This window comes from Peromyscus maniculatus, chromosome 4 (genome assembly GCF_049852395.1).
Source record: "Peromyscus maniculatus bairdii isolate BWxNUB_F1_BW_parent chromosome 4, HU_Pman_BW_mat_3.1, whole genome shotgun sequence".
NCBI classification, from domain to species: Eukaryota; Metazoa; Chordata; class Mammalia; order Rodentia; family Cricetidae; genus Peromyscus; species Peromyscus maniculatus.
The window spans coordinates 54,278,472-54,511,940 of NC_134855.1; the positions used below are offsets into that span (position 1 = coordinate 54,278,472).

A 233,469-nucleotide genomic window follows, 5' to 3' on the forward strand; every position below is an offset into this window, starting at 1 on the left:
AAATATTTCCATGTGCACCTATGTATTTTAAAGGACTCTGACCATTTGCTAACTCCCCTTTTCTTATAAATATTGATACAACATGAATTCCTTTTTCTGCTGATTAATTTTCAAAACTCAATCTTCTTTTTTAGTGGTGGGTTTTATCTGTGACTTAAGGGAGACATCATCTTTAGATTGTTTTACTCTGATGAATTCTAAGTTTCAGGGACAATCTGTTTCCTGTTTCCTACACTCATCATCCTCCCAGCCCTGCTACATGTCAGGTGCGTCCAGTTCTGACCATTGCTGTGAGCTGGTAACTGTCAGAATTAGTCATCATAGGCCTCATCACTGAAGATTCTTTTGTAAAGCAAAGCAAGTCGTTAGTGCCTCCTTTGTTGGCAGTGAAAAATGCCCACTGGGGCCCATAGAATAATCCTGCTTAAAAATGCTTCTAAATGTCTTAATTTAATGACAGAATCTACATTTATTGCACTAAACAGTTGGCCATTAGCTCTAAAAGTATTTAGTTACCAGTGAAAGAGAATTAGCAAGCACATTTTCTTGTTTACTAATAAAATGTTATTAATTTAATTCTGTTTTAAGTGAACAGTCCTTTAAAATATTCTGCAAAAATTACACTTACACCTTCGTCTAAATATTTTAGTGTATAAGTGACCATTACTGCTTTATTCGGGGAATCTTTGCCCTTTAAAGGGGCAATAATATCCTAGTACAGGAAAATATAAAAGGGACCCTCATGGTTGAGCCTTTCCTAAGATAAATTGACATTTTCCAGGGAATTATTGGCTTGCAGTCTCAGCACTCAGCAGACTAGATCAGGAATACTGACTGAGGTTAATGTGGATATGTAGAGAGAGCTTTAGAGAGAATGTAAAAGCATGCAGCAGAAGATTTGGACTGGACCCACCTCTAACGCTTACATCTGTATAGATCCATTCACTTTGTGGAGGCCTGTCCCTCAGGAACAGCAGAGTTCCTGATAAAATGAAAGAAAAGCTTTGTAAATATGAGCTAAAGCTCTTACATGTGTGGCTGTACTGGAGCCTTTCTGATGTTATCTCATCCAGGGACCAGAAGGTAAAAGCTGCGTGGCACACAACTGCCAGCCAGCGGCTGCCGTGAGAACCAAGTTTTGAAACACAGCGTCTTCGCCCTCATGGCGATGTGCATTCATCTGCTTCCTAATGAAAGGAACTGCAGCTTCCAGCATGGCTAGCCATCAGAGTATGAGTCTGTCCTTCCCCATTATTGAATTTGGATACATATTCAGGGCAGAGATCAAAAGGAGTCATATAAGATAGTGACTTGGTTAGGGTAGAAGTGGCTATAACCTGGATGCCTTCTAATTGCACCATGGTATTTATTTTTTTTCTGCACATCCTCTGTTTACCTGGGATGTCATAATGACATTTTCTACCTTTTGAGGTCATTAAGTAATTATATTGGCCAAGTTTGGTAGCCTGAACCTATAGTTGCAGTTCTTGGGAGACTGAGGCAGAAGAATCATAAATTCAAGAGCTTAAGGCCAGCCTGGAAGACACTGTGAGACCCTGTTTCAGTAACTGAATAATCTTTTTTTAAGGTTCAACAAAGAGTGTGATAGATCCCCACATCTTACATGTGTGCAGCAGTCATTTCTTTGGTGTGGTTGGTACAGTGGCTCTGGAATGCTAGTTGATTTTGTTTCTGAGGAGTAAGCCTGGGACTAGATGAGCCACACCTAAAAAGTAAAAAACTGGTTAAGAGTCAATGTTGAAAGTAGTTGAGCCCTATTTTGAGATGAGTCTTGTGTTTATAATATATTTCTCTTTCTATTTGAGGAAAATAGAAATTTTAATATTTCACAGCATCTGGTTTTAAGGTAATTCACAGAATTTCCCTCTAGAAATCCAGTACCTGCTGGCATCGACCTTCTGAGTAAGTTTGGTTTTGTTTACTTGGTGGCATTTATGATTGAACAGATCAGACTGGCTATGTAGAAGTTAAAGAATTCCTGACAGTTTGGGAATACTAAACACAGCAGCTATTCCCTTTCAGGTGATGATTTTCATCCTTGTATTGTGTTCTTTCTACAGAACAAAGACTAACTAATGACATAATCCTCAGCTGACTGACTGAAAAACGGGACTGGACAAACTCCCTGTGGACAGTTGACAGCTTTTTTTCTTTTTTCACATATCTGATAGTCTACACACCATTGCTTGCCTGGGATTTCTGACTTGTATTTCTGTCCGACTTTAATGGTAAAACTAATATAGTAGTTGTTTCCTAGAAGAAAATGTAAATAGCAGAAATAAAGCTTCCATAGAGAAATATGTTGTCATGTATAGCAGAAATAAAGTTTGCTTTGGATAACTAAACCATGACTTATTTATGTGAAAGACAAGAATGAAAAAATAGTAATAGGAGGTGTTTAGGATGTAAGTAAGCGGCATTTCTCATTGATTTTGAGATGTGGATTTTCACATGCTGATATCTGTGAAAGTAGAAACGCGTCAGGTGTATGAAACAGTGTGACTGGCAGTCTTTTCCCAGAGAGACATGAAATAAAGGTGTCTCTTTCAGCCGCTTGCACCTTAGAGTTAGCAGGGGAACAAGCGCCGCCCTCAGTCCACACTCACTGTGGGCTCTGCCGTGGCACAGGCACGCGACATTTCACCAGGAAGAGTGGATGCTGGGTACTTACTGCTGGACCAAAATTTGCTGATGATTTTGTGCGCATTTCTCAGGATGAAAAGTGTCAATGATTTAGAAATTTAGAGGGGTTGTCTGTCATTTGTCATGTAGTAATGGACTGACTTGGAACCCCTGCTCCTCCTGCTCTCCCGTCCAAGACTGTAGGTCTAGGCTGTCACACCTAACTTAAGTAACAGTGGCTTTGAGAGAATGGACTTTTTTTCCATTGTAAATATAGAAACAGCCCAAAAATATGCTATGCAAGCAATTATCACAACAGACTATGATAGAAGATTGACTCATTTTGAAATGAAAACTAAAAACTGTGAACCCATCAGGCATGGTGTATCATATCTGTAATCCCAACACTTAGGAGGCTGAGGCAGGAGGATTGCTGTACATTTGAAACCAACCTAGGGTTGAGATCCTGACCAACAAAACAAGAAAAAAGTACTAAGTACTGTGTATTTTGAAAATTCAAGAACAGAAATTTTATCAGCTCTTAAAAAGATGAAATCAAGGACTTAGCAACTTAAAAGAAGGTATAATGACTTCTAGTTGTTAAAGCATTGCTTAATCACCTCCTCTTTTTCCTGCCCCGTCCTGAGTTAAACTACAGATAAGGAGCGCTCAAACACAGGGAGCATAAATAGAGTATTTCAAACCTGGACATTCCTCTAGGGAAAACCTAAATCCTTTCTTTGAATTAGTTTTTTAGAAATGTAGAAAATAAAATCTCAACTGATCTTTCCAGGCAAAAACTGAGCCCGAGTTTTTCTATGAGCCAGGAGCCATGCTTTGGTAAGAGGCAATGCTCCGGAGGAAGTGAAGACCTGAGGTAAAGAAAACCGAAGATTCGTTACCAGCAGATTCATTCCTCCAAAACTTGTTTCCTATACACAGTTCACTTTTCATAGATTGCAGTTAAATTATTGACAAACTATTTGGCTTTACCACTCCAGTTACGTTCGAATTCCCTCAAAAATATTCCTTTCCAGTTGCTTATACTGTGTAAAAATAGCACATTTTCAAACAAAGGAAGCTTCCTGTGTCTTCCTAGAATGCCTAATACTTTTGGCTAATCCTCATAGAGATAAATCCCAGCATCTTGCAGTTTTCGTCTGCTGTTCTTTATGTTTCTCCTGCTGCTTCTCCGTGGCTGTCTTACGCCTTCCTGCCCTCCAGTTTTCTAGCGCTCTCTCAGAGCCGACACTCAGTTCTGTGTAAGCGATGTGGTAGTTTGCACAGAAATGTCCCCCCTCGGCTCCCGGAGTTGAACACCTGATGGCATTGTTTGGAAGATTTTGGAACTTTCTTGAAAAGTCATAAATGTTAGGAGCAGAGCTTAGCAGGTTGTTCTAGTAAGAGCCTGGAAGACAGAGCAGAGAGAACTTGCATAACTTTAATCTGGCCCTCGGGGAAGCAGAGGCAGGTGGATCTCTATGGAGTCCCAGGTCAGCCAAGGCTATATAGTGAGACCCTGTCCCAAAGACTGGAATAAAATACAAGACTGCCAAAATAAATGCAGACAGTAGAGGCCTAGCTCCTGAGGAGAACAAGGACTCCCTCTGGGTAGCAGCTGGGCTAGAGACTATTGGTAAGATACTTTGGAAAAGACACTGACTACACTCCACCTGCTTTTGAGAGTTTGCATGAAGCTGAATTTAAAAGGAATGGGCTCATTTTGGTGGTGGAAATTTCAAGACATTGTAACATCAAATTCTGAAATAGTTATTACTGATGACTCTTGTGAAAATCTCCAATGAAGAGCAACAGGTGGAGCAGGGGAAAAAAAAAACCTTAGTTTGGAATGGAAAAGAGCACTACAAAGCTTAAGAATGCAGCCAGGTCTTGAGCTGGAAAAGGCTGTAACTGTTAAAGGAGTTGGCACCATTAAAGAGAAGCCCATGGCTCTGTAATATAACAGGAAAGATGCTCTGAGGGCAAGACCCCACCCAGCCAGTGCTCCGATTGTGTGTGTTTGGGAGCGGTGGCTTTATTGCTGCGCGGGGCGGTGGTGGCGCACGCCTTTAATTCCAGCACTCGGGAGGCAGAGGCAGGCAGATCTCTGTGAGTTCAAGGCCAGCCTGGGCTACCAAGTGAGTTCCAGGAAAGGCGCAAAGCTACACAGAGAAACCTTGTCGCAAAAAAAAAAAAAAGTTTTGCTGCTCATGGAAGGCAAGTAAGTAGGGAAGTTTTCACCCTCTCACAAAAGCTGCTGCAGCTGTGGCCAGAAGAGGTCAGGGCCCACCCCAAGTTCTCAGCCAAACTTGACAAGGTATGGGTTTTGGAGACAAGAAAGAAGCAAAACAGAGGGTCCTGGATTCCTCCTCTGCACTTCAGCCACTGAGACTAGGCGTTGTGTACACAGGATTGGAAGTGATGGTTCCTCCAGGTTATAGACTCATATCTGAAGATTTGGAGCTAGGAACCTCAGATGAATGAGAACATGGGCATTTGTCTTTCTGGGTCTGGATTACCTCAGTATAGTGCTTTCTGGTTCCATCCATTTACCTGCAAGTTTCTCAATTTCCTCTTTCTTTACAGCTGACTAATACTCCACAGTATAGGTACGCCACATTTTCAGTATCCATTTGTCAGTTGAAGGACATTTAGGTTGTTTCCATTTCCAAGCTATTGTGAACAGAACAGCAATGAACTTGGCTAAGCATTATCTGAAATAGAATACTGAGTTCTTTGGGCACATGCCAAGGGAAGGTATAGCTTGGCCATAAGGGAGATTTATTTTTTGCTTTTTGAGAATTCTCCACACTGATTGTCCGAGTGGCTGCACCAGTTTGCAATGTAGTGGACAGAGATTTCTCAACAACTTCCCTTTGGTTTCTCAGTTTGCAATATTCTGTTCTAAACAGTTTCCGTATGTTAGACTTTGGCTTAGCTTGCTGAAGAACACTAAGAAGCTGTATATTTGTTTTCCTACACTGAAAATTAAGTATCTCCTTTTCCTCAGCTTAGTGTCAGTAAATATGAACTGCAATAAGAAACTGATAGATGATAAATATAAGAGGTTTTACACAGTGGTATAGCCTCACTCGGGCATGATTTCTTACATATGTGGATATTAAGCTCTATTAAAAATCTTACTAGGTTCACCCCATTTCAGCATCAGAAAAAGAAACAGAGTTATTTTTACATGATTTTAGTAAAGAGGGGAAAGATAATGTTCATCATTTGATAACAAGTTCCATTGTAGTATCTGGAAGTCTAATGAGTGGATTGTATCATTTCCTTTTCTAGAAACAGTACTCAAGAGCACGTGGACCCTGGGAACTAAAGGTATGGTATGGATAGAGTGGCGGAAATGTGTGGTTAGATGGGAAGCTGTAGTGCCCTCACTGCAGGGCTCGTACTTTGAGCTGAGTAAATGTGACTGATGGCTGCATTTGCTCCTGGGGATGAGAAAAGACCATGCTTGGAGAAAATGCACCAGTCCCTGCCAGTCCGTCTGAGTGATTGCCCCAGAAAGGGAAGTCTGAGGTTACCCGTTAGGAATTGAAGCCTGCGTGTCAAGGTCCGTGTGACCTAGCAAGATGCAGGTTGACCGAGGCCACAATTACGGTAGCAAAAACTGCCTACCCTACCAGACCGCTGCAGACTCGGGAGAAGGAAGACTTGAGGGGGTTATTTAAAGAAAATGATTGTATTTGAGATAGGAAACTCTGTGACAAGGTAAGTGCTGTTTCCCACAAAAGCTGGGAAAATACTGAGTGCAGTCAGACAGTGGAAGAGCCTATTCACAGATGCTCTTCAGAGTCTGTTTCGTGAATTCACCGCCATTTGTAAACAGTGCACAACCAACTGATTTTCTTACGTAGAGAGTAATGTTATGTTCCAACCTGTGGTGTGTGGGGCATAGCCTAGTAATGTTATGTTCCAACCTGTGGTGTGTGGGGCATAGCCTAGTAATGTTATGTTCCAACCTGTGGTGCGTAGGGCATAGTCTAGTAATGTTATGTTCCAACCTGTGATGCGTAGGGCATAGCAGCTAGGTCAGACTGTTAGGGGTATTTGTTCTATTGTTTTTAATTTTTTTTAATGTTGTAAAAATAAAGTTATCTACTTCAATGTCATTTACCAATTATTCAAAGATGTGATCTATCAAAATATATCCTTTGATTTTTTTAACCTTTTTTTTAAAAAATAAATTCTATTGTGGCCCTAGGAAACAGCGTCTACATTCTTACTGTTGATCAGAAAAGACTTCTTCTTTACCACATAGTAAACTGCACTAAAGAATAGAAGTGCCAGTGTGGCATTTGGGGGAAGTTAGAGGAAAAATAAACCACAGTTTCTGGCTTATAGAATTGACTTCAGGAAGAGTCTAAGGTAGTAGGTGAGCGCACTGGGAAGGTGCCCTGCTTTGGCAAGTAACAAGGTTCAACCAACGTGGACAAAAAAGTGCTCAGAGAGCTAGGAGCTAGCCCTGTTCAGTCATCACAAATGCCTTCTGAGGGTTCATCCACCATCCTGGCTTAATTCTCCATTGGAAGTTCGTAATGGTGCTTGTCTCACCACTTCGAGCACAACTCTGGGAATTATAGGCAATGAGGGTTCTATATGAGATGTTTTGGTTTTTTTCACCCAACCCGGGCTTCCCTGTAGTAACTCAAAAGAAGTCTCTCACAAACAAAGGGTAAGAGCTGCTGCTGCCCTGCCATCCTGAGAGATGTGCGGTGTGCTCGCAGTGCCCGGCCTCTGTCCAACAGCTTCGGCCTCTTAGAGCTTGCTGGTGGAAGAGGCTTCCAGCTCTCCCAAGAGCAGGTTTCACAGACGGTACCGCAGTGCCTTCTGGGTCCTGTTTTCTCGTCTTTTAAAAATAGATAATAATTAGCGATGTAGACTCAAGCACATGCAATCCTGGACTCTCAGGGGGCCACAAAATAAATACTGAGTAAAAACAAACCCAAACAAATTCCTGTCAAGCAGAGAGGAAGTTGGGTAGAAGTGGAAGCCAGAGGAAATCTCTCCCGCAGGGGCAGTCATAGACGATCCCGTCCCCGATCAGAAGAGGTGATGCTGAGTGGAGAAAGCAAGCGTTGCCACAGAAAGACCTCTCAGCTTTTGGACACCTGCTGCCTTCTAATACAGCTTTAGTGTAAAGGGGGTGGATTCTGTTTCCCTTTCCTAGGAATTTCAATCTTTTTACAAGGAAGTCCCTTTTCTACATAATAGACCTCTTCAGGTTTCCCTAATGAAATGGGTCTCATATTTCTTGCCACTCTCTGGGAGTTACAGCAGCACTTGAGTCAGCTGTGAAACAACAAAAAGCAATCCTGAGTCTGACAGTTCCCTTGAAGTAGGCCTAGGTAAATCTAAACCCAGTGAGAGGTGAATCAAAGGCGAGATATTGGAACTAGTATTTCATACCGACTGTACTAAGTGTTCATGAGAGTGAGAGCCATAAGAACTGTTGGTGAGATTGCAAATCGGCTCAACCACTTTATAAAATATTTGCCAGTATCTATTTAAGATAACCACGCAGCACCCCAAATGAAGCAGTTCCATTGCCCACTATATACCCGACTCATACATGTGTGTGTTATCAAAAGACATGCAAAAAATGTCCTTAGCATTGGTAACACTAGTTTCAAGTTGGAAAAGACTCCAGTGTCTATCAACAGAAAGTGTAAAATGAATAGAATGTGTAATAACAAGGGAATGAGCAGACATGCTCCATGTGACAATTTTAGTAAATCTCACAAACCAACCAACAAAAGAAAATGTGCTAAGTAATTCTCACTGGGAGGGTTCGAAGACTAACACAATGGAATGGGAAAGGATACAAAGGAAACTTGGGATGTGGTAGTGCTCTTGTCACCACGGTGGTGATGACTTTGTAATAATTTTTTACCACAGTCGATGCATATTTATATTACTCATATACTTCCATTGAAGTTTCCAAATTGTTTGTTTGTTTTGAGTCAGGGTCTCACTATGTATCCCCGGTAATGTCAACCAGGGGCTGGCCTCCAATCACAGAGATCTCCCTGCCTCTGCTTCCCAAGTACTGGACTAGAAGGTGTGCACCACCTTACCAGTCTGAAGTTGCTTGGTTTGTTTGTTTGTTTTATTTTCAAGACAGGGTTTCCCTGTGTAGCCCTGGCTGTCCTGGAACTTGCTCTGTAGACAAGGCTGGCCTCGAACTCAGAGATCTGCCTTCCTCCTCCTCCCCAGTGATGGGATTAAAGGCGTGCGCCATCACACTCGAAAAGTTTCTGTTTCTTACTGAGTAAAGTGAACTCAGCAGAGTACTACCGGGTCAGACTGCCCTGCAGTGTGAGGATGACACCCCAAAACTTGGAAGACAGGGCTCTCCCCGTGTGGAGTGTGTGCACATGCCACTTGTGTATGCCATGTGTGCACAGGGGCCTGAAAAGATGTCAGATCCACTGGAGTTGGGGTTGCAGGCAGTTGTGAGCCTGTGCTGGGAACTGAACTCTGGCCCTCAGCAAGGGCAACAGGCAGTCTTAAGGCCCTGAGCCATCGCTTCATCACCCACTTTCTTTATTTCTACATGTAGTAAAAAGTAGAAATGGTCTGCCTTGGCCCCCACTGTGGGCAGGAAGGCACTATGATGAGAAAGTGGGAAACCGAAAGAGGAGGAGAAAGGGAGATGTTTAAAATATAGGACAGGGAGAGTGAAGCCATAGCCTGAGAAACCAAGTCCATCAAGAACGGAGAACATGAAGTCCTTTTCGGGGGCTGGGGTTCTAGAGCACTTGTCTGATATGTGGGACCCTGAGTCAACCCCGAGGATTTCAAAAAGAAGTTAGAAATAATAATAACAAATTGCTTTTCGGAATCATGTGGAGTTCTGGTGAGCCACAAGAGAAGATGGAGGCGGGTGTCGCCCATCAGAGCTACCTTTATCAGTACACGGTGCTTAATAACCTTCCATTGAAGGGATTCTAAGCCAAAATCACCGGGGAAGAAAAGCTTTAAAGCGCCCAGGCCCACGGTGCTTCCACATATCCCACCATTAGGGAGGACAGCAAATGTGTCATCCCAGCACCAGAGGCTAGCAAGTTTGAGGCCAGCCTGGGCTACGTTGGGAAAAACAACAAAAAACACCCTCCACCGATTGCAGTAAGAGGAAAGGTACAGCTGGAAAACCGATTACAGATCAATTCTCTGATTAATAGATATTCCCCCCACCCCCAGAAGATACCAAATTACCAGATGGCTGAGATAGAGTCTCACTATATAGACCAGACTGCCCTTAGCCCCAGCCTACCCAATGTCTGAGTGATTAGGCACTGCCACCACGCCCACTATTAGTTTTAGGGAAAGAAACCTGCTGATGATCTGGGAACGACCCAAGCCGGGCCTTGTGGTGCATGCCTCTAATCACAGACCATTCTGTGGCCTACATAGTGAGTTCTGAGCCAGCCAGGACTGTATAGCAAGACCACATACACATACACACTCCACACATGCTACTCTAGAAAAGGAAAAGTGCCGAGAGAGAACTTACAGCCCCATTAGAAAGACTGAAAATCAGAGTGTAGTTGACAAGAACTGAAATGGGCAGGCAGGATGGCGCCACTGATAAAAGTGACCTGAGTTCGATTTCACAGTGGGTGAGAGCTAGCTCCAGAAAGTACTGTGCTCTCCTCACACATGTCAGGGCACATCTCACACACATACATACACACACACACACACACACGTAATTTAATGTTTTTAATTTTAAAAGAACTATGAAAAATCTTGAGAGTGTATCCCCTGGAAAGTGACAAGTTAGTCTGCTGCTTAATCAGCTGCAGACTGGAGACTCCTGTGTCAGGGACAAAGGGTTTTAATCATCCACAGCGCCCTTAGCAGCATAGCTTCGTGGTTTTGCATCGGGTTCTCCAGTCCTCTCACTCTTAGGATGATAAAGAAGGCCAGGTACAGGCCATGCACATTGCAAACTTGTGTCAAAACTGAGGGGAATGGGTTGAGGGGCCCGAAATCTTTATAAAGGCAGTGGCTTGCCTCGTCCTTTCTTCCCTGAAAGGATAAATTATCTTTCCGATGTCAGACAACAAATCAGACTTCTGCTCCGGAGGGAGCCACTGTCTTTGAGACCGTTCACTATATCCCATGTTAGAAAAGGACTATGCCTTGCTTGGGACGCAAGCGGAAGCGGACACCCATCAAATAGTCTGCGGTGGCAGATCACACACGCCCTTGCAATCGTGAGCAGAGAATTGGTGTGGACGAACTAAGGTAACAGTAAGGGGGGGTCACTTTTCTTGGGTCTGGGAAGGTGGCTCAGTTAATAAGGGGGCTGACATACAAACGTAAGAGCCTGATTTCAGATTCCCGGCAACAACCACAAAATCTCTGTGGTTGACAAGTGTTCGCTTTCATTCGTGAGCTTTTCATTCCCTCTCGGATCTGAAGGGCATCTAAGGCAGCAGCCGGCCACAGTCCCTGAAGCCACTCTGCATCACAAGCCTATTGGTAAAGCAGGTCTGTTCCACTTGTGCGTTCTGAGGCTCAGGGTGACCTGCAGCTCTCAGGAGGGGGCAGTCATGCCCGTGATGAGAAGTACCCAGCTTGGCAGAGAACTGGGGGAAGGTGTGCCAGTCCCCAGTCCAGGAGTGAGAGGGTTTAAAGAGGGGGAACCCATGTGCCTGATGAAGAGGAAAGGTAAGTGAACAGATAGGGCCAGGACACCCCCAGACCACACCACATGGGGCGCCAGCAGCCCTGAGGGAGGATGAGGTCGCGGAAGAAGTGATGGTTAATCCCAATTGCCAGGGAAGAGATTTAAAGTCATCTGAGAGGTGGGCCTTTGGGCATGCCTGGAGGAGAGTATCTTAATCAGGTTCACTGTGGCAGGAAGACCCACCCACGGTGGGTGGCGCCACTCCCTGGTTTGTGTATGTGTGCAAACTAACTCCTGGTTTGTGTAAAAAGGAGAAAGCGAGCTGGGCAAAGCATTCATCACTCACTTCGAACGGTGGCTATAATGTGACCAGTTGCCTCAAGCTCTTGGTGACTTCTTCACCAATGATGTTCTACCTCAAACTGTCAGCTAAAATAAACCTTCCCTTCAATTGCTTTCATCACGCCAAGAGGAAAATCGGCTCATAGAGAGAGTGAGTCTCAACCTGTTCACTCCAGGGCCCAGAACAGGAAGAGAGCCGTCAGAGGAAAAGTCTCACTGTGATGGCCAACACTAGAGGGCCAGCCCCTTAAACGGACACATCTTTCATCGCGTCTATGCATATCCATCCCATTGGTAAAAGCATGCCCTGCAGCTGGTCCCAAAGACTTGGCGAAAGTGTTTCCCACCTTTTGTGGGAAGTGTTAAAATTACAATGGTAAATGATATGAGTACAGGGGTGTGAGAAGAAGGTTGGCCAGCCATTTATTACACCCTCTGCAGGAATGTGTGGTATATTGGTGGCCAGATGATTCTGTCCTCTCTTCTGAGGCTTGCAACTTCCCATGATGCTGTAGTGCCAAGTGATCAGCAGCAGCAGAGAGTAGGAATCCGGGGCTTCCACGCTCTACGAAGAGTCTGTCCTGGTGGGTTTTTTGTCAACATGATACAAGCTAGAGTTATCTGGGAAAAGAGAGCCACAGCTGAGAAAATGCCACCATCAGATTGGCCTGTAGGCAAGTCTACGGGGGGCATTGTCTTGATTTAATGATTGACGTGGGAGGGCCCAGTTTATCATGGATGGTGCCACCTTTGGGCAGGTAGTTCTGGGTTGCATAAGAAAACAGGATGACTTTCTCTTGGGCCCATGGCGCCGGCAAGATGGGCAAATGTCGTGGTCTTTGCACTGGCAGGAAGCTCCGCAGTCACCGATGGGACCAGAAGTGGCGTGATAAACAATACAAGAAAGCCCACTTGGGCACAGCCCTGAGGGCCAATCTGTTTGGAGGTGCCTCTCATGTGAAGGGAATTGTGCTGGAAAAAGTGGGGTGAAGCCAAACAGCCAGATTCTGCCGTCAGGAAGTGTGTCAGGTTGTAGCTCCTCAAGAGCAGCAAGAAGATCACAGTTTTCATACCCAGTGATGGCTGCTTGAACTTCATTGAGGAAAACGATGAAGTTCTGGCTGCTGGATTCGGTCAAAAAGGTCATGCTGTAGGTGATATTCCTGGAGTCCGCCTTAAGGTTGTTAAAGTAGCCATTGTGTCCCTTTTGGCCCTGTACAAAGGCAAGAAGGAAAGACCAAGATCCTAAATTTTGATAATGGAAATGCAATAATAAATTTTCATATTCTGAAAAAAAAGAAAAAAGAAAAAAAAAACCAAAAGCAGGATGAGTCTCCAATAATACTGGGAGAGTCTCCGAATGTATCTTGTCTTCTGTAGTTCTTCTCTTGGCTAAATGTTCCTGTTAACTGAAGTATGACCCTGAAATGCAAAGGCTTGTACCCCCTGGCCTGCAGGTTTTCCCTTTAAAAACCCTGTAGCTAGAGTTTTCCTGCCTTGCCCACAGTCAGGACAAATCTTTGTCACCCACCAGTCCCACAGCTGCTCAGACCCAACCAAGTAAACACAGAGACTTATATTGCTTACAAACTGTATGGCTGGGGCAGGCTTCTTGCTAACTGTTCTTATAGCTTAAATTAATCCATTTCCACAAATCTATACCCTGCCACGAGGCTCATGGCTTACCGGCATCTTTTCATGCTGCTTGTCAGGGTGGCGGCTGGCAGTGACTCCTTCTGCCTTCCTGTTCTTTCTTTTCTCCTCTCTGTTAGTCCTGCCTATACTTACTGCCGAGCCACTGGCCAGTCAATGTTTTATTTATTGACCAATCAGAGCAACACATTTGCCATACAGACCATCCCACAGCACAGCCAAGTGCAGACCATCTCAGATACCTGCACTCAGGCCCATGGTCCTAATCATCTCTATGTGGACCTGCTGGGTAAAGCCACGAGGAACCTGAGAACCGGCTCCCACAGGACATACAGAACATCCACAGCAAAACCCCTCACCCTGAGAGCTCAGGGCTGTCCTCCTTCACCTGGCTAGCCAGTGTGTTGGACGCGAACCAGGCCCAGGTTTGGTTGTTATTAATAAACCCCTTTGTACTTGCTTTGGATATTGGCTCTGTGGTGGTCTTGCTTGGGGGGTCTCAAGACATGGGCACAACTGTTCCTGCCTCTGCTCCTGCTTGAGTTCCTGCCCTGATGTCCCTTAATGATGTGAGCCAAGTAACCCCTCCCCTCTCTAAACTGCCTGTGGTCGGAGTTTACCACAGCCAATAGAAAGCAAGGACAAGAACTATGATTCGATGCCTTTTCTGTTCCCGGCTCTCAGAAAAGTTTGTCTTATTGAATACAGTCACACCCCTTATGCTTTTAATTTGTATATTTTACTTTAATATATATCATAGCCATTCGTTTGGGACAGCAGGGTACCTTTGAGCCAAGAACTTAACAGCATGACTCAAAGTCAAATCGTTTGTGGAAGATGTCTTATTTCCTGTCAATTTTTTAATAAAATGTTTTATATCTCTTGGTACTAAAATGTGCCTGAATTTAATGTGTTACAAAAAACTGGTTTCTTGAAGGACAATAAAAATATTTCAATTTAATGAATTTTAATAGGACTTAATACATCACTGTCCTTTAAAAAGCTTAAAATAGGAAGAAACTGGCTTTTTAAAGGCTTCCTCTGCTCACAACACTCCCAAATGATGGAAGGAATGATGGAAGGGAAATAATGAATTTGCTGGCTTCGGTAAGATGGGGGAGCTTTTGCTACCCCACTGAATTATAAATGTAAGCAATCATCTTCTCTATTTATACATGGCTGGGAGTTCTCTTATTATATGTCTGGGGAAATATCTTGGGAAAAGCTAGTCTTTGGAACCATTCCTGTTTGAACAATGGTTATAAATCCTGCACCAGCAGATTCAATCATTTTTTTGCAGAAACAATGAGGTCTAATTCTTTTTTTTTTGTTTTTTTTTTTTTTTTGTTTTTTTTTTTGTTTTGTTTTGTTTTGTTTTGTTTTGTTTTTTTTGTTTTTTGGTTTTTCGAGACAGGGTTTCTCTGTGTAGCTTTGCGCCTTTCCTGGAACTCACTTGGTAGCCCAGGCTGGCCTCGAACTCACAGAGATCCGCCTGGCTCTGCCTCCCGAGTGCTGGGATTAAAGGCGTGCGCCACCACCGCCCGGCTAAAGATTTATTTATTTATTATATATAGTGTTCTATCTGCATGTACCCCTGCCCGCCAGAAGAGGGCACCAGATCTCATTATAGATGGTTGTGAGCCACCATCTGGTTGCCAGGAACTGAACTCAGGACCTCTGGAAGAACAGCCAGTGCTCTTAACCTCTGAGCCATCTCTGCTGCCCGAGGTCTAATTCTTAATGACATATGTTAGTTCTGTCGTACTTGCTAACATCTATTTTTAGCAGATCACGGGCAATGAAAATTCACTGTTTTTAGTTAAGGAAATTGTAGCAGTAACAATGTGAGATTTAAAGTTCTGCCTAACTAAGTAGTTCTGGATATGATTAAAGATTTTAACAACTCCTCTCAAGTTATGTAAGTGTGGTATTACTTACTGGCATGCTGTTTCGCTTACATAAATATAAATGTGGTCAGTCTTACCATATAAATACCCCTCTTTTTAACTTTTTTCCTACTGAGATAAAACATAAGTTGGTCCATTACATGCCATTTTGACACCATGTCAAGGTGATGGGGAAATGTTGCACCAGCCTAAGTGTCATAGTGTGCTGTGCAGGGGAACGACTCCCCCACGTTAGGTACTATAATGTGACTTCTGTCACCAGGACAAATTTCACCCAATCACAGACCCCAGAAGCTGCTCTAAAGTTATGGTTTAAAACACGAGTTAGCCTTAGTTCTTTTAAATATTGCGTTTATATTTCTATTTTAAAATCGGACATTTATCCTTTTTTATGAAATGAAGTGTTATCTGATTCTAGAATAGAAATTAAACCTGGGTGTAATTCCAGTGTTCAGGAGGCTGAGGCAGGAGGATCACCAAGAATTCAAGGCCAGCCTGGTCTACAAAGTGAATTCCAGGACAACCTGGGCTGAAGCATAAGACCCTGCCTTAACCTTATCCCATAAAAATATAAAAAAAATAAAGCCAGGGCTCAAGCCCGTGGCTCTCACACAAGCTAGGCCCGCACTCTGCCACTGCGCTACTCTCCCAGCTCCGGGGCTTTCGGTTTGTTTGAGATTATAGCAATTACATTTCTCAACACGCCCCCTTCCTCCAAACAAAAACAAAAAACCTGTTCCCACTGTTTTTTTTTTTTACTAATTGTTATTGCATGCATATATGTATATTACAGCTATACTCCATACTATAACCTGCTCGGTTCATACAATGTTACCTATATGTATGTTTTCAGGGCTGACAGTTTCAGTCCTTGGATTTTTTGGTGGGGTGGGGTCTCACTATGTAGTGCTGACTGTATGGAAACTCACTATGTCGACCAGGCTGGCCTCGAACTCACAGAGATCCACCTGCCTCTGCCTCCCAAGTGCTGGGATTAAAGGTGTGCGTCACTACACCTGGCTTGGTTTCAGATCTTGGATTTTTGAGACAGGACCCTACTATGTGACTGAGCCTTAACACGAAACTTGTTATGTAGCCCAGGCTAGCCTCAAGTTCTCAGTCCCTCTGCATCAACCTCCCAAGTCCCGGGACTGCAGGTATGTGTGCAGTGAAGCTGTTTCACAATAATAAAATGCACTTTCATTTTTCCTTCCGAATCTGCTTTTACATTCTTCTGTTAATAAGGGCCAAGCACTTGCAGGGAATCAGGGCAGGTCCATAGGTCCCAAACCTTTGCCTTTCTGATCATCCTTTCTGACCCACCAGTCTTCCAGAAGCTTAAACTGTTACCTTAAGACTTTTATAATTTGTCTTGTGGGTGGGCATATTGTAAAAACTTGAGATCATTACTTTCCAAATTAAAATATATATATATATAAAATTCAGGGCTTGATGGCTCAGCAGTTAGGAGACTGCTGTCTCAGGGGACACAGTTCAGGTTCCCAGCACACCCATGACAGTGACAGTCCTCTGTAATTCTACTCCCAGGACTCCAACACCCGCTCCTGACTGCTCTGGTTACTGCATGCATGTGGTACACAGATATGCAGGCAAAACACTCATGTACATAAAATAATATAATATTAATAATCAATTTAAAATATTTAGTTATTTAGAGCAGGGTCTTTCCATGTAATCCAGGCTGGTCATGGACCTTATTTATTTGTTTATTTATTTAGACAGAATTTTGCTGTGTAGACCAGGCTGGCCTTGAACTCAGAGAGATCCATTTGCCTCTGACTTCCAAGTGCTGAGACTAAAGGTGTTTGCCATCATACCAGGCCTAGCCTTGAACTCTTGATCCTCCCTTCTCAGTCTTGGGAACATGGGGATCATAGGTGTGCGCTACCACTCCTGGTTCTGGGAGATCAGAATAACCAGTTCCAGAGACAACTGAAAACAAAGCAGTGTTTTTATTAACATAATTTCTTTATTGATTCTTTGGGAATTTCACATCATGCACTATAATCCTGCTTACCTACTGGTCCTCCCATATCCTCCCCTCACCTCTGGAGTGCTCCCCAAAAGGAAAGTTAAAAAAACAATCAGACCAAAACAAAGCAAAGCAAACAAATCAAACAAACAATTTTTTAATATCGCATTCTGCAGAAAGGGATGCCAACATAGAGACAATGCAAAAATGGCTAGCATGCTAACTTGGCACAAGACAGTGGCTTTAATGTCCCCCAATCTCGAGAAATTCCTGTTCTCCTTTCCATAAGCCAGGACTTGCCCCATTCTCAAATTACCATCCTATTGGTTCAGATGCAAACCGGTGGTATGAATGAGAATGCTTCCCATTGGCTCATAGTTTGAATGCTTGGTCCCCAGTTGGTGGAACTGCTTAGGAAGGATGAGGAGGTGTGGCCTCATTGGAGGAGGTGTGTTGCTGGGGTCAGACTTTGAAGTTTCCCAGTTTCTCTCTCTGCCTCCTAAGAACATCAAGATATAAGCTCTCAGCTGTTCCCACCACTGTGGCTGTGCACTGTCATGGATTTTAGTCCTCTAAAACCATAAGCCCCAAATTAAATACTTCTCTTTTATAAATATGGTATTTTGTCACAGCAAAAGAAAAGCAACAAAGACAAAAGTCTTATCTAGTGAATGATTTTGGGGCTTGAGATTGCTCCCTCCTTTTTTGATCTTGGATTCAATCATACAGCAGACTGTAACTTTCCAATTTTCAGAGTTCTGAGACAATCAGGTGCAGCCACCAGCTAGAGCAGAGAGGAGCCTACTGCCCCTGCTGCTCTGTGACTGATGAACTCTAAGCATACCTCATAGCAAAAATGGACCATAGCAATTTATTTCTTCCATGGCTTATGGGATGATTTTAAATAGACTTGAATATTCTTAACAGTCAGGAACGGTGGCACAGGACTATAATCCCAACATCATTCAGACTCAGGAGTCTGAGTCAAGAGAGTTGTATAAGTTCAGGCCAGGCTGGTCCATTCAGATGAGACCCCATCTCAAAAGAACAGCAACAACAAAACCGGGGTTGGGGGGGGGGATGGAAGACAAAAACATCTTGGGTGGCAGGAGGTATGGCTCACTGGCAGAGCACTTGACCTTGTAGGTGATGCCCCTGATTTGAGCCTCAGCACCACACAAAAAACAAAACCTTAAATGAATTACCCTCCTCCTCCTTTATTTGTGTTTTGTTTTGTTTTGAAACAAGGTCTAATTTAGCATGTAGATGAGGCTGGCCTCAAATTTGTTAGACAGTTGGGACTATAGGTATGTGGCATCATACCTGCTTTTCAATAAATTCATTTTTAAAATGAGCTTTACATAACAACTGTATCACAGGAATAGAACCCTATAAACAATTACTATGAGAACCAACCAACCCAGAATTTTGTCAATTCTGGAGGCCAGCAGCTTGAGTCTGTAATGTTGTTGTTTGTTAAGGTGGGAGATATGTAGGTGCTAAACTGAGACTCATTCCTTGAGGTCAGCTGCACCAAATGAAAGAGACTTGAAAAGAGATTTTCTTACTCTGATTCAGTATCTTTAAAATGTGAACCCTGGGAATCAGCTAAAGTGATCTGGCCACGCCCATACATGGCCCACTCCTTTCAGTAGTAATAATGACATTAGAGACAAAAAATGGGGAGATAATCCTTCTGAGTCGGTGGAAAGAGGTGTGACTTGCCTCAGGTTTGCAGCATTTATCGTGATGCTAATGTGCTCATGGAGAAGTTTCAACTCCACAGCACCATGGTGGACCAAGAACTATTGAGTTCTTGGGGCTCAGAATGGGCTCAGTGACTGAGCCAAGAGCAAGACACTGGGTTTAGTCCTGGCCCCCAAATCAAACCAAACCAAACCCAAAGAAAACAGCACCTGGGACGTGGAGGAAGGAAGTCCGAGAGTTTTTGTCTATTTGGGGGCTTCATAGCAAGGCTCTGTCTCAAAAACAAGCAGAAAGAATGCTGAGTCCTTGTTGTCTTAGCTTATCTGGGGGAAAGCGGGCTGGTCCAAGGAGGACTAATACAATAACAAGGGAACTAAGATTCCGGCCTAGGAAGGCCAAGGAAGTATTGTAAGTCTTATTTGACTTTGGGGCCCACCATTCCTTTTAACATCACCTAATGAATAATATACTTGCTAATGGAATTTTGGGGTCCCATCTGGATCATCACGTGATATAGGGAAATCTAGAGTCCCCCTCTTGGGGTTCTTAGTTTCACTAAAAAAATAATTTTAAGAATGAACTCAAGCAGAAGCTCAAGAACAATTTATTAGAGTTTAAAAGAAAAACCCCAGGACAGGAGAGATCTCAACAGCTTTCTGGAGAATGGAGAAGTAGGGGATGGGGGGTGGGGCAAGTCATCTAAGCTGACACGGAGTCAGACATACGCCCAACAAGCAGCCACATGGCAGGGGCAAGGCATTAGAGAAAGAGTTAGGAGGGCCTAAAATATTGGGGAAACCCAAAATGTTAAGGAGACCATGCTTAGATGGAAAAAAAGAAAGAATTTATCCTTTCCCAAATAATTCAGTAGACTTACGAAGCTGTGGCCACCCAATTAGGTACTGCACTTGGGGTGGAGATTCTGGTCAGGAACATTAAAGTGTCTCATTAAAACACTAGTTATTCCATCTATCTTTACAGCAAGGTTTAAGGTGAGTTCTCCTTCCTGGGAGTGGTCCCTTAGCCAAAGTGATTGACGTGGCCCAGCAGGAACGTCCGTTTTCCCCAGAGATTCTATACTCTTGACCAGGGGAGTTTTTTCTACTCTGATGTAATAGAAAGTCTTATTTATAAGTCATTCAAATACCAACATAACCTAATCCATCACATATCCAACCCATCAGAAAACCCAAAGTGGCTGCACCTGTATAAGGCATTGTTAATCCTATCTCTCCTGACCATAGCCACCTAGCTAGCCCTACAGCCTTGATCACTGAACTAAAGGAAAGAGCCCTCTTTCTAATCCCACGCATGCTTCAGTGGAGTCTATTTCAACACAGCAGCTAGGGTAGCTCTTTTGAAACGTGAGTCAAATAATTTCCCTCCTCTGTTGGGATTGTTGGAACCCACTAGGTTTCCTGGTGGCTGTACCCAGCAGGACTGCATAAGAGGTTGATTGGACCATGGGCCTGGGTACCAGGTGACTGTAACTAGCAAGGGGGAGGTCTTTTGCTCCACCCCTTGGCATTGTTATAAGCAGACATTTGGAATAAAGTTCTGGACCCATTTGGATAAAGATCCAGGCCCATCCGAGTCTATCCTGTGTTTTCTCTCTCTCCACCATTTCTCACTAAGTCTCTTATCCCTTAATCCTCAAGAGTTCCTGGGGGTGAACAAGTGTGGAGTCTGGTTTTTCACACTGAATGAAGTCCTGTGATCCATCCCATCTCACAACAAATTCAAAGTTTTCCCAGTGGCTTATAAGTCCTTTGTGATTTGGTCCATTATCTCCTCCTTCATCCAGTATATCCACAGTGCAGACTGGAATGGGATTGGGAAACTCCAGGTGACCTTCCTCATCTCCTTCATGCTTGTGTTCAGTTGTCACCTTCTCAGTAAAGCCCTGATTCATTATTTTATTAATTGACTATTTGACAGTTCTTTTCCATCCCTGTTAATATGCTCTATGTCCTCCTCACATCATCTATGAGTTTCTGATTTATTGTATAATTTATTCATCTTTTGAGTCAATTGCTTATTACCTCACTCTGCTAGAAAGTAAGTTCCATCAGGGCATATGTTTTTTGTTTCTTTGTTTTTCTTACTCATAATAACTCAATTTCTAGAATAGTGCCTAATTCATACAAGCCATTCAAAAATATTTATTGGATTACATCAGTGGTTCTCAACCTTCCTAATGCTGTGACCTTTTAAATATCATTCCTCATGTTGTGGTGACCCCCAACCACAAAATTCCTGTCGCTGCTACTTCATAACTGTAATTTTGCTACTGTTATGAACTGTAATGTAAATATCTGTGTTTTCTAATGGTCTTAGGCGACCCCTGTGAAAGGTTTGTTTGATTCCTAAAGGTGTTGAGACCCACAGGTTAAGAATCGCTGAATTAAATAAAGACACAAATAACTACTACTGTCTCCAGCCTTGACCAGGACAAGTTAACCTGTTTCTGTAAACGCAACAGTAATTAAGACAGTCTGAACATGGTTCACTCTGAAGTGGAGACAGTGGTATTTTCTAGGCTGGATCAGCAAAGCCACTTGGGAAATGACAATGTGGGACTGAAGGATGTAGGGTCACATGGTGAGGTTAGACTTCTGTGCTCACCAGAAAAAAAACAAAACAAAACAAAACTCAGGTTCTTGGTGGCCATCTTCTTGGGAAGAATAGTTTCAATAGCATGATAGTATGTGAGATTGGGGGGAAGCTGTACTTCAGTTGGGGGGTGTATGTGTGCAAATGCAAATCCACCATCAAATCTGTCAAGCTGGCCCTAAGGAAGGCTAGAGGGAGGCTCCCGCCACCTGGAAGCTAAGGAACATTGCAGCCCTCAAGAACTCATTGTTCCAAGAGTGTTTCCTCTGCTTTCTAACTATGCCCCTTGATGTTGTAAAAATTGTGAATTTGGTTTTCAAAATTATATTTTGGGGGTTGGAGAGATGGATCAGCAGTTAGGAGAGTGTACTGCTCTTGCAGAGGACTCAGATTCTGTCCCAGCACCCACCTTATGGTGTCTTACAATTGCCTGTAATTCCAGCTTCATGGCGATCTGATGCCTCTGGCCTTCAAAGGCACCTGTATTCACATGAACATTTCTCCAAATACATACACACAATTAAATTACATTTATTTATTTATTTCATGTGGGTCCCCCCTCCGGGGGGGGGGGATGTGTGAGCACATGAACACCACGCATGAGCATGGAAGTCAGAACAATTTTATGGACATTGACTTTCTTCTTAATCATGTGGGTCTCAGGGATCAGGCTTGGCGGCAAGTTTACCCACATTTTGCTAGCTCTGATAAATCTGTTGTAAAGTCCACTTTCTAGCGGGGTGGTGGCACTCAGGAGGCAGAAGCAAAAGGATCTCTGAGTTCGAGGCTAGCCTGAGAACAGCCACAACTACACGGAGAAACCTTGTCTTCAAAAGCCAAAAAACAAACAACCAACAAAAAGTTCATTTTCTAAAAAGTAATAAAAAGGGAATGTTCATTTATATGTTTAAATTTGTATCAAACTGAGAAACTCAGATAGGATTTGTCCACCGCTGGGAGAAGGAACTGGTCAGAATTTTCCGATTGATGTTTGATTTATTTTCTGTTCTGGAAGCCAAAATGATGTCCCACCAAATGTAACGTAATTGTTCATCTTGATTATGTGAGTGATTTACTAACACAGGCTAATTTACTAATAATTGCTGAATAATTACATAGTGTCAAAGCTGAATTTTCTCTATGAACCAACACAATGTAAAATGATGGATAATGTTGCCTCTTGTATCACGCAGTTAGAGAGGCATGCCCGCTTCTCTTGACTTCTCAGTAGCTATTGTCCTAACTGCCCCCATGTGCCTGTCCCACTGCAAAATGGAAGCACCTCAGCTCAAGCTCCAGGTCCTTGCAAACAGGGGGTCATTGGGGGGATTAAGAGCCAGTGGGAGTGTTTGGAATGAGGGAAATTGTCATGGGGAGTCATCTTCACCTGTGTGGGAGGAGATGAGGACTGGAGGACCAGTCTTGACACAGGTAATGATAGATAGACCCCAGACCCAGGGTACTACCTTCTTGGGTGGGCGCCCCAAGAACCCAGACTCTGGTCCAGTTGATGCAAACAGCAAGAGGTTTATTGATGTGGCTGTACAGTCAGGCTACTCTTGTCCTGAGAGCAAGAGTCACGCCCACTGCAGCCACATGGGCACTTTTAAAGGAAAAACCCACAAAAGCCATAAGATTACAATTCCCATACAATTTCCTTTTGATTGATTTATGTCTAGAGGCTAATTTCACAAGATCATGGCCTGATCACAGGGTGGGCACAGTCACATCCGCATGCACATTCTTCCCAAAACCTCAAGGGGGGGTATCTATCAGGGTGGGAGTGAGAGTTACACAAAGGTTACAAGTGGTCCTTCCTGGAACACTTGCAGTTATCCCAGTCCCAGTTGAGTCTCTTAATAGAAATCTCTTTACATTGTTACATTGTAGCAGGGGTGGCTGAGTCAGTTTGTCCTTGGAACTAGCTTTTTAGTTCCTCATTCTCCTGGGGCTTGGGGGGGGTGTAAGCCTGAAGGGTTAGGGTCTTTCAGTAAGGGAGTCCAAACTGGCTGGGAAGTCGGACAGCTGCACGCATCCTGCTGCTATAGAGAGACTAGTGAGGGGGCTACTGTAGACATCTCCAGAAAGATTTTGGCCCCGTGTGTCCGCCACCTCCCGGGAGTCTCTCTAAAGTCTGTCAGCTGGCTTGTGGTCATCCATAGAGAATACTGTGAGGGGAGGAGCGAGGACAGAAACTCTTGTATGTCTTTTTCATTCATCACAAATGGTGTTTGCCTTTTGCCACTCTGAGCCAATGATGACTTATATGTAGTGTCTGCTGTGTTATTTTTGCTTTTCTGAAATATCAGGCAGCTCTGTACTTCTGCCCACAGTAACGAGTGTAGACTTGTAAACACACAGGCAAAGGAGATTGGGAGAATTATAGTTGTCAGCGTAACCAAGTCTCCCGAAGAACAATCTAGCCCAGGTAGAACATTTTGATGACAAAGCATGGGATTTCTTTCTCTGGCATATTCCAAAAGGGCGGGATAATTAACTAGCCAGACAGCTGGGTCGATCTCTCAGCTTCAAGTCTTACTTTCCCATTTCCTCACACAAGATGCCCTGGGGTTGCATCTTTCAGTGAAGCATTAGCAAACATGTCAGCCTTTCAAGTAAACCCAGTCAAAATAACACCCAATAAAGACCTTCAATGAAAGTGGGTATGTGAGCTGGATGAATTGGTGGTGGTGTCTAAGATGATTCATATGAGGTTCAGTTCATTTGCATGTGATGGAATTATAGGATTAATAGCACTGGTTATTTAAGAACACCCTTATCTTTCTTCACAGAAAAAGTTCCTCTCTGAGACAAATAAAAAGGGATGGATTATGGGAGTAGAGACCTTTTAGCTGACATCTGACTTGTGACTTAAGCTCTAGTGAGAATATATGTGTAAAGAAAACACTACTCTCTGGCACTTTTGGAGCAATAACACTACCATAACTGGAGAAGAGTGAAAAGCCTATTACTCATATTTACACATCTCTGCCAGTCTGAGTTTTGTAAATATTGTGATGCACAGACAGAGTGGAAGAAACTGCCTTGATATGCAGCTCGATACACATCCAGCTCTCTTTAATCCACCTGCTGTCCTAGATGGATGGTGTAGTGCCATTATGTCTTATTTGGCCATTAGTCAGCAAGACAGGCAGGAGATGTTTCCCTCTGATGTATAAAATTTGTTTTCCAACGATTTCGATGGAAGAGAATGACAGACCTGCTTTCTTATGATTAATTGTGAGGTGTGGGTTTTGGTAGCTCCCCCAAATCCCCGGTGTAGTTTATGATTCTGCTAATAGGGGTTGTGTGAAAAATGTTGAGAGGACATCTTTAGGTAGACTGCGAATCCTCTGGCCCCCTTTCATGCTCTGGTATTTTTCAGTAGGCCTGTGTCTGTGAAAGCTGTTTTAGTAGCGTTTCAGCCACTGGGACCCAGATGGGGAAGGGGCTGTAATGGAGTAAAGTTCAGCAAGCTAATGACTCCCTTGGGGAGACTATTTTCTCATGGAGGAAATCGGGGTGAGACTGCCATGTGTCACAAGGTCCAGCATTTATTATTTTATGACAGTTGTTACCCATGATGGAAGAAGTTAATCCCAAAGGTGAGATTGGAGATTCAGAGAAAGTGTATGTAGACAAGGGTGCACATGGCTAGGTCCCAGCACACCAGGATTATATTAGTGCTGACAACTGTGAAATGTCATCACAACTGCCCCAGTAGGGGGCAAAATCTTCAGGAAAAGAACCCCCTTTAAAGGGATTCCCCAACTCCCTTCCGGCCCCCACCCAATTCAGAACAGCTAGAGCGTTCTAATAGTCCCTGTTTGGCCCAGTTCTCTAGATTTGTCCCCTTGAAGTTGTTGATGACAGAAACGTCTTGATACAGGGACATTCTTCAATTATCCCTTTACAGAAGAAACGTCTGTGCAAATATTTAAACTACCTCGTCCCTCCGTGCAAATTTGCCTTTAGATCAATCTGTTCTTGGACGCATGCCAGGAACAGATTAGGCATGGAAGTTTCTAGGTGGGAAGGGTGTACCGCACGGACACTGCGGGGCTTTGCCAGGGCCTTGTAGCCATTGGTCCTTCCTTCCACACACTCCAAGTGTCTCTCCGGGACTGAGAGTTCACGGGACAGTCGGCACATAGTGTTTGTTTATAGAATGAGGCCTCAGAAGGGCGCCGAGGGCCAGGGGCTTGGTCTCACTGAACGGAGGCCGCCAGGCTGCGGATCCCGGGTGAAGTCCTCTCCCACGGTTCCATGGCCTGAGCGCTGCAGTCATTCTGGGCCTCTCCTTTTCCAGCCCAGCGCTCGCACCACTGCTGGACTGGACGCGCGGGGGGTCTCTCCCTCCCGAGCAGGTTCGGCCGGGAGACTGATCTCTGTATCCCACGGGTTCACGCGGACGCCTGGCAGAGACGAGACAGGCGCTGGAGCCCGCGCGAAGGGGGAGTGGTGGACACGCAGCTGGACGGCCCCGGGCCCGCGGGAGCGATCGGGGCTGGCGGGTGATCCGGAGCCGGGGGGCGGGGAGCCCGGAGCGCCGCCCCGCCAGCGCGCCCCGCCCGTGGGAGAGGAGGGGCTGCGGCGCGGAGGACCACTGGAGGCGCCGCGCGGCCGCCGCTGTCCGCGCTGGAGACCGCAGCTCGGCGCAGGCGGCGCCGGTCCCTGCGCCTCGGGAGCCTCCGCCAGCCAGCGCGCCCGGCGGATAGCACGGGCCATCTCCCACGGCGACCCACCGCTCGCCTTGCTGGTAAGTGTCTCTCGGGCGCGGGATGGATACCCTGTGCCAGCCGCGCGGCCCCGGGGCATTGTGCGCGTCCGGAGGGCCGAGGACCCTGGCGATACGCGGGTGGGCAGCCGCAGCCCCAGGCCCGCAAGGCATCGCGCTCCCCAGAGGCTCCCTAGCTGGGTGGCGCGGAAGCAGGGGAGGCCGAGTAGGTCCCTGGTGCGGCCACAGTGGGAGGGGGTACCCGTGTCACTGTCCCTGCTCGCCGCCCGCCCTCCCTTCCCGCGGCTGCCGGGGAATCCGGCTTCCTGGTACACGCATCCATCTCCCCCGCCCCCCGTGCGCAGCTCTGCACCCCTTGTGCCCGCACCCCCGGGCCGGCTGGCTGGGAATGGAAGTAGGAGCCCGGAGGACTGATGTAATTGTCGGCGGAGAACCGAACCGGTGCGGGTGAGAGCGCCCGCGCCCGCGGGAGCTGACGCCTACGTTGCACCTTTCAGGGAATCCGGGGAGCCACGGGCAGTGGCCGGGCAAGTTGTGCATCGGGTTTGGTTGTGCGCGTGCACTGCGGACTGCCCTCGCGGGCACTCCTGGCTACCCCCCGGCTGGCGTCCCTGCAGCCCTCCCTGCAGCCTGCGTCCACGCTGGCGGCCCGAGCTACCTTCTCCGGTTCAGATCGGGACAGGGTTTGCATTGCAGTCAGGACGTGCTTCCCCCTGCGTCGAGCTTGGAGCTGCCCGCCCGCAGATCGAGTCGCCGGGGACGCTGGGGGAGGAGGCATGGGAAACCTGGGAAGGAAGCTGCGGAGAACTAATGCCGCCCGCAGATTTCTAAAAGCCTCTACCGTGTGCAGACGCACCGCAAGCCACGTTTTAAGCTGCTTTTGAAAGTTATGGCCAGATACTGATTTTGTGACGATTCTGTGATCTACCTGAAAGGTTGGTGAAACTAGAGACCTAAAGCTGGGGGAAGCATTACATAATGGACATAAAGCAAATGACAGAAACTAAGCGGATCCACCGGGTTGCCAAATTATTTCTCGCTTCTGGACAGAAAGTCCTATAAGGCCTTTTTGAAATAAGAATTTCCATTTTGGAGCCATTGGGCAAGATTTAATAAATCATATATTATATTCGATTGCAGTTTCTCCTGATTAACAAAAATAATGTTTTGAGCATCTTTTCTTAAATTAAAAAATTACATATTCATTGATAGTTATGACCCAGAGTTAAGAAATGTATTCTTCAAAGGAAATTAAATTTCCCATCCTAAGACTGTTAAACTTTGTTTTCCTCTTTTTTTTTTTTTAGTTTTTGCATATATTTATAGCTATAGATTTCCCTTCCGCACCCCCCTCCCCCTTTGGAGCATTTCTACAGTTTTGGAGACTGCGAGTTCACGATGTTGATATTCCTATCTAGTGATACAGCATTGCAGGTGCAAAGACCAATAATAAATGAATCAGAAGACCTCGCGGTAACTCTGGGAACCAGCAGGTTCCCAAGGTCGAAGGGAAGATGCTGTGTAACTCAGCATAGACACCTACAGAGAATGTGCATGCCTCATTGGGCTACAAGGAAGGCCCCGATTGGTGGAATATTATTCCTGTTATTGGCTTCCTGATTTAGCATATTTTACCTAAAAATATTTTTAAGTTAGCAGGATATTTTGAAATTTAAAACCTTTTTATAAAACCAACTCTTTCTTTCTTTCTTTCTTTCTTCCTTTATTTATTTTTTGGACAGATTTTCAGTTGCTGTGTTGGTAACTTAATTATACATTCAGTGGGTAGGTTGCTTTTGGGGAGACTTCTGTTTTAAATTGTGATGATTTATCAGTTGTCTCTTGCTTTTAGTGTGTTGTAGTTCAGTTGGATTCCGCAGGACCATGTAATAGATGTTGTCCTGTCTCTACTTTGATTTAACCTCAAATGAATTTTACTCATCTTTCTGTTAATTTTACTCCAATAAGAAAAAGTCTGTGGAAGATGAAATGTTTTTGGTGAGAGGTCTGTAGTAGTTCTGTAGATGAATACAGAATTATGTAAAATTATAAGTGGACAAAAGTCTCATGTGATCACTCATGAAGTTATGAAGACTAAGGAGATTTCGTTTTATTACAATAGTTGGTTAACTCGGATTCTGTGGTCATTTGGTTGGTAATTCCTCAGCAAGTCCCCACTTTGTTGAAGAAACTGGTCTAGATTCATTGGGAGATATAAAAGATGCCCCTGCCTTCATAAATAAGTCTGTATCTGCTTTAAGAAGGACAAGGTATAAATTGTTGAAAGAAGAGGTTTGTTGTTGTTGTTTTTTTTTTTTTTGAAAAGGTTAAGTAATATTTACACTTTAAAATCTTGGACAAAAGAGTTTTCTATTATCCCTTTGTTTCTGTTTTTCTTTTATTTTTTTAATTCACTCACCCAACACTTGTATCACCATGCTGTACGCAGTAGCTAACTGACTTTCCCGGCTGTACAGTACTACATCTCTGCCCTATAATAGTGTTTGTCCGTTCTGCAGCCAGTGGCCACTTTCTTTTGCATTAAAAACATTGCACTATGTTTCCTAAGGTACATGTGTAAATATTTCTCCTGGGCAGATACCAAAGAATAGAATTGCTGAGTTGTAGAGTTGTGAGTGTTCGACTTAGTAAATATTGTCATATTCTAACATACCAAGATTGTTGTGTTAACTTACCTGGGGAAGCCAGGGAAACAAGCTGACATAAGATAAGTAGCTACAAAAACAAACAACAACAACAAAAACAAACAGAAATAAACCAAAACCAAAAAAAAAATCCAATACATATTCTGAAATACACTTAAAAAAAAAAAAAAAAAAGAAGTCATGAATGTAACGCTTGGGAGGGACCAACAAGGTTGCTCCCCAGGTAAAGGCCAGTTGCAGATCTGATGACCTGAATTTAACCCCCAGGATCCACAGGGAAGGAAAGGACTGTTCCGCAGGGTGCCCTTTGACCTCTGCACTCCAGCTGTGGCACACCTGCCCCCAAATCAACAAACAAATAAACACAATGTTTTTAATAAAAGGGTCTAGTTGTCTTTTAGGAGGATCAGGGAGAGAGCCACAGGCTATCTTACTTAGGTATGGTGGTGAGTTTGTAGATAATCATTATGCTTTCAAAGAGAAAAACAGAGGATCTTGCAGGAACCAATGAGGCTATTTTAAAATTCTCAGGAAAAAAAAAAAAGAAGAAGAAAGGAAACAAGGTTAGTAGAGCTGTCACACAACAGGCTTCTGTGGCACAAGACCCCGATGTCACTTGAAGGACAAGAAGCTGTCCCTTTGTATAAGCGTGAATTGCCAAGAGTTGGCGAAGGATGTTGGCAGGAAGGATGGGCAGGAAGTGGTCACGCTGGGAGGAGGGCTCTGCAGAACTCAGGAAATGTATAACCATGCAGGAGGGAGACACTGGCATTTTTCCAACAGTGAAGTACTCCAGATGTCCAGGGGATGTGGGTAGAAGGTAGGAAGAGGGATTCAAGGCAGGAATCCTGGTTGTCTGAGAGCTGAGAACTCTCTTGGAGAAAATGAAAAAGGGTTAATTTTGAATCACTGAGAAGACAGTCTAGGGCTTGTGATCTTAGAAAAGGAAAAGAGAAAGGAGTCAGAGATATTTGACTAAAGGAACTAGAGAAGGAGGTTTCAGATGTCGAATACGGAGTTATTAGATATCAAAATTCTGTATGAACACATGGCCTTGGAGCTCTCAGGAGTGGTGAGGACCCTAAGCATTGAAGGATGAAACCCCCGATGTATCCAAACAAAAGTGGGCAAGTCAGTGACAGAGTATTACAGAAGACTCATTTGTATTGTCTGTTTACTGATGTAAATTAAGTAAATAAACTAAGATAGCATGATGATGTGTCAGCATGGATGGTGACATTGATCCACGGAGCTGAGAGAGCCCTGGGGTTACATGAGAAGGATTAGATGGGAAGGACAAATCATTCATGGTATGTGATGTAAGGGTAGGGAACTTCCAGCTCTAAGCTACTGCATACCCGGAGTGGAGATGCCAATAGCCACCTCACAAGGTCACAAATAACATGGTAGACCTGAGGGATAGGGACCTTTAGGTTTGCTCTCCTACTGTTTCTGATTGGCTGTCGCCGATCACATGCATGTATATTCTCTCATTATACCTCCTTGACAAATATACAGACCTCTGAAATTCTGTCATGAGAGAGTTGCTTTGTTCTCCTTTGGAGACAAGGATACCAGCTTTTAATGTGTTTCTTTGTTCTGATTTTGTTTTGACAGGTTCTCCCTATATAGCTCAGGTTGGCCTTGAACTAATTATGTGGCCCAAACTGACCTCAGACTCAAGATCCTTCTGCTCCAGCCGGATGATTATTAAGTTTATAGCCATTCCACGTCTGGGCTTTTTACTTATGAGGTTATTTTGGGATACGATATAATGTCATTTTGGCTGCATGTCACTGTGACAAACACTATAAGCAGAAAGCAACTTAGGGGAGGGAAGAGTTGATTTGGGTTATATTTCTAAGGCACAGTCCATTATGGATAGAAGCAGAAAACATGGAGAAATACTGCATGCTAGCTTACTCACAGGTTTCTGCTCTGCTCAGCTGGCTTTCTTACACAGCCTGGGGCCATCTGTCTGTGGATGGTGCTGCATGCAGTAGGCTGGCCCCTCTTGCATCAATTAATAATCAAGACAATCTCCCACAGACATAGCCACAGGCCGCCCTGATGTAGATAGTTCCTCAGTTGAGGCGTTTACAAGTTGACAGTTAAAGCTAACTAGGACACTTGCCTTTTGATGTTTTTCTCAAATATACGAAGAAAATATCCAGGCAGTAGAAATAGTCATATTTTTGTTGATGCTTGAATGACTCACAGTAAGTTAGCTCGTAGATGTTCAGGCTTAAAGGGATTTAAACACTGTCTATACAGGAGGCAGGGCTTAGCTGGTTTGGTAGAGTGCTTGCCTGCCATGCACATACAGAGTTTGATCTTTAGTGGTGCAAAAAAGGCAAAACCAAACCAAAGGAAACACACAATCAAAAACCATTCTATCAGTGCCTCCCATTTTCCAAGTTAAGAAAAGGAGGCCCCCACACTTAACTTTGGGAAGCCTAGCCCTGCATATAATGCTAAGAGATGGTTTGAAAAGTAACTTCATTTTTATGGTGGGGACAAGAAGTAAAGCCTGTTCCTTCATTAAGGAACTTAAGGGTAGATGGATGAAAAAGTGAGCCAGGACTGAGATTTTAACACTTCTTGTGAATATATTCATATATTTATATATTCCCTCTCTCTCTTTGTCTTTCTTGTTTTTTTTCTCTTTTCTGACCAGAAAATGAAAACGTGTGTATGTAGTTTATTCTTTTTTTTTTAGATTTATTTATTTTATTTTATGTGTATGAGTGCTTTGCCTGCCTGCATGCATGTATGTATGTGAACCACAGAAAAAGGCATGGGATCTCCTGAAGCTGGAGTTGTGGATGGTTGTGAGTCGTCATGTGGGTGCTGAGAACCAAACCAGGGTCCTCTGCTAGAGCAGCCAGTGCTCCTAACCACTGAGCCATCTCTCCGGCTCCAAGAGCTTGCTTTTTGGACAACCATAGCCCTATCTCTTGTTCCGTTAGTGGGAGAGCACAGGGGGAGTTAGGTCCTCTTGTGCTGGCTGTTCTGTCTCATGTCCTTGACATCCTCCTCTATGGGAGCGTGCACTGGGGCCAGGAGTGGGACCTTAGCATCTAGGTTTGGCCTTGCCTTTGATCGAGGCACCCTGTCTGTAGCACCTGAGACAGACCTGTTCGCCTTTTGAAACCTGTTCAAGCAGGAGGGAGAAAAACACCCATTTTATTTTTAGAGTCTTTTTTTTTTTTTTTTTCAGAAGTCAAACCAAAAATAAACTTGGCCTCAATTTCCGGCGGTAGATGCTACTTCACATGCCCTACACTAGAGATAAGTCTTATTTACCTGTTTACATTGTGGTGCTGGGGATAGCACCCTGGACCTTGTATGTTAGGTAAATGCTCTACCACTGAGCTACCTCCTCAGCTCCTTCTTCATACATAACACAGTGTTATCCTGGGTAATAAATATATTAGCTACCTAAGTATCTAAAAGAACATTAAAGTAAACACATTTCATTGTGTGTTATTTCTGGAGTTGAAGTTGAGAGCCTGAATTTATTTTAAATTGTGATCGTATTTTGGCTTCCTGTTTATCTATAGCAGCTAGACAAGCTTTTGCATATTCTCACCCCATCAGGCAGCACAACTGAGCAGTGTTTACCGTATAATTTCCCAAGAATAGAAAGGGTAGGACAGTTTGAATGGCATGTGGATGGTGAAAAGACATTAATACATTCTTTTTGATCCCAGTAAGTTTACAGTTGAGACAGGAGCTACAGAGTGAAGTGAGCGAGCAAGAGAGTGAGAAAGACAGATTGAGTGAGAGAGAGAGAGAGAGAGAGAGAGAGAGAGAGAGAGAGAGAGAGAGAGAGCAGTCTGCAAGGTAGGCCAAGCAAATGTAGGGCTCATGTAAAAGTCCCCCAGGAACACAGGGGAGGTGGACAGCATTGACTCCAAGAGAAGCAGGTAATGAAGTGGAAGGTCAGCAGAAGGGTCATGGAGGTGCTGTGACCTCATCTGTCTTCCAGAATGTGCCAGCAGAGGGAATGAAAGTATGGCCCTCAGAAGCTATGAAGATCAGGTATTTTGGAAACCACCTGGCTCTCTATTAAAATAAAATCTTTAAGTATTGTGGAGACTGTAAAAGAAATAAGATAAAAAAGAAAGATGTAACTTCATGTGAGGGATGTTCACACATGTAACAGGCAGGAGATAAAATTTACTACGTCGGAGACTGTTCACAGCCTTCCTAATGTCCCAAGAGCTGCCATGTATCCAGAAGAGAAAAGGACGGATAACCTAGTAGGAGAGAGCAAAGGAAATGAGCAAGCCATTTATTTCACAGAAAATTAATTAGAAGTGGCACTTACGATAAATACAAAATCATGCTTTCTTCATTAGAGACATTCGAGCTTACGTTACTTGATTTCTTGTATCGGCAAAAATCATATTACATTATGGTGGCAAGACTTTCAGAAACCGCTGAGCATCATGCATTGCGGTTAGGTGAACAAGATGGCAGGCGCAGCATCCATGGATAGCATCACTTGGCAGTGTCTACCCAAGTTAAAAGTGTACTCTGTGGACCTCAAGGGGTTGCTCTATCAATATACTTGGCAGGATTACTTTTCATAGAAATTTATTACACCCTTGATTAAGGAAAAGTGTATACGAAGTTATTTTCCTTATCTGGTTAAGCTGGGTGGTGGTGGTGCATGCGTCTAGTCCCAGCACTTGGGAGGCAGAGGCAGACAGAACTCTGTGAGTTCAAGGCCAGCCTGGTCTACAAACCTAGTTTCAGATAGTCAGGGCTCTGTTAAGCCAACAAAAAAAAAAAACCAAATCTACCAACCAAACGAAAAAACTGGTTAAATAAATTGGGAGCAGAAACAAAATTGGATAGCTCTGAAAGCAAGACCACCTGACACAATGCTGTTCCGCAAAGATCTCTGTGCTAGAATAAGAACAAACCAAGGCACAGGTTAGAAGACGACTACTTGTGTTCAATATGAACTCATGTGTACCTTGTCTTGTGACTGTAAGACTGTTACAAAAAAACCTCAAAGCTACAATTGCCTCTTGGAAAGAAAACTTTGGGGCTGGGGTGAATATGGAGGGTCACATTTTCTTCCTGGGTATCCTGTTCTTCCTTTTAAATGATTAGGTGCAAGAATTTATTGTTTTTCAATTGAAAAAAAAATTCTAGCAGACCGTTCATGCTGATCAGTTTTGTTGAGTAGTTATCGGCAAAGGGATTCTTTGAGACTTGGGGATCAGTCTCTTGCTGGAAGCACATACTTATTTCTGTAAACAGTCACTGTTGCTACTACCCTGACAGGTTCGAGTTCAGCCCGGAAGGGCGCAGGAGCACTTGTCCTTTGGAACAGTGCATCTTGGTTCTCCATGGTTACTCTGCTTTCGTCATCATTTTCCTAGGAAGCTGGTCTCACCAGACAGAGACCCGAAGAACACTGAGCACGGGTGGATGGGAATTAAGGAAAAATGCGGAAGTCAGTGGTGGTAGATGCCTGGGGCTGGCTGAGTGCCTAGAGGGCGCTAGAGTTGCTATCTCAGCTCGATTCTAGGCAGCCATAGTAGAAACAGAGGAGAACGTGACTCTGGGTCACAGTCTTGATCTCCTGTTGTCCCCGACGTCTCCTCTGGTGTCCAGGAATCTGCAGTTTTTAAATTGTCTTTGGTTCTGGGATTCATTTCTGGCCATCACTGATCTGCCCCCAACTCTCTCCATCTCTTGAAGTATCCGTTCCACGGAATGTTTTTGTGTTACTGCCCGAGTCTTTGCTGGATTGGACTCTCCCATAGATGTGTGCTTAAGAGGGATCGTGTCATCACCCCTTTGTTCCCAAACCCTCAAAGAGTGCCAGCTGTCAGGGGAAAGCCTAGCACGGAGAGAAACAGCAGAGTAGTGAGAGAGTTACTGGTAGACCGATGGTTGTAGAGGGGTAGCCTTATGCTGGCAGGAATCTCATTAGCGACAATAGGAATGGTTAGGAGTTACTTACACTGAAGAAATGGAAAAGAAAGCGTGGAGTTGATCAGAGCTCCCACGCTGAAAAAGTAAGTTCCAAAAAGAAATAAAACCCTCTGGTCATGAAGTTAGAGTCAAGTGTGCATCCAAATAGATTGAGTACATGGTACACATTTCACTGCTCTGTGGAAGTGGTATGTGTGTACATGCGTGTTTTTGTTCTTTTCATATAAGTTTATTTGGAAATGAGCGGAGGTCGGGGTGGGGGGCATCCAGCAGGCTGGGACAGCATGCAGGGGAAGCCTTGGGCGTTAAAGCTGGGCAACTTGGAGAGCAAGAGAGGATAGAGGTGAGCGGGAAAGGCCAGAGTAGTGCTGAGGCCATCGCAGTGACCCCAGAAGGCTTGTGAAAGACATGTGGAAGAAGCTGAAGGACTTCTATTTACCTTTCCAGGGCTGTGGAAATTTCAGGATGTGTGCGGTTCTTAGCGACTGCATCTGGCCCAACTGTTTCCTAGTGGGATTTTGAAAAAGAGCAGCTTTCCTATAACTACATTTTGTTAAGAGATGCTCTAGTGTGTGTTGAACACAGGTGAACGTGGTGCCCGGCTAACTGCATGGCCTTTGCTGTTCCTTCAGCTTTCTTCCAGGACATTCCTCTGGGAAGATAGGCAGGCTTTCTCTTCAGGAAGTTTTGTCAGGTTATACTCTTCTCAGCAAATCAGTGTGTAGTTGACAGGAAGAGCCCTGGAATGAGCATCGTGGATACCCAAGTCCTGTTCCCAGCTTACATTTGCAAAGCAACCAAGCCTGGGTCAATGATATCTCGAGTCCTGTTTCCTTGTATGAGAAATGAGCAGGAAGAAGAGTGCCTTTTATAGACAGGAAGTCAAAATATTAAGCACCGCCTAAGCTATAAATCTTACATTTACATAAGATCCGTATAACCCAAAGACGCAAACAGCAACTTTTTGTTGTTGGTGTTTAGTGACAGAGTCTTATGTAGCCTAAGCTGGCCTCCCGTTTACCATGTAGCTAAGATGGCCTTACACTCCTTCCTGCCTCTGCCTCCTGAGTGTTGGGGGTACAGTGGTGCACCACCATGCTTGGCTACACTTATTTCCCCTGGAGTGTTGCTCATTGATTACGGATGTGAGATGAAACCTCTTCCTCCTGGTGCTGCAGAACTTAGAAAGGACATGGAAGACAAATATAAATTACAATTTCATTACACTTGGTGTTTTTTTTTAATTTCTTAATATCTTTTTTTCTATGGTTCTTTACAAATTAGTTTGTCATTACAGAAAAATCTAAGCTGAAAATTTCCAATTTCTGGTGTGTTTGGGGTCACTTCCAAGGTGATGAGCTGCACCCAGGCTGCTTCTGAGGATGGTGCCCAGGCTGTCTGTCTGTCTGTCTTTGTTTCCTGGGCCATTGGTCACTGCCCATTCTGTACCCGACCTGCCTTAGACCCCTCTACTTCCAACAGTGCCTCTCCCATCCTTCACCAGCCCAGGTGCTGTCCCTGTTCTTCCCTACGCCCTCTGCCTTCCTGTCCTCTGGGCTCTTCTGGTCCAAACTTTGTTTTGAAAATTGGATAATGTTTTGAAAGTCCAGAAGCTGTCTCTTGGCTTTATGTTGCTATTTTATTTCTTGGCATGCTAGGGATTGAACCCAGGGCCATGCATGTGCTAGGCAACCACTGTACCACTGAGCCATGTCCTTTACCCCTGTGGGTTTGTTTTTGTTTTGGGGAAACAGAGTCCTGCTATGTAGCTCAGGCTGGCTTTAGACTTGGGATTCTCTTGCCTGAGCCCCTGTCCTAAAGCTGACATTACAAGTGTGGGTCATTGCCTCCTCATCTGATTTGCTCCATTTGCTTGTAAATATCTCTTTTTAGGACAATTAATTAACTAACTAACTAATTGGTGTTGGTGATTGAACGAGGGCCTCAGGTATGCTAAGCACATGGTCTACCAGTGAGTTATATCCTAACCCCCTCTTGAACTTTAGAGTGATGCAAGTCCACTGTACAAAAATGTAAAAAACACAGACAAGTGTATTTTCTAGTCTCTTGTATTGCCACTTCTAAAATAGTACTTAAAAACTGAGTATAACCTTCAGGGTTTTTTTGTTTGTTTTCTTCCAAATTGTTTTCATTACTCAGCAGTGTTTTTAATTTTAAGGACTCAAGGACATGCCCTTTTTTCTCTGGTGCAGTGGTACTTCACAGCAGAACCAAGTAGAAAGTCGTAAACACGTCTGTCCTTCACTCACACGGGCCATCAACACTTGCACTTCTGCTGAGTGTTGGTTCCAATCAGTGGCCCTCACGAACACATCATTATCCAAAGCCCATGGCTGGCGTGCAGGGTCAGTCTTCTTAGTGTACATCAGTTGCCTTGTGCAGCTGTATAAGGAAAGGTGTTTACCACTGTGGGAGGGGACAAGATGAGTGTGTTGCTGTAGGTGGAGTTTTTCTGTGTCCTGGCATTTGCTCCCAAATAACTGCGCAGATTTATTATCGTTGTAAATGCTCAGCCTACAGCTTAGGCTTGTCTCCAGCCAGCTCTTACAACTTCAATTAACCCATTTCTATTCTTCTATGTGCTGCCCCAAGGCTCGTTTACCTCATCTATGAACTTCCCATGTCGTATCTAGCTGGCAACTCCCCCTTCTTCTTCTCCTCAGCATTCTCTCTACCCTGAACATCCTGCCTAGCCACTGGCCAATCAGCAGGTTGTTAACAGTGAGAGCAACACTTCTTCACAGCGTATAGAAGGTCACAGCACGTTGCCCTAGAGATCTGTGCTGTCCCTGGTTTGTGTCTCCATGCCAACCTGTACCAACTCCTTATATTCCTACTGACTGTATAGCTGAACAGTTTGGAGTTTTGTTCTTGGTGTTTTATTTACTTAAATTTTTATTAGTGTGCATTGATTTACACATAGTGAGAGGCTTAGTGAAGACATTTTTGTTCATGGACATCACACTTTGACCACATTCACCCTCTTATATTTTCTTTTCCCCCTTCCCTTCGCCATTTCCTCCTTTCCCCCAAACAGTCCCTCTTCTAAGGTTAGATCACACGCACACACACACAGACAGACAGACAGACAGACACACACACACACACACACACACACACATGAACACTCACACCTACATATATATACAGTGGTTTCTATATAGCAATATTTGTCTATTTGTCTTTCTGGATCTGCCTTATCTTGCTTGCTATTATGCTCTGCAGACTCATTGATTATCATTCCAACCTCCCTTAGGCAGGGTAAACCTCCATGGTGTATGCACATTTCTCTGTCCATTCATCTTAGGCTGGGTAAACCTCCATGGTGTATGCACATTTCTTTGTCCATTCATCACCAAGACTGATTTCAGAACTTGGCTGTTGTGAGTAGTGTGACAAAAAAAAAAAAAAAAAAAGAAAAAGAAAAATGTGGATGTGCAGGTGTCTCCATGGCATGCTGACTTAGTTTCTTCGGGTGTGTTGGCCAGGAGTGATATCATATGGAAGTTCTATATTTACTTGTTTTGAGGAACCATATGCTAGCCAAAATCTTTAAAAAAAAATTTTAAAAATGTGTGTGTAGTATATGGGTGGGCACAGTTTTTGTGTGTAGGTGAGCATGCATGTGCATGCACATGTGGAGGTTGGAGCCAGCTTTGATGTGTGTGCTGGGATCTGAACTCAGGTTCTCACACTTGCACGACAGACCCTTTACTGACTGAGCCATCCACACAATGCAGCTAATCATAGTTTTTATTTTTTGGTTTCTTAAGACAGGGTCTCACTATGTTGTAAACAAATGTCTCCTGTCCCAACTGCCCAGTTCCAAATAAATATACAGAGGCTTATATTACTTAGAAATTCTCGTCTAGTAACTCAGGCTTGTTATTAGCTAACTCTTAAATTTAAATTAACCCATTAGTCTTATCTATGTTTAGCTACATGGCTTGGTACCTTTTCTCAGTATGGCATGCCCACCTTGCTTTTCTGTGTTTGCAGGCCACTCTCTTTTTTTTTTTTTTTTTTTTTTTTTTTTGGTTTTTCGAGACAGGGTTTCTCTGTGTAGCTTTGCGCCTTTCCTGGAGCTCACTTGGTAGCCCAGGCTGGCCTCGAACTCACAGAGATCCGTCCGGCTCTGCCTCCCGAGTGCTGGGATTAAAGGCGTGCGCCACCACCGCCCGGCACAGGCCACTCTCTTACTCTGCCCTTCCTCTTCCCAGAATTCTCCTAGTCTGGCTCTTGTGCTCAATCTCTTCCTGCCCAGCTATTGGCCAATCAGCTTTTTATTAGCCAATGAGAATAATCATGTTCATAGTGTACAAAAAGATTGTTCCACAACTCTGTGTAGCCTTGGCTGTCCTGGAACTCACTCTGTAGACCAGACTGGCCTTGAACTCATAGAGATCTGCCTTCTTCTGCCTTCTTCATTGCTGAGATTAAAGGTGTGTATCACCATGCCCAGCTTACTCATGACTTTTAAAAGATACAGAACATGTTCTTTTGAGCATGTCATGTTTTACTGAATTCAGGTTGAACACTTAGACTTCTTTCCTTCAGCATCACAGGCAACTTGATGACCACCCTTGTATGTAGATCTTCGTATAAAACTCTCCTTATTTCCTAGACTTGCTTGATTAAGGGATATTAATGTTTTAAGGGCTTTGTTGGGTACCCACTAACAGTGTAGCCCTTCAGACAATTCCAGAATAGGTTTCTAGTTTTCCCAATGATGTACAACTATAACAATGCTGACATCATTGGTTCACACACAGCTCATGTGCTGGACATTGCTTTAAAGGCTGTGTGGGTAGTCACTTTATTTGATTTTCACAGAGCGGCGGTCAGTAGTTTTAAGCGCCATTTTAAGGATAAGAACATTGGGACACAAAGAGGTTAAGGAACTTGCCCATTGTGGTTTACCTCTCTGCAATATGGGGACACTTCCAGGCCTTCACTGGAGTTCGGTTAAGAGTTCTAGGCTTCCCTGCACCACAGGGAGTCTCAGCAAGTATTACCAAGTGTGTCTCATTGCTCAAGAAATGGCACCTCAGACATACTGCAGCTAACACGACCAAGGAGAATTTAATTTGGACTTCTTTTTAAAGGGTAAATATTCAATTAGAAAATTTTCTTCAAGCTCAGTTGTGTCTAAGTTAACTACCATTTAGAACATTGTTGGTTTTTGGTGACAGTCACTTAATGACAGGTTTATAGTCCTTTTAATATGCAAAGGAAAGGGGGGGCAGCGTATGTCCATCACGTGCTGTAGAAGCTGAGCTCGGGTCTTGCCGTTTCTGTGTACAAACACTATCTGGCCAGGAATAAAATGGGAAACAAATTAATGACCCCTGTTGGGAAAGCAAGAGTATGAAACTCAATTTCCTTAACATTTCCCCCCACACCAGCTCTTCCATGTGTCATATCCAAAAGCACCATTTTATTGTTTCATTTCACCATTAAAATTCTCGATTTTTTTTCTTCTTTTTTTTTTTTTAGGTTTTTGAGACAGGGATTCTCTGTGTAGCCCTGGCTGTCCTGCGACTCACTTTGTAGACCAGGCTGGCCTAGAACTCAGAGATCCGCCTGCCTCTGCCTCCTGAGGGCTGAGAGTGCATACGTCACCATGCCCAGTTTAAACTTCTATTTTAAGCAAATAGAAGTTCCCATTTTCCCCCTCCTTTTTTTGGTCTTCTTCCACATTCCAACGGTTATATTTCCAGACAGTTGATATTTATTTTTAAAAATTTAATCATTTATTATTTAGTGTGTGTGTATCTGTGTGTGTGTGTGTGTGTGTGTGTGTGTGTGTGTGTGTGTGTGTGTGTGTGTAGAGGTCAGAGGGCAGCTTGTTAGAGGGGGCGAGTACCTTTGTCAACTGAGCCATGTTGCCAGTGCCTTAACATTTCTGTCGAGGACACTTGGGTATTTACTGCTAAATGTTTTCTGGGTCTTTTTTTTTTTTTTTTCCTTTTTTTTTTTTCAGAAGAAAGTAGACTGATTTTCTTGTCTAGGTTTGGGCTAACCCCTGTGGATCCTGGGCTTTCATCTTTTAGGCACATGTGAATAACTGCTCAGATGTCACAGAGAGCCTCAGTGGGACTCATAACTGTTAAAAAGGTATTCAGGGTTCCCCCTCCCCCCATTTTAAAAAATCCTTCAAACTAATGTTATTTAAAGACTTTCCCTGGAACTAGAAAGCCCTATCTATTCACCTCTTAAGTCCCACATCCACATTGCCTTTGACATGCTGGGCTGTCAGGAAGTATTGCTCGGTATATAATTTTTGTTAATTGATTTATATAAAATTACTCTGTACATTGTTTGCTATTAGAAATGCTAATTATAGGTTTGTTTTATTTGTGTTTACTTTTTTGTCTTTGGGAACACTGAATTAAAAAAAATTGAAGCCTTTTCCTTAAACATTAATGAAAACACATATTTGAATAAAGCAATACTGTGCATCTAGTCTCAAATTTTTCATTCCAGGGCAGCTGGCAATTATTTCTGTTTCTCCCTGCGAGAAATGTTTCTAGAAAAATTGAGAAAAAGTTCTTTGAGGAAAATGTCTAATTATTCTTTGGGAGCTGGCCAACTGGTGGGAGATGACAAGGTTTAAGAATTCAGTTTTTCAAGGTGGCGGTCAGGCTAACCAAGGTTAAATGCATTTCTTTAATGCGCAGGTACGGCAGTTCTTAAGCATCTCCAGTTTGGTTGAAAATGGGCTATTTGACACTTTTCTGCAAATCAATGACTTGAACTGAATTCAGGCAAAAATCTTTTTTCCTCAAACACAAAAATTTTTTAAATTATTATGTGTGTGTGTGTGTGTGTGTGTGTGTGTGTGTGTGTGTGTGTAGATATGTGCATGCATGCAGCAGTTCACAGAGGTCAGAATCATCAGATCCTGTAGAACTGAAGTTAGAAATGGCTGTGAGCTGTGTGTGTGTGCCGGGAACAGAACCCAGGTCCTCTAGCAAGAACAGCCAGTGCTCTTAACCGCTCAGCCATCTCTCCAGTTCCTTGGGTTGTTTTAAAAGCTGCCCGCAATTCATGTTATAGCTTTTTCTCTGTCTTGTCTGCTTGCTTTGATGTGGTGACCATCTTACCAACAGGTTGTTAAGTAATCTCATTTCGAGGGTGCTGGGGTAGTGCTGTGTTCTTTGAAAGTCGTTTGTTGGTTATAGTTCTGTGAACTTTTCCGAAATAGCTGGATTTATTCAGAATTCCAGAGAAGTATTGCTGCCTGATCTTCCAAATGTTGCTAAATAGTCCGTTGAGAAGTACAACTTAATTCACCTTTCTGACTTAACGGTAGCTTAGAATCCTGGTTGGTATTCTAAAGGAAACATTGGTGAACAGTGCTGGGAATTGTCAGACAGCCGATTCTCACAAAATGAGCGCAAACTTAACTCAAAACGACAACTTAAAAGGAAAACAACAGCCAGCCTTCAAAATAATGATTCCTTGGGGATAACTCCAAGACTGTTTTGTGACATGCAGATGCCCCAAGTATCTCTCACTGCCTGTCCTTAGTATCTCAGAATGTCATATTTGCCTTTCAGCATTACCCAAATTGTAAAAGGACCTCATGCACCACTTGGTTCATCTTTCTCATTTTGAAAATAGGGAAACTAAGGTACAGAGGGTTGAGTGAGGAGTCCAGACCGGTGCTAGGCCATCAGGTGCACTGACCACGACACACCTGGCTTCTCAAGCATCATGGCCTGGCGTGTGGTACGCAGTAGGTTTGCAGGTATGTGTACCCATGTAGGGGAATACGGACAGGGATGGATGACATGTGTTCTTTTCTGAGGCGCGTGTCTGATGATTGGCGTCTGTGGCTGGTCTCACATGTGCTGAGTTGCTGCGGCTCAGGTGTGACATCAGCTTCAAAATCAGGTTGTCTCATCAGCAGATATAGATAGATCCCTAGGAGAATGGCATAACCTGAGTAGAGTGTGGGTTACAGCTATTAACCCAATACGGCAGCGAAGCCCGTGCCTCTGGTATTGGAATCCTGCAGTAGGGACTTCCTCTCCCCTCCGACCTTGGAGGTGTTCCTGTCATACGTTTATTCTACTTCCATACTAAACGGCACAGTGCATTGTTGCTACTTTCATTGAACCATCTGTTATCTTAAAGGTGATTTAAATAATAATTTAAAACGACATATTGATATAGTTACCATTGTATTTGCCATTGATAGTACCCATCATTCCTTTTTGTTGGTCCCTGCTTCTTTTCTGTAGGGACTTAAATGCACTTGTAACACACACACACACACACACACACACACACACACACACACACACTCACACTCCACTCACACAGTGTGTATGTCTGGAGGGACAGGAGTTGGGACATTTTCTTTCTGCCATTACTTACTCAGATTTTTTCTTCTTCCTTTCCTCCCCTTCTCTGTGTTAGGGAACTCCACTGCCCTCCATGGTAGTCTGTGTGGCATTATGTTGATGGCTGACAAATGCCGTTTTCTCCTCTTACTTCTTCACCCCTCATAGTCTCTGTTGCTGTCTCTCCAGGCTCAACAGTCTTTTCTTTGGCGTTGTTTAAAGTATTAATTCCATCCAAAGGCTTGGTTTTAAAAGTCCGGCCGTTATTACTTCGTGTGTCAGAACACATGCCCACATTCCACCGCGTGGGTATGGAGGTTTGAGGGCATCATCGGGAGTCAGTGTGCTCTTCTCCTGTTGGTTTCCAGGGCTGGAACTTAGGTTGTTAGGCCCCAAAGACAAACACCACACACACACACACACACACACACACACACACACACACACACACTCTCTTTAATCTTAGATGTTGTAATTTTCATCTCTAAAAGTGGTGCCTGGACCTTTAAAGATCATTCTATTGCCGGGCGGTGATGGCGCACGCCTTTAATCCCAGCACTCGGGAGGCAGAGCCAGGCGGATCTCTGTGAGTTCGAGGCCAGCCTGGGCTACCAAGTGAGTTCCAGGAAAGGCGCAAAGCTACACATAGAAACCCTGTCTCGAAAAACAAAAAAAAACAAAAACAAAAACAAGTCACTCTATGTACATATAATACAATCTGTGCTACTTTGGTATCCCTGTCTGCTGGTTGTAATGGTGGTTAGTGTCCATTGTGGGCTGTGATCTCATTAGGAGGCATGCGTTTCCCATTCATGCTTCTCTGTGTTCCTAGTCGTTTTTTTGACTGGATCCTGCACGCTGTGAATTCTGCCTCTGTAGGTGCTAGGCTTGCTTCCCATTCCTATTACTATTCTGGAGCTTTGATTTTTTGGAGGGTATTACTTAAAATTAGTTTGATTCTTTTAGGTCTTAGCTTAAGATAGGTGCAACTAGATCGTACTGGATTTAGGACTATTTCCCAGACCCGGGTAAGGCCCATCTGTGAACTCCATTCAGTGTCCTCTGAACCGGGAGTCTCCCCTGACCTGTTTGGCAGGAGAGAGCCGATAGTTGTTGGTGGCGTGAGAGCAAGCGCGCCGGGCAGTCTTCTGATCCTTCCTGTGGTTCCTTCTCCAGCCGCCCAGTGTCCCGTACCTCCACAAGCAGGACCCACTGGACATGCCAGGGGAACTCGGCACGTCTCTGGACATCTGTGGCATACTCCCCTTTCCTCCAGACTGCGGCTGCCTGGGTTTCCTGTATTGGGACTCAGTGAGTCTGCTGCCTCTGGCCTGGGATCTCTCTGTGCCTCTGTGGGAAGCTTTCTGTGGAGACAGCTCTCACCGTCCCTTTTCAGATTTCCTTCACCACCACCACTATTATTACTACTACTGCTTTCTCCTCCTCCTCCTCCTTCCTTTTTGTTGGGGGGCGGGGTTGAGACAAGGTTTCTCTGTGTAGCCCTGTCTGTCCTGGAACTCACTCTGTAGACCAGGCTGGCCACAAACTCACAGAGATCTGTCTGCCTCTGCTCCCCAAGTGCTGGGTTTAAAGGTGTGCGGCCACTGCTGCTGCTGCTGCTGCTGCCGCCGCCGCCGCCGCCGCCGCCGCCGCCGCCGCCGCCGCCGCCGCCGCCGCCGCCACCACCACCACCACCACCCTGTTTCCTTCATATCGTTCATGTATCAGAGATCACTCTCTTTTGTTGAGTGGCAGTTTCTTTACTCACTTTTTAGTCGTGTTAGGACGGTAAATCAATCCTTGTCACTTCCTCTCCGCCAGAGGCAGATCTCCCAAAGAGTGGAGGCAGGTAGAGAAGAGGGGGCTGGGTGGGTGTGGGCGAAGTGAACACAGCCACTGCAGGGAATGGGCAGGACCGCTTATCAGACAGCTGAGGTGGAGACTTCCATGGCAGTGTTCATATACAGCTGGGTGAGATGCAAGGAGTGGAATGGACGCCTTGGATAACTGGTCATTGATGTGCGGGAAAGGAGTGCTTGAACTTTGTATTTTGATTCTCTAGTAAGTCTTGGCCTTCTTCTAACAGTTCTAGATAGACTGTAAAGCCAGGAAGGTGGAACAGCAAAGCTTCTGTGAAGGAAAGGAAGCAAACGTTTCCTTCGAAGGACACATAGAGTGCGGTTGACAAAGGTTCCAAGTGGGCAGAGTGGACGTATGGGATCCTCTCTCCATCAAAACGCACTGTGCAGAGAATTAAAAAACAAAGCGAAAACAGTGGAGGATGTTCCCAGTGTATGTCCAGATCGCTTTCAGGTCCGTAACTTGACAAATGAGAGTTCTATGGGGTCGCTTATTGAAGCACTAATTTATTAACAGACGTGGTGGATTTGTGGATTTCCAGAATTGTTTGTCTAATCCTCTTAAGGGCATTATAGCACTAAGCAGCCCCGCTAAGTGTTTGATCAGTTTAATTAGAATGATCATTTGTCATACTTCAGAAGCCTTTGGCTCTTGGTTATGGAAGGATCGAAGGCAAAGACGCATCTTCTCCATCTTTTAAAGTCACATCTCGGGTTGTTAAAAACAACTCCCAATTGAGTTTATAACCTTTAGCTCTCGAGATGAATAAAGGATGTTGGCTAATCGGGTTAGACATCTAATTTTTCCAATACTTTCTGGTAATTTTTCCATAATCTTGATATGAAGGCTGTGTCATAGGATTTATCTTGAAGGCAATATCTTGTGTTGGTCTTGTGTGAGGATTTAGTTTCTAGTAGGTAGAAGGAAACCAAAAGGACCTTCCTGAGTTCTTGTTATGGATAAGACCCTGTTGATACTGTGTTGACACAAAAGGAAAGGAGAATGTAGACAGCACTTAATATTGTGTGGCTGGGAATTATGAATGAATGAGAATTAACTCAACCTGGGAAAATCAATTATATTTTATTACTTGATAGTCTTCTTTTTATACTAAGCCAATGGGATAAAAAAGTCAGATCATAAAACTGAGGCCATGGAAGCATAACCAAGGTTACTGTACTGTTTTTACCCATCATTTGATTTTCTGATTTCTCAAGATGGAAGGGTAGAAAATTGGAAGGATAGAAAATTTGATTCCTGTTAAATCACTTTCCAAATAGCTTAGTTTACTTACCAAGCACTTTGATTAATTCTTTGTCAATTTCTTTCTTACAGGAATTACCTTCAGTTATAGTAACAGAAAGTCATGTGACCTCTGATTGGGTTCCCAGCTTCTGAATATGGCTCCATGCATGTCCACTTCTGAGTGCTGGTTAGCCTGTTCTTGACACGGTAGAAGAGTTTTGCTAAGATAGTTTATAGTATACTCTGCAATATAGATTTCTCTGGTGATGTCTGCATTTCTCCACCCCGATTTTGACAGAGTCTTGCTCTGTAGCTTGGGTCTCTAGTTCCAGATCCTTCTGCCTCAGCCTCCATAGTTATAGAATTATAGGTAGGCACCACCACATGTCTGTTTGTCTCGTGATTGATGTGGATGAAGTTGGTAATATTTGGTGGTGTTGTGTCTCTCTCTAAGGAGTTTTCTGATGTCTGTTTGTGTCATTATAGGTGAAGTACTGATTTTCCATTTTTATTTAGTAAATAGCTGGGGGAGGTACATTGGCTGTTTTTTGGGGTCATTAATATATTGTGACCAGGATTCAGCATTTGTATTACTGTAAATACAGCCGAGTCATGGAGTAGACCATATTTATTTTTCTCCTACTGTGAAAGATCTTGTTTTCCTTACATTAATGGTTCTGTGTGTGCATGCTTATTAGGAATTTAATAACTCCTTCATCTGCTGTCAGTGGTCACTCTCCTCAAACTGTGGTGTTTGGTTCCAGACGCTCTGGTATTAGTCAGGAGCAGGTGAGAAATGGAGAGACTTGGACCCCACCCCATCAGTGACATTTTAACCAGATCTCCATCACTTATGAGTAATTTGGATCATACGTAGCCCAGAGTAAGTGTCCTCTAATGACATTTGTGTCTCACCAGAGCCATTCTGGACCACACTTCTCTGAACAGGATGTTATCAGTGCTCCATGAACACTGTCAGTAGAGATGCTCTCCCCCGAGCCAGGGCCCCTCTCCATCGCACCCCTGCACTGCGTCTGCTACTTTCTAGTCCACGTTCCCTGTTTTAATTGCACAGCGACACTCCGAGATTGTTAATGTTTACCTTGAATCAGGGGGCAGAGCTAGCAACTCGCTGACCAGAACTGGCTGTAAAGAGGCCAGTCATTTGGATAGAGATGACTCACAGGAAGGAAAGACAGGGACTTGAGTTTGGCCTTACCTTTTAGTTTTGGGACAAGTGAAGAGACAAGCCTCCTGCCGGGTGTCCAGCCAAAAAGGAAGGTCAGCTGGTTGCCTCTCGGCTTCTCTGATCTAGTAGGTTTTCACCCCCACATCTGACTTCCGAGTCTTTGTTGGTAAATAGAACGATAGAGACTTAGTTTAAACCTGCATATGTTGGCCTCGGCAGAGCCAGGGACGAGGGACCAGAAGGCCTCCCAGGCTGAGGCCTGAGTGGCCAGTGGGGCCGTGGGGCTGCAGATGATAGTTAAAATATCAGGAGATTCATGTGCAGCTGCTAAGCCGAAAGAAAAGCTCCAGTCCCCTTCTTTCTCTCTGCGTCCATTTCTTCCTATGTTCTGCCCCTCTTTTTCCTGTCAGAGTTTTCTTTCAGCTATCTGGAGACATTTTATTTAAAATTACTAGTTTGAGAGTTTAAGGCACTCAGATGGAATTTCCTCACAGGGCCTTGTAGAACCCGTCTGAGGGGAAAACCCATCTTCTCCATAGCAGCCATAATATCTCAAGCTTTCCCTTGTTGACCTGGGCAGAGTCTCCCAGGCTTCTGCCTGAAGCCTATAACCATTTCTGTTCTCTACTAAATAACTCAAGAGGCATTGGAAGACATATCACCTATGGTTTGGTTTGGTTTTTTAAAATCTCTCGATATATGATTGTTGGGTTACACTGAAAAATATGACTGTATTAAAAAATAAAGGCTGTAAGCAAAATTTAAAGTCAGCAAAGACTTTCAAACTCATCTTCCCCTGCAATTAAGACAGGGTTGAAGCCGGGCGGTGGTGGCGCACGCCTTTAATCCCAGCACTTGGGAGGCAGAGGCAGGTGGATCTCTGTGAGTTCGAGGCCAGCCTGGACTACCAAGTGAGTCCCAGGAAAGGCACAAAGCTACACAGAGAAACCCTGTCTTGAAAAACCAAAAAAAAAAAAAAAAAGACAGGGTTGTATAATTTCTGTTTGATGATTCTGAAGGTTTTAGTAGACAAAAAGAGTCCATGGGATAGAAAGGATTTAGTGACAGGAATTGGCGTATTAAGGGCACTGGCTTGCTATGGCAGTGAGTCTTTTTTGATATTGTGATCAAATTTCTCAGGGAAGAATTTCAGGGAGAAAGATTTATTTTGGCAGATGATTTAAGAGGTCTCTCTGTATAGGATGTTGATTCTGAGCCCATGGTGATGCTGAACATTATGGCGGCCATAGAATGTGGAACACAACTGGTGAGCCATGGTAGCCAGGATGCAAAGGAAACCGTAACAGGAGGGGACCCGGACAACAAAGGACAACACCCCAGAAACAGTTTCCAGTGACCTACAGTTTCCACTTCCCAGTAGTCTGTTTAAAAATTGAAACCAGCAATGAGTTAATGAGTGAAGCCATTGATTAGGCAGGAGCCCTCATGATTTAATCATCTGTGGACAAAAAATAAACAAAGCAAACAAACAAAAAAAACCCCACCTGTCTAGACACACCCAAATGTGTTCTTTACTAATCTTTTATGCATAATTAATCCAATTAAATTGATAATAAAGATTAACCATTACACTAGTCATAATTTGACCTAGAGATGCTACCTGATGGCCATCTGTTTGATATTATCAGTACTCGGTGTTCAGACAAATATTGGCACATATATGGAACATACAGTGAAGTAGGTATATATATATAGTCTTTTCTGGGATGGAGCAGAGTCTGAGAAGATTGTCTAAGCCAAGCTACTAAGTTCAAATTGGGTGTATCTGCATGGATAGAGCAAAATACAAAACCATGGATGTGCTGAGCCTCCTAGTTATCCTAGGTAGGTCAAGCAGAGGGGCTGGCTGGCCGTGCACAGAATGGGAAGTGGTTGCTTGACTTCTGATGGGATTTCCGGGACTTTGGATAATAGTTGTCCATAGCTTATTATCCTTTGGGGACAGTCCCCAACCCGCCTCTCCAGGGAGGAAAGTCTTCTCCCTCCCTATTCTGAAGTACCTTTTGTACCCCTTCTTTGGATTTAGATCTCTCAAATGACAAGCCCTGCTTCCTAACTGCTGCCCTGCTGCCTGGATTGAGGTTGGAGCCAGACATCTCCCTTGGCTGCTGCTCTAAAGACTGGCATCTTCTCCACTGTGGGATTCCTGCCCAGATAGAGACGTCCTTGGAACATAAATTATACCTCATTATATTATTTCATAAAAGCATTGTTATAAATGATTGTGGGGGGCTTTAGTTAAATTCCATTTTCGCTTAACGCATGGTCAGGACTCCACCATTACAATCCGTTTCTCTCTCTGTGTGTATGTATGTATGTATCTATTTCTTGATTTATTTTTGAGACAAGGGTCTCTGTTGTTTTTCATTAAATTCAGTAGCTGCCCCTTAAGCACCTGCTGTCCTAACCGGCAGTTGCAACTCCAGAAGCTACCAGGAGCATTTTGCATTGGTCTTAGCCGCGTGGGAATTTCGTTCCCTCGGGCACTGGCTTTATCACGGAGCTAAAGGGAACTTTATCTAGATTTCTATCCCTCTATAGAACTCAAGATTCAATGGTTGAGGTGAAATTCTGCTCACTCAGAAAGGCTGAATAGCAAGTAGCTAACCTTCTCTCCCTCAAAATAGGGTGTCCTTCTGCTTGAATCTCCCTCAAAATAGGGTGTCCTTCTGCTCAGCCTTCACTTGAGAACTCTCGATACATGTGGTTCCTCCCTACCACTTCCTGTCTGCTAGTTGCTGATTCAGCCTCCTGACCCCAGGTTAATTTTATTTAATCAAACAAATGTAGCACGTCTTTGTATCATTAAGCAAATATTCCACGGCATAAATGAATGTAACACATCTTAAAATAATATTCCACAACAGGTCTCACTATGTAGTCCTGGGTAGCCTGGAATTCACTATGTAGATCAAGCTGGCCTCGAACTCACAGAGCTCTGCCTGCTTCTCTTCTTGGAGCTGGGATTAAAGGTATGTACCACCATGCCTGGCTACAATACATATTTTGAAGTACAGTTATGTTTGAAGTTCTAGGTAGTAGATTTGAAAACCAAGTTTTGTGCACAAGTCCCATTGATAAGTTGGGGGCTGCCTCGCAACAGCATGCTAGAGAGGAAAAAATGTCATCATCAAATATTCATTAGGCTCCCAGTTGTGCATAGTGCTGTTGTGACAGCTGGATCTACGGGGCCTCTGCTGGGCCTATTTTTATCAACTCTAATAAGGCTGCCTTACAGATTGCCCTCTGAACCTTAGCACATTTGAGCTTTCCCTGACACACTGAGTGTCCTACTAACAGGGAAGATAAAGGCAAGATAGGTTCCTACCCTGAAAGAAGGAATAATTTTAATTTAAATGTGTCTTTTAGTCACTGAGCCTGCATTAATTTGTATGATTCTTTTGGGGGCAGGTGAGGGGGTCCTCTTAAATTAATACTTCCTGTTGGCTCAGTGTTTTCTTTCAAGCGAAGCGCTCAGAATATAATGCGACACCCAGAGATTTTCAAAAGATTAAAGTGATGTGTTCTAATCTTAGACTTGTAACTAATGGCCTGAACTAATTATACATAAAGGACGAAGCCATTAGTGTTAATAGGAAGTGACTTCAGCAAGTTACAGTTGGGCTCAAAGACTCAGTAACTATTGCAAACAGTAGTCAGGGAGGTGGTATACAATTGTATAATAGACCTTAGCCGGAAGTACGCTGCTTCAAGTTGGGTCCCCCACCCCAAGTCATTACCATTATACTTGGTCATTTCCTTTTCAGTAAAAATGCACACCTCTTTGAACTTGGAGGTTGAACCAGAGGAGCTCATGAAAGAGTTGTTCTGTATAAATGCTTGTGTGCTGTACAAACATGGGCTGTCCAGATTGCTCCTCTTCCAGCTCTTTTGGAAGCTTTTCTAGACACTTAAGATACCAGTGTTCCCAGGCCTCCATGCTTGCTTCTTACTTTATATTCCCTTATGGCTCGGCCTCATCAAGTTCTGACTCTGTGCTCACAAATCTCAATGGGGTCATCTGCCTTCTGCATTCCAGAAGCAGATTCCCTTTGGTTATCTTATAAGAACTGCAGTCTTGTGTAGGTCCCAAATAATACCAAGATCCCCCCCTCTCAGATATGCCCTCTCTATGATCCCCCCCCCTCCTCAATGTGGGAGATCATTGAACACAACTACAGATTCTGTGCATCCTTCTACCAACCACTTCTCTTCATGCCATGGCCTGGTCTAGGCCTGCACCATCTCTTGTTCTGGAATACAGTGAAAGCTATGTGTGTGGTCTTCCCAAATATAGTCTGCCTCCTTCCAAATTATCCATGACTGCTAGACAAGGATCCAAGCGCCATTCTGATCATGTTATTATTTGCTTGTGTGTTCAGTGATTCCCCCTTATGCCTGGGGTGCTCTTCTTATATTCTGCCTGGCTATCGCTTATTTACCCTTCCAGTAGTAGCATCAGAATTGGTCCTGACGAATATTTCCAAAAGCCCTCTCCAGTTGGTAAGATTCTCCTGCTAAATATGCCAACAGCATCCTGTATTTCCTAGCACTCATTATAATTATAATTGAGTATTTGTATAATTACTGGTTTGATGCCTGATTCTCTCACTGGCTTGTCAACTCCCTGAGAGCAGGGATCATGCCTGCCTGGCTCGCCATTCTCTCCCCAGTGCCTCTCAGAACAAGTATTTGCCAACGGAATGTATAATGAATGGGTTGGACAGAAGCTGCGGCATATGTTATGTGTATTTGTACTTATGTTTGAAGATAGGGTATCTGATGTTCTAGGAACTTGAATGCTTCCCACTCCATAACGAAGCGATGCTGTGAGGGCCTTATTTAGATTTTTGTTAATTTTTCAGCTCTTTTATCTTCTTCTCTACTTCACTCTAGAAGAGGACTGTACCAGCTAGGCTTGTACTAGAGAAGAAGAACCAGCGAATGGTAAAAATATGTAGTGCAGAAAGTAGCTTATGTGACTATTATGGTTTGGATACAAAGGGCTCCATCTGTCACCTCGTATATTGAAGGCAAGGTCTCCAGTCATTGGATCCACTTACTGAGAAGTGATTGGATCATGAGGGCTTTGATATGATCAATGGATTAATCCATTGATGGATTAATAACATGGCATTATTTGGGATGTTGAACCTACTTGGGAGAAATAGGTCACTGGGATTGTGGAAAATGTGCCTTATGTTTGGTCCCTTCTGACCCTCTGCTTCCTGGATGCCATCACATAAGCAGTTACTCCCCCATTCTTCCTCTATGGTGCTTCTGCCTTGCTCATGGCCTAAAAAGAATGGAGCCAGCCAACCATTGACAGAAATCTCCAAAACCCTGGGCCAAAACAAGGGTTTGCTCCTCTTACATTGTTTTTCTCACCATTTTCATACCGCAATGATAAACTGAAAGACCCCCGGCTGAGATCTTTCTCCGGGAGAGACCCCAAACCCAAGGAACACACCGAAACCACAGATCAGATGCAAAAGCAAGAGGGTTTATTTAGACCAGGTACCTGGGGCGAAGTCTCTTGGAGGACTTGCGCGCCTTCCTAGGGCAAGGGGGACTTTTTATGGGACCCCAGGGGCAGAGGCGCGGTTACAGAAGCGAGAAGCATAGTTACAGGGTCCCTATTGGTTGTTTCAAAGAAGGCCAGGGTGAACTTGGGGTCATATGTGTGTGGCTGATTTGGCCTTGTCCAGGCCAGCTGCTTATTCCTCAAGGCCAGGGGCCCGCCATAAAATATCAACTGTCTTACTCCCAAGGCTGCTGACCACAGTTATCTCTCTCAAGGCTGGCCATAGCTATCTCTGTCAAGGCCGGGTAGCTGGCTATGGCTGTGAACTCCTGTTTTTCTGATTCCTGCAGAATGGCGTTTCTAAGGCCAAGTTATTGGGGGGGCATAACATCGGCCCAACGCCCCATATCCTCATAATGGAGCGGGGGTCTTTCATTCCCCCATTTTCTTTTGTACCAAATGAAATCTTTCATTTTAGGATGGAGAATAAGGGGTTAGCTCTATCTCTGACTGTCTGAGCCTCTGATATTGTTTGGTTAGGATCAAAGCCTGGGCAACAGAAACCTTATCCTTGATGAATTGCACCAATCTGTTGAGGATGTATGACCCAAACAATAAAATGAGCAGGAGGACGATTAGGGGGCCCATAATGGTGGAGACAAGGGTCATAAACCACGGTGACCTTTGGAACTATCTTTTAAATCATTTTTGTTGAGCATGGCTACTTGGAGCTGTCTGAATTGGCCGGTCTCTATAAGGGCTGCAGTCCCTGTATCTACCCCAGCAGCTATTTTGTTTATGGTAATTTTTTCCAGTAACAGGGCCAGCGTCAGGGAAACAGGCTCTCTGGTGATGTCCCTCCTTATGTCAGGAGGACTATTAGGGGGATCAAGGGGACCCCCGGGTGAGTCTTATCTTTAGTGGGTTTGGAGAGCGTTGAACTAGATGTCTCGGTGCCCTCAGCTTCGTCGGGTTTCTTGGCAGCCTTTACATGCGACGTGTGGACCCAAGCCGCTGTCCCGTCAACCTCGGCTCTAGGTTCCTAGATTGAGGGCGTCGGACCCAGACAGAGTCCCCAATCTTGAATGGGTGAGGCACCACCGGGCGGTTCAGTTGTTTTCGGCAGGCAGGGGTTTTTATACCGTCTTTTGCATCAGTTGGAGGGCTAGTGGCAAAAGAGGAGATATCAGAGTAAAGGAAATTTACAATTGGTGGGGGAGCCCCATACATGATCTCGAACGGGGTTAGGCCATGAGGCCCAGGAGTGTTCCGGGCTCGGTAAAGGGCTAGGGGGAGTAGGAGCACCCAATCTCTAGTGCCAGTTGCAAGCGTTAATTTGGTTAAAGTCTCCTTAATGGTTTTATTTGTACGTTCTACCTGTCCTGAGCTCTGGGGGCTGTATGCACAATGAAGTTTCCAATCGATCCCCCGTAGCCTGGCCACCTCCTGACTTACCTGGGAGACGAAGGCGGGCCCATTGTCTGACCCCAATATCTGGGGTATTCCATACCTGGGAAAGATGTCATCTAGGAGTTTTTTTTTTGGTTACCACGTTAGCGGTCTTTTTCTTGGTAGGCAAGGCCTCTGTCCATCTATGATGTAAGCTTGTCGCTCGGGGCTCCATTCCGCCCCCATTTTCTTTTGTTAGTTCCTGGTCCTCCGGGCTTCCGCCATCCGGAGGGCCTGGGTCAGCGCGATCAGCTCTGCCTTTTGGGCCGATGTTCCAGGTAGCAGTGGTGAGGTCCAAACTATCTCCGATTCGGTGGTGACGGCTGCTCCGGCCCTCCGTTCTCCTTCTTGGAGGAAGCTGCTCCCATCCGTGAGCCAGGCAGCAGGGTTGCGGGGTTGAGGGAGACAACTGGTCTGAACATCACTCGGTCTGGGGGCTGCTGGACCAGAGCTTTCACCGCATGGGAGGATAACACAGTTAATGGCTGTCCCAAAGTCAGTTTCCCTGCATCCTTGAGCAAAACAGCAATAGCGGCTACCCCGCGCAGACAGGGGGCGGGCCATCCTGCAGCTACCGGGCTTTTATGGCCCCAGTCTCTGTACCAGCATTCCTTTTGCAAAGCCTGAGTTCTCGTCCACGAACAGTTTAAAGGGCTAGGACTTGTAGGGGGGTCCCTTTGGGTCCTGTCCAGATGTCAGCTGAACCTTTTTCTCGGTGGTCCTTTGATACCTCCTGTTACCTGTGGCCCCCTGGACCAAAGCTGTGCGGTCATTGAGAGAGCCTCCGGTATGGGTCAGGACTGAATGTTGAGCCCCGGTGTCCACTAGGAAGGTCACTGGCTGCCCCCTAATCTTGAGAGTTATCCTAGGTCGGGGGGAGGGGGTCTCCTGGCCTTGACCTCCCCAATCTTCCAGATTGAGGACCCTTGGCTTAGGTCTCCGAGACCCTTGAGGCTTTTTTTTTTTTGATCAGTCACGAGCCCAATGTCCTCTCTGTTTACAGTAAGCACTTTGTCTTTGTCAAGCAGTGTCCTTTTTTGATCTCCCGTCCTAACTTCCTAACTCCCTCTCTGACCTGTCCCTGAGACCTTACAGTGGCCAGGACTTTTTTTTGTTTGTTTTTTTTTTTTTTTCTTCTCCCTCTGTGTCTCTCTAAGTCCTTTTTTTAAAAACGCGCTGCCGGCGTCTCTTTCTGGTAACCTGAGCCCAATCGGTAGGGGGTTAGAGCCCCTGGAGACCCGCTAAGAGCAACTGGCCAGAGATGTAGGTGTTCCCTACCTTCGCTGCTTTGTCCCGCCTTCCTCGTAGGCGACCGGCAATTGGGGAGGAAGCAGGAACTCATCCTCCGCTGTTTGGGGGCCGCTGCAGGAGCCGCCGGTCCCTCCGGCGCTGTCGGGGGGGTTGTAACACTCGGGGCGGGGTGACTCGGCATCCATGGGTGACGCCGCCCCCTAGTCACCTTCCCCATATTGGGCCGGAGCCGGTCGTGGCACATCGCTGCGGGTCGCCGGCCAGGGGGCGGTCCCTCGCCGACCCCATCCCCGGCCCCGCCTGCGTGCCCCTGCCACATCCCGTGTCCGCCTGCGCCGCCGCTGCCGACTGTGCCGCTCGGCCGCCCATCGCGCTATCCACCGCCCCTCCGAGCGAGAGGCTGTGGGGCGCTGCTGCCGCAGGCTCTCCGCCGCCCGGGTCTCGGCCGGCCGCGCCTGGGGCTGCCGCGCGCCGCCGGAGGGCAGGTCCGAGCCCGAGTAGGCGCGGGTGCGGCCGTTGGCGGCGGGGCCACTCTGCTTGGCGCCCATGTCCGCGCCGCCCCAGGCCCCCGAGACCGCGCCGCGGCCGCGCGGACGGGAGGAGGCGCGGGGAAACCCCGGCGCCCTCCGCCGCCGCCATCACCGCTGACGGCCTGCGGGGACTGGGCAGGGGGCGTCCCGGCGCCCTAGCTTCCCGGCGGCCCCGCCTGCGCGTTCTCTTCTCCCGCACCCGCTTGCAAGCCTGCCCGCGCGCCCGCCTGCGCCGGAGCAGCGGCCCGCGGGGAGAGGAAAAGACTCGCTGGTGTGGGGTTAGGGAGGAACAGGGAGTGGGAGGGATCCGCCGATCTGGCTTCCTCGGCCCCGGGATTCGGCGAGCGCTGCTGCCGCCGGGGGGCTGAGGGGAAGAGAAACGGCTTAACCTATGGGGGAGGTTCTGTTGTCAGGAGTCTCCACATGGCAATGTATGGGACCTGGTCCGGGTGGCCATGGGGACTGGAAGCAAAAACTTTTCCCTCCACCTGTGAAATAAGACTGAGGTTAAAGGTTTCCTGACGAGGCCATCCTACATCCATTTTAACCCAATCGGCCTCGCAAAGAGTGATCTATTTTTTTTTTTTTTTGATTACGACTCCTTTGTTGTTGGCTCGTGTCTTTCTTTACGTCTGACCAGTGTTTAAGCATGAGGCTCAAGGGGGTGATGACAGTCTGTCCTATGGCTGTTTTTAAGAGGAGAACGGTTAAACAGAAAACAAAAAAAAACGACAGACCAATATAAATAAGACTAACACTCGCTGCGCGGCTTCGGTTCCAAACCGAAAGCAAAACCAGAAAAACCGTGCCCCCAGAGGGGTCTTCAGACCGTGCCACAGAGGGCACTTCAGATGAACCGTGGAACGTCTTCCAGGTTCCCAGATTCCCCTAGGACGTCTCCCAGGGTTCAGTGGCGAAGTCCAGACCCGTCGGTCCCCCCTTTCAGATCCACTGACACAGACAGATTATCAGACGCAGGCGCGGAGACAAACAAACAACATTTAACACTCAGACAAACAGACAACCCTCAGACTGGACAGGGATGACATAAATCAAGGCCGGCCGGCTTACCTCCTGATGGTGGGTCGGTGGTCCCAGGGAGGGGTCTCAATCCCCGTACGGGCCACCAAATGAAAGACCCCCGGCTGAGATCTTTCTCCGGGAGAGACCCCAAACCCAAGGAACACACCGAAACCACAGATCAGATGCAAAAGCAAGAGGGTTTATTTAGACCAGGTACCTGGGGCGAAGTCTCTTGGAGGACTTGCGCGCCTTCCTAGGGCAAGGGGGACTTTTTATGGGACCCCAGGGGCAGAGGCGCGGTTACAGAAGCGAGAAGCATAGTTACAGGGTCCCTATTGGTTGTTTCAAAGAAGGCCAGGGTGAACTTGGGGTCATATGTGTGTGGCTGATTTGGCCTTGTCCAGGCCAGCTGCTTATTCCTCAAGGCCAGGGGCCCGCCATAAAATATCAACTGTCTTACTCCCAAGGCTGCTGACCACAGTTATCTCTCTCAAGGCTGGCCATAGCTATCTCTGTCAAGGCCGGGTAGCTGGCTATGGCTGTGAACTCCTGTTTTTCTGATTCCTGCAGAATGGCGTTTCTAAGGCCAAGTTATTGGGGGGGCATAACATCGGCCCAACGCCCCATATCCTCATAATGGAGCGGGGGTCTTTCAAAACTAATGAGTGATGGAGGGACGAGCTAGGCAAGTGCAAGAGCAGTCCATTCTTCTGCCAGGAAGAGCGGAGGGTGGGCTGCTGCTCAAGCCGAGCCTCTGCTTCGGAGACTCAACATCCCAGCCGTGTCCTTAAAGCCCTTCAGCCGATTCCATCAGCCCACCCGATTTGAATGAAGATCTCCTTAAAATCAACTGGTTAGAGACTTCAGTTACATTACATAATCCCTTCTTAGCAGCCTCTCCATGAGTGTTTAGTTGAATAATTAGAGACTAGCTCAGTCAAGTTGGCACATAAAACTGGCCACCTTGCAAGCAAAGCCAACAAAATCTCAAAAAAAACATCCCTTAAACCTTGGTGTGGAGACTGGGATGTAAGTAAGTGCTCTGTATTTGTTATGGAAATGTCTGTATAACAAAGGGTTTACTTTGTCTCCTGGATACTAAATAACCTCATAACTGCACTCTTAAAACAAACATATGCCTACTTCAGATGTGAATCAGTAATAAAATTCTAGAAAAATTGCCTCTACCATGCCTTGTGCCTCTAAAAAGTAGGCAACTGTGTCTTCAATAAATGGCTGTTTTTGAGAACAGTGAACATTTACTAAACTCTGAGCTAGGCAGTGGATTTACAAGGTCAGACAGAGAACAACCCTGTATTGCAAGGTCTTATACAGTCTATTTGGTAGGCAAATTAGCAAAGAAATAATTGCAGTCCCAAAGATAGATGAGGTTATGTTGAAGAAAGTGATCCAGATGTGCTTTGCTGCCAACCTATGAAGAACCATGAACAGTATGTTGGGGTCCAGTGCTCTGGCAAAGAAGAGGTGCTTTCTGCTGGTGTGCTTCGGACAGGGAGAGGGGAGGGACCAAGAGAGGGTTTGTGGCAAGAGTGTGAAACTCCAACAGTATTGAAGAAGGGGGACTGGATTTGAGACCAGCAGAGTTTATCAGTGGGGTAGGGAAGAATATTTGAAACCGACTTTGAAGTTTCTTTTGTTTATTTGTTTGAGACAAGAACTTGCTCTATAGACCAGGCTGGCCTCAAATTCACAGGGATCTGCCTGTCTCTGCCTCCCAAGTGCTAGGATCAAAGTTGGGCACCACCAGGCCTGGCCTGAGGTTTATTTCGTAAGACCGAGACACTGATGGGTAATGGAGGTAGGAGGATCACAGGAGGAAAAGTGGATGTTTACTTCTGAGGCAGGTGAAGGTATTGAATAGTTGCTGCTGTTTCCTGTGCATCTGTCCCGGGTCTGGTATGTTACGGGCGGCTTTGTTGCTGACTTAGAGGCCAGTGGCACTTCTGTTTGGGCTGAGGTCCCCTAATTATGGTAAGTTGGTTACTTTTTGTAAATTTGACAAAAACTAGTCACCTGTCAAGAGGGAACTTCAAATGATGAATTGCTTCCGTCGGATTGCGCTGTGCCGTATTTGTGAGGCATTAAAAATACTTTTACTGAATCTCAGAGAATTTTGTGCACTGTATTTCGATCATTTTTATCCACAGTCCCTCCTTTCCACCCTTCACAGATCTCCTTCCCTAACTTTGTGTCCTCCTTTGGTCACTTGTTTTAAATCTAACAACCGTTGATCCCAGATCTGTGCTGTCTGTATACTTTTCTTTGAGTGAGGCTATCCATTGGAACATGGTTGAGCTACCAGGAGCCACAGCCCTAAAGCAAACCGAATCTGTCCCCTTTCTCAGAAGCAATAAGCAATGAGGGGAAGCAGGCATATTGCTTGGCCATGCCATTATGGATTTACTATGAGCCTCGGTGGAAGATAATTCAGACGGAGCTCTTGCTTTTTCAGACACAGTCATCCGTGAGACTCCAGATCCTCATCAGCACAGTTCACAGCCCTCACCTCTCTCCAGCTGTGCTGTGACCTTAGGTGCATTAAATGACTTGTCCTATTTTTTTTATACTTAAAATTTATTTGTTTTATTATTTGAGATTATAAAATAACTATACCATTTTGCCCTTCATATTCCTCCCTCTCAACCCGCTCATACACCCTCAAAATCCTGGCCTCTTTTTACATTACAATTGTTGCTACATTCATGTATGTATGTAAATATGGTGCCACCCTGTGAAGCGGGTTCTGGGTTGTAGAAGAACTCAAGCTGAACAGGTGATGGAAAGCAAGCTGCTAAGTGTTGTTCCTCCTCCTTGGTCTTTGGTTCACTTCCCGCCCTGACTTCCCTCAGGGATGGACTGTTGCCTGGAGGTGTGAGATGAAAGGAACTCTTTAGTTCCTAAGTTGCTTTTAGTCATGGCGTTTATCACAGCAACAGAAAACAGAAAGGAGGGTCTCTGGCGAAGGGGAAGCTGGGAAAGTGCCTGGTGTTGAAGACTCCTTTTCAGGTCTTCTGTCTTTTAAAAAATAATTATATTGTATGCATGTATGATACACGGGTGGAAGGGCACATGTGTGTCTGGAGGGGTCAGAGGACACCGAGTGGAGTCTGTTCTTGCCTTCCATCTCTCTGTTGGTTCTGCGGATCCAACTCAGGTTGTTAGGTTTTGTGACAAATGCCTTTACCTGATGAGCCATCTTGCTGGTCCCTGAGGTCTTTTGTCTTTTTAAAGAGGATAGTGTAGGCTTGCTGCTTTAAACATCACCTGACAGGTGAATCTAAGAGAATGTTTATTTCTAAGCAAAGATGAATGACATCTAGTAGTGGGAGAGGGGGGAAAATGTCTTCATTCATGAGTGATTTCTCACTGTGTCTTGTAATTCCCAAAGAAAATTGATAAAGCTGAGATTTCTTTGGCCTTGAACATTCCACCTGATGGATGAATTTGTATTGACTAAGTCTGGCTTTTTAAAAGCAAGAGACACTTACGGACCAATTTTCTTGGAAATTGAAACATTAAAATAAATAGTAGGCAGGGGAGATAGTCCGGTGGGTACAAGTGCCCCAGTTTGATCCCCAGAACAAATGTAAAAAGCTGCGTGTGGTAGTGCACATCTGGAATCTGAGCACTGCTGGGGCCAGATGGAAGGGAGAGACAGGAAAACCTCCCAGAAGCTTGTAGGGCAGTATGGGGGATCAGCCCCTACTTTTACGACCAGCGTACTCTGAGCAGGGAGAAGTGAGGAATATGTAGAGAGAATATAAAGAGAGACAGACAGAAGCACAGGAGAGCCTCGGGAGGGCCTGGGTCCAACCCCACCAGCCCCTTCTGTCTCTGCTAAAGGGCTTTTAAAGGAATGCCAAGAGGTGGAGCAAAAGACCTCCCCCAGCACAGCCAAGTGCAGACCATCCCAGGCACCTGGTGACCATGCACGTGGTCAAGCCATCCCGTAATGCAGCCCTGCTGAGGGAAGCAAGCTCAGGTCTCATTGGGAAGCTTGTGTGGGCTCCCGCAAAGCAGCTAGCCTGGAGTGTGTGGGATGGTAGAGCCAACAAGAGACCTTGCTTCAGCAAGGCGGAGGGCAAGAGCAGGCTGCTGAAAGTTGTCCTTGACCTCCACACGTGTGCTGTGGTGTTCTCTCTCTGTCTCTCAGTCTCTCAGGCTCTCTCTGAATTTTTCTCTCTGTCTCCCCGTGTCTCTTTCTCTGTCTGTCTCTGTCTGTCCGTCTGTTTCTCTCTCTCTCTCTCTCAATGAGTAAATAAAATAGCAATAGTAATGAGTCATAAGCCATGAAATGAAGTAGGATCCTGGGGGTCTCTATTGATAAATGAATGGGAGGAAAGTTCTTCCTATGCTAGTTGTGGATGGATGTCAACCGGTAGGCACAGAGAGCGTTTAGGAAATAGAAAACTCATTATTTGGAAGGCTTCAGTAGTGAGAGGTTCCTGAGGCCACAAGTCAGTGAATTCCAACCTTGATAGTCAGATAATTGGCCTAGGTCAGTGGTAGAGTGTTTACCTCCTGTGTGAGGCCCTCATTTCAGTGACCAGTACTCCAAAACAAACAAACAAACAAACAAACAAACAAACCAAGAGTACTAACGCAGCTTCCCAGTGTTTCCCTGCAGTCTTCGTCAATTACGAAAGGGAATAGTGTTGAAGACTGGTAACAAAGACAAACCTCAGGTGAGGCGAATCTGTGCCCAGGCCTCCTGACACCAGTCAAACCCAGCTCCATGCCGGAGTCTTATCAGAAGGCTGTGGCGTGAGTTATGTGAGCATCAGGTGGACCCAAGTGAGGGTAGCCCAGGTCCCCCGAGAGAATCCAAGTTTTAACTCTTGAAACCTATGGAGGATGAGAGAGGCAGTGGAGAGAGACTAAGGATTGTTTTAGACTGAAGGGAACAGATACCATACTTGCAACACGTGCTTCTGGATTCGATCCTAAAATCTCGGATTAAAGCTATTGTTGGGACCAGATAGATGACTGGCGTCTGTAGCTTGGATAATGACACCTTATCCGTGTTAATTCACTCATGGGAATGCTCAGATGCTTGTCCCATATGAGAGAGCCCATGTTTCATGAACTAGACACTGGAATATACAGGAGTCCTGTCCACAGTTCACTGTCTGGCGGCTCAGGAGAGTGCTAAGGACTGAAGAACCGGTCGCCAAGGTGAAGGAGACAGAGGCGCTCCTGTCTTCTTTGTGCCAGTCCTGCAACTTTAAATAAGATTTAAATGATTTCGAAATTGATTTTCTTTCTTCTTCTTTTTTCTTTTTCTTTTTTTAAAGTTAGAAAGCTCAGGGAAGGGCCATAGATCTTTTGGGAACTGAAAGAGATGCATGACAATGACAGATAAATATAATGAATGATGCTGGACAGAATGATTTTTGTGATGAGTGTGTGTGTGTGTGGTGGGTCCATGCACAGGTGCATGCACTTGGAGGCCAGAGCGGAACATTGAGTGTCTTCTTTTATGGCTCTCTCTGCTTTATTGCCTTGAGACAGGGGTCTCTTACAGAACTGGGAGCTTGCAGGTTCCACTAGAGTGACCAGCCCACAAACCCCAGTCCCTACGTGTCTCTCACCCGCCCCACTGTGCTGGCTGAGTTTTGTTAATTTTGGACATATTGAGAAAGAATTAAGGGAATCTTAATTAAGAAAATGTCTCCATAAGATTGGCCTGTAGGTAAGTCTGTAGGGCGTTTTCTTGATTAATGATTAATGTAGGAGGGACCAGCTCACCGTGCGGAGCACAACCCTTGGACAAGTGATCCTGGAAGGTATAAGAAAGCAAGCCCAGCAAATCATGGGGCGCAAGCCAGTGAACAGAGTTCCTCCATGGCTTCTGCTTCAGTTTCTGCCTTGAGTTCCTGTCCTGACTTCTTTTAGTGTGACCTGAAAGTATAAGCTGAAATAAACCCTTTCCTCCCCAAGTTTCTTTCGGTCATGGTGGTTTATCATAGCAGTGGAAACCCTAAGACATTTCCAGGGCTTGAGTTACAAACACACACAAACATGCTCGATTTTTAACACGGGTTCTGGGGATTTGAACTCAGCTCCTCAGACTTGCAGAGCAAACACTCTTACCCACTGAGCATTCTCCCATGTCACTGGGATAGCTGATCAAGCTTTGGGTGAGTTTGGAGTGAAGGGACATGCGTGACCTTTGTGCTGTTTGACAATTCATGGGTGAGGTTTGCAAGTACAGATGCTTTTCTGAAATCCAAACAAATCTTATTTTCCCTTATTTTTGACTAAAATAAGGTAATTTGTTCCTGCTATAAAAAACCAGCCAGCCTTGTAAAGAAGTGCTTTTAAAGAAGCTTGGAAGGCGTTAACGATTTTCTTTTACGAGTAGGAAATGCCTAGATGATCCATCTGTAGACAGTTTAGTGTCCCGAGTCTTTGGGGTAACGGTGTATGACCTGTCCCATTGGGTGAGCCCTTCTTTGGGCCAATGGAGACAAAAATGCCATTGTTAGTTTGTAAAAGAGAAAAATGGTATAAAAGTAGAAACTGTTAATTAGTGACACAGTGTTTTCTGGGACAGGTGGTCTTCTTTCAGATGCTTTAATAGTATCGGTGGAAGTCTTCATCCAGGTGTTGGGGCTGGAAACGGAGAGGACCGGCCCCTGTTTTTCCTTCGTTGTCTCTCAGTTATCTCCTGGACACCTGGTTTCTCTTCCCAGGGTCTGGGCTTTCTCCTTTCCTCTCGCATTGACCTTCTCTCTCCACTCTTTGCCCCTCCCCCATATTTAAAAGCCCTGCCTTATTCTTACCATCTGGTAAAACGGTCCTTTGCCCACATCCTTTTATCTGCTGAGCGGCTGACTTGCCTCAGCCCCTCAGAGTTTCGTGTCCCCGCCCTCTAGTCGCCACAATGAGCCTAGTATTTTCCCCACTGTATCTTCTTCATGGAGGAGAAGGCCAATCTGAATAAGAGATTCAGTTAGAATTAGAACAGACAGTCTGTAATAGAGGAGGTCCTAGCAGCTATCATGTACTGGCCGGTTGCTACAGGCCAAGGATTGTGCTGGTTGCATTCTGTGTCTTCACATGCTGACTCCTGACAGCAACATTTTGGAGGATGTGTTTGTCTCCCATTTTATAGAGTAGAAAATGGAGGCATAGAACTAAAAAAAAAAAAAAAAAAAAAAAAAAAAAAAAAAAAAGACTAAATCCAAAGCTCAGCTCAAAGATGAGCAACAAAACTCAGCAGTATTCCCGTCACAACTATTAATCCCGCAACTGGGTTCTGCAGAGTACCGTCAGGGCTAAGTGTCACTTAGATGAGAATCATTAAGAAGTCTGCAGTAGTGAGTCTTGTCCTGCTTATTGGGCCAGCACGTGGCGGCGGAGGGAACTGAATTAGATGCCATGCTCTAAATGGCAGGGCCTTGGCAAGTGGCTGTGTATCACCAGTGCATGTGGCTGTGGAGAGTCACCCCTTCCTCCCCCACCCCCACCCCGGGCTGGCAAGATTCTCTTTCCTGAATGTCACAGGAACTAATTATGTGCTGTTAAATCTGAGACCCATTTTACATTCCGGTGGTAAATCTCACATGTCAGGAGCAGCTCGTGACATTGTGGCATGTTGCCCTCGGTTCATGCTGAACTGTGGACAGTTAAATCCTGTCAGGATGGAGCCATTTCAGTAAGCACACCTGCTTTATCCTGCAGCCACCTGAGCTACTTCAAGGTGACTAACTGGTTCAGGACATGTCCCCAAGTGGCAGTCTGGAGAGTGCAGAGATTTGCAGTCATTCCGGGAGGCATGAGGTTAGTTTTGCTTTTGAGATGAAGTCTCACACTATAGTTCAGATTGGCCTCAAACTGCAATCCTTCTCCCGCCTCAGCATCCTGAGTGTTGGAATTATAGTTGTATGCTCACATGCTGAGTGAATTTTGATCTCTGAGTGCCTAGGGGGGAGGGTAGAGAGAGTTACAGAGTATGAGCTCCTGCATTGGTCTGTGTCTCTGTTCCCATGTAATCCCAATATAGTAACAGTAATGTGGCAGTTCCGGGAGCATGCACCGAGCAGCATGCTGGAATGCTCCATAACACCGGCTTAAGAAGCCAAATTCTGTGGACTACTTGGCCAAATTAGATTAATGGAAGTATAGCCCTGCTTTAAAAAAGCAACAACAACAACAACAACAACAACAAAGCTCTAATTGGAATTTTAAACACTGTTTATATATTGCTTATGTATTTACTCTTACTTGGTTTCAGAGAAAAATGCAGGAATTAGAATCCCTGGGCGAATACTTCTCGGAGGTGTATATTCTTGTTCAGTCTGGGAGAGCGAAATAAATGAAAACATGGTTTTCTTTTGAAGGTGCTGTGTGTGGTGTTGCAGAGACATCCTTGGTTGAGGGGTGCACACAGATGTGCTTATGTGGCTTATGTTGCTGACATTAGGATTAGCTCCTCAGGGGGCTTTCTCTGTTGGTTTTGGGTCTTTAGGACGCTGCGGACACGTTATATGGGAGAGCCCAGTCACAGCCTATAGATGGAGTGTGACTGAGGATGGAGAGCATCTGACAAAAATCGCTCTCTTGGGAGCACTGGATGGTGGTGTCCATTAAGCCAGGGTCTGCCTCGGAACTGGCTTTATGATGGGTTTAGTGCAGAGGTAATTGACTTTTCAGCCCACCACATTGAACAAGGAGCCTCTGTGGTGAAGAATCTCTTTGTTTCCTCTCCATCCTGGGATCAGCTATTGAGGCTAGACTATTCACATAGAATGCAAATTGTAACCACTACAAAATAGTCTCTGGAAATCCCTGTGGTATGTATGCAGTTTGAAGTGTGACCTCTTAGCAAATACCGGGAGACGGAGGTGGGCAGGTACACACTAGAATTGAGGGGAGGGACTCGGAGGACCCCATTCCTCTCTGAAGAGCAATAGGCAGTTCATGGCTGCTGGGGTGCGGCGCGGGGGGAGGGGGTGCGGGGCGGGGGAGCCCTTGTCTCCAGTGGTATAACCACTGGTAAGTAAGGTGCCCATACTCCTGTGGATAACCCCTCACCCTGTTCTCGTAAGCAACTGTAATAAAAATCATTAGGTCATGGGAAAAAACCACAAAATCTGTAAAAGCAGAAGAGTGGCCATTGAGAAGAGGAAGGGGGTCAGGGAAAGTTGGAGGAGTCAAGAAAATGGGGTGAATATGATCAAAATATCATGCACACGTATGAAAATGTCCAGTGAAACCCAGTAGTGTGTATAATTAATGTATGCTAATAAAACATAAAGAAATGAAGAATTGATGTCGGGGTTGGCTAGGGTCATTTTGGTGTAGGGCAAAAACATCACTAGGATGTATAATAAGCATGTACCAGTATCTGAAGGAATTCATCATGAAGGGAAAATCCAGCCCTTTAATAAGGCATTGCCATTATTAAGTGAAACCAAATGGAAACTGCCTGCAAGGGTAGAGGAAGCTGTGTACATGATTAATTAAAAATAAATTAAAAAAAAAAATAAACCTTTGCTTGCTTTGTGTGTGTTAAACATTTTCCACTGATTTCCCCGCCCCTCCCCAAGTTAGTACATTTAAATGTCCCTAGCAGTGATTTCCACTAGAAAGTCACCAGTGTTCAGCAGCCAGATAGAGTTGGATCTTAAAGAACCACGAGTTGGCTGGACGGTGGTGGTGCACGCCTTTAACCCCAGCACTCGGAAAGGCGCAAAGCTACACAGAGAAACCCTGTCTCAAAAAAAAAAAAAAAAAGAGCCATGAGTTGAATTTGCAAGGAGGTAGTTACAACTAGAGAGGGATAATTGTCACTGATTCAAGCCACGCTGTCACCATTGCTGATGCAATGCAGAGTAGCAAGTATTCGCTCTTTTATGTGTCAAGGCAGGTAGGAATAAATGGCTTTGCTTTCCTGAGGTCAAATCTGCACCGTTAGGCACAGTATTTAAACTGTCTCCAGCTGTCCATCTCCTCCCCAACCGGGGATCTCAGGACACTGCATTTGAAAGCCACACACTCGTGGAGCCTGTCTTTGCCACATCACCAGCTTCTCACTCTAGCCGTCTGCTGGAGCCTGCTTTGTGGATGCTGTGGCCAGGGGTGGTCTGTAACCGTCCTCATCCAGCGCCGGGCAGCCTCGCTTCCCTTATGATGTTGGGGATCACCACCCCCCATACCCCAGGGTGCAGCTTTCCCAGCCACTGACCTGGCTTCCAGGAATGGATGCTGGTGATGTCATTTTTAATCCCTGGTTCATCTCTTTGCTTCAAATGCGGAGATGTCCTTCAACCTCCTGTGTTCTAATGCTTAGAGACATAGCTATTACAGGATGATTTTATGATTTTGGCCAAAAGCAAAATTTGCGTTAGAAATAAGTGTCTTGGTATGCACAAAAATAAATTATAATTTATTTTTAACATTTAAAATGTAAATATTATTATAAGAAGTAATTTTTATTCATGGCAGAAAAAATTAAGATCAGACCATTCCACTATCCAGAAATAAGATAACATTTTGTGTTAAGTATACAGATCCCCTCCACTTCCTAATTTACATTCTTAAGAACCATAGAAATGGAATCATGCTATGCTCCACATGCTACTTGTCATAAATGGCTCCCTTTACAAGAGTTCCCGTGTGGGCACTAAATGTTTACCATTATTTTCTATGGCTGCAGGGATTTGTCGGACGCACAGGTAGTGTCCCGCTGTTTCCTTAATAACCCTTGCCATAGAGAACATCTTTGGACATACGGTTGTGTGCTTGTTTGAGTCTGGTTTCAAGATAATCTTCCAAAGCATTACATATATTGAAAACTTTTGAGATCTGTTATCAGGTTGCTCTCCCAAAAGTGTATTCTTGTCAGTCTGGTGTGTGTGTGTGTGTGTGTGTGTGTGTGTGTGTGTGTGTGTGTGTGTGTGTGTGTGTTTTGGTTGTTTTGAGATAGAGTCTGTCATCCTGTAACCCACATTAGCCTGGAACTCATTTTGTAGCCTAGGCTGGCCTTGAACTCACAGCATTTCCCATCTTTCAGTCACTAAGTGTTAGGCTTACATGCCTGAGCCACCCTATCAGTTGTATTAAAACACATCTTAAATCTAGACGGGGCATTTTTCTGTATAGTGTTGACCATGTGTATTTTGTGGTAAATCAGCCACTGAGTGTTCTTCTCATATTTTTTCCTGCAGAGACATCCTTCCTTCAGCTTACAGTTTTGTGAGCACACATACAGGGCATCTGCATTGCCTCTCTGTCTGGTTGATTTCTTCCCCTACTAGATTTGAATTTTGACTGCGATTTAGTCAGGGGTAACAATTTAGTGGGCAAGTAAGTATTCTGCATTATTGGGTTTTGCTATTTGAGACTAACATTTTAAATGCTTCTCATCTAGAGAAATTATAGGAAATAAAAAGGTGCATTGCAACTCTTTCCAGACCCTCCAGCTTATTTATCAGGTAGGCCTGTTCTTATATCACCGGAAAAAACAGTGGTAGCCTGCTGTCACCAGCATAGCCCCTGAATTCCATCTGCTTGTTTTTGGAGTGTTCTTCTTTAGTGGTTTCAGCGCACACACCGATTGTGACTCAGCCTCCAATCTACCATCTTTGGTTCTTTGCGGTAGTGCCTTTGCAGACTCCTTATGGCCCTGAGAATCTGACAGCTTTATGGTTATGCAAATGTTATTGAGCGCCTCTTGATGGATGTTCTTTCCATCTGGTGGCTGACTGTACAGGCACTTCACCTTCAACTGTCACAGGGCTGGCTAGTGTGACCTTCATATCAGGCTGTGGAAAAACGTACTTGCCACGCATCCTAGGACAATTTGGAGTGGTTGCCTGGGCAACCTCCATTGCCTCTAATCAGGTGCCCCAAGGATAACCCGAGTCCCAGGGGGAGCACCACATCTGAAGAGATGAACTCTGTCCCCAGCATAGAGGCAGGAGTACATGTGTGCATTTTAGGGTACTCTGCTCATACTTGGAGGCGGGAGAGTGTGTTATAATCTGAAGATGAATCAGGGAAGGAGAAGAGAGTTAAGATAACAGGGTAGAAGAGAGGCAGGAGAGATCACACATGCCCCAAATTAAAGTAACAAATCAAAGTGTGCCCAAGGAAACACCGTGGTGCAATCAGAATATAGGCTAAAAGTCATGCTTCGAGAAACTTCCAGGTGGTAATTACCGGGGCTAGGTATTACGGTGCTGTGTGCCTGTGTTCTTAGCATGGGTGCTAAGACAGGTGGGTCATGGTTTCGAGAGCTGCCTATGCTTCGAAGAGAGTTCAAGGCCATTCTGAGAAACATGGAGACACCCTGTCTCAAAACAACAGCAATATCCAAGCAACAGTGTGTGGAGAAGGAAGAACGATGGTGAAGCTTTCTAAAAAATAGGCAATTTCACACACACACACACACACACACACACACACTTCCACCCTGAAGCAGGTATGTGTGTAAAGAGTTGGATAACGGCTTTGAGGAACGGACATTGTTCTTTGGCTGCAGTCCCCACTAAAGTCTGAGTGAATCGGGAGTGATTTTTTTTTTTTCTGGAATCAGAGTGATGTCATTCAGAATCGTAGAACATAATTTCCTTGTTATTTCCACAAATTAAAAGCATTTCAGATTTGAATCTGGCATAGAATCAGTTGTGTGTGCACGTGTACTTAAACGTACCTGCAGATGTACCAGGGTGGTGAGGATAGATAGCAGCCAGTGGGACTTCAGATCTTCTGAGGGGGAGAGAGCTTAGGGTGGCCTTGGATGAAGGCTTGTCTGGGCACAGCAGGGAGCTGGCTGTTTTCTGTACATTACCTTAAAGAATTGTTTTTGTTTTGTTTTGTTTTTAAAGCAAAGCCTGTAACTCACTTCTGAATACCCAGAACTTCTGAGGACCCTGAAGTCCTCGTTGTGAGCATCCCAAACTGATTACAGAAGGCATGCAGCTACTGCTATAGTTGATACTCAGATACCGAGCCCTTGCTAAAGTGTCGTTACTTAGTAAACAGACCGCGATGATATTGCCAGATGTCAGGACCTCACGGTTATTTAGATATTTTCTAGACATTAGACTTTGTAGTTCTAAAAAAAACATTATTTCAATCACTTTGGTATGGGATGGCACCCATATAGGCTTACAGAAGAGACACTGAACAAATGATCCAAAGAGACTAAGGGATTACTTGATGATGGCTTGGCACTCTGGAGCAGCCAGCAGAAGAGAGAGGGACAGTACCTTCCCCTGGACCAAAGGAATCAAGAGAGGAACCTGTGTTTCTGGGACCCAGTGAGGACTCTGGCTATGAGGTGGTAAATGTAGCTGGACACAGGACAGAGTCCAGGGGTGGGAGTAGAGGTTAGCATCTTGACTTCTCTGCTCTTCGTTTTCAGTTTGGTTCCTTCAATAAGCCAAGGGAAAGCTAGAGGGCAAGAGATGAGATGCTAGGTAGTTCTCTCGTACAGAGGTCAGCTTCTGAACGCCAGAGAAGAGCAGAGGAGAATAGACAGCGGGAATGGGTGTGTGGAGTAAGGAGGTAAAAATGAGGAATAATGGGAGCAGTGTGCCAGTATCCTTCCATTCTAGAAGGGTCTCCTTGCACTTTGGGAGCATACGCATTTGGAAGAAAAGCTACTCACATAGGAATGTTTTTGTAGCTCCTGGGCAGCGGAGTGGGGACATGGATCCGTCTCCTGGATTTTCCTGGTTGATTATTCTCTTTCTGGTGTGTTCCACCGAGTCTAGGATGTATTCTACAATTAGGTGTGGGGAGAGTGAGAATTCCTGCTTTAGAGTTTTTACATTATGAACCCCTTTCTACTTGAATTGGTCTTGCCAGTAGCTAGCCAGGCACCCAGCAAACAGTAGAACTAATAATGGCCTGAAAAGATTGTGGGCTAGCCTCCTCCTATGACAAATTCAGTGCCTATGAGATGTCTTCATAAGGAAATAGGCAGTCCTCTCTCTAGTTCTGGGGTCTATTGCATTGTGATGTCTGGGTGAAAAGTGGGGAGGACTCTGGATGCTGTTTCTTGTGGCTAAAGCTCTGGCTTCATTAGTGGCCCCAGTAGAGACACTTTGGGTCTATTAGTAGCAACAGACTAACTTGTGTTTAGTGTCTTCTCTGGGCTAAGGTGTTTAACTGGCTCCTATACTAAGGCTGGGATGGGGCTCGTGGTCTTAGCCATGGATGGGAGCAGTCTGAGACTGGGTAAGGATTGAGCTCAGTGGGGCTGGTCGCATGCAGCAGAGGATTTGGAAACTTCAAATAATTGAAATATGGATACCTAAGGTGGCTAGGATGTACATCCTGTCCCTAAGTCACTATTATCAGCCCCTGATAACTTTCTTTCAAGCAGAGACGGCTGTGTGTGCAGCATTGTGTTGGAGTAGACCTCAGCTCTGGGTGTAATTATTCACAGCCCAGCCTAACTGAAGCTGGCGAGATGACTCAGCTGTGAAGAGCACTGGCTGCTGCAGCAGAGGACTTGGGCTTCGTTCCCAGCACCCACATGGTGGCTCACAATCATCTGTTCTAGGGGATCTGGTGCCCATTCCTGGTCTCTGCCTGTGGTGCACGTACTTGAATGCAAATAAACACTCATGCATATAAGATAATAAAGAAAAATAAAAGACAAGGGTAACTGTCCCAGACCTACTCTGCAGAGATAATAACAATGTTTTAGTATAACCAACTACCTAGACCATAAATACTAAGAAGTTGGTATTACACTTTTGTACAGTTTTATAGTTTGCTCTTTCTTGGCAACTTATAGCAAGAAATACCTTATATGAGTCTCTCTCTCAATCTCTCTCTCTCTCTCTCTCTCTCTCTCTCTCTCTCTCTCTCTCTCTCTCTCTCTCTCGTGTGTGTGTGTGTGTGTGTGTTTGTGTGTGTGTGTGTGTTTGTGTGTGAACTAGGCACATGTGTGTAGGTCAGAGGTCCAGTTTTGGTTCTCATTCCTCACACACTAACCACCTTGTCTTTTTTGAGATCAGGCTACAAGCCCTAGAGATCTCCATCTCTGCCTCCCCAGCCCCGGGATCACGAGCCTCAGCAGCTACACCCAGCTCTTGAACTTGATGACTAGGGATCCAACTCAAGTTCTCAGGCTTGCATGACAAGCTCTTGACTAACTGAACTTTCTTCCCAGCCTCCAGACAAGCATTTTGACAGACTACTGTAACTGCCAAGTGCCTGCCAAGGAGTATTTCGTTAGTCTCCACCCTCTGTTTTATAGTTTGAGCCTTAGTGAATCTCTGTGCACACGTCGACCCACACCAGCACCACCACAGTTCTTTCCCAGCCTCTTCGCTGCCTCCAGCATCCTTCTAGTCTCTCCAAATCTAGTAAGCGATTTTATTGGTTTGTGATGGAGCTGAGGCTGGCTTCACACTCAGGACTGTCCTCTTGAATTATTTAAATCTTCATGTCATTACGATCATCTTAGCTCTTGGTGTTCTTAAGCCGCTCCCATGTTTGTTTGTTTTTATTAAACATTTAAACGAGGTGAAGGAGTGCCTCTTTTCATGTCTCAGGCAAAATAATAGTCTGGCTTTCTTCTATTTGAAGAGTTCCCAGGCATTTTCTTATGCAGTTAACATGTTTTACTGTTGGCTTATTCTGCAATCTAGTCTAAGATATCTCAATCTTATGTAGAGATATATGGCTTTGAAATTAATGTATCAATAATTTATCATGCTTCCAGATGACTTCAGAGGATGAGTTGGGAAGTCACTAAGAGCATAGGGCACCGTGACCGAGGAGACGGGGAAGCTTTCGATTCTAAGTGCTCGCATTTAAATTTTAGCATTGGCTTTCCCAACTGTGTGAAACCAGACAGGTCATGGAACCTGTTGAGCCTCAGTTTCCTCCTCTATGAAGCTGAATAATAGTACTAATATTATACAGGATTTGTAATGGCCAAATCTGTAGCACCTTTGGTATAGGTAACATTAGTTACCCATATTAGTTAGCATTGCTATTTAATTTTGTTTTGTGTGCATGTATGTCTGTGTGAGGGTGCCAGATCCCCTAGAGCTGGAATTACAGACAGTTGTGAGCTGTCATGTGGGTGCCGGGAATTGAACCCAGGTCCTCTGGAAGAGCAGCCAGTGCTTTTACCCTCTGAGCCATCTGTTCAGCCCCATGCTGTTTCTTTTTGGTGAAGAGGCTGGGTTACCTAGCTCCTCACTGTCAGGGTTTCAGCATCGCCTGCTGTATCTTTTTTCCACTGCCTTCAGACCACATACGTGAGTTTGCCTGCTATGTGCATATTTCTGTGTGTGTGCATGTGTGTGCTCACGCACGCAGAGGCCGGAGGTCAGAATTGGGGATCTTCCTCAGTTCCTCTCTGCCGTAGATTTTGAGACAGGGAGCTCAGTGGTTTGCCCAGACTCACTGGTCAGGAAGGCCCCAGGACCCTCCTGTGTCTGCCATCCCACTCCTCAGTGCTGAGATTATAGGCGCACACTGCTGTAGCAGGTTTTTATGTTGGTGCTGGGATGGAATTTAGGACCTAATGCTTGCCTGGTAAGCACTTCACCAAATGAACCATCCTCTCAACCTGTAGGTTGCTCTTTATCACCGCAACATTAGGGCTGCCCTTCTGCCCAGAACGGAATTCAGAACTAACAGCTTTCAATTTGTCTTTGAGAAGCGATGCTCAGTGGTACCCCTTTCCATTCTGCGTTGTAGACTTGGAGGGCAGAGCTGCTTCTGGATTCAGGGCATCTTGTCAAGTTCTCCTAACCTTCTCCCAAAGGACTCAGAGCACCTTAACTATCAGATGACCCATAAATGCAAACAGCACTGTTGTCAGTTACAGAGAGGGTTTTACTTACGGACCAGAGAGAACAATCTATCATGTACAAACTGGAATGTATTTATCTTCATAGTACCGAGAAGTGTAAAGTGTTATTTTCCTCTTTTTACGGTTATATTTTCAAAACAGCTGACTCCAGAAACATGTTTGATATATCGAGCACAGAAATGGGAAGAAATGAAATACCCAGTAAAAGTGAGATGACCTCCGACTTCCCGCGATGGATTTCCAGGCCGTGTGGGATGGCCTGGCTGTCCTGAAGCTTGCAGTGGGGTTTTCTGAGCCCGTTAGAGCTGCTTCCTCTGAATTTGTTGCAGCTTCTGCATAGGCCGAGCACGGGGCTCCCTAATTCATTTGTAATTACTGGAATTATGTGGACCTCATTACTTTAGTTAGTTGTTACATTCTTTCGTGTCGGATGGAAGACCTCCGCAGAAGCCAGTGTCCATGCTCTCTCTCGTATCTTCAGAGCATGCTGGAGGACCTTTTCATCCAGGAACGGTGGGCTTCAGCATCATAAGAAACCTGGCCATGAGCAAGCTGTCTCCTCTTCCGCTTGCTTGCGTTGTTAACAGCTGTACTTACCACTAGGGTTGCGGTGAGTGTTAAGCTGAGCCTCTTAGGCAGTGAACTTAGCATGTTATCTTGAAGTGTGGAGGTTCTATTTTTTTTTTTTAAACATACTGACAATCATCATTCATCTTGTTATTCCCAGTAGGCACAATTCTAGAGACTGAAAATACCCTTGCAAGCACATTTCATGTACTGACATAACCATAGTTCTCCTATGATGGCTTTTCTCCTATTCTTAAAACAGCAGGGTAATTTACTTTATTCAGCTTTTTAATAACGCTAATCATACAGTCTTCAAGACTGAATGATCGCTCAGGAGCTTAGTAAGGAGAATAGAAGTATATTCATAATATTCCTTGAAGTTCATTATTGTATGTGCCTGAAGTCATATCATTCATTTGAATGTTCTATTGTGTTTGTCACAGAAATACTTTGGGAATGGAAGCCATACAGTAATGCTAACAACATTGGTTCTTACATCTTAAGAGGAAGCTGGAGAGAATTCCGGTTCCGGTTAGCGTTCCTAAACATGTCCAGCTTGTGAATTGCTAGCCTTGGTCTAGTTCAGACTGGCTCATCTGCAGTGTGTTACCAGTGTGTGTGCTTAACACGTTTTGTTTTAAAATAGTTACAGATTTGGAAGAAAGTACCAAAAAAATGCAAAAAAAAAAAAAAGCCCTGCATGTCCATCACTCATCTCTCTGTAAAGATAACATCATAACAACAGCAGAATATCATAACTAAAATAAGGCAAATATCAGGAAATTGATACTGGCATTACCTACAGAACTGTTCATACATGAAAATATTTCTCTAAGTCAATAACTCATTTTTATTCTCTTCAAGAGTTTGGGTTTTTTTTTGTTATTTATTACTACTAATATCATTTCTCTCTCTCTCTCTGTGTGTGTGTGTGTGCGCGCGCGCATGTGTGGGCAGGTGTGTGTGCCTGCTGAGGCCAGGAGTCAACCTTAGGTGTCAACTTTAGGAGCCATCTGCCTCGACTTTAGAGACAGGTTCTCTCACTGAGACCAGGGCTTGCCAGTTAGGTTAGGTCAGGCTGACCACCAGGCCCAGGGACACACCTGTTTCCACCTCCCCATTTCTGGGATTGTAAGTGCATACTGCCAGCTGGTTTTTAATGTGTGTGAGGGGTTGGACTCAGAGCCTCACACTTGTGCTGAGAACAGTTTACCAGCTGAATTCCCTTTTACTTTTCGTAAGGCTTGCCTTTCATCTTTCCAGCCGAACAATTGGTTTTATTCAGTCCGTGTTTCTAATTGCCACAGTCCTTTGCAAAATCAAAAATCATCTTTCCAGTGATAGAGCATGCTGCAGCAAATGTCCTGCTGACAGCTAAGAGGATGATGGGATAGACGTATGGTTTTCATGTGTTGCTCTTGAAAAATTATAAAATCAGTATCATTTAGTGACATTTATGTCTAGATTGTTTAGTCAGTAGGGTTGGGATGGGAAGTAAGGGAAGCTGATTCAGCAGCAGTGGCTGTGCGCATGATGTCTGTCTTGCAATGATGGATGTTAGGTGCCCATTCTTCTGGGATATGGTTTCACTTGTAGCTCTTTCGGGGTGGTAGTGGTTTCAGTTCTGTGCATTTGTGCTGGCCTGGTGACAGAGATAATGATTACTTGGGTAATCATTATTACCCAAGTCTTCAGGAACTGCAGATGACCGTGCCACTGGTGTGTGCTGTGACTAGACACAGGGATCTGGGCTAAATGTGACTGGCGTACCTAAGAAGAGACTTGTTAAATAGGCAGCCCCCCAGGACTGACACTGGTGCAAAAGTGTTTAATATGGTGCCATCCAGGATGCCTGAGTATTCCCCGTAGGATGTGTCTACAGCCAATTAGACGCTTGACTTTGTCTTAAATGATGATTTGAAATAACTTATCATTTAAGATTCGACATCCAACAATGACCATATATGACCTAAGCATTCCAACCCTTAGTCCATTCATTTTCCTTTGGTCCAGCCTGCCCCTGCCCTGACTGTAGCCCTCAGCCTCATTCCTTGTGGTCTTGCTCTCATGCCTTACCTTGCGCTTCAAGTTAATGAACTCGGTGGAAGTGTCTAGTGTGACATCTCCCTTGTTCTTTGCTGAGCCACCCAGCCAGTGCGGACCTTTGAAAACCCTAAGTCACTCTGTCTTCCACTACAGGACTAAACCAGCCTTTCCCCTGAAGATATTCCAAACACTCCATTGATGGCTCGCCCGCCCCCCACGAGACCTCCCAGGTAGTTAATCTTTGCACACTCCTCTCATTGATTGCACTTCCATAGGCTGTTCCCTAGGGTGCCCTCTCTCAGGACCTCCGCTCCCCCACATCTTTTAGCATTCCCCCTGCTTCGCTAATATGATCAAGGTCATCAGGTAAGAATTCTTGCCATTTTCTTTGTTAGAATCCCTACTTCTCAGCTTTCTTACTGTTCCTGCTTTGATCCCTGTGGTTTCAAGCAAAAGGACTTTTGTTTTCTGGTGCTCACCCTGGCCCAGTCTCTGTCATCAGTCAGAGGCCTGTCCATTTTGATAGGCACTGATTTATCACTTGTTCATCTTTATTTCTTTTATTATTATTATTATTAAGAAATTTTTATTATTAAGAAATTTTCTATTCATTTTACATACCAACCACAGATTCCCCCTCTCCTCCCTCCTTCTGCCCCCCAGCCTTCCCCTCCCCCCATTCCCACCTCCTCCAAGACAAGGTCTCCCATGGGGAGTCAGCAGAGCCTGGTACATTCAGTTGAGGCAGATCCAAGCCCCTCCTCCCTGCACCAAGGCTGTGCAAGGTGTCCCACCACAGGCACTGGGCTCCAAAAAGCTGGCTCATGCATCAGGGATGGGGAACAGGAGGTTCCAGCTGGAACAGGGACAGAGTGGGAGAGCAAGGAAAGAGATACCATGATAAATGAAGACATCATGGGGATAGGGAGAAATAGGGTGCTAGGGAAGTTCCCAGGAATCCACAGAGATGACCCCACCTTACACTACTGGCAGTAGTCAGAGGGTGCCTGAACTGGCCTACTCTGGTGATCAGATGGGTGATTACCCTGTCATCATAGAGCCCTCATCCAGTGACTGATGGAAGCAGATGCAGAGATCCCCGGCCGGGCACCAGGCCCAGCTCCAGGAGTCCAGTTGATGAGAGAGAGGAAGGATACTATGAGCAAGGGACATCGAGATCATAATGGGAAAACGTACAGAGATGGCCAGCCAAACTGGTGGAAATGCATGAACTGTGGACCAATAGCTGTGGAGCCCCCATGGTACTGGACTAGGCCCTGTGGATAGACGAGACAGTTGTTTGGTTTGAACTGTTTAGGGGGCCCCTAGGCAGTGGGATCGTGATTCATCTTCGTTTCTTGAAACTTCCACTTGGTAACTTCTCACCACAGGGAAATGGTCAGATCTCTCTGACCCTTTCAAGCAGGGCTTTTCCTTGTCACTTGTTGATACTACGGGGTGGATAATTCTGTCTTGCAAGGACCATGTTGCACAGAGCAGAATGTTAAGCAGCAACAATGGCCTCTGCTCACCAAATGTTAGTGGCACCCAGGAGTTGAAATAAGCAGAATGTCTCCAAATGGCATTGCTAATGCCCATCGAGGGGCCACATCACCCCTGTTGACACCCAGTGCAAACCACGTTTCTCCATCCATTACCACCTTCCTCTCACCCCATCATCATTAGCAGCAGCAGCTCCCTGTGGTCCTATCACACTCTACATCTCTATGTAGTGCCCCATTCACCCAGTCCTGATGCAAGCACCTGACAAAGCCTCTTACTGAAGAATGCTGTCAGAGTTCTGTACTTTTGAGTGAGTGTGTGGCCAAACTCAGTGAGTAGCTGGTCTCAGCTCCTTAATTGATATCTGAGACGATGACCTCATCATGTGGTATCTATCTTATGTAGTCTCTTGAGTCACCTCTGGTTTCCCTGACTATCTCCCTTAGATCTGTTCTCTCCAGTACTTTTTGTTTGCAGGCCCCACCCTGCGCAGGCCCCCAGCTCTCTTCCTTTGTCTTGTTCTGCTCCCATCATCAATAATCTTTGTAGATTCTTCCTCAGAGATAAACCCAGACTCTCGTGTCTTTTACCTTTGGGTATGTCCAGTTGGTTATCTACATGTCACTTAAACACAGAATAGTTCCACTTATTTTTAAAAAGGTCTTGTTTTTCTGCTAACTCCCACTAACTCCCAGTGATGGGACTCCATGGTTCTTTTATAAACTCTGGTTCTTTAAGCATGTTTTGGCTGGTCATCCTATCAATAAAAAGGTTTATGGCATGGTACAACTAACTAATGTGTGAGATTTATTAATAAATAAACAAGAACATTATGTTAGTCAAGGTTCTCTAGAGTCACAGAACTTACAGGATGTATACATATAGTGGTGGTTTGAAAGAAAATGGCTCCCAAAGGGAATGTCACTATTAGGAGGTGTGGCCTTGTTGGAGTAGGTGTGGTCTTGTTGGAGAAAGTGTGTCACCATAGAGGCAGGCTTTGAGGTCTCATATATGCTCATGATACTTCCCAGTGTCCCAAAAGTTTACCTGAGGCTAAAGTGAAGAGTTTTGGATTAATTCCCTTGGCCGAGGAATTCTCAAAACACCCTAGTATAGACTCTGTTGTGTGGTTATTAGTGGTAACTCTAATGAAGATTTATGATGACAAGGAGCAGGGTGAGCAAGGAAAAATGATAAGGAGAAAAGGAGTATCAGAAAGTGGAAGGGAGCTAAGTCCTGTGTTCAAGGAGATAAACAGATTAAGAAATGGAATAAAGGGAGTGGTGACCTCAGGGCAAGATCTCACCCCGCTAAATTGTCAACTTGTGAAAAGGAATTAAAAGCTTGAAGCCAGGTGTGGGGGTACACACCTTTAATCCCAAAACTGGGAGGGCAGAGGCTGGTGGATCTCTGAGTTTGAGGCCAGCCTGGTCTACAGAGCAAATTTAAGGACAGCCAAGTTTAGGCAGTGAAGGACAGAAAGTTGGTGAAGAGGTAATTGAATGAAGGGACCAAGTTCGAGCTCCAGCAAGCAGCAGACCTTGTCAGCTTCGGCCACGTGGTTCTGGAGTTAAGGACAGAAGAAAGAGGCTATGGAATTTGCCCCTGAGACTAAGGAAAGTCACTGAGGCCAGGCATGTGTCAAGGGTGTCCCTGAATGAAGACCTAGAGAGGCCATTTTGTGAAGCTGTGAAGTTAAAGCCTGGATTGCCTTAGAGACCCCAAGATGTTAGAGATGCCAGAGTGGTGGGATACCTGCCAAGAAGAGCTGCTAACAGGGAAGGGAACCAGCCCAAGAGAAAGAAGTGTGTTGGCAGTCAACAATCTGAAAGGAGTTGAAGATCTGAAGAACTTTTTGACAAGACATGGAGGTGCAGAGTTTGGAGTATACCCACCTGGTATTTGGTCTTGCTTTGGTCTAGTATTTCCTCATGCTCCCTTCCCTGTTTTGAAATGGTAATCTATATCCTATGCCATTATATGTTAGAAATATGTAATCTGCTTTTGATTTGATTTTATAGGAGATTACAGTTAAGAGATTGCATGAATCTCAGGAGAGACTTTGAACTTTATACTTTTAAGTAAGTTTGAGACTGTTATAGACTATGGGGACTTTTGAAGATAGACTGAATGCAGTTTTGCATTATGATGTGGTTTCAAGCCGTTGGGAGCCAGGAAGTGTAATGTGGTAGTTTGAAAGAAAATGGCCTCCAAAGGGGTGACACTATTAAGAGGTATGTTGGAGTAGGTGTAGTCTTGTTGGAGAAAGTGTGTCACTATGGAGGCAGGTTTTGAGGTCTCATATATGCTCATGATACCTCCCAGTATCTCATTTAACTTCCTGTTGCCTGCAAGATGTAGAACTCTCAACTACTTCTCCAGCACCATGTCTGCCTGCACGCTGCCATGTCCCACCATGGTGATAATGGACTGAACTTTATATCTATAAGTGAGCCACCCCAATTAAATGTTTTCCTTATAACAGTTGCCATGGTCATGATGTCTCTTCACAGCAATAGAAATCTCAACTAGGACAATATAAAGGGAGTTTATTGGAATGACTTACAGGCTGCAGTCCAACTACACCCAACAATGGCTAGCTGTGAATGGAAAGTCCAAGAATCCAGTAGTTGTTCAGTTCCACAAGGCTGGGTATCTCAGCTGGTCTTCAGTATATGCTGGAATCCTGAAGAAGTAGACTCCAGTGCCAGTGAAGGAATGGATGTACTAGCAAGTCGAGGGCAAGCAGGTGAAGAAGGAACCTTTCCTTCCTCCATTGTCCTTATATGGGCTTCCAGCATAAGGTGTGGCCCAGATTGAAGGTGTGCCTTCCGGCCTCAAGAACCAGATCACAGGTGTGCCCTCCATTTCTGGATTGTAGTTCACTCCAGATATAGTCAAGTTGACAACCAAGAATAGCCATCACAAACATCATCATAAAACATATAGTAGAAAACTTATAAATAGGATTTTATTAAATTGATGTTAAAAAATTTAAACCAAGCCTAGTGGTGCGGGCCTCTGTTCTCAGCTGCTCTGTGGGATGAGGCAGATGGATGACAAGTTTAAGGCCAGCATAGGCATAACCTATTTTCAAGGTCAATTTACACAGCTTAATGAGACCTTGCCTCAAAGTAAAATGTAACAAAGGTCTGAGATGTTTCTCAATAGTGGAGTACTTCCTTACAGTGCACAACGTCTTGGATTCAATTCACCAATACTATAAATGAATAAATAAAATTAGCAAGTTAATTTTAATGTAAAATCCTTTGCTTTAAATGTATATATGTGTATATATATATATATATATATATATATATATATATATATATATTCTTTCTGTGATGCTTAGGAGCAAACCCAGGCGTTGTGCATTGTGGGCAGGGCCCTCTCTCACTGAGCTACAATCCCCTTTCCTGCTGGCAATCATTTCATACACTTCAGTTCTTAAAAATTCAAACTTAAACCGGACTCCTGGAGCTCGGCCTGGTGCTTGGCTGTAGATCTCTACATCTGCTTCCATCAGATACCGCATGACAGATATGATGACAGTGGGGTAGTCACCAATCTGATTACCGGTGTAGGCCAGTTCAGGAATCCCCTCCACTATTGCTAGTAGCCTTAGCCAGGGTCATCCTTGTAGATTCCTGGTAATTTCTCTAGCGCCGGGTTTCTCCCTAACCCTGTAACGTCTCCCTCTATCAAGATCAGTGGAAGAGAGGGAAGAGGGAGTAAATGAGCAAGGGGGTGAGCGTGTTGAGATCATGATGGGGAAAGCTACAGAGACAACTGAACCAAGCTCATGGGAACTCAGGAACTTTAGACCAACAGCTGTGGAGCCTGCATGGGACCGGACTAGGCCCTCTGAATAAGGGAGACAGATGTGTAGCTTGGTTTGTTAGAGGGGCCCCTGGCAGTGGGATCAGGATCTATCCCTGGTGCCTGAGCTGGCTTTCTGGAGGCCATTACCTATGGTGGGACACCTTGCTTACCCTTGATGCAGGGGGGAGGGGCTTGATCCTGCCTCAGCTGAATGTACAGGGCTTTGCTGACTCCCCATGAGAGGCCTTACCCTTTCGGAGGAGGAGATGGGGGAGTAGGTTGCAGGGGTGGGGGGAGGCTGAGGGGAGAGCAGAAGGAGGGTTGAGGGGGGAATCTGTGGTTGGTATGTAAAATGAATTTAAAAAATTAAATAAAAAAGAAACCCCAAGCTTAATACTTTGTTATAATATTCACTTTGGATCTTGATTGGATTGTCTTGGTTGAAACAGTTAACCTTAGAGTCAAAGTAGAATGAGTGTATTTCTGGCTCTTCTCATAACATTGTGATGCTCGGGCAGAATGATGGTGGCCAGAGGTCATGGGGCCGAGAGAATAGGTTATTATTGCCTAAGGAGTGGAGAGTTTGCCTTTGCAAAGATGCTTGACGATAGTGATGGTTGTTGTAGATGTTAATGTGCTAATTAATATCTCCAATTTACTTAAAACCAGAGAATATGATGCTTTTGTGTATTTTACTACAGTTAAGAATACAATTTACTAGGCCGGGCGGTGGTGGCGCACGCCTTTAATCCCAGCACTCGGGAGGCAGAGGCAGGCGGATCTCTGTGAGTTCGAGGCCAGCCTGGTCTACCAAGAGAGTTCTAGGAAAGGCGCAAAGCTACACAGAGAAACCCTGTCTCAAAAAACCAAAAAAAAAAAAAAAAAAAAAAGAATACAATTTACTATAATTAAAGGATATCAAATAGAAATGCTTCATTGAGGACCATCCACCTGCTGAGTATGGAGGCTCACAGTTTTGATACCAGCACCCTGAGAGGCAGAGGCAGGTGGATCTCTGAGTTTGAGGCCAGCCTGGTCTATAGAGTGAGTTTCAGGACAGCCAATGTTACACAGAGAAGCCCTGCCTCAAAAGACAAACAAACAACAGAAAGAAAGAAAGAAAGAAAGAAAGGAAGGAAGGAAGGAAGGAAGGAAGGAAGGAAGGAAGGAAGGAAGGAAGGAAGGAAGGAAGGGAAAGAGAAAGAAAGAAAAAGGAAAAGAAAATAAAAGAAAGGAAAAAAAGAAAAAAACAGAGCCACCTATATAATAATCAATAAAAGTTAGTAAATATTACTGTTGTTATTATTATTTAGTACCAATATCATTACTCATTGTCACCATGGACCTCCTAATATCCTAATTTGGCTCAGTTAATGGTCATCTTACCCACTGTGTGCTACATGTTTCCTTATACACAGTAGGTGATCAGAAGATTATTTATCTAAATAAATATTTTCATGACAATGGACTTTGAGCCTTTAAAAAACATGTTTCAGGAGTTAGTTATGTGAAAACATGCATGATTTAGGATGAAATGCTTAATCCATTTTTATTGATACTTAGGGTGTACTGTTGCCACTCATGTTCATGGTAGAAATGTATAAACATGAGAAATCCATGTGTCATAGATAGCCATTTACTCTCTAAAACATGGTATTTTGTGTCTGAAAAAGTGTTTGAAGCTGTATTAAGTTTAAGTGATTGCCTTGGACGAAGTGTCTTTAAGATTAATTTAAAGGTGTGTGTTAGGTACTCCCTGGGAACCCTCAGGCCACTCCAGTCAGAGAAGCAGGTCTTCTCTGCAGGTCTTCACCTCTCCCTCAGGTCCTCCAAGTCCACTCCCTCGGTCTCATCCCCAGCTCTGTAGCAGACTATGTGCTGTGGCCTCTCCTCACTCTCTGCCCCCATTTTTAGGTGACTAGGCAGATGCTGGTAGAACACCCTGGATTCCTTCCTCCTGTGGACCCCCTCAGATCCTCCCCCCCCCATCTGCATTCCTAAGAGTCCTAATACCTAGAAAAACATTTTATCTATAAGCCTCAGTGGCTGCACCTATCATCCCAGAAGAATTTCCTAGCATGCAACACACAGTCACCACACTCTCCTAAGAACCAGAAAGGGTGAAAGAAACCAAGGAACAAAATGCTTGTTTTCAACAAAGACAAGATCGGATGTCAGCACCTAGAAGTACAATCTTCCCAAACAGATGCCTAGACACCAGAGTAAAAAACACAATAACAGTCAGGACAATGTGTCTCCACTAGAGCCCAGCAACCCTACCACTCCCCATGGAACTTTCTCTAAAGTTGACTACATACTCAGAACAAAGCAAGTCTCAACAGATGGCAGAAAATTGAAATAACACCCTGCATCCTATCTGACCACCGTGGATTAAAGCTGGATATTAGCAACAACAGAAACAACAAAAAGCTTACAAATGCATGCAAAGTGAACAGTTCACTACTGTATGAAAAATGGATCAAGAAGGAAATTAAGAAAGAAATTAAAGACTTTTCTAGAATTAAATGGAATGAATACACAACATACCTAAACTTATGGGACACGATAAAGGCTGTTCTAAGAGGCAAGTTCATAGCACTAAGTGCCTACATAAAATAAATTGGAGAGAACTCATACTAGTAACTTAAAAGTATACCCGAAAGCTCTAAAACAAAAGAGAAGAAATCACACCCCAAAGGAGTAGACAGCAAGAAATAATCAATAAATTATTGATATTTATTGAAATCAATAAAAATAGAAACATAACAAACAACAACAAAACAACAAGAATCAAAGGACCAAAATGTCCATCCTACCAAAAACAATCTACAGATTCAATGTAGTACCCATCAATGTTCCAACATTTCTTTACAGATCTTAAAAGAACAATTTTCAGCTTTGTATGGAAACACAAAAAAAACCTAGGATAGGTAAAAACAATCATGAATAATAAAACAACTGCAGGAGGTATCACCATCCCAGATTTCAAGTTGTACTACAGAGCTATAGTAATAAAAACAGCATGCTGTTGGCACAAAAACAGACATGTTGATCAATGGGATCAAATTGAAGACCTAGACATAAACTTTTAAATTTATGAACATCTGATTTTTGATAAAGCAGCCAGAAATAAACACTGGAATAAAGACAGCATCTTCAGCAAATGGTGCTGGTCAAACTGGATCTCTGCATGTAGAAGAATGCAAATAGATCCATACTTATCACCTTGCATAAAACTCAAGTTCAAATGGATCTAGGTCCTCAACATAAAGCTAGATACCCTGGATTTGTTAAAAGGGAATAAACTTGAACTCATTGGCACAGGAAAGGACTTTCTGAAGAGAACACTGTTAGCACAGGCACAAAGATCAACACTTGATAAATATTTGAGACCTCATGAAACTGAAAAGCTTCTGTAAGACAAAGGACACCATCACTTGGACAAAGCAGCAGCCTACAGAATGGGAAAAGATTTTTACCAAGTCCACATCCAGTAGAGGGCCAATATCCAAAATATATAAAGAACCCAAAAACTAGATATCAAGAAAACATATGACCCACTTAAAAAGTGGGGTACAGATCTAAACAGAGAATTTTCAAAAGAATAAAGTCAGAAGGCTGAGAAGCAAAGAAATTTGCAACCTCCTCAGCCATCAAAGACATGTAAATAAAAACTACTTTGCAATGGTCAAAATAGCTAAGAATAATAGAACAAGCGACAGCTCATGATGGTGAGGATATGGAGTAAGGGGAACACTCCTCCATTGCTGGTGGGAGTGTAAACTTGTATAGCCACTGTAGAAATCAGCGTGACAGTTCCTCAGGAAGATGGGCATCAATCTACCTCAAGATACAGCTATAGCACTCTAGGATGTATACTCAAAGGACACTTCTCAACCATGTACTTGGCTGTTTTATTCATGCTCACCAGAAGTTGGAAACAGCCTAGATGTACCTCAGCAGAACTGATAAAGAAAATGTGATACATTTGCATGATGGAGTATTACTCAAAAAATGAAATTATGAAATTCACATGTAAATGGAAAAAATCATCCAGAATGAGTGTGCTGGCTGGTCTTATGTCACCTTGACACATAAACTAGTTATCTGAAAGGAGGGAATCTCAACTGAGAAAATGCCACCATAAAATCCAGCCGTAGGAAACTTTCTTAATTAATGATTGATAGGGGAGGGGCCAGCCCATTGTGGGTGGTGCCATCCCTAGGTTGGTGGTTCTGGGTTCTATAAGAAAGCAGGCTGAGCAAACTCATGGGAAGCAAGCCAGGAAGCATCATACCTTCATGGCTTCTGCATCAGCTCCTGCCTTCAGGTTCCTGTCCTGAGTGAATTCTGGCCCTGACTGCTTTTGAGGATGAACTGTTATGTGGAACTGTGAGAGAAATAAACCCTTTCCTCCCCAAATTGCTTTGGTCATGGTATTTCGTCACAGTGATAATAACCCTAACTAAGACAATCCCATGTTCTAGCATCTTTGGTACAGGAAGGTACTCGGCATGCTCCCAAAGGAGAAATGTAAACCAAGCCAGGCACAAACCTTTCATATTCCTGCCTTCAAGATATTTTAGGGCAACGATGGTGCAAAGTGTGTGGGAGTAACCAACCAATATCTGATTTGAGATGGAACCATGATGCTGCTTAGGTGACCAAGAACCAGACACAATAGCCCACGAACCTATGGGAACAAAAACAGAGACACCCAGAGTCAGACAGTGTGCAGAGAATAAGGTATCTTGGAAAACTCAGCTCTAAATGGAATGTTTCCATCAAATCTCTCCCTCAGGGTGCAGGGAACCCTAAAGAAGAGGAGGCAGAAAGAGTGGGGTGGAGGACTCCAAGGAAACAAGGCCTTCTAAATCAACATGATTGATACACCTACCAACCCACAAAGACTGAGGCAGCATCCACAGGACCTACAAGGGTCTGCACCAGATGGAGTCCTAGAGCTGAAGGGAGAATTGGACACATGCCCCCATCCTTAACCCAGAAGCTATTTCCAATAGATAACCACTTGCAAATGAAAATGTAGTTTCCTCCAATGGGTGCCTCGATGGGGAATCAAACTACTCATAAGGACAGACTCCATACACAGCAGTCGACGGCTAACAGAAAATGAACTTAAAGGCATCTTTGGGGAGCCTTGTCTCACAGTGTCATGTCAGGCCTTTTTCTTTAAAAAAAAAAAATTAAATTTCATCTTATTTTCATTTTTATTTTATTGAATATTTTTTTATCTCTCTTTTTACCCTACAGGTCCTTTCTGTATATTATGGCTTCTAGTTCTGTGTTTCTCTGGAAGTCCTGGGTGTGCAACTGAGTGGGTCTCGATCTTTTGGGCTTCCCTTGGGCTCCTTTCCGCCTGTTTTGTTTTGTCCCATCCTGATGTTTTTGTTTGTTCTTATTATATTTATTATCCTTCCTGTTTCTTTTCTTTTCTTTCAAGATAGGGTTACTCTTTTTAGTCCTGGCTGTCCTAGAACTCACTTTGTAGATCAGGCTGGCCTGGAACCCAGAGATCCCCCTGCCTCTGCCTCTGGAGTGCTGGGATTAAAGGCGTGTGCCGCCACCACCACCACCCGGCCACCTGTTTGTTTGCTAATGAGAGACAGGAAGGGGATGGATCCAGATGGGAGGGGAGGTGGAGAGGTAAATAGAGGGGAGACCATAATCTGGATACATATGTGAGAGAAAAAAATCTATCTATTTTCAATGAAAGGAAAAAATGTTTATGTTTTCTAGTGAGTTCAATGTGGAAAATATGTCCTCAGAAACTGAAAAGGGACTGCTTGGTGTCAAGTCCCCCAGATCAACTTCTGCCTTTTTTTTTTTTCTTTTTCTTTTTTTTTTTTTTTTAACTTCACTGGCTCCCACTGACCGTTACTGTGCGGTTGTCCAGCTCAGCAGCCTCCATTCCAGCAAGACGTGATCACAGTTCCCACATCTTACTTGCCCTAGGTCTCCTCCTCCCATTTCTCCCCTTTCCCCGTGAATCAGCAGATGTGCATGACGTCATCTTTGGATTTGGCAGTCTCCATGGTGCTAAGTGTCGCGCGCCCTCCAGACGTCAAGCGTGGCGAGCCTGCGTCTGCAGTTTATGCTTATTAAATTGTGAATGTTTTCAGCGAGTAAAGGATTTTTGGAATTATGGCATTTTGGTTTAATCGAAACAAACACAGGGCTGGGGAGATGGCTCAGTGGGTAAAGCGTTAGCCACACGAGCAGTTGAGTTTGGATGTCCAGCAGCCATGAAAAAGCCAGACGGAGTTCAGTGAGTCTACAGTCCCAGCTCCAACCCCAGAAGCACTTGAAGCTTCTAGGCCAGCGTGCCTGGTACACACAGCAACAACAGCAAATGATCGTGCCTCAAACAAGATGGAAGGTGACGTCAAACACCCTAGGTTGTCCTCTGTCCACCACCTGTTTTCTACGGTATGCACACACCCACCTCGTTCACACAAACAAGTGTGCATGAGCACACGTGTGTACACACACACACACACACACCACAGTTTGGAGTCCATTACAACCTGCAACCAAATCAAGTGAAGCAGTGAATTTGTACAATCAGGCAGTGAGTGTCAAAGTCCTATTCGAATGAAGTGTGGATAGAATACCGATGCTTTAGGTTTCTGTCAGTGTTAGGGTAGGTGAACTCACTTAACCATCTAGAGCCCATTATAACCTGTGTGTGTGTGTGTGTGTGTGTGTGCGTGCACATGTGTGCAAGCGTGCATGTATGTGTGTATGTATGTACATATACACATTCTAACCTGTGTGTGTGTATGTGTATATGTATGTATGTATGTATACACACAATTATATATAAAATCTACAGTTAAGACTTGCTTTACAAGGCATCCATGAAACAAGAGATGCAATATGTGCAAATAAACCTTAGAGTGGTACCCATAGATTAGTGCTGCTCCCAATCATAGAGAAGCTGGTCTCTGCAGTGGCCAGTGGTTAATGCAGAAACATCATAAGTGTTTGAAGTGCTGAAACCAAGTGACTATTGAGCGTTCAGCCTTAAATGGAACATCTGCATTATCCCTCCCCACTAAGGCTCAGGAACATTGTAGAAGGGGGCAGAATGGGTGTAAGAGCCAGAGGATGGGGAGGAGAGCTGTGAATGGCTGACCTCTGGACTTAGGTGTTCATATAATTTTATCATTTTAAGGTGGATGAGGTGTACGGTATCTGTAGTTGGTTTATAGAAGACTTCTCTGCTTCCTCAGAGGGTGTTTTTCCCTAGTTGAGGATGAGCATTCTTTAAAGCTCTTAGAAGGTGTCTGCGTTCCCTTCTCATTTTGCTGCTGCCTTGCTTGGGAGTAGGGAAGACTCATTCACCTTCAAAGAAGGCAGGCCAGCCTTGAGTTCCTCAGAGTCTGCAGAGCGGAATAGCGTATGAATCACATTTCTCTCAAGCTTAATCCCACCACTTACTCGGCATTTCCATCTGGAGGTCTCAGAGGCATCTTTAACTTTTTAACTCTCTGCTCAGAACCGATCTTTTGATCCTGTACTAGTCAGCTACACCAGCGCGCCCTGCTGTTCCAGCCTTTGACGCAGCAGCCCTGCTGGTCTGGTCAATCAGCTGTTCCGAGGAACCGGGGCCATCTTTGATGCTCACTCCCTCTCTGCACTGCCCACGTGGAATGGCTCTCTCTGTTCAATTCAGAGCATATCCCGGGCTCATCCTCCTGCTCTCACTGCCTCAGCCTCCCCTTGTCTTGTTCTCCGTTCGTACTTTGCAGAGCACAAACCTCATCCCATCTCTGCCTTGACCAAAGTCACTCACTGCCTTCCGCTGCACAAAATAAAACAACTTGAGGTCTCCAAATGATCGCTTGTGTGCTCACCCCTCACGCGGCACAGACCCACCCCACCTGTTCTTCCGCCCTGCCGTAAGTGTTGCTTCCAGAGAAGCCTCCCGCTTCCACTCAGTGCAGTCAAGTCCCTTTGTTTCTTTCTCATCAGACGGCTTCCTTCTCCGTCTGACCTTTAATCATATGCAAAGACGCTTACCTTTTAGATCTGTCTTTCCCATCAGACCGTAAGGCGACACGTTCAAGGTCAAGTCTGTTTTGTTTAACACCATAGGATTGTGAATGGCATGTATTAGGAGCCTAATACGCTTTTCCATGAATGAATAAGTGAGTGTCTCTTTGTAAAGAGCTTAAAAATACCACATCTGACATTCCCCCTTGACTCTTAAAGGAGGTAGTAGGTGGCGGCTTTCCTGACAAGAAAGCTGGAATAGATGGGGCTGCCCCCAGAGGCGTTTCTAGGTTCATGTGATTCTGAATAGCCTGGTGTTTGCCATTCAGAAGGATCCCCCCACTTACTCTTATTTCATGATTCCTGACACTCGGTTAACGGTTTAATTTTAAATCACTACTGAGGCTTGCCTCTGATGGAAAAAAAAAGAACTTATGGGGGCTGTTTAAAATGTATGAGTCTTCCTGCACCACACAGAACAGCAAAGATACTTTTGCTGCTTTGGTAATAAGATAGTCCTCCATACACGTTACCCCCCGACAGTGTTGTACCTCCACTGTAATGGGATGATTTTGACGGAAGGGGCGGTGGGGCTGTAACCGTCATGTTAGGATGGGTTGAGTTTCCAGGGTTTCCTGTGTTCTGGGGGTAACAGTGCGGATGGGAAAGGACACAGTGGGTTTGATTGCAGAGACCTCTTAAGTGATCTCACGCTGCTGGAGCGTTTCCAAGGCCTCCCCCCCCACCCCCCGCAGCAGTTTGGGGAGCAGAGCATTGGCCTCCTCATTCAGCATGGGTATACTACTTCATTTTTCTAGATGCCTTTTCTAGACGTAGTGTATGAAGATCCTTGGAGCATGATTTCTTATGTTTTTTTTTTTTCTTCTTAATGAAAAAGAAAAAAAAAACAGAAAAATTCATTGCTGTAGTTTGGATCTGGCAGTGCATGAAAGCCCATCATATTACTGACTTTGTCCTCGATATGACATGGGAGGGAGGTGGTGGAGCCTTCGTTACATGAGTCCTAGTGGACGGCAGTCAGGTCACAGGGAGTGTACCTTTGAAGGGGTGTTGGACTCTCAGCTTCTCCTTGTCTTCCCTCCGCATCTCAGCTGCCACGAGGGGACCACACCTTTCCTCTGCACACTTCCGATGCACTGTATCAGTCCCAAAGCAATACGATGAAATAACCTTGGCCCCAGACCTTTGAGCCAAAACAAAGTTTTCATCTGTATGAGTTGATTCTCTCGAGTATTTTGTCACAGAAGGGGAAAGCTAACACGCATGGCACTTGCCCATAATTCTGTTTTAATTTGACGATGGTGTTGCCTTGTGTATGTATTTGAACTCTGTTGCTTGTTCTGATGCTTCTCAGGCTGGGAGCCTCTCCTCAGTGATGCCTGCTGTTTGTTGTGGTGTAAGTCAGAAAGAATCGGGGCGAGGAGAACGATGCTTTCGCTACGTCAGCGTGCATTTAGACATCATGGCGCAAAACTGCTCTAGTCCCCGCGTGCTGTGTGTGTGCTGTGCATTTGTTCACAGGCTGAAACCAGTGCTACCTTCTGCAGGAAATGAGTTCTCTCTACCTGTGATCATTAGACACCAATGTCATAATTTATGCTCGGGGATGGCCTGTCTTCAGTCTCCACCCACACACTGGGATTTGATCCTCACATCTCCTCTCTGGAGCCGCAGAAGACTGGGCATCACCCTGAGTACAACTCTTCCCACGGCACCTGTTCCTATCTTTTGATCTCTACCTCCTCAATTGTGTTTGTAGATGATGTCCTAGTTCTCCACAATGACTGCTGAGGTCTCGTTCCGCCCCCACGTCCCATGGTGTCACGTCACCGTCATCTCTAAAAAATGCAGATCTCAGTTTTTAAACCCCTGTACAAAACCTTCCAGTGACTTCCAACTATCCCCAGAGTAGAACTGAAGTCCCTCCCTGCCATGGAGGCTGCTGCTGTCTCCCAGGCCACTTCTCAATCCTTTGGTTAACTGGGCTACACATCACCTTCCCCGGTCTGCTCCATCTCCCTGTCTGAAATGCCTCCCAGTTCCTGCCTTTCCCCGAGCAAGGCCTGCTCCTCCTGCTGTTTTCATTTTAAAGACCATTTCCACAGAACAAGGCAGAATTCGGGAAACTACACAACAGCTGTTAAGAGAATAATCTAGTTTGCTAGCTTTCCCAGATATTACAATATGAATCCACATTCCTTTTTTTTTTAATTCTCACGAACTGTTGATCTTCAACAACACCGGGCAAAGCTAACAGTCTAACAGCCATCAGTGGGTTTGTTTATCACCTGATGTCGGCTCCCTTCCCTGGCCCTGCAGCCTGTGTGTGCTTTCAAAAGTCTGGGGGCTGAGATCAACCTGGTAGACTCAGTCCAGGCAGGTCCAGTCCCCTCTTGATCTCAGTCCTTGGGGGAGGCTTTGCCCTGGAGGAGGTGGGAATGGGGGATGGGCTGGGGGTAAGGGGAGGGGGCGGGAGGGGGGAGAACAAGGGAATCCGTGGCTGATATGTAGAACTGAATGTAATCCTGGCTATGGGAAAACCCTGTATATAGGCCAGGCTAGCCTTGAACTCAAAGAGATCCCCAGGCCTCTGCCTCCTGAGTGCTTACTTTTGCATTTTTGACTACCAAGAGCAGGTCACTGTTTGAAAGAACACACACTTTGTAGTTTGACACAGTGTGGACTAAAGGTCGTTATATTCTTGATATAAAAATGTGACGACACATCTTTCCTTGTCAACTTGTTTGGTCTGATGCTGACTGGACATAAACCAGATCACCATTCACCTTTCTCCTAGTCCTAGCGATGACTCTCCAGACCGAGGGTGCAGCTCAGTGCTTGTCTAGTGTTTATGAAGCCAGGGGTCTGATTCCCAGAGCCCCCACCTCCCACCCCAAAATGCTGCATCTATTTCAAAGCTCTGTTATGGCTGCGTAAGCACATGGGATTGCTATATGTTCATCTTTATGAAATTATCTATTAATATTCTACATACTGAAGTCTACTTAGAATTGTCTACCACATAATATCTTTATCTTTAAAGCCCTTCTCTTGTGAAAATCACTTAGTTAGAGTTTGACTTTGCTTTATAATACCTTCCTTTTGAGGAGGAACGGGGTCTTCCCATGTAGCCTAGGTTGGCCTTGAACTCAGAATCTGAATGTTTGAGCTTCCTGAGTGCAGGGAGTACAGGAATGTGCCACCATGCCCAGCTTCACTTGTTAATCTTATTGGAGGTGTACAAAAAAAAAAAAAGGAGGAAAACTAGCTACTAGTGGCTAGAACACACTAGTTTTCCAAATCCTAGAACCCCTGAGGAAGCTTTAAAAACACCAGGGTGGTACCAGTGCTTCTATATTGTGTTCCCAAGTGACTAGGAGAGATTTAGGGTTGTTTTATAATGTTCAATCATTGTTCAGTTTTGCTGGAGCAAAATTTTTCAAGGAGATAGTCTTCTGCCATCAACATCATCACCCCACCCCTACCCCTAAGAGATTTACTTGAGATTTGGTACAGTTGGCAACCTCAGAGGTTATCTTCAATTCCTACCAGTACCTCAGCCCCTCACCTTGATTTCCTTCATAACATAACGTGTCATTAGGTTCTAGATTTATTTATTCATTTATTTATTTATTTTTGATTTTTTGAGACAGGGTTTCTCTGTGTAGCTTTGTGTCTTTCCTGGAACTCACTTGGTAGTCCAGGCTGGCCTCGAACTCACAGAGATCCGCCTGGCTCTGTCTCCCGAGTGCTGGGATTAAAGGCGTGTGCCACCACCGCCCGGCTAGGTTCTAGATTTAAAAGAATGCTAGGAACAAACTTTGTGAAGAGAAGCTGTTGTGGAATATTTGTTTACACTGTGAAGCTGTGTCTCTGCCTAAGGTGCCTTCTGATTGGTTTAATAAAGATCTAAATGGCCAATAGCTAGGCAGGAGAGAATAGGCGGGACTTCTGGGCAGAGAGAGGGAAACCGGGAGGAGGAATCCTGGCGCCCGATTTCGCCAGCTGACTTGAGCAAGTGGGGTGTGCCACACTAAGAAGAGGTAATCGAGCCATGTGGCGGAACATAGGTTAAGAACAATATGGGTTAATTACTTTAAGAGCTAATTGGGGAAAAGCCTAAGCTAAGGCCAAGCTTTCATAATTAATAATAAGTCTCCAGGTCATTATTTGCAGGCTGGTGGCCCAGAGATGGTCCGACCAAAAAGCTGGCTACCAAAAGTGATTTGGGGAGGGAAGTAATAGAGAAATGGCTATTCTAAACCTTGCAGAATTTCCATCCAGCTGTGCTCACTCGTGTGTCTTCTCGGTGCCTGCCTTCACTGTTTCTGAATGGGAATGCTTTAGGGTTGAAAGGGCCTTGGGATCCCTTCAAGTCTTACAGCTCATTTCATTCAAGGTTTGCCCTGCGATATTTGTGATGTTTCTGCTCCAGGAGGGGACAGCTGAGGGCCTGGGATAAACAGTTCAGAAGCTTTGCTGTGTCACCCATCTCCTGACTTGGGAGATAACACAGACCATAGTATGTTCCACGGGCTGACAGAAACACATTCCTCTTTGAGGACGTGGAGGCTCCACAGCCCTGTGATGAATCAGAAGAACAGAACAAAGAGAAAACAGCACACACAGCCTCTTGGGAGAAAAAAGCCCTTCCATGGCTGGGGCATGTGAGAATGTGGGGAAATGGGACTTAGGATGTGACTTTCTGATTTTGTGAAATGGGAAGGTCAGGACTTTGGCTGGCAGCCTTGGTATGTCTTCAATTACACAGGCCTTTTGCTGTGGGACTGTGTAATCTCTCCTATCATAACAAAGGAGCAAGAGGTGGGCACTTTCAAGCATCTTTTTGTTTAGTAACTTCACAACTAGCAGCTCAGGTGGTCTTCCTTGGGCAAATCCTGACAGCGGGCAGTCGGTAGGTTGAGCCTGGATGTTGTAGGGAAGTCATGTGGAAAAGTGGAAAAGCACTTGTGGGACATCCGGGGCAGCATAAGAAGGAGAAGTTCATAAGGTCATTTCCTAACAGAGCTGGAAGACCAGGACAGAGTTGTGGTACAAAGATCACGCTCCCCCGGACCAGATCCGGAGAGCTGAACACTGCAATCAGGATCTTGGTACCGCTATTGTTTGAAGAAGACAATTCGAAAGAGTTGATGCAAGTGTGTGTGTGTGGGGGGGAGATGGACAGACAGAGAAAATTTTTGAGCTAGAAGGTCCATGTTTGAAATATTTGAACGCTTACTCAGTTTAAAACTGAAGCCAACGATAGCATACCAGTCAGCCCTGCCGGGTCCCCGTTCCATTTTGTGATATTTGCACCTGATGAAAGTCAGCCTAACAAACAAGTTTCTAAAAAGGAAAACAGAGAATGGGCTGTGTGTTTACTTCTAGCTGGGTTTCCTTGAGTTTAATTTGTGCGTGCCTTGATATTGGAGCCAAATATCTAGCTCTCAATTCCATGTCTAATGGAGTCCTGTTAAGGATTTAATGTGTCTTATCCCTAACGCAATTTTTAAATATAGATCGTGAACATTATTTTGGCTAGCCAAGCTTTTGTGGGTTTTATGAAAGCTGATTCTTAATTATGAGCTGCAGTTTATCCAGCTGACTTAAAATCCTAAGCCAGCTTTCTTCTGGAATCTGCTTCTTGGCATCTTCTCCTGCTTGCCAGTCGGTTGTATGTGTGAAGATTATGAACTTGACTAAAAGCATATATTTTTGCATTATTAGGAAGTTATGGTACAAGTAACTGGAGGATGAATAACACAATATATTTCGTAAAGGACTATAATAAATACCATTGATGTCATTCACACTTCTGGTATGTGGGTTCTATCACTGTGTTTTCAAGCAGGAAAAACTGAAAAGTCAACAGATGGACACTGTGTATGTCTGGAAAAAATATCAAAAATATCAAACATAGAATATGATCCAATACAAATCTTCACTAGTACGAATTTGCTGTATTTGTATATTGCTCTATAGTTTGGAACTTATTTTTATATCCATTGAGTTACACGATACCTAGTTAGCAATCTGGGATTGTTTAGAGTGAGATATGCCAGGAATCGTTATCTCTGATTTCTCAGTAAATAAAATGAGTTCATAAAGGTTACATTTTTTTGCCTAAGGATCCAATAACTATTAAGGGATAGAGAGAGGACTAAACCTGGGGCTTTTTGTTTGTTGGTGGTACTGGGGACCAAGCTTAAGATCACACATGCTAGGCAAGTGCTCTGCCACTGGGCTCCATTTCCAACTCTAAAATTTTAAGAAGCCCTTTGATGATAGAAAATTTCAAAGCAGCATTTAGCTACCCTTGTATCATCTGCATGTTTACCAACTCTCACTCCACTTGATGGCAATTTTAAAAATGGACTTTTAAAAGTGGTTTTATAATGAAGCACACTACTCTTGGCTGGGTATGTTTTGCACACGGGTATCTTCATGCAGCTTACACCCTATCATGTGAATTCCGTTGTCTCCAATGAGTTTCTCGTGGCCTTTCTAACTCATCTTTGCCTCTGTAAGTGGTGTCTCAATTTTTGTCCCATCAGAGACAAACTGCTTGCTTGTGACCTCCGCATGAATGTTGTCTGCTGTTTTGTTTCTAGCTTCTTTTGGTCAGTGCCACATCTCTGAAGCTTCAGCCTTTTGACCCAAGATCAGTGATGTTTAAATGTAGTACTCCATCTGTCCTCATCTCATAGCTTCAGAAAGACAATTTCCTGAATGGCAAGAAAGCAGGCTCAGCCCATCATTGCCTGGGTACACTTGGAGAGATTGGCCATTCTCTTTGTGGAAGCTCCATCGGCCTGTGCAGTGACTATTGATTTTGTCTGAAAGGTAGACTCCACACCATGAAAGAATTTGCCTGCAGGTAGGTGAGTTGTAGATTATAAAAGAGACATCACCACCCTTATCCTTATTGATTGCCCCTAAGGTTCCTGCCTGTGTGTTTGAGAGTTGTCTTGTTCAAGTTCCTTTGGTGAGGGCACCGATATTTTAAGGTCAAGCACTGAAAATTACAAGATCCAGAAAGCCATTTACCTGTCTCCTAATTCTTAACGGTATTACTTAATAGCTTAGTTTGCTAATTAGGTAGAAGAGAAATGATCAAAATAGTGGTTAAATTACTGTATCCTGACTTTGTGTTTAATTTAATTTTGTTTAATTTAAAAGAAATCAGTGAGGATTCAACAGTCGAATTAGATCTGATGTGTTATTCTTCTGTAGGAAATTTTCTTTGAATTCTTCAAGTCAATTATCTCAATTTGAGTTGGAAAAGGGTAGAATTACCCTTACATTTAGCTTCCAGGGAAGAAATAGCCAAGAGCATATTCTGGAAATACTCATGGGCAGAGCAGTGAAGCCAGGGATGAACTTGTGTATGGATGCCACTGGCTCCTTTGGCAGAGAGCAGTTTTCTTCCCCAAGGAAGCTCTTGCATCAATGCTGACGAGTTTCTTTAACAGGAAAGTGTGCAGAAGAGCTCAAGGGTGAGACTAACTCTTGACATTATTCTCTTTTCTGCTTGCATTAAGTTGGAGTCGGTACTGGTCGATTTGTTTCCCCAAATGAAATCGTTGAGACTGTGAATATTCTGGGAACGTCAGTTGCTTCCTACCAGCAAACGATCGATGGTCTATGCCCTGATCCCTTTTGTTGGTTAGGAGTTGCAAAATGGAAAACTTTTTAATTGGAGCATTATTCTCCTGTTTTGGGCTAGAATGCTTCTATAAGCAGTAACCATGGCCATTTTGCACAATGGCCTCAGTTACCTGGGGATATGGTGTATAACAACAACAAAAAAAGCAAGATAAATATTTTTCAAAATGAGTTGTTTGGCTGGACTCCTCTGAAGTTGACCAGTTATATTTTTTTTAGATCATAAACTTACAGATTTACATATGCTTGAAGTGTTTTAATCCATCTAAGTTGTTTTTTTGTTTTTTTTTGTTTTTTTTTTTTTTTTTTTTTTTTTTAGTTTTTTAAGACAGAGTTTCTCTGTGTAACAGCCCCCTGGCTGTCCTAGAACTCACTCTGTAGACCAGGCTGAACTCAGAATGATCTGCCTGCCCCTGCCTCCCAAGTGCTGGGATTAAAGAGGTGTACCACCACTGCCTGGTTCAAGTCATTCTTTCTGATGATTAAATTGTTGTATTGTTAGAGAAGCGTCTGCTAGTCAGTGTGTGTGTGTGTATGTGTGCATGTTGTTTGTGGCATGGATGCATCTGTCTATCATCCTCCCATCTACCTCTCTGTCCAGTGTCTTTTTGCTTATCTCATGTCCATATTCCCGGCACTACGAGCCTTGACAGACAATTGTTCTAATCTCACTGTACCTTTGTCCTCAGATCTGGAATTGGCCACTTATTCAAGGTGTTCTGACTCCTTCTGGTGGGACTGGTATTTCAAACAGGGCTGTGAAATGCTAGGCATGAGGTGCAGTGATCGCACTTTTTCTAGTTCTTTTCAGAGAAAATTAGAAAATGTTACCTTGAAGCAAACTGTTTACCAGCACATACTGATGCCCTCGATTCAAATGGAAGATTGTAAGAGATTTTTAAAATTTTAAACTGATCTGTTTTCATTAACACCACCCATCTTTATCTCTTTGCCTTCTATGTCCTAAATCTTGGTTCTTAGTGAAAGCTGTATTCATATTTTCGTGGATGGATACGAGCAGAATTCACATTAAAGACTGATGCCGAACTTATCTAGATGAAGTTTCCAAATGGATAGAACAAATCTTGGTGATAGGAAACAGAATGACAAGCCAGCCATGGTGATGCATGCTCCTAACCCCAGTTGGAGTTTGAGGCCAGGCTATGCTATGTATTGAGATTCTGCCTCAAAAATGAGGCAAAATAAATCAGAATGATAGAAAGGCTAATGTTTTTTATATTGATCTAGGTTATGGTCACATAGTCGTATGTGTTTGTAAAACATCACCATATCTACCTAAGAATGACTTATGACATTATTCTTCAGGAATATTTTAATTCAGTAGAACAATTGAAGACGAGATTCATGAGAGTCACCAAAGAACAATTAGTTTAAAGTGAGTGAGGTAACCAGTCATGGACTATGAGGTAATAAGGACATAATTATAATTATAAAATTCTAGAAGATGTGTCCACCAAGGGATCTTGGAATAGTGTATATTCTGTTTTTCTGCCTGCACCTCTGCCCTTTTACAAAAATGGCATTTGGACGAGTACGAATTGAGAGAGGTTCGGAAAGGTGAAACTCAAGTATTGGTCACTGGCGTCTGGAGTGCAGATATGGCTGCAGGCCTAGGTGAGAAGCGGTCCATGTGAAGTGATCAGGAAACAGATTGCAGAGGTTCATGTGGGGAACTTCGTATTGAGCAAGTTTCAGCTTTGTTAGCCTGCTCTCCAGTTGCTTTCTCACGCTAAGCAGTTTTTTTTTTTTTTTTAGCGAAAGTATTTTATTTCTAGAAACAAAATTGTCAGACCAGGAATATAAGACAACATTAATTGGCTACAAGTCCCTCCTGAGCATGATGGTGCTCCTCCTTTAAATTACACAAGCTCTGGGCCATCGTCTTGGTCAGGTTTTTCCTAGTTTTAATCTTTTTTTTTTTTTTTTTAAGGAAAGGGAATGTGACCTGGGCAGTGTTGGTGCATGCCTTTAATCCCAGAACTCTGAAGACAGGGGCAGGCAGATCTCAGTGCGTTCGAGGCCAACCTGGTCTACAGAGTGAGTTCTAGGACAGCCAGGGCTGTACCACAGAGAAACCCTGTCTCAAAAAAATTAAGAAAAAGAAGAAGAAGAAATAAAAAAGAAAAGGGAATGTATGTGTAAGACATTTTGACTTTTTTTTTAATCAAGCAGGTTGGGAACACATGCGTTCTATACATAATTGATAACTGAAGTGATTGCTACATGGATGGAACGGGATAGTTTTAGATGCAAATCAGAATTATTTTGCTGAATGATAGATAGTGAAATTCAAAATTAAATGCAGAGGTGAATTAATATGGGGGATTGCTTGTTATAACCTTACTTACTCTACTTTTAAAATGCCAGGCTTGAGGGATGTTGGCTTTAAAAGAAAAAAAGAATATGTTAAATATGTTCAACTGTTTTGAATATTAAAATTTCCATCATACATATTTCAAGAGAAAATTGTTTTTATGGGGGTGTGGAAAGTTACCAGCACTTTAGGGTTATATAAAAATGTTAGTAAGCTTTATTTCATCATTATTATTTAGAACTTGTCTCCAAGGGAAGTTATTTCATGAATCAAAATAAATGATACCTGAGGAGCTACTCTGTTTATTTAACCTAAAATTCATTTTTAAAGAGGATTGCAAATATTTGGCATTAGACATCACTGAAATGCTTTGTGGCAAGAGTGGGATTTCTTTTAATATTCCAACAGAAAGCAGCTTAATGGCCTCTATTTTGGGATGCTGGGATCCCGTGGAGATCTGTGAGAGGGTGAAGAGAGACTGCCTGTTTACAGGGAGTGTCAGGGCAGAGGCCCCTCTATTCACTGTCCCCGAGATCTTTCTTTATAGTCACTGTAAGAGGACACTGCCGTACATGGATGACCTTCACTTTAACTAAGATCTTACTGGGAATCACAGGTTTTGAAAATGTGGGAGGCAGAAGAGGAGCCAAGTAAGAACTTAGATTTCACTGCTGAAGAAAGTGTGTCCAGTTCCGTACAGACCCAGCACCCATACCCTAAACTTCAGTTATCCTTGTTAACACCTCTAGTACTTCTCAGCTCCAAGTTTATAATTAAAGTGCCTGGAACACTGGATTGGCAGCCCTTACTTCTTCTGAGAGTCAGTATAACAATAGAGTCCTCCGAAGACGGGTGTTAACATGATCTGAGACAGGGCCAGGGGCAGAGGGATTTACAGCTCTCCAGCAGCCTGGAATCTCTGGTGTACAGACAGAGACCACATAGTTTGAAATGTCAGAGTCAAGAGTAGCTATTAAGGTGACCCAACACAACATTGTAAACTTACTTAAAACATTAGGTTTTTTTTTTTTTCAATTTTTTCATAACTTGATTTCATGATTCTTGAACGCAGACTTTGTGGTGACAGCATTGTGTTGCAGTATCAGAAGGTTGGCCATACCTAGCTTGCCTGGGACAGGCCCCTTCGTTATGATCCACAGCTGAACTGTAATCTGGGCTCCTGTTCTCACTTTCTTGGTGCGTTCTAAGGAGAAGTGCCGCCCATCTTCACGAAAAGTAAACCCCGTTGCAGTTGCGTGACTTGAAGCATCCTTTCCTCGTGCGAATGTTGAAACGAGCGATCATTAGTATAGTCTATGGGGCACTGTCTCCTAGTGTTGATTCGTGAATCCTGATCACATTCCTCCCTGTACTAGGTCAGGCAGAGCCCTTTGCATGCCCCGTGAGTCTCTTAACAAGGTTGGAAACAATTTTGGCTCACACAGAGTAATAAGGTTGCATTTAGCAAGTGGGCCTTTTCCATCAGTACAATGGGAAACAGGACCAAAGTATATCTAATTTCTAGGTGGCATGACTTTAAACTATTTAGAGTACAGGAATCCCTTTCTGCTGCAGATTTCATCATCCTCAACATGGTAAGGATGAAGTTTTAATGGAGTCAGTGTATAGGAAGTGCTTGTGCTCTGTGTGCATTTTCAGGCCCCTTCATAATTATGCAACTTCCAAGGGCTCCTTGGCTCTTACATAGGTTTCAGAGACAGCTCAAAGGAGACCTTTAGGACACAGGGATTTTTCAACCATTATTTTTAGAGTTTTGTACTAATCATTGCTTCCATTAAAACATGCATGTGTGTTTGTAAATGATTAAACACAAGGTTAAAGTGTGTCCAGGATACTTATTTTGCTTTTACTTTCAAGTTCCGTTTCTAGCATTGGATAATCGTCCTTCAGCTGTATTTGAGGTCACAGACTCTCTAATGGTGGCTTTCCTTTGGAAAATACAGACCAGCCCTTTGGGGGTGTTGGCAGACTTTTGGTATTGAGAGGAGTTGGATTGAGAAGCTTCCTCTTCCATTGGCTCAAATATGACCTGGCTGAGGCAGGAACTACGTTCTTAGGTCTCAACTCCTCACTCCCTTTCTTGCTTGCTCCCCACTCTCTCCTTTCTTTATCCTCTCTCCCTTACTTTGTTCTGCTGGAACTTCGGAATACCCCTGCCAGCATACTCCATGAATGCCATGTAGCCTTGAGAAGCTTCAGATAGAGGATAAACCATATGCTAGGGGAAGTTCACAGATCTCTAATTGCAAATTGGTAAGTGCTATAGTAAAAGTGTAGGTGCTGTGAGACTGGGTAACAGAGGGATGTGGCCCAGCCTGCAGAAACAGAGAGCATTTCCCTTGAGAACTGCCCCTTGGGTGGAATTGAAAATAAACAGATTAGGGGAAACAAAAAAACAAAAACACAAAATAGACAAACAAACAACCCAAAAAACAGAGCAAGTTCCAGGACTGCCAGGGCTACACAGAGAAAACCTGTCTCAACAACAACAACAACAACAACAATAATAATAATAATAGAAATTAACCACATGATAAGTAAAGAGAAAGAAGAATTTTTTTCAGTCAGATAAAGTAGAAAATGCTTAGAAACTTAGATAATGTGGTGTGGGATCAGACATAGAGAAGCAATGGCAGCACCATTCCAAGGTTTGTTGGGGACACTGATTGTCAACCCTGAGGACCACAGTGAGACTAGTGAACCCATTATGTGTTTCTGATTCTCATGGAATAATGCAAACCACATAGGCCTTTACTGACTGTATTAGTTACCTTTCTGTTACTGTGATAAAACATGGTGATGAGGGCAACTTGGGGCAGAAAGAGTTCATTTGGGCTTGTGGTTCCAGAGGGACAAGAATTGATGATGGTGGAGCAGAGGAGGTATGGCAACAAGACATAGGCCTGGCAGCCAGAGCTGCAAGCTGAGAACTCCTATCTTGACTCTCAAGCACAAAGAGAATGCTCTAGAAGCAGCACAGTCTTTGAACTCTCAAATCCCCCCCGCCTAGTGACACACTTCCTCCAGCAAGGCCACACCTCCTAAACCTTCCCAAACAGTGCCACCGTCTGAGGACCAAGTGTTCAAATGCTGAGACTCTGGAGGACTTTCTCAGGTAGACCAGCTCACTGACCAACATGGATATTGACTTTGATGGGTGTCACCAGCACAGCACTTTGTGAGGAAATCCAGAAGAGGACAGGAAGGTCAGCCTGAGCGCTTTGGATCTTCTCTTTAAATACCAGTGGAGAAGCTGAACAGAAACCAAGCATGTTGCCAGTACACTCCAGGGTGGTTGAGGGCTAGGTTGGTGAGGGGTGGACACGTTCTGTGAGGGAGCAGGTGGTGCCCAGCCACTTACATTTTGTGCATCAGAAGGAGTATAAACATGAAACCTTAATCCATGGTCAAGACTTGAGGAGAGGGCAGACCATATGGTCTTCTGACTTTAAGTGGCTTCAAGAATCAATCACAGGACCTGCTGTAATTAGAATAAGATGAGAGAATTAAGACCAGAGCAATTCCTGGTTGTTCAACTTTGCCCTCTCTGTGAGAGCACCCAAAGATGTTGTTAAGTACATTTCAGAGTGAGGCCCAAACTTTCTTTTCTTTTCTTTCTTTCTTTCTTTCTTTCTTTCTTTCTTTCTTTCTTTCTTTCTTTCTTTCTTTCTTTTTTTTTTTACAACTTTTAGGTATTTTCTTCATTTACATTAAAAAAAATTTTTTGTATTGGCTGAATAAGCATGACATCATTTTTGTTATTCTCAAGGATATTTTCTGGGCATGTTGGCACACATGAGGCCCACAGAGCTTGCACTGGAGGATGGGATTTCAGGCTTTAGCTTTGTCCCCAAAAGACAAGAGAAGACACCGGTCCACCTCTCATTTCTTTACTTTTCCTGCTTTTCCTCTTCTGCACCTCTAAGTGCCGCTCCAGGGTGAAGTAGTTAATGGGAGAAAACTTTGAATACCAAGCCACGCTCTGTGTTCCAGGCATCAGCATAGTAGGCACAGGTCTAAGCCGTGTGCTTCTGCATACGTGATTTGTAGATTTACAGATGTCATACAGGACAGAGAAGTGCAAACTTGGAGGAAAGAATACTGGAAGGTACTGTGACTGTGACTGCCTGCTGTCTGTAGTAAGACACCCTGAGGGCCATCGAATGACACAGGGGGATTTGAAACAGCTGAAGAAGTTACATTTTTAGACCACTTATTAATTTAAACAACATATACTGTGTGATATAATTGAAGACAGGAACAGATGTGGTGTCTGAAGATGGTCTGTGGTTTGTCCGGGCCAAATAAACACAGTCAGCAATGAAGCACTCGCTTCCATTAACATCCGGGCTCCTCCGTGGTGAGGACCATGCATGCTGTGCGTACAGTGTGTGCACAGTGGTTGGCACCGAGCAGATATTAGAAGGGAGGGAGGAAGAGAGGAGGTTGGAGAACACAAGAGACATTAAATACACTGTTTTGCTTGTTTCTGTCTTCCTTTTACCAAAGGGTAAGCATGTACATTGTTTTAAAAATGTATTCCAATAAATAAAGCTATCTCTGGGTGAAATCTAGAGCCGTGGTTCTCAACCTTCCGAGTGCTGTGACCCTTTCATACAGTTCCTCATGTTGTGGTGACCCCCCAACCATCGAATAATTTTTGTTGCTACTTCGTAATTGTAATTTTGCAACCATTATGAATTGTGATCTAAATACCTGATATGCCAGGTATCTGATATGTGACCCCTGTGAAAAGACCATTCAACCCCAAAGGGGTTGAAACCTCCAGGTTGAGAACCACCAGTCTAGAGCATTTCTGGTACGATGGAGTGTTCTCTCAATGTCCCTCCCAATCTGCACCCTCTCCCCCAAGGAACTGCCATTCTGATCACTACAACAACACATTACTTTAGTCCATCTTTGTGTTTCATATAAATGAAAACACTCAATGGTCTTTAAAAAAAACTTTATTTATTTTTGTGTGTATGGGTGTTTTGCCTGTGTGAATGTCTTATGTACCACATGTATACCTGGTACCCATGGAGGCCAGAGGAAGGCATCAGATCCCCTGGGTGCTGGGAATAGAACCTGGGTCCTCTAGAAGAGCAACCACTGCTCTCAACCATGGAACCATCTTTCTGTTCCCACAATATTCTTCTTATGTTGAGATTCATCTATGATGTTGCTTACCTATATTGCCTCTACTACTATCATATATTTCAGGAGAATACTCTTTTATTTCTGTGGATTACTTCTTTGTGTGACTACTCAACGATTCCTACAGTGTTCTGCTCATTTTTTAAAATATGGATACTTACTCACTCTCATAACCAGACAGCTGAAGCAGGTTCGTGCCTGGATCAGTACAGTGGCTCAGAGGAGGCCTCGGAGGACCTTTCTGTCTCTTTCTCTTCCCTGTCGTCCTCAACATGTCTTCCATCTCAGAACTTGTCATCATTGTCCTATGGTGGCTCCAGTGCTTCCAAATGAGTGTGTCTACACTGGACCTCAGTTGTAGTTTGTGTGTTGGGAGACATTGACCTTTTTAGATGAATCCACATCACTTTGTGTAGTTCTTGCTCTCTTGTATATCCATATCAGAAGACCACATCATAGCTTTGTGTCCATTTAACTCTTCAATGTAATATTCCTGTGTTCATAAAGGACATAAGTGAGGAATCACCAGATGAGTGTGATGCAAAGGGTAAGAGATAGCTGTGGTGGTGGCATGTCCAATGTATGTTAAAGTAATTAAAAACTACCTCATATACACACCATTCCCAAGGCCACACAACTAGAGAGTGATTAGAATACAGAAATGAGGCCGGGCGGTGGTGGCGCACGCTTTTAATCCCAGCACTTGGGAGGCAGAGGCAGGCAGATCTCTGTGAGTTCGAGGCCAGCCTGGGCTACCAAGTGAGCTCCAGGAAAGGCGCAAAGCTACGCAGAGAAACCCTGTCTTGAAAAACCAAAAAAAAAAAAGAATACAGAAATGAAATTATGTGGTCCTCCATATCTAAGTCTCATAAAAGTTAGGCATTTGACATGAACGTTTGAATGACTTTTACATGTAATTTTTCTAAGTTGGCAAACTAGTAATCTAAAATAGAGTAGTTTTTACAGAAGTATTATGTCTTACTTTTGAAAATCCAAAGGGTTTTTTTTTTTTTTTTAATCTCATCTCAGTTGTTCTGTAGTAGAAAGTCTGCACTGCTAGCTTTGGAACATATATTATGGGTTGTGTGTGCTCTGAGAGCAGGGTCATGAGGCAAGTTCATCACTGTAGAGAGTGCAAACACGATAGAGTGTGTCTGTCTAGGCCCAGATGGTACAGGCACAGTATACATTGTCTGTAGTGTCCGTGTCCGTGTCCGTGTCCGTGTCCGTGTGTGTGTGTGTGTGTGTGTGTGTGTGTGTGTGTGTGTGTGTGTACATATAGTCTATTGTTCCTATGCCCATTATGAACAAAACAGAAGAAATTAAACCAAGCATGAAAGAAACTGATAGAAGGAAGACAGGCGAGGTTTGGGGCTGCTGCCTCCCTTAATAGCTTGCTTTAAGGTAAGTAGGGGTACATCTAAACCTATTAAGAATATAGTCTGAGTGGCAAATCAGTTGGTTTGCTTAGACCACCATCCCACAAACACATGAGTGACCCACTGTACCATGACCTTCCCATTGCCCAGGTGCTAGGTAATCTCATCACTGACCACACCATCCTCACATCTGTAATCTCCAAAGCAACTTGCACTCTGTTTAGCTTAAACGCCCATTCTGCAGATGAGGATACTGAGAACCAGCTGAGGAGGATAACCTCCCTCGTAGCATCCACACTGGGACCTGTGCCTTATTTAACTCCCAGGCCCATGTGTTCACCTTGTAGTACTGTAGGCTTCTGCTTACACCCCCAAACTGCCTCTCACTGCTAGGAGATTGCTGTCATGTGATAACGTAGGCTACCCTGTTTCCCCCATCTATTTGTTCCTTATCAGTTTATGACATCAAATTCAATTTCCTGAACAGCTTTGCATTGTAATGTTCACTATCTCACTGTTTCCCATTGACTCGATTTTATTGCTACGGCAGTATGTCTTAATACAGGAAGCTTAGTCGTAAGAATTCCAGCATGCCTGATTTAGTTGTTAAACTTTGATGTGGTCGAATGAGAAAAAAAAAGTGCAGAAGCCAGATAGCAACCTAGGCAAAGACAGGTGCAGCTGGCCAAGGAAATGGAACAGGTTGAAGTAATCTCATCTAAGAAACTGAAGAGTATCGGGGCGGGGCAGAGGTGGCGCAGCGTTTAATCCCAGCACTCGGGAGACAGAGCCAGGTGGAACTCTGTGAGTTCGAGGCCAGCCTGGGCTACCAAGTGAGTTTCAGGAAAGGCGCAAAGCTACACAGAGAAACCCTGTCTCAAAAAAATACCAAAAAAAGAAAGAAAGAAAAAAGAAAAGAAAAGAAACTGAAGAGTAAAGCGATGAACACAGACATTTGACCAGGATGATTCAATTAAGACTTATATGGAGAATAACACGGATTAGTTCACTTTATACTTCTTTAGTATTGATTATATAATTTCAAAACATAGCATAATTTATGGTCTTGCCACTGGACAGTGTTTCCTGAATATATCATTTTTAACATTATTTTGACCTCAGTTTGCATGTGGCAGATACATTTATACTTGAGTGTATGTGTTTCTGAGTTGCTGTAAAGACTGAGCCACTTAAAATATTTAAGAATCTCCTGCCACTTGTCCAAGGATTCTTTTGTCATTTCGGGAATCCATGTGACACTAGGAATGTGACATCAGAGGCCGAATGTTCTGAATGTCGTTGATGCACAAGCTGTGCCAGATGGATCGATCAACCAGCAGAACATTTCCTGTCAGTACAGCATTTTGTCAGGAAACGCTCTAACAGTCCATTCTTCCTTCTGAGTTCAGGTCTTGGGATGTCTGTTGTGGCATGATTTGGCCTTAGGACAGTCTCTCATAACTGAGAGACGTATTTATGTCACAGTTGGTCCAGTGAGAAGGCAGTGTGAGAAGCCTTCTGTGGATGGAGGACTGAGATCATGGGAAGAACATGCCCATATCACAGCCTTGGAGTTCCACATAAGAGTGAAGTTGGTCTCTGCAGAGTAACCCTGTACTCACATTCGTAAGTGCCAAGTGACATGTTAGGACCTGTGGGGCTCTGCCCATGTAGTATCAGGTGTCTAAGACACAAAAGTTCTCTTGTTAATCTTTGTCTTGGCACTTGTGGGCTCTGCAACATGTCAGATTCTCTGATTTTTCACATTTGGAAGAATTAAAGCATATTAAAAATGATGATTGAAATGGTCACTGTGTACACAAGTTTTGAGAGCTCTTTATCTGAAGCGGTGCTGGCTGGTTTTGTGTGTCAACTTGACACAAGCTAGAGTCCTCGGAGAGGAAGGAGTCTCAGTTGAGGAAACGCCTCCATGAAAATCAGCTGTAAGGCATTTTCTCAATTAGTGATCCATGGAGAGAGAGCCCAGCCCATTGTTGATGGTGACATCCCTGGACAGGAGGTCCTGGGTTCTATAAGAAGGTGGGCTGAGCAGGCCATGGAAAGCAAGCCGTAAGCAGCGTCCCTCCATGGCCTCTGCATCAGCTCCTGCCTCTGGGTTCCTGCCCTGTTTGAGTTCCTGTCCTGACTTCCCTCAGTGATGAACAGCAATGCTGGAGTGTAAGCCTAACAAACCCTTTCCTCCCCAACTTGCTTTTTGATCATGGTGTTTCGTTGCAGCAATAGAAACCCTAACTAAGACAGAAACTTAGAGGCAAGCAGCACTTTGAGTCAGGATTGTGAAAGGAAGAGACTGTTTCCTGTGATTTATGTTACTTGGGGATGTATCTGTTACATTAGCAAGACGGAAGCTTTTAATAGACCACTTAATTGTTGGCAAATCACTGGTGATACCAACAGTGGTTTCTTTGCACTGTGGCTAGCATTAAACTTCTGTTTCATGAGAAGGCAAATTTTGAATGTGTGGGGGCTTGTTATTTTAATTTTATTTTGATGTATGTGTATGGGTGTTTTGCCAGCATGTATGTCTCTGCAACATGTGAATGCAGTACCTGGAGGCCAGAAGAAGGCATCAGATCCCCTGGAACTGGAGTTCCAGATGGTTGTATGCCACTGTGTGGCTGCTGGGAATCAGACCAAAGTTGTCCAGAAGAACAACCAGCGCACTTAACCACTGAGCCCTATGCTTTTGACTGAAGTCTTTCTTCAGCAAGGCTCTGAGGGCATGTGCTTGTGCGTTTGATGTAAATGACCAGTCACAATGACTTAGCAGTGTGGTGCCTTCTTGCATATTCAGGGAAGAGTATGGAGCGTCCATGGAGCAGAGGTGGACACTGCTTTAAGAACAGTCCTTCTTGAAAAGAGAGACTGCGAATGCCAATTTTGATCAAGGTAGACTATAAGTCCGAGGGGACTGAACAAGGATCATAAAAATCAAGTCTGGAAAAATGATTCCTGCTGGGCCGTGGTATGAAATAAAGGTTGAATGGGATGCAGGAGTGAGGGGAAGACTTCTAGGCAGAGAAGCACACAGTGGGCAGAGAGCAGATATGATCAGGGTAATTGTAGGGAGCTGGGCTTTCAGAATGTGCATCAGATAAAGTTGGAACATAGCTGGGTTTGGGGGCGTATAATGGCGGACCCTTTACTATGAGGCTAGAAACCAGAAACCTTTTCCTTTCCTAGTTTCTGTTTTAACGCTCATATTTTAAGTTAATTTATGGTCCAATCATAATACCATTAGTGAGAACAAAGTATTCCTTTTGGCAGTTCCCCGGGGAACAAAAAACACTGCTCATAGACCCAAAATAGTTAAGGGATGGGTCACAATGGTCCTTTAAACATTTCGGACAGAGGCTGCCTCATCTGCCTTGCGTACATCATTCAGAAGGAAGACAGCCATACCACACAATTGAACTTATCTTGATTTCTCATTGCTTGGATAATTTTATGATTGATAGCCACCCCGCTCTCCTCTTTGGCCAGGTGTGTGTACTGATGCCTAATTCTCGTTTTCTTTGTCAAACAGATGTGGACTTATTTGAAAGCTGAGTCATTGAGGTCTTTTATCTTTCTTCCCAATTTCCCGTTTACCCTCCTCTTTTTGGATTGGCCTGGTTGTAAACAAAGAGGAAGCTATTGATTTTTCTGCCTGAAAAAGGAGCCAGGCAGGCCTTTCCCCCATTTCAAGGAATTGTATTACGAAACTGTGGTGTGCATGGAGATAATTCCCGAGTTGATATTTTTAGCTATGGAAGGTTGTTAGAGAAATCTTATCAGATAAGGTGGAAATGCTTTTCAGTTGGTAAAGATATTAGTGAAGAGGGCCATTGTTGTTAGGAACCACTACCTAAATGATTCAGTTGACTAAAGCTTAAGATGTATGTGGGCAGAGTCAGTTTATTTTTATCTGCCATGATCTCCTGCAACCTGTACTTTCTGCTTTTCATAAGTTCTAAGAACAGCAGGCACTTACGTGTTTTAAGTGTTACACAAATGAATCAGTTGACTCCTCAGACAATCCTAACAGGCAGTGGGCGCCATAGCTCTCTTTGTTTTTATAGATCGTGAAACTGAGGTGCTGAGAAGCCGTGTAAATTATTCAGGAAATCGGCAGAGCTAGGATTTGAATTGAAGACAGTTTGTCTGTAGGACTTCAAGTCCTATCTCATTTAAACTTACACACTAGTGAGGATGTCTCCAGGTTTCATTAAGTACAGCGTGTGCCTAAATATTTGTGACTCTACTCTGTGTCTTGTGAAGCTTTGAATTCAAGAAATTTCAGACTGTTAAACTATATAGTCAACAGAAATCTATTTGGCATCTCCTCTGTTGTCCATATATTCTTTTCTAAAGTTATCCCAAACTTCCTCTGTATCCTTGATACTGTCAAATTATGTTTGTCCCTTGTTTTAAAATTTTATCTTATTTTATGTATATGAGCGTTTTGCTTGCACCTGTACCTCACATGTGTGCTGGATGCCCAAGGAGGTCAGAAGAGAACATCAGATCCCCTGGAACTAGAGATACTGATGGTTAGTTATGAATCATCACGTGGGTGCTGGGAATTGAACTGTGGTCTTCTAGAAGGGCAGCAAGTCCTCTTAACCACTGAGTCATCTCTGTTAGGATTCTGTGCCACTCCAACTACATGACTGCACATGCGCAGTTCGGGGGCTTACATCTTACGTCATCAGTAGATGCTGGCGACTATGTACGGGTGTGGTCACACAATCTGCGCCTTAAAAGCCAGACGCAGGGGCTGGAGAGATGGCTCAGAGGTTAAGAGTGCTGACTCTTCTTCCAGAGGACCCGAGTTCAATTCCCAGCACCCACATGGCAGCTCATACCTGTCTGTAACTTCAGTTTCAAGGGACCCTGACACCCATGGCAAAAACACAAATGCACATTAAAATAAAAATATATTTTTAAAAAAAGACAAATAACCCCCCCCCCCAAAAAAAAGCCATACGCAGACCCCACCCTCTCTCTCTGCTCTGCTCCCCCCCACCACCATCTTTCTCTCTCTCCAGGCCTGGCCCTCCTCTTTTCCCTCCCCTGCTTCTCCCTCCTTATAAAGCTCTGAAAACTAACACTGGGTTCTGTTGTGACCATGACCTTTCCACTTGGTAACCAGCGCCGTGCGCCACAACCCACAACCAGCGCCATTTATCTCTCCAGCCCCTTGTTTGCCCTTTTATCGCTTCACTAGCAATGAGCATTTTCTTTGCGTATCATGGAGTACATGTTTTTTTTTAAAAAAGGCCCTAGGTTACCATAACTGAGTGTCTGTTGTACAAGGCTCAATCACAGCTCTTCCATAGGGCATTTGCTCATTTATTTGTTTTTGTTTGATTGTGGGTTTTATTGTTGTTGTTGTTGTTGTTTTCCTGGTTTTTCAAGACAGGGTTTCTCTGTGTAGTTTTGGTGCCTGTCCTGGATCTCACTCTGTAGCCCAGGCTGGCCTTGAACTCACAGAGATCCGCCTGGCTCTGCCTCCCTAGTGCGGGGATTAAAGGCGTGCGACACCACCGCCCAGCTGTTTTTGTTTGTTTTGAGACGTGAGCTTGCTGTGTAACAGCTCAGGCTACCCCTGAACTCATGATCCTCTTGTCTTAGATTGCAGATACCTGCCACCACACGCAGCTTGTTCGGCCACTTTTGCAAATTAAATGTCACTGGAACCTAGCCTTGTCCGTGCATTTGCACACTGTGGATGCCTTCTCGAAGGATAGCAAGGTTGGATAGTTACATCAAGTAGCAGATTGTGTGGCTCATACAACCGAAAATAACCACTGATCCAGGTACTGTTTACAGAGAGAATTTGCTGACTAGCTCTGGAGACCACACCATTCACAAGAGCAGAGTATGTCCTTCGCATGTTTCCTGTGCTTTGAAGCTAATGAAGTTAGCAGTGGCTTTATAATATTTAATCCAGCTGAACTGCTGAGCCATTTCTGTTATGTTGACTTTGAGATAGAACTTAGCAAGCAGAAAAATCATATTTCAGGCTCCTTTAAGTAAGCTATAGCCAGAATTCTGATATGAATCTGAGACAAGATTAACAAAATTAACTGGAGAAAAGGGAAAACATTTGATGCTTACTAGGGCTAGATCATTTCTCTGCTTGGTCTTCAGAATCTGGCAAAAAAGAAGTCTTTCTCCCTCTAATAGAGAAACATAGTTTTGAATGAAGTTAGATAGATGCAAGCAAAAATTTGGAAAAACTAGCTAGAATGTGGAAATAGAAAAGATTGTGGAAAGTTGCTTTTGTGTTGAGTGAATTAAGTCTGCTAGTGTGGCTTATGTAGTGAACCATTGTATCCTTGGGTTCTGCATCCACAGATTCAAGGAGCCAGGTTGAATCAGACCCTGGGTTTGATTCCCAATATCACAGAAATGAAATAGTGGCGAGGGAGGGAGGTAAGGGGGGAGAAACTCGTGAGGATACAGCCTGGGTCTCCCTGTCGGATATTAAATTCTCTTGTTCCCCTGTCCCATACCCCGTAGCTTCCATCTCCTGTCTGTCTGCTTACCATGACCTTAGAGACCATCTGTTGCCTCTTCCCTTTACTTAGCTGTTGGGCCTGCCTTTCTGAAGCATGGTCATGGACCCTCTGTTCTGAGTTTCACCCCGGCGCTTTTCAGCTTGTACAGTGAAATGCATCTCTCACAGATACTTGAAACCTGTGTGGTTCCACCTCCTGGGGGGGCTGCTCCCCACTCTCCTGCGTTCTCTTCGGGGAAGCACCGGGTCATGGACTGATGGGCTTCACTTGGCATTTCTGACCTTTCATGCACCATTCACAGGGTGTGAAGTGTCGTTCATTCATCCCTGCCTGTCTGTTTCTGCCGAATGTCATTCATCTTTAAGTACTTCCTTTCTTCAGCTTCCTCTGATCCTCTCTCTCCGCCCACAGAATCACACACTAATTCCAAGCTAGAATTCATATTTCCATGCCATGAATATCACAACACACTTTCTGCTTGTAGCTTAAAAAGGTTATCAAAGCCTATCTCATCCTGTTATCTGAAGCAAAGTTCTCAATGGTATAACCGAAGGAACCTTTTTTTTTTTTTTTTTAATTTCCAGAGCTGAGGACCTAACCCAGGGCCTTGCGCTTGCTAGGCAAGCCCTCTACCACTGAGCTAAATCCCCAACCCCAAGAACCTTGCTTTTTTATTTTTAACTTCTCTTCATTCTGCGGTTTTGATGTTTATATAAATAACTACACATTTGACTTACTCCTGGGTGGATCATGTAATAGTATTTAATGGCAAATAAGAAAACTCTGCTGGAAGTGGTGGCATTCACCTTTAATCCCAGCTCTCAGGAGGCAGAGGTGGGCGGAACTCTTGTGGGCAGATCTCTGTGAGTTTGAGGCCAGCCTGGTCTACAAAGTCAGTTCTACCCTGTCTGGGGGCGGGGGTGGGGGGGGGGAGGGAGAGGAAAACTCTGACATGTTATTTCAGCTGGTGACTTTTAACATCTGTGATACATAGTTGCATTAATTACATTAGCTACATTGCAGCAAAGCCTACTTGTTACATAACGGGCGACAGGAATCTGTGTTTTTCATCTCTGGGAAGTTACCCCCCAGCACAACATATTTCCATAGAAGTTACTGGTTTATTGTACTGGTGTGGAAGCCCTTGGGGTATTTTGAATGATCAGAGGTAGGAAGAGCCAGGATTTAGGTTTCTTATTAAAACACGGCTGTGGTGGGGAAAAGCAGCATGGTGGTCTTGTCACGAGTGTCCAGTTGGTGATGGCAGCAGACAGTGCAGCATAGCCAAGTAAGGTCTTGTAGAATGTCTAGGGGGACGCAAGACAGGGTGTTTAAATGGAGACCGATATGTTCCTTTGGAAGCAAAGCGAGCATTGAGCTAAAACCGTGGCTGCACATTTAAAGACAGCAGTCAGGGGTCAACTGTGAAATGAACTGGTCTTGTAGGTTACTCGGTAAAGCACTGTCCTGATGTCTGCTGTGGTAGTCTTTATCGTTTTAACCATTTTATGAAACTCCCCTTTGTTATTTAGCGGAGTTGTGGATCCCGCTTTCTCCAGGCTCCTTGTCTTCTGTACGTTTGCCTGGTAGCTTCGTGATGCAGTCTAGTCTTTGATGGAGCTCGTCCCCGTCTCCGATGGGCTTGGATGGGAAACAGAAGAGTGAGTGGAGCATGTACCAGACAAGAACATGAGCTCTGGTGGGCAGAATGCAGGCTGTGGGAGGCTTAGTCACGGGGCTGAGAGGGCCGCTGCTGATTCCTGGCTTCCTGAGTGAGCCACTCGGAAGAGTCATTGCCAAGTCACCAAACTCCTCAATGGGATCTTCCAGAGACTCCTACTTGAGTGTTGGTTGGTGTGGGAGATTTTGTTCGAATCAGCTTTTCAACCTTTAGAACTTGCAGTTAATGAATGTTGGGGGGTGGGGGGTGCAGTGTCGGGAGCCCTTTTCTGTTCCAGAAGATGTTGTTAAATTAGAAAATGATTCCTTAGGTCAGTGTTGGTAGATAAAAAGCAAATAGGTTTTTTTTTTTTTATTCGTTTGCATCAATTCAGTTCTGTTTGTAAGATGAACCATTCCTGTCCCTGCCTTGGGCACATTTCTTACTTGGAACTTTAAGAATTAATCTTCAATGTGTGCTCTCACAAGGAGCAACCAGATTCAACTTTCTGGGTGTCTCACCTTTGGACTTCTGCCCTGCACACAGTTTCTATGCAAAGTAAATAAGACTGGGGCAGGTTCTTATTTAAAATAAGGTGGAGTTGCTACTTGGTGAACAACTTTTTTTTGGAAACAAAATGAAACAAAACAAGATATTATTCACCTGGGAATTTAGACCTGGGAATTTAGAATGCAGATGTTACTGTATACCTCTATCTGTCTTCATCAATTAATATGTATAGCCACAATACTCATTAACTTATGGCTCTCAGAGATGTTTATTTATGTCTGAAGTGTGTAATAATTTTTAACCCAGAGTGCTCAGTCCCCTGGAAGGTCACAGCAGATGTCTCCATAAACGTTAAGAACGGTTTCAAAACCAGCCAAAACACCTTAATCTTGGCATTCCTTAATAGCACAAAAGCCTGCTCTTAACAGAATGGACAGTAATAGATTTCATTCCTTCTAAGGCACACACTGTTAAAAACCTGGTAACTTTCCATTTTGAACTCCGACCTAGGCTGTGTGTGTTGGGGGTGTGGACGGGCTAAGGCCTGCTCCCTGCCTCTGACTGTGTACTTGCAGGCGGTGGAGATCAGATGTGGATAGAGGTAACTCTGAGACCAGGACAACCTCACACGAATAGAATAGACCAAAAGCTCCCAGAAAAGGGGGTTGAGAAGGGAGCTGGAGGGGCTGGGGACTGCTTTGGAGTGAGAGTCTAAGCAGTTATCGGCTAAGATGAGAGGAGAAGAGAAGAGAGGACGTGAAGAAATGTTCCTCGGGCCCAGGTCTGTTTTGCGCGAGCTATGAGAACACACACAGGCTGTGAGAAGCAGCAGTATTCTTAGGTGGGGGCCACAGGATGCACTCTGCATCACCCTCTCCTCAGCTGCATGTTAAGGCAGGGATGGAGGTAAGGGTTGGAAACCTGGACTGTATCCCATGACCCTCTGCTCTTCTTTACCTTTCCGCTTTTCAGATGATGTGGAATGACTAGGGAGGAAGACGGGGGTGGGGTGAAGTAAAAGGACTTCCGCATCGCCCAGCACACTCTAACTCGACTCCCTCCTTTAGATTGTGCCAAGAGCTTGACAGAGTCCATCACTGGCCAAAGCAAGGAGAAGGTGGCTAGTAGAGTTTCTATTCTGAAAATTTAGATTTCTACCATCTGCCTGCAATTAATTATGTGAGATCAAAGGCCGTAAATGGAATCCTGTGTGCCAGGAAGAAAAGGCACCATCCTGAGCACAAGATCACAGCGCCAGTGGGTATTAACCAGTCTGTTTACACCATCATCATGAGCAACAGTTAAATTTGTTTATGCTACGAAATATAACACACACAATAAATTTATTTTTGATGAAGAGATGGAGAAGAATTTGGAAGAAATACTTTTTTAGCAGAAAGATGTAACTGAACAAAGTAATCATGTTGGGCATGGTGGGTTCCTGTAATGTCAGCACTTAGGAAGCTGAGGCAGGAGGATTTCCAGAAGTTCCAGGCCAGTATGGACTACAGAATAGGATCTGACCTTAACTCCCCTTTAAAAAGGAGCAATCAGTCTATCCACAGTGTTCAGGGTAGACAGGCCTCGTTTGCAGTTTGAGTAAGTCATGGTCTCTTAGAGAGTGGGTGGGGTACACACTGTAAAATAATTAAACCTGAGAAATAATTTTTATTTATATTTATTTATTTACTTATTTATTTCTAAGACAGAGTTTCATTATGGAACCGAGGCAGACCTCAGTATCGAAATCCTCTTGTCTCATCCTCCCAGGAACTGGGCCTATGGATGTGGATCACAACATCTAGTTTGATGAATACTTTTGTCTACACGTGAAGTAATAAGCTTGCTAGAGAGATCTGTGGCTTGAAGGGAAAAGCTGCTGTTACGTTTCAGGGTCAGAGAGTAACTGGTGCAGCTTCTGCTTTGGGGCTGACTCTTTCCTTAAAGTCAACATTCATTTTCTCAGTCTGTGTCTTTTGCTTCCGGGGAGATCATGGCAAGTTGAAAACTGGATTCTATGGGAGTACAGTCCGTCAGCAGCAGTTCCACTCCTGAAAGGCAGATTAGAGACAGCACCTGGGTCCTATCGCAGCACCATGACTGAGGGTTTATGCTCCCGTGTGATGGGCCCCCTTCATGCATGTTATCGCTAGAGCACTGCCTGGCATTCACATTTTGTTGGAAAGCTAAGCTTGGTTCTAGACAATGCACTTTGTCCTCACTGAGGATAGTTGCCGGGTCACCTGAAGGGTTCGCACTCGAGACTCTGGGCAGAGTGCAGTTGTGAATCAGCAATGCGACTGAGTGCTGAGGAGTTCAGGGGTCACATCTTTGCAGTTGTGTAAGACTGAACAGAGGAGATAAAAACTGAGGTACCCGGTGCAAGCTTTCTCCTGCAGAGAGCTCTGGGGAAACATCTTCCTGAGTGTCGCAGATGTTCTTGGGAAGGGCCCTGTCTGAATGTCAGCCCTCTTTTCCAGGTTCTGCTCCTTGCTGGGAAAACAGTAAGAGGAGACAGTTAAAGTGCCACCAGTGCCAAGAGTCTGAGAGACCGTGTCCCAAGAAGAACTGACGGCATCGGAGGCCAGCCCGCCCAGAAGCACTAATGGTGCAGGCACGCTAGAAGACTTTGACACAAGGCAGAGGTGAGTGTGAAGAACACACACTTCCCGCGAACGCAGGGCAGATCAGGCAGTGCCGAATGACTGCAGACGATGATGACGCATCACCAAGTCACAGGAAGGTGCTTCTTCTACCTTCCTGTGGATCTGATCTTAAAATAATACACCACAATCCTCATTATGTTTAGTCATCTCCGTAACAAGTTCCATTTGACTTTGTTAAAGGAAAGGACATAAATGTTCAAAAACATTGGTTCACTTATATTTCTGTCTACAGTCTGTGTTATGTGGAAGCAAGACGCCACCCTTCGCTCCTTGAGTGATAGCTTGCAGACCTCAACGTAAAAATGGCTGCGGTGTGGTCTTTGGTTTCTTTATACGGCTGCATGCAGACAGCACAGTATGAGCACGTGTGTGTTAAAAATATTTTTATCTGTTTTTGTAGTAAACAGACACTTGGCCGTTCTGGTTTTGCCCATGAAACTAAAATGATGAATCCAGGACCAGCCATGCTTTATAGTCTGCTTGTCATCTTTGCCGTTTGCGCTTAGAACATTTTTAGTGCCAATTCATACATTCCATTTGACATGTTAGGCCTGGTGTGTTTGGCCTTCCGCATTTGGATACACCCCTCCTTGTTCTCCACAGCACTCTGCCTTCCCGTGGGGAAAGCTGCAGTGTTAATACTCTTGGGGAAGTTTTGCAAGATGCATTTCCTCTAGTCACACTTGCTTGCTCTGGGTACAGGCAGGGTTGGTGATAGTGGTGGCGATAATGTAGACATATATAATCTGGGGAATATTCTTCATGAATGCTAATATCACTCTCCTGTTTTTGCATGGAGAGGTTCCTCTTGGGAGCTTAGGAACCAAAGCTCAGTAATAATTTAGTGTAATCATATGATGTGAGAAGCATTCTACTTACAACTACATTAGTTAAGACAGCATGGTTTGTGAACTAATAGGACACAGGTCAGTTTTGAGACCATCTTTTTTCATATGTAATAAATTCTAAAAATCAGTTGACTTCATACGAACACTCCACATAAAAAGTCAGAAAACCACTGTTAGAAAATGTACAAAGTGATCTTGTTACCGTCCCAATGATTACTGTCTGATAGTCTTTAGCGTTCCATCAATATTTAATCAACTAGTCCTACAGATCGATAGGTGCCTGCCAGGCACCTATTTGAGAACTGTGGCATTTAAGAGCTCTGCATTTATTTTTTCCCCTTTCCTTACATGAACTCACTTTTATGTACTTCAGTGCAACTGATTGCCTTTATTCTCTGCCATTATTTTAGCATTTATTATTTTATATCAAACATAAGAGCTTTGAGAATCATCACCTGAGGGACTTACTAAGCCTGCTAGAAAGAAGGAAGCTTTTTTCCAAGATGAGATGGCTCATTGATCTTGAGAGAGCTGATTAGCATAGGGATGCAGGCTAAATTGTTTTATTCAGACACTGTTGTTGTCATCTTAAAGTTGGGTATTTTGTGACCTAAGGGTTCCAATACTTGATTTAATAGTCATGTGACCAAGGATATAAAAGCAACTCATTGAACTGACTTCTCTTTGAATGGCACCTGTAGGGCTTTAGAGTGCATTTTCTAGCTGGCACATCTGGACCCAAGGGTGATTCACTGAGCAATCTGCTGTGCTCTTTACATATGCAAAATATTGGTATTGACAAATAATGCCATCAGAATTCAATATGTCCAGTGAATTGTGTTTAATCAATAATTTTTCCTCCACCTTGATCAATATTTTGTTCTAAATTGAAATTCATTCAGTAGTACCACTGTTAATTTGATATTGGACCCAACTGTGGGTCTTTGCCATAGAAACATTTTATGACATAAGTCCACATTAGCTAAACTCAGATGTGGAAGACTGACATTCTCTCAAGGTAATGTTTTCTTGAAGAAGAGGAGGAGAAAGAGAAAAGAAAGAAGGGAAGGAAGGAAAGAAAGAGAAAGAAAGAAAGAAAAAAAGATAGGGAGAGAGAAAGAAAGAAAAAGAAAGGAAGGAAGGAAGGAAGGAAAGAAAGAGAGGAAGGAAGAAAGGAAGGAAGGAAGGAAGGAAGGAAGGAAGGAAGGAAGGAAGGAAGGAAGGAAGGAAGGAAGGAAAGAAAGAGAGGAAGGAAGGAAGGAAGGAAGGAAGGAAGGAAGGAAGGAAGGAAGGAAGGAAGGAAGGAAGGAAAGAAAGAACTATTTTACTGGAACAGACAATTTACAGAAGTTTCCCCATGACTCATTTGAATTCTGTCTCTTAAGCAGATTTTAAACCTAGGCTGTCCATTTTCAAACACTGACACAAATAAGGAAGAAAACTGATTATATTTTCTATGGCTTAGGGTTAGGCTTCTACCTCTTGGAATCTCTTAAGTCAGTATGTCGAGTAGAACCTCGCCCACATGCCCAGGTGAAATGTGTATGAAGCCATTGACTATCAGATTTAAATTCATGGAAATAAAGTACTTACAGATTTGTTTCCACACACTGGCTGAATAGTGACTTCACTATACAAGAGACAGACTCTTCGTCGGGTGAGGTTCAGGTCTGGGGAGATGGGACAGTTGGTAAAATGTTTGTTGCATAATCAGAAAGACCTGAGTTGAGATTCCCAGCACCAAGTGTGAGCTGGGTACACATATGTATCCTCGCTCTGGAGAGCCTATCCAGCCTGCTTACAAGCAGTGAACTCTGGATTCAGTGAGAGACCCTGCCTCAAAGGTTTATTTCTAGCAGATTTGGAAAAAAGAAAAAAAACAAAACTCATATTTCATTTGGTTCATGAGTCTCTTGACTTTTGTCTAGGATATTCGCCTCTTTTTCCAAGCTGTTCCTTTGTTGAAGAACAAAACTAACTTAGATGATAGAATGTTCCAGGTATCGTGTTTAGCTGTTGTTACTCTTTACTCTGTAATCTAAATTTATTACAGCTTAGAAGTCAGATCTTGGTTGGATTCAGAGGCAAAAGTTCGGCTTCTTCCGTGGTGTGCAGCTCATGTCAGCCTCCTGGGAGGTGCAGAAGGTTGGGCTGTGCTACTTTGAGTGATGCTGTAGCCTCAGGAAGAATGACCTAGTCCCCATTGTGATCAGGTTTTGTTGACCTAAACATTTTACTTACAAAGACTTATTGCCTGAATGCATCATTCCGTTAGCAATTATAGAAATGGTGGTTGTTCCTTCCCACCCTAGCAGTTCTTCTGTACCTACTGTTAGGCTTCATTAACATAGCCCTTCTCTGCTTGGCTAATGTTTACTGACCCTGAAGTAGTTCATGTGGGAACAGGATAGGGGCTTCGTAGTTTTCCCTTATAACTGACAATTTCAGAATTGGTGCATCAGTTTCTTCCAAGGTAAGAAATGGATGATTTTTTTAAATTTTAAACTTAATTTTTTTTCTTTTTTTTTGCATTTTTAAGGAGAATTGTCTTTTTTAAAAGAGCATATAATTGTAAATGTATGTATTGTCAATATATACATATATATATATTTAAATTTGTTTCAAATTTTGTTGTTATTGAAGATGCTCAAATAAAACTTGCTTTGTTCTCTGGAGCCCTTCAGGTTGACTCCTATGTGTACATTTGCAAAAGAGATCCTGTTATATACTGAGTCACAGTGAACTCTGACATGTGCAACACACGCATATAATCAGTCCCAGCTCAGTACTAGTCCAGAGCATCCCAGAAGCACACTTGACATGTTAGTTTCTTGGGTTCTGTGTTTTGTTGCCATCACAGGCTGCCTCAACTCCTCTTGAGCATGTGTGCCCAACTATTTCTACAAACCTCGGTTCTGTCAGTACAAAATGGATTTTAGAAACAATAGCTGAGCATTGGGAGTCATTGGTGTTTCATAGATGTTTCCAAGCCTTTTTGTAGAACCTGATAGGAAATGCATACATTAAAATTAAGATTCTCTGTCTCGAAAAACCAAAAAAAAAAAAAAAAATTAAGATTCTTGCCATGTGGTGGTGGTGGTGTACGCCTTTAATCCTAGCACTCAGGAGGCAGGCAGATCTCTGTGGGTTCGAGGCCAGCCTTGGCTACAGAGTGAATTCCAAGACAGGCTCCAAAGCTACACAGAAACTCGGTCTCAAAAAAACAAAAATAAATAAATAAATAAATAAATAAATAAATAAATAAATTTTTAAAATTAAGAATTCTTATGGATTTTCTTAAGTGAGCATTAAGTGGGCATGGGAATTTAAAAAATTGAATTATATATTTCTTTCTATTAAAAAATCTTGTAGTCCAAAATAATATTATGAAACTATTCAGTTTATATTTTGGCTATATAAAATAGTTTCACATTAACAATCTTAGCTTTAAGTGACTGATTATAGCTCTGCTTTTTAGTAGAGAAAGAAGTTAACTGAAAGGTTAGTTTTTTAAAACATTTATTAGAATTTTGAGAGCTTCCAAAATTTATAAATGAAGTCAGGAGATGAATTTCTCCTTCAGCCTCCTTTTGGTGTTGATATTGGACATATTTCTTGGTATTGAGAGTTATCCTTTTAAATCTTTAGTCTGCCGGAGAATTTGAGTACTTAAGCTCACTGCATTATAACCTTGGGATGTTCCAGGAGGAACAATGGCCCCTCATGCTCTTGGGATTGGTTTGTGCCGTATGGAATGTGTGTGTTCGTGTCCACTCTTGCTCACGGGGCAGCTCCAGGCTCAAGAGTCATTCCCCAAATGCAGCAGAGAATTCTGAAGGTACTCCTGTGTTCATCCCCTTGTTTCTTTTATTTGATAAATGGATAATTTATGATGTTTAATGTGGAATGGTTGTCTCTTCTTCGGGTCAGTCAGGTGATCAAGTGCTTTGATTTCTGGACACATTTTATATCTTTTGTCTGTGGGAAAATGGAAGGATTCATAGAAAATGTAGGAGTGAGTAGTTCTCTTCCATCCCTCTTTTCGCTGTTCCTCCGACCAGGCAGTTAATTCCTTGAACTTGAAGAGTTCTCAGAGGTCAGCAGTGGGTGTGATGGAGATGATACCTCATTTACCCATAGCCTCGTAATCTTTTAGCCTGACTTCTCACAGTGCCTTGTTCTGAATCACAACAATGTCCAGTAATTGTGAATTTTTTTCCAAATATGTTTTTACAGAGAGAATGATTCATGTTTTAATTATTCTAATTTTGAGCGTTATTTAAATTTAATCTCATTGACTTGGTGTATCAAATGAATAAGGCCAGGAAATGCTGTTTGAGTGAGCCAGCACAACAGCACAGATTGACTTTGTAAGAGTTGGCTTTCAAAGCGACAGCTCTGAGTCGTGTTCCTGTAATGAGTGCCGGTGAAGAAGATGACTAGCCCACCAGCTTCCCGCAATTCTTCTGTGTATGACTGGGAAGGGAAGTGAAAACTTCAGAACTAAGAGTCATCTGAATGGATGTATCATATTGTGCATCCTCTCTCTCTCTCTCTCTCTCTCTCTCTCTCTCTCTCTCTCTCTCTCTCTCTCTCTCTCTTTCTATTCATCCATATAAGCATTCATTAATTTCTTCATTTTTATCAAAGAGTGCTGAGTATTCATTCAGTGTCAGCCAAGCACTATTCTGAATCCTGAGGTTGTAACAAAGGAATGCATGGGACAACACATTAAGCTTCTAAGGGTAGGTGGTGCACTGGTACCCAAGTGATGTAGCTCCGGAGGCGGGTGCTGTGGAGGAAATGCAAAGAGCATGGCAGGTGCCGTGCCTATTCAGAAGTAATGTTAGAATTAGGAATGAAATGGCAGTTTGCTGACTAAATCTTCCTATTTAAAGAATCGGGAAGTACAGTGGAGTTGACTTCCACAGCAACTGCAGGTTTGGCATTTGAGTTTATTTCCAAACCCATCTTCTAAACTGCGGGCAGTTACGCCTCACCCCTTGTCCTGTCCGTTCCTGAAGAGCGGGTGAGATTGGACAGTGTCCTGGAGAATAGGTACATGGTATGTTTTGGAATGTCCTTGAAATACTCCTGTAAATCCCAAGTTGCTCCCAAATAAAACGCTTATGAAGAAAAATTCTAGTGAAGAAATGCCAAAATTTACATTACATCAAGTCAAGGACGGCGTACCTCAAGTTTACATAAATGAGGAAGTCAAGTGTGTACAGGAAGGTGGGGGAGGGGAGAGTGGTGGATGTAGGAAATCTACTATCGTTGACTTCTAGATTTGGGTCCCATTGCTCGTGTTTAGACTAGACAGAGTGTCTTTTTTTTCCCTCTTGGAGCTGAGGACTGAACCTAGGCAAGCACTCTACCACTGAGCTAAATCCCCAACCCCGTGCCTTTCTTTTTTTTAAAAGCTCTATTTATTGCTATTTTATGTACCAGTTTGTATGTATGTATGTATGTATGTCTACTACATGTATGCAGTGCCTGAGGCTGTGTGGGAGCTAAGAACTGAGCTCCCTCCTCTGTAAGAGCAGTAAGTAGGGTCCCCCCTGCTTTGCAGAGATCTGTTTTGTGGGGTTTGTTTGTTTGTTTGTTTTTCAAGACAGGGTTTCTCTGTGTGATAGCCTTAGCTGTCCTGAAACTCACTCTGTAGACCAGGCTGGCCTTGAACTCACAGAGATCCTCCTGGCTCTGCCTCCTGAGTGCTGAGATTAAAGACGTGCACCACCCCGCCACCACCTGGCTAGAGTCTCCTTTTCTTTTTTTTTTTTTTTTTTTTTTTTTTGGTTTTTCGAGACAGGGTTTCTCTGTGTAGCTTTGCGCCTTTCCTGGAACTCACTTGGTAGCCCAGGCTGGCCTCGAACTCACAGAGATCCGCCTGGCTCTGCCTCCCGAGTGCTGGGATTAAAGGCGTGCGCCACCACCGCCCGGCGAGTCTCCTTTTCTTAAGCACTCCATTTTGACACTTAATTCTCAGCAATCTAAAAAATTTACAGATATAGTCATTTTCCTTCTTCCTTTTTTCTTTCTTTCTTTCTTTTTTGTTTGTTTTTTTCAAGACAGGGTTTCTTTGTGTAGCTTTGGAGACTGTCCTGGACATTTTTCCTTCTTTTAATGCTCACTTAATATTTTTTCAGTTTTTTATTTGCTTGTTTTTTCAATCCAGTGAATGGAGAGAATAGCTTTTTCAACAAATAGTGTCTGTTAGCCACTGGATTCCACAGACAAAATAAGGAGCCTTGCTCTATAATTTATACAGAATAAACTAAAGATAGATGTCTTAGTTAGGGTTTTATTGCTAGGAAGAGACACCATGACCATGGAAACTCTTATAAAGGAGAACATGTAACTGGGGCTGTCTTACACTTCAGGGGTGCACTCCATCGTTGTCATGGTGGGAAGCGTGGCGGCATGTAGTACTGGAGAAGGAGCCGAGAGTTCTACATCTGGATCCGCAGGCAGCAGGAAGAGCCTGCTCTCAAACCTCAAAGCCCACCCCCTAGTGACACACCTCCTCCAACAAAGCCACACCTATTCCAAAAAAGGACACACCTCCTAATAATACCACCCCCTCTTGGCCTATAGGAGCCATTTTCTTTCAAACAATAATAGATTACAGATTTAAATGTAAAATTATAAAACTTATAAGAAAAATAGGATAAAGTCTTCAGTATCTAAGACAATGCAAGTTCTTATGTTTTTTTCCTTAAAAAAAAATCACTTTATCCTTTTGAGTACTTTATTCAAACAACAAATAATAATGAAGTCTTCAGGGAAAAAAAATTATTAGCCTTCATCTTGACATCATTTCCTCATTTAGTTTGTATTTTACTTGATTTTTTCTTCCTGTCTCACTTGATGTCTATACTTAGAATAAATGCATGGTTTATCCCATGAATATTCTTACCTTATAATCACAAATTCCACCAATTTTTAACCTAATCAAGAGTTTTTTAAACAAGCATCTTTGAATAGGTCTGCTTTCAGATTTTGTTTCAAAGGCAGAAGTGAAGTAAGTGGGACAGTGTTCATTCTGCATTTTAAATAATGCGTGATTGGCAGATTTTTCAAAGCCAGCCGGCACTGATTAGAAAAATAGGTTTTTCTTTTCTTATATATTTATTTGTGTGTGTGCGCGTGCCTGTCACAGCATGCCAGTGAAGTCACAAGACATATCTGCAGTTCTCTTCTTCCACTGTGTCAGTCCGAAGGCTCAGACTCAGCTTGTCAGGCTTGGCCATGGGTGCCCTTATCCACTGAGCCATCTCGCTGGTGCTCAGTTCATGTATTTCTAAGCACAGTTGTTGTCTTTTTAAACTGTGTTGGAGGAGATAGAGAAATCTGAAATTGGCAAGAACATTGAAAATCATAATCTCTTCTATAATTGGCTTGCTCGCTGTCACACCGAGGGGCCCCACCCTCAGACTTTTTTGTTTCTAAGTTTAGATGAGCTGAGGGATATGTGCATTGCAGGGATGTGCTCAGTGTCCCGTCCGTCCTGTGGATTACCTACGGACACTTTGTAGTAGGCATGTGTGGTGTTTGCCAAGCTTCGGGGGGCTGAGGGAAAGTAGCTCTTGTCATCCTGAGTTCAGCATCAAGTGACATTTCAAGTCATTCCTGAGCTCCTTCACTCACTGTCTTTGTGACTGGATACCCTCATGGCCAGCTCATCATCTTACCCCTGTATGCTTTTCCAGGTTTTTTAACTGATGAAATAAATAAAATCAACTTCCATCCCCCAAATTCTGTTGCTGTTGTCTTGTCTTCTTCTTGCCCTGACTGGATTTTAACTTAAAAAATAAATTCAATCCCCTTCTACATTGTCAAAGGCAATCTATAGGTTCAATGTAATTTCCTTTAAGCTCCAATGGCAATCGCCACAGAAGGAGAAAAATACTAAGATGCATGCAGAAGCCCAGAAGCCCTTGGCTGGCAGAAGTAATCCGTAGCTGAAAGGGCGAGCCTTCAAGTATCACAGCAGCAGGTTTCAAGTCATTTCAGAGACATGGGAAAAACAGCACAGTGTTGGCACACAGCAAGGTGCTTCAGACTAATGGAATAGAATAAAAGACTCAGAGTTGAACCCACAGTGATAGTCACACACCCCCCTTTTTAAAAACAAAGATGTCCCAAGCAGAAATCTCTTTGTGTTGGTTTGAATGATAATGAGAATACCCCCCCCCCCATGGGCTCATATATCTGAATACTCTGTCTTTAGTTGGTGGAACTGTTTAGGAAGGATTGGGAGGTGTGGCCTTGTTGGAGGAGCTGTGTCTCTAGGGGCAGGCTTTAGGGTTTCAAAAACCCATTCCTACCACTCCAACCCCATGCCTGCCTCCCTGTTGTTATGCTCCATATCATGATGGTCATGAACTCACCCTCTGAAACTGTAAGCCCCAAATAGTCTTTCTTCTTTGAGTTGTCTTTGTCATGGTGCCTTATTACAGCAACAGAAAAGTAACTGAGGCATTCCTAGCAAATGGTGCTGGGAAAACTGGATAGCCACCTGAGGAAAAATGAGCTGGACCGAACGGTATCACTGACGATATCACAGAATTAATATGCAAATATCAATCCAGAGTGGATCGGAGCTCACAGTTCTGTGAGGGGAAAACACTTAACAATAAAGGCACAGGCAAGGGCTTTTTAGAAAGGACTGCAGTACCTCAGGAAATAAAGCTGAATTTAATTCCATATGCATGGAATTAAAACACGTCTGCATCGCAAACGAAATGACTCGTCAACAGAAGAGATGGCTTTTAGGATGGAGGAAAATCCTTTCCACCTATACATTATGTAGAGGATTGATATCTAGACTAAAAGAACTAAAAAAAAGCCAAATACCAGGGGAAAAAAAACAACAATCAAAAAACAAAAAACAAACACAAAAAAACCCCTCAAACAACCCAAACAATAAATGGACTAATGAAATAACAGTTCTTAAAAGATTAAGTACAGATGGCCAAAAAATATATGAATAAAAACGTTCGACAACCCTAGCCATTAGGGAAATGCAAATTAGAGCAACATTAAAATTCCATTTCAACCCAATCAGAATGGCTACCAGTTACAAAACCATGATGAATGCTGGCAAGGATGTAGGGAGCCCTCACAGACTGCTGGTGGGTATGTGGTTGGTGCAGCCACTGTAGAAATCATCGTGGAGTTTCCTCCATAATTACAAGTAGAACTAACGTAGGACCTGGCTTAGCGCTTGTAGGCATACATCCAAAAGAATCTAAGGCCACACACCCCACAGGTGCCTTCGTCTCCATGTTAGTTGTAGCGCTTCACAACAGCCACATGAAGGAATCAGCCAAGGTTCCCACCAGCAGATGGGCACAGAAAGCGAATGTGGTATGTGTACATACTGCAGTGTATTCAGCCATAAAGAGCAGCCAAGTTATGCTTTCTCCAGGGAAGTAGCTTTGACTGGAGACCATCCTCTTTAATGAAATAAATCAGATCTATCCAGCCAGCCACAGCACTTGTAAGCTTCTAATTCCAGCAGGTGCAGAGGCAGGAGAATGGTCACAAGCCCAAGCCAGCCAGGGTTGTATACCAAAACCCCATTTCAAGTAAGCAAAAAATGAAAAACAAAAAACAAAACAAGAAGACAAATGGTGCATGTTTTCTCTCATGGGCAGTTCCTTACAGCTCTTCATAGGTACCATTTGTGAGCATGTATATTCGAGATGTCCCAACGAGGCTTGGGGTGAATAAAAGTGGGGGGCTTTGAAAGCAGGGACTGGGAAGGGCGTGATTATCGTCAGAGCACATAGCATACTTGAAAGAACTGTCTGTAGGATGCCCAACACTAATAAAAATCATTTAAAAACTTAAAAAAAACCTCAACTAGTATTTGTAGTTTAGTTTTGGAATGAAGTCAATTCTGTATTTAGCTTGCTAGCTTTACTCCAATATCAGTGTGTGAATATTTAAACTACGACATTCCTTCTTAATCCCACAAAATCTCTTGTGTTAAGCCAGGCTTAGCGGTACCTGCCTCCTCAGCATCTTCCTTGAGACACAGATCACATGTTCCACTGGAAGAAGGAAGCAGGAGCTTCAGCCTTTGGAGTGAATTTGTTTGTGAATTATAGCTTACAATAGACCAGCACTGTTCAAACCTCATACATGCATACACTGTCAAACTACTAGGACTCCCATTCCTTGACTTTGTGGTGATATTTCAAGTATTTTTGACATTAAGGTAATCTTTATGGGTTTTTATTTGTTGTTGTTTGTTTTGGTTTGCTGTCTTAGTTATGGTTTTTTTGTTGTTGTTGTTTGTCTTGTGTTTTGTTTTGTTTTTTGAGATAGGGTTTTTCTGTGTAGTTTTGGTGCCTGTCCTGAAACTCTCTCTGTAGACCAGGCTGGCCTCGAACTCACAGAGATCCACCTGGCTCTGCCTCCTGAGTGCTGGGATTAAAGGCGTGGGCCACCACCGCTCAACCTTAGTCAGGGTTTTTATTAGTGTGAAGAGACACCATGACCACGGCAACCCTTACACAGAAAACATTTAATTGGGGTGGCTCACTTACAGTTTCAGAGGTTCCGTCCGTTCCTGTCATGGCGGGGAGATGTGGTGTTGTGGCTATAACTGAAAGGTCTCCATAGGAAGTCACCTGAGATACTGAGTGACATGCTTCCTCCAGCAAGGCCGCACTCCTTAAGAGCGCCACCCCCTGTGAGATTATGGAGGCCAATTACATTCCAACTACCACATTTGCTGTTTGGGGTTTTTTTGTTTGGTTTGGTTTTTCGAGATAGGGTTTCCCTGTTTAACAGTCCTGGCTGTCCTGACTCGATTTGTAGACTAGGCTGGCCTTGAACTCACAAAGACCCGCCCACCTCTGCCTCCCGAGTGCTGGAATTAAAGGCGTGTGCCACCATGTCGACTTCTTTATGGTTTTTATTTGTTTTGTTTTGTTTGGGGGGGCATTTGTTTGGTTGGTTTGGTTTTTTGTTTCTGAGACAGAGTCCCAAAATAGACCATTCACTTTTTTTTTTAAATTTATTTATTTATTATGTATACAGCATTCTGCCTGCATGTGTGTCTGCAGGCCAGAAGAGGACACCAGATCTCATTACTGATAGTTGTGAGCCACCATGTGGTTGCTGGGGATTGAACTCAGGACCTCTAGAAAAGCAGTCAGTGCTCTTATCCACTGAGCTATCTCTCCAACACACCCATTCACTTTTATAGCCTAGGCTAATTTCAAGCTAGCAGCAGCCTTCCTGCCTCCATCTCCCAAATGTTAGAATTATAGGTATGCACCATCAAACAACCAAAAATAATCATAATTAGTGTGGTATTTGATCATTCTCTTATCTTGTGTTGATGTTTGGATCATATTTCATTTATTTATTTGTTTGTTTATTTGTTTATTTATTTATTTATTTTGGTTTTTCAAGATAGGGTTTCTCTGTGTAGTTTTGGTGCCTGTAGAGATCGGCCTGGCTCTGCCTCCTGAGTGCTGAGATTAAAGGTGTGCACCACTGCTGCCCAGCTGGATCATATTTCTAATATGAGTTGGGTTTGTTTTCATAATCCAGGAGAATTTTTTTAAGTAAAACATTAGTGCAAGATACATGTACTTGTGAACAGTACAGTGGCGTGTACACTCCACCACCCCCACCCCCGCTGTGGCCAATTTCAGGGTACCTCTAAAGCCTGAGTTGAGGAAGGGAACACACAGTAGGTTCCTGAGCTGAGCACTAAGTATACACAAAGGTGACCACACCCCAGTTGAACGAGTTCATGAGGCTGAAACATGTGGGTCCCTGCAGTAGACCTCCTAAGCCAGCTCATCTTTCCCTGACCTAACAGGGAGAGAGCAATAATCAAAACAAACACTTCTGCTGGTCCCCCAACTTAGCACTGTAGCCACCCTGACATGTGCATGTCAATCAGCCTAAGCCTTGTCGTTCTAGAAGGGTGGCTGTTCTCAAAATTCTGACCGTGAATTTTCTGTAATTAAGCTGGATGATGGCCGGTAAATTAGTAGGTGTCAGGTGCCACAGTCTTGTGCAGCCAGGCTAGTCTATCAGCTGTGTTTTAAGAACCAATGCTGTCACATCTTCCGTATTCCTCATGGGTAGCTCAGCAGTAGGAAGGATAAAACCTAATAATGCCCTAAGGCCCCTTGGGCTCCATTAGTAGCCTGGCAGGTCTTTTTTTAGGAAGTTTTCTCTTGGGAAGATTGAACTTTGTATGTCTTTTTCTCAAATGACTTCTGAACAGATAAGAAACCGAAGTTTGTGATTCATTTGAATTATTTGGGGTTATCTTCAAGCAGATACAGTAATATCCAAGAACTGACATGAGCGTGGTTATCTGCAGGCAATTTGTGTGCCCAGTCAACTGCTTAATGGGTCTATATAATGGGGGGCTGGAATCTAACTGACGTGATAAGTTCGGTACACATCCTGAGTGGTGTTTGTGGCTCGTGACATATAACCACAGTGACAAAAGTCATATTGTCCCTTCCCTGAGGGGTGCTGCAGAATCAAGTCAGATAAACAGAGAGCAGAACATGTTTGATAACATGTGGACGTAGGGACATGATACAGGCTAGAGTGGCAATTCTGACAGCAAAGATTGCATGGTGATGAACCCTGGCCACAGAATAGTGTAAAATAGTGCCTGTAGGTTGTACAAGTCAGCATAGCTGGCCATGGGGGAAGTGTTTGTGGTGATCACACACATTACGTCACGTATACTGTACAATTTGAAGTGAAGAGTGGCGTGGCACCGACTGAATGCACATTTACCACCCATCCCCATACTGTTTTCATTTTCCAAACTGGAACTATAGACCCAGCCCAGGAAGTATCAAGTCTGTTTCCTATCCCCGAAAACCCGTGGTGACTGCCAGCCCTGTTGGCTGTATAACTCTGACCCCGGGTCCCGGTAGGAATGCAGCCATGCAACACATGCCCTTTGGTATCTGACTGCTTTCATGGAGCATGTTGTCTTCAGGGCTCATCCATGTGATAGCCATTCTTGGTTGTCCATCGTGACGGCCATTCTTGGTTGTCCATCGTGATGGCCATTCTTGGTTGTCCATAGTGATGGCCATTCTTGGTTGTCCATAGTGATGGCCATTCTTGGTTGTCCATCGTGATGGCCATTCTTGGTTGTCCATAGTGATGGCCATTCTTGGTTGTCCATAGTGATGGCCATTCGTGGTTGTCAGCTGGACTGTGTCTAGAATGAACTATAATCCGGATATGGAGAGCACACCTGTGAGAGAATTTCTTGGTTTGAGGTGGGTGAATCCACTTTTAGTCCAGACCTTTGAGATAAGAAGACACATATATACCTTTGATCCAGATCCTGAGGCAAGGAGACATATGCCCTTGATCTGGATCTTAAGGTGGGAAGACACATGCCTTTAATCCAATCTTGAGGCAGGAAGACACACCTTTAATATGGACCATGCCTCCTGCTGGAAGTCTATATAAGGACATAGAAGGAAGGTTTGGTCTTTGCCTGCTTGCCCTCGACTTGCTAGCACATCCATTCCTTCACTGGCATTGAAGTCTACTTCTTCAGGATTCCAGCATATACTGAAAGACCAGCTGAGATACCCAGCCTTGTGGACTGAGCAAATGCTGGATTCTTGGACTTTGCAGTCACAGCCAGTCATTGTTGGAATAACTGGACTGCAGCCTGTAAGTCACTTCAATAAATCCCATATATATGACTGTGTGAGTGTATATATATATATATATATATATATGTATGTATGTATGTATGTATATGTATATGTATAGATGGATGGGTGGATAGATAGATAGATAGATAGATAGATAGATAGATAGATAGATAGATAGATAGATAGATAGATAGATATGACTGTAGAGAACCCGACTAATACATCCATGTCGTCATGCCTGTTAGCATTTCCTTTCTCTTTAAGACTAAGTGATATTCCATTCTATGAATTCCCCTCACTTAATCTATTCCTGTGTTGGTGGATATTGAGGTTGTTTCTGCATTTTGGCATTGTATGCTGTGGATGTGAGTGTACGTATGGTATGTGCTACAGCCTTCAGTTCTTAGAGATGGAATAATCACATGGTAACTTTAAAAACATTTAAGGAATAGCTGAACCACTTGATTTCTACAGCAGCTACACCATTTTTTTTACTTCCGCCAGCAAGAAGTGTACAAGGGTCACTTCAGGGAGATTTTTAACTTCAGTCGACCGACCTGTCAGCTCCATGTGAAGAATAGTTGTTCTGACAGAAAATTTCTCCCCCAAATAGGACACCTTCAAGGTCACCTACTGCCTGAATAGGAATTTGTGCAAACTGGACGGGCATTTATGAATTTTAGGGTCACAGTAGAGGTGAAGGTTTCCGTTCCTGTTGTTCCTGCCTATCGGCGTCATCGGGAACTGTATTGCTCAGGGTTATTTTTGCTATTGTAATGCACACAGTGGCGTTACCCAGGCTTCCCTTTTAACATGCCAGCAGAGGTCAAAACCCAGTGATGAATGAAAAGTGACAGACCAGTCTTTAAAAATTAGTACTAGCAAAATGACCAGGGGGTGGTGACAAAGTGGCCCAAGCCAGCAGGGCCCGTGACCCATGTGTCAGTCCAAGTCATTGTCCTGTGATCTCGTGATAAATCCTACACAGCCTCTGTTCCCAGGGTTTTCTCAGCCTGAACAGATAACAGGCCTTTCTGAAAGGGGAGTTCCTGGGGAGGCTCGAATAGCAAGCAGATGGAAACCAAGCTGAGGATTGCAGTCATGAACTTCTAGGCCCCATTCTCCTCAGAGTAAAGTGGGATGTTCCTGTGAATGGGAAGGAAGTGCTGAGCGGGCTGACCTCACACATGGTTAGTGCCTGTGACTCCTTAACTGCCTTTCCCTCACCGTGACAGAGAAGGCTGATGGAAGGAAGTGGGTGGTCTTCTCTTTAGGATTCTGACCTCAAATCGTTTTTTTTTTTTAAATTTAATTGTTTCAAGCATAAGATCACAGTGGGTTTTATTTGTTTGTTTGTTGTTGTTTGTGTGAGACAGTTTCTCTGTATCCCTGGCTGTCCTGGAACTTTGTAGACCAGGCTGGCCTTGAACTCAAGAGAGACCTGCCTGCCTCTGCCTCCCAGTGCTGGGATTAAAGGCGTGGCATGCACCACCATGCCTGGCTTCCTTTGTTTTGAGACAAGGTCTCACCTTATAATTCTGGCTGGTCAGGAATTCACTGTGTAAACTAGGCTGGCCTCGAACTCACAAACTTACAAGCACCTGTCTGTTATTGCCTCTTAAGGGCTGAGGTTCAAGGCGTGTGCCATCATTCCCTGCCTGTTTTCCTGTTTTGTCTTGAGATAGGGTGTTGCGCTCAAACCTGCAGACCTCCTGAGTGCTGCTGGGATTGCTACCATGCTTGGCCTTAGGCAAAACTTTATTTGTGTGTTATTTTTAAGTGATTGAGAAACATTTAAAAGGTAATGTATGCTTTGTTAATTGTAAAATTAACCAGAGAAGGATAGCGAGGGGGGGAGAATAATGGAGGTGGTTCAAGATCAAAAGTCATTAGGTCATTAGGACTCCCATCCTAGTACTAACCAGGCCGGACCTTGCTCAGCTTCCCAGATCAGAAGAGACTGTTCAGGGGGCTTTGGTCATAGACGCCTTAATGTCTTTCTGATAATTGTTGGAATTGTCACAAATTTTACCTCAAGTACAAAAATAAAATTAGGATGAAAAGGAAATGTAATGTTTTCAGATAAATACAACACCTTATAATTTCACAGAGACCTGTTATTAGAAAATGGCAGGTTCAAGATAATGTTCAGAGACTTCCACATGAACAAGTATGGATATATTAGTTAGAACATGAACTTGTAAGCTGTTGAGGAAAATCTACAGTGGTTAGAAGACCTAGAAGCAATGTCAGTGTGGTGGCACGCTCTGTAAATCCCAGCACACAGAGAGCAGGAAGATCCAGAGTTCCAGGCTAGCCTGGGCTACAAAATGAGACCCTATCTCAACCACTATGGAAATCAGTATGGTGGTTTCTCAGAAAATTGAGAATCATCTACTTAAATTTTTTTTTGAACATAAAAACAGTTTATAGCTGGGCGGTGGTGGCGCACGCCTTTAATCCCCAGCACTCGGAAGGCAGAGCCAGGCGGATCTCTGAGTTCAAGGCCAGCCTGGTCTACAGAGGAGTTCCAGGAAAGGCGCCAAAACAACACAGAGAAACCCTGTCTTGAAAAACCAATCCCCCCCCCCAAAAAAAGTTTGTTTAAAGAGTAGAAGTGAAATGTGAAATGTGAATTTAACAAGAAGTTGTAGATTTTCAACACTGTACATGAACTTCTTTGTTACAAATAAATATTTATGCATCTAAAAAAAAAAAAAGAGATCCTATCTCAAAACCCAAAACCAAAACATAACAACCAAACAAGAGGCAGTGTGAGATAAAGAAAGGATTAGCCTATAGAAAAATGTCTGCTGTAAGTCAAACAGTGAAGGGGAAGATGAATAGGAATCTCACTTACACAACAGACACCAGTGGAGGAGTGCTGCTTCCTGCTTTCCTGATGTGCTCTTAGGAAAACCCAAGACCACCTGCCCGAGGATGGCCCCTCCCACAGTGGGCCTGCCCCTCCCACAGTGGACCTGCCCCTCCCACAGTGGGCCTGCCCCTCCCACAGTGGGCCTGCCCCTCCCACAGTGGGTCAGCACCGCCCACAGTGGGCCAGCACCGCCCACAGCGGGCCAGCCCCTCCCACAGCGGGCCAGCCCCTCCCACAGTGGGCCTGCCCCTCCCACAGTGGGACAGCCCCTCCCACAGAGGGACAGCCCCTCCCACAGTGGGACAGCCCCTCCCACAGAGGGACAGCCCCTCCCACAGTGGGACAGCCCCTCCCACAGCAATCATTAATCGATGATTTAAAAATGTTCATAGGTCAGTCTGATGGAGGCGATCTTCAGTGCATACACACACACACACACACACACACACACACACGCACGCACGCACGCACGCACGCACGCACGCACGCACGCACACACGCACGCGTCTTTACTCACAATGTGAATGTGTTTCAAGTTTGTCTTGCACTGATCCTGGGTTACCACATCCAGTCAGAAACAGAGTGAGTCAGGGAACGTGTGTCCACCTTCTTGTCCACCATTATCACCCTTTTTCTGACCTTCTGCTTCACAGAAATGAAATAAAGCTCAAGTACATTTTAACATGTCTGATTTATGTTCATTCATACAACATATATGTCTTTATTTAAATTGCTTAGAAAATTTAATTTCCCACTTAACATACAGTTGCTGTCTTTGGGGCATTAAGCCCTGATTTTTGTCAAATGTACAGAATTTGTAAAACCAACCATAGGGCAACTTTAAAAAAGTTGAATTTGATTGTATAATTATGAAGAGCTGCCTTTTTCAAGTGGAAATAGCTTTATTATGAGTGATTATGGAGCTAATCTATATCCATTGTAAAAGAGAATAATCTAATCCCCCTGTAAAGAGAATACATAATTTTTTTAATTGGGTGGAGGGGATTGCCTGTGTCTGTCTCTCTGTGTTTCTGTCTTTTACATGCCTCATGATTTCCTTAGCAAAAATTGAATTAGAATTGTTCAAATTAAACTCTCCTGGAAAGGGCAAAGACGTTAGACTACCACTGGCAACCTATTAATCATTCCATGCCATTATCATTTTTATCTTATTGATTTGCAAGAACTTTTAGATATTAAAAACACTAAACCTTTGTCAAATTCATGTTTTTCCAAGTGTTCGGGGCGTGGGGCTCAAGTACCATTATTAATAAGTTATTCTCTACTCCAGCATCATTCATGTTTCTCTAATACTTTTTTCTAATGTTTTTATGAGTTTTGTTTTACCTTTAGAAGTTTAAAGCTTTTGCAGTAGGTTTGGCTCTAAGTACGGTATTAAGCCTTTTTTTCTGATAGCTTTGTAGCTTTGTTGTTGAACATATTATTCTCACTGATTTTGTTGTTGGTAGAATCTCTGCTTTGTCCCCTTGCTCTGGCTGCATTTCCTAAGAGGCTAAACAGCTTGAATGTTCCGCAGAGGAGGATTGCTCTTATTTTTTAGAATAATTTTCTTTGGTCTTACCTGTTTGTTCTTACACATGAACTCTATACTATGTCCAAGTTCTTAAAGATTCTGTTATGATTTTGGAGGAATTACATTAAAACATGTCAACATGTGGTTAACGAACGTTTTATAATGTGTATAGTTCAGTTTAGGAGTGAATCCAAATACAAAATCCAGATTCTCTCTTTATCCTTCTTTTCCCCATTTTATTCTTTCCCCAAATTTGAAAGCTGTGGGCTGGGAATGTAGCCCAGAAATAGAGCGTTTCCCCGGTGTGCACAAAGCCCTGGGTTCCATTCCCAGCACCTGCACCTCAGAGCACAGACAAGTGTGAAGACTGCACACAGCGTGTGGCCTAGGTGTGCTGTCACCCGGTCCTCACCCTCCCTCTGAGCACGTGCTTGAGTTGTGCTCTGTGACGGCGCGACCGTGAGCACACCTGTGTGTATGTACGATGGCTGTGTTCACAGGCTGCAGCCAGTCAGGTGTCTCGCCTGCACCCAAAGACTAACCCATTAGGTAACTACCTTCTAGCCTCACTTTCATCATTCAGACAGAAAGGGATATGAAAGCATTACCTCATGCTGATGCTGAGGCAGTTAACTGAATATTTTTACAGCAGTTAGAACAATGCTGAGCAGACACATGGAACACATACAGTGATAATAGCTTTTTCTGCAAATCTATGCATGTGTTCAAGAGAGATTGTTCCTGGAGGCCCTATATAAATTTATGGCATTTTATGTCCTTATGATTTGTCTTGTTTTGGAGAGGTTTTGCTGTTTTGAGACTGAGTCTAATTGCAGCCTAGGATACCCTGGAACTCATTGTATAGTTCAGGATGGCCTCAAACTCATAACCATCCTCCTGCCTCTTGAGTATTTGGAGTACAGGTGTGAGCCACCATGCCTTGCTTTGAATTATGTCTTTAAAAATCCCCTTGCTCCGACCCACAAGAATACTGGGATTGAACCCAGGGCCCCATGCATGCTAGACAAGCAGTCTACCACTGAGCTACAGTCTCAGTCAGCCCCTCAATTTAATTTTTTTACCCAGAAAATAAAATATTCCTCAATTTCAGCATTCTCTCTCTCTCTCTCTCTCTCTCTCTCTCTCTCTCTCTCTCTCTCTCTCTCTCTCTCTCTCTATCTCTCTCTCTCTCTCTCGTGTGTGTGTGTGTGTGTGTGTGTGTGTGTGTGTGTGTGTGTGTGTATGGGTGGGTGAGTGTGTACTGAGTGTGTATGCCTATGGAAGTCAGAGGTTGATGTGGAGATGTCCTCCTCAGTCACTTCTGTGTCAGAGTGTCTCCCTGAACCCCATGCTCACAGTCACAATTGAGATTGGGCCACTAAGCCCCCAGGAAACCTGTCTCTTCCCCTCGGCACTGGGGAGATGCCTACACCACCACACCTACCTTCTATGTGGGCAGATCCTGGTGCCCCCAGGAAACCCGTCTCTTCCCCTCGGCACTGGGGAGATGCCTACACCACCACACCTACCTTCTATGTGGGCAGATCCTGGTGCCCCCAGAAAACCCGTCTCTTCCCCTCAGCACTGGGGAGATGCCTACACCACCATACCTACCTTCTATGTGGGCAGATCCTGGTGGCTGCACAGCAGATGTCTGAGTCACGGAGCCAGCTCCCCAGCCCCTTTGGTGCATTTCAGATGGACAGTGACATCCCAGACTGCCTAGCACTCTAAGGACAGTGTCACTCAGGCAACAGCCAGCATCAGTGTCTTGATGTCATTGGAAACTGTTTTACTCTTTGGGTTGTTTTTGTTTTGCTTTGTTTTGTTTTGCAACAGGGTTTCTCTGTTTAGCCTGGCTGTCCTTGCTAAATGGTTTTACTTACTTTGTTGTTATGCTGGATTGATAGGTGTGTGTGTGTGTGGGGGGTCGTGTTTTGTTTGTGCATGTCTACAGAAATACCGCCAACATATAAAGACATAGCTTTTTATTTTGTAGAAATGGATTCTAAATGGATGGGATACTAGTCTACTAGGATGGTTCTACAATATTTTATTTTGACTTATTCATCTTAGTTGTTATAAATTGTGACAATAATTTCCCAATTCCGTGTCTTTTATTCCTTGGTACGTTCATTTATTTTATCTGTTTATAGTTCTCTCTTTTTTCATTGGTTAGTCAGCCACTTTTTTGTTAATTCAAAGAAATAACTCAGATTTGTTAATTGAAGTATTTTAAAATATCCGATTCTGTGTTCACTCTGTAGACATCTCTTCTAATTCTGTGAGTTTATAAATGCAGGATGTTTGCCTTTATTCTTTCGGGTGTAGGAATGTGAATGACCAAGGCCGTGCATGGAGAAGTCGCTCCGTCATACAGACAGAGACGGAGGAGTCTGGAGGTGGAGCCGAGGCTTGAGTGCTGTGGGGTTTGACTTTTATCTGTTTCCAAATATTCTTTAATACCATTTCATTTTTCTTCAACCTGAGACATGCTTAGGAAAGTGCACTTTCCAAACCCTTTCTTGCTCTGACTTTATGATTAATTTTTAATTTCATTGAATTGCTTCCCACGGGGCAGTCTAAATTCACTAATTTCATTGAGGTCTTATTTTGAGTTATTTTCTACTTTATTTTCCTGCCAAAATGTGATCAGATTTTTAAGCTTGGGAATATTTTGGGTATCATTCATTTTAGTCATTGCTCAGTATCATTTTTATATGTAGATTTAGCAAATTGCCTCATGTACCTGTTCAGTGTTGTTTCATTGGCCTTTTTTTTCTTTTTGCAAGATGATTTCTTCAATTTTGTCTGTCTTTCTGTCTTCCTTCTTTCCTTCTTTCCTTCCTTCCTTTTTCTTTCTCTTCTTTCTTCAGGCATCCCCTTAACCTTTATTCATCCTGTGTATTTCTATTTTGGTAACCTATTCTAATACTTTTTTCCTTTTATAGAAAATAGATATTTTTCTCAGATAATATATATCCTGATTATAGTCCTCCCCCCACTCCCCGCTCCTCCCTACATCCCCTCCTGTCGTCTCGGTCCACTCTTCCTATCTCTCATTAGAAAACAAGCAGGCTTCTAAGGGATAATAAAATAGAATGTAGTGAGATAACGTCTTCCCTGAAGACCCATGCTGTACTGCATTACTATCACTTTAATCGCTGAGTCCTAATTCTGATGGCATTAATAGCTTCAAGTTTGTAACTAGGTCAACCCCATTGTCTCCAAACCTGTCTTAGCTCTGTCGAAGACACTATTTTTTGTAAGTTTTGTGAAAAAGCTTGTATTCTAAAGCTACCTCCCCTCATTCTAAATAAACTTTATATTTTCTTTGTGTATATGGATTTTATTTCCACAGAGGGAATAGTTTTTCACAGGTGTTTGAGATTACACACACACACACACACACACACACACACACACACACACACGCACGCACGCACACATGCACACTTACATACTTTGGTTTTCTTTTCTTTGTGTGAGTTCTGATCTCCACCAGTGGATTATTGGTGTCAACTATATTTGTTTCAAACTCAGATTCTCCTTTTAAAATTCACCATGATGGAATTTTGTTTGGTTTGAACCTTGTTAATGTTTTTGGTTCTTCTTTAACCAGGAACACTCACTGACATGCTGTTTGAAATCCACACTGTATCATCCATGCTTTTCATAGTTTCCTTTATTTTATAGTGACTTACACTAATCTGTTCAGATTTCCTTCATCTTTCCCAGGGAATTCATTTCATACGCCACTCACCTATGTGGAGCCATTTGAGTGGAAGAGAACTAACCGGTGTTTCTGTCAAAACCCTTTGCTTCCCTTTCATGGGGTCTGATGCTCTCGCTACCAGTGTGGAGTGCAGAAATTCTAAGGACCTCTCTACCCAGCCTGAAGGAGGTGTGAATCAGCAGGCAGTGAGCCCTTCTTTGAGCTCCTAGGGCTTGGAGCTTATTCATACAGCAGCACAGTTTAGCTCAGGCTAAATAGTCCTTTCCTTTCAAATGCTTTTCTGGTCACATATCATTTATGATGCCTATAAACAGCAAGTTCTAGAAGTTTCCCCTAATTTTGGTCCCTGAATCATACATCTGAATTGTATTTCTTTCAGTGTAAGTAAATGCAAATGTTACAGCATTTCACAATACTTGTGCTCCTACTGATACAAGGAGAAAATGAGAGAAAAATGGGGTTTTCTGCTCTCATATTACTGCTGTTTTCAGTTACAGTGTTTTTCTTGTTGAATATAGTAATTGTGTTGGTGACAACTTAGAAATGTATGGTCTTGGGTTTACAACACTGTTTAGGCAATTTCTGAAAATGTGTTTCAATGGAGATGAAATAAATCTTTCTTAGGTCATAACAAATCTCGTACTGTAGGAATAGAGAATGAGTAGGTTCAAACTTCAAACAGAATTTAAAATTCCTTTTGTAAGGCATTAAAAATCGAGCAAATAATCAAACGTTAGATTGATTAGGGTGAGATGTAAAAATCATTTGAATTGAAACTGGATACTTGAAATGCTTTTGTTGTGGAGCAGTTTCTGCCCAGTTGGAACATTTTCATCCTTAAGAGAGGATCCCTAATATTCAGGAAGTAAATAAAACTTATAAGTCTCAGGAGGTTCCAGGAACTTTCAAGATTCACAAGGACCCTCCTTGTGGTTATATAAGCAGACATATTTGTGGTAGAGGAGACTGGCCCACCAGCCAAGCTGCCTACAAGCCATATAGGGAGCTGAAGGGATATAGCTTTGATGAACCATCACCCATGCTGGGATGGGTTTTTCAGTGATATAGCTGCTTTGGATTGTCCATTCTCCTGTATGTAACCCCTCACCCATACTCCTGTAAGTAACCCCAATAAACTCAGTGGTTCAGTAAGTTGAACTGTGATCTGTCATTGATTCATTATCTGAGGTGAGTTGTCCCAGTCTTCCAGGAATAGTTACACAACACCTTTTCTTTTAAAACACAAGAGACCCCAAATTCATAGATAACAACAATAACCTCAAAATTGGATCTTGGGATGTATTTAATTCTTTATCTGTTATTTTCTTTGATTTTGATAGTTTTTCAATGTATTCATAATGCAATAAGATGGCACATGGCCATTTCATCATGAACAAGTTATCCTGAAAATGTCATGTTAAATTAAAATAAGATATTAACATTAATACTAATGAAGACAGTGCAGGTAGAGGTACAGAGGGGGTGGGGAGGGAGGGGAAGAGAGAGAAGGAAGGAGAAAGAGGTGGGAACAGGAGAGGGGGAGGGAAGGAGGGCAACTGTATATCAGAGACTATCAGACTGAAACTTGGATTGAATTTACTTCTGAGTAGATAGTGGTTTAATAGTTGGCCATTTCAGCCCCATCCCACGGGGGTACTTGAACACATCACTGAGCTGACATACTTTTGGCTCAAGGGTCAGCATCCACTTGTAAAACATCTTGGACCAGAAAACAAAGTACTTTGAATCAAGGATCTAAATAGCATTCACACTTTTCTGCTTCCGGGCACCAGGCTTTGGCTTCCCAGTCTGTATTCACACTTATTAGACTGCCTTCGTTGAACAGATTAAAGGATCATCTGCAGGTGCTGGCTTATTTTTACTGCCTTTTGCCAGTCCGAGCTGAAGCCTTACCACTCTTCATCCAAGAGCTTTTGGCTCTTTGGATTTATGATTTACAAAGGCTAGTTTTGCTTTAAGTCTAGTCTTCCAGTTTGGACAAAAAGCAGTTTATGTTTAATTTTAAAGGTTTTTAAATTTAATTTTATTTATATGGGTGTTTTACCTGCATGCATGTCTGTGTGTCATGTGCATGCCTGGTGCCCTTGTAGGTCAGAAGAAGGAACTGGATACTCTAAAACAGGAGTTACAGAATGTAAGCCACCCTGTGGGTGCTGGGTATTGTGCCTGGGCCCTCTGGGAGAGCAGCTAGTGCTGTATAACTACTGAGCCATTGCTTCAGCTCAGCTGAGCAGTTCTTATTTTAATATAATGGCAGGGGATTTAAAATTCCAAGAAGGGATTACAAGTTTCAGTCATTTAGAATATCCAGGTTTACAAGTTCATTAAAGTACTCTTAATTACTGAAATTATTCTTTTTAAATTAATAATTACTAGTTTTTGGTGTTCAGATTGGACCCAGGACCTTGCCTATCCTTGACAAATGTTCTATTACTGAGTTACCTGCCCAGCCCAAGGGATTGCTATTTCAATTCTTGTCTATCACTAGAGGGTCATTAAAATCCTAATGAGCATATACAAGTTCACATAATCTGTTAGCATAATGTTAGAAATTCTAAAAATATAACTGTATAAGAGTTATTATAAAATTTCCTAACACAGAAATTTCAGAATTCATATATTAATCATCTTGCATATTTGTATCATCAACAACATCATCATCATCATCATCATCATCATCATGTGCTTCCAACGTCAATGTCTCTGGGCCTCAGACCTGCATGTCTAAGTGTGTGTAGTTCCCTTTGTTAATGCAAATTAATTTTCCCCTAAATGTAATGATTTTGATTTCTCTTTAAATGACATGAGACTTTCTGTTTGTTTCGTTTTTAGGTGGTTTGGACACCTCAGTAGAGGCCTGCACTTTCCTGGTCCAGCCTGATTTGTGGGAGATGGATTAAAGCCGTAGATCGTCTGGTTCTTAGTCTGAGAGTTGGAAAGATTGGGATGGTCTCACGTGCACATCCCTAGACTAATTGCAGCGATGAATTCAGACGAGAAGGGCATATCCCCTGCTCATAAAACATCCACTCCAACCCACAGAAGTGCCTCAACATCCTCTCAGAGGGAAAGCAGGCAGGTAGGAGAAGATTCTCAGTGCATTTTATCATTTTCTGCAGATAGAACCCTGTTTGGATAGCATGGGATTGCTATCTGAAATCTGAATCTGAAAGTTTGTTGTGAAGTCCTTCATGTCACAGGTCACCCCCTCATTTTATGCAGCGATGTCCAATAGTGTAAAGCTGTTAAACTGGCCTTTTCTTTTTTGGGGGGGAAAAGGGGGCTCGGAGCACCGACCACAACATACATGTAGCGGGGTTCCTTTGGGTAGCTGAGAAGCCAGTATCAGGATTGTGATGTTCATGTCCCTCTTCTTCAAGGAGGTACAAAAGAACCCATGAATCTATAAGACTAACAGTGCTCTACAAGCCCTAACCTCTGCCAGGTTCCTTGGGACCTAGTCACTGTCAGACTCAAAGAGTCAGGAGGCAAATGACATTGTAATATGCAGGAACCTTGAGAAACAAGGACTGAACAGTTTCCGAAGGCAGCAAACAGCGGAAGTGAAGTGTCAGAGCTTGTTTATGGTGGAATATACCAGTTGTCCCATTTGATCCACTTCTGGAAAGCTATTTTTGTTGGCAGTTGCTGCATTTGGTTTTGGGAGACTGCTCTGCTGCCATGGTTATGTGGGGATTAATCATATAAATGCTGGCCATAGACACCACAGCGGTGTTTCAGCCAGCGCACATAGAAATAATGGTTTGCCATTATGTGTGTCTTATGAGAATAATTTGGTTGTAGAAGTGGAAGTTTACAAGAACCTTGTCCACTTTTTCATGGGAATTTTCCTTTGTGTTTGTTTTACTTAGTGGATAGTCTTGCAGGATCCCTCACATCTCTCTGCTCCACTCCCATTTTAAATGACAATCGCATATTGCCTAATTTAAAGAAATGTATTAGTTATTGTTTTGTTTTTTTTCCTTTCTGTTTTTGCTTTTTTGACACAGACTCTCACATGTCAGGATGGCTTGGAACTTATTGTGTAGCCCAAGCTGTTCTCAGGCTTTCAGCCATTCTCCTGGGTCAGCCTCCAAGTGCTGCAATTATAGGGGTTAGCCGTGGTACCCGGCTGCACATCAGCTATTAATAATTCATTGTGTATGCATTCTTAAATGGACAACTCAAATATGGATTCACAGCAGTTGGAGTGCATTTCTGTGGGTACTTTTGAGAGAGCGCCCAACCTCAAGACCTCCCAGCATACCCTTGCTACTTATAGCAAGAAATGCCAGGGCAGTCTGTCCAAACTGGTGATTTCTCCTGTGTGTATTTTTCACAGATCCTAGTGCAGACATTCCTCCTAGAGGGTCTTGGGGAAGTTTTTAATGCTGGTGCTTTTGTTACAGTGTTCAGAAAGGATACCCATACACTGTCTAAGAAGTACTTCTGCCATTAACTAGTCCGTGACCACCCGATGTAATATTTAGTGCAATGCCTTTGTAGATTCTCAGAGACTCAGGGTGCTGTGAATGAAAGGACTTGGTGTTCAATAACTACTGCATGCTGAGATGCCCCCTAAGTTGGCAAGTCTACCCTTTACCTGCCTCTCTCTTCTTTCCCACTATGGGTTCTCCAGTTTTTTTCCCTTGCTCTGAGCATTTAAATTGAGAAAGTGTAAGTCACGTGGCCTTCCTGGTTGCTAAGGAGCAGGAAGACATTGACCCAGCTCACCCTGGAGATCTGTGGTAAATAAAAAAAGACTGATGACTGCTATGGAAACAGCTGTCATGCCTTGTTGCTCTGCCTGCTGCACCTGAGCTCTATCTAGGCCCCACCTTCAAATGACAGGGACACTGGGGACCCTGGCCTGCTGCAAGGAGCCTGAAGGTTGAATGGATGACTCCTGACTGGCTTTGAGTGGAAAGTCTGATGATGGGGAGAATGTGTGTAAATTGATCATGAAATTTAGACAATGCAAGTACTAGTTTGTTTGTTTGTTTGTTTGTTTGTTTGTTTTGGGGCAAAGTTTCACTTTGGAGACTGGGGCAAGCAGATCTCTAGGAGTTCAAGATAAGCCTGGTCTTCATCGTCAGCTCCAGGCTAGCCAAGGCTGCATGCTGTTGTTATTATTATTATTATTATTATTATTATTATTATTATTATTATTATTATTATCATCGTCATCATCATCATTATTATTATTGTTATTATAGGGGGTTTCAAGACAGGGCTTTTTTGTTTAGTCCTTGTTGTACTGGAACTCACTTGGTAGACCATGTTGGCTTTAAACTCAAAGATCCACCTGCCTCTGCTTCCTGAGTGCTGGGATTAAAGGCGTGTGCCACCACTGCCTGGCATGGCTATTATTTTTTAAGGAGACAATTGACTTTTGTCACTGTGTATCTCAGCAGGTGGTACACACTCCCAAAGTCTTTCTCCTCTGCTTCCTGACTTCTCTTTTGTGTCTGTTCATCTCCCTCAAAGAGGAGAAGAAGAATAAGGAATAAAGATCATCCATTTTCCTCCTCACCTCCATCACTAACCTAAAACTCAGAATAAATGTGGAGAACTTGAAAGTTAAGCATATGCTGTGATGTGGTGTAGTACTTTTATATGCATCTATATAATACAAGGGCACAGAGAAAGTGTGACAAATTAGTCTTCGTTCAATCCTCCCTTCCTCTGATTTAAACAGACATCTTCGCAGATACTGCTCTGTTGCAGAGTTCAACCCTGTCTTTCTCCGAGTCACTTGGTGAAGGATATGACACACAGCGGAGAACACAGGAGTATCTTAATGCACCTTATTTACCTATTCACAGGTGCTAGGTGCACAATGCTGATGAGCTGCTCAAACATTTCTGCCTAGATGTCCCACTCTCCATCTGTGGCATAAAGCAGTATGTGGGCCAGTCTGTTGTCAGAGAACCATTCTCAGTGGCATGGGGCCCGATCTGTGTCTCTCTCCTTGGTTTCACCTGTAGTCCCTAGATTAACTCTGTAGATCAGCTTCCTCCTCTAGAATATCATTTCCTTTGGTTGCCACTGCCAGCTCCCAGTCCAGACTCTCGTCACCTCTTCCCAGGGCCTTTGAGGACTCTTACCTCACTAGCACCTTCAGGTCCTCATCATTTCGAATTCCCTGAATATGGCAGAGTCATGAAATCGTTCAAGGGCTTCCTGTTCTCTACACAAGTAAAGCCAGATTTCCTTATGGGTTGGGTGTCCACTGAAGACATAGTCTGGTCCAGCCCCATTTCACAACATGTACATTGTGTGTTGTGATTCCTATATCTGTCCCATCTGTATCTCTGCCTCATCTTCCCAACCTCCACCCTCTAATGCTTCCTTGGGGTCAAGGATGGCTCATGGGAGACTCTCATTGGCCATTCAAAACCATTTTCCCTTCTCCTTTACTGACCTTGGCACAGAGCTTTTGGATAATGTTTGGCATTTTTTCTCTTTATTTATTTATTGAAAATAGATTTTTTTTTCTTACAACGTAGTCTGATTTTGGTTTCCCCTCCCTCGTTGCCTCTCAGATCCTCCTCACCTCCCTACCCTTCCAACTCCATGCCTTCTCTCCCTTTAGAAAACAAACAGGGGAATTAAAAAAAAAACAGAATAGAATAAAATAAATGGGGTAGGGGAGAAAGAATAAGCATGCATGAAAACACACACACACACACACACACACACACACACACACACACACAAAGAAAATCCATAAAAACACAAAATCGGAAGCTGTAACATAGAAGCAGAAGACCAATAAGGTAAAAACTGCCCAGACAAAGCCTGTGAGACAAAATTCTCCAAAAGAGTTGGTTTTGAGTTTTCCATCTACTGCTGGGCATGGGGCCTGGCAGTGAGACTCTGTTGCTTCCATTGGAGAAAACTAACTTTTCCTTTGCAAATGGTTTCCAATTGGAGATAGCTCTTGGTTAGGGATGGGAGATCATGTCCACTTCTCCCTCAGTGCTAGGACCCCATCTTGCTTGGACCTGTGCAGGCCCTGTGCACATTACCAGTCTCTGTGAGTTCGTATGTACGTCAGTTGTGTCGCATCTGGAAGGTCTAGTTCCTTGGTGTTTTCTATCCCCACTGATTTCCACTCCACCTCCTCTTCTTTAGAGTTGAGGGAAATGTTTTCATCCCAGGCCTTACTAAATCCAAGGCAGACAAGGCTAATTTGCTTCTTGGTGTTTGGCATTTTTGTATTGTCTACTTTGTGGATCTATGAATTGATCTTCTACATTGTGTTGTAAACTTTTCTAAACAGAGGGTATTTTTAAAGACTTACAGTGATATTCGCCTTGTCTTTTTATTACACATTTTCTGTGCCAGATTTATTTGCCTCCCCTTTCTTCCTCATGGATAAATAAAACAGGGAACATCTGTGCATAGTAGCACTTGGCTGTCTTTTCCTGTCTCTAAGTGATACAGCACAGCAGACGAAAGACAGAAGATGGGGGGCTGATGTGACGAGTGCCTGGGATTTCACCAAGTGTTTCTTCATCCAGTGACAGGGTCAAGAGTCCACTTAGTCCTTAACACACTCAAGGCTTCAGTACGTGTCCTGCTAGAACTTCTCCTTGACTCTGGTCTCAGATGTTAGGACACCTAACGTAATTGCCTGTGTGTGTGATCTGCCACACCTCACAGCTTCGCAACATAAACATGCCACTGAAACTTCCAAAGGGGTAACAAAGGAGTTGATTGGACATCTAAGGCGTCCTCATAAATTCCCCAAATAAAGCTTGTCCCTTGAAGCATATGGAAATAAAAATTTTCTTATTAAGTAAATGGAGAGAAATGCTAAACAACATTTCTTTGATGTTATATATCAATTAATTAACATTACTGTTAAGTTCTGAAGTAAAACCTCTAGCTAAACTCTTCTAGAATTTAGTAGATTCTGAAACTTGGCTATTAAAAATACTGATTTTTTTCCTTGCATTTGTAAACCGGAAGATATAGGAACACTGTGCTCAGATCCTAAATGGCAACACTGATTATCTCTGTAGTGGCTTCTAGTTTAAATGGGGGCATTTCCTACCTGGTCGGCCACAGTCCTTATCTACCAGTTATTCTAATATTTATTTATATGGACTGCCTGGCTCCTGAAAGATCTGAATTTGTGAACTTTGGTCCCGGATGTCAGTAGGCCTGTTACAGTAATATTTAATTTACCCAAGAAGACCCACTTTGGAGCTAATGGATCTTAAGGTATCCCAAACAGACTTCATCATTCTCTCAGAGGTGCCTCTTTCCAATTTCCCTGTCAGTAACAGACAATTCTCATTTGATGAATCTTCCCAAGATTCCTGGAAACAGCCTCAGCCTCTCTTTGTCTCACATTTTGCTTCCAACCAACAGAGACCCCTGTAGATTTTCCTTCCCCTGGAACCTGATAGCTACCTTCTACCTCTTCCCCTTCTATTCTGGTCTGAGCCTCCATGATTCCTCATCTGAAATATAGAAAGCCACAGCTGTCTACTTGGTCCTCCAGTTTTTACCCTCACCCATCACCCAGGGCATTCTTCACAGAATAATCAGTGTTCCCTTCAAAATCCCAGGTAGATTTAACTCTTCTCCACCAATCCTCCAGGACATCCATATGACGCTGAGTTGCTGAACACTGACTATGAGGCCGTTTAGAATCTGGGTCTGTCTGACCTCTGACCCCATCTCTTACCATATTGCATTTCTTTTGTTTCCCTGCAGTCTATTCCTGAGAGGTACCAAGTGTGTGCTTATGGTGTTCTTACTTCAAGGTTAATATGTACTTTAGTCTCCTTGGTCTAACTAAGTTTTTCCTCCAGCCGTGTCTGGCTTCCTCACACATGCGACTCACTTTTTTTTTTGTTTGTTTGTTTGTTTTTTGAGACAGGGTTTCTCCGTTTCTCCGTGTAGTTTTGGTGCCTGTCCTGGATCTCGCTTTGTAGACTAGGCTGGCCTTGAACTCACAGAGATCCTCCTGGCTCTGCCTTCTGAGTGCTGGGATTAAAGACAAGTGCCACCACCACCCAGCTCTTGACTCATTTTTTAACTGTCCCCTCATGGGGTAGTCTGTTCAGCTCTTCTCTCCATGTCCTTCTCACTCACTGTCCATGTAGCTGATTTTATTTTTTTCTCAGAACATTAATTACCATTTCATGTGTCTGGATGTTGGTTATATATTTATCTATTTACATTAATATCCTTTTGTCCTAGTCTCTTCTACTGGAGTACAAATCCCGTGAACACAAGGATTTCATCCATCCAGCAGTGTCTCCCTGGTACCTTGTGTAGTCTTGTGCATATGCTATGTTCAGGGTGTGTTTGAATGAAGATGTGGGTAAGGAGTCGGAGGTCGAGAAGGTTGTAAGGCAGACTTCGAGGCTTGTGTGGCTGTCGGGAAATAATCATGAAATCGATATGACAGAAGGAGAGAAAACAAGTGTTGAAGGTTTTGAGTCTGAGAAGAGTAGATGTTGGGAGGAGAAGGCTAGTTAGTTAGTCCAAGCATTGAGGAGAGGAGTGGAGAGAACCAGCTCTCCTGCCTGCCCCTGAGAGCGGGTGTAGGGAGGAGTAAGTGGCGAAGGCCTGTGAAGGGAGTGTCTTCAGACAGAAGCAGAGCCCACCTTGTAAGGACAATTTACAGTTGTTGGAGCAGGCTCAAGAGTGTGCCCTGTTTAGTGCCGATGATTGTATTTATTTGTACCATGATCAAGACATTTCGGAAAACTGGATGTCATGGCTGTAAGAACACAGGGTCAGAGTGTGTCATTTCCACTAATGCTGTCTCCTGTGAGTGAACTGTCACAGCTTCTCAGGTTAGATCTTGTCAGTCTTGAAGTGAATTAGTCATTTTTGTTTATTAAAAAAAAAATCGAAAAAAATGCCTGCAATTATATATAATAATACAAAGTTAGCTGAAGTTCAGAGATCATAAATAAGAGAAAATGTAAATAAGTCATAGATTAGTAGTGGATCTTCTTTCCATATTCAATATCATGGTCAATTATTAACAGTTAGAGATTTCTGTTACATAAGTGTGTTGCTAGTGTGTGTGTGTGTGTGCCCACACACACTCATCCCCTCATGATGTATGTGTGTAAATATTTATATGAATAGATTTTTATGTGTGTATGCATGTGAACTTGCAGGTGCAGGTACACATGTGTGTGCATGCTTGTGGGGGTCAGGGGTCAATGTTGAGTGTCTTCCTTACTTGCTCTCCATCTCCTTTTTTGAGGCAGGGTCTCTCACTGAACGTGAAGTTCTTTGATTGGCTAGGTGAGCTTCAGGGATCTGCTTTTGCCTTTGCTCTGCCAGCGTTGGGACTGCAGACACATGCTGCCACCCTGGGATTCTCATGCCTGTACGACAAGCACCTCGTCAGCTGAGCTGTCTCCCAAGTCCTTAATTAGTTGCTCTTATTGATCCCTGACAAAAGACAGGGAAGGGAAGGATTCATTCTGACTTACAGTTTGAGGGGACGTAGTCTATCATGATGGGGAGATATGGCAGTAGGAGTGTGAGTGAGGACACATTGTATCTACAGTCAGGAAGTAGACCTTCCTTCTTCAGTTCATCCTCTGGACACCCCCTCACAGGCATGCCAGAGGTGTGGTCTCTTGGTGAATCTAAGTCCAGTCAAATTGACGATGAAGACTAGCCATCACACATGAGCATCTGAAATTTTCCTATGTGTTAGCTAGCAAGAGCAATATATTTCTTTTTTCTTTTTCTTTTTCTTTTTTTTTTTTTTTTTTTTGGTTTTTCAAGACAGGGTTTCTCTGTGTAGCTTTGCGCCTTTCCTGGGACTCACTTGGTAGCCCAGGCTGGCCTCGAACTCACAGAGATCCGCCTGGCTCTGCCTCCCGAGTGCTGGGATTAAAGGCGGAGCAATATATTTCAAAACAAGAGCCCTTCAGTTGTGCCCACTGGTGAAGTGTGAAACCATCCCCAGCAATGAGTCAGCAGGACTACATGCTGGTATAACTGTTCTGATGGCCACATCAGCATCTGTAGTCCGTGTGAAAAGCTCCTAGAGTAAATGTCTATAGTTGTACTAGGTTCTTATAACAAGTTCTTTTCTTGGACAGGCAGAGTGATTAAAAAAAAAAAAACATCTCCCAGCTTACCTATGACTGGATTGGAATAGGTCTCCTCTAAATTCCTGGATCATCTTCAGTGAGATAACCAGGGTTCTACTCTGAAAGACAGGATGCTTCTCTTTGCTGGCCAGTGGGCCCCAGGGCTCTCTGCCTGTCTCTGCCTCCCCAGCACTGAGATTCCAGACAAGTGCACACCGCCCTGCTCAGCTTGATGCGGGTGTTGGGGATCAATCCCAGGTCCTCACGCTTATGCAGCAGATTCTTTACCAGCTGAACCTTTTCCAGCCCCAAATGTTCTAACTTTGAGAGGAAAAACCACAAGTGTTCCCAGTTTCATATCTATCCTGCAGTTTAAACCCTCTCAGGTCTTCTCCACGAGGAGCACTGTAACATGAATTCTTTTTTTTTTTTAATTTTATTTATTTTATTTTACAATACCATTCAGTTCTACATATCAGCCACGGGTTCCCCTATTCTCCCCCCTCCCACCCCCTCCCCTTATCCCCAGCCCACCCCCTATTCCCACCTCCTCCAGGGCAAATCCTCCCCCGAGGACTGTGATCAACCTGGTAGATTCAGTCCAGGCAGGTCCAGTCCCCTCCTCCCAGCCTGAGCCAAGTGTCCCTGCATAAGCCCCAGGTTTCAAACAGCCAACTCAGTAACATGAATTCTTGCATCTCTATAGAATCCAGTGGCCATGAAGATGTGCAGAAAGGTCCCGAACCTGATTGGAAAATCTGCCCTGTCTTCTCCAGAGTGGTATTAAAGACTAAATCTCTAGTGTTCAGTGTTAATAAATCCTTGACTTTATTCTGATTTAAATTTAGCCTTTTGGGGATCCCAGGTTTTGTGTGGAGCTCACTTCTCAGTATTGAGGACCAGTATCCATAAGAAATTAGTCTTTCTGTCTATGGCCACACTGCCCTGAATATGCCAGTCTCTTCTGGTCTTGGGAGTTGAGATGGATTGCTCCTGGTTGGTATTTGGTTGGGGAAGAGAAAGTATTTCCTTTGTGGCAGTTCATACTCTAGTCAAGTTATGATTTAGGCACCTTGTGCTAATTGGATATTCTGAAAATCCTAAATGTGAGGCAGAGTTTATGAGTAGATGGAACCTCACCAGCAACGGCTGATACTTCATGAGCACTCACTGTGGAAGCTGGCCATGAGTACCTTTTCCAGAGGACTAAAATATGGCAATATAGCCCAGAGCTCGTGCGTGATGAAGACAGGGTTTGCTCTCTTTCTGTTTCTGGAGGCCCTGTCCTGGCCACCACACTCATAGAGTTACTTATTACAAAGCCAGTCAGGCTGGACATCCGAGGGAAGGGCCTTCTGAGTACCGAGAGGAGAGCTCCACAGAGCGGGATCTGTCCGTCACTTCTGGGTTAGAATTGTCCCCTCGTGTTCCCCCTGAGCATCAGTAATGATGTTCCTGTGCTCTTTGACCTAGTAAACGGTAAACCCAATGGTACCCCAAACAATCTCCACGGGCGTCATGGAGTACAGCTGCCCTGGTGAATGGCATTGTTCTTGTTGACTTGTCTGTATGTTTATTGCATATATTGGCTTTGGAATGCAAAGTTTGGGTTGTTTGTTTCCTGCAAACTGCCATTAGCCTTTTTTTTTCCCCATTAGGAATAATAACGAGCGGCCCCTCCCCCTTCCAGCTTCCCGTTGTCTCTACCACTGTCATTCAGTGTTTACAGCACACATTCAGCACAGATGACAAGTGCTGAAACAGAGACCAGTGGAGAGAAGTGTGACACCTGGCACTTAGCCACTCATTACCCACAAATAATTCAGAAATCATCATTAGCGGGTAGGAGTCTGCTGCTGTTCCTGAGGTGCCTGCAGGGGCCCGCTGGTTCCCTGGGTCTGCCTTCACCCGGGTTCATGTACCCCGAGCTTACTGGTTTTGAATGGCATTTTTACAGCAGCAAATCCATCTGTCAGATTCAAGCTTAACACAGCCTGTTAGATCCGTAGGCAGAAGACCAAATAAGAGGGTGTTAGTGAATCCCAGAGGGCCTCTCACCCTGTAGACGGTTGGAAAGGCTCTAGAAGTCTGTCATTCCCTGGAGTCTGTTGTTCTCTGGGGTTTGGAAGTCAGAATAGACTTTGAGGTGTTTCGTTAGAACTATCAAGTATCATGTGGGAGGACCCTGTGTCTATAAAACCTTTATTTTGCTTAAGGAACAAATGTGAAACTTTTACATCCTCCGCCCACTCCCACTGCACCTACTACCTATAGGTTACAAATACTGTGCAAATGGGACACCCCCCCCCATGCATGTCCTTGCTCACATTCCAGGCACCAGACTTAAATTTCCTTCGAATCCTAACTACAAGCTGGTTTTGTAACATCCGTCGTAGCTAGCCCTGGTGAGATTTTATGGACATGCATGCTTTTCACAATGCTGCCAAACTTATGCATTGATTTTGTGTTTTTTGGGTCTAACAGTGTTTAGACAAAAAAACTTTAATAAGGTCATGTTACAGGACCAGTAATTTAGCTTCTAAACAATATAGCCTAAGGAAACAACAAAAATTATATAGGAGAGACAATGCTCTAAATATACTGTATTCATGTATGAAATTACCAAAGATTATATACTACTTTATAATTTAATATGCATGAGAATGGTTGTGCACAAAATGATTATCAAAATATGTTATATAAGTGAAAAATTAGAAGCTCTCTAGTGTTCAGCAGTGAGGAAACAGTTAGACTGCCTTTCATAGCCATCCAGTGAGATCTCACACAGCCATTTAAAAGTGTTTTGAAGAATATCTAATGCTTGAGGAAAGTTAATTGAAAAAGCAGGTTAATAAACTGAAATACAGTACAATTCCAATTTTTGGTTTTAATAATTGTATATGCATTAAAAAATAAAATATGCTGAAGTAGCTGAAAGACTACATTGCTTACCATGGATGTTTTTCAATTCTATTTTCTCTTTCCTTTTTTTTATATATATGTAATAAATATGTAAGAGGTTTCTCTATCATTATTCTCTATCATTATTTCTCTGTCAGCTTTTTAATAATCACAATAAATTTAAACCAGAAATTAAATGAAGGTGAAAGACACGCCCTGTAGGAAGTGGGGGGGGCAATTTTCTAATCACACTGAGGCATGAGCTGGGCCAGCTCCCTCCTCTTTATTACCTGTATTTTATCTCCTGGTCATGCAATCACGCCTGACAGGAACTGAGACATTATCTGTGTTACAGCCCCTGTTTGTTCTTTCTTCAGCAAATATTTATGGTACACATAGACATATCATGGATATACACAGTCTGACTTCATAAGCAGGACTGGAATAATCCAGCTGTGCCTGTAACGTGCATATATAAACCTTAAAAGATTAGAGAGCTTTTTCTTTGACAGTTACCAAAATTATGTGAGTGACTATTAGATGAAAACCGTTTTTGAATTCTGGGTAATTGTGACAGTGTAAGATTGTAAATTAACTCCGGTGTCTGTTTCAAGCCACGAGGAATTACTTTTCTTTTGAAACAGGTCTCTTGTAGCTCAGGCTAGCCTCTGAATTGCTATATTGCCATGTTGCTGTATAACTAATGTTGCTAAATGTTTAGAGTAGAGAGTCTTAAGTGATGAGTTGAGCAGTAGGCTCTGGTTCTGGTTCCACTAAAGGCAACTATGGGAATTAAAAGGCTATTGTAGTCTCTCTCCTTTGTCCCCCCGTAGTCATTGTTTCTCAGATATCAGGGCAGCATTTGGATGTTTACAAGCAACATTTTTTTTTCATTAAGCTTTATTTATTTCTATGTGTGTGAGTGTTTTGCCTGAATGTATGTATGTGTGCTATGTGTGTGCCCGGTACCTATACTGGCCAGAAAAGAGGGCATAGGATCCCCTGGAACTGGAGTTACAGATGGTTGTGAACCACCATGTGGGTCCTGGGTCCTCTAAGAAAGCAACAAGTGCTCTTAACTGCTGAGCCACTCTCCAGCCCCGCAAGCAGTATTTCATTTCTGGATTGATTGATTGATTGATTGATTGATGATTGATTTTCCAGCCCAATCACAGTTTCCTCTCCTTCTTCTCCTCCCCGTCTGTGTTCTGTCCCCCACCATCCTCTCCTCCTTCTTTGTCTTCAGGAAAGGGCGGGCCTCCCATGGATATCAGCCAGCCATGATATATCAAGTTGCAGTGAGACTAGGCATCTCCTCTCCTAGTCAGGCTGGATGAGGCAACCCAGTCGGAGGAAGGGGGTCCCAAAAGCTGGGTACAGAGTCAGAGACAGCCCCTGCTCTCTCTGCCAGGAGTTCACAGGCTACACAACTGTCACATATATGCAGAGGGCCTAGGTCAGTCCCGTGCAGGATCCCTGGTTGTCAGTTCAGTCTCTGTGAGTTCCTATAGACCCAGGTTAGTTGATTCTGTGAGTTTTCTTGGGGTGTCCTTGACCCCTCTGACTTCCATAATCCTTCCCCCCCCTCTTCTTCAGGATTCCCCCAAGGTCTGCCTAGGGTTTGGCTTTGGGTCTCTGCATCTGTTTCCATCAGTTGCTGGGTGAAGCCTCTCTGATGACAATTGGGCTAGGCACAAATCTATAGTATAGCAAAGTATCATTAGGAATCATTTTATTGACTTTTTTTTGGCCAGTCATGTTTGGTTCTACCCTAGGTCTGAGCTGTCCAGCCTCTGGGTCCTGGCCCTCTAAGCAGTGTCAGGAGTGGGCTCCCTCTCATGGTATGAGTCTCAAGATGGACCAGTCATTGGTTGGCTATTTCCATAATTTCTGCACCACCTTTACCCCAGCATATTGTGGAGGTAGGGCAAATTAATTGTAGGTCCCAATCCCTCCACAGGAAGTCTGGCCTGGTTACAGGATATGGCCAGTTCAGGCTCCATATCCCCCATTGCTGGGAATCTTAGCTAGGGTTACCCTCAGATTCCTGGGAATTTCCATTGCACTAGGTTTCTAGCCCATTCAAGAGACAAACAGTATTTCTTAGGATAAAAGGTTTCCAAACACAGGCCACGTGAGTGGAGTCTGTAGGTGTTAATTCGTAAAGACACTCTCCTTTCAGAGCAGAAGCACTGTGGTAACTTTGCTATTTCTCCCTGTGGGTTTTCCCACTATCCTATGGGGATCTTTTCTGGGCACTGTTCCTAAGATTTTTAACTTTGAGTTTCGCAGAGCACTTATGAGTACTTAACTCCACACACCGCTGCTCTCTCAGTATAGGCCTGATAGGTGCTGCTAACTAGAATTCCTACTGTGTCAGCATGGCCTTGTGGTTTTAGTGACTCAGAAAATGCAGATATTTACATTAAGATTCATAACAGTGGCAAAATTCCAGTTATGAAGTCGCAACGAAAATAATTTTATGATGGGGGGGGTCACGAGGAACAACACAAAGAACTATATTAAAGAGTCACAGCATTGGGAAGGGTGAGATCCACTGCTCTAGTGTCTTGTATTATTGCAGAGAAAAGTATTCCTTGGAGGGAATGATTACGATGGTCCAGGCAACTGCCTGAGCGTCTTCCACTGCAGGCATTCGGGTGGCTGCAGAGTCCACCTTGTACTGCCGCTGTGGGTTCCCCATGGAGAATGTCCAGGGCATTTGCCTCCGCCCACATGGACAGCTTGCATGCTGAATTCTGATGCACTGGTCATGCCGTGGTCCTGATGAGGGTTGCTGGGCTGCCTGACTAATAATAAGATGGCCCTGTAACTGTGGCTCCATCCCTTCAGAGAGATCCCTGCAGAGCTATAGGCATCCTTCTGTTTCTGTAAGAATGTGTGAGCTCCCTAATTGACTGTGTAATGTTTACAGCTAGATAGTAGCTACCATTTAGTGTCAGCTGTGTGCCGTCTCTGGGCAGCGCTTTGTATACATTAAGTGCCAACTCGGTGTCCTACAGGAGGGATATTATTTATCTCCATCTTAACAGATTGAAGACACAAAGACATGCAGCCGAGCCTGGTGAGTGATTTGTCTGGCACTTGGTAAATAAAATTAGACCCGTATTCAGGTCTAAAAAAAAAAAAAAACGTTACATCTTTTGCTCTGTGTCATACACTACAGTCCAAAGCTAAAGCCAACTGACTCTTAGTTCTCAGAATTAGAAACTGGAAATTACATGACCTCAAGGTTCATTTCAGGGTTGTCCAAGAAGTTAACCTTGAAGTTGTGGGTTATTTCAGAGTTTGTAACCTTTCTCCTTTTGGTTTACTGATGTCTACCTCGGAATCCATGGAAGGTTGTGGTGGAGGGAGCCTTACCTTGTGTTCAGTTGGTGAGGGTATGTCTTAGAAATTTCTGTAACATATGTCGTCCAGGATTGGCTTGAACTTCAATAGAAGATGATATTTAAAAGCCTGGGCCCCTGAATCAAATCTCGAATCAAACCTCGGTGCTTACTGACTGCAGCTCTCTGGCTCTCTGTCCTCACTGTTCAGTTAATCATAAAATAAGTTTATCTGGGTACAAAAGCTTGAGATGTAATGAAATAATCCATGCAAAGATTGTTGGGGGCGATATGGGAGTTCACTGTTGGTTGGTGGCAACACTACCCAGTTAGGTTACTAACACCACTGAAGTACTGTGCTGTGTGCTTAAACACACGGCACTTAGGAGAGAGTCCGGCCTGGTAGCTACAAGAATAATGAAAACTCTTGGAGCCTCCTAACTTATTTGGATACTTTCCTTTGAAAATACTTCATATAATTTGTAAGTATGAATTTGTCTGAGGGACTGAGGAGATGAGAATACTAAGCACAGTGGCCCGATCCTGGCCCCAGCATGCACGCAGAAGGCTGGGCAAATGTGCTTCGCATGCTTGTAATCCTGGCCTTTGGGTATGAGGAGAGGTAGGTCCCTGGGGCTAGCTGACCAGCCTAGCCTTGCCTACCTGGTGACGCAGGTTACAGGGAGAGACCTTGTCTCAGAAAACAGGATTGGCATTTTGAGGAATTATATATAGTGAAGATGACCTCTGGCTTCCATAGGCACACATACTACACATGAAGGCAATACACACACACACACACACACACACACACACACACACACACACACACACACACACACACTAGATAATAAGGTGGTAGTTTTGTCAACTTGACATAAACTAGGTCATCTGCAAAGAAGAAACTTCAGTTGAGGAGTTGTCTCCATCACATCAGCCTGTGGACATGTCTCTGGGACATTTTACTAATTGCTGCTAATTGATGCAAGAGGGCTCAGCCCACTTCAGGGCCCGCCACCCCATGGTCAGGTGGTCTCGGGGCATATGAGAAAGCAAACTGAGCTGGACAGTGGTGGTGTACAACTTTAATCCCAGCACTCAGGAGGCAGAGGTAAGTGAATTTCTGTGAGTTCGAGGCCAGCCTGGGCTACAGAGTAAGTTCTAGGACAGCCAGGGCTGTTATACAGAGAAACCTTGTCTCAAAAAAACAAAGAAAAAAGGAAAAAGGAAGCCAAGTGAGCAATCCATGGAGAGCAAGCTAGTAAGCAGTGTTACTCCGTGGTCTTTTATCTCAGTTCCTGCCTCCAGGTTCCTGCTTGAGTTCTTGCCCTGATTTCGCTCAAGGATGGACTGTGACATAGAAGTGTAAACCAAATAGATCCTTCCCTCCCCAAGTTGTTTTCAGTCAGCGATTTCACAGTGAAAGAGAAGCAAGTAATAACAGAGGGCCAGGTGAGCAATTTTAGTGGCATTAGTTATTAGTGCCACTAAAATTGGCACTAATGGAAAGTGGGTCTACGCAGGAATTTGTAGCCACAGCCTAAGATATTCCCAGCAATTGCTTTGCATCTTTGAAACAACCTTAAGTGACAAGCAGCCCTGTTCAGCAGACCTTTGGAGTCATGCTTTTCTCCGGGTGAGTTGTCCTGAGCTGTTCAGCTGTTATGCGGAGTCTCATTGTCTCTTATTGGCACGGAGGAAACCACCGGACAGTCATGTGGGCAGGTTTCCTCTTGCTGCCCAGGAGGTGTTGAACCCTGTGAACTCTAGTCTGAAGAGCTGCGGGGAAGGCTATGTTCAAGAGTCCTGGCCCGAGCTCCTCATGCACCAGCTCCCTTTGAACGGGGAGAACAGGGGATGGGTAAGCACTCCCACCTCAGTGTGCTCTACGTACCTCAGCAGGCTGGGGTGATGTTTAGGGGTAGAGTCCTTGCCCATGTTCACAAGGCTTTGGGTCAGTTCTCTCTCTCTCTCTCTCTCTCTCTCTCTCTCTCTCTCTCTCTCTCTCTCTCACACACACACACACACACACACACACACACACACACACACACATACTCTGTCTCTCTATCTCTCTCACACACACACTCTTTCTCTGTCTCACACACACATTCATTCTCTCTCTCTCTCTCTCTCTCACACACACACACACACACACACACACACACACACACACACACACACGACCTAGAAATTAAGTTGTAATTTAAGATTTGAGAGGAAGCTTTATTTTTTGCTGAACATGTCTATGTAACCCTCTACGTCACTTATATAACATGCTTAAAACCTTCAAGATAGTGTATGTTTCCCAGCCATCGTGAAAGAAAATGAGAATAGTCAGCTTGAGAAGACTATTCTTAGCACGAACAAAGATCTTAAAAGAAATTATATGAGCCGGGCGGTGGTGGCGCACACCTTTAATCCCAGCACTTGGGAGGCAGAGCCAGGCAGATCTCTGAGTTCGAGGCCAGCCTGGTCTACAGATCGAGATTTAGGAAAAGTGCAAAGCTACACAGAGAAACCCTGTCTCAAAGGAGAGAGAGAGAGAGAGAGAGAGAGAGAGAGAGAGAGAGAGAGAGAGAGAGAGAGAAATTATATGAAAAGATCTAGTTTTGTAATTGCAGATTTAATGACAAATTTGATGTTTCCCAGTTGACCAGAGCTTTCAATCCAGTAAACAAGAGATGGGAGTTTAAAAGTTAAATTCATTAAATGTCGTCAGACGTTCTGTTGTATTTAAGTTCTGCTTTTTACAATTCCAAGAGAAGCCTAAACATTACAGAAGTTATGTTTAAGAACCTTCCCCGCCCCCTCCACCTTTTGGGGTACTGTGAATCAAATCTAGGCCTCTCTGCATGCTAAAAATCTACTCCTCCACTGCATTACCACAGAGCTGTGGGATGGGGTACAGTGATAAAATGGTGATTCTCAGTGCAGATGAGCTGGCCCTACCTCCAGGAAGCACTCTAACTAGAATCTGAGATGAGCTGTATAACTAAACTTTCATAGCTGCTGATACTAAAGACATAACATTCAAGAATTTTCATTTATAATAATGAACACTTATAAATGCAAGCCTGGAGAATATGCTTGTTTTTTTTTTTTTTAATGTGATTTTGAAGCCAATTCTGGGTATTGACTTGGGTTAATTCTAGGTTAAACAGTGGCGCTCAGCTTCTGTTAAAGTGCGAATTACAGGATGGAAGTTTGTATGAGAAATATTGGCTTCTCTGTTAACGTGCTAGAGGTTAAAGAGGAAAATAGTTTATTTTAGAATTTACTTACCAATCATAATACTTGGTACCAGTTGGTAGCTTTCATTTTTTAGTAACACACACACACACACACACACACACACACACACACACACACACCACAACATACTTGTGATAATAAAAACACTTATTACTGTGTCTTGGTAAATGTTTTCAATGATTGCCTGTGCCTTGAAAAAGTCAACAAAATGTGAGGGTTAGATTTTTCGCTCATTTTAATATGCATTGTATTGTATATATAGTGAATATTCAAGATGAATGAGCTTTTTTAAATAGCCTAACTATTCCCAAAGTCAAGTAGAGAAGAATTTGATGCCAGTTTTCAGTGCCAAGCATGCAGGAGGCTACTTTCCAGATGCCAGGGGTGGGTCACGTGGTGTTTCATCCTTCTGGTCCATGAAACGGAGGCTACATTTTAACAGTCGGCTGCTATCTATAGATGCTGAACTCATGTTTAGTGCACTTTATGCCAAATTGATCTCTGTGTGTGTCTTGATTTGGAAATCGGAGAATCTGGTTTCCCTTTCCTGCTCAAATGTCTTGAGTTAATCCTTCATGCCCTGCCTATGTGCTTACATGCTACATTGTTGGCAAAGTCAAGTTTCTCTTCACGTTTTGTGGTTCTGACAACATTTGGGGGCGATGAAGTTGGTGATGCATCTAAGTTGTTGTCCATCATCAGACATACTCAGTTTTCCTGTGTTGTAAAGCATTTTTTTTCCAGGATATACTCCTGTGACTCTTGTAAGGTGGAATCCAACACCGTGGAGGACGGTCGCAGGAAACTTTGAGAGGCAACGTGCGCTGCTGTTACTTTCTCGCTCCCACTTGGCCTACAAGACACTTGCCATCTCCTGGCATCTCCCTGCCATGCTCCCTACGATCTCTCCCCCATGTTCACCGATGTGAGGATGGGGCTCTCACCCTACGTGGGTTTCTGTCATTTGCAGAGTATCCACGTCTTGGAGAGAACAGCGTCCTCAGGCACGGAGCCGTCTGTCAGTCGGCAGCTGCTAGAGCCGGAGCCCATCCCCCTCTCCAAGGTCAGTGATGGTGTGATGGCTCTCACAGGTCACCCAGTGTGAGCTGTGAATAGCATGGACTCTTGACTCTCTTAAGGTAGCTGTGAAGCCAACTGTCAGGCTTCTCTGCCACTTTTTCTGCTTCCTGTACAGAGACTTCTTCTGCCTTGTGTGAGGGGAGAATAGAAAGAATTATATTTCCCTTGAATTTCCAAGGTTATATGTGATGAAGATCTAAAAGTATCTGAAGGAAAGAAATAAAGAAAAACATTGTTATTTGCTCTTGGAGGGATAAGCAAATAATTCCATGGTTAATTAATGTGGGAAAAAGAAATCACCAATCCAGCAATCATTATTGTCCAAGTACTGTATACTAGTACTGTATACGAAGTGCTTCAGTACATTATCACATTTGAAAAGTAGCCCCTTTGACATTTAATGAAACTGGAAACTCAGGGTGTTCCTAAGACAAAAAAAAAAAAGCTGTTAAGTAGCAGGGTGGGATACAAACTAGATTTGCCCAGTTCTGTAACCCATGCTGTCCGTCCCTACCTCACCTGCAAGGGCCAAGGGTGCCTACACCAAGTGGCCATCACACATTGTGACTTCTGTCTCTGTCTGGTGTCTACCTTCCAGCAGTGACTCTGGGGAGAACAGTACAGGGTAAGTCTCTTTCTGCATCGTGGAAGCCAGGGGTCCTTCCTCTTCGGCTTGTTCTCCCTCAGATTTGGGAAGCATCCAAAGTTATTTACATCTAAAATGCCAAAGTCCCTAGAGAAGATGGGCCTCCACTCGTCCACATCCCCGTGAGATGTTCATCAGGGCAGATGAATGAGCTGGTTCCCTGATGGAAAGACTGTGAAAAGAGAAGACATGAAGATTTCAGGTTCACATAAAAACAGCTTTATTTCCTGAAGATGATTAGTTATAAATGTGTACAACTGATCCTGACGCTTCACTTCCTATATAAAACCTAAACTTTTTTTTTTTTTTTTTTTTTTTTGTTTTTCGAGACAGGGTTTCTCTGTGTAGCTTTGCGCCTTTCCTGGAGCTCACTTGGTAGCCCAGGCTGGCCTCGAACTCACAGAGATCCACCTGGCTCTGCCTCCCGAGTGCTGGGATTAAAGGCGTGCGCCACCAACGCCCGGCTAAAACCTAAACTTTTAAGAAAAGAACATGCTACTATACTGCCTTAGTATTGTGGATATGTACACTTGTATTTTATACTTTGAAGATGTTACAAGCTACAAATTTTATTCTGTCAGAGGTAGAGAAAAATATTTATTAAACTATAAAAATAATTTAGAGGGGGGTGGAGAGATGGCTCCGCAGATAAAAATGCTTTTTGCTCTTACAGAAAAACCAAGTTTGCTTCTCAGAACCCACATTTGGCCACTGATAACTGCCTGTAATTCCAGCTCCAGGGGATGAGTTACCCACTTGTGGCTTCTATGAATGCCTGCACATAAGTGACAAGCACACACATGTGTGTACTTGCACACACGCGTATATACACATGCTTGCACACAGTTAAAAATCAAAACATCTTTAAAAAAATAACTTAGAAATAAGAGGACAGACCTCCATTTGAACAAAAATAGAGACTACATCTTTGGTAGATATAATCATCATTTCTTTTTGAAATGTCCATCCTCTATAGCTAGTGAAAAGATGAAAAATACATAGATGGGGGTCGTGGAAAAGCTAACACTTAGTGAACAACTCTCATGTGTTGTACATTCTCCCAGCCAGCCTCCAAATCATTAAAGTGGGTATTGAGTTCCTCACTGTCCACATAATTCCAGCATAAAGGTCTAATCCACCCGCTACAGCTTGCCAGCACACAGCAGCTAGGGTGTGGGTCTGTTGACCCAAAGGAGGGTCCTGGCTAGGAGTACCAGCAGCATTCACTCCCCAGGCTTCTCTTGTCCTCTGTTTAAATCTTGCTACAGGACTAACAGACCCTTTTGTTTTTACATCAGCACATGTGGGCAGATCTTGGGGTCTCCTAAGAGTTGGTACCCACCCAGGATCCACTGCTTCTCACCACTTCAGAGCCTTTGGAGGGAACAGGCTTCCTGGGTGTTGGTTAGCAGGAGGGCTTTGAACAAGGCATTGTCCTGGCTCAGGATGTATTTAAATTCTTTGTTTTCAGCTCTTGAGACATCTTTACTTATCCCATCCCACCCATAGACTATCTTGTACTTTTTATACTTTGAAGGCATTACAAGTTACAACATTTATTCCATCAGGCAAGAGAAGACCTCTAGTCCACGGAAAGGAAAGAATTACTAAATTAACTTAGAGGGGGTTGAGGTTGGTCAGGTACTGACATGATCATCTTAGGGCTCTTGTTTCTAGTTCTGTTTTAATTAATAAATAATAATGGCAAGTTCAGGAAAAATACACTATTTGATTTTTAGAAGATTATTTTAATTTTCTTACAATGTACCTAATTCACTAAGTGAGAAAGAGAAATTTCGGCATTGTGGAAAACAGAATTCGGAAGGTTCTGTCTTGCGTAGGAATGAGTTGTTTCCTTTCCTACATATTTTATTTGTAACCTTATCATCCACAGCATTTATAATTGAAATAGGTGGGGCTATTGTGCTCTGCTTTTATGCTTTGCCTCTTTGTCAGCTTATCTGATTGTTAGAACTGGATTAGAAGTCTTTTCTGTTTCTTTTGCTGGACTCGGGAACATTGTGCTCTAATAAACAGCACTGCCAGCTCAGAGCCTCCGGATTTCACTTAGGAAAGGAACTTCATTTGGGGTCTGTTCTGTTTTACCTCTTTCCCAGTCTCTAGTCCAGCTCTCCCAAGAAGGAAAGAAAACCACTCTAACAGAAATCAGGAGCTGTGGCAACAAAGAGATGAGTCTGTGTTACACTTGACTTTAGTTAGTAAGGGGATAGAATTGTACTTGTTACTAAATGTTTCCATTTTATGTCATAGAGAGATTGATTCTTCATCAGACAGAAGGACGGTCAAGGGAGGGGGCACTACCCTTTTAAATAGAATGTAGATAGAAATGTCTTCAAATACAACACACATATTACTAAGGACAGAAGTCCAGTGACTATATTTACACACATGGGAAGTTGCTCTTATTTTTAATTCCTTGATTTTGACCATCATTTTTATGGAATGTTACTGTTCCGATGAGAGCAGGAAGCCAGGGGTCCTTGATGGTTTCTTTCAGAATTTACAACTTTCTGTGTTTTCACACTGTTCATAAATAGGGTTCTACTCTTGAGTTGCAGCTCAGTATTAAGAAAGAGGACTCCAGAGCCTCCACATGGTACCTGGGGTTATGGGATAGTTCTACCTCTGCTTTTGTGAGCCAAAAAACATGACGTGGTACACAGCCCGAAGCTGCCTCATCAGAAACATGTTTATATCTAAGTCACAGATCAATTACAGCATCATTTGTTGTATTGTTTTGAGACAGGGTCTCTCTATGTAGCCCTGACTGACCTGGAACTCACAGAGATCCACTTGCCTCTGCCTCCTGAGTGCTGGGATTTTTAAGGATGTGTACCACCACATGCAACTCAGATCAATCACAGTTACTGGCAGAATTATCTTCAAGCAGAAACCCACATCTCGAACTGTTGCATACCGTTGAAAGAATGCACAGTGTTGCCAAGTAGACACCCACAAGGCATGATATATGGCTCATTCCTCAGCAGCGATTGTGGATGTGAGGAAATGGCGATGCTTTTAGGCTCTTTCCTGAGGTCGGGTGAGGCAGCTGTGGGGTTGGGTTTAGGTGAGATGCAGGCTTTGGTGCTGGTTGTGGGCTTTTCAGAGACAGGACTGACCGTTCTCTGTGTTTTATCTCCTGATAAAACTTGTGAGAAAATTCCACCCTGGACACACATATTTTGATTTAGCATAGATGAGACTTGGCCCCAAAGCAAGCAGCAGCCTCGAGGATGAGGAAGCGGGGGAAGAGATGGTGAACACGACCCTCTTCACCCATACCATGCCCCATATCTGTGCCCCAAAATGGCACCAAGACTGTCAGAGCCTCACAAATGCAGATTTGGTCTAGCCTGAGATACAGCACTCTAGCCATTTACACTCTGCCCTTTATGTAGGGATCTAAGGTAAAAGTCTTTTCAGAAGGCAGCTTCCAGAGCAGCTGGGGGTGGGCCACTTCCAAAGGCCTGTCCTGATCTGGGCATAGAGCATCCACTCCTCTGAAGCTGAGGCTGCGGAGTTGGTTACACTGAGACCAGAGATTTTCCTTCCCTGCACAAAGTTTTGTAAGGGAAGTAAGAAACTTTTCTTTGTTAAGAAGACATATGGTAGTTCTGGGTGCACTCTGGAATCAGGGATGGTAAGAATGTTGCTAACACCTGGGCGAGCTGGCTCTGCATCAGACTAGGTCAGCACAATAGAGCCAGCCCTGTTAGTGGAGGTGTGGGCATGGGAGAGTTGTCCCCATTTCTCCTCTGTCTTGTGGTGGCATGGCCTGGGGGAGAGCTGGTCCTGTGGTCATAAGTGTGGGAGAGCTGTCCCTGACTCCCACTAGCTGCAACACTTGGGAGAGCAGGCCCCGCACCATGCCAGGGCAGCACAAAGAGCCAACCCTGTTAGCAGAGGTGTGGACGAGTCAGCCTCAAAGTTGTGAGCATGGGAGAGTTGTCCCCATTACCTACCTGTATGGTGGCAGCATGGGGGGTGGGAAGAGCTGCCATCCTCTGTTTCACCTATCAACACCTGAGGCAGGTGGAAGAGCTCACCCTGTAATCATAAGAGCGAGAAAGCTCTCCCTGATCCCCACCAGCTGCAGCACTCGGGGAGAGCAGGCCCTGCACCTCTCCAGGACCGTACAATAGAGCCAACCGTGTTAGCACAGGTGTGGGTGAGCCAGCCCCGAAGATGTAAGCAAGGGAGAGTTATCCCCATTTCACATCTGGGGGACCCAACCCTACAGCTGCCCAGGCCCAGACACAAGGATATGACTTGGCCCGACCCATCAACCACCCCATCTATGATCTGTTGGAGTGAGTGAAGGGACCTGACCTGCTGATCCAAAGCTGCAGGATCTCCACAACACAGGGCAACAACAGATGATATCCAGGAGGAACCCTAGGAAGAGCCCAGTATCCATAGAGTAGTAGAGGCCCTGAACTAGACCAATGACGCTTTGCAATGAATACTTGCAAGTAAAGATATAAGGACAAAGGGGTTCACATCACGACTCACTGTATCACACTGCAGCATCCATGATGAGATTTTTAAGTTTTTCCCGTATTTTATTTCCTTTTTACTCTTAAATTTTGTTTTATTTGGGAGTGTGTGCAGGGGCAGAGGGCAGATGTGAAGGGATAGGGAAATGAATAGGATCAAGATACATGATATAAAAGACACATAAAATGAATGAATGAATGAATGAATGAATGAATAGAAAAAATAAAGACTATTGCTAGATCTGTGATCATCTGTAAATGCTGATGATGCTTTAAAAAAAAAACTAGTACCATATATGAACAAAACATGTCTATTGAGGGAAGAAACTGATTGAATCTGTTATCTAACAGGAAGAGAAGAGTGAGACTCTAGAGCCAATGTGTTTTTTTATTTTAATTTGTTTACTTTGGGTTTTTTTTATTCTTGCTGTTGGAGAGATTGAACCTAGGGCCTTTGCGTATGCTAAGCATATGCTTTTCCAGGGATCTAGGATCCAGATGCTTAGCCTTGTAGCTGTGCTGTCTCCGTGGGCTCCCAGGGGAGCACGCCTCTTGGGAAGCCTGGACTTCTTGGTATGTGCTGGTGAGGGAAGTGTTGATGCACACTTGGAGATGCACACTTGGAGATGCACAGGGCTGCTGTGGGGAGAAGGAGGACCACAATGCTGCTCAGTGTTAACAGCAGGTTGTGTTCCACACTGGACCCCCTGCAGCCTTCCCATTTCCACACAGAAAGCCTGCTCCACACACTGACTGGATATTTGTCGTCAGATGTCTAATTTTAAAACTTTAAAGCCCCTCTGTGGCCCTGGATCATGGGGGGGGGGCGGGGGGGAGGGGAGGAATGTACCTTAAACATTCTGAGTGCAGGAAGTCAAAATTCCTTTCTACTTCCAAGCAAACAGAGTGTTGCCCATGCGCCTCTCCTGGAGTCTGCATGCCTCTGGGTCTACCTGGGAAACTCATAGGAGCTTCACTTGAAAGTGCGTGACTTGTTTTGATGCTACAATTAGCTTCAGCATGTCACTCACCCTATTGTTGGGTCGAGGGCGGCATCACAGGTGACTTTTCTGCCTAGGAGTCCTCGTAAATGTGTATCATTAAGCACAGAACGTAAATGATTTGTTTTTCTTTTCTCTCAGGAAGCTGACAGCTGGGAAATTATAGAAGGGCTGAAAATAGGCCAAACCAATGTCCAGAAACCAGACAGGCACGAGGGATTTATGCTGAAGAAAAGAAAATGGCCTTTGAAGGGCTGGCACAAGGTAATCACCCAATCAGATTGAGGCTGAGAGCATCATCTAGAGATTTTAGTTGTTATTAAGAGGGAAACAAAGGTCACTGGAGCTTGTGAGTTTGAAACCTTGAAAACAAACAAAACCAGCAAACAAAAACCCAGAGAGGAGAGGAGAGAAAGGGGAGACAGAGGACTCGAGGAGGAGAAAAGAAAATGCATTTTGTGGCACTGGGGAGAAAGCTCTCTTGGGTTCTCAGTAGAACCCCTTTGCTTAGGTGTCTTGGTGACTGTCACCTCATTGCAGGAGCAGCTTCATACATTCAGCACCTCTGCTGATGGATTTCATCTCAGAGTAGACGGTCAAACACTTGAGCCAGCCACCAGCTGACTCAAAGCAGGGAGGTGTGGATGACAATTTCTTTAAAGAAATGGGCAGAGGAGAAATGCCGCTTCTACATGTCTCTAGAATAGCATGAAAGCCAGCCAGAGGGGCTTCCATCTAATACAGCTTTCCCTTGTCAGAGACTATCTCTCTCTAGCCCATAATATACCCCAATACCAAGGACTTCCCTCCTCTTCGAACTTGAATGTGGCCAGCAAGTGATTCCTTCTAGGCCTGACTCTGCCTTCTGTCAGCTTTTTTTTTTTTTTAATTTTATTTTATTTTACAATACTATTCAGTTCTACGTAACAGCCACAGATTCCCTTGTTCTCTCCCTTCCTGCCCCCCTCCCCTTCCCCCCAGCACAGCCCCCATTCCCACCTCCTCCAGATCAAGGTCTCCCCCGAGGACTGAGATCGACCTGATAGACTCAGTCCAGGCAGGTCCAGTCCCCTCCTCCCAGATTGAGCTAAGCGTCCCTGCATAAGTCCCAGGTTTCAAACAGCTACCTCATGCTGTGAACCAAAAACTGAGGGGCCCCCAAATGGATCAGGCCCTCTGAATAGGTGAGACAGTCGATTGGCTTGATCTGTTTGGGAGGCATCTAGGCAGTGGTACCAGGTCCTGGGCTTCCGTCAGCTTTTATCTGTCTCCTCACTGGTAGTCTTATTTAGCTCTTTCCTGTGACATCCTGTAAGTTATTCCTGGCTAGACTTCTTTAATAGGAACTTGAAATTGGGAAAGCAGGCCAAAACCACATTTAAAAAAAAAAATGAATTTCTAGGTTCAGTTTAACGTTCTTGACTCAGCAAAATGGCTGTGGACTGACATCTTTCCGGACTCCTTCTGGACTGTGTGTTTGGATATTTCCCATGGAAACAGAGAGAGCATCACCCAGAGCCCTTTCTCCTCTCCCTAACACCACTAAGTATTGATTAAGCATCAGCCCATTTGAATGCCCAAGTTATAGGCAATTGAATGGTTTTTTTTGTGTGTGGAACTTATTTATTCTGGCAGGTACCTGTTGTTTTCAAGAATCCCAAACAAAGGGATTCCAGTGGTCCTTTGTGGGTTCTAGGCAGGATGACTTTTGGGACCTGGCATTCTGCTGTTTCAGCAGCTGTGAGTTCATGCATCCCATAAAAATGTCCCAGCAGAGTAAATTCCAGCAACAAAAGGATGTCCTACATGTGCCGAGCTGGAAAAAGGGCCCACAGCATGGCTGGCTCCTGAGAGCTATTTGACTTTTTTCTGAATGGCCCACAGAAAGGAAACTAACATTAGAGAGTCCTTCAGTGTTTGCAGTTAAAAAATGGCAAATCCACTCATACTGTACCAGGCAGACCTCAGGGCAGACGATCGCCTACCCACCATCTTTTTTAATTCTTTCATTTAAAAAACATTTTTTTATTTATCTTTTGAGAATTTCACACATGTATGCATTGTATTTTGATCATATCCACCCATTTCCTACCCAATTTCCCCCAAGCACCCCCCCCATAAAGTACCTCAGCACATCCTCTTACCAACTTTGTCCCTTTTTGTTGTAATATATGTATATTTCACTGGGCCCACTTTGAGGCTGTTCCCTGGAGCATGGACAACCTACCAGTAGCCACATTCCCAAGGAAAAAGTAATTCTCCCTTCCCTTGTAACCATCAACTACCAGATACAGGGGAGCCCCCTTTTTTATTCTTTATGTGGCTTGGAAATAATATTTAATCTCCTTTACTAATAGTAGAACACAAGCATATTGCCAAGGAGAAAATACATGCATATTGCCAAGGTCACTTAAGCCTTGTAGGTAATTTATTAGCAATGGATCTGGTGTAATGGCTTCTGTAACAGCCATGAGAGTTTTTGGAAAGTGTCCATGGGAAATTCAGGAGTTTAGCTCCTGGGGGAATACTTCCCTGCAGAATAGTATAGAAATCTTTACAGCATTGCTATGATCTCTCCAGGTTATTTTTTCCCTCACTTTTTTTTTTTTTTTTTTTTTTTTTTGGTTTTTTTTCGAGACAGGGTTTCTCTGTGTAGCTTTGCGCCTTTCCTGGAACTCACTTGGTAGCCCAGGCTGGCCTCGAACTCACAAAGATCCACCTGCCTCTGCCTCCTGAGTGCTGGGATTAAAGGCGTGCGCCACCACCGCCCGGCTTTTTTCCCTCACTTTTATAATGTCCTAATACAGTTCGTTTAGGAAGCCTGAGTTGCAGGTCCTCAGACCTCCTCCTGGTGAAGATAAACCATGGAGAAAGGACTCCATCCCTAGCATGTGTAAAAGCACTCTACTGGAACTTGGACCCACTTCCTGTGACTGACTGGGGCCAGATGCACTGAATCCATGTATCAGAGTCATCAAACATGTTTAACTGCTGAATGCCAAGCAACCGGCAACGTGCACTTGCAAATGCTTTGTGTAATTCAGAGTACAAACAGTAACTAGGGGTATTTGGTTCTTGCAGCGCTTTTTTGTCCTGGATAATGGAATGTTAAAGTATTCAAAGGCACCACTTGATGTAAGTAGCTCGAAGGACATGTTTTGCAGGTTGATTTAGAATTCGGCTTGAAGTGAGTAAATACTGTAACTGTGCAAGCTCTGTCCATAGTGACCAGCTTTCTGCATGTCTGTGTCTGTACTGTTTAACAAGCTACCAACTCTGCATGTTCTAGAGAAGGTATGTTTTATGCTTATACTCAAGAGGGCATAAAGATCTCAAACTAGTGCATGAATATTTAACTTTTTTAAGCAGAAGTTTAAACCTAACAGTGACACATTAATAATATCACCCTTTCTCGCCTCGAGGGAAGATTCTGAAAGTATTTTTTTCTTGGCACTTGGGAGTGAATTCCGTGTTCTTTGCTTTTTGAGATTTAAAGCCCTCTTTGTTTATGTCAAAGTTCCTTTAAAAACGGTCTTTTGTACTTAGTTTGTGTTGCATTCATCTTTTGGTCATGAGAACCTCCACTCATTAAGATTATCCCAAACTGCTTTTTATTACTATCTAAGTAGTACTTTGCATGTGTTATCTCCTAGTTTCTCCCTTCCTCCCGTGTGGTGCAGGGAAAGAACTAAGGGCTTAGAATGAGTTTTGTCTGCCCCTCTGCCGTGGAATCAGCTAAGGGCTTAAACGTAAGGTCTGCCCCTCTGCTGTGGAATCAGCTATGCCCTTGGTCAGCTGAGGACAGCCAGAAGAAGGGGCTGGCTGCTCCCTGATCTCTGGTCTCAGCTGCCCAATTCTGCCCTAGCAGCTGCCATCCAGCTGATTCATGGGTGTCCTGGGTCACGGTTCAAAAGTTGACTTTAGTTATTTTGGGACTCATTGGCGTTGCCTTATTGAGGAGCTAGGGAGCTAAGCAATCTGGAATTATGAAGAGCCGACATTACCAGTTGTGCCCAAAATAGAAGAAGACGAGTCATGTTGTGTGCTGAAATTGATGTGAAGTCATGACAACTCCAACTTAGGTCTTAGACCTTAGCCACTTTCTCTTAATTAAAAAGAATGTAGTCACCCCGACAAGTGATTTAAAATTTTCCTTGAGCTCACCTTAGTTCCGAACAGAAACACACCAGCCCGTATACCCTTCCAGCATATTCACTCATTTTTTGGTTTCAGATCCAAAAGGGGAAGGTCCACGGGAGCATAGATGTCGGACTGTCTGTCATGTCGATAAAAAAGAAAGCTCGGAGAATAGACCTTGACACGGAGGAGCACATCTATCATTTGAAGGTGAATTTGTTTTCAGCATCTGGCATTAGCAGGGGATGCGATTCGCCTGCCCCAGTGGCAGACAGGAGACGGTCTCGGCAGCTGTCTTTCCTTGCTCCCTGTTTCAGGTGAAATCCCAGGACTGGTTCGATGCTTGGGTCTCCAAACTGCGCCATCACCGCTTGTACCGTCAGAACGAAATCGTGCGGTCACCCAGAGATGCGAGTTTCCACATCTTCCCTGCGAGTTCGACAGCAGAGTCCTCCCCAGCTGCTAATGTTTCTGTTGTGGATGGAAAGGTATGACTGTGCTGTAAGAAATCAGCCTGGGAATTGCTTAGAAATGTCCTTTGAGAAGCTTGATTTTGTAAGCTGTCACCCAGAGGACAAGTGAGATTGACGCTAGAGTTAATCACAAACAAAGAGGAGCTAGACGTGTGAGTCACCAAGAGAGTTTCCAGAAATGGACCACGTCATTTTTGTGTGACTTTTTAGGAATATGGGGAGGTAGAGCAAACATCGGTTTAATCAGCATCTGGGAATTCTCGGGTAGTAATAAAGAGACCCCAAAGTTCTGAAAGTGAAACTCATTTATTGCTTTGAGCTAAGATGTATGCATGACCCAGAGAGAGGCTACTCAGTTCCCCGCAGCGTCAGCTGGAGAGGTGCATTGACATCAGCCGTGTTTCTGTGAGCAAGTACGTCATGTAAATGACAGTCGTTCATCTCTAATCCATCACAGAGACTGTGTGTGCATGTGTACAAGTGACGTAGCCATCCCAGGATGTGACCACACAGCAGTTTCCAAAGTCAGTACCTCCTTTCATTAACCCAAGTGCCAGACAAGAGAGGCTGCAGTTGCTCGGGATGTAATGAGGTTCTTGGTCTGTGTTGCAGAAAAGCTGGAGGTATTTCTTGTCTGAAAGTCAAGGTTAGGAGAACGGGCAGGGAAGCAGCTGTTTCAGTGTTGGACTCAATAATTGGGTTGCATTGCACAGGGGTGCTGTGGCTTTATGCTCGGTACCCCAGACTGAGGTCAGAGAAGCTGAGTTGGTTCAAAAACACTTCAGTGGAGAGTCTGCCTTCTCTTTGCTTCCACAGGAGTCTACGTCGTACCTAGATTACATAGTTTCCTCCCTGCGTAGCAGTGGGAAACTTCATTGAGAAACACCAGACCTAACCTATCACACTCAGTGGAATGTTTACCATGCTCGGTGTTTGTTACTTGATGGAAAGTACTTACTGGTGTATAAGTTATAACCCACTAATTATATTTCACAAGGCGTCCCGATCTGTGACTTCATTGAGGTTGCATTCTTGCTAAAGACAGTTTGATTACTTTTCTCCTAGTAATAGGGTTGACTGAAATACTAACCATTTCTGGGAATAAGGAGAACAAGCCAAGAGCCAGAGAGATTGGGATTTGGGAACTCAGAGGTCCCCAGGATAGTTCCCTGTATTTCTCTGGGCCTCCTGAGTTTTCATCACAGGGTGGAATGAATCTGGGTTAGTCCAAACTGAATGAGAACTCTATCCTAAACAGATCTTTAAAAAGAAAACATTAATTTTTAATTCTTAGGTTTTTCCAGCTTCTACTGGTATCTTTGGCACAAAACATTGATGAAAGATGCATTATTTCTGTCCCTTGTCTTATTTATTAAATAACTTGGGTGATATCTGAGATTGGTGAACTGAAACCAAATCCTTCCTCCCACTGTTTGCTCTGGAATAAGAAAACTCTCCAGCTCTGGTTTCCACAAAATATCCATTTCTCCAGTTGCAAGTGGCACAGCTCGGAGCTCACATTCCCTGAGAGATTTCCGTTACATTTATCAAAATGCAGTAAAGAGCCTTTTGTCCCTTTTCTTGCCTTCCACATATCGAATTATGAGACTCCGGAGTATTAATTGGTTTATGGCCCTGTGTGGGTAATAAATAAGACTGGGTTTGCTAACTGTGTGCATTATTTATTTCTTAATAATTTAGAAGAGGCATAATCAGTTGCAAGGGAGTATTAGAGTCAAACATGATGTTTTAACATCTCTTCAGCCCCTTGGGAAGTACATTTCTGGGTGTTTTTGCTATTTACTGTACACATTAGTATCTACATATTTTGTTCAAATTTATTTCACATGAAAATCCTTTGAGTGGAAATGCTATCAGCTATAGGTAACTTGACAAGAAGGCCTTTTATGTAATCTACAGAATGTTTTTGAAGCATTCTAAGCAAGGCTGTTTGCTGGTGGGTAGTGAATTCAGGGCTCATATGAGGGTGACAAGATTTTCAGCTGACCATTAGGGTACAGAGAGCTTCTGGAGAGGAGAGATCTTTAGCCAGGAGCTAAGGAGACTGTAGTGAGGACCCTGTATTAAATCTAACTTTCTGAGTAATTTCAAGTGACTGGGTATCTGAGCTGTTGGGTCCTCGTGAGTGTGGGCCATTATTTTATTGAACACTGTTTTCTCCATGGGATGATGGAGGTAGCATTGATGGAGTGTTGTTAGCATGCGTGAATTCCGCCTTCACGTGTGTAAATGATGCGCTTCGTTTCTTTGCTTGTAGATGCAGCCCAACAGTTTTCCATGGCAGTCCCCTTTACCATGCAGCAACAGCCTCCCTGCGACCTGCACCACGGGGCAGAGCAAAGTGGCGGCCTGGCTGCAGGACTCAGAAGAAATGGACAGGTGTGCGGAAGGTTAGTTCCTGCCCTGGGGGCCTCTCAGAGGAGCCCCCTAAACCCAAAGCTGGTGGAAATTAAAACATTGCAGCTCCCACTATCACCCGCCCTCAAGTGACCTGGCCTTTCCTTAGTTCTAGATCCTTCTCTGGTCTGTGACCCACCTTCCTTCCTGCCAATTCTCCCACCTCCTCACAAGTGGGTCTGTGCTTCTCTCCTGCCCTGGCTTCCTCTCTCTTCAACCTTTTTATCTCTTTGCTGCTTCCTTCTCTCTGCCTTTACCCATCGTCCCCTGAGGCCTGAAGAACCTTCCATTCTTAGACCGGGACTCTGCGCTGCCCTCCTCTAGGTCCCTTCCATTGCCTCCTTCTCCGCCGTCACGTTCCCCACGGAATAGTTCTGTTCCCTGCTAGCACAGATGTGAGCCGTAGGCTCCAGGGTTGCGTGTCTAGAGTTACCTGTGAGAGAGGCCCGTGAGCCTTCTGACTGGCCCGTTCTGTCCATCTCAGGGCTGTTTAATCTTTTCCTTTCTCCTTCCTCAGCAGAACCCTTCGGCCCATGCTTTATCCACAAACCATTTCCATAGTGAAACAGTTTTCATCTAACCCACAAAGCTGACAAAAACAAGGGCCATGTACAGAGTATTTAGTAAGTCTCCACTGATTTAATTTTTAGATGCTCTTGAGATACTGTATTAATCTTGAGATACTGTATTAATTAATTTAAAATTATGATAAAAACAGATGTTATGTAACTTTTTGATATTTTCACTTAGGAAGAAAAAATGGACAATCTGTTAATCCTCCTGCCCCCTCACCATTTTAAAAAAAAAAAACTCCAAATTTGCATTTTTTTCAACTCTCTGAGCCACCAACCTCCCAAACTTAACCCACACAAGAAATTATAATTTAAAAGGTATTTTTCTATTCATAATCCTGTTCCTATGACATCTCATTAAAGTGTTTTCCTTGGATGAATTCATCACACACAACTTCCGGTTGTGGAAGGAGGCAGACCACTTCCAGACAACCCTGGGGATTCCTGCAGTGTTTAGAGACCGCCCAGCTTCGCCTGTGTAAGGTCATCTACAAGATGCTCCCCCCACCCCTTAGCCCCGCCCCTGTGACTACAGAAGAGCTCTCAGGGTTCACACTCAGACATTCTCACTGCAGAGCATGTATCCGAATGTGATGCCCTGCCGGCCCGCCCGGGTTACACACACACACACACACACACACACACACACACACACACACACACACCCGTCCCGTCCCCCCCAGGGGCCGTATCAGCATCTGGACCCCGTGTAGGTCAGGGATTGTTGCAGCGAACCGTCTCCCTGTTCACACAGCCAACTCAGAGTCTTGTCCTTATCCTTATCAACCTTTTGCTGCGATCCATCCCTATCTTCGTGACCCAGACCCGCCATTCTTCTTGTCCCTAGTGGTTATACAGCCTCCTGACTTCGTCACCCAGTCTCCAGCTCGGTTGTTTCATCCTTCTCAGAGGCTCATGGGAAATTATCACCTGTGAGCCAGTTTGCAGGCCTTGTGCCAATACTTAGCAGCCAAGATCCTGTTGTATTCAGCCATGGGACATAGCTACTGTTCACTTCCCGCACTTGGAGAATGAGGAGAGTGAAATTTGTAATGGTTCAGACATCTGCCCGAGAGAATAGAGCTGCCTTGGTGGGGAGGTTGGGATTGCAGCCAACCCACATTTGACTGATCCCAAAGTCAGTACTTTCTTCACGACATAAAGCCCCCTCAAGCCTGGCAGTCCTGAAAATAACTGTGCAGACACCCTCCCTCGGCTCTTCACTGGCTCCGGGGTGTTACTCCACAGTACTTATCTCAGCATTTAGAAGCCAGTGCATTCAACATCGTGGCCCTGCCCACCCCCTCAACCTTCCTTCTTCTGTAGACTCAACAACTGTCGTTGTTGGATTTTGGGTTTGTTGTTGTTGTTGTTTTTAACTTGAATGTATTTACATACTTCTTGCTGTGTGCCTTTGGCTAGATTGTTCTCCCAACTTCTTTGCTCTCCTCCACTTTTCTGTTTGGCTAAAACTTTTCTGTCAATCTTCTCGACCCTTTGGGGATGAGATGGGGTCTCTTGTAAATCTGCTCACAAACCATGAAACCAAGAACACTCTCCTTTCTCCCAATCTCTTATGTACTTAAAAAAAAAAATCTGTACTGAACATTTGTTGTAGGACAGTCTTACTCCTGAGATGGGTTTTTAGTTCAAAAGAAATATTTCATATTTATTTCATTGGTTGAATTTCAAAAGACATAACATTTTATGGGACCCATTATATGTCTGATTTATACCTCTAACAGTAAAGGTAATTCGCTCTTCTGGACTTATATGAATCTAGGCCTCAAATATATGGGGAAATTGCTTGACTCCTAGAGCATATTTCTTCCATAGAGATGAAATTGAAATTAGTAAAAGTCTACAATAGATTTTAAAGGAATCATTCCTTGCCACATTATTAGTGAGCTGAAGAACAGATGTGTTTAACTGATTTTTACTCTGTTCTGTTTTTCTGAACTTGACTTTGGTTCCACCCAAATTCCACGCAGCCACCTTGTGAACCATTTTAGAGGAACTAGTAGATAGGCCCCTAGGAATAAAACCACAAAACTGCTGAATTCTCCAGAGTGTCCATGAGACAAAAAGCTGTGAGGACAGGAAAGCGATCACACACAACTTGATAATGTCAAAGTCATCTGCTTCAGAGCCACAGTTGGTAAGAATGGGCTTTGAAACCCTCTCACGACCAGTGGCTTCCATGGTTCTGACCCGGAGAGGAGTAATGCTTTGTGTTCCCTGTGAGCATCGCCATTATATAAATATAGATCTGCCCATCCATCTACCACATCGTATCCGCCACAGTGTGGACTGAGTCCCCTTCAATACTGCTGCCACCATTTCTACCCAGTTCTAACATTTTTGTCTTTACTAGATCTTGCACACTGTCAGTCAAACCTTGTGGAACTTAGCAAGCTCCTGCAAAACCTGGAGATCCTTCAGAGGACTCAGTCAGCACCTAACTTCACTGACATGCAGGTAAACGTGACTGTCCCGGGAACGAGATCTAAGATCCTAATTTAAACCCTTTCGGGGCTGTTCTATGACTATGCAAGGTGACACTCAAAAGGAAGTGACTATAATCAGACAAACTGCGATATTTCTAATAATATCAATAGATGGTTTATATTCTGGAGTTATTCTTTTCTTCCTTTCTTTAGTTAATGTGTATGTGTGTTTTACCTACATGTATATCTGTGCACCATATGTGTGCAGTGGCTGTGGAGTCCTGAAGAAAGCATCAGATCTCCTAGAACTGGAGGAATAATAAATGGTTGTGAGCTGCTATGTGGGTGCTGGGATCCAAACCTATGAGAACAACTGCTGAGCCATGTCTCCAGCCCCTCTCTGGAGTTATTCCTAATACTTTCGAAGTTTGATATCATTGTGTTAATTAAGAAGCATTTTATCAGTGTTTACATTTGAATATATTTTAGACTTGTAGATATGCATATTTGTGTCACTCTCCCATGTCGCTTCTGTTTTAACAATGATGGCTTTGTAGTTTAAGCTGTGGAACTTTCAGAAGTATGAACATCTTTTAATGTAGAAAAGATGCTCGCAGTCTGTAATCTTGCTTTCATTTTTACACACTAGAAGTAGAACTTTCATAAGTAAGCCGTAGAGAAGTCTTTGGTTTTAATATAATGTCTTTCTTCCTTGGCTGGCTTGCTTTGGGGTTCTAACAATTCCTTACTAACTTTCTGGGCTCTTTGTATGTGTTATCATCTGTGTGAACTTAATAATCCTTTGTTGCTTTTAACTATTTGTGTAATGTAGGCTAACTGTGTAGATATTTCAAAGAAAGACAAGCGGGTCACAAGACGCTGGAGAACAAAAAGTGTCAGCAAAGATACAAAAATGCAACTTCAGGTACAGCTTTTTCTTCCCATTCCTTGTTCGCGTTGTGTCCCCCTTGAAAACACTGTCTCTGTATGTGTTCGGGGTCAGCCCCTGGGCTCCCGTGACGGGGAAGGACCAGCTCGACCACTTTAAAACCTGTGCTTTGCAGACGGAGTTGTGTTACCTAAACATGGAATTACTGGTTTTAGTTAGTTGGACATAAGTCCCAAAACCTTGAAAGGTAAGGATGATCCAATTTGGCCACATGGTAGGATGTCCATCCTTAGCCACAGCCTTTAAACTCAAGCATTAAAACTCAGAAAGCCACTTTAAAATCCAAACTGGAAAGCTGGTGGACTGTAATGTATGTTCCTTTATGTAGTCTCAGGGTTAGCAGGCTCTTTTAGGGGTGAACTTGTCCACAGTTTTATCAAGGCCTTGTAGGAGGTGCTGTAGGTTAAAAATCAACACAGTGGGTGCTAGCGTGACCACTGGGATTCTCTGGCTTCATAATTTATGCATTTCTGTTCAACTTTCTGGACTTTAATTTGTTCCTGCTCAAGTTATAGAATTAATTTAATGATTACTGAATTCTGATTCTGAATTCTGTCTCAACTCTAAAATTCTGTAATTACAAAGATAGATCATATTTGGCCTACAATGGCCACTCTCAGATTGAAACAAAAATCTCCATAGCTCATAATAAATTTACTTGAAATAAAAATTTTAATTGCAATGAATAGTTATAAATTGATAAATCAAATATGATCCTCTTATGTTACTGTATTTCAGTGATACAGAATATGGTAAATGCCTTCAACCCCTTATGTCATAAATGATATTACTTTCAAATCTTTACAAAAATCTCTGCTATTCTTACCTTAGCTGTCTAAGATGATTGCTAACCTGCACAGTTAAAATTAGACTTCAGGTTTTTGTTTTTAATTATATCGATGACTTTAGATTCTAACACAAAGGTCAAAGTGCTCTTCTCTTTCTCAAATAATTAACAAATGTAATTCTTCTCTAATTCAGACTGCTTTAATAACATTCTTTGTATTGTCACTCTGAATATGTCAATAACAAACTGCTGATGTGTTTTCTAATCTGATGTAATTTATAATAAATTTTCACAAGCACTGAACATCAATATTTCTATTTAGAATATCTGCATCCCATGAATATAATTCTGTATGTTCCTTTGAGCAATATACTTTAATGTGTTTCCCATTCTGTTCATAAAATTAGTGCTAAAGGGAAAATATGCCAAATGATTTCATACGAAACTTGAAAAATTGTCATTTGTTTTGAGCTTATGATTTGTCTTGTTTTTAAGTCTTTATGTTCTCGTTCATGTCCAAGAGGGTAGAATCATTTTTTGCAGCCAGAAGAAGCCTTGCTTTATGTAAAAAAAACTGAAGAGTGCTAGCATCCAAAGAACATACCTGTTTATGAGAGTTGCTGTTTCAGTCTGTTTCTGTAATGCATACCACTGAACAGATTCCCTTCACAGCCATTGTCTTGAGTGGACTGACTCTCAGCGAGTCTGAGCACCCTGCCCCTGGCTGGCTGTGGGGCCAGGACTCCCACCACAAGTCCATTTGATCCATTTTCCCCCCTCAAGGAAACAGAATATAGTCCTGGTTAATAAATGTGCTGAGAAGTCATAAGGATTGTTCGAATCATCGGAAGAAATGGGTACAAAAGCAGGCAAATCTTTGTGACTGAATTTTTCACTGATGCTGCCTTGCTTTGTTTGACCAAAAAGTGACTCAAATGGTCCTTATGATTCTTATGTAGATGAGGAAGCTGAGGTTACCTCATCCCTACAGTCACTTTGCCTTTTCAAGAGGAGCAGGTGTAGTTTTCAGTAGAAAGATAGACTTTGAGCTATTAATCCTTCCAGGGAGCGTTTAGTTGGACTTAAAGTATGTATCTTTTGGCGGGGTTGCTGCAGAATTTGCCATCATCCCCCTTGAAGGTTTTCTGCTTGCCTAAGGCAACAGGTCTTCGAAGAGCTGTCAGGAGTCTCTCTGTGTAACTGGAACAGGACTGGCTCCTTCAACATGCACACCCATTGGGGATGAATCAGTTCCCCCAGCAGTGTCTGTAACCAGCAGGAACATCTTTACTCAGCAGTCTTTTGCCTACAGAAAGGCATAGCATTTTTACCATGGTAGATTAAGGACTCCTGCTCCCACTTTCTCCTCACGCTAGCTGTTTTTCCCTTCCTATTCACAAAGCTTTTTGATTATGAGAATTCCATCTAACAATGCCAAGTATTTTGTTTTGGGTTCATTATCCTCTTATTTTCCCAGATGACCACTATTGCAGCCAACTTGAGAGATTCTTGGATCATGACAAACCCATTCTCTGTTGTTTGTAACGTAGGTCATTAGCCAGTGGTGAAGGGACCCAGGCTGTGTGGCAGTGGTAGCTGGGTGGCGCTCAATATTGGTGTTGATATTGTATCATTGAACTTTGCATCCATCATTCTATAGTGTTGTCACAGTGAAGGAATTATAAGATAGATCATTTTTTAATTGACTCCAGGAAGTAGGAAATGAAACATACCGGATATTTGATAATAGCGTATTCTTCGTAGGGTAGATGGCTCACCTTACTTGAACATGGAAGTTAAATGTTGCTCGTATTTGTGCTGGATGCAATTGAGTTGTTGCTCTCAGAAATCTGTTGTGTGACTCATGGAGTCAGCCTTTGTCTTGAAGGTTCTGTGGGGATTATCTCTTAAGAGAAGAAGCATCCATGTCTCCCAAAACTTCAGAGTTCCTGGTTCTAATAAAAATCTCAATACCACTATTTAGTCAAAAGTGCTATAGAAGAGAGGTACTGTGACCCTGTGTTAGTAAGAGAATAAAATTAGATACTAGGTCCTAGATACTGGAGGAATCAGGTAGAGTAGGAAGAAGTACATAGTAACCAATCAAATTACCCATCATTCATGTGAAGATGACCTTGTGTGTCTCACATTCCAAAATTATACTGACATGCGAAGATGAGTCCTTCCTTTTATTACATTAAATGTGGAGATTTTGTTAGAAAACCTTAGTAGAAAATAGATTATATGTGTATGACACACATAAATATGCAAAAGATTGGTGAAGTAAAATCTGAAAGTAATTTGGAAAATTTAAAAGAGAATTGGAGATGTGAGAATTCAAAACATTTGTCATTCCAAACAGATGAAAGTAGTCATGTTTTGTTGCTGTTGTTTTATGTGAATTGTTGGGTTAGTCTAAGAAACTTCTCTTTGGCTGACTGGAAGTAGAACTATTGTTCCCAATCTTGGAGAGTCAGGGTTTATAACAGTGAGGGAGCATGAGAAGGAATGCCATCACCTCTAGGCTTCTTCGGGTTTGTGTACAGGCGCACACTACCAAGGGAAACCTTTCATAACTGGTGTTGTTAGGCATTGGCCATACACACTGAGACACTTGAAGGCTCTCTAGCTCCCCTAAACCCCAATCTAGTAGGCCTGCCTCCTTGGGAAATTCTTCAAGTTGAAGATCCCAGCACTCTTGCTCACACTGAGTCCCTGCCAGTAGGCTTTTTGGTAGGGGGTTGAGTAAGGTTGAAGAATCCTGTTTCTCTTCCCCTTATTCTTTTCTCTGAATACATTTTTTTCCCTATTACATTTTATATAATTACTTTCCCCTGAGCTTGCCTGTTTTCTTTACTACCGTTTACTGGATGCCTTTTGATTTAATACAACATATCATCACCATTTTAAAAGTGGTGTGCACGTTCATTTTACCTTAGAATCACAGGCTCCTCGTGAGTGTGCTAATTCGTAGCTCTCTGTCTCCTTTGGGGGTAGGGATCATATTCAGGAAGTGAACTCACAATATTTGAGTGGTCTGCAGTGAGCATAAAGAACAGTCCTTGTGGCATAAATGTCCCTTTGACCTGTTTCAATGCTAAGACTTTTTTTTTTTTTTAAGAAAAGTCAATTACAGTTAAAACTTCCCTTTTCCTTTGTCTGATTATCTTTCATTCTCCCATAAACCCCCTCCTCTTCCTCCCTGCCCCGTGTTCTCATCCCCTTTTCTCCCGTTCACTGTCAGGAAGGGCCACCCGCGAAGGGCCAGTTCAGCACCACTCGGCGCCGGCAGAGGCTAGCGGCAGCAGTGGCTACAACAGTGAGTGGCTTTCAATCTCAAACGAGGAACTGGATGCAAGGGTGGCTTGCCTGTGACGTGCCACCAGGGCGCTGTGGGTCACCTGTGGCCTCCAGCTGACACCGCTTTCCAGTGTACTCTGGCTCTCCTTGCATGGCAGGAATTGGACGTGCGTGCTGGTGTTTGCAGAGGAAAGCTAGTTCATATTCCTGCCCTGCTCCTGTCACTGGAAGAAATGATCGAAACTCAAGCTCAGCTGAGTTTGAGACCCTGCATATGGGGCCCTGAGATGGGAGAATTTTCTTAAATTATGGTGTTTTATTTATTGATTTTTCCAGACAGATACAGAACCTTTGCTAACTGGGTTTTGGTTTTCTAAGAAATGCCATGTTACTACAGAAACAAGTTGTGGGTTTTTTGTTGTTTGTTTGTTTTAACGTATGTAGTATGACTTTTTGAGAAGGGTGTGAGAAGGAAATGAGAGGGTAAGAAGAAAATGTCGATTTTCCTGTCATCTCTACATGGCTACCCAAAGTACACCGAGCAGGGGAATTCACTTTCTAGAAAGAATATTGGCCTGGAAACTAGAAAATAAAGTATGGAAATGAAAAACCACACAAAGTTAGATGGTGTCTAATCCATATGTAGAAGGGTGTTTTTCCCCTCAAGAGGCAAAAGAATGAATAGAAGGGCGTAGGCAGATAAAGAATCATGACTGTCCATAGAGAATATAAAGCACAACACCAACCACAGAATCATTTATTTGCTGGATAAAAGTGAGTCATAATATTAATTCATCCCAAGAGCTTGTTCACTTTTAAAACTAATAGATTCCTGAGTTCATAGTAAATCATGGATGCTACTTTTAATCTGTTAAATATTTTCTGAGTTAATAACAATCTTATTCTTGCTAAAATTAGGATATATTTCAAGGTTAGAATTGCTAGAAAAAAAAAATACTAATGAGAGGTTTTAATTTCACTGTAGAATAGCTCCTGGTGCAGGGGCCGTGGGTTTTCTGCTTGGTGGTCAGCTCAGGCGTGATATGTAAGTGCTTAGCTAGACTGCGGGGTAGAATTACTTTTGATTATTGAAACAACCAGTGACTTGGAATTAATTAGGGAACTGACGCCTACATTGATAGTTTTACAAATATTTGAACGAAGTCATTACTGAAATTGCACTCTGGTGCAGAGGGCATATTCAAATGCAAATGAATGAAGTCCCTGCCCCTGGTTCAATAACAGATTTTGACAGTAGATACATGTCTGACCCGTTCAAGGAATAAAGTGGAGAAATCCAAATGATCTTTAGAGAACTAACAATATCATAGTCTGGAAAGCCAAGATCAGTTACCTTGTGAGAATGCTAAGGCTTCCTCCAATGATATGCTTCCAGAATAGCACGCAGGAAGGTGATTGTATTTTTCCTAGGTTCAAGTTTTAAGCTTGGGATGCATGCAGTGAAAATAATCAAGTTAGGATTAGCACTTATTTGCATAAAGTAAGTTGATGTTTTCTTCCGTTGGAAGCAGAAGAAGAGGCTTTTTCATACAGGAAGCATTAATGCCCACATCCCAGCACAGCTGTGACCATAGAAATTATAAAAATAACTTAGATGATTCTAGTAAAAAAAGGTACAGTCAACCCTTAAAATAATCATGGAAATAACTAGGATTGGATGGTTACTGGCCCCTCTAGGATCCGTACTTTGGCTCTGTACCTAAGAGGCATTGAGCAGGATCCACCACTGACCCCTCACCCGCCTCCCCAACCCCAGTGTCCTGACTCTACTTCCCTGTTCCTTTTAGTGCCCCTTCTCTTCCCAACACTGAAGTTACCCCACATTTGGACCTGCCCTATCTTCTGAGAGGCCTCTTGCCCGAATCCTCTCACAGAACCCTTGTTAGTTTTATCTTATCCCCTCCCACTCAGGCTTCTGGGGGGAATGACTTTTATACCAAAGAAGTCTGCCTGAGGAGATGTTTCCAAAATGTAATCTTCTTGGGCCTTAACACTGGCCCCCAGAATGGCCAACTTTCTCCATTAGCCCAAAGCTCATAGAACGTCAAGCTGGGAACACAGGAACACTGGCCCCCAACTATGGGACAACACCAAGGCTCCCCAAGCTGCTAGTACCTCAAACATAACCTTGAAAGCAAACTGCAGGGTATGGACAGGGAATTTTTCACCTTGGCTCAGTAAGACCTCTAAGCTCAATATTGTTGGGCACACCGGTGTTCTTCCTTTCCCGGTGATCATTGCTACATTTGGGGCCAGCGGGCCTCCTGACAAATTCACTTCTCTTTTGACTTCATTTGTAGGTGAGTTTTCAGGGCACCCCCTAACATCTCCATTCATACTGCAGTGACTGGTATCAGAATGTTCTAGAACCTTCCTCCCTGTCATAGGGCTTCTAGGAAGCCTTGAGTTTTTTTTTTTTTTTTTTTCCTGAGCAGAGAGAATGGCCCATATTCAGCACTGGGGGTTCTCAGCTCTAAGCATGGGGAGCAGTGGCAGCTCCTATCCCAACCATCGCTGAAGACAAGGAACTGGCTACCACTTGAAATGTTTTCTATCCAAATGATGCCCAAGTGTCAATGAATAAAAACAAAGTGAGTCCCTAGGATGAAGAACTACTTACCAGTTAAATGCATATATCATGGTTTATATTCTCTACCTTGCAAGTTCCTCAATTAAAATGACCCATTCAACACACTTTCTCTTAACAAGCAAACAAAAAAAAAACTATTTAATTCATTTGGAAGTATATAAAAACTGTTCTTATCTTCCCAGGAAACTGTCTGATTACAGTTAGTGTGAAATATTGGGAGTTTGTTCCCTGTGGGTCATATACAAAGCCAGTTCTACTGTTTGAGGAGTCAGTTTAAACTTCCATTATGTCCAAATTATAAATTTGTAAATTGTGTGTTTCTTCTCAGCATCTGATTCCAGCAGTTAGCAGAGAATCCTTTAGCATGGACAGAGTGGGGCCTTCTTAGACTCCATGGGTTTTCATAGTGGCCCCCTCTGCCACACCTCCATAGGCTAACGTAGCCCCCTCCCCATCCACTCAGAAGAGACACTTATTCTGGCTAAATCCTTGAAGTATTGCATGTCCCTGAGTGACACAAAACTCTTTCCCATGACCGGTGTCTCTCAACACCAAACACCCACATTTGTTTTTCTTAATGTTCCCTTGTCTACCTTTAACCATGTCCCACACAGATCCCATACTTCTTTTAGGTATTCCCAAAGACCCTCGGCCATGGTTACCACAGATGTACCTTAGACAAGAGTTCCGAAAATAAGGGAACACCTGCATTCCACTCTCTCAAATGACTCATTCCCTGCTTGTCTGTCTTCCGTTTTGAGCCTGACAAGATAGGCAGCTGTTGACAGCCCCCAGCACAGTGTCTCTGGCGTCCCCACTGAGGATAAGAGATAATGGCATTGGTCCCTCTGAATGCCTCAGAGACCATGTGTTAGCATGCTTAGCTTTGCTGGTGTTAGGGGGGACGTTCCATGTTTTGATAGCTTCTCAGATAATTACTCACTGGCAGAGCTGAACTATATCAGCAGGGCACTCAGGCTAATAGTTGCCCATAAGCCAGATTTTTTCTCTCTCCGCCTTGTCTGTCTGAAAGAGCAAGGGAAAAAGAGAGAGAAAAAAAATCTTTTTTTCCCTATCCTCTCTCACATACCAAATCCATGAAATTTAAACTATAAAAAAAATTTTTTAAGTTGTTTTATAACCACTCCTCCCCTCCCCAAGATATTGCCTCCTTCCTCCTATGGAAATATGCAAATTAGCCAGGAGAAAGAGTTATCATTTCAATTGTAGAAAATTCCGTTTTTTTTTTTTTTTTGGTTTTTCGAGACAGGGTTTCTCTGCGTAGCTTTGCGCCTTTCCTGGAGCTCACTTGGTAGCCCAGGCTGGCCTCGAACTCACAGGGATCCACCTGGCTCTGCCTCCCGAGTGCTGGGATTAAAGGCGTGCGCCACCACCGCCCGGCCATGAAGTGACTTCTTTTTTTTTTTTTTTTTTTTTTTTTTTTTTTTTTTTTTCGTTTTTCGAGACAGGGTTTCTCTGTGTAGCTTTGCGCCTTTCCTGGAACTCACTTGGTAGCCCAGGCTGGCCTCGAACTCACAGAGATCCACCTGGCTCTGCCTCCCGAGTGCTGGGATTAAAGGCGTGCGCCACCACCAACCGGCTGAAAATTCCGTTTTTGTAGGGTCTATAGTTTGTCTCCTCAGAACAGCTGAATGAACACTGTGCAGTAAGATTACAGGAAAAGTTACTGGTGGATTTGCTTCTATTTCCCAAGAACAATTGGCCAATAGCATTTGTGACCCTTTGGCTGACCCTTCTCAAAAGGACAAGAAAGTGCTTTGCCTTCACCCAGCACAAGCCTAGTTCAGATCCAGTCTGGACAGGGAAGTTCCTGTAGCCACTGGGAATGGTCTATAAGGATGCAGCCTTTTTTCTCTCTAGAGCTTCGCACGGGTGGCCGATGCATAGACCACATTCATCTACACAACAGTGTCATATGACACACACAAAGGCAGACGGCAGTCACTCACGTAATGTTTCATCTGTGAATATATATTCTAATAAGTATATTTATGCCTGAGCCTCCTTAAGTCATTAGTGTATGTACTATAAACTTGTTTTTTTCTGGTACCTGTAGACCAAATGAGTCTTTAAATGTATTTGTACATATTTATTAAGATCCTGCCTAGGCTCAAAGACAGGTGAACATAAATTGCCCTCTGTGTGAGAACAGGTCCACACATTAAGGTTCAGGTTGCTTTTTTTCTGCCGGTTATTTTTGGGGACAAGTGAAGAAGGTTCAGAGGTGTGCGTTTTCACACCATAGTCATTGTTCTTTGTAAGAATGAAAACCCAGTGCGTCCTAGGATTCTTGAACTATCAGAAACAAGGCTGCCTCCTGCTTCCCAGCCTACACTGCTTACAGAATCAGTGAGGACTGGGGCTCCGAGCATGTCAAAAGAAACGAGTAGAACCTTGTAAAGGATAGGGAGGGCCTTGTCTGCACAGGAGATGGGAGGAGAGGACATGGCGACACTTGGATAATGGACACCTTCCCTTCCAGGTCCCTTTCAGCGCCACCATGTCGCCGGTGCGTCTGCATTCCTCCAACCCCAACCTTTGTGCAGATATTGAGTTCCAGACCCCTCCTAGCCACCTCACCGACCCTCTGGAGAGTTCCACGGATTATACAAAGCTACAAGAAGAGTTTTGTCTGATTGCGCAGAAAGGTAACACAGCAAGAGGTCTTCTTTGCCGTGGCGAATTTGATGAAAGATCAGTGTTTTCTTGGCATCCAGGTTGACTCTCTGGTCACTGCGCTGCTCTCTGAGTTTCACGGGTCAGATATTTACAGCACATCCAGATGTCACCTTAATTTCTGGAACAATCATTTTTAATCATTTTCTCTATGGATAGGTCCATAGATACCGTCTTCTAATGCCTCATAAATGCATTTTTAATTGATTTCTTAAACTGGATGCTAATATCATGATCAGAGCCAATGGTATTCCGGAAGTGCAGCTCAGATTCATAGGCAGTATCTTTGCTTCTGGGGTGGGGTGGCTGTTGCAGTTGGAGAGAGATAACACCTAGCTAAACACAGCACACACAGGGAGAGGGTGAACTCAATGGCAGCCCAGAGAGAGCTTGTTTGCTTACAGTCCTGAAGCTTCCAAGGAACTCAAGTTTCCACAGTGTTTGAAAGCCTCTGTTAAAACCACAGGGTTTTTCAGCAGACAGACAGATTCTCCATGCAAGGGCGACAAAATCAGATCCATGCCTTCACTGGACTCTTTGGAAAGGCATCGGGAGGCGCTTGTAAAATCAACAGGGATTAATTTCAGCTTTCAAGGTGATGGTGGAACGTTACACATGAAATAGTAGATTGCGAGGCAGGAGTTTGAGCTCAGTAGTAGGACACCTACCTTCCTTGCTCAGGCTCTGGATTCCATCTCAGCACTGCAAATAAAAACAATTGCCAGTCTCGTCTCCAAAACAGATTGTGAATTCTTTAGATCCCTGACACCTCTACACTTCACTCCATCCACCCACCCCCTCCCTTAATTCAGGCCACTCTTTTGTACTAGACTTAATACCTCTAAAAATAACCTTTTATCAAATAAACAAATCTGTATTTGAAGACTTTGCATGCTTTTCAAACGCTGTTAATATAAAAATAAGAATTCTAAGTTCAAACTTTTGTGGTTCAAACTACAAGACTGCCTCAGATTTTCCCAACATGACTTGTCAGGTGTGTAGCAAAGGAGAGGAGGAGGGTTGTTTTCATTGTTGCTTTTAAGTCAAAGCACCTGTGATGCCAAGACACTTGGTGCCGAGAAAGCAATACCAGCGCTGTTTTCAAATCCAAATCATCTCCCACTCCAAAGAAACTAGTCAGAACTTCTGGATCCACTTCCGATTTTATGTTGACAGGACTCGTAAAGTGTTCTTTTTTGGAGGTGTACACTCTGTGAAAATAACTCTGCTGCAATAACTCTGGAGTTGCATGACACTTTCACAGAATGGCTATAAATATTACCATCAAACATGACAAACAAAACATGCTTTCTTTTCCTTCTTGAGATGTAAGTTAATTTCTAAGTATTGATGTTTAGAATTGATGTTGATATTTTTGTATGTTGCTTCCAAATCTGTGTTGGCTCATCTGGTATGAAATATGAAAATTTCCATTTTAGTTCATTACCAGTGCCATATTTGTTTTGAGTATGGATACTCAGATAGATTTTATTTAAGGCTAGTTTTTATTTTTTTTTCCCTAAAGGCTGAGTTTTTAGTCAGAGTATAACCTAGTCTCTCTGGAAAATGTCTAGATAGGAGCTAGTGTCCAGAGAAGTTGACGTCCTGTGTGTTCATCCTCCTACAGTCAGTGTTTGTCTCTCGCTCCTCTCTCTCCCCAGTGCATTCCCTTCTGAAGTCTGCATTTAACAGCATAGCCATTGAGAAGGAGAAACTGAAGCAGATGGTTTCTGAGCAAGACCACAGCAAAGGCCAGAGCACCCAGATGGCCAGGCTCCGGCAGTCGCTGTCACAGGTAAACCCAAGAGTTGTCTAATGCATGACGAACAGAAGGTGCTAGGCAAAGGATGAGGGGAGGGGGTCAGCATCACCAGGGATGGCATGTCCCTCTGATGTTCTCCCAAGACACTGCAGAGTCAGTGTTGAATTTTGTTAGTTTTCCTCTCTAAAAATGTCAAGGTAAGAGTGAAAATGAGCAATAATTGTTGAGTACATATAAATTGTTATTTTTAACTATTTGAGTTAATGTCTGGGGTCATTTGTCAGATAATTCCTGATTTTTAAAAAACAAAATAAAACAGGCATTTATACAGGGCTTACATGTTGAAGGAATATTCCAGAGTATATTCAACGCAATGGTAAATAGAGCAAAATTTCCTGAGTCTTCCATGCTTTATATATTTTCCAATTATATTTTAATCTGTTGAAAGTTACTAATGACTGTGAATAGGTAATAAATAGGTAAATGGGTAATGATTAATAGTAAATAGGTAACTACTAATTGTTTCTTTTCTGGTTTGCACTCTTAGGGTTTTCTTCTGTCTGTTATGCTCCTGAACTAGACTTCTATATCTTCGAATATGTTATCTTTTATTTTACTAATAGTGATCACACCCCTGTATACCTCAGAGTTGAGGTTTCTGTTATAAATTCTTAAAAGCCACACATTACTTCCTCTGTAATGAACATTTTCTTTGGCCAGTCCTTAATTGCCCTCAGCTTGATTCCTTTGAGCATGCAATGCTGTTATGTGATTTTTGTGTGAGAACTCAGTGTTTATATAAATATTGTTCACTTCCTGGTGCCTTGGATCAGAGTGAAGGAGCCAGCAAATCCTGGGTAAGTGGCTCTCCTTGTGGATCCAACCCTGCTTGACTATCTCCCATAGTCCCTCAGAATGAAATGTGAACTCTCACCTCTGTGGGTTTTGTACATGATCTGTCAGCGTTTTCAGTGTTCAGTCTCCTGTAATAAAGTGCCAATAGCTAGGCTACACGTTCTCCGCCACCACGAAACACTATCAGCTGAGGTATATATGCTGCGTCCAGTGCCAATCCAGGGCCTCGGGAGCATGTGCATCACCACAGCAGCTGTCTGGCAGCCTGCAGAGGCCTTCACTCATAACCTAGCAAAGGTTCTGACATCTCCTCATGCCACTGAATCCATTCTGTGCTCTGTTAATATTAGTTGATCTTCCGACTCATTATGGTGACTGTACCATGAAGCAGAAAGATCAAAATAGTAGTCAAACAAACACGTCGATATCATCTCGAAGACACATAAAATACATACTGAATCCCAAAGTGATGCGGTGTTTTTAGTTTGTTTGATGATGTTAGCTTTGCGACATAAATTGAACATATACTGAGAAAAATAAGTAAATGTGTTTCCTGCTTGCTGCTCGCTTGCTCTTGTTTACCTCTCATTAAGACAAAGAATTGGCTTGAGGTCTGGGCATATGAGTAGGCTGATAGAATGCTTGCCTAGCATGCACAAAAAGCCCAGGTTCAGCCCCCAGCACCACAGAAAACTAGCAGGGCATATGCTTTATAATGCCAACACTCAGGACATGGAAGCAAGAAGATCTGATGCTGAAGGTCTTCCTTGGCTCCATTAGTGATTGTGAGGTCGGCCTGGGATTCATGAAACCCTGTCTCAGAAGTGGATGGAGATCCAGGATTTGGCTTTGAAGGAATCTAGAAATGACTAGGAAGAGGGATTGCAGTGGGAGAAAGTTCATTTGTGTATATATTTGACTGACTAGATAGTGTGCAAGATACGGAATATCCACAGACCTGGTTTCCAAAAAGCTCATGATCTTGTTGGTAAGTGAATACTGTCCACCCAGGAAAGAGTTAAAGGGACCACACTGTACCAGGCACAGCAGTGCTTGGTGGGACAGATGTCTAGGGTTCTGATTGTTGAGAAGCAAGAGATCACTGAGGCAAAAGCGCAGCCATTGATCTGACATCCTCGAGACAGGTCTGAGGGGATGAAGAAGGACCCAGCGCTAGTGATGGTGTGAAATCAACCACACACCCTTTGAGTTCAAATACCTCCCTCTCTTGAGAGATGCTTATTTGCGTCTTGATTTAGGGATTTGGCAGATTTTTTCTTGGGTTGTTTGGTTTAGGGTTTTTTTTTTTTTTTTTTTTTTTTTTTTTTTTTTTTTTTTTTTTTTTTTTTAATGCGTTTAAAAAAGTTTATTGAGCATACAAGAATGAGTCTAACGGATGCAAACCATGTTCATAATTTTAGTAGGAGATGAAAATTAAAATGCTGCAGTAGAACATAAAACATTCAAGGAAGCTTTTATTTCCTTTCATAAGAGCCCGGTGAGATGAAATTTACCTCTGGGCCCCTGACTTCTCCATGTGAAATGTGATATAAGCGTGCAATATTTATGGAGTGTATTAAATGGGCTATATTCATAACAAGAAGAGTTCAGTTCTACAGTTGGCATGTCTAGAAGCAATCGTGTGTGTGTGTGTGTGTGTGTGTGTGTGTGTGTGTGTGTGTGTGTGTGTATTTCCCCCTTTCTTTTTACCCCAGTGTTTAATCTTGTTGTTCAGGAGTTGGATAATTTTTGACAAGGACTCAGATTGGGGGCCCAGTGTGGAACTAACAATGGTGAGTCCATGGAAGCAAACAGTGAGCCAGCCTGTGCATATCTGTAGAAAGGGCCTCGTGAGTCAGCGTTTCCTTAGCCGGAGCAGCTCCAAAGAGGCAAAGTTTTATCTTTCAAGCTGCAGTCAATCAGAATCTAAGTAGTTCACACACCATTAATAAGAAGACACATTGGCCCTTCAGTCTGCTGGCCTGAGAGATCGCAGGTGACTCAGATGAGCATCCCTCAGGATCAGAGTTAATCACAGCTGTGGCTCACTTCCTGTTCTCCTGGGTGCGGCTCCAGTCTTCAGTCAGCCTGGAAGTGATAGAGCAGAAACAATGGCCATCTTACAGATGCTCTGTTGCACAGTACCAGAGACTGGGTTAAATGTTGAAGAAGAGAGGACTATTTTGTCTTGTCATTCTGTTCCTGGGTGGAAGGGCAGTATCTGGTGATGGTTTCTCACTGTTAGAGTCCCAGGATTCTGCAGGGCACTACCTGTAAGAGACAGGGAAAGTATATATATATATATATATATATATATTCTTTGGTCTTTCCCCTTATGGTTTCTACCCAATTTGGGAAATAACTCCAGAGCTTTACATTTGCTGGGCAAATGCTCTAACACTGAGATACATCCCATCCCCCTTTTTCTTTTTTTTTTTTTTTTTTTTTTTTTTTTTTTTTTTTTTCCATCACAGGCAATTTATTTTGTTCTATTCATTCACAGTTAATACAGAAAATACTTGGAAACATTTCCATATAATGTTTGACACAGAAATCATCAAATAGAAGTATACAATGTTGACAGGAGGCAGTACATTTATAATTTATAACCCCAAATGTATTTATAAATTAAAAATGGAAAGATCTACAAATGAAATTATGAAGGTTCACCAAAATCATTTAATCTGTCAGTTTCTCATTCATTTTTATGTCTTAATAATATTCTATTGTATGAATAAGCCACATTTTATTTCTCTCCAGTATTTGATAGCTATTTGAGTTGTTTTAACTTTTTTACTATTAGCAACACACTGCTGTAAACCTTCATGTACATGTTTCATAGGTGCACATTTTCAGTAGTTTGAGGATATATTCCTAAGGGTAGAATTGTTGAGTAACAGAGTAACAATGTTTTGCATTTTGACCAACCACCAAACTGTTTTGCCAAAGTGGCACACCATTTTACAATCTCACCAAAGCCTTGTTTTTAAGGCTCTGATTTTTGTACAAAAGCATTCAATCATTCTGTCAGACCAAACCAGGAAAAGTAAGCTATAGTTCAGAGCTGTTCTATTCCATTTACTATGCAAAGCCATTCTTGGCGTTTGCAACTCTCAGCCCTTTTGAGTATTCTTGCAGTGTTCACCTTTTCCTCCATCACTTTTTTTTCTTCTTTTTTTTTTTCTGGTTTATTTCTATCTATTACAAATGTATAAAAAATCCTCCATCAACGCTGCTGATAGAAGCAGAACCTTGAGAAATATACCTTTGGTTTGCCTCAGAAAAGGAACACATATTGCACTGTAAAGTTTATAAAATTGGCGCAAAACATTGTGGTAATGTTACAATACCAGTTTTAAGAGTTCAGTGACTAATGGGGAGCCGATGGGATACATGCAGAACTGTGAAAGCGATCTCACTTAGCCAGCTGTACACGTAGACTGTAAATCTACATTCAGATCAATTCGGAACTAAAACTATCATCTCAGTTTATCTGTTGAGGTCAACCAGGAAACCCTAGAATATACCTTGATTTTTGCAAAAAACAAAATAGGGGGAGGGGTTTCTTCAGCATTTCAGTCCACGAGTAACAGTATCCTAACAGGCAAAGTGTTTTCTCACTGTCAACATAGAATGAACTGCTGCTGGAGGTCAACTTGGGCTTTAATTTGCATTAGCACTTACATGCATAGTAGTCCAAGTTGTTGATCTCATGACTTTAAAAAGTAACTCTAAAAAAGTAAAATGGTCCTTCTTGGAAGACTAAAGAAAGACATCCAGCCACAGTTGTAGAGAGTCTCATCAAAACAATATACCCTTTTATGGATTACGCCTCAATTAAAAAAAATAGCCCCAAATAAGAAGCAGCTCTGAAAAAGAAAATATAACTTAAGATATTTGAAAAAAACATGGTGAATACAGGTTCAAAAATAATTAAGATACATTTTCTTAAGACAACCTAGAATTAGGCTTTAAAGAATTCTACCATTTCAAGTTTACCACTAGCTACTAGATACCCATTTACAAACAAGATGTTCACTTTTTTTGTTCCTTTATCGAAAGAAAAATCTACCTTCAGACTATGAGGGTGGTGATGGGGAGGGACTAGAAAACAAAATTCAAACAATCCCATGCAAATATCACATTTTTCAAATGGAAGAACTCCAAATTGCACTAGAAGTTCCAATCACTAAGACACTTTCCATTGAAATGATTTAAGTACAACTACATGGCACCAAGGTTTAGGCCTAACATAGGCCTGACAACCAAGTCCCTGTTCTCTAGAAGAAAAGCCTCAAAAGTCCCACTCAATTCCACATAACAATACTTCGAAGATCAATTAGGTTTTCCTTTCCTTAATATTTTTGTTTTCGACTTCTAATCTTAAAGACTAGATTAAAACTTAGCTCATTTCCCAGAAGGCATTGCTTCCCTTTGCTCCATGAAAGAGTCCACCAAGACCTCTTCCTCAAAACCATCTAAGCCCCCAGCCTCCAGCCTGTGCTTGTGATGCATCTTTCTCAACATCAGCTTGATCTGCACTGACAATGATTGTCGAAGCCTAGAATTCAACATTTACAAATTGTCATTCACACACACAAAACACACTATTATCACACAACTTGTGTCTTGAGAGAATCTTCTGCTTTTTAAATCTTTGGCCTCCCAGTCAATCCCAAGTTCAACCAACTTTAACTAAAACTTCACTCAGAATTTCACCAAGCTTTTCACCCACACATTAATGCTTGTCGTATCTTTCATCAACTGTCAAAATCTGAAGCCTGCTCAGAGATCTCCAGGTATAGGTGAGTTGAGACTATTGATATTGATGGATATTAATGACCAGTGATTGTTAATTCCTGTTATTTTTTGTGGTTGTGTTGTGTTGTCCTTCTGTGGTGTATGTTGGTGTGGGATTATCTATTGCTTGATTTTTCATGGATGTGTTGAGCTTCTTTGGGTTGAATTTTCCCTTCTAGTGCTTTCTGTAGGGCTGGGTTTGTAGAGAGGTATTGATTAAATTTGGTTTTATCCTGGAATATTTTGTTTATTCCACCTATGGTGATTAAGAGTTTTGCTGGGTATAATAGTCTGGGTTGGCATCCGTGGTCTCTTAGTGTCTGCATGAGATTTGTCCATGATCTTCTAGCTTTCATAGTCTCTATTGAGTAATCTGGTGTTATTCTGATGGGTTTACCTTTATATGTTACTTGGTCTTTTTCCTTTGCGGCTCTTAATATTTTTTCTTTGTTCTGTGTGTTTAGTGTTTTGATTATTATGTGGCGAGGGGATGTTTTTTTTGGATCCAGCCTATTCGGTGTTCTATAAGCTTCTTGTATCTTCATAGGTATTTCTTTCTTTAGGTTAGGAAAGTTTTCTTCTATGATTGTGTTGAATATATTTTCTGTGCCTTTGAGTTGGCATTCTTCTCCTTCTTCTATCCCTATTATTCTTAGGTTTGGTCTTTTCATGGTGTCCCAAATTTCCTGGACATTTTGTGTTATGACTTTTTTGTCTTTAGTATTTTCTTTGACTGACGAATCTATTTTCTCTATCATGTCTTCAGTGTCAGAGATTCTCTGTTCCATCTCTTGCAATCGGTTGGTTATGCTTGTTTCTGTAGTTCCTGTTCGTTTAGTCAGGATTTCTATTTCCAGCATTCCCTCAGCATGTGTTTTCTTTATTGTCTCAAATTCATTTTTCAGGTCTTGGAATGTTTCTTTCATCCGTTTAATTGCTTTTTCTTGGCTTGATTTGATTTCTTCCCATTTTTTGTTCGTTTTTTCTTCCATTTCTTTAAAGGAGTTTTTTATTTCCTCTTTAAGAGAGTTTTTCATTTCCTCTTTAAGGGAAGTTTTTATTTCCTCTTTAAGAGAGTTTTTCATTTCTTCTTTAAGGAAAGTTTTTATTTCCTCTTTAAGGCAGTTTTTCATTTCCTCTTTAAGGAAAGTTTTTATTTCCTCATTGAGGGAATGTTTTATTTCTTCTTTAAGGGCCTCTATCATCTTCTTAAAGTCATTTTTAGGGTTGATTTCTTCTGTTTCTTCTGTCATGGTATGTTTAGGTCTTGCAGGTGTAGAATCACTAGGTTCTGATGTTGCCATATAGGTCTTTATGTTGTTGCCTGTATTTTTGCACTGGCGTCTACTCATCTTTTCCTCTGTGCGGTGCAGGTGGTGTCTGTGTCTGAGAGTGCCTCTCTTGTTCTAATTTTTAGTCTTGGTTTAGTAGGGGTTCTTAGTTAAATTGGTGCTATTGGGCTGTTTCTTCAGGGACAGCTGATTTCAGTCGGTGAAGTATATACTTATGATTCTGGTGATCTGGTTTAGTGGCTGGGTAGCGCCTTCTTCTGTGTTCCCAGATCAAGTTTTGTTCATTTGTCAACTCCTCAGCTGATCTTGTTTCTTCAGACTTCAAATTGTAGGCATCTGAATCCTCTCCCAGATGGGTTTCAGCTGAGCAGGGTAGTCTCACCAACACCTCCAAGTTGTTGGGTTTCACAGGATCAGCAGTTGGGCCCTGGGTTGTCCCCAGACGGAGTGTCCAGACTCGCCCTGGTTCCGACCCACGGAGATAGCCTCTTCCCCAGATGTTGGGGCTAGGGGCGTCCCCGTTCCAAGCTGCGTCCGCCCCTCTCTGTCCCCGGGCCTGTCCACCCCTGTGGCCTGCCGCCACAGGCCCACCTGCCTCTGCCCGTCTCCACCGCTGGGCCTGTATGTCCCTGTCAGCTGCCGCTGGCTCCGTCCACCTCTGTGGGCCACCAACGGGCCTGTATATCTCTGCCGGCTGCCGCTGCGGGCCTACCCACCTCTGCTTGTCACTGCTGCTGGGACCATCCACCTCTGCGGGCCGCCACCGGGCCTGTATGTCTCCGCCGGTCGCTGCTGGGCCTGTATGTCCCTGTCGGCCGCTGCCACCGGGCCGTCCACCTCCGAAGGTCGCCGACCTGCGTCCGCCCGTCTCCCCCGTGCGGCCCGTCTATTTCTGTGGGCCGCCGCCGCCGGGCCTGAATGTCTCTGTCGGCCGCCGGCGCCGGGCTGTTGACCTCCGTCTACTTATCTCTGCCACAGGGCCTGTCCATCTCTGTGGGCCGCCACTGGGCCTGAATGTCTCCGCCAGCTGCCACCGGGTCTCAATGTCCCTGTCGGCTGTTGCCGCCGGGCCCATCCACCTCCGCGGGCCGCTGCCACAGGCCTACCTGCGTCTGCTTGTCTCCGCCATCTTCTGGTTTAGGGTTTTTATACTTCAATTTTTCTTCTAACCAAAGGACTCGAAAGATGTGAAAATAATTTGGGACTATCAAGACCATTTCACATTAGCCACTTGTGTGCCATACCTTTGGTTGTGCCAACATTACCGTGCCCATCTGGACACTCCAGTTGCTTCCACAGAGAACATCAATGTTTTAAGAGCAGGGGGTCTTAGTTTTGGTTACTATGGTTGTGGTGAAACACCATGACCAAAAGCAACTTGGTGAGGGAAGGGTTGGTTTGTCTTACATAATCTGAATCACACAGTCCATCAAGGGAAGCCAGGACAGGAACTCAACCTGGCCAAGAACCCCAAGGCAGGAGCTGATGCAGAGGCCATGGAGGAGTGCGGCTTGCTGGCTTGTTCCTCATGTTTTTTTTTTTTTTAAATAGACCCAAGACCACCAGTCCAGGGATATACCCACCCACAACTGATGGGCCCTTCTCCATCAATCACTAATTAAGAAAACGCCCTACCGGCTTGCCTACAATCGATCTCATGGAGGCATTTTCCCAACTGAGGTGTCCTCCTCTCAGATGACTTTTGCTTGTGTGCAGTTGACGTAAAACTAGCCAGGACCAGATTAGAGAGACCATCTAATGGAGATCCAGGTCAAGCTGCCAGAGAAATTGCAAGTGATGGCCACTGAAGTCAAGGGTAGATCATTCCTTGGCCCTTTTGGCTAAGGTCAAGTGGAGACCACACTGGTAGAACTTTGAGAGTCTTAACAAGGAAAATATTTTTTAAAAACATCCTATTTAGTGGCAAATAGCATGCGAACAGAATGAAGTTCTTGAATATGCTAGTCATATCAGCATGCGTTTGTTATCGGGAGCTGAAAGAGGACAAGATCCTGAAAGTAGGAAACATCAGTCAGGGCAGTGTGGCCAGCACTTTTTGCACAGTCCCACCTTGAATATAGTACTCAAGACTGTACAAGTACCAAATAATTGGAGTGCGTTGAGATAGTTTGTCTCCACACTCTGTGTATATTTTATACATATTAGCCTAACTTCATGTTAGAGTGAGCTTTCAGGTAACCCAAAGACACCTCTGGTCCATATACCCTGTTAGCAGTTGAACCCCTGAATGTCTTCCTCATGGTCTCCCTGCAGAGAGGGAGGAAGGAGAGAGATGGCAGTTAATTTACATAGACTGACATTGTTAAAGCTCATATTTTGTGTGACATAAGTCCTAGTTGATAGCTACCTAGCGATTAAAATGGTGCGTTTTCAGGAAAGCTTTTCAGTATGTATCATATCAACTCAACAAGGTCCAGCATCCTTTTAGCAGGCACGTAGCATGTGAGGTAGATGAGATCAGCATTTTCCACTTCAAGCCTGGCATAAATTGCTACCTACCTTGAGCAAGTAGGCACAAGGTTGGAGAGCCCCATAAATTCCTCTTCCCTAATCTATATAGATACAAGCGTAACATAACTGTGTAATTTTACCCCTCGTAAAACATACCTTTCACCCCCATGACAAGCCTAGATGTTGGACATACATGATGGAACAGGATATTTCCTGTGGCATCTGTGCCTCATAGGTGACCTTATTTAGCTTCAGCCTTCTTTTCCTGAACACTAACATCAAATGGCGTAGTATAAAGCTAAGACAGCCTTGGCAATCCCAATTAACAAAACAGTCACGTTTTGGGGTATCCGTGGGTTTTTTTCTGCAGCATAGTATGCTGCATGGCTGTGGCTGGTTTGGTTTCTCACCCCAGAATTTGTGCACAGCTTGTGCTCATATAGTGTAAACTGAGTCCAAATAAATGTGAGCACCAGCATCTGACCCATCTACTCCAGCTGGAATTATTACTGTATTTCACTAAATCAACATGCCACAGTCATTAAGGATGTCATTATTTTGTGCATTGCTGAGAGAGGGAAAAAAAACATTGCCGTCAATTGAACTGACAGAGTGCTTCAGAGGCGCAGTGCTGTGGGGGAAATGTGCATTGAGAATTATTGAAATATGGTAAGACTGAGACTGTAAGCAAAAGGTTGGCTCAAAGCACATAATGGCATAATTTAACACCCCAGCTGTAGCATCCATCACCCTCGCTGTCCACAAGATTGAACATACCACAAATAGATACTCTGGAACAGGAGAAAAATTCCAAGTCAGTTTGTTTCTGAATTCTACAGTTCTCTGGGACTCCAGGAAATCTAAGGGTATGAAGATTTTTTTCATTCAGCCCTTTATAATTTTTTTAATATCAAGTTTCAGTGATACTGTCTCTGTAGGTCTATGCTGATATCACAACGTATTTATTGTAGTAAATCTTTGTGACTACCTTAGTGTCCAGTGATAGGAACCCATTGCCTACTGCGCAGCTGTCTAAATCATCTTTATAAAAGAGTTAGAAACGTGTTTGTGACCAGAGAATAAAGTGCAGATCAGAAGTAAAAAAGGTGCAACTGGGAAACAATATAAAAAGTGCAGAGGAGGCCAAAGCAAGCAACAGTGACACTCTGCTGACACCAGTTGGGTAGTATGGTCGGAATTCAAAAAAATATTTTAGACTTTTCTTCATTTTCTAAATATAACAGTATTTTTTCATTGGAAAACAAAACAAAACAAAACAAAACAAAACAACAACAACAACAAAACAAGGATAGTTGCCCAGAATTTGTGTTTTGGCTGTGTAATGGTATTTGCTCCGCCCATGACCTTGGTCTATATGGCCTGAAGGAGGCGGTGCTTCTTGCCATCATAGTGAACTCTTGAAAGGAAGAAGGGCCCATGCCACGAAGCCACACAGCATTACCTGCTCTCTTGTATCTTCTCCTGGCAGTGGCTTGCAGCATCTGCCTGATTCCGCCCTTCTTCATCTCCATCTTCACTTGGAATGTATGGACTAACCTTATTCTGCCTCGCCATTGGCCAAACAGCTTTATTTATCAACCAATGAGAGCAACACATGTTCACAGCACAGGGAAAACCTCCCACAGCATGGCTGTGTTTTCATAATTTTCTCACTTCTTTTGAACCAGCTTTACTCTTGCTGAGTGTTACTAATCCTTCTCCGGCTCAGGCAGTCATGTTTCCTTCCCGGAACCCACAATTCCACTTAGTAAAATGATCTTGCCAGTGTCTCTCTGAGGCTAAGTTAAATTCCCATCTATTGCCTGAAGAAGTTGGGACGTAAGGGTTGGTTATGGTTCAGAACTTCAAATGGTAACTTTCTGGATTGAGCAGGAAGGAATTTTTTTTGAAGTGTTAGACATTGGTATGTTTGAGGACAGGAGGCAGCGGGCTGAGGATGCTCTGTGGGGTCTTCTTCACAGTCTAGGCTCACTAGTAAATGCAGATGCTCCCTGTATGGGTGCTCAGTGAAGACTGTAGGCACCACACACCACTTCACAGTGCTTCTCCCTGTTAGCCTTGGCCCTGTGTACAAAGCAAATGGATTCTCTCCCAGGCAGGCCTCAGTAGTTTCTCTTGCTCAGCGGCTGGCACCAGTGGCTGGAATCTGCCTCCCTTTTCCTTGGTTTGTCCCTGTTTACTCTCCCTGAGCACATGCCCTACACTATTTTTACCATCTTCTGTGCTCTTTAGTATTATTATCACTCCAATTGCCATTGCTCTTTCAATGCCTGTATTCTTCAGCATTTTCAATTCCAATGACACCGTTAACAAATGTGATGCTGGACCCTGCCGGGGAACGCTATGCCCAGCCCTCAGTCATTTGGCTGCAGCAAATTTCACAAGCAGACTGACGATCAAGGCAAAAGGAGGAGCCAGCCTGGGGAAGGTTGCTAAGACGGGCTGACGCATGCATGGTTGCGGCTTGAGTTTGCCAGAGTTGCAGTGACTTATTTCTGCTCTGTGTCATATGACAAGCCTTGTATCTACCACTGCTTATATATTATCAAGGAAGTTATTTCTTTCCAATATTTGCTCTGAATTCCATGTAGGTGTTGCCTGTTTGAAATCAAAGTAGGATTTAGTCTTTAGGTTTTTTTAGGTTTGCTACAACTTTGAATTTTGGACTAGTGAAAATGCATTGTGCTGCACATCTAAGTAGAATCCAAGTCTTTTTCTTTTGTACAATGTCAACATATTGGCAGGGAAACCTGTAAGTATTAATATCAGTAGGAAAGGAACTAAAAGAGATGCTTTTTGTTTTAAATATGATAACCTTTTCTTTTTTTCTGGTAATTATAAAATGGGAAAATTTCTGGGAGTGACAAGATGCAGTTTCCTAGATTTGAAGACCAAGTGTCTAAGATACATAAGCTGTTGTCAGCCCCCCAACAGCTTATGTATCTTAGACTTACAGGTTTCCCTGGGTGTCCTTCCATGTGTCTGTAGGCAGGATCATATTTAATGCAAACTGGCTAAGGAGAGAGTTTAAGTGAGCTCTTAATATTTTTAAATCCCCAGAGGAAGCGGTTTACAGTATTCCTTGTAAATGGGAAAAAGTGTTTCATGTTCCCTCCCCAAGGAAGAGCTTTACTCGGGCTTGTGGTTAATTCATGAACACTGTTCCAGTGTCAGCAGAAGGTGTGTTCATTTTAAAAAGAATGGATGGTCGAGATTGATGGGAAAACCTCAGGTCGTCACTGATTCTGCCCATCAGCTCATCACATGCCTTGCCAAAGCCCTCCCATTTACAAAGTGTGGCAAAGTAGATCTGGCCCGAATATTTCAACAACTGTTCACACTTATGTGTGCACAGGAAATAACTGAAGGAACAAGTGAGCTCCATACAAAGGATGAGACAAAGCAGACGTTTGTTTTTGTTTTTTTTTTCAAATTCTTAAGTGATATTTTACCCCTATTAAAAATGATTTGAGCACTTTTACCAGATGACAAGGTACTAGAATTCTTCCTCCAAGGCACTTGGTTTACTTACACACATCTCTTTTCTAACACCTTCATGGTTTCATCGTTTCTTAGGTAGACTGACATTTTTCCCTATCCTCACATGTAATGCTGTTAGATCAGTATCTACCTTGAATCTACCCATACTTCTCACACCAGACCCAGTGTGTTGCTTAACATATCATACAAACTAGTTCTAAAGGCTTTAAAACAAAAACTGTAAGTAATTCTGTCCTCAAAACACAAAACCGGAGTTAAAGGTCGGAACCAGGCTGGGGAAAGGAGAGGAGAGGTAAGAAGTCTTTGCTCTATGCTCCAGCTGTACTTCTTGCCTAGTATAGGTGTCGGGTTTTAATCCTTAACGTTTACTGAGTATTTGAATGGGTACAGTTACAGTTATCGAATTCTGCTCACACACATATTGGTTTACCATATCTATTGACTCTAAATGAAGCAGAATGCACATTCTGCAGGGTAGATGCTCTTTAGTAAGCCCTGGCATATATTGTTTGCTGTAAAACCTCCATCTCCATTTCAGAATTCCCATTTTTAACAGAAGGAGGTTTCGCCCATCTTTACACAGACCTTGTCCTCGCATAGGCATTTTACCTGAAAACCCCCGTGAGCTGAATCCTGACACAGAAATGATCATATTCGCACACATCACTGTGAAGTGTGGAAGGCTCCCCATGCTTTGTGCACAGGGGCCCTGTGAGGGGCACACTTATGTGAAGCTGTTCTGTCCTTGCATTAAATGCAGTTGCTGCATGTGCTAGAGTGTGTCAATGGTGTTTCACCAATGTTTACTTCTGGCGTGTTCAAAGCACTGTGACGTACTGACACTCGGAGTTGGTTTGCTGTTGGACTCATGCTCTTACTATGGTTGTCCATGTCCATACTTTTCAGCAGAAGCACCTTTTGTGTGTGCCACTGTATTACCAAGAGGACTAGTTATGAGCTCCTGACAAAATAAAAATATCCATTTCCTTTGATCAGACTGAAAATAATTCTGTATGCTAAAGTCAGTTCATTAATTATTCCAAGTATTTTTGAAATGATGGCCTGTCTTTGAAACGAATCCTCAACTTTAGAGAGTAGAACAAAGAAAACTATGAGAGAATCAATATCTTCCATCCCAGACTGCACAAGGTAATATATATGTGGTGGTAGACTGGTCTTGGATGTAATGGGTCTGCCTCTGAGGAGGAGAAATCCATGAATCATTTTTATGAAGCCCATTAAATATTTCAGTTCACTAACCTACTTAAGTAGTGGTCTTACATTACCAAAAGTTAATGTCATAACTCTCAGCCATTTATTTCCCTCTTAACTGATACGGTCCAGCGCATGGTAAAGTCTGAGCTAAGAGCATCTCAGAATTTTGTTGTCTCAAGTTGTCCCTTGTATTTGCTTGTAACACTCGCTTATTACTTTGCCGTTACAATTGCAGTTTTTGTTACTTTAAGGCACTCAACCAGAATGCTGAGCTCAGGAGTCGGCTGAACAGAATACACTCAGAGTCTATCATTTGTGATCAGGTTGTCAGTGTAAATATTATCCCTAGCCCTGACGAGGTAAGGCTCATTATGAATGGATATAGAACACCTGTTTTATGACATCTAAATTACTGCATAGTTTTGCTTATTTTAAACAGTTGTTTTCTGTTAGTGACATTCTCTCCATAACTGTTTGTGTTGCAGACAGCTCAGTAGTCTTTGAAGTCAAAGATGTATATGAACTTGACATCATGTATTCTGGTGACTGCTGTCTCTTTTTATTTATTTCAATATCCACCTGATGTCACCAAATATTTAATTTATATATCTAGTCCAGCTTATTTATTTTATGCATCTGTTTTGTTCTTTTTTTTTAACATGTTCATTATCACCAAATGTCTAATGAAATGCTGAAAAAGTTTTAGCTGGCAAATTGTTTAAGAATTGCTTAAAGGGCCGGGCGGTGGTGGCGCATGCCTTTAATCCCAGCACTCAGGAGGCAGAGCCAGGCGGATCTCTGTGAGTTCGAGGCCAGCCTGGGCTACCAAGTGAGCTCCAGGAAAGGCGCAAAGTTACGCAGAGAAACCCTGTCTCGAAAAACAAAAACAAAAACAAAACAAAACAAAAAAAAAAAAAGAATTGCTTAAAGGTTTCTTTGGAGGAAGTTATCTAGGGAGGGAAGCTGCCTCTTCCTGCTAAAACAAGCTAATGGTGCTGCTCGTGAGCACCCTTCATGATGACTCAGGCAGTCAACAGCCAGCAGGGACTGGAAGTGGGGTAGGGTGCTTGCCCCGCATGCGGAGGCCTGGGTACAGGTGACGGGTGTGAAGTGAAAACTCACCGTGTGCTGCAGCCGGTTCTAACCAGTCACACTGTGCTTCGTGTGTCATTATCAACAACCTCTATAGTACACGCTATTATTTTTTATATTGAAGAAATGGCATGAAAATAGAAAAACATCCAGAATGCAAGCTAAAATGTGTATAAGCTTTTGTAAAATTATGTTTTATTAATCGTTAGAAATTAAAGCTTTGTGCATGGCAATAATGCATCTAACGAAGTGAGAGTTTAAACTAAGACTAAGGTCATATTTGCATGAAAGCCGTATGTTTTACCATAAATTTTAGTGTAAATCAGACTCAAGCATTCTGCTGGAAAGATCCCAAGGCATCATCCTACCTTTGACTTAAGTTGTCTGTCCACTGTTTCTGTTCATCTTTAGAGTCCCACTGAACTCTAATCACATTTATATCCACTCAGTTGCTCAGGAGCTAGGGCTATTTCTAAGATTGGTTAATGAAAAATATTTAGATCCAGCAAGGTGACTCAGTGAGTCAAGGCACTTGCCACCAAGTCTGATGACCTGAGCTTAGTCCCTGGGGAACCACACAGTGGGAGAGAGAGAGCAGAGTGCTGTGAGTTGTCCTCTGAACCACCCCCTCATACACATGTATGTGTGCGCCCCATATGGACACCCAATACATACATGTGATGTTAAAATTACTGAATAATCCTTAGTTGAACTCTTCAACCTGAAAAGTGGATTAAAATATATATTATAGTCTTAAAATTCATTCTAAATAAATTTATCTTCCTTGAATGCAGTTGTTTGTACCTTAGCACACATAAACAGTATTTTTCTTGAAACAAGATTCAGTAGTCTAGACATGTTTGATTGGTTTAAAATTCATGATTTAATTGGAAATCAAATTATATAGCTCCTATTTCAGAAATTAGTCTTATAGATCACCAGCCTAGCTGTCTCAAGACGTTTCTGTAAATACTTCCTGAGGTTTAATTCACTGCTCAAAGCAATAGCTCTCAACCTGTGGGTCGTGAGCCATTTGGGGGCTGCACATCAGATAGTTACATTGCAATCATAACAGTAGCAACATCACAGTTATGAAGTAGCAGTGAAAATAATGTTGTGGTTGGGAGTCACCACAACATGAGGAACTGTATTGAAGCATTCAGAAGGCTGAAAACCACTGGCTTAGACTATGACTAGGAATGCCAGGCCTAAGACCACAGTCAATTCATGTTTTTAATAGGGGTTTCACCTGTTGAATTCCATTTGCTACCAATGGGGCATATTGTAACATCATGGCCTTTCAATTCTGCGCTTGGGACTCTCTAGGCACAGTAGATGGAATCATGTGTGGTAGCAAGTGAAAAACTTGGTCACTCATGTTAACAGACAGTTTGGAATTCTCTAGAAAATCTAATTTGGAGGAATAGCAGTGCTACTAGGAAGGAAAACATGATTCTGTCCTACGTGTCTTTCTCCCGCAGGCTGGCGAGCAAATCCATGTCAACCTCCCTCTGTCCCAGCAGGTGGCCAATGAGAGCCGCCTCTCCATGTCAGAATCTGTGTCAGAGTTCTTCGACGCCCAAGAGGTGCTCCTGTCTGCAAGTTCCTCAGAGAACGAGGTAAGGTTCCCTGGTGTGTCCATCCATTTCGTTTGCTTGGGACTGCGAGTTTGGGTAAAGACCGTCAGACTCTGGGACGTCAGGCTGCTGGATGTGTTTGTTTACGTCACAGAAAGATGCTCACCTTATAGCAGAGCCAAGGTGTGTAAGCCACCGTGATGCTTCCCATTTCCTGAGCACTTCACAGTGCTTCCGGGCTGCAATTCAGGGGCGCTTAACTTGGATGGATAAAGGGAAATAATCAAACACATATATATGTGGCAAAGTAACCAAACCATTGGTAACAGAGTTCATTGCAGGGACCATTTGGTAATTCAGAAAGGGTGAGAGAATTAGAAAACCATCTCTGCTGGGCAACTTAATATGTCTACAAGGAAATCTGATCTGCCCCAATCCCCAGTATGCTTAGGATCACAATTTAGCTGTCACACAAAAATGTTAATAATCTGGTCTCTGTACTCAGGTGCAGCCTCATGTTCCTTTTTGTTCTAGATCCTTCCAACAGCCAAAGGAGTGATTCCTGGAGTTATCAATTTGCTAAAGACATCGTATTGTCCCTCGTAACAAAGAGAAGTAGTCTTTTGTACCACCCACACTGGAAAGAACTGGTCTGCATATTATCCTTGTGCCCTGTGTTTTAGAGGCTTCCAGAAATAGTGGCTTTTATTCATATCTCCTTCCTGTACCACAATAATGAGGTGGGAGCCAGGAAATAAACTCAAATAATAGTTTTCAGGGTTATCCCTCCCCTTTAGTTAAGGTGTGGCTCCTAGGTCGATCTAATCTGTTCCAGTCTCTTGAGTTTCCTCCTGATGAGAACCCCCAGAAGGCTCCTCAGGCCTTTACACTGACAGTCTTGGCAAGCCCACCTTGTGAGCCAAGCATGGGTGTGTGAATTCCAGTAACAGCTGCAGGGTCCACGCAGGTGGTGTGTACTGTACCGCATCTACCAGTGGAGCCGGGTCCTCTGCACAGGCCACCCGTGCTGGCTGGAGCATTTCTCTCAGAGAAATGTATGTTCTCTCCCCCCACGTTCAGCCCTCTGCTGTGCCTTGTTTACGTCTCCCTCCCGGCTATTGCCCTCCAACACAATATGTTTCATCCTTTCATTTTTTATGTGTTTGCACCTCTAGAATACAGGTTCCACAAAGGTCTCTAGAACAGTCTAGTGAATTCAGAACTGGCACTCAATAAGTATTTACTAATGCAATAAAGGAAAGAGTTCTTTCAGGCCATTCATCCACTAATTCTTCTGAGAAGTGCCCACATCAAAATTTCCCTGACTAGGGATGCGGTATCTACCACCAGTGCATTTACTTAATGAGTCCTCAGATCCTTTTAAGAAAATTGTCTACTAAAAGCTACATCCTTGGGTTTTAAAGATGGCCTACTTCTTTCCAGAATGTTCTATCAGCCTAGTGTCTGCTTTAGAATTTGTGTCTGCAGGGACACACCTAGTCACATTTGGAAAATAGTTCCTGAACTGTTTTTGAACCCTGAAGTTCAACACAGAAATATTTGGCTCCAGCACTTTGAGCTCACAGGGAAGAAGACAGCCCTTGGTAGCACCGCAGGGGCTTGGCCTTTGCATAGGACCGTGTGAGAGGACCACAGCAAATAGCCCAGCCCCAGTTACTGCACCAACTTATGACATGCCCACCTCTGACCCGGGTCCACTGCCACCTCGAATTCTACACCGGCGATATTGTATCATTTATGGCACAGTTTGGGAGAGATCGGAAACCAAAGAGGAATAGCATGCTTAAGTGTGGCTGTTTCCTTAACAAATGCTAACAATAAGCGTGCTTGCGATACACATTCCGTTCTGGTAGGCACTTGTCTCCTCATCTGTGATCAGGGAGATTGGCTTCTTCTAGAGAAACTGGGTGGAAGAGAAGCTAAAAAACTCAGCTTTACTGAGCATGGTGGTGTTCCCTCTAGCTCTCTTCCAGTCAGTGAGAACTGTAGAGACAAAGTACAGAGGGAGAATATGAATCAGAAAAAAAATATTCTTAATTTGCCACGTTAATAGGCTTCACATGCAAAAGCAACTCTTATTAATCTAACCCATGTATGCAGTCCCTCTGTCAGGGTTTATCACATGAAATGTGTGAACTCTAGAAGCAGAAGTATTGAACTCTTTTCAACCCTGATTTTTATTTACTTAGTGTGTGTGTGAAGGGAAGGAATGTGTGTATATGTGCTCTTGTATGTGTATGCCTCTGGGTGTGTTGTTTGTGTGCATGCACATGCATGTGTAAAAGCCAGAGGTCAACTTCCAGTACCTTCCTCAGTTTCCCTCCATCTAATTTGTTGAGGCACACTCTCTCCCTGAGCCCTGGTGTTCATCGGTTTGGCTAGGCTGGCTGGCCGGCTCTGGGACTCCACCTGTCTCCTCTCTTCCGTTGCTGTGAGTTCAGGTCCGTTCACCACACCCAGTTTTCACATGGGTCCTGGGAATCTGACCTCAGCTCTTTATGTTTATATAGCAAGCACTCTACCGACAGCTCAGCCCCTCAACCCTAATCTAAAAATCATCAATAAATCTAGAAATATTAGAAATTAAAAATAGACTAAATTATTTTTAGCAGTACAGGAGATCAAACCCAGGGCCTTATACATGCTAGGTAAATATCACTTAGCTATTCCTTTAGTCCTACTAGTTTTTATTATATTCAAATTTAAAACTTTCAATAGCAAAATGCTGGCATCAAGTTTTAAAAAAAAAATGAGTTGAGGAGAATCAAGATGGCGGTCACTGGTGGCCAGCGCAGCCTGAGCATCTTGCTCCAGGCTCTTTGCAACATCAGCTGTAGCCTCAGCCAGGGCCCTGGTTTCTCCCGGGAGTGAGCACCTCTCTTCTGGCCTGGTGAGACGGGATCTAGAGAGGACCACTGTGATGAGAGGAGGCTGTGAGGAACAGAGAGAGCAACTCTCGAGCCCAATAGGCACCATGACTGGGATCATCAAGAAATAGATCCTGGACACCGGGAAGCACCTAGACAACAGAACACTAAGGGTTGAGGTAAACACCTCAGCCCCACTCCCAGCAGGGCACTGTGGGAAGTGAGTTAGTAGATGGTGGAGTGATGGGAGAGAAAGAAGAGAGCAAAGAGGTGGTGGAGACGAGTGGTTAGCGCCCTATGAAGTGAGGCAGTTGCTGTTCCTGCTCCTTGGGAAAAGGTGGCTCACACTGCCCATCAAGAGAGCCAGTAACAAGTGCAAGAGCTAGCGGCCCTGTGCCTTCTTCCTTTGAGAAAACCGACCACTGAGTGAGTCGCTGTGACTCCCAGAGCCGCATCCTAGGCCAGGAAGAAGAGCGGTGTCTGCAGAATGGGGACGACTGACTGGACGTGTCCTGCTGTGTTTACTTCTCATCCGTGGCCTGACTGCTAATCTTTCTAGCTGTGGTGGTGGTTCAACAAGGAGACTTGACGACGCTAGGTTAACTGCAGTTTTACTGTGCTACATCTGACTTGGGCCCGAGATCTATTTCCTTTGAAGCTTTGAATTTGACAAACACTTGAAGACAGCCAGAGACCCTGCCCCATATGTGGCCCACCCACAGCAGGAGCCACTACAGTGTGCAAGTAAGGGGCAGAGAGACGGGAAAGAGAAGCATAACAGTTTGTGCAGTATGAAGAGAGGCAAATCTAGAGACTCAGGGGTGGAGAGGAACAGTCTGATGTGAATAGCTTGCAAGGCCACCTGAGGCCATGGTGAAGTCCCGGCCCATGCTGCTACTGTGGGCCATGTATAGGTCCATGACCAAGCAGCAGCTAGGGTCTGTGTCCATGTCCATGGTCCGTGTTACTACCAAAGGCCATGTGGATGCCCCTGGTTTAGACTGCTGCCTGGGACCACGTTGATATCAATGGCTGCACAGAGTTGGCCCCTCCCCTTGCTGCCTGCAGCATTGGGTGAGCTAGCCAGGGCAGTGCTGACGAGCTCACTGTGGTGGTAAGGATGCAGGAGAGCTGGCAGGCTGACCAACCAACGCAGCCTGGTCCAGATCCAGGGCTGTGAGTTGGCCCACCCCAACATCCACCCCATCTATGAACTGCCAGAGCACGTGAAGGGGCCAGTTCTTCAGATTCAAAGCTGCAGGACCTCCATGACATAAGGCAACAACAGGATATCCACAAGGAGTCCCAGTGAAGGCCCTGTATTGATAGTGTGGTAGAAGCCAGGGTCCTCAAACCAGACCAGTGACTCTTTGCAATGAACATTTGCAAGTAAAGATATATGGAATAAAGGGTATGTGACTCACTATGACACACTACAGCTTCCATGATGAGATTATTTTTTTAATTTTTCATTCAGGGAGAGGGAGGAGGTTGTAAGGGCAGGTATAAAGGGATGGGGAAATGAGTAGGATTGGGGTACAGGATGCAAAATCCACAAAGAATCAATAAAAAGTTAAAAGAAAACATTGGAAGACTCATCCATTATGGGTGGCCTGCTCCCTGGGTTTGGGTCTTGTACTGTTTAAGTAGGGATGGGACTGGGCACAAGCAAGCATGCGTACATTTATCCTGTCTGCTCTTGACTGGGAAAGCAGGCAGCGGCTTCAAGTTCCTACCGTGACTTTTCTGCAATGATGGACCATAACCAGGAGTTGTATGCCAAATAAACCCTTTCTCCCTTAAATTAAAAATAAAAAGTTGCAAACTAGGTAAAATGCAAGATATATGATGACAGAAGACTGTTGAAAGACATTTACATTCTGGTTCATCCCATGTCCATCAGTGCACAATGAAATGCGCTGCCTATCCAAATACAGATGAAGAGCTTTGTCTCTTGTCAGGGAAATGTGCCCAGAACACCACAAAACTAAGATCCCAGACATGGTGAGCATTACTATAATCCCAGCACTTGGGAAGCACAGGGAGGAGGCTCACCATGAGTGGTCCAGCTTATTCTACATAATGAGTTCACGACCAGCCAGAGATTTGTAGCAAGACTCTGGCTCAAAGCACCAAGCCTGTAACTGGAGGCAGAGCTTTTTGTCCCATCCACCTGATTACACTCGGCAGTCATTTCCCAAATTACCACTCAGAGGCTTATATTAATTATAAATGCTAGGCCAATGGCTCAGGCTTATTACTAGCTAGCTCTACATTTAAATTAACCCATATTTCTTATCTGTGCTTTGCCACATGGTTTGTGTCTTGTTACCTCATGTTCTACATGTCTTGCTTCCTCAGCGGCTGGCTAGCATCTGGCCTGACTCCGCCCTTCTTCATCTCTGTCCTCAGTTTGATTGTACTGCCTAACCTCATCTTGCCTCCCTATTGGCCAAAACTGCCTTATCAACCAATGAGAGCAACACATATTTACAACATGCAGAAGGACATCCCACTGCACCAAGCCAAAACAAATGGCCAAACACACAAAATGTGATCTTCTTTGTTAGTAGGTAAAGACACATACAGTGTGAGTTTATGCTGACGTTTTAAGATTCGGAGGATGAAGCCTATCTGAATGGGCCTGTACTGGCAGCTGCAGATGATTTTCAAACCCTGTGTGCCCTCATGTACTTGTTCATATTTTACAGTAGGGGTGTTTTGGTTTTGTGCTCAGAGAGGACACTGCAATTTACACCTTGAAGACAGAGTAAAGAGTATCATTTTCCTGCCTGTATTGGAGACCTTGGTTTCCCAGTTCTGCTTGTGGCTTAGTGCCCTTTCTTAACTGCTCCAACTCTCTGTACATCACGTTGTTCCTTAATCTTATTTTGCCCTTAATTTGGGTGTCATTTTTAGTTTGTCTGTTTAGGTGTTTTTGCAGTATTTGGGACTGAACCTGGAACTTAGGCGTGGTAGTCAGGCAGTCTGCATTGAGCTCTGTCCCCACCTCCACAGGTTTCCTTGTTGCTCCATTCATGAAGAGAGTGACTTAATGCTTGACCTTTTCCCCCAGCCTCCCAATAGCTGTCAGACTCTAGAGTTTCTTCCCTAGATCTGTGGAGCATCTTCTCATCTCACCTCCCTAAAGAGGGCTGTAAGCATCTTCTGGAAAACTGAGTCTTGACTCTGTGTACACTCCCTTAGTTTGTTGGGTTTTAATGACCCTGCAGGTTGGCATGAAAAGCCTGCTGTCACTGCCATGCCCTTTCCTGTCTCCCTACACTTAGTCACAGCCACTCTTAACTTCCCAGAGGTCCTTGGGTAAATGCTTCCCTAATGGTTCCTGCTTTTGCCTCTTCCTGGGCCTCTCTCTCTCATAATGACTAGGCAACTCCTGTTCTCTCTCAGACACCTCCCATGCCCTCTGCTCAGTAAGTCTCAGCAGCCTACCTGGAGTCCTCTGTGTGGAGTCACACGCCTTCTTTTCTGTATGTGTGTACTGTGTTTTCCATAATTAAGCATTCTAGCCTCCCCTGGCTTCCCACCTTAGCTAAGAAGGAGTGACTTCAAAACAGCAGCTCCACCCTAGCACCTTGTAGAAGATACTCGAGTATTCCCTGAGCCAAGTATGTCTTCACTGTGATGTCTGCTTCTCATGTGAACAACTTTGTTACTTTTTACCTTTTGATGATGGGAGCTTGTGGTGGTAATCTAATTGTACTGAATTATTATTTTGATTGTATGTTAATAAATAAAGTTGTCTGGGGGTCAGAGCTATTAGAGCCATAGCAAGAGTGTGGCGGTGGTGGCACACGCCTTTAATCCCATAGATCTCTGTGTGTTCAGGGATACAGTCAGCATTGGAGACATATGCCTTTAAGACCTAGGGGGCTGTACATTCAGACAGTGACGAGGCAGTCATGTGTTTGGGTTTACAACCAATGAGAAGGCAGAACAACATACTATAAAAAAACGAACCGACAGGAAGTAGGTCTTTTTTCGCGAAGCTGGGACAGCAGGAGGAAGGGTGAGATTTTAGCTCTGAGCTCTGACTTCTCGGCTCTCTCTTTTACATTGTTTCTGTGTTTCTTATTTAATAAGACGGTTGGTTACATCAACAGGAGCTCTCAAGGCCAGAAGCCTGAGGAACATTCTCATCACCTCCCTCTCCTTGCTCCCTTAGGCTTCTGATGATGAGTCCTACATCAGCGACGTGAGTGATAACATATCTGAAGACAACACCAGTGTCGCGGACAATATTTCTCGGCAAAGTACGCATCATTTGAGTGTCCAGTTTGTTCTGTCTACATGCTGGATCACAGCCCGGGGAATCACTAGCCAGTCAGTCCCTTCTGCTCCAGTTATCCCCTTTCAGTTAGTTAGGGGTAGAATCTGTCAGGGTGTGCTATTGTAAAAATCTGTTGGGTGTGTGGTTAAGTAGAGAAACTTGACCTCTTGTTCAGACCCAAATGTCAAATCTCTCTTGTTGAAATACACACACACACACACACACACACACACACGCACGCACGCACGCACGCACGCACGCACACATGCACACATGCACGCACGGGTACGCACATACACACAGAGACAGAGAGAGTGTGTGTTAGTTTTTAAATAATGTTTGAGTATATTTAAAACTTCACTTAAAGCCTACTCTGATGCTTTGCACATTTGTTCTCAACTTCATATAGAAATGATCCTATGTATGAAGGAGGCTGTGATTAGATGTATTACAATCAGAACTCTATGAAAGGGTTCTCCTTTCCACTCTGATTTTGTGAAACCAGAGAGGGGAGGCTTCACTCACTGTACTTCTTCCCCTGCCAGTCCTGAATGGGGAGCTCACAGGAGGTGCCTTCAGGAACGGCCGCCGCACGTGCCTGCCTGCTCCTTGCCCTGACACCAGTAACATTAACCTGTGGAATATCTTGAGAAACAACATTGGCAAAGACCTGTCCAAGGTCTCCATGCCTGTGGAGCTCAACGAACCACTCAACACACTGCAGCACCTCTGTGAAGAAATGGAGTACAGCGAGCTCTTGGACAAGGCCTCGGAGACGGATGACCCCTATGAGAGAATGGTAATGGAGGGCAGGGCAGGACTCATTGAGGACCTGAGCTAGGCTGCAGCCATCCTGTAGACAACCTTTCTGTTGGTATAACATTCTCGCTGTGTTAGGTATTCGAGAAGATTTGGTCTGTGTGCATAACCAAGCAGGGCCAGAAATTTCTAGATACTCTTATTGGAAACTACTTATGTTGTGAATTTTCCATGGCCTAGATGCCCACAGGGGTCTCAGCCCGCGACATTGCCATATGAAGTCAATTTGCAAATGTGTTGGGCCTCATTCATAGCTATCCTGAGATGCATGTTGACCTTGAGCTGCAGGTTGGGGACACCTGCTGGCCTAGAGTGTTCCCTAGAGTTTGGCAAAGAGGTTAAAACCTCCTTGGAGGTCAAAAGTTTGCCGAACCTTGCTTTGTCAGCTACTCCCGTGTGCCAGGAGAGCCCATCTGTTCAGGGGCATAGTTCTAAGCAAGCAACTTGCTGTTGGTACTTTGCCCTCTACTCCATAAGGCTGGAAACCTTGACCTCTGCTCTAACCAGCACCAGCAGCCACACCTTCATGCCTGTGGGGCTAAGGGTGTGCCCACGCCATGGCTAACAAACTGGCTTCCAGAACCTTTGACATCTATGATAGTCAGGAAATCGGGTGGACACATGAATGAAGGGCATTTGACTTCAGTTGCCTGACACTTATCCCTTCCCGTGCATTGATGAAGAGACAAGTAATTGAAAATACAGGCATCGTCAGATCAGCACCCCTCAACATGGAGCGTGTGTGTCCTGTAGGGGTAGAGACACACGGCCCCGGAGTGGTCTCCTACATCGTGCTCCTTTCTCGATGTCTTCGCAGGTTCTCGTTGCTGCTTTTGCAGTCTCAGGGTATTGCTCCACCTATTTCAGAGCAGGAAGCAAACCATTCAACCCTGTCCTGGGGGAGACCTATGAGTGCATAAGAGAAGATAAGGGCTTCCGGTTCTTCTCAGAACAAGTAAGTGAGGCTGCCGTCCAAGTTCAGAGGACAGTTTAGTGAAGAGAAAAGCTCTAATAACTGTGTGACTGGGACAAGCTATCTTACCAGTTAAGAGAAATACGTAATTTAATTGCATCATCATCCCCTCTAAGTGTATGTGGGTTCTCTGTGTTTACCCATGTCTTAAATATTAACGACTTACTTATAGTTTTGAGGTGAATTTCTTATTAGAACTGGGTATTCTAGTTGTCATGGTGGGGGGATGATTTTACTTTTTAAAATAATGTTGTTGATGTTGATGATGTATGCATGTAATCACAGCACTGGGTGGAGGCAGCAGGATCAGGAATTCAAGGCCAGTCTTAGCTGTAAGTTTGAAGCCAACCTGAGCTACATGAGACCCTGTCACAAAAAAACAAAAACATCATTTATAGCAGTTGGAATACTAACATCATTCTCTCTCTCTCTCTCTCTCTCTCTCTCTCTCTCTCTCTCTCTCTCTCTCTCTCTCATTCTTTCTCCCTCTCTTAAATTACCAGGTTAGCCATCATCCACCCATTTCTGCCTGTCACTGTGAATCGAAGAACTTTGTCTTCTGGCAAGGTTTGTATTTCAATTACAATTGAAAGCCAAATGTATAAGACTGTGGAAAATGTCTAGCTATGAAAGTACACTGTGCTCAGTGTGATTGCTGCCTTGGGAGCTCAGAGACTATTAGTAAATGCTGGTAGGGATCATCCTGAGAAATTAAAATTTCCAGCTTACTATGCAGCCATGTTGTCTTGGAAATGAGATGCTGAGCCTGCAGAACGTCAGCTCCACGTTGCCCATTCCAGCCTAGAACCCTCACCTTGTCTGGTGCCTTATGGGCCTCCGTAATGTGGCTCTGATGTCTCTTGCCCTCTGCTCTTGGAGTATGTGCAGAGATTTTCACTGGCCAAAGGAATGCTCACTGGCACATCTGTCTAGGCATCTGGTCAACCAACATGTCCACGTGTATTTGCAGAGTCAGCCAACCTAGATGAACAGCGCTCAGAAAAACTATCCATACTGATCATATGCAGAATAGTTTTCTGTTATTCCCCCAAGAAATGTAACAATAAACAACCATTTCCTAAAGACCGACGTTGGGTTAGTTCTTACAGGTAATGCAGAGATAATTTCAAGTATAAGAGAGCAGTACAGCTTTTATATGCAAATATCTTGCACTTTTTATGTAAGAGACACAACCATCGGCAGATTGTGGTATAACATATAGATAGATGTTCTGGAACACCCCCTCCCCCAAACAGCAACAATTTAAACACTTATGTGATTCATGGTCTTTTGACTCTTTGGAGCTGGGGCTTTGAAATAAAGTCTCTCCTAATTAAGGCTCATTGCTGTGGTGCAATTTTTCAGTTTTACCTAAAATAAAGTTTTCAAAACCCCCTTAGGAAAAATAGAATGCATTTGCTGACTTGACTATTAAGTGTCAAATAGACCTTTGCATGTGGAAGGTGCTTTGTGGTTCACAGGAAGCATTGCCTTAACTCGAGAGCACACAATGACAGTACTGTACCTGAACTCTATGGCAAAATAAGAGGATCATTCTTGGTTATAAGCCAGAGTCAGAAGTTCTATGAAGACAGCCCTAAGCTTCCTTTGTTTATCCAAATGGGACTAGGTGGATTATTACAGATTTGCAGGTAGATCTGAGTCTCCATGTGGAAATATAAAGCCATTGAATAGGAGGAAGTGGTGGGCCTCTGGTTGTGTCTTAGCCAGTTCGGGAATGCGTTAGAAAGTGCTGGGCCTTGGGCTGTGTGTCTCAGCCAGTGTAGAGACAGACATATTTATTAAGTTCATCCCATGTGCTCATAAATCCTCACTATCTCTATATAAAGATTTTAGTTTATTTTTTTATCTTTTGCTATTCTCCTCAGACCTAACTCCTGTGTGTATAAGGGGGAGATGTGTTATAAGTCAGTGGTATTACCATACTGTAGTTATTTTTACATATACTTCAGGCTTGATATATGTGGTGACTATTTTTTCATTTAGTCAAAACTTAGCATCTATTATTATCTGGGGATCAGTGCACCCTAAGGTCTATATGCATATGTGAGTACCTCCCACCTGTACGCATTCTATTCTGGCTTCTGGAATTTGTTTCATGCAATGGAAACAAATAGGGAGCATGGTTATGAAGGGAGAAATAATGAATCTGGAAAGAATCACAGTATTTTAACCTTGGCTATCTTCAGGTCTTTGTGATATTAAATAATAGTACAGAATCAGTTATAATTACAAAAGTGTTTTGTAAACTATAATCCCAGTATTAGTTTTTACAGACCTGATCAGATGTGGAGCATTGAATTTCTGTCCCCTCACTGTCTCATCTAGATATCAGATGGAAAAACAAATTCTGGGGAAAGTCGATGGAAATCCTGCCTGTTGGAACCCTGAATGTTACGCTTCCAAAGTAGGTTGCTCCCCTCTCCTCTCGGGCTTCTTAGCTGCTCTTGTAGTCCAAGTGGGTATGCTGAAAGGCTGGAAGGTTCCAGTTCCCTGTGTGCCCAAAGCCTCTGTTACCTTCAGCGCAATTCTTTCAGGACGGGCTTCCACAAAAACAAACAGTCTTAGCCCATGTACCCCAGCTTCCTGCTTCTCTCCTGGCATCCTTCTTTTGATCAGCCCAAAGCAGCCACCTGCCATGTTCTCACCAACATTTTAATCTACATTTGTATTAACAAGCTCTCCCTTTGCCAGTTTCTTTTCTATACTATTTATAATTTCACTTTTATATCTATCTTGCTTAGATAAAGAACCTATTTTAAGTTTCTAAGTTATTTATTAAAAAAAAGTAACAATGTAATTCTTTTATACCATATTCTATATAAAAAAATTTAGAAGAGATGGGCTATAAATATTTTTAAATTACTTGGTTTGTACTGAGGACAAAGATATGATTTTGTTGCTTTTTGGTTGTTTGGTTGATTTGGGTTTTATCTACTTGGGTGGTAGGATGTGCTGGGGTTTAGAGATAAAGAGATGGTTTGGTATATAAAACCACTTCAGCAGGAATGTGAGGACCTGAGTTCAAATCCCCAGAATCTATATACATGGCATGAGTGTCTGTAATCCAGTGCTGCTGTGGGAAGATAAGAGGTGGAGACAGGAGAATCCTCAGAAAACGTAGGCCAGCTAGCCTGCAGTATGCAGCAGAGAAACAACAGAGTGACCCTGTCTCTGAGTGGGAGGCAAAGACCAGAACCCGAGGCTACCCTGTGACCTCCACACACCTGCCCGTGCACCTGTGTACACACATGCATAAGCACACACGTGCATGCATGTACATACACAGGCACGCATAAGCACACATGTGCATGCATATGAATACACAGGCATGCATGTGCACACACAACCTACTGACAAACTGGATATGAGGAAAAGTGAGATGAAAGAGATAAACTTTCAATAAGTGAAAATTCATGAAGAATAGTTTTCCCAGGTGTCTCTAATACCTGTATCACACCAGTTGGGCCTTAGAAGTGTTTTATTTCATTATGAAATATAATTGTACTTGAAAAAATACATAATGTATCCACTTACATCTGATTTGTGACCATGACATTTCACGGCTTGGCAGAAATTCTGTGCTTCATTCCCCAGAATATATATTGGATTTGTGCCCTAGATGGGCTTGTTCGCCTTCTCACCTCCTTCCTAAAGAATGACTCCATCTTAACCTTTATTGGGACCGTGTACTGTAAGAGTTTTCCGGGAGTCATTGTTCTCAGACGTGTATCTGATTGTGCTTCTTCCCCTGGATCCTTCCACAAGTACTCATTACCTGCCGGGAAATGGGGACTCTCCAGTAGGTCATTAAATGCCTTTCCTGCCCTCCTCATGACCTGGAGCACACCCCTGACAGGACCCCAGGTACCGGGTTCTTCTCGCCTTGTGCCTCATAGAGGCTTTCCCCCCATACACAGTGCCCACCACCCACCACAAACCTACAGAGCCAGCCTCGTCTGGTACCTCTTGCTTGATAATCACTCCATGTTTCCGCAAAGCTGAGGACTAACCCCCCTTCTGCTCATGATGCTGTGTTCAGTTGCAAATAGTAGCCCTCACGATACTTAACTTTTTTCAGTGTTTGCTTACCTGTCACTGTATTCCGAGCATACTCTTAGTCCCAGGGGGCAGAAAAGAGGCATTGTTGAACTTAGCAGTGTTAGTTCCATAGAGAACACTCATTGTTCATTCCTTAAGTCAATGAATCGTGTCATGCCTATTTATGACTACACAGAAGTTTTTAAGAAATGAGGGGAAGTGAGGGGAAAGGAAGTTTTTACCCAAAGAACATTCTCTCTTATAGGAACAGTGATATGTCTGTGTCCATTACTTTTGTTCAGTGCTGTATTCTTTGCAGGTACGGAGATTACTACGTGTGGAATAAAGTCACCACGTGCATCCACAACATCCTCAGTGGGCGAAGGTGGATCGAGCATTATGGCGAAGTGACCATTAGAAACACCAAAAGCAGCGTTTGTATCTGCAAGCTCACATTTGTCAAGGTGAGAAGCACCTTAGAACAGAAAAGCCAAGATCCTGCAGAGTGCTTCCTAAGGAAGAAATGCAAGAAAATCTTCCCTGTATCGTATCTTAGGGCATTTTAGACAAGAAACCACAATTGGCTTACAGCGTTGCTTGAAGAATATAAACTTCTGAATCTGTGGAGATCAAAAATATCGTGTCAGAAAAATAAGTTTATTTTTAAAGAATCTTGTTTTTACATAACCAGCCAGGATACTAAGTAAAATTCTGGAACACATTTCATTCCTAAATTGAGTCCTTTAGTTTCTATTACTGCCTGATTACAACACAAATATATTTATGTGATTATTTAGGGCTCTGATTCTAATGTAGTTGTCAGTTCTTGGAAATACTTGAGCAGAGCCATGTAAATGATAGCTACAGTCATTGCAAACCCATCTAACCCTGCTCTGTAACAATCCAAATCGGGCCAAGAGAAAGCATTGCCTTCATTTACTAGAAAATAGGTTATGGAAAGAAATGCCCATGGGAGACCATTTCCCCTAGGAACGCTGGTCTGAAGTAGAAATACAACATACACCCATGTTTGTTTAAGTACATTACAAAATTCGCCAATTATTTTGATATCATGTCCAGGTGAAGTTCATTAAGTTCCATGAGCAAAGGGAGAGAATTGAAGGCAGAATCACTAACCTGTGAGTTAATATTGGGCTCTTCAGCTAACAACTGACCTGGAGCTAGAGATTCGCATGGTATCATGCTGTGGCATGGAGCAGAAGTTTGGGCTGCTTGTTTGTTGGCTTTTGTTGGTTTTTGTACTGGGAATCAAATCCAGGACCTTGGCCCATGGTAAGCCAGTGCTCAGAGCGACACCCCTAACTCCAAGACTATCCACTACTTAGAAATTAACCTAATCAATTACTCTGGCACACCACTTATCCTAGCACTTGCAAGTTTGAGGTAGAAGGATTGTGAGTTTTGTGCCAACCTGGGCTACCCAGGAAGTTCCAGGCCAACTTAAACGACGTTAGTGAGACCCTCTTGAGATAGAAAGCAAGAAGGACAACCTTCCATATGTGTGAGATATGCTGAGCTTCATTCCAAGGCAAAGAACATTTTGCATATAGAAAGGACAGGGTCACTAAAGCGCTTGGGTTGCTTGTCTTCCAGGTAAACTACTGGAACTCCAACGTGAATGAAGTCCAGGGGGTGGTGATTGACCAGGAGGGAAAGGTAGTACACCGGCTGTTTGGGAAGTGGCATGAAGGTCTCTACTGCGGGGTGGCTCCCTCTGCAAAGTGCATCTGGAGACCAGGTGAGAGACCTGAGCTTCTTGGTCAGGAGGCTGCGGGCAGCCGAAGGGAGGGAACGGAGGGGCATACCATGCAGTTTGCTGTGCATTTCCTTTTGATAGTGAGATCTAAAATGTAAATGCTCAAGGCACTCGCAGTTATATTTACGTTCAACAAATAAGTTTTGTGTAAAACCCTCTGTTTGATACTTGATAATTAAAAAATGGACCAAAATCATTGACATGCAGTAAACTGACCTGTTAAAATCTGCCGTGGGAAATTGCTTTAAACATTATACATACATGCAGGTGCTAGGTGTACTAAATAAAGAGTGTAAATAATGGAAATACATAAGCAAGCCCTTGTTCATGTTGTTTACTTTTTAAATAAAACAAAGGAAATGTAATATCTGTAATCCTAAATTCAGTAACTTGCCACAGTTAGTGATCTTTTTCACTTGAGCAAGAAAACTGCTACATGCTTAACAAAAGACATCAGCAGAGCCAGGCAGCACATTAGCATATATTAGCATATAACTGAATATAAAGTATAAATGGCAAAAAATTCTCCATGTGACATTTATTTTTATTGGAACTTTGTCAGGTTGTCTCCAACTTTCAAGATAGGTGGTTTCCTAAAAGACACTGTCACGTGTTTATAAATTTCCTGCTGGTAGAGCAGTTAATTCATCCATTATTAGTAACTACTTACTGAGTATTGACCATGCATCAGCCTTGTTCTAGGAGGTTGGAATACTTCAGTAAGCAAAGCAAACAAGGATTTTACCTTAGAATTACAGATAAGCACGAACAAGAGGTTGGGCTGTAAAGCAGTGGTAGGGTACTTCCTAGCAAAAGTCTGGTTCTGGCTATCCAGCAAGTGTCTTACTTCACTGCTACGTATGATGCTGCATGTCTGTAGTCCTAGTACTTGGGAGCCTGAAATAGGAGGATTGCTAGAACCCAGGAGTTCAAATGAGACTGGACAGCAAGGAAGGTATTTTTAAAAAGGAAGGGAGAGAAGGAAAGGAAGGAAGGGAGGGAGGGAGGGAGGGAGGGAGGGAGGGAGGGAGGGAGGGAGGGAGGGAGAGAGGAAGAAGGAAGGAAGGAAGGAAGGAAGGAAGGAAGGAAGGAAGGAAGGAAGGAAGGAAGGAAGGAAGGAAGGAAGGAAGGAAGGGAAGGGAAGGAAGAGAAGGAAGGAAGGAAGGAAGAAGGAAGGAAGGGTGGGTGAGTGGATGGGTGGATGGATGGATGGATGGATGGATGGATGGATGGATGGATGGATGGATGGATGGCTCAGTGGATAGATGGATGACTCTCAAGGCTGGCAAGATAGCAGCAGATCAAAGGTACTTGCTCCCAAACCTGACAACCTGAGTTTAGTTCCACAAGTTGTTCTCTGTCCTCTGACCTCTGCACATGTGCTATAGCTTAAACTCTCTATGTGTGAGTGAGAGAGAGACACACACACAAACAAATTTTTAAGACAGAATAGAAAAAAATTAAAGAGCCCACAATATGGCTCTGAAGGTAAAGGTTCCTGCTGCCAAGACTGAGTTCAACCCCTGAAATCCACATGAAAGAAAAAGAAATCAGTGGGGCTGGAGAGATTGCTCAGTGGTTAGGAGCACTTGCTGCTTTTCCGGAGGACTGGGGTCATTCCCAGTATCCATGTGGGGTGACTCACAACTGCCTACACTGTCTGCACCTCCAAATTCAAGGGATCCCACATTCTCTTCTGGACTCTGTGGGACCTGCACTCATGATACACACATACATAAATACAAATAAGCTCTGAGAAAAACAGAGAAAGAAAACTGAGCTGAAGAAAGAAACCAAGCATATGGTACTCTCTCTCTATCTCTGTCTGTTTGTCTCTCTCTCTGTCTCTTTCTCACTCAGTCACATACACACACACACACACACACACACACACCAATGTTAAAAATAATTTTTAAATATTTTAAAGGAATACTAATAATATTTTTATCTGCATCTTTTAGTTGGTTTTTTGGGGGGGTTGTTTTTTTGGGGGGGTTGTTTTGTTTTGTTTTTCAAGACAGGGTTTCTCTGTGTAGCTTTGCACCTTTCCTGGAACTCACTTGGTAACCCAGGCTGGCCTCGAACTCACAGAGATCCTCCTGGCTCTGCCTCCCGAGTGCTGGGATTAAAGGCGTGCGCCACCACCACCTGGCTATCTGCATCTTTTAAATGAAGTAAATGGCAGATGTTTCTGGTGAAATGTTCATCCTTGTGGTTAACTAGCCTGGTCTTTAGTTACCTAATTGAATATTCGAGAGGAAAATTCTGTGTCCAGCCAATGAAGAGTTTTATTTAAATTAAAATAAATTTTATTTATTTAATGCAAGGTTTTATTTAAAGGCGGGGTTTAATTAAATATGTTACTCTTTCAGTTGTGACCATCAACATAAACTTTCTCACTTAGAAACCTTTAATTACTCGAAAGGAAATCCCGGTGTCGTGTGCATGAGTACAAGCCCGTTTGTAGGTTGGGCTTTCATTATGCGCTCTTCCTGATGAGGGAAGTTGGCTCCGTCCCTTGCTGGGAGCCTGTCCCTCTCACAGCTGTTCTCGGCCTCTCTACAGGTTCTCTGCCAACCAACTACGAGCTCTACTATGGCTTTACAAGGTTTGCTGTGGAGCTCAACGAATTGGATCCTGTCCTGAAGGACCTCCTTCCTCCCACAGATGCCCGATTCCGGCCAGATCAAAGGTCAGAGTGGCAGCAGAGTTTCTGCTGGATCCTAGATGACAATGTGGGTGTCAGAGGTCACTGGGACTCTTCTCCGTCATTTGTTTGCTCCTTCATCCATTGTTTCTTCCCCGTATTCGCTCCGAAATACCTGAGTTCTTACTCTGGGCAAAATAGCGCTTGTAGAGTCATTATAACAGAACAGTATTCAATGGCCAGTTGTGTTGGACAGGAACAGAAAGCTTCCACATATTTACCGAATGTCTAAAATCTCAGGTGGTCACTACAGAAGTGTGCCTCACCCTGTGTTTTTGGCCTCTTTACACATTTAAACTGTGTCATTTAAACTGAAGACAAGAGTGACAGGAGCGGCCCGGCAGTGGTGGCGCACACCTTTAATCCCAGCACTCAGGAGGCAGAGGCAGGCGGATCTCTATGAGTTCGAGGCTAGCCTGGTCTACAGAGTGAGTTCCAGGACAGCCAGGGCTACACAGAGAAATCCTATCTCAAAAAAAAAAAAAAAAAAAAACAGCATCTGGAAGTGACCTGACCTGAATGAAAGGGAGCTTTCTCCACATACGTTGGTCCCACAGGGTGTGGAATTGTACTCAAACTACCACACTTACTTTTTGTTATTTTTAAATGATCATGATGTCCACTTGTACAGAATTCATTTCTCCTAAAATTCTATATGTCATCCACATTCCACTGAAGATCCGTTCTCTGTTTCCCATATGTGTTTGGAGTTTTTCCCTTCTAAAATGTTTTTGCTATGACTTTGACTTCATTCTATTCTACATATGATTCAATGTACTCTCCTAAAAATTGCAGTTTATGTTCCTCCCAGAATATATATCTCACTGATTAACATTTAATTTCATCAGTTAACTTTGTACAATGTATATTGTATTATGCCCCTCTCCGTTGCTCTTGTTTTGAAATGTAAAGGTGTGTGTGTGTGTGTGTGTGTGTGTGTGTGTGTGTGTGTGTGTGTGCGTGTTGGTGGTAGTAATCCAACCCAGGGCCTGTGTGTGTTTAGCAAGCTCCTGTCCACCACAGAGCCCCATGCCAGCCACAGATGTAAACCTTCACAAATCATCCTTGGGTTCGTTTTCACCTTCTCAATTCTATTCCAGTATACCTTCTTTTCATCATTCTAACATTTCCCAGTAAAAAAAGAAAGATCCTCGCCTCTCAATCTGTTCTCTGAGTAGAGGACAGCCAATCACCATCCAGCATCCCATAGCCTTTAACAGATCCATTTGGCACTATGAAGAAAGGAACCCAACTTGTGACTTCATGTTGTTCTTACTCTCCACTGCCATTCTCCAGAAAAAGAAACCTAAGGTTTTAGAACCTCAGACAGCACAGAGCAGTGTTCAAGGCCAAGCCAGTCACCGGCTCCCTTATCATACCGTTGTGTTCCTGAATGTAGTAACTCAATCCACATGTACAGAAACTATATTAATTGATGAACAGACTGAGGACATATGGCCTAGGACAGGGGTGAAGGGACATCAGCAATGTCACCACTGTTAAGGATGTTACATTCTCAGCAGCCAGCAGGTAATTTTATGCCAATATTTTTTTTCCAAAAAACACTGACATTGGAATATCAACTGTATTCTGCTTAGGTTTTTAGAAGAAGGAAACTTAGAAGCCGCAGCAGCAGAGAAGCAAAGAGTTGAGGAACTCCAAAGATCTCGAAGACGGTACATGGAGGAAAACAACCTTGAACATATACCAAAATTTTTTAAGTAAGTCAGCCATTCCCAGAGCAAGCTTATGTTTTGCTAAAGGTTGCCAGAGACCACGAGGAAAAGAGAGTGGCAGATTGTCTGGGGAACTTAAACTGATTTGGGTAGCTTTACATGGGACAGTGAAAATACTGAATTGGATTTTGTGCATGTGAAAATTAAGTTACCCAACAGTCAGTTCCTCTCAATGGGTCTTTTCTTTCTGTGGACAGTGAGATAGGGAGGGGCTCACCAGGAGGCATTTTCACTTTATCTGGACCCATTGGAGTGCCAGAAAGGTATTCCCTCCCCTCATGCAAGCAGCAGTTGAGATTCTGCCCCCAAGGGCACCATGACTTCATGCGGATTTAATTTTATTTCTGTCGCACAGAGCTTGTTTCTGCTCATATTTTAGCCCCCACTGTGGTATGATCAAAGATGATTACTACAGGATTATTTAAAGGATTATGTAAACATCACAGAGATGAATCTGTAGTTTTCAGATCCATCATCTGTCATCCTCCTGCGCATGCTCAGAAAAGCTCAGGGCAACATCCTCCCCGTTAGAGCTTTCATCTCGTGATCATCTTGTGGTGGAAGTGCAGACTTACCATTCAGAGGTCTGCAGTGTGCCTGTCAGAGGTCTGCAGTGTGCCTATCAGAGGTCTGCAGTGTGCCTGTCAGAGGTCTGCAGTGTGCCTATCAGAGGTCTGTAGTGTACCTATCAGAGGTCTGCAGTGTGCCCTTCAGATCTGCAGTGTGCCTGTCAGAGGTCTGCAGTATGCCTATCAGAGGTCTGCAGTGTGCCTGTCAGAGGTCTGTAGTGTACCTATCAGAGGTCTGCAGTGTGCCCTTCAGATCTGCAGTGTGCCTGTCAGAGGTCTGCAGTGTGCCTATCAGAGGTCTGCAGTGTGCCCTTCAGATCTGCAGTGTGCCTGTCAGAGGTCTGCAGTGTGCCTGTCAGAGGTCTACAGTGTGCCTATCAGAGGTCTGCAGTGTGCCCTTCAGATCTGCAGTGTGCCTGTCAGAGGAATGCAGTGTGCCTGTCAGAGGAATGCAGTGTGCCCTTCAGATCTGCAGTGTGCCTGTCAGAGGTCTACAGTGTGCCTATCAGAGATCTGCAGTGTGCCTGTCAGAGGTCTGCAGTGTGCCTGTCAGAGATCTGCAGTGTGCCTGTCAGAGGTCTGCAGTGTGCCCTTCAGATAGGGGCCTCCGGGTGGCTTCTGCAGCCACTGATGATGCTCTGTTCCTGGAAGGCAGCTCTTCCTTACAGTGCTTATGGAGCTGTGTTTGGGCCTCTCTGCTTTCTTACCTAGAAGGAATCAGATCCTGCCCATAGTCTTTTTCTGTCTTGCTTTTATTTCAATCGTATAATGACAACAGTTACTTTATTTCTGGCCAGACATTGCCAGCTTATCAATTGTTGGCAGATAGCACATAACTATGTATAATATGTATTATTATTATATTACCATATATGTTATATATGCATATATATGAGAGAGTTATCAGCTGACCTTGATGTGATTTATGGCTAATGGTGATTTTCATATTTTCACAGAAAAGTTATTGATGCAAATCAAAGAGAAGCCTGGGTCTCTAATGACACCTACTGGGAGCTTCGGAAGGACCCTGGGTTTAGCAAAGTAGACAGCCCTGTTCTTTGGTGAACTGGAGACGTAGAGCTAGCCAACATACCACACTCCGAATGAATAAATAACTATGCACAATTATGTTTCTTATAGCTCCGCGTGGTTTCTGGGTCGACTGAGAACCTCCCCTTTGCTTTTCTATCCATCTTTATAATGGATTTTCAAAAGTGCATTAGACAAGGCTCCTAACCACTTTTGGATCCTTTCTGTTCTGCTGCAACCATATTCCTTAAAAAATAAAATACAATAAAAAAAAATAAAACCCACGCCCTCCTCGGAAAGCAGACTAGAAGAAGGGAGTATAAAGTCCAAAGGCAGAAGAGTTGATCTAGAAGATCGAACTGTAACCGGTGCTTCAGGTGGATCAGGGGAGTGTACAATGACATACAAACTACATGTTTGGTCTGCTGTCTGAAAGGTCATCCCCAACCTTAGGAGCTCCTGAACCGTAATGGTCGGTTAGTTCAGACTTGAAGTGTGTTTTTTTTTGATGTGGTGTGCTTGTACCAGCCTCGTCAAAATAGACGTGATGCTTCCGGAAACCCATTCCATCTTTACAACATTGTTCATGCCTTAAAGAAATGCAAAGATGTACAATAAACTGTTGTTGTTTTTTTTTTTAAATGTGTGCTCATAGGTGTATGTGAAGGACAGATCATTAGAATCCTGGCGTGGATTCACTTTCTTGGTCAGAACATTGATTCAGTTGATCTAAGAGGATTAAATAAGGAAACACACTTTCCTTTGCTAAGTGAGTTACAGTATGGTGGATCTAAAGGTCTTGCCCTCTTACCGGCTAAGGGACATACACTAAGTAGATCTCCACATCCAGGTGGCCAGATAGTAGACCATCCCTCCTCCCTCTGACCTCACGGTGTGCCCTGGTATTTGGCAATGCTGTATCTGATTTGGACACCTGTCATTAGTGTTAAAACTTCATTAGGAAGTAACAAACGTTTGGAGTTTCTACCTGGGCTGGTTGGTACCATAAAGTACTGTTTTTGAGTAGCACACAAGGCCATACAGCACATCCCTGACTCTTGCCCACTCCTTGGCACTGTTCAGATTCCACAGAGAACAAAAGCTTATTTGCATTATGTAAATGGATCCTATGCAAATCATTTTCCTTTTTTAAAGTCAAGCAGTTCCATATGATACATGGTTACATATTAATTCTCAACCTTGCTAAGGGCAGAAATAAAAAATTTAAAAAAAAAGCTTAGGCTAAAAAAGTTATTTATTCCAAAGGTGGGGGCAGGCAAGATGTGTTTTGAATTCTTCAGGTTTTGTTTTTCCTCCACGGGCACACAGAGGCTTGCATTGGCATTTCTAAATTCCTGCACGTACATGACTCTATAAATGTCTGTATGTTTAAAAAATAAATCTCTTTAGGGGGCTTCCTAGTGAATTAGAAAATTACATCTATTTTGTTGTCAGTTAGAGTTTTATTCTTAGATCCTTACCATCTGAATTTAAGTGTTATTTTAGACTCTGATAACAAGGTTAGTGACATTTTCTATTTTGTTAAGAGGCATCAATGTTGGTGTTATCTCTCCTCAGCAAAGCATTCCTAATAACGGCTAATACACCATAAAACCCAGCACTGCTTTTGAGAACATGGAGGAAAACTCAGAATTTCCACTCGATGGAGCAGTATTTTAGTTATCCTAAAATTCATCTTTCATCTAAGTCCATACATCATGCACACAGCTGGCACTCATTAGAATGGACTTTCTCTCCCCGATGAGTTCCCTAAGTCAGAGCCAAGCTTCGGCTTACACAGCCTTCTCCACACGCTTGCCCCTCGATTTCTTGAACTCCCGTTTGAAGTCTTCGGTGGTTTGCCTTGCGACTGTAAAAATCTTCCCCTTTGTCATGAACTAAGTCTTTCTTCATTCAACCTGATCCTCTTCTATCTGTGCACCTTCAGTTATGTCTAATTTTAATTTGAATTAGAACTTAATTAGAATCCTGTTGACTTCCTCACAGAAATGGATTCTCCTCCCTTGGTAAAGCTCACAGTCCGATGTAAAATGGGTCTTGCCTGTGCTTAGTTGTGCTTTCCTAAACTGCCTCACAAAGACCTAATCAGAAAAGAGTTCTGCAGAAGAAAGGTGTGACAAGGAGGGATTGGGAAGGTGAGATGGTCAAAAGATAATAGGGACCGTCAGTTTAACAAGTGGCAGAAGACCCAGGACCCTTGGGGAAGAAACGACTGTGCCCAGCATTAGGGTTATCTGAGAAGAAAGGAGAAACACTAGATAAGGCCTTCACTAGAGAGATAATAAGGTTAGATGACAAATATGAACAGTAAATGATGGTCAGGCCTACCCTGAAACTCTAATTTAGATTTTAGATGAAAATGAGAGAAGTGTCATGTTGATTCCAATCGCATGTCGCGGTATCCTCCATTTTGAATCTGTTTTGACCTTCAGATTCCCTGATTGTGACCATCAAGCCATCCTCGGTAGACTTCAGAATCTCCTGTGACACCCGATTAGCTCACCTCCCATCGGACACTGGCTTGTGTTGGTGTCACAGTCCCCCCCTCCTTGTCTTCACAGGGTGGTTATAAAGTTATAATCACGTTGGAATTTCATTCACGTGACATTCCGGCTTTTGAATCTGAATAGCAAAAGGGTAGAGTGTTAGTTTATTCTCTTGATAAAACGTGATGTATTCCTTGGAATTTTACATAAACCTTTATATTTGCTGGGGGGAGCACGGTTTTGTTTTCCTTAAAAGGACCTAGGAGGGCTTGGTATGTCTGTGTTCCTCTCTCGTGCTTTATTTTCAAGCTCCCTCCCCTCCAGTGGGATGGTCGTTAGGGAAAGCAGTGACTAGTGACAGTAACCCGAGGCTTGACCAGACCGGACTGATCTACGGCACACGCCAGCATTTGCAGAGGCTCCCCGGGAGACCAACCATTTCGATGCTCAGTGCTGCTAACCAAGGTGCAAATCTCCTCTTCAGTGTTGCTGGTGTTTTATTTTTAATTGTCATTATTTTTCATGGATTACTGCAAAGTGCTATCCGTATAATCTCCAGGTGGTTGTAAGAAAATAAACTTCATTTAAGTTTATTTTAGTGGTACATGTCAGTTCTGTGTGAGAGCAGGGACCAAATGTAATCTCCCGGCTGAGGGACACCAAGGGATTTTTGGTACAAGAGATGCCAAATTGTTAATTTCCCAAGTCTTTTGTGCTCTGGCCTTGTTTTTTTTTTCTGCATGACCACTTACCAGTCATTAGATCCTGTCCCAAAGAGCTTGGAGAGGGAGGGAAAGTTCTATGGAAGAAAACCTGATGAACCTGTTTTGCTTAATACTAAAGAACGTTTTTGTTACTCTTTTGTGGGTTTAATTCTCCATCTTGTCTAATCCCGGTCTCTGTCACGCTAGGTAACGAAGCACTGTGGTAGCAGACAGAGCTCCACACTCCAGGGCGAGTAACAGATGTTTGCACTTGGCGCAGTCTCTCATGAATGTGGCACAGTAAATGAAGTTTGTGTACAAAATATTAGTTTATTTCTATGAGAGCAATTATGTTCAGGATATATAAAATGTCTCTAATTAAACCATTATGAATCCACTTTGTGCTCTAGAAATGTTCTTTTGGGGAAAATATGAGGGGAAAAAATGTGTCCATAGAGCTGAGTAAAATGTTGGTTTGTTTTTGTGGGTTTTTTTTTTCCCCCTCAAAGGCTCCATGGATTTTTGGGAAAGACTGTATGTCACACCAGGAATCTATCTTAGTTGAGTTTATTTTGTAAAATGTACACTTTGAAGGTTGTCCATTACGTGGCACATTCCCAAGCAGAAACCAGCTTCATTAACATCATCTTTAGAGCTGTGAAAACTGTGAGATGTAAAAACCTTCTTTGCAGCATCTGCTTTTGAAAGAGAGAACAGAGAATTGTGTAAAAAGGATTTGGCTTCATTCTTCTAGCCTGGGATCTAAAGGATGAGGATGTTTCTAAAATCGCTGTGATGAACTAGCATGTCCCACACCCCGAGTAGATAGGACTCTGTGGTACAGGCAGCGGCGGTAAGAGAGCTTGGTGTCCTACTCTTCCATTGGCTTTTCAAAGTGACCGACTTGTCTCTCTAACCTCTGGTCCTAACATAGTGGAAGAGTGGATACACGCTTCTGTTGTTTGGCACCATGTCACTGTTTGTGAAACAGGCCATATTTGTGTGTAATTTCAGTCACTCAGTGTTAGAAACTACTCCATTCACTTTCCTCTTGAACACTATTCTTCATGAGTTAAAATTTTTCTTATAAGCACATATATTAGTTATTTTCCAGACTGGAAAAAGAATAGCAAAAAGTTCCTGGCTTCCATAAATTCTGTTTCTCTCTATACCTTCCTTCTAAAACAGGAGTTAGTTGTACGGAAAAGAATATTGAATCTTTGGTAAAATAATGTGGAGTCCTGTTTGGGATCTATCTCTTTCTTCTGTCTCTCATGTTAGATAAAGTAAGCAACTGAACAGAACGAATATTATAAAAGAGGGAATGATACTGTAATCACTGTTCCTTTAGGTGTCTGCTCTCCCTTCATTTTTCATCTCCAGGTCTTCAGGAATTTTAAAGTGTTTTTGCTATGCTTTTAAAAAAGCTGGATGTGGCTGTTATATAATAAAAGCCACATATTGGAACTGTACCACCTGATATATGCTGACTGCAGACACTGTGACGCCACCACAGTCAAAGGAGTGAACATATCCATCATCCCCAAAGGTTTTGGGGGTGTGTAACCTTTCCCTTTCCACCCAGAGGCAATGGTTGGTCTGTTTTGTTGTTGTTGTTGTTACTGCTGCTGCTGTTCTTTTAAATTAAAGTTTGCATACTTTCTTGTATTTATAGCATGCAAGATTTGGGGTGGGAGTGAGATTGTGAATACACCTGCCAACTCCTCCTATACCATTACCATTAAACCAAGCTTCAACCCATTACAAGAGAAGATGACCCCCCTCAATTCTGGCTCTGGCAGCCCAGTAGAAAATGTAGATTTGCTTAGAAAGCTACTTTTT

At 43.6% G+C, this 233,469-nt stretch overlaps 2 protein-coding genes and 1 pseudogene across 19 annotated transcripts; 2 read left to right on the forward strand and 1 right to left on the reverse strand.

The window, feature by feature from the left end:
* The first annotated feature begins 12,305 nt into the window (after window positions 1-12,305).
* Window positions 12,306-12,933, forward strand: LOC102919645 (small ribosomal subunit protein uS12 pseudogene; annotated as a pseudogene).
* Window positions 12,934-26,148: 13,215 nt separating this feature from the next.
* Window positions 26,149-228,515, forward strand: Osbpl6 (oxysterol binding protein like 6). Of its 16 annotated transcripts, none has more exons than XM_006972473.4 (27): window positions 26,149-26,273; window positions 117,869-118,033; window positions 143,583-143,829; window positions 162,314-162,406; window positions 168,729-168,851; window positions 171,669-171,722; window positions 172,821-172,934; window positions 173,042-173,212; window positions 175,476-175,608; window positions 178,562-178,665; window positions 179,467-179,559; window positions 183,615-183,689; window positions 188,785-188,950; window positions 190,640-190,773; window positions 191,574-191,597; window positions 205,148-205,255; window positions 207,470-207,607; window positions 214,640-214,727; window positions 215,290-215,543; window positions 216,381-216,518; window positions 217,040-217,103; window positions 218,886-218,964; window positions 220,918-221,062; window positions 222,213-222,357; window positions 224,941-225,067; window positions 226,681-226,803; window positions 228,344-228,515. In XM_006972473.4, the coding sequence occupies exons 3-27, from the start codon at window positions 143,734-143,736 to the stop codon at window positions 228,450-228,452; spliced, it is 2,898 nt and encodes a 965-aa protein (XP_006972535.2). In that variant the 5' UTR covers window positions 26,149-26,273; window positions 117,869-118,033; window positions 143,583-143,733; the 3' UTR covers window positions 228,453-228,515. The 16 variants fall into 16 exon arrangements, with proteins under 16 accessions (XP_006972535.2, XP_042131435.1, XP_042131436.1 ...); XM_042275498.2 differs by lacking the exon at window positions 26,149-26,273 and adding an exon at window positions 26,878-27,187; XM_076569725.1 differs by lacking the exon at window positions 26,149-26,273 and adding an exon at window positions 117,641-117,760.
* On the reverse strand, window positions 53,046-56,194 carry LOC143272902 (uncharacterized). 3 transcript variants are annotated; one of them, XR_013050538.1, is made up of 3 exons: window positions 55,815-56,194; window positions 54,598-54,987; window positions 53,046-54,252 (listed from the first exon to the last, which is right to left on the reverse strand). XR_013050538.1 is itself a non-coding variant. In XM_076569733.1 (2 exons), exons 1-2 carry the CDS (start codon window positions 55,970-55,972, stop codon window positions 54,732-54,734), a joined length of 414 nt encoding a protein of 137 aa, XP_076425848.1. In that variant the 5' UTR covers window positions 55,973-56,194; the 3' UTR covers window positions 53,046-54,731. The 3 variants fall into 3 exon arrangements, 1 of the variants encoding a protein (XP_076425848.1); XR_013050536.1 differs by having other exon boundaries at window positions 54,543-54,987; XM_076569733.1 differs by having other exon boundaries at window positions 53,046-54,987.
* Window positions 228,516-233,469: the final 4,954 nt, after the last annotated feature.

What these genes read in the sequence shown, in the direction of transcription:
- LOC143272902 (XM_076569733.1), bottom strand. Translation starts at nt 55,972, where the DNA reads ATGGATGCCGAGTCACCCCGCCCCGAGTGTTACAACCCCCCCGACAGC. An exon ending in GGCGGGACAAAGCAGCGAAG is followed by an intron (nt 54,988 to 55,814) that starts GTAGGGAACACC and finishes ATGCGGTGAAAG; the next exon opens with CTCTGGTCCAGCAGCCCCCA.
- Osbpl6 (XM_006972473.4), top strand. Translation starts at nt 143,734, where the DNA reads ATGAATTCAGACGAGAAGGGCATATCCCCTGCTCATAAAACATCCACT. An exon ending in AAGGAGCCAGCAAATCCTGG is followed by an intron (nt 191,598 to 205,147) that starts GTAAGTGGCTCT and finishes TGTTACTTTAAG; the next exon opens with GCACTCAACCAGAATGCTGA. An exon ending in CATATACCAAAATTTTTTAA is followed by an intron (nt 226,804 to 228,343) that starts GTAAGTCAGCCA and finishes ATATTTTCACAG; the next exon opens with AAAAGTTATTGATGCAAATC.